This window comes from Saccopteryx bilineata, chromosome 7, assembly GCF_036850765.1.
Source record: "Saccopteryx bilineata isolate mSacBil1 chromosome 7, mSacBil1_pri_phased_curated, whole genome shotgun sequence".
NCBI lineage: Eukaryota > Metazoa > Chordata > Mammalia > Chiroptera > Emballonuridae > Saccopteryx > Saccopteryx bilineata.
The window spans coordinates 28,435,888-28,714,088 of NC_089496.1; the positions used below are offsets into that span (position 1 = coordinate 28,435,888).

A 278,201-nucleotide genomic window follows, 5' to 3' on the forward strand; every position below is an offset into this window, starting at 1 on the left:
CTCACCTGATTTATGACAAGGTGACACTTGAGTGCAGTGGACAAAGGATGGTCACTTCAATAAATGGGACTCAGTTAACTGGATAGACATATGGTAGAAAAAAATCTTGATCTCTACCTCACACCATACTTTGAAGTCAATGCCAAATGGATTGAAGAGTTAAATATAAAATGTAAAGCAACAACATTTTTAGAATAATAATAGGACATCTTCATTATCTAAAAACAAACAAAGCCTGACCAGGCGGTGGCACAGTGGATAGAACATCAGTCTGGGACACAGAGGACCCAGGTTCAAAACCTCAAGGTCACCGGTTTGAGCATAGGCTTACCAGCTTGAGTGTGGGATCATAGATATGACCCCATCGTTGCTGACTTGAGCAAGGGGTCACTGGCTCAGCTGGAGCCCCACCACCCAGTCAAGGCACATATGAGAAAGCAATCGAACAATTAAGGTGCCATAATGAATTGATGCCTCTCATCTCTCTTCCTTCCTGTCTCTCTGTTCCTCTAAATACATAAATAAATAAATACAAGCAAAGATTTCTTAAATAGAACAAGAAAAGTGTCACAAACAAGAAAGTAACTGTATTTTAAGATTAAGAACATGAAAGGCCCTACTTTTAAGAGTCTGAACAGGCCTTGGCCAGTTGGCTCAGTGGTAGAATGTCAGCCTAGCATGTGGAAGTCCCAGGTTTGATTCCTGGTCAGGGCACACAGGAGAAGCAACCATCTGCTTCTACCCCCACCCCTCCCTTCTCTTTCTCTATCTCTCTCTCTGTCTCTTTTGCTCCCATAGCCATGGCTAGAATGGCTTAAGAAAGTTAGCCCTGAGCACTGAGGATAGCTCCATGGCCTCGCCTCAGGCATTAAAATAGCTTGGTTGCCGAGCAACAGAGCAAGCCCCAGATGGGCAGAGCATCACCCCATAGAAGGCTTGCCAGGTGGATCCCAGTTGGGGTGCTAGTAGGAGTCTTTCTGCTTTCCTGCCTCTCGTTTAAAAAAAAAGTGAACAGGTCTACAGAGTAGATGAAGTAGATGTGTGTGTGTGTGTGTGTGTGTGTGTATGTGTGTGTGTAATACAACTGACTCTAATTCAAAATATAGAGCACCTAAAAGTCAATTTACAAAGCAGCTTATTATGAAGATTAAATTACTTCAGGTTTAGTAAGACTTAGCACATATTGATAATATGCATTCGCTTCATATATGCAATTAGTATTGTTGCTAAGCAGAACAAAGGTCCAGGACTCTTCTGTTTTGAATTTCTGTCCTGTTCCCAGTCTACATGTCTCATTCACATAACTATGTATATGGTTATACATAGTTTTACTATGGTAACTATGGTATCCATGGAAATAAGGCACTAAAAAGGTAAATCTGTGGAATAGGATTTAAAATATGTGATTCAACAACATGGAGAGTAGCATTTATTTTCCCAGTATTTCAGTAGTTATTCATTGCTCGCTATTGCAGTGTGCTGATAGGAAAGGTGTAAAGTAAGGAGTGATGTTAGGATAAAAAATCAGCTTAAAGAGGGTCTCACGCTTATTCCCACCTCCCTGCCATAGACCTAACGTCATGGACCTCTCATTCCGGGAGCACCTCCAAGCCTCAGCCTGCCTCCTATTCAGGCGTCCTGAGGCCAGGGCCTCTCCCCTGAACCCCATACTCAAGCCAATCTGAAGTTCCAGAGGGGCCTCTGGAGGGAGGGCCTCCGTGTTCCCACATCCACTACAGCAGGGCTTTGAGGACTGTTTTGCTCACAGTCTTGCAGTCCTCATAACCCATACACCTACTAACACCCTCTACCAAGCCCTGCCCCAACTTACGTGACTTCCATTTTCATGTGGGAAACCCCTTCAGAATCCTTGTTTCATGAGTTCATGACCACTCTTTCCTCTTCAGCTACCCACTTTCATGACCTTGACTTAACCTTCATTATAAACCGAGGAACGCCTCTGAAGTAATAAATTTAGGTATTCCACTCTTTAACTACAAAACTGTGTTTTTTCCAATTCTTTTTCATTCATTCTCATGACATTGGCTCTTTGACTTCAGCACAGCCACTAGTCACTGAATCCCTTCACCTCCCAGCTACCCCCACGGTTTTCCACTGAGTCGAGCTCCTCCAAAATTCGTATGTTGAAGTCCTAGCAGCCGGTACCTCAGAACATGGCTGTATTTGGAGATGGGGACCTTTGAAAAGGTAAAGGTAAATTAAGGTAAAATGAGGTTACATGGCTGGACTCTAATCTTGTAAGACTGATGTCCTTATAAGAAGAGGAGATCAAGACACAGATGTGAACAAGAGGAAAGACCACGTGAAAACACAGTGAGAAGGGGGCCACATGTAAGCCAAAGAGAGAGGTATCAGATAGAACCAAATCTGCCGACACCTTGATCTTGGACTCCTAGACTCCAGAACTGTGAGAAAATAAATTTTGGTTGTATAACCATCCAGATCGCTGTCTACGGTCACCCTCCATATTTTCTTTCAGTCTGATTTGTGTTTCATGAGCCACTGGTCACTCTTTCCACATCCTTGTCCATTGTCCTTCCAGTTAATTGACCTCTGGTCCATGCCTGTGAGTGGCACTGTTGGGGAAAGGGGGAAAATCCACCCACCCACCCACTCCTTAAATTCTTGTGACTGGACTAATAATAAAACACAAGGTTAGAGTAACAGGAGAACTACCAACTTGCTATGTGTTCATAAGAGAAACATAAACGATGCACGGAGAAACAATAGACCAGCCAGCATTTGATACATTTTTAGACAAAGAAACCACATTGTGAAGAACTGACAGGAAAAAATACAGTTAGTGCTCATTAGAAAGGAAGATAAGCGAGGTTCGAGTATTTATTTTGAGGAATTGAAACCAAGGAGGCAACAGGATTGCTACATACAGGGCGAGGCAAAAGTAGGTTTACAGTTGTGAGTACACGAAATCATTTATTTTTAGATTATTATTTATTAATTATTGTCATTTTTTCGTTAAGAGCAACTATAAACCTTCTTTTGCTCCCCCTTGTATAGGCTCTTTGGCCCTGGTCTTGTAGCTCTAGCCATACGGTTGTGTCTCTCAGCCATCCTGGAGCAAGGAGGTCACCCTGCACGGGGAAGATTTATTTCCTACACTCAGGGAGCCAAGGGAGGGTCAACACGCCCTCCTGCCTCAGCTGCTTGTCAAGTAACTTCAAAGTAATCAGGATGCCATCGTGGAATACTTGGGGGCCTGCCCTGAGCCCCAGCAGCACCTTCCTATGATCGAAGGAAGATCACAACACCATACAAATTGGTGCGACTTTCAAGTTCCGGTCTCAAACCTCAACCAGGCCTGCTATTTCCCTGGTTAGGTTCCTTTCCATACCCACAGACAGGCAAGCTTTCCACCTCCCCTCTCGCTTCGGACAAGTTATTTTGCCTCCTTCTCAGTGAAAAGAAGACCACAGTTCACTCCACTTCCTACCAAGTCAACACGTGGCTCTGTCTGCGTCGTTTCCTTCCTTTCACGCGTGGCTGTGGCACTGGCGTCTCAGGTCACCCTCCCACTGTGCAGTCGGGCAGGTGCTCTCTCTTCCCTTCAGGAACTCCCTTCTTTATGATCTCTCCTCATACCTTTGACCTCTCCTTCTACATAACTCCTATCCAACATCATAATTAAGTCTGTGCCCTTAAAAAACAAAACAAAGATGAAAACCAGCCATTATCCAGTGGGGTAAGTAGATGGCAAAGAAAAACAAAACAAAACAAACAAACATAAAAAAGACCCCTTGCCTGACCAGGCAGTGGCACAGTGGATAGAGCATCGAATTAGAATGCAGAAGACCCAGGTCCAAAACCCCGAAGTCGCTGGCTTGAGTGTAAGCTGACCAGCTTGAGCATGGGGTCACTAGCATGAGTGTGGGGTCATAGACATGACCCCATGGTCACTGGCTTGAGCCCAAAGGTCACTGGCTTGAGCCCAAAGGTTGCTGGCTTGAGCAAGGGGTCACTGGCGTGGCTGGAGCCTCTTAGTCAAAGCACATATGAGAAAGCAGTCAATGAACAACTAAGGTGTCACAACTATGAGTTGATGTTTCTTATCTCTCTCCCTTCCTGTCTGTCTTTCTCTGTCTGTCTGTCTCTCTCTCTCTCTCTCATGCACTAAAAAAAAAAAAAGTTGCAAATTCTTTACCCTTACCAGTGTGCTTACAATGAGACTGTACCAAGAAGTAAATCTCTTTCCTTATACCTTATATCTTGGCTGACTTGTGACAACTTTGGTCAGTAGTACGTGGCATAATGGTGTGCCAGTTTGTAAGCAGACCTCAAGAAATCTTGCAGAGTCTGTTCTCTCTAAGAGCCGTGCCCCTGCTATGTGAACTAGCATCTGATGAGGAGAAATCTTGCAGAGTTCTATTCTCTCTTAGAGCTGTGCCCCTGCTATGTGAACTAGCATCTGATGAGGAGAAATCTTGCAGAGTTCTGTTCTCTCTTAGAGCTGTGCCCCTGCTATGTGAACTAGCATCTGATGAGGAGAAATCTTGCAGAGTTCTGTTCTCTCTTAGAGCTGTGCCCCTGCTATGTGAACTGGCATCTGATGATGAGAAATCTTGAAGAGTTCTGTTCTCTCTTAGAGCCGTGCCCCTGCTATGTGAACTAGCATCTGATGATGAGAAATCTTGAAGAGTTCTGTTCTCTCTTAGAGCCGTGCCCCTGCTATGTGAACTGGCATCTGATGAGGAGAAATCTTGAAGAGTTCTGTTCTCTCTTAGAGCCGTGCCCCTGCTATGTGAACTGGCATCTGATGATGAGAAATCTTGAAGAGTTCTGTTCTCTCTTAGAGCCGTGCCCCTGCTATGTGAACTAGCATCTGATGAGGAGCAAACATGGCTGCTCACCTCCATCACCCCAGCCAACAGAAAACGACTTTCAGCACTGTAAGACCATCCTGGGTCAGCCAGCCCTCAGTTGACCCCGCATGTGTGAGGGATGCAGCCCGACCCAGGTCAGCAGAACTCCCCGATCCACCCACAGCCCCAGGAGTGACGATGAATGCTTGTTTTTAGCCACTGAGTTTTAGGGGTTTTATATTGATACACTTAGATTACCTCTTAGCTATCATCTAGGCTTTTTCCTCTTAATTCCTGCCTCCCAGCTTACAAAACTATGCATTTTCTCACTTCACTTACTGCCCATTCTTTCCTCTCCCTCAGTCTTGCTCCAAGCCCGAAAGTCACTCTTCTGAGAGCGTTTTTGCCAGAATCTCTATGACCATCCTGTTGTTAAAGTCAACGGGCACTGCTGATGTAAACCTTACCCCACTTCTTAGCAGTGTTTATCACCATTGACTCTTCTGCTTCGCCTTTTGTGCTTAGACACCAACTTTTAACTCTCAGGCCTGTCCCCTCAGGGATCCTTGGCAGGTTTCTCTTTGGTTTCCAACACTGTAACATTGCTGCTAGCTGGGAGGCCTGCTCTAGGACAGTGGTCCCCAACCCCTGGGCCGCGGACCGGTACCAAATGGCTCTTGGGTGTGTTTTATTTATATTTAAGTCTGAACGATGTTTTATTTTTAAAAAATGACCAGATTCCCTCTGTTACATCCATCTAAGACTCACTCTTGACGCTTGTCTCGGTCACGTGATACATTTATCCGTCCCACCCTAAAGGCCGGTCAGTGAAAATATTTTCTGACATTAAACTGGTCTGTGGCCCAAAAAAGGTTGGGGACCACTGTTCTAGGACTCTACTCTTCCCACTTTGTATTCCTTCCTGGGAGATCTCATGCACTCATTTTCTTTCATATAACTGCTATTTCTTTTATAATTTGATGTCTATTAAAAAAGTAAAAGGTACATTGCTTAATGACCACATGTGAATCACCATGCTATTTTAAGTTCACCAAATTCAACCCCTTTATGGGTAGTTAAGAAATAGCACATATTGAATAAGAAAATCAATTTTGTCTTGGCTTGTTAAAATTGGGTACATTTATAATCACGTAGATTGTTTCTACTGTATCTGTATTGACAGATATTTTCTTTCAGCTCTTTGAAAATGTTGTGACCATGTTAGTTGTTAATTAGATTGTTGTTCCCCTGTGTTCAATGTGACATTTTTCTTTTGTTGCTTTCAAGATTTTCCTTTCATCTTTGGCTTTCAGCAGTTCGGCTGTGTTGTGGCCGGGTGTGTTTTCCTTTGTATTTACCCTGCTTAGGGTCCATCAGCTTCCTGGATCATTAAATTTGTTTTGTTTACCTAATTTGAGATTACCGCTATATCTTCAAATAGAGAATATTTTTATCACCCCTAAAGCTCCTTCATCTCCCTTTGCAATGATTATCATCTTCCAATTAAACTCTCCATATCATGTGATCTGAGCTTTAAATGTTTTCCCTCCTCCCTGCAGAAGCTACCAAAGCTAAAGTTTAAGACATTCCGAAATGACGTGCTGTGTGTGGCAAAACAAGCTCTTATGTTCTGTTCACATCTCTAATTTCCCATTTCCCCTTAGGTTTTAGCCTTGTTATCCCTCAATATCTCTTAGCAGTCTGATGCTTTTAAGAAATTTCTTTTACTTTTTTCAACAATTTTATTGTTTTTTTTAGCAGGAGGATTTGCCCCACCAAAGTAGCCTTGCCTATTGCCAGGAACAAGTCTAATTTTAAATTAAAAAAAAAAAATTTAAAGGCTAATTAAAAAAATATCTTTTTAAATAAGCACCAATATTTAGTAAAGAACTTTTCTGGAAAGATACACTTTCTTTTAAAAATGATGAGCATCTGGCTCTGGCCGTTGGCCCAGTGGTAGAGCGTCAGCCTGGCGTGCAGGAGTCCCGGGTTCGATTCTGGCCAGAGCACACAGGAGAAGCGCCCATCTGCTTCTCCACCTCTCTGTTTCTCTCTTCCCCTCCGGCAGCCAAGGCTCCATTGGAGCAGGGTTGGCCTGGGCGCTGAGGATGGCTCTATGGCCTCCATCTCAGGCGCTAGAATGGCTCTGGTTGCGGCAGAGCGACGCCCCAGATGGGCAGAGCATCGCCCCCTGGTGGGTATGCCGGGTGGATCTCGGTCGGGCGCATGTGAGAGTCTGACTGCCTCCCAGTTTCCAACTTCAGAAGAAAAAAAAATGATGAGCATCTAAGAAATAAAACAGCTTTCCCTGTGAAAGGCCATCCAATGTTTAACTTGGAAAGAAAATACAGATTTTTTCCACTGTGGAAGTGGAAACTCTGGGAAGCATACATGGTGTATCAGAAACCACGTCCGGCTTTCGAACATGTTCATCACTATCTGAATTTGATGGTTCAGGAAATCAAATCATATCATTCAAGATCCTATAGTAATTAATTTGAAAGTCTTTTTCTCAAAATAAAATTATGCAAAATCAGTAATTCATTTAGGAAGCTCATTCAAACTTCCTATAAAATGAAATGACCTGAGGAGGGGCAAGATTTGTACTGGGGAAAAAAGAGAGAGAGATTCATTAATTTGAAACTAGCAGTTCTAGGAAAGTACAGATAACAAACATATGGTAAAAACTTTCCACCTCTTTGTGCCAAAACTTCACTTAAAAATTATTTGCCAGAGCCTTTTGGTACAGCAAATATAAATATTATCTACAGAGTTAACGTTTCAAAGCTTTGTTGTCTTAAGATATTTAAAAAAAATTTTTTTTATTAAGCACACCAGATAAATCATTTGCAAATATTTTGAGCAAAGCTGAATTATGAAACTTGCCTCCTTAATTCCACTACACTACATTGGTTTTCCCACACTGATGGGTATTTGTTAAAATGGATTGTAATGTCCACACTAACTAAAAAAGAATGTGCATGGCTTTCGATTAGTATTTGGCCACACTGGCCAGTGGAAGGCTATGACTAGTCTCCTCCTTGTCCCTGGTGTGCAAGCCCCCTTTTAAAATGGCTGGTTACAGTTTTCTTTGGAATGACACAAATTCCTCTGTCAGTAAGCAAATTATTTCTTTCCTAGGTGGGTGGGTTTAAAATTGCAAGCTTCTGGAACATAGCTCTTTCTTCTTCTAATGTCTATTCTAAAAACAATGGCTGTTCTTCATGTTTTTTTGCTCTATTTCTAAAAATGTTTTTAGTCTTTAAGTGGCTCTAAGGAAAGGTGGAGCTGCAACCTCAAACCTAAGCAGTCTCTCTCTTCCTGCTACTTCTTTTTACATTAGCATTTCTGTGACTTCTCCCAGCCCACACGCTGTGCAGAGGCCAAGTTCACTGCCCTAGGTCACAGTTAGTGATCCTCTTACTTGTGCCATTAGTAGATGCCACAAGGGCAATGCTATTTGGGAATCCAACAAAAAGGAGTCATTTTTCTGGAATATGCTTTATTAAATATTTAACATCTAAACCAAGTCTTATAGAATATGTAGGTGTCTGCCATGCAGAGAAGAGATAAAGAAAACAGCAGGTATGAAGACACAAAGGCAAAAATGCCAACATCAAACCCCACCCAGTATATGGGGGATTGGTAAGAAGAATGGCTGGAGCCTAAGGTGGGGGGGGAATGATGACCCAGGATGAAATCTGGCTTGGGAAGGGGATTAATTATAAGGCTTACTGAGAAGGTTGGACCTCATTATGTAGGTAATAGGGAGGAATGATTTGAAAATAATCCGATTTTTATTTTAGAAATAATATTTATGATTATTCTATGAAGTATTCATTGGCCCAGAAGTGAATAAGAGCAAGGAAAACATTTAAAGAAGTTAAAACAGCCTGACCTGTGGTGTGCAGTGGATAAAGCATAGACCTGGAATGCTGAGGTCACCAGTTCAAAACCCTGGCCTTGCCTGTTTTTTTGTATTAAAACATTAAACTGCCAAGTACGGAAGGGATATCTAGGAGTTCATGCTTCCTGCTCCTCCCCCACTTCTCTCTCTCTCTCTCCCTCTGTCCTCTTCAAAATGAATAAATAAAGCCTTAAAAAAAAAAAGAAGTTAGAACATAGAGGAGGGGTTGATTTGAGAGAGATTTCGGAAGTTGAATTGATAGGACTCGGTGACTTATGGAATGTAAAAGGAAGGCAAAAGCTGAAGGGAAGTTTGGAAGATTGGCTACATTCTGATATCATTAACTGACATGGGACAATGGGAATGAAACTGGGCTTCAGAAAGACTTGGAGTTATTGTTGGATCTATGCTGGCTCATTTGTGGGTTAAGTAGTGTAAGAGGTGGGTAAGATCTCCACCTACCCCTTAAACACCCAGCACTTCCCACAAACGGGTGCTAATTTGATCACACTCAAGTCACCAACGTAGTTATATTTACCTCTACAGAAGCAATGAATTGTATTAAAATATTAACCTGCCAAGTACGTAAGGGATATCTAGTCTCTGGAGAGTTCTCTCTCACGCTGTGGGTCAGTCCATTTTACTCTCTCTCCTTCTCTCTCCAACACAAACACACAAGATACTTTAAAAAAATATATTTAACAGCTTTATTGAGGTATAATTGACATATAATGAACTGCATTTGTTTAAAGTATTCAATTTTAAAAGTTTTTAAATATGTGTACACTCATTTCTTTTCTGCTTTCTATTTCAAAATTAGGTTCCATTTTGGTCTTATTTTCTTTCTTCTACTTAATTTAAATTTAATTTACTCTTCCTTTCTTGTTTCTTTTTTTTTTTTAATTTTTTTAAATTTATTCATTTTAGAGAGGAGAGAGAGGGAGAGAGAGGAGAGAGAGAGACAGAGAGAGAAGGTGGGGAGGAGCTGGAAGCATCAACTCCCATATGTGCCTTGACCAGGCAAGCCCAGGGTTTCGAACCGGCGACCTCAGCATTTCCAGGTCGACGCTTTATCCACTGTGCCACCACAGGTCAGGCCTTTCTTGTTTCTTAAAAAGGGATGCTTGAGTCATTGATTTGAAACTTTTCTTATTTCTAATAGTTATTTGGTGCTACAGAATTTCCCCGAAGTATGTACTGCTTTAATAGCATGTCACAAATTTTAATACATTGTGTACTTCTTTTCATTTAATTTAAAACTTTCTAATTTTATTTTTAATTTTTTGACCTATGAATCTAGACGTGTTTTATAGAATTTTGAAATTTGAGATATTTTCCAAATATAGTTTTATTTGAAATAAAAATATTGTTTAGAATTTAATTTCATTGTGATAAGAGAACATACTTGGTATGAATTTGACTTCTTTTAAATTTATTAGCACTTATTGATGGCCCACAATCTGCACTCTACCCAATACTCTGAGATTCTCGAGATTTTCCAGTCCGGCTGGTGTGACAGGTGTTCCTGGTCTGGTGTTAGCACCTGGCACCACGACCTCTAACCTTTCAAGTTGGTTCAGTTCGCAGCTTTGGGTCGTTCCCTTCTGTGCATTCATTCATCAGTACTTAGCTGAATACTCAGGCAGAATCCTCCGCAGGTCTCCCCACTTCCGGCTCTGTGAACGTCTCTCCTTTCTGGTAGTTTGTCCTATCCTCAAAATCCTGTCACCTTGGTCTTCCTGGACCCTCAGCTCTTTTCCCCTCCATCCAGGAAGTCTGCCAGGTTCTGCTCAGTTCCGCCTCTTTGTTTTGGAGCCTGGAAACACTCAAGTCAGTGGGCTGGGCAACTGTACATTTACTGCGCTTTCTTTCCTGCCCATCAGGGATCACTGCTCTTTCTTAATTGACTTACAGTGTTTTACAAGCGGTTGTTTTCTATATTTTGTCTGTTTTTGGTTATTTCAGGAACGTGGATAAATCTGGTCCATGTTACTACATCTTGCTTGGAAGCAGAATTCTACATCTTTCTCTTTCTACTTCTAAGAAACTATGACAGCAGCCGTGTCAGGGCCTTACTCCAGGGCAGGGACCAGGCCAGCCCCTGCAGCCTCCCCCTTCTGTCCCAGGCCAGCCCCTGCAGCCTCCCCCTTCTGTCTCAGGCCAGTCCCTGCAGCCTCCCCCTTCTGTCCCAGGCCAGCCCCTGCAGCCTCCCCCTTCTGTCCCAGGCCAGTCCCTGCAGCCTCCCCCTTCTGTCCCAGGCCGGCACCTGCAGCCTCCCCCTTCTGTCCCAGGCCAGCCCCTGCAGCCTCCCCCTTCTGTCCCAGGCCAGTCCCTGCAGCCTCCCCCTTCTGTCCCAGGCCAGCCCCTGCAGCCTCCCCCTTCTGTCCCAGGCCAGTCCCTGCAGCCTCCCCCTTCTGTCCCAGGCCGGCCCCTGCAGCCTCCCCCTTCTGTCCCAGGCCAGTCCCTGCAGCCTCCCCCTTCTGTCCCAGGCCAGCCCCTGCAGCCTCCCCCTTCTGTCCCAGGCCAGCACCTGCAGCCTCCCCCTTCTGTCCCAGGCCAGCCCCTGCAGCCTCCCCCTTCTGTCCCAGGCCGGCCCCTGCAGCCTCCCCCTTCTGTCCCAGGCCGGCCCCTGCAGCCTCCCCCTTCTGTCCCAGGCCAGTCCCTGCAGCCTCCCTCTTCTGTCCCAGGCCAGCCCCTGCAGCCTCCCCCTTCTGTCACAGACCGGCCCCTGCAGCCTCCCCCTTCTGTCCCAGGCCAGCCCCCGCAGCCTCCCCCTTCTGTCCCAGGCCAGCCCCTGCAGCCTCCCCCTTCTGTCACAGGCCAGTCAGTCCCCGCAGCCTCGCCCTTCTGTCCCAGGCCAGCCCCTGCAGCCTCCCCCTTCTGTCCCAGGCCAGTCAGTCCCCGCAGCCTCCCCCTTCTGTCCCAGGCCAGCCCCTGCAGCCTCCCCCTTCTGTCACAGGCCAGTCAGCGCCTGCAGCCTCCCCCTTCTGTCCCAGGCCAGCCCTTGCAGCCTCCCCCTTCTGTCCCAGGCCAGCCAGTCCCCGCAGCCTCCCCCTTCTGACCCAGGCCAGCCCCTGCAGCCTCCCCCTTCTGTCACAGGCCAGTCAGCCCCTGCAGCCTCCCCCTTCTGACCCAGGCCAGCCCCTGCAGCCTCCCCCTTCTGTCACAGGCCAGCCCCTGCAGCCTCCCCCTTCAGTCCCAGGCCAGTCCCCACAGCCTCCCCCTTCTGTCCCAGGCCAGCCCCTGCAGCCTCCCCCTTCTGTCCCAGGCCAGTCCCCGCAGCCTCCCCCTTCTGTCCCAGGCCAGCCCCTGCAGCCTCCCCCTTCTGTCCCAGGCCAGCCCCTGCAGCTTCACCCTTCTGTCCCAGGCCAGCTCCTGCAGCCTCCCCCTTCTGTCACAGGCCAGCCCCTGCAGCCTCCCCCTTCTGTCACAGGCCAGCCCCTGCAGCCTCCCCCTTCTGTCACAGGCCGGCCCCTGCAGCCTCCTCCTTCTGTCCCAGGCCAGCCCCTGCAGCCTCCCCCTTCTGTCGCAGACCAGCCCCTGCAGCCTCCCCCTTCTGTCCCAGGCCGGCCCCTGCAGCCTCCCCCTTCTGTCCCAGGCCGGCCCCTGCAGCCTCCCCCTTCTGTCACAGGTCAGCCCCTGCAGCCTCCCCCTTCTGTCACAGGTCAGGCCCTGCAGCCTCCCCCTTCTGTCACAGGCCAGTCAGCGCCTGCAGCCTCCCCCTTCTGTCACAGGCCAGCCAGTCCCTGCAGCCTCCCCCTTCTGTCCCAGGCCAGCCCCTGCAGCCTCTCCCTTATGTCCCAGGCCAGCCCCTGCAGCCTCCCCCTTCTGTCACAGGCCAGCCCATGCAACCTCCCCCTTCTGTCCCAGGCCAGCCCCTGCAGCCTCCCCCTTCTGTCACAGGCCAGCCCATGCAACCTCCCCCTTCTGTCCCAGGCCAGCCCCTGCAGCCTCCCCCTTCTGTCCAAGGCCAGCCAGTCCCCACAGCCTCCCCCTTCTGTCACAGGCCAGTCAGCCCCTGCAGCCTCCCCCTTCTGTCCCAGGCCAGCCCCTGCAGCCTCCCCCTTCTGTCCCAGGCCAGCCCCTGCAGCCTCCCCCTTCTGTCCCAGGCCAGCCCCCACAGCCTCCCCCTTCTGTCCCAGGCCAGTCCCCGCAGCCTCCACCTTCTGTCCCAGGCCAGCCCCTGCAGCCTCCCCCTTCTGTCCCAGGCCAGTCCCCGCAGCCTCCCCCTTCTGTCCCAGGCCAGCCCCTGCAGCCTCCCCCTTCTGTCCCAGGCCAGCCCCTGCAGCTTCCCCCTTCTGTCCCAGGCCAGCCCCTGCAGCCTCTCCCTTATGTCCCAGGCCAGTCAGCGCCTGCAGCCTCCCCCTTCTTTCCCAGGCCAGTCCCCGCAGCCTCCCCTTTCTGTCACAGGTCAGCCCCTGCAGCCTCCCCCTTCTGTCACAGGCCAGTCAGCGCCTGCAGCCTCCCCCTTCTGTCACAGGCCAGCCAGTCCCTGCAGCCTCCCCCTTCTGTCCCAGGCCAGCCCCTGCAGCCTCCCCCTTATGTCCCAGGCCAGCCCCTGCAGCCTCCCCCTTCTGTCACAGGCCAGCCCATGCAGCCCCCCATTCTGTCCCAGGCCAGCCCCTGCAGCCTCCCCCTTCTGTCCAAGGCCAGCCAGTCCCCGCAGCCTCCCCCTTCTGTCACAGGCCAGTCAGCCCCTGCAGCCTCTCCCTTCTGTCCCAGGACAGCCCCTGCAGCCTCCCCCTTCTGTCCCAGGCCAGCCCCTGCAGCCTCCCCCTTCTGTCACAGGCCAGCCCCTGCAGCCTCCCCCTTCTGTCCCAGGCCAGTCCCCGCAGCCTCCACCTTCTGTCCCAGGCCAGCCCCTGCAGCCTCCCCCTTCTGTCCCAGGCCAGCCCCTGCAGCTTCCCCCTTCTGTCCCAGGCCAGCTCCTGCAGCCTCCCCCTTCTGTCACAGGCCAGCCAGTCCCTGCAGCCTCCCCCTTCTGTCCCAGGCCAGCCCCTGCAGCCTCCCCCTTCTGTCACAGGCCAACCCCTGCAGCCTCCCCTTTCTGTCCCAGGCCGGCCCCTGCAGCCTCCCCCTTCTGTCACAGGCCGGCCCCTGCAGCCTCCCCATTCTGTCACAGGTCAGCCCCTGCAGCCTCCCCCTTCTGTCCCAGGCCAGTCAGCGCCTGCAGCCTCCCCCTTCTGTCACAGGCCAGTCAGCGCCTGCAGCCTCCCCCTTCTGTCACAGGCCAGCCCCCGCAGCCTCCCCCTTCTGTCCCAGGCCAGCCCCCGCAGCCTCCCCCTTCTGTCCCAGGCCAGCCCCTGCAGCCTCCCCCTTCTGTCCCAGGCCGTCCCCTGCAGCCTCCCCCTTCTGTCACAGGCCAGCCCCTGCAGCCTCCCCCTTCTGTCCCAGGCCAGCCCCTGCACATACACAGCCTCCCATACACAGCCTCCCATACACAGCCTCCCATACACAGCCTCCCGTACACAGCCAAAGCAAGCCCGAGAGTACGAGTCTCTAGTTGTCACCCTCATAGTTGCAACAAATAATTCCAAATCTAAGTGACTGAAAACAGTTATTACTGTATTTCCCCATGTAATAGATGCTCCCATGTATAAGATGCACCTTAATTTTAGGGCCTGAAATTTGAAAAAAAATGTATTACATACAGTTACTGAACTCAAGTTTTATTCATCATAAAATTCATACAACTCCCCATCACTGTCAAAAAAGTGGAAAATGCAAGTAAAAAATCTACAACCACTGTATAAGATACACTCAGTTGTTAAACCCCAAATTTTTTGAAAAACGGTGGTGCGTCTTCTACATGGGGAAATACGGTACTTACTCACAGGACCTGAGTGCTGCAGTTCTTTCCAGCTCTGCTAGACCCAACTAGCTTGGCTTGGTTCAACTGGGTTTGCCCGGGCTCAGCTCTCTGCATCTTATTCCAGAACCAAAGATGAAGACATGCTATTTGTTTGGTGGAGGCACAGGGCCAAAGCACACAGACACAGGTAAAGCTTCTGCTCCATCATGGCACACCTCACATCTACACACATAGCCACGCCCAACATCAAACGCATGGAAAGTACCCCCTACAAGGAGCATGACAAGGATAGAAAAAAGAATAATTGTGATCAAACAATTTTAACCTTCCATAGCTTTGAATACTCGGTCTCTCTTGCTATGTTTTCTCTACCACATGCTTTGCTGCCACAATATGCCATTTTTTTTTGTAGCATTGAGCAAATCAGAGTACAGGGGTCCTCGGGTTATGACACAGTTCCAATCCTATGACAGTCACATAACCCGAATTTTGGTGTAAGTCGAAACACACCCTAGCACCCAAATGGAACACTTGCGCTTTTAACAGTCCAAAATGGTGTAGGTAAGCGTACTGGGGGATGTCAACTCCTTCACTCATATGCTGTGTTTCTTCCGCTGTGCGCATCCAAACTAGTTTGCCCACGTAGTCCGTAAGTACAATGCTAACGGCATAAGCCAAAAACACTCACGTCTCAATTTTTTAAAGTTCTTATGGGAGTGAGAGTCATAAACTCAAAACGTCGTATGTCAAATCTGTCATAACCCATAACCTGAGGACCCTCGTATTTCACAGATAAATTTCAATATGATATTTATGTGACTCCTTTGTGTTTCCTCCACTAGAAAATAAGCTTCATCAATACAGGAATGGTACCTACCTGCCCCACAGTAGGCAGTAACGGTTGTATGAATGAATGTCTTTCTCTGCTTACTTTCCTAAGGAATGTGCTAGATAGCATCTGGTTAAAACATGTTTAGGATGAAGCAACACAGGACCAAAATGTGCTATATGATCTAGCCATGCTTGTCGTAGAGCTCAGCCCTGGCACTTGACTCAGATATAGAAAACCATGTGGAGCTTTGCGCTCCCTTGTTGCTGTTTCCTGTTCGTATTCTTGTGGACGTGGGGAGTGGAGTTTGGAGCAATACTCAGGCATTCCTGTGTTCTTGACATAATTCCAAATGAATAGCCTCTGTAACTGCACCCAGTTTTTACATTTGGCATCCTAAGTGACAGCAGGGATGCAGAACGCCAGGCGAAAAGATCAGAGCCCCTGTGTTGGATGAGGTTTCTGGTGATGTTTAGGGGTTGACATTGCATTGACATTGCATCCCTATGAGCCACAGGGCTGAGCTGGGCTCCCCCAGAGTTCTGCTACTTCTGGGACAATTGTTTGGAGTTCATACTGGATTGTCTGCCCCAGGTTACTTTTTTTGTTTCTTTATTTTTTTTGTATTTTTCCGAAGCTGGAAACGGGGAGAGACAGTCAGATAGACTTCCGCATGCGCCCGACCAGGATCCACCCGGCACGCCCACCAGGGGCAACGCCCTGCCCACCAGGGGGCGATGCTCTGCCCCTCCGGGGCATCGCTCTGCTGCGACTAGAGCCACTCTAGCGCCTGGGGCAGAGGCCAAGGAGCCATCCCCAGCGCCCGGGCCATCTTTGCTCCAATGGAGCCTTGGCTGCGGGAGGGGAAGAGAGAGACAGAGAGGAAGAAGGGGGGTCGGTGGAGAAGCAAATGGGCGCTTCTCCTATGTGCCCTGGCCGGGAATCGAACCCGGGTCCCCTGCACGCCAGGCCGACGCTCTACCGCTGAGCCAACCGGCCAGGGCCCAAGTTACTTTGTTTTGAACTGCATGCTAGAGTCACCTCTGAGGATTTATGGCATATCCTTAGATACAGTAACCTCTGGGATCCACATAGCACATTGTTGGCCATGGAAATTTCTGGAAAGTGATATAGCATATCCTTGGGCACTCCAAATCACCCTGCCCATTTATTTTCAAGTTGGTTTTGGTTTTGTCTGTTTTGGGGAAAACTTAGAGGGGGATTCAGTAACACTGGTAATAATCAATTTCTTTAGCTGGGTGGTAAGTACACAGGCTTTTTTATATGATTATTTTACTTGAAAACCTAATTATATATAACACATTCCTTTATATATGTTAAGTATTTCACAATATAAAGAAATGAAAATATGAAAGAGAAATGCAGATTAAAACTAAAGTGAGCTTTCATTTTCAATCATCAGATGAACAAAGTTCAATAAACTGCCAACACTCAGTGATGGTAAAGAAGTAAAAGCAGGCATGCTCAGAAGTTGGGGGAATCTTTAAGGAGGGTCCTTTGAAATACCTATCAAAATGATGGTCTCTTTGTCCTTACAATTTCCCTTTATGAATATGTTCTATAGAGATACCTACACAAAGATGAACATGTTCCAGGATGTTCAGTGAAGATTTGGTTGTAATAGTGAAACACTCTAAACATTTCAAACCCTCCCAAATGAACTGATTAAATTGAACAGCAGTGAAGGTCTCAAAAAAACTCAGGTAGCTTTTTAATCTCCTGAGAAGGAGTGGATCATACTGCTGAGTGAAGAAGTAACGAACAGAGGGAAGGAGGGAAAGGAAAATCCCAAAAGGAAATGAATGGTGCTCTCAAGAAGGAGGAAATGGTTGAGCATAGCTGAATAGAAAAACACGTCTAAGGAGATGAAGGGAGATAAACTAGAAATGTAAGCAGTGGCGAGGTCCTGGAGGGCCTAGAACTGTGCTAAAAGTTTGCTCTGTATCTTGAAGAAGATGGAGAGTGCCTAACGCATTTTAAAGAGAATGATTGAGTCAAATTTACTGTAACTTCACAGCACTGGGTGGATGAAGGTTGAAGAGGAGGGATAAAATGGAGGTGAGGGGCCAATTTGGAAGAAATGATAGATTCAGTGCAGAAAGGGACAGGAAGAAGAAAGACGGACCAGATGCACTGAGCAATTCAACATGGGGGTAAGAGTCTGGGATGTTATGCAGAGGCCAGACAATGTCACCGGCTCAGCGAATGCACCATTCACAGAGAAATGGATTGCAGAGGGGCTGCTGGTTTGGGATGAAGCGTAGAGGGGATGCCATAAATTTAACAGATGAGGCTTCTCGCTTTTAGTATGTGAGAAGCACTAGTAATGCTCCCAAATTTGAAGAATCACAATTTTTAGTCCATTTTACTGTATTTTTAAAACTATTTTTCTAATAACAATGTAATACACCACTGGGAAAGTCTACAGATTCCAATTTATTTCTTGGAAGACTAGAGATGAAACAGTTACATAAAGGCAAGAGTTACTGGGTTTCTGTGGGGTTTTTTTTCCCATGAGGGACATGTTCTGTTTTCTTTTGCTTTAAACAGCTGAAAGCAAGCCTGAGCAGTGATTTATTTGTAATAGAATCAATTTGAGAGAAGTCCCAATTTGCAGATACCGGTGAAACCATAGCACTCTTCATTAGGATGTGAGAGGGGAAACAGCCAGATCATAAACTTAAGATAACACCAACTAATATGCTAAGGAGCAAATAACTAGAGAATTCTGTTAGTACTTAAAAATAATATTAAGAAACTGTGAGTGCCCTGGCCGGTTGGCTCAGCGGTAGAGCGTCGGCCTAGCGTGCGGAGGACCCGGGTTCGATTCCCGGCCAGGGCACACAGGAGAAGCACCCATTTGCTTCTCCACCCCTCCGCCGCGCTTTCCTCTCTGTCTCTCTCTTCCCCTCCCGCAGCCAAGGCTCCATTGGAGCAGAGATGGCCCGGGCGCTGGGGATGGCTCTGTGGCCTCTGCCTCAGGTGCTAGAGTGGCTCTGGTCGCAACATGGCGATGCCCAGGATGGGCAGAGCATCGCCCCCTGGTGGGCAGAGCTTCGCCCCTGGTGGGCGTGCCGGGTAGATCCCGGTCGGGCGCATGCGGGAGTCTGTCTGACTGTCTCTCCCTGTTTCCAGCTTCAGAAAAATGAAAAAAAAAAAAAAAAGAAACTGTGAGTGCAGAGTTTAAGAGAAAATTCAAAGTATGGCGAAAATAAAACGGAAGCCTATAGTCCATTTCAGAGAGAACTAGGGAGTGAAGTCTTTGCTGTCTTTGCAATTCACAAGCCCTTGTTTACTGTGTGGAATTTCTACTCTGTATTTCCTCTGTTTCTTTCTGCTTCCAAGGCAGAGGGGCATTTTCCCATGTCTTCTATTAAGGTGGCAGTCACCTATTTGATTTTGAATATTCCATAGGAATAGTTAGGACAAGGGACATATTCGTTTGCTCCTCTCTTGTACTCTAGTCACTGTGAATATCCTCACATTCTGGAAGGCATGCTCAGCATTTGAGGTTAGGATAATAAAAGAGCCATGGAAACAGGAGAAGCAGGCTGAATAAAAGAGAACATATCACTGGTCTTAAAATAATAACACAATTATAAGAGACTCTACAGGTCAGAGGTCAGGTTAGGGTGGAAACCACAGGAGACATTCAGCTCAAATTATAGAAGTGGGAGTTAGTGTTATGTAAAGAATGGGCTACCAGGAGATAATTATCCTACCAGAAATGCTCACCCCAAGAATGCACAGTTACTTAGGGTGTTTGTATAAAAAATATAAGCAAAATGTCCTGGCCAGATAGCTCAGTTGGTTAGAGCATCCTCCTGAAGCACAGAGGTTGCTGGTTCCATCCCCGGTCAGGGCACATATGAGAACAGATCAATGTTTCTGTCTCTCTTCCTCCCTTCCTCCCTCCCCTACTCTGTCGCTAAAATCAATAACTAAAAATAATTTTTTTAAAGAATATAAGCAATATTCTTAGGAGACATAGGACTAGAGGGTTCTTGGAGATTCTAAGAGCCCTTATTTTTTTAACCTGATTAAAGCAGGGTTCAAAGATTTCTAACTTTCAGAAACTACTGTCAGTCTCTGAAATACATTTTGTTTAAATGAAGAACTTTACAAAGATGTTACTTTTTGTTAAATGATAAATAATGCTTTTAAAATTCAAATCAGTTCAATATTTTTTTTAAACCCAAAGTGCCATAAATATGTATGTGAAATATGATTTGGGACTATTCTTGTTTTTGATGATCATACACAAACACACACATTCTAAAATGTCTATTTTAGTGACATTAGACTACAAGATATTATAAGGAGAGGGAAAATCTTGGACAGCACTAGATTATCTTTGCCTTGCTATTCAGAAAAGACATCAAATTATAGATTTGTAGGGAAAAATATATATAATCGAACATCTAAAATTCCAAGTCAAATAGCAGAACTCTGCTAAGGTTAGCATAATGCAGATACCTCTTTGCTGGTTTTCAGCCAGCGTTACACAGCAGATGTTCCTGTGGGTGTTCCAGCGTTATCCCAGACCTACTTAGCATGCATTTCTCTGACAGTTAATGAAGCTGAGCAACTCTTCATGGGTTTATTGGCCGTTTCCTTTAAATTGACAACTTGGATTATTTTTCTATTTTTTTCTTTTTATTCTTTTTGATTTATGGTATGTCTTGGTTTATTAGAGCTATGAAACCATTCTCTTACGTGTTACTTGCAAATATTTTTCTCTCATTGTCTCATTTACTTTTTGTTGTGTTGAGGATAAACATTAAGACTGAAATCACCAAGCCTAATTTTCACTTTATATATTTAGCATGCTTTAGAGCAATTTTTTGCAGTCTGCAAAGCTGTTTCAACTGAATAAAAATGACAAGACTTGATCACCTAATATATTTTAATATTTCAACGGAATGTTTGTATTGTTAAAATTCTTGAACATCATTAATACTTGATAAAATACTAAAGAAATCTCAAGGTCATAATATAAAATGGGGCCTTCTTTAGAAGGCCCCAGTGACATTTCTTTTGTAGCACATTTTGTATATAGTCTGTCCTTTTTTCATCTGAGAATAGAAAAACACAATGTCATATGTCTCCTCCATCTCTACTGGATTTTTTAAAAAGATTTAATCATTTTAGAGAGGAGAGAGAAAGAGAGAGAGAAGGAGGGAGAAGCAGTAAGCCTCAACTCCCACATGTGCCTTGACCAAGCAAGACCAGAGTTTCAAACTGGCGACCTCAGCAGTCCAGGTCATCGCTTTATCCACTGCACCATCACAGGTTAGGCCTCTACTGGCTTTTTAACTAGCTAAAAATGAAAACATAAATTACCATTCTCCTTTCCAGAATTAATTCTAAGATTGTTTGATTTCGGCCCCTTTGATCCTTTATCTAGCTAGACAACACTCCCTCTGACTTTACTCTTTGTCTTTCTATCCATGATGGGGAAGAAGAGTAAACGGTGGGTGTTCTGAATCTCAAAGTGGATGAGAGAGACTAATAGTTTTTACTCACTGACATACCACTTTCCCCCATTCTCCTTTTAAAGTGTTATGATTTTTGAAATCTTTTTTCTATTCCCTTTTCCAACTCATTAACTATTTATGTAATTTAAAAAGTTGAGTTCTAATGCATTTTTTTAAATGTATTGAGTACTTCCTGTGCCAGGAACTAGGGACACAAAGATAAATAAGACATATTTCTCCTCCTAAACTCAGAGGGCTGGTCGAGGATACAGATGTTGTGATGGAGGGAATAATGGTCACAGCAATGACCATTCCCTACTCCTCAGAACCTTTAAATAGTTATCTTACATGGCAAAAGGAAATTTGTAGATGTGTTTAAGATTAAAGAGTTTGAGATGGGTACATTATCCTGGATTATCCTGGTGGGTTTGATGTAATCACGTGAGTCCTTAAAAGCAGAAAACCTTCCCCAGCTGTAGTCAGAGAATCCAAGCAATGGCAGCATGAGAAATATTCAACCTACTGTGGCTAGCTTTGAAGACAAAGGAATGGGCCATGAGCCAAGGAGAGCGGGAAGCTTCTAGAAGTTGGAAATGGTAAGGAAATCAGAAGAAGCACAATCCCACAGACACCTGGATTTTAGCCCTGTGAGACTTGCACCAAACTTCTGCCCTACAGAACTGTAAACTAATACTTTTGTGTTGCTTAGCTGCCAAATGTGTGGTAATCTGTTCAAACAGCAAAAAGAAACCCATGCAAATGCTCACCACTAAGTGCAAGGCAGTTCAGACTAAGGGTCGACTGGAGGCATAAGGCAAGTGCTTTGGGCCCTCTGTGTTGAGCATGGCCCAACTGATAAGGAAGTACCACAGAGGAAGAGGGGAGGCCTGCAAGTTTTCCTGGAAGTATTAAAATTTGGTCCTCACAGAAAGAGGAAAAGAGCTTTCAGAAAAAGGGACACATACCCACGTTAGTATTACAACATGTATGCATATCAAATTTCTATGTGGAAGTTGCAAAGGGCTTGACAAAGGACTATAAGTACTTCTGCCTCTGACAAAAGAGTAGGCTAGATACTCTAAAGCAGGGGTCCCCAAACTTTTTACACAGGGGGCCAGTTCACTGTCCCTCAGACCGTTGGAGAGCTGCCACATACAGTGCTCCTCTCACTGACCACCAATGAAACAGGTGCCCCTTCCAGAAGTGCGGTGTGGGCAGATAAATGGCCTCAGGGAGCCGCATGTGGCCCGCCAGCCATAGTTTGGGGATGCCTGCTCTAAAGGGTCTTTCTCTTTTTCAGTAACCACATGGTGACTAATACATGCTACATAATGCATTGTCCAAAGCCCTCCGTCCCACAGCAATAAAATATGAAAATGGCCATCTATATAGCTCAGATCCATTTTTATGCCAAGGACAGCTCAAAAAGATAAAGAAAAAAACCATTCACCTAGAAATTACCAAGATGCTAATAAAATCAAGGAATCACCAGCCATGAAGGTGGGAATCTAGAGAGGTACGCCCAACACCAAGATCATTTCTTGTTTTGGGGAGTTTCCCGCCGAAAAAGGTGACTTAAGAGGCTGATCAGCATGAACAAGGAACAAAAAAGATAAAATGAGTAAATTTGACTGAATTAAAAATGAGGACTTCTGTTGATCTAAAAAAGGAAGAGTAAAGTAAGAAGACAAGCCCAAAGATAGACATTAGCAATACAAATAATGAACAAATAACTTAAGAATATATAAGAAACTCCAGAAGGAAAAGACAGTACAATAGAAAAATCTTCCGCAATAATAGAAATATATTTTACAGAAGTAGCAGCAGCACAGATGGTGAATAAATATGGCACATGTCACCAGCGAAAGTCAAATTAAAACAAGATACCATTTTCTACCTAGTATTAGCAAAATGAAGAAGGCTGACAATACTTAGTGTTGCTAAGAATATCAAGCAATGAGAACTCTTATATACAACTGGTGAGAGTTTATAATGAATTGGTTCAAAGACTTTGGGGAAAAATTGATTTGGTATGATACACTGTTTTTGAATGTTTACATATTCTGCAATTCAGTAATTTCATTTTGGGGGTATATATCCTAGAAAAACACTAGTTGCATGTGTATCCCAAGCTGTGCATAGGAACATTCAAAGCAATGCTGATGAAATGATAATAAAAAAATAAGTAACAATATAATTGATCAGAGACAATTGTTAAATGTTATATAGTCACACAAATGCATATACAACTGTGAAAGTAAATGAATGTGTATAAATGTGTATGAAACATACCAAGTTGCAAAAAATTATGTTAAGAAAAATATTCTAAAGCTCAAAAAACCTAAATAAGGCCCTGGCCGGTTAGCTCAGTGGTAGAGCATCGGCCTGGCGTGCGGGGGACCCGGGTTCGATTCCCGGCCAGGGCACATAGGAGAAGCACCCATTTGCTTCTCCACCCCCACCCCCTCCTTCCTCTCTGTCTCTCTCTTCCCCTCCCGCAGCCAAGGCTCCATTGGAGCAAAGATGGCCCGGGCGCTGGGGATGGCTCCTTGGCCTCTGCCCCAGGCGCTAGAGTGGCTCTGGTCGCGGCAGAGCGACGTCCCCGAGGGGTAGAGCATCGCCCCCTGGTGGGCAGAGCGTCGCCCCTGGTGGGCGTGCCGGGTGAATCCCGGTCGGGCGCATGCGGGAGTCTGTCTGACTGTCTCTCCCCGTTTCCAGCTTCAGAAAAATACAAATAAAATAAAATAAAAAAAACCTAAATAATAAATATTTGGGAGCACATTTAGATATTTTTAAGAATGAATATAGTAAGACATATGGATTGGTTATAATAGCGAATAAAAATAGCAAGCTGTAAACGACCAGAGTATGACACCATTTTTATAAAGTTCTGAAACAAGCAAGACTATGTCTTGTTTAGAGATCCATAGAGATATATGTGGTTTTACATGCAGAATTACATATAAAAACCAATAGCAAAATGAAAGGGTAAACACAAAATTCAAGAGGAAATACCCCTGGCAGAAAACAGGGGGCTAAGACGGTAGAGGGGTCCACAGGAAGCATCAACAGAACGGGCTATGTCTGGTCATTCTCTGTGTGCAGTGTTCAGTGGTGTTCACCTTATCATATTCTTTAACTTACAAATATATTGCATACATTCTTTTGTGGTATCAAATAGTACATCATAAAAATGTAAACTCCACAAAATTATTTTTGCTAAGATGGCTGTTCTTCCAGTGCCTCCTTCATTGAGTGCCCTTTTTCTGTACCACGGACCTTGAGTGAGGGTCCCAGGCCTGCAAGAAGAAGAAAGGGCGCGGTGAGATGATATATACAAATGCTGCCTGAGCTGAGCTCAGAACTGATGATCTTCCCAGACTGCATGTTGCAGAGTTATTATAAAATGACAGAGCCAATGCTCTATTACTCTGTTGGGTCATATTTCAATTTGGTGGCTCATTTTTCAGCCTAAGACCAATCTTTAAAACACCCTGCTCAAGAGTGTGGGCTTTCAGTAGTTCTTGGCTGTCAAGTGCCTTCTTTACCATCCCCCTAAAATGGAAAGTCATATTTACATATTTTTAAGAGTGAGAAAAAGTGCCTTTATTTCAATTAAAATTTTTGTTTTCAATATATAAACACACAATAAAGGTGTTTTTTACCAAACTTGTAGGAGGAGTACAGAGCAGAGTATCTTTCTCATCTCACCACTTACCTTTTGCTACTGGCAGGGCTGTGAGGTGTTTGGAGGACTGAAGTGCCTAGAAGGGGACTGGGGACCAGGGTGGAATGGGGGCGGGGCTGGGGAAGGAGTTCAACCCGACATAACGCATAGAATAGGAAGGAACAGGAGTCAGACCGCATTGCAGGTTGTGAGGTAGATACGAAAGCCTGTGTATTGAGGTTGCACAACTCGAAGTCACATCCTCGCTCTGCCATTTTTCAGTTGGGTGACTGGTTGACAAATTACTAAACTTCTCAGAGCCTCAGCTTCTTCATCTGTAAAACTGGTTAATAATACCTACATCCTAGTGTGGTTGTAAGGGTTCAATGTTTATAAATTGTAAATACTTGGCATACAATCAAATACTGTATATTTTATTTGTATTGGGTCATTACGTTGAAACTATAGAGGTTCTTTCTAGATCTGTTGATGGGGATGTAGATTTGGCTCATTACAGGTTGACTTACCTGCTCATCTGTGCATGCAGATTTCTTGACATTCCTTTTCACTGTTGAATCTATTTCCTGAGCCGTTGCAGCCACTGAACCAAAAGCGAGCACAAGAGTTCACCTGTTTGTCGTAATACCACCGAACCACATACTCGCTACAGTTTCCAGGCTGGAGGTCTTCTAAGCATCTAGTGTCTAGGTTGAGAAAAGGACAATGTCTTATTACAGATTTTTCTTTCACTGAAAAGATGAAAAACAAAAGCTTCATAACGGCGATTGTCCATGCACACTAACATACCAAGAAAACATCGTTCCATGTTAAACAAGGATTCCCTAATACCCAAAACACTTCCTCCACCCCCAAACTCTATCATTAGAGTTTCCTTTAGAAACATAAACATTTTTGATCTTCACGAAACCCCATTAAAAACTCCTAGTTCCCTGAAAGCATAACACAGGGAGCCTTCGTTGGCTGATACTCTGGTGTGGGGATTAGGTGACAAGAGCAAAATAAAACTTCCTAATTTACTTTGGAACTGATTGAAAATCAAGTTACTATTTGGAATGAAGATGAGTTGGGCTCTCTGTACACATCCCCTTCCAGTCTGTCCGTAGGAAGCACCACTGCCATCACATGCCTCTCGCCTACTCAGAAGAGAATGTCCCTCTAAATTACAAAGGGAAGGAGAACAAAGGCTTCTCTTCCTATCACCATTTTCTTTTATGAAGAGGAGCTCTTGCAGGATAATAAAAACATGAGCTTCTAGATCAGTTTACAAATAAATTTCAGAAACACAACCACTGTAAAAAAGCAAAGAAAAGCTAAAACAGCAAATCCTTTGTTAAATCCCTTTTTATTTCCTGGTACTCCTTAGTGCCATGATTAATATTTACCACCGAAAGAATTGATTCCAAGGTGAAAGAGGTGACAAAAACAAACAAATAAACAAACAAACCAAGTGGGTACTCGCTGTCTGTTTTCTGTGTCTGTGAGCTGGTTTCTATGTTATAAGCTTCATTTCTCAGTATCAGAACAAGCCTTCTCGCCGTCTCCCCTAATCTTCTCCCTAGATCTGGAATATGCCTCAGTTCATTTACTTTCTGAAGCTAACTGAACCCAACCGGAAAGAAGCAGCACATATTTTCACCACCTTTACTCCTAAAAACAGTAACTAAATAATATCATGTAACTTGTTTTCAAGCCAATCTTTGCTTTTTTAAAGTAAGGATATTGTCTCTCTTGCATGTTCTTTAGAAACTATGTATCTAATGAATAATTTGTATATATATTAATTCCATAGAAAATATGTTGATGAATCTAGAGTCTGGTTTTTTTCTCTTTCTTCTATAATCTAGAGTTCAAAACTCAAATGTCTGTATGTGTGAAGGCCACGTGTAAGTAATAGGGAGTGGTAGGGACTATGGCAAATATGAGAGCACAACCCGCTGTAAAGGCACTCAAATTAAAAAATAATAACAAACACTAAAGAGCTTGAAAGCCTTTTAGCCATCTTTATCTATAGCCAGCCAGTTTTCTAATTCTATATATAATAAGATGAAAATTGTGTTTTGTCCCTCGTTTACAATCAAAGTACATCTCTCTAAATGAGATTTTAGAGACCATGTTTTTTGTGTCTTCTTCAGCACAGCGGATTGGCAGATAAGTCTTACCTTTGTGCATGAACGTTTCCCACTGTAAGTTCAAACGGGGCCTTGGAGTTTTGGTCCCCAGACCCTCTGCCCCATCCTCAGGGTGGCTGAGCCATGGCCCCTGGGTGGTGGCAGCCTCAGATGAAGGTGGGGTGGACAGGCTCTCAGCCCAGGAAGGCTGTAGAGGCTCATTCTCTTGGTCTTGGGTTCCCAGGATACTGACCTACACAGAAAGTTCACATTTTTGTTTTTAGTGATAACAAGTCAAAAAAGCGAGCTTGCTTTTGGGGACATTTAAGGAAAAGTTCAGTATGCTATTTCTCCCCAGCCCTCCAATATTAATTGTTTCAATGAAACATACACACACACAACCTCCCACTCACAGATTCTTTTATGCTGAGCTCTCTAGGAGAGAGCTCATTCCTAACCCTAACCCTGTGTCATGAAGGATGTGAGGCTGGGAGGACTTGATCTTCATTCTTTTCCTAGTCACTGGTATGAGCAGAGAAGAGAACCATTGAATTCTTAGACCATTGTTTCCTGGTCTTTTCTTCCCCACTTCCTAACACTACAAAACTTAAAACTGCAGAATATCCACCTGAACTCAGCCAAGTTGAGAATGGGAATGGGGTGGCAAGGACAGTAACACACGAAAATAAAAACAATGGCGTCACTTTTCCTCCCTCCTATTATTCAAACCCCAGCAAATGTCAAGTGCTACAGGATGCTTAGCTTCTAAGAAGTTCCAAGAAATGTTTGTCAGTTAATGAACAAAGGATTATAATTTCAAAAGCAAATTTTGTGGTTTAAAATTTTTAATTTTCATCTACATTTAGATGTTGAGAAACAAGGAGGAAAAGGTGTTTTGCTTAAAAAAAAATCATGCCAGTTATTCTTGACTACAATGGCCAGGAGCTAGGTCAGTCGTTTATGGGACCAGTGAAGTTCTCTTTTTTCCTTAGACCCGGCTACCTGCAGTTAAACTGATTATTTATCTCAGTCCTGGCATAGTGAGGTCATTTATTTTTGCAAGGCCCTCTCTTGTTTATATTTTTGTTTGTTTGCTTTTTAAAATTTATTTAACCTGGCAAATCAGTGAACTAAGTGAAAGTCATTGTTGGTGCTATATTAACTGTGGTTCCTGTTATCCTGTGACCAGAGCCAGCTGTCATCATTAGCTTCTCTCTGCCATCTAAGCTGTTCTACCACGTTGATTCTGTACACACGTGTGCCCAAACACACAACGGGGAAACGCTAATCATTCTATTTCTGATATATATATATAATGATTAAAGTACTACCAGTCAAATTAAAGCATATAGTTCCCTTGGGACTGACCTGGTCATTGTCCTATTTAATGGGCATTCAATACAAATACAGTAGTGGGTTTTTACTAGCCCCAAAACACAACTTTTGGTACTAATGAACATAAAACTATGGTTCACTTGGCATTCCTATTTCAAAAATAGTATTGTTGTGTGTACATATAGCAATCTGGATGAGAACTTTTGTTATAATCATAGAACTAGAGAATTTTAAGGCAAGAGGTAAACTTTCTCAGTACGGGAGTCCTCGGGTTAGGACAGTCTCAACATAAGACGTTTCAAGTTTACGAAGCTCACTCCCATAAAAACTCAAAAACAATTAAAACATGAGTGCTTCTGCGTGCACGTTAGGATCGCACTTTATTTACCCTAATTTTTTGTCATTTTTTTCCTGTTACTACAGTACAGAGTCCAGTCCAGTACATTTATGTCCTTTTCCTTTTCTGTGGCTTAGTTGTGTTTTTACGTTCTAGGTTATGATGTTACAACTGTGTTAAGATAGGGAAGTGGCCCTGGCTGGTTGACTCAGTAGTAGAGCGTCGGCCTGGCGTGCAGAGGTCCCGGGTTTGATTCCCGGCCAGGGCACACAGGAGAAGCGCCCATCTGCTTCTCCACCCCTCCCCCTCTCCTTCCTCTCTGTCTCTCTCTTCCCCTCCCGCAGCCAAGGCTCCATTGGAGCAAAGATGGCCTGGGCGCTGGGGATGGCTCCTTGGCCTCTGTCCCAGGGGCTAGAGTGGCTCTGGTTGTGACAGAGCGACGCCCCGGAGGGGCAGAGCATCGCCCCCTGGTGGGCGTGCCGGGTGGATCCCAGTCGGGCGCATGCAGGAGTCTGTCTATCTCTCCCTGTTTCAAGCTTCAGAAAAATACAAAAAAAAAAAAAAAAAAAAAAAAGAGAAGTGACTTAGGCTAGGGTGTGTTTCTACTTACACCAAAATTCGGATTATGTCACTGTCATAGGAACGGAACTGTGTCGTAACCCAAGGACTCTGCACTTCATTTTCTAGGGGGGGAATCTAAAGTTCCACATGACTAAAGTACTTCCCAAAAATTACTGGGAAGCTAGTGGCAAAATCTGAAACATGCTCGTCTTAGGAAAGAAATAATGTTGGGTTTTTTTGTTGTTGTTTGTTTGCACACATATATTTTATTTCAAGCAAAATATAATAATAATAAAAGAGAAAGTTGCCTGAGGAAGAGTTTATCAAACATGAAAAGGCCACCGGACATTAGGCTACGCTTCAGATGAACTGTCAGGTGAGAACGTGCCTTTGAAGGAGTTCATTGGGCAGCATGGTTTTCTTAAAGGAACCCCACCTTATTCAAGGCCTCGTAAGTTATTCATGCTCCTTATACTTCTAGGAATGTGTGCTTTTCTTTTTCTCAATCACATCATCATTTGGGGATTTTAACCTTGAGAGCATTACACCTTAGGTTCTTAGAACCAGTTAATTTATTTTTCATAAATGAGAATAATTCTAGTTTTTGGCTCAATGAGATTCAGATTATCTAAACAAATATATAATTGTCATGGTTTGCTATTTTTATACTTTTCTTTCTTATTATGAAAGCAAACATGTTCATTAAAGTGACTGTAGAAAATCTGAACAAGCAACAAGAAAGAAGGAAAAATCACAAGAGGTTGATTCCACCTCCCAGATAAATTGTTGTTTATATTTAAGCACATTTTTCCCCAGTCTTGTCCCTATGTGCATATATTTTTTTAATGAAAAATGTGTGTTTGGATTTTTATGTTTTTTAAAATTTGATATATCCTGGTTCTATATATTTTTCTGTGACTAAATATACCATTTTAAATACAGACTATACATAACTATCATGGCCTTTTTTAAACATTTAATATATTTGCTTTTTTTTTCCTGTTAGAAAACACATGTCTGATTGCTGGTTATTAATACACATATTTGAGCTTCTGAGACAAAGACTTCTCCAAAAAATTTTTCTAATTTGCACTCTTATTACTGAACATCCCTTCTTAAATTATCACCAGCTATTAGATATTATGGTTGAAAAAAGAGGTAATTACTAATTTGATGGGCAAAAATTCTTCAACTGATACATAGCTCTGCCACAATATGTCTCCTCCACTCTTTTATAAGCTCACCTTCCACTACTCCTAACACATCTACTATGACCTTTCTTTCATTCTCTCCTCTTCTTCATTCTGCATCAGGCTTGGGGGTGAACCTTCCCACCATGGTCCCTGTTGGCAGAACCTTTCCCAGTAACCCAGTCAATACTAACATTCCTCTTCCAGATGCTGTATAGCACTTTCAAATGCTTCTATACTTGGCCATGATCATGTGGGAGTTAACGTTTAAGCCTATACCATCTTGCATCATTTCCTGTTTTACCTGTGTAAATATCACTTTCCTGATAAGAGAAATTAAACCATGCCACACTTCTCTTTTTCTTTCTTTCTCTTTTTTTTTCCTTTTCTTCTTTTTTTTTTAAAGTCTTTATAGCATATATCAGCAATTACTGGCCATTGGATAAATTCAGGATGGGAGAGAGAGAGGCAGAGAGAGAGAGAGAGAGAGGGAAAGGCAGAGAGAGAGAGAGGCAGAGGGAAAGAGAAAGGTAGAGGGACACTTTGTTTTAATTATTATTATTCCTTTGGGGTTTAATATCATCATTTTAAAATAAGAAAAGCTTACACCCGAACATAACTTCCAGTTCTAAAAGTGGGATTTAAGCAGCCCCAAACTTTACTGGTAAAATACACACCAAATTCATGGTAGTGGTTTCGACTGAAGAAAGAGGAGGAGGAGAGAGACTCTTAAAGAAAACAAGGACTTGAACTTCATTTGAAGCAAGAGGGAGTGAACAAATGGAAACAGTGGTTACTTCTGGGCGGTGGTGACTCGGATTTTTGTTACATGTATTCTCTATTCTTTTAATAAATCTTAAACATAGAAACAAAAGCCTGCCTACCGGTTCCACACAGTTCTAGACCTACCACACTGGCTTGCCTTTGAGGAGACAAATGGTCCCAGCTCTAAGCAGGGGCTCAGCACAGTAAAAAGACCCAGAAAAGGAGACGGGGCACGTGAAAGGCCAACACGTGACTTCCGGGGCTGCTCCGCGCAGCTGGACAAGCAGATGTGTTATCAGTCCCTTAGAGTCTTAGGGCAGATCTTTAAGGGGAGGAAAACAGATTTTGAGCAGCATCCTAGGAACAAGGATGTATGTCCTCATGGAGGGTTACTAACCAGGCTCTACTCAATTCCAAAAAGCCATTTGGTTTCTGATTTCCAACATTTCCCTTGTATTTCACTGCACGGAACCTTGCATTTATTACAGACAAGCTCTTCCCATCTGAGCTCGTGTCTTCTTGGGATGAATGCTAACAATCGTCAGCATTAGCCCACGTGTTCAGTTGTAGCTTTTTGCGGTAGCTTGGGTCCAAGTCTCTCCCAAGTTGGCTGTGAGGCTCCTGCTCTTGCCAGCTGGCTCAGCAGCGGTGCCTTCAAGGTGCCTGGGTCTCGGGCTTCTGACCTTGATTGACTTCCCAGGTGATAACACTTTTGCCAGGACTCTCAGCACTTAAGTACTTAAACTGAATACTGTTTATTTGCATTTAAGGTTGCTGAGGGCTGTGAGGAATACCTTGAGTTTGGGCTACATCTCCCCAGATCCTCTGCAGCTTTCCTAGAGGGTCAAGTGCAGAATTTCATTCTTTATAAACCCTCTCATTCATTAATATAATACCCAGTAAATGTTTCTGGCATTGCCTAATATACTGCTCAAAAAATAGGGGATATTTCAAAATGAATATGAAGTGATAAAAAAAAAGAAGCATTTGATTTTTTTTTTATTAAACAAGAACATCAGAAAAGCAAACAAGTCAAAGAAAGTTCAATTATACAAATGAGATGCAAAACCAACTTTTATTTCATTGGTGGAAATGCACTGTACAAAAGGCCGAAAGTACTGGAGTATCTGCACGTTCCCTGATCCCCTAATTTTTGTGAGCAGTATATGTTTTTGACTGTTCTAATCATATGCTTTTATAAAAGGAAGAATACTCTGGTAAAAATACCTATTTTACAACTGAGGAACCAGAAACCTTAAGAGATAGGTGATTCACCCAATGTCAGGCAGCTATCAGTGTTTATTTCTAAAATGTGGTTCATCACAAGGTGTCCCAAGTAAATGGAAGTGAAGAAGTTGAGAGAACAAGAGGGAGAGTAAAGGGGGGTGTGTGTGTGTGTGTGTGTGTGTGTGTGTGTGTGTGTGACAGAGACAGAAAATGACAGCAGAGACTGGCCTATGAAATAATTGTATTATAAAAAGAGATAGGATAGTAGAAAGAGGGGCATGTGAACTACGAGAAGGTTAGAGAATTTTTATATGGGAGAGTCGGAAGCCTATTCACTGTCCATAGGGCAGGAGTCAGAAAGGGAGACAGGAAGAGCAGAACAGGGAGGCAAGGTCCTGGCTTTGGAGAAGGCAGTGAGCCCAGTGCACAGGTAGGGGACTAACAGCTGTGCCATCGGAGTTGAGGAGAGAGCCCAGGGTCAGGTTTTCGGATAAAGGATCACATCTAATTCCAGAATCAAGTCAGAACTGCCCAGGGTTCCAGCTCCTGAAAACACCGCCAGTGGAGCCGCACTCTCAGAGTGGCCTTCGTTTGATGGATCTCGGAACGCGGTAGGAATGAGGGGGAGCTGTGGGGAAAGGAGAGTCAGAGATGGGAGAGACACAGAGTGAAAACTGGGGTGGAGATCTCTGAGCAGTCATGTGATAATGACAAGAGGGGAAAATGAGGCAAGTGGGTGGGGACCTGGGATAGGGCTTCCCTGAGAGTGAGAGGGTGGACACGGAGAGGGTGGGACAGCAGCCAAGCCAGCCTGCTGTGTTAGTTTTCTGTACTTGACACTGACACAGGGCACACATTTCCCATGGAAATGCAGAGCCTGCATCCTAGACAGAGGCAGCACTGAACTTCAGGGGGATGTCAGAGCGGAGAGGAGAGCTCGCTTCGCCTCCACCACACCTTTCCACCTGGGCACACAGTGCCCCGAGGGACCCCGCCTACACCAGCCTGGTTATTTCCATCACTGGGTTGCTGTGGAATCACTCTGCACAGGAATACCACAGCCTTCTTTCTACAGAGAGGAAGAAACTGCTGCTGGTGGTTACTTCAGTTATTTGCAGTCAGGGAACAATCTGGAAAGGGTAAACAGGGCTTCTTCCCTTTATAGTCTTTTGGGGAAGAAGGAAATCTAGAATATTTTTACAAGAAGCCAGCTCCAATGAATAAACACCCTGTGCGTTGACACTATTTTTTTTTTTACTTCTTATTGCCATACAACTGACATAAAATACCCTATTTGTACCTAATTTCAGGTGTGCATCATAGTGATTCAATATTTAATTATATTACAAAATGATTCTCACGTTAAGTCTAGTTATAATCTGTTATCATAAAAAGTTATTACAATATTGTTGACCATCTCCCTATGCTATTTATTACATTCCCATGACTTATTTTATAACTAGAAGTTCATATCTTTTATTTATTTATTTATTTATTTATTTATTGGGGGGAGTGCCTCTTAATCCCCTTCACCTATTTTGCTTGGTCCAGACCCTCCCCTCTCTGATAACCACCAATTTGTTTACTGTTTCTGTAAGTCTGTTTTTGTTTTGTTTATTTGTTTTTAGATTCCGTGTGTGTGTGTGTGTGTGTGTGTGTGTGTGTGTGTAACATCTTCTTTATCCATTTATCTATCAATGGACACTTAGGTTGATTCCATATCTTGGCTATTGTAAATAATGCTGCAGTATAAGCATAGGGATACATATATATCTTTGAATTAATGGCTTTGTTTCCTTGGCATAAATATTCAGAAGTGGAATTGCTGGATTGTATGATTTTTATGATTGTCTATTTTAACTTTTTGGGAACCTCCATACTGTATTCCATAGTGGCTGCACCAGTTTACAATCCTACCAACAATGTTTGTGGGTCCCTTTTTCTAAACTTCCTAACACTTGTTATTTTTTATCTTCTTAATAATAGCCATCCTAACAGGTGTGAGGTGATATCTCATGTGGTTTTCATTTGTATTTCCCTGATGATTAGTGATGTTGAGTATCTTTTTTGTGCCTATTGGCCATCCGTATATGTTCTTAGGAAAAATGCTTATTCAAGTCTTCTTCCCATTTTTAAATTTAGATTATTTGTTTTTGATATGAAGTTGTGTAAATTCTTTATATAATTTCGATACTAATTCCTTATCAGATGTACAATTTGCAAATATCTTTTCCCATTCAGTAAGTTGCCTTTTCATTTTCTTGATGGTTTCCTTTGCTCTGCAAAAGCTTTTTAGTTGAATGTAATCCCATTTGCTTATTTTTTCCTTTTGTTGCCCTTGTCTGAGGAGACTGGTCCAAAAACTATTGCTAAGGCTGATGTCAAAGAGGCTCAAATATTTAATTGATTGTGAATTTATTTTTGTATATGGTATAAGACAGTTGTCCAGTTTCATTCTTTGGAATGTAGCTGTCCAGTTTTCTCAACACCACTACTAAGAGATTATGTTTTTCCAATTGTATATTCTTGTCTCCTTTGTCATAGATTAATTGATCATGTATGCATAGGTTTATTTTTGGGCTCTCTATTCTATTCCATTGATCTATGTGTCTGTTTTTATGCTGGCACCATACTATTTTGACTACTATAGCTTTGTGGTATAGTTTAAAGTCAGGGAGCATGATAAATCTAGCTTTTTTGTTCTTTCTCAAGATTGCTTTGGCTATTTGGAGTCTTTTGTGGTTCCATGCAAATTTTAGAATTCTTTGTTCTAATTCTGTGAAAAAATGCCATTGACATTTTGATAAAGACTGCATCAAATTGGTAGTTTGTTTTGGGTAGTATGGACATTTAAACAATAATCTTCTAATCCAGAAGTATTCCATTTATTTGTATCATCTTTGATTTTTTCATCAATGTGGACATTTATTAATGCATTTAGAATGACAAAAAGTGACTTCATGCAGAAAATGAATATGCTTACTTAATAGAACATTACTGGTGATCACCAGTTGGTCTGATTAAATGATGTTTACTTGGTTTTATTGCTCCACTCCCATTATATCCTGGAAATTTTAACCCAACTGGCCAAATCCAGAAAGACTAAAGGAACATAAAGTCCCAACATTATTAGTCCCACAAAATTAAGGATTTTTATATATACAGTCTTTTATAAAGCCATATAATTTATGCCTTTTATTGAAGAAAAACTTTAGATTTATTTTTTAGTCCATCAGTTGCTATAACATTCATTAGATCAGTAGGTATTTATTAAGCATCTACTATATGCAAGATGATGTACAATTTTAGGCTGTGAGTGGGACACAAAGTTTAATTAGACCTAGATCAAGTCCTCAAGGAATTTAAATCTATTTGCAGAGTTAAGATACATATGTAAATAATTATTAACAACATAAAATGTGATACATTCCAGAAGTGTAAGTTATCCTAAGGCTTCAGGGGAGAGGCAGAGTAGAATGGAGGTGCATACATTCACTTCCCAGGACTAACCAGCAAGAGAAGAGAGCACGGTGTTACTGAAGGGCTATGAATTTAGTAGAACCTGGGAAATCCTTCTGCTTTCTCTACTTCCCAACACACCTGTTCCCAGATGGTTAGTGCATATCAAGTTCATTCCACAACTACACAAAATGCTGAAAGTGTAAGTCCTTCTTGGAGGTGGAAACCTATTGATTTAAATTTCACACGAAAGTGTAAATAACATATCAAAATTTCCCCTAAGAACAGATTTTTCTAGAAGAGGAAGAAGGAAAGATAGAGATTGGTGTCTTAAGGAGTGGATAGAAGAGACAACAGAGAAAGGAAATAGAGACACAAGAAGGGACCTCTGAGATGATTTGTTTTGCAGTATTGCCTGGGGTAGGCTCGGGACCAATCTGAGAATCAAAAGGTTTTGACAGGTTCACATTACTGTAGATGTTTGGGTACAGTAATTATACTTTTAAGTAAAGGTAGGTGTACATGCACAAATAAATAAGTATGTTTTATGTTCATGTGTATGTGTGTTATATATACATATGACAGAGATAAAGGCACATATGTTTGTTAGACTAAATATCTATTAGAAACAGTCATTGTTCAGTCTTGCCCTGATGCTTCTGCAGAGAGAGCCAGGGTGATGAAAACTAGAGGAAAAGGGGCTATCCCAGAAGCTCAAGTTCATTGTGAGCTCCCGGTATCACAGCCAGAGGCAGCCTGGGGAGACCCAGCTGCTGCTGTTTCCTTCTGTGCGGCTCTGGGGTATAAATCCAAACTAGTTTGGATGCGCTTTTCTCTTGCCCTTCCCTTCCCAGCTGCTCGAATGATTCAGCTGTCACAATCTATAACATCCCTTGTCTCTCAGGGCTGTCAGACTTCCTGGGTCATGATAGGAAGCATAGGGACTTGCTGATCTTCATGCTGTGTCATAACTGTCTCGGATTTCCCTCAGGCACCTCAACTCCGCTAGGTGCAAACTAAATTCAATTTCTTCCATCATAAAAGTCCCATCCTGCCTCCTCTATTCTCCATCTCAGTAGGTGGTGTTTCAGTTCACCCCATCTCCCAGCTATAAATCCAGCTGTCATCTCCAAACCACTGCCTGTCTGTCCCTCACCTCCAACCCATATCATCACTAAACCCTGTTCATCGTACCCCAGCAATGGCTTTGCAGTCCACGCCTCATTTCATCCCCACCGCTCTTCCCATCTGTCACCTGACTGTCACTCCGCATAGCTCAGTGTCCTGCTCCTCCTGTTTATCCCCACACTGCCACCAGGGTTACTCCTGTGGACCACATATGACCACAGGACCCTTGCTTTAAAAACTTCTCTGCTCTCTCCTGGCTACCTGGCCTATGGATGTTATTCGAGCTCCTTAGTGTGACAGGTGAAGCCATTTATAACTGGTCCTCGAATTATTTATCCAGATTGGACTCTCACCATTCAGCCACACACTTTAGGCTCCAGTTAGGCTTAACTTGTGCTAATGGATTGAAATGCGCTGCCTATGGGAATCCCCCTTTGCCTACGTTTCTTCTGCTGAAAGTACCCTTCTTGCTTTGAACAACTCCTGCTTATTCTTAAAACTCAGCTCAGCACCCTGTCCTCTGTGGAGCCTTCCATTGCTCTGCTCTGAAATCAACTACCGTCTCTTGCGCTTCATCCACAGCTCTGCTCATGTTCTTAATACTTTTTATAGTAATCCATTCCCTGATAGACTCTCAACTTCTCTTGGGCAGGGACTGTATCTTAGGAGTCAGCACCGATTACAGCAGTAGATGACCAATACATACCACTTGCACTCATGAATTATGGGGGAGCTCGGTTTAAGCACTACTTGCTGGATGAAACCCGTTTGCGCTTGTTCAGGAAGTCTTTAGAAAGGGACGTGGATTGACTAAGGGAGGGACAAAGTGATGCACAGTGTACATTACTAACTGTAATTTACTTTACAATGCGTAGTGAAGACCAGGCTCAGCAAGCCCTGGGGGGCCAAACCCGAGTTTTCAGCTGTTTTGGAAATCAATTTTATCTGAACTCAGCTACAGTCACTCATTAAGTAGTGGCTAGGTGCTTCTGCACTTCAGCGACAGAGTTGAGCAATTGCAACAGAGATCAGATGGCCTGCACAGCCGAAGAGATTTGCTATATTGCCTTTTACAGAAAGAGTTTGCTGATCCCTTTGTAAACCATGTGATATAAATGTGTGTTAATTTCAACGAATAATCCATGGACAGTAACTGAAATTACTCATCTCAGACATGGTTAGTATTTAATCAAATATTAATATATTAGAGGCCATTCTGCCCTTTCTTGAACAGAGTATGAAAATCTAGTGATTCCTCTCGTCTGTCACTTTCAGAATGGCTTCCTAGGCCTGGTTCCTGATGGCCCTGTGTCAACCTGCTGAGCTGGAAATTTCTCAAGGCCTTAACCTAACTAGACAGCTGACTCCTGACACTAGAATATTGTTGCACTTGCTCATAATGAATATTTTATATCCATGAAGCCTTCATAAAAGGGCAGGACAAAGAGCTCATTGAGCTTACAGAACAGGCTCACGAGCCTGACCAGACAGTGGCGCAGTAGATAGTCAGTCTGGTACACTGAGGACCCATATTTGAAACCTTAAGGTTGCCAGCTTGAGCGTGGGCTCACCAGCTTGAGTGCAGGGTCGCCGGCTTGAGCATGGAATCACAGGCATGACCCCATGATAGCTGGCTTGAAGCTCAAGGTCACTGGGTTGAGCAAAGGGTCATTGGGTCAGCTGAAGCCCCCTGGTCAAGGCACATATGGTAAAGCAATTAACATACAACTAAGGTGCTGCAACTATGAGTTGATGCTTCTCATCTATCTCCCTTCCTGCCTATCTGTCTGTCTGTCGCAAAACAAACAAACAAAAAACCAGGGTCACGACAGCTATGTGCCTCTTGCCAGAGATGTCCATATGTGTAGTGAAGACGAGTCTAGACCTGCTTTGTTGTAACTTGGCAGGGAAGAGACTACAATACCCACTGACTGGTAATTATGGAAGGGTCTCCAAGTTTGACCTAAAAGAACCTAAAAATTGCCCACAAGCTGATTGGCTGAGGTTGGTACCCAGAAGCTGGCTATGAGGACAGGCACATTTGTCTCAATATAATCAGGAGGTAATTCTTTCTGCTGCTTTGAAACAAAGCATCCACTTTGCACCGTATGCACACACAGCCTCCCTCCCAGTCCCCACTCTGAGCACAGGAGGCGGAAGCTACATGAGCAAGAGTGTGGTTCTGCGTGAGGCATACTGGCAGGTTGGGCATTTTGCACTTTTAAGAAATGGGAGAGTGTGCAAAATGGGCAGTGGATACAGAGACAGATAAAAAAGACTTGTGACCTGGTATGAGAGGACCCACACGGCATGGCAAGGAGGTGATTCACATCGTAGAGTGATTCACCTGTGCTAGTATATAAAATTACTTCCGTGGTGGCGGGGGTCTAATATAAAAATGTTATTTGCAACATTTAATAATAATTATGTATAAAATATAGAAATATTTTTAAATCTCACATTTGTGCTCACAAGCCCCAGAGAAATCTCAGAACTAGGAATCCGGGGACAAAGTGCCAACATATAGAGCCAAGCACCTGACCATATACCTACCTCAGCGGATTCTTGGCAGTGCGGTGCCAAGCAAGATGTCCTTTGATGTCACACGGACAGAAATCACAATGTTAAGCTCTCAAATGAAGCAAGACAGTGACTTACCGACTCTGACATTTCCTTCTGCGGCTCTGGAGTGGATTTGTTGAGTTCTTCCCCTGCCATCCCAAATCTGGGTTGAAGTGGCGACGAACCCAAAACTTGAATGAGGTAGGAATCTAAATCTTCACAATGTTTTTTAAATAATCTTTGCTTCAGGGTGTCTTTTAAGAGAGAAGTAGAAAAAGGAGATGGTAGGAGCAATAAAACATCACTCAAAACCTGTTTAAGGAAATCAGTACTGTCCTTAAAATCAACAACTTCCCCGTCACCTGAGTTGCCTGTGAGGTGAAGTAAGTTTTAGAGCATCTATATATCACCTGTAAGAGGCTATCTAAAATAATGTAATAAACTGTAATGATAAATGCATCCCAAATAAGCAAAAGAATGACTTAACTGCTTGCTTATCTAAAGCATCAGTTAACTATGAACTGCTCTGTGGAAGGGGCAGGTCTCACTCTTATGAGTTTAATTGGCAATTTTAGGGATGGCAAAAAGCCAGCAAAAATATGTCCCTCTCTGGCTGGAACACATTACTAACTCCTTTGGGTAGATGATAAAGCTCTTCAATTATTCAAATATAACTTGTCTCTGAACTGTGTAATACCTTTGGTCATTCTAACACATAAACAGCCCAGTGATCCTGAATGTATCAGACAAATCCATTAGTCACCCAGCAATGTGTTAAGTTAAAGAAACGGGACCCCACCAGCTTCAATTCCTGGCCAGGGCACACAGGAGAAGTGACCACTTGCTTCTCCACGCATCCCTCTCTCCTTTCTCTGTCTTTATTTCTCTCTTCTCCTTTCACAGCCATGGCTCAGTTGGAGCAAGTTGGTCCTGGGCACTGAGGATGGCTCCATGGCCTTGCCTCAGGCACTGAACTAGCTTGGTTGCCAAGCAAGGGAGCAATGACCCCAGATGGGCAGAGCATCGCCCCCTAGTGGGCTTGCTGGGTGGATTCCAGCCAGTGTACATGCGAGAGTGTCTCTCTGCCTCCCCTCTTCTCACCTAAGAGAGAGAGAAAAAAAGAAATGGGACCCCAGAATAGAAAGGTCTGAAGAGAAGAGTAACTGAAAAGTGGGGAGGTTCTGGGTCTGGTATGCTATCGTCAGGGCTGGCTGTGCTGGTTCCCAGAGGGGGTTGGGAGCAGCATGAGGCAATGGCAGTGTTAGGCCACATCAGGCCCCACTGCCAGGAGGGTGAAGGAGGAAGGACAGTGCCAAACCAAAGCCTGCAAACACATGAAGCATAAAGTTTACTTACTTCAATAGCTTGCTGGGGGTGGGTCCTGCCAGAATGAATGATCAGTTCCCAAAGAACTGGAACATGTTTATTGCAAAGCAGTACTCATCATATGTCAATATAGGTGAGACAGTGTCTCAGAATGCCGCAATAGAAGGTATCAGCTCACGTGAAAGGGTCAAAGAGCAGAGGGCAACCCATCACATTAACATTGACTATATGATGAATATCAAAATGTTGCTCTCTAGGCCCTGGCTGGTTGGCTCAGTGGTAGAGCATCGGCCTGGCGTGCAGGAGTCCCGGGTTCGATTCCCGCCAGGGCACACAGGAGAAGCGCCCATCTGCTTCTCCACCCCTCCCCCGCTCCTTCCTCTCTGTCTCTCTCTTCCCCTCCTGCAGCCAAGGCTCCATTGGAGCAAAGTTGGCCTGGGTGCTGATGATGGCTCTATGGCCTCTGCCTCAGGTGCTAGAATGGCTCTGGTCACAACAGAGCGATGCCCCAGATGGGCAGAGCATCGTCCCCTCTGGTCGCAACAGAGCGATGCCCCAGATGGGCAGAGCATCAACCCCTGGTGGGCATGCCGGGTGGATCCCAGTTGGGCGCATGCGGGAGTCTGTCTGACTGCCTCTCCGTTTCCAACTTCAGAAAAAAAAATGTTGCTCTCTAAGGTGGACTCCTGACAGCAACGTGTCTACTCATCTGTTTTTATAAGGACAGAGAATAGACTAGAACAGGGGTCCCCAAACTTTTTACAGAGGGGGCCAGTTCACTGTCCCTCAGACCGTTGTAGGGCTAGACTATAAAAAAACTATGAACAAATCTCTATGCACACTGCACATATCTTATTTTAAAGTAAAAAAAAACCAACAAAACAAAACGGGAACAAATACAATATTTAAAATAAAGAACAAGTAAATTTAAATCAACAAACTGACCAGTATTTCAATGGGAACTATGGGCCTGCTTTTGGCTAATGAGATGGCCAATGTATTCCTCTCACTGACCACCAATGAAAGAGGTGCCCCTTCCAGAAGTGCAGCGGGGGCCAGGTAAATGGCCTCAGGGGGCCGGCCGCATGCAGCCCACGGGACATAGTTGGGGACCCCTGGGCTAGAATAATCCCAGTTACTTGCATCTTCCTCTCTTTACATTACCATAATATATGTTCATTCATCGTGCACTTCTCAATTGATTTTGATTCTGTGGTTACTTTCTGCCTTGCTGCTGCCTTGCGCCATCTCTTACTAGGTTAGGTAACTTTTTGAACATTCCTCTTAGCAATACCCCCAAGTTCTGTTCTTTTTTTTTCATCCATGTCTTTTGATCACAGACACCCCAGTTAACTCCCAAGACCAATTCAACACGTTACAAATGAATAGAGACAAGGGATTATACCCTCTAAAGGCTTTTACCTTCTTCCATCAAGCATTACACCCCACGTGGTATCATATTAATATAATATTAACGAAACCTGCCATTTGGTAGGAAAGTGCTACTTTAAAGAATCAATTTTGATTAGCCAGGATCCCTCTTGATCCATCATTGCTTCTTGCATTTATATGTTACAATTTATTAGCCTCCTGATTTCCAGCTTTGCTCAGGATGCAGCAGTAGTTGGAAGACAACAGAAGTCCCTTTCCCTGGAGCTGAGTCTTACCTTGCAGGGCCATGAAGTCATCAAATTGGTAAACGTGCTCACTGTCGGTAGCAATTAGATTCATTTCTTTGCGGAACATTTCGAAGTTGGGGTCATTTTTCTTCACCACGCCAACCACAAATATTTCCACATTGGTGTCCCTGGCATTCTTCACCACCTCTGTCAGATTCTTTTCGTCTCGGGTATCTGTCTGCCCATCAGTGATGACCAAGGCTACTTTCTTTACGCCTGGCCTGGCGGCCTCAAACATGACGTTGGCTTCGTGGAGAGCTGAGGCCGTGTAGGTGCCTTCCCCCAGGTACTGCATGTTGTCCACAGCCAGCTTGAAGTCATCCTTGCTGGAGAACTCCATCAGATGAGCCACCTTCTCCACCTTGTGGCTGTAGTTGATTATGCCAATGCGGGCGGTGGCAAGGTCAGGAGCAACCTGGTCAGTCAAAGTCTTCACGAAGTTTTTGATGATCTGGAAGTTGTCTGGCCCCACACTTTCTGAGCTGTCGATCACAAACAGCAGCTCTAGGGGAGTCTCCTTACATTTGGGCCCACAGCCTAAAGGATGAATGTCAAGACAGAAACACTGTAGAAATGAAACTCAAAACATCACTGATGAATAGAACACTGGGTGGGGAGGGCAGGGAGATGGGCAGGAATGAATCTGAGACCTGGATTATTACCTTTCTTTTCTGTGAACACAGCTGACAATTGCCTCCCTTCTGGTTTCTATTGTCTGACTCTTTTAAGTAAATAATTTTATTTAAAAAGAGACACTGTAGATGACAAAATAATAAGCACTACATGCCAATTTCTCTGATTAAAAACTAAAACAGTTTTAAAAGTCAGAATTCCCTGGATCTGCCTTCTTTATTCCCCTCTTTCCCCCAAGAGATAACAATGATCCTACATTTGCCATTCCACCATTTGTATTTAATCTGAATCTGAAAGCTAATATTTCAGTCTTCAATCATATTCTTATATAAAAATAGAGATTTTTTCTCATTGCCATGGCCAATGGGTAAAGTAATGGGATGAAAAATTTTAATTGTGGAGTAAAGATTAGGGCTTTTAACTGTACACAGAATAAAGAATAATGACCTTATTTATGTCCCCAGTCACCCACAGTGTCAACTAATGTGGCCTCCATCTTATCAACAAGGCCAGCGGCCCATCTAGACCAGGGGTAGTCAACCTTTTTATACCTACCGCCCACTTTGGTATCTCTGTTAGTAGTAAAATTTTCTAACCGCCCACCGGTTCCACAGTAATGGTGATTTATAAAGTAGGGAAGTAACTTTACTTTATAAAATTTATAAAGCAGAATTATAGCAAGTTAAAGCATATAATAATAATTACTTACCAAGTACTTTATGTTGGATTTTCGCTAAGTTTGGCAGAATAAATCTTTATAAAACAACTTACTATAGTTAAATCTATCTTTTTATTTATACTTTGGTTGCTCTGCTACCACCCACCATGAAAGCTGGAACGCCCACTAGTGGGTGGTAGGGACCAGGTTGACTACCACTGATCTAGACTATGAAACCTTAAGGGTAATGATAATACTGGTCAATAAACAACTTCTATTTGGGGTTTATCATTCAAAGCAGTTGCCAGAGTCCCCAGACAATAAGAATTATCAGGGATCCATTGGTTTATCTATCCTCTGGCTGCACAACAACCTTACTACAAAAAAAAAAAAAAAAATCACGAGGAAACACGGGAGTATTTTTACAGAGCTTCTAGAACTCAGAAGTCACATCTAAACTGGCTGTCACCAGAGTCCTAGTTTGGTTCCTGAAGTCCAGAGTCTGTTGGGTTACAAGCCAGTTCTGGGGTTCTCTGCATGGAAGAACATTGATACTCCTGCCTCTGTCCTGTTTAAACAGAAGGTTCTCTTATCTCTATGATCCCATTAATCTCCTGCCTTTTGGCCAATCCCTCTTCTTTACTCCCTGTTTCTGGTAAGTCTATCTGACCACGCAGAAGCATTTAGGTGTGGCTGTGAAGCAAGAGGACATCCGGACTATCTTCCTGTCCTTCAGGAGGAAGAAACTCTAGAAATAATGTTCAAAACTCAAGTCAGAGAGACTTCTCGCTGCAGGAAAACACAGTCATGATCGTCACCAGCCAGGCTGCACCCTTATCAGTTAGGTCCCTGTGGTCATATTTCCTGTTTCCTTTTCTTCTGCCCAATCTCAGGTAAATGTCACTGAATATAAATGAGAGCTGTGCTGACAGAAGGCCTGCCTGCCCAGTTAATGACCAGGCAGGTTTCTCCACGCTTCCTGACCACCTGGGAGGATGGCTTTCTTTTCTTAAGTCAAGATTCCCACAACCCGTCTCACTGCTTCCTTCCAGTTCCCACTGACTTTTCAAATGAGCATCAGAGCTTCTCAGGAGCATAAACACATTATCCTGACCAACACAGAACATAGTGGGGTTGGTATTTTAAAGTGTTTTTTTTCTTGATAGTCAAATCTTACCACATATTTCAAAAATAAATTTGATAATTTCTTCTTTCTGCAGGAAAAAAAAGGAATATGTATTTATTGTATGACCATAATATGAACACATATTAATCATAAAAGATATGTCCTATTGCGATCAGCATTGCATCATCTGATTTAATCATTCTACTGCAGAAAATAAATAGCTCAGAGGTTAAAGGTTGGCTAAAATATATCATAACTAAAAATATGTTTGAGTTGGGAAATGTAACAGCCCAGACTTTTGGAGTTTAAAGTGTGGCTCCAGCATTTATCAGCTATGTCACCTTGGGCATTAGGTGGCTTAATAGTATCTGTGTGTCAGGGCTGGGGACAGCTTAAACCAGGTAACATGCACAGAGCCCTCAGCACAGGCTCTTGCCCCACTAAGGATCTCAACGCTCGCCATCCACAGCTGTGCCTTCTATGGTTTCAGTTACCTGTCATAAACTGCCAACAATGTCACTTAGCAGCCATTCTGGTTATTAGATCGACTGTTGTGGTATTGCGGCGCTTATGTGCAAGTAACCCTTATTTTACTTAATAATGAGCCCAAAGCACAAGAGTAGTGATGCTGGCAGTTCGGAGATGCCAAAGAGAAGCCATAAAGTGCTTCCTTTAAGTGAAAAGGTAATTCTCGACTTAATAAGGAAAAATAAATCCTATGCTGCTGTTGCTATGATCTACGGTGAGAGTGAAACTTCTACCTGTGAAATAGGATATTTTAAGAAGAAAGAGCACATTCACATAAGTTTTATTGCAGTATATTTTTATAATTGTTGTATTTTATTAGTAGTTTTATTGTTAGTGTCTTACTATTCCTAATTGATAAGTTAAACTATATCATGGGTATGTATGTATGTATGTATGGGGAAAAACACAGTATATATAGGATACTATCTGTGGTTTCAGGCATCCACGGGGGTCTTGGATCATACTGCCTGTGGTTTAGGAGGGACCACTGGTACTGCCTCCAGTGGTATGAACAATGCATGTATTTATTCATTTACGTGATTTTGTATTTTTCTGAAGCTGGAAACAGGGAGAGACAGTCAGACAGACTCCCGCATGCGCCAGACCGGACCAGGATCCACCCGGCTTGCCCACCAGGGGCGACGCTCTGCCCACCAGGGGGGCGACACTGTGCCCCTCTGGGGCGTTGCCCCTCCACGACCAGAGCCACTCTAGAGCCTGGGGCAGAGGCCAAGGAGCCATCCCCAGTGCCTGGGCCATCCTCGCTCCAATGGGGCCTTGGCTGCGGGAGGGGAAGAGAGAGACAGAGAGGAAGGAGGGGGAGGGGGTGGAGAAGCAAATGGGCGCTTCTCCTATGTTCCCTGGCCGGGAAACGAACCCGGGTCCCCTACACACCAGGCCGACGCTCTACCGCTGAGCCAACCGGCCAGGGCCTCATTTACATGATTTAACGCACATGAGCTAAGCAACCAAGACAGGCACCAGGACCAAAAAAGACTGTATTCTAGGATGTAGCCCTTCCTCTTTTCTGGACAGCTTCCCAATTTTTCCAGCCCCCTCTCCAGTCTCCTAATATTCTGTCTGTCTGTGGCTCTTGCATGGAATGTCCCAGTGTTCCGAGTGCTCCTTCCTGGCCCTGCTGCCCGGGAGCTCCCTGAGAAGGCCCAGCAGGAGGGGATCCTGTCAGTGCCCCACCCTGAGTAGCACGCTCACAAATAACCCGGGTGAGACTGGAGAAAGTAAGAAAGTAAGAAAGTAGGAGCCGACTTTTGCCAAAGACAGAAAGCTGACAGGGATGATTAACTTACAGAAGAAAGAAAAGAAGAGCCCAGAAAATTTTGATAGGAAGGAGCAGTGGACCTAATATAAGAAAATAAAATTTAACAGTTGCAAAATTAAAGTTTTAAAGAAAAAATCTACAATGACAGAATTGGGGCAATGGTGACATTGCTGGTGACATGACTTAACAGAAGCAGAGATGGGGAATATTCAGGGCATTCTGATTTTTTTTTTTTACTATAAATTAAGTAGAAGTCAATGATACCAAGTGGCTATTTAAAAACAACCCTCAGGCCCTGGCCGGTTGGCTCAGTGGTAGAGCGTCGGCCTGGCGGCAGAAGTCCCCGGTTCGATTCTTGGCCAGGGCACACAGGAGAAGCGCCCATCTGCTTCTCCACCCCTCCCCCTCTCCTTCCTCTCTGTCTCTCTCTTCCCCTCCCGCAGCTGAGGCTCCACTGGAGCAAAGATGGCCCGGGTGCTGGGGATGGCTCCTTGGCCTCTGCCCCAGGCGCTAGAGTGGCTCTGGTCGTGGCAGAGCGACGTCCCGGAGGGGCAGAGCATCACTCCCTGGTGGGCAGAGCGTCGCCCCCTGGTGGGCGTGCCAGGTGGATCCCGGTTGGGCGCATGCGGGAGTCTGACTGTCTCTCCCCGTTTCCAGCTTCAGAAAAATACAAAAAAAAACAAAACCAAAACAAAACAAAACAACCCTCAGTATGATATTAATAAAAGTATATAAAATGAGGGGGTCAACAGCTATTTTTTTTTAGGTATTGTTATGCTTTATTCACATTTACCAAGGCATTTAAGAAATCTGAAGCTAGGATGTGTCTAGAAAGAGAAAATGTATATATTTATATTGTGTTTCTATAAAAGGGAAATATATTTATTTATATGTGTATGTTTAATTTTTTATAAGTGAAGAAAATACTACATAGCAGGTTTGTAATTATAGTTCTTTATTTAACATTATGTCATAATTAATTTCCCATATTATTTGATATTCTAATAATCTTGATTACTGACATCCGGTTCATGGCCATTTTAAGGCTCCTGATGCATTGCCAAACTGCCCTGCGGAAAGTTGTAGTAATGACACCTCTAACTGAGCATATAAGAAAACCTGTTTTATTTTAGAAACACAATACTGGTTATTATATTATTTTGGCATTTGATAGAGCAGAGTATCTCATTGTTTTAAATTATACTTATCCAGTTATTAGTGCAGCTAAATTTTATTTTATATGCATGTTTCCAAGTTGTATTCTCTCGTGCACAGTCTTTGTTATCGCTGGTCCATTCTTTCTTTCTGTTAGAATATTTGTCTTTTATTTGCTTGTAAGAATAATTTATATATCAATGTTGCATTTTAATTCTTTTCAATGAGCTTTTATGGGATGACCAGGTCTACAATGCTTTAATCACATATGCATATCAATTTTTTTAAATCTCGTATTCTTAATTTTTAAATGACCGGAATAAGTTCCTTCTTCCCATTAAAATTGCTGAATAACTACTTTGGTTATTTGTTGCCAATGATGAAGGTAACACATTTATACCCCTCTAAAGACTCACGGTCTAGTAAGAAGTAGACAAATAAATACTTTTTGTGAGGGCTATGCTATCAGATCGAAGCCAAGGAGTCATGTTGGTCCACAGGGAATTCTAGGGGTGGGGTGAGGTGGGGTTGTGGTCCAGGGAGGTAGACTCTGACCAGGTTGGGGTGGAATGGGAGGGAGGAGGAGCAGCGTTCCAGGCAGGGGACCAAGCATACAGAACACAGTGCATTACAGTCCTTGAGTAAACTTATGACTCAGGGTATTTAGCAGAAAGACTCGTAGGCGATATGCAAGACAGATGAACTCTAAAAGGTCTTTGTGTCATGTTGAAGAGTGTGCACTTTATCCTGGCCAATGAGAAGACACATGGCCTTCAGCAGAGAAGAGATCTGGGCACACGTTTGTTTAAGAAAAGAGATCACAGCAGCCAATGGAGAGGTTTGAGGTTCCTAAAGAGTTCAAAGAAGCCGACACCAGAAAGCAGAGATGGTAGCAACAGATGAAAAGGACTGGCTTGGAGGGACACTGCAGAGGCAGAATGAAAGGACAGTGAAAGGATGAGGAGGAAGGTGTCTAGGAGGAGGAGGAAGGAGGCAAACAAGGGCGCACTGTCTGCGTAATACTCTCTTCCCTGCCACTTTTGGGGAAGAACTGCTGCATATGTAGCTGCTTCATCCACCATAAACATCTGTGTATAGACAGCGGGCTGACTTGTGGTAAGAAAGAACAAAGAGATGAAGGCAGGTGGGCCATAAAAAACATGCAGTTCTGTTTGTTACATGCCCAGCTCCCATCTCTCACCTTCACTACCAGGAACTCCCAGCACCCTCTCACCTGGATGTCCCCAGCACAGAACCTAGGATCAGCATCCCCAGACCACGATCCACCACAAGGACACAAAGGGGAAAAAGAGAAGGTCCCTATTCCTTCTGCACTCCCGAAGATACAGTGCCTTCAAGTCAGAAAGGAAGACTTAGACTTGGCCATACAGATCCTGAAACTTCTCCATCCTGTGGGACTTTGAAGAGTTGGCTGTTTGTTCGCAGAAGTGTGGGGAGATGAGTAGGCAACAGTTGGTAGATGCTTCACAAAGAGTTGAATGAGTGAATCTGTGCATAAAAATACTATGATTGCTGTTCTTCTCGGAGCACTTCCTAAAGAAACTAGTTGAGGAAGAAAGATCCCCCATTGTGAAGTCTGAAAGATCATGTGAAATAAAAAGTCATTTGTTTGTCTGGCTTCTGGTAAGCAGCTCACCTCTCTGTTATCATTTCTACCAGAGATCGGAGGGGAAGTCACAGGTCTTCGCCATGAGACCAGGTAAGGGTTGCCAGGTGGTATTTCTGCCCCTCACATTCAGATTCGGTTACCTTGTGCATCTAAGTCAACACTGCGGTTGTTGGCAGTGCTGTCATTTAAATATCACCTGGAACTCTGCATCCAAAGAAGTCATACTCCTAAAGCTAAACCCTGAACGTAATGATTCTGCAAGCACAACCCTCACTGAGCCTCTAGGATTGATACTCACTGTAAGGCCTTGGTCTCCTTTTGGTCCTTGTAACCCCTGCTTAGTAGAAGAAGAGTGACAGTCAGTGTCAGTTGGAACTAGTTCATGTATAAATTTACAGTAAGACTTTGGAAATCACTTCTTGCCTGTTTTCCTGGGGATCCAGGCTCCCCAATTTCCCCTTTAGTGCCTTTTTGTCCCACGTCGCCTTGTTCTCCATGCTCTCCCTGCAGAAGATAGTGAAAAGGTAAGTTTTTTTAGTTTTGTTTTTTTTGGGGGGGAGGGGGTTCTCTTTCTTTAAACAAGAGAGAGGTAGTGAGAGAGGGAGAGAGACAGGAAGGAAGAGAGATGAGAAGCATCAACTCGTAGTTGTGGCATTTTAGTTGTTCATTGATTGCTTTCTCATATGAGCCTTGACCAGGGGGCTCCAGCCAAACCTGTGACCCCTTGCTCAAGCCAGTGACCTTGGGCTTAAGCCAGCGACCATGGGGTCATGTCTATGATCCCACGCTCAAGCTGGTGAACCTGAGTTCAAGCTGGAAAAGATAAATTTAGAGTTTTAATTTTAAAGCCAAATAAGAACAACTCAAGTTTTATTTATAGCTGGTATCTCTTGAAGACCTATAGTTCTTGTTGATACAAATGTATGATAGGAAAAAAAAATTGGGGCATTTTATTTACATCCCCCCACCCAGATACCACAATGTAATTCATCATAAACCAGAGATCTCTAAGTGAAGAGACCTTGAGATATTGTCAGATCAGCTCACTGCCTTCAGGAAGTTCAACTATAATATAATTTTTATACCTGAGTTATCTGGTATATTCTACATGTTATGTTGTAAGGATTTATTCCTTTATCAGTTAGCTTTTTAAGAACGAAGGAAATGAAATGTTATAAAGTAAGCATGTGTGTAGTTAGGAAAGGAAATACATAAGGGTTCACTTTCAAATGGATTTTTTCCTTTGTGAGTTTTGTAAGAAGAGGAACAGGTATATGAGAGCTCTTCCAAAGTTCAAGTTAAGCTGTTGAGATCCTAAGCCTGAGCCTCTTTTTAAGGTCCTGGAATACTTACCTTCTTGCCAGGGAAGCCACGGCCTGTTGTGCCCTTTGGCCCTGGAAAGCCTGAAGGTCCTTGCTCCCCCTATACACAATATGAGAAAGGGATGTTCCTATTAATTTACCAAGATAACTCAGGAAATTTCTTGAGTCAGATATTACTTGTAGTTATAAAATTGCATTATAGCATTATCTAAATTTGGGGGGAGAGGAGAATATATATGTCAGATGGGCTCAGTTTTGCTAGGGAAAGTTTAATTGCTGAGTGTGAAGTAGAAATGAAGCAGCTAGTTTATAGGATGTGCCTATTTTCTGTAGTGTAAATACTCCCACCTTGGACTGTTTCAAACTGTAAACAGCATATCAATCAGTTTACAAATAACAATCAGTTGCTATTTCAGTTGTGACACTGATGTCAATTTTTATCATCTTCTTTACATTTTTCTAAATTTTATTATGTGTTAAAAGCATGCATTATCTTTCTTTTTTTTTTCCTCTTTTTTTTTTCTTCATTTTTCCAAAGCTGGAAACGGGGAGGCAGTCAGACAGACTCCCACATGCACCTGACCGGGATCCACCCAGCATGCCCACCAGGGGGGTGATGCTCTGCCCCTCTGGGGCATTGCTCTATTGTATCCAGAGCCATCCTAGTGCCTAAGGCAGAGGTCACAGAGCCATCCCCAGCGCCCGGGCCATCTTTGCTCCAATGGAGCCTTGGCTGCGGGAGGGGAAGAGAGAGACAGAGAGGAAGAAGAGGGGGAGGGGTGGAGAAGCATAGGCGCTTCTCCTGTGTGCCCTGGCTGGGAATCAAACCCGGGACTCCTGCACGCCAGGCCAATGCTCTACCACTGAGCCAACCGGCCAGGGCCCATGCATTATCTTAATAATGGACAAAAAGAGGATATAATAGCATTTCCCTCCACTTAATAAGAAGGAGTTGTTTATTTAATTCACCATATATTGTTAATTCCATCCCTGATGATTTATAACAACATGAATCTATATATTTATCTAAATTTAGCAACCCCTTAACTCTAAAAACAAAAATGTTTTCATTTCAGGACTTGCTTTTAACTGGACCCAGCATTTCTTAACATTATCTCTTGCTACCCTACCGCAGTCACTCAAACCACCTAAGTTGAAAGCATTTTCATGATGTTGATAAGGAAACAGGAATAATCATTAATGAGTATACACAGTTACAGTACTGACGCTGCTCGAATCCTATAATGCAACCCCCACTTCACTCTAGATCATTATTATCAATGAGTCTGTGGCAGAGGTTTGAGGGATCATGGGTTCTGGGGTCTGATTTGCTTGCTAACCTTCAGCATCATTCTCAAAGGTATCGCACTAGAATCACTGGTATGATTAATAAAAAGACCTACTAAATGAGACTCGAGAATGGGGTAGGGGCCAAATATGCATTTTGTTATAGGCTTGCAAAGGCTTAAGAGCCACTACTGCTGATGGCAGGATAGGTGTTAGGTGGTCACTCCTGGAAAGGGCTGCAGGGGTTTACTTCGAGACCATTGGGATGACATTGGTTAATAAAATTATATAGGTTTCAAGTGTACAATTCTATAACACATCATCTGTATATTGTGTTGTGTGTTCAGCACTCAAAGTCAAGTCTCCTTCCTTCACCTTTTATCCCTGCTGCGCCCTCTTCTCCCTCTCCCAACCCCTTTCCCTCTGGTGATCACCACACTGTTAGAGATCATTGTAACTTTGAGTATCAGCATTCCTGGGACCTCTTCTCTAGCTCATGCATGAGCTTTCAAACTTTGTGTGTGTGTGTATGTGTGGCAAAGATAGAGAGTCAGAGCGAGGGACAGATAGTGACAGACAGACAGGAAGGGAGAGAGCTGAGAAACATCAGTTCTTCGTTGCCGTATCTTAGTTGCTCACTGTTTGCCTTCTCATATGTACCTTGACCAGGGGGCTCCAGCAGAGTGAGTGACCCCTTGCTCAAGTCAGAAACCTTTGGGCGCAAGTCAGCGACCATGGGGTATGTCTATGATCATGCTCAAGCCAGCAACCCCGCACTCAAGCTGGTGAGCCTGAGCTCAAGCCAGTGACCTCAGGGTTTTGAACCTGAGTCATCTGCGTCCCAGTCCAAGGCTCTTTCCACAGCACCATCACTTGGTCAGGCAAGCTTTCAAGCTTTTTAAAGTCAATAAACTCCTTTCTTTTTAAAAGTGTTATAATGAAATATTTTAGACACACACAATTTATGGGGGAAAAGACAAACATTCACCTATACAACACCATATTGAAAAATGAAATGGCACGGATACTATTGAAACCCCCATGTACCCAATGTCATTTCCCAAAGGAGAGAAGAACCCTCTCTCTGAAACTGATAAGCATTACTCATATCCATGTTTTTATGCCTTAGCTACATATATATAGATTCTAAAACAATGTACATTATCTTTAATATTCTAAATTCAAATAAGTGATATTTATGTACCCAATTTTTATTTTAAATCGCAATGTTATTTGCAATTTATCTGTGAACATACATGTGGTTCTAGTTCGTTAATTTTCTCTGCTTTACAGTGTTCCATTAAATAACTTATACGACAATTTATCCATTATCCTAGTGATGGACATTTAGGTTGTTTCCAACATTTCCCTATTATAAACAATGCTTCAATGAATATATATACATGCATATATTTGCACACATCCCTAGGAGAGGATCCTTGTATTAAAATAAATCTTACATAGGAGAGCGCAAAATAAAATGAATACAAGTGGAGAATCTCTTGTTAAAGTGACGTGCTCAATTCTTCTTGCACCCATTACTAGCCCCTCTCAGCAGGTTGGCTTGGCTGAACGCTTGGGTTCTTTTTATCTCTACCAGCTTGGTTTTTTCCAAATTAATGTAAAGTGTGAGGTTACAGCTATACCTCCTCAATCTAATTCTAGAAGACTCAGAACAGGTTCCTTACAATGGTCAAGTATCTGAGAACTCATTGGCCTAATGTCCTTTTTCATACTGATAAACCCCAAGCCAAGCCCAATGCCTCAACACTGAGTGGCACAGTGAAAGTTTGTGCAGTATTGTGCACGGATGTCCCAGGCCTATCCAAGGAGACTCACCCCTGAAGAAGGAGTGCTCCCTCTCTTAGATGCTTAGTTAGTTAGTGCACGGATGTCCCAGGCCTATCCAAGGAGACTCACCCATGAAGAAGGAGTGCTCCCTCTCTCAGATGCTTAGTTAGTTAGTGCACGGATGTCCCAGGCCTATCCAAGGAGACTCACCCCTGAAGAAGGAGTGCTCCCTCTCTTAGATGCTTAGTTAGTTAGTGCACGGATGTCCCAGGCCTATCCAAGGAGACTCACCCCTGAGGAAGGAGTGCTCCCTCTCTTAGATGCTTAGTTAGTTAGAGGAGACAGGCAGTGATCCTGGGTCTTCTTTATTTAGTTTACAGTCAAGAGAGAACAGTCATTTTCCCCAGCAAACCTGGTGGTATGGGGAGCCCCGGAACACTGGACAAGGGGGGATTGGTGCCAGATAAATGAACCCCAAATAGTTAGCCAACACTCAGATTCCGAGCTGAAGACATAGGCAGAAGAAAGGTTGCTCTGCTAACACAGGTGTAGTGAAAAGGAACAGTCAGGAGTGCCTGGAAAACACAGCCCAACCTCATTACAACTACTGAGAAACAGGCACCGAGTCCATCTGCAGCCTCCTCTTAAGTCTGAAGGATAGAAAGGTCTGTCTACATACAGACCAAGTGGCCAGCCTACAGAGTGATGGGAAGGACAGTGGGAAAATACCCGAGAGTCTCCCATTCTCTGTTCTAATTAAAGAAAAATTTTAAAAGCAAAACAAAAGTATAAGAAAGATAGCCTCTTCAGAAAGACATAACAGTAAATGATACTTGAGCAAACTTAATCTTCTCAGGGTTGTTTTGTTTTGTTTTGTGGAAGTGACTGAGGGTGTCTTCATTCAACCACGTATCTGATTAAAAGGTAGTTTGAGGTTGTCAAAGAGACACATGAGGCCACTGGTTGAGGGGTTACGAGGGTTCCTAGCCAAGTGTAAGGGAAATGAAGAGTTCACGGGAGAACCCTAAAAGGAAATCTATGGTTGGCTTTGTCCAGTGGTGGGGTTCAAATAATTTAATAACCAGTTCTCTGCCCTAATGACCATTTTAAGTATAAAAAAACATACTGAAAGGTAGTTTATTATTTCATGCATTTAATACTTAAATAAGGACAATAAAAGAGGTACACACAACTAGATTATGAGTTTTAAAATATTAAAGAATACCTGACCAAAACAATAAAACTGTTATTTAAGATAGATATTTCCATATTGCTTCTTGATTGGCATCCTCACTTGCAACTTTTTTCACCTACAGACGGAATGAACCTTACTATGATGCTTAGAATATGCTATTGCACAGATGAACATTAAAAAAGAGTAAGGAATGTAAATTTGTGATTTCCACATAGGGCGGCTGCCCAGGCACCCACCTTAGAGAGAGCCCTGATTACAAGTGCCATGTGAACAACCGATTTGCTGAGCTAAGCAAAAAATTAGGTATCGGTTCTGCCGAACCGGTGCAAACTGGCTGAATCCCACCACCGGCTTTGTCCCAACCCCGAAGGACAGAACAGTGTTACAGACACAGGCACTGGGATTGTGGTGTGATGGTGAATTATCACTCGCAATTAAATATTTAGACAAAGTAGGTCCAGAAAGGACTCAATACTTTTCGACAATTATTCAAAATAATTATTTCTTTTACAAAAACCTTTCAGATTCCCACAGCAGCCAATATAGAAACTGTTCCATAAACGTTTATGCCTAACTAGCTGCTTTTAGGAAATGACACAATTTCCTAACAGAATTAAAAGCTGCTGTGACTTCATTGCCATGACCTGAGGGAAAAGCCTGAGTAGCCAATTATCATGTTAGGACCAGCTCCACGTTCAAGAATTTATTTTGCATTATTTCATAATACAGACATTTTATATGTACTGGTTAACAATAGCTATTCTAGGCCTCTGGGTTTCCCTATAATAAAGGCATTTTTCTCCTTTTTAATCATCAGTTTTCCTTCAAAATATTTAAAGGTTTTCTATAATTTTCAGAGCAGATTATCTGGCTAAAAGCCTTTAACAATTAAGTCCATGCCTTAGCTTCACAGAGGCGAATGCTATCCAATCAGATTGTTTTTTCCTTACAAGTGTCAGGAAAATGATATACAACGATTTCAGCATAGGTCAGAAGCAACTGCAGGAAAGAACCTGTCCTTCTGAAGGTATAATTAAATCTAAATGTCAAAGCCAGTTTCTTAACCACTATGTCTTATTCTTGGAACTGTCCTGTTAAAGATGTGATCCTTTTAATTTTTCATATGATTGCTTGTTCTCTGAGAGAGAACTTTCTAAGGGCAATGCACAATTACCTGAATAATTTAATAGTTTTTTTTTTTTCATTCCTGATATGTCAGGAAACACCAGTTTTTCTTACCACATGTTTTCTCAGTAAGGTACAACTTATAGATTATCAAAAACTGCAAAATAGATGTCTTATACTTCAGATATAAAAAAAAAAAAAAAACAGAAAAAGGCTGCATTCATTTTTAAAACAACAAAAAAAGAGTGCTAACTAATCTATGAAATCACAACCTGCGTTGAATCCATCATAGAGCGATGGTCGTGAGGCCACCAACTAACCCAAAACCCAAGGAGAGAGAGGACAGCGGTCAGAGACGCCGGATGTCGTGCAAGCTGATGAGAAGAATTCCGCTGACATTTTAAACAAATTGCTGAAAGCCGAGTGTGGCTAGTCTGAGAGGATGATGCCCCTGGGGACTTTGGGCACAAGGGAAACTCATGTCCACTCACAGGCTTTTCTCTGGGGACCTCACCAAGGCTCAGGGGCCAGACTGACTGGAGACAGGGCACGAACGTGCTCCCTCGTGGCGCCCACCCAGGGGAAGGCAGCAGCAGCCCTCCAGAGAAGGGCACAAAGCCCTCTGTGGCACAAAAGTCTGAAACTGCTGGGGTAAGTGCGGCCAACGCTGTCGCTGTAGGGCACAGATGACAGCTCATGGCACCTGGGAGAAGGAAGTGGAACAAAGCCTGCAGAAATGCATGCTGGGCCCAGACCTACAGGGATACGTATTCCTTGGGGAGGGTCAGGAAACCATCCTTAGTCCAGACCTGTAGGGGCCTCCTATGCATTTGCTAGAACACGTAGAACTGTATGTACTTAAAAGGGTGCATTTTTCTGCATTTAATCCTTTACTAAAAAAAAAAAAATGAAAAAAAAATTTTAATGAAAAACAGTTAACAGAATACTTGGTAAACCCAATAAGACCTATAGATTAAATAGTAGTTTCTCACCTGACCGGACAGTGGTGCAGTGGATAGAGCATTTACCTGGGACTCTGAGGACCCAGGTTCAAAACCTAGAGGTCTCCAACCTGAGGGCAGGCTCCCCTGCTTGAGTGCAGGGTCGCCGGTTTGAGCACGGGGGAGCGTGGGATTGTAGAATGGCCCCATGATCACTGGCTTGAGCCTAGAGGGTCACTGGCTTGAGCAAAGGGTCACTCACTCTGCTGTAGCCCCCAGTCAAGGCACATATGAGAAGCAATCAATGAACAACTAAGGTGCCACAACTATGAGTTGATGCTTCTCATCTCTCCCCCTCCTTGTCTGTTTGTCCCTGTCTGGCCCTCTCTCTGTATCACTCTATCACACACTAATAATAATAAAAATAGTCCATCAACACAATCACATGCCACTAAATGATGTTTCAGTAACAACGGAGCTTGTATACAGTGTTGGGGTGGTGGTCCCATACAATACTAATGGGGATGAATTTCCTGTAAGGAATGAAAGGATATGTGGTTTCGGAGGAATCTTTTTCTCTGTTGGGAGCAGTATCTGGGGTTGGGAATAGATTCCCTCTCACCCATAGCGCTTTAGATCTGAGTGCACAGATTAGAGCCCAAGCAGTCAGCCACTGACCTGCTTCAGCACGAGGAGCCTGTGCCCCCGGTGCTGCCTATTCAGAGGGTGCCGCGGCCTCCCCGATCTGTCCTGCTGTACATTGCTGTAAAAGCCTGTACAGGAGTACGAGGACCCAGGTCCACAGGAGCTGCCTTCACAGCAGTCAGGTGCCACTGCCACTGTAGTCAAAGCTTTCTGTGGTCGTGTGGAGCCAGCCTGTCCTGTTCTTGGGGAATAGTTTCAGGTCGTAATGATGTAAAGCATTCATAAATTTTATTTCATCCACCAATTCAATGCCAGAGAGAGCCCTCTGTCCTAAATAGGGCAGTGGAACCAAAAACAAATTTCTTACGTCAAAATATCGAGCCCTCAGTTCCACACCCTTTTCTTTGTGAACACCACAGAGTTCCTTAATCTGACCGCTGCTCCAACATGTCCGATACAGCCGCAGCATTTTTTAAATCTTTTATACTGTATTTATACTGTATGCGTTTCTATGTTTAGATGTTTAGAGACACAAATGCTTACCATTGTTACAATTACCTACAGTATTCAGCGCAGTCACATGCTGTACAGGCTTGTACTCTTGGAGCAATAGGCTATCCCACATAGCTTAGGTGTGTAGTAGGCTCTACCATCTAGGTTTGTGTAAGTGCAGTCTATGGCTCCCACAATGATATAATCACCTCATGATGCATTTCTCAGAATGCAGCCCCATCGTGAAGCAACACATGACTGTGATAATTTTCTGATGTTTCTAATTTTACTGTATTATATAAGAGAATGTGCTTGTTTATAGGAAAAATACTAAAGTATATAGGGGTAAAGGGATATAGTATCTGCAACTTAATCTCAGGAGCTTCAGAAAAATAATGTGTGTATATACACAAGCACACAGGGTTTGAAGAGGCAAATGAGGTCTGTTGACATTTAGGAAATCTGGGTAAAGGGTGTATGGGAATTAATTCTTTGTATTATCTTTGCAACTTTTTTGTAAGTCTGAAATTATTTCAAAATAAAAGTTACAATTAATATATAAAATGAATAAAGGACTAAATGCACTGAATGGTTGCAGAAAGATGTCATCTACCAATGCTGGAAGAACTAAAGCGCGGGCACACACAGGTACCTGCCAAGTTTGGGAGCCCGTAGACTTACAGAACACCGGGAGCCAGAGCTAGGACACAGTTGTGGCTTTCTCCCTATCCAGGGACAACTTTTGCTTTTTGAATTCAGGAGGCCTCCAAGCTTACTGGAGACCTGTTTGTTGCTCCAGGATTTGGACTCATTTCAACTTCCGCCTTTTACACCAGCAGTAGTATTGTCCCACCTGGACACAGCCAGTTTATCAGCCTGATGTTGGTTATTTCTCACCACGCTGTGACTTTATCTGCTACCTGTTTGAGTTAATAATCCCTCTGAAGTTGCATCATAGATAACAGTAGAGAGAACTGTTGAAAACACAGAGGTAACCCATTTCACATTTACAGAAGAGGACTAGGAAGTCCACTATCAGAGAAAAATTTTGTAATGTCTTAGCATTTCAGCACTTGTCCATTGTCTCAGATTAAAATATGGATATAAAAAAAGAATTATGGTACCTAAATGGGGTTTTGGCCCAAACTCAGGTTCACTTCAGTGAAAACTCTTCACCATTTAATGTTTTATCTTTACACTCTTTTCCTTCTACTGTGGAGCTGCTTTTCTCCTTATTGCTATTCTTTTCTTGCTATAAGATAAAGGGCTAAAGTCAAAATTAGGGAAGATATCTCCAGTATTTCCAGCTCAACCAGAAACTTGGCTTTCCTCTGTCGAGATGTGTGGTCCTGTCTGAGAAGAAGCCCGTCTCATCATTCTGTTGTGGCCCCAAAACATCCTAGAATAAATCAATTTATCATTTTTCTGCCTCTCTTCTTGTTTGCCTTTCATTGTTTCCGATGGAGGTTACAGTATTGCTAATTAGGAACCAGGGGAATTGTAGGTTGTGAGAGGGGAGAGAGAGTAAAAGGTTATTCAAGCCGCCTTCTGCCAGCCTGAAGAATGAAGCCAGTATTGTATTAAGATGTTGGTTTAGTGGGTAGAGATAGCAAGTCACGGTGACCTGCCTTGAATTGTCATCCAGTATTTAGCCTGGTCTCCAGGAACCACTCGGGATTGAAAGGGATTATTTTCTCAATGCTTCATGGGCACAGTTAGTTCACTTGACAAGGAAAAACGGTTCTTTCAAGTGGCTTATGGAGTATATATCATTGTAGATATAGATAAAGGTGATCTCGAGACCCCTAGAACAACTGAATGGTCTAGCATTTTGGCATTTATCTCCTCTCTAAAGTTCTGATCATAGCAATCTCCTTTGTAACTAGCAACTGCCATTTATTGTGTGTCTATGTGTGTCTATGTGAGCTAGATAATAATAGAGCTAGACATATCCTCATTTAATTTCTATAATAACCCCGTGAGAAAGTAAATAAGTTATAAAACCGAGGCTTTTGCAATTCTTCTGCATCACCTTGAATTTTATCTGATGTCACCGCAATGCCTTGTATGGTAATTCTCTCTTCCAAAGGCAAAGCTGACAGTCCCTTCACAGGCTCTGCTGAGTTTTAGGTCTATCCTGCCACAGAGTGGAAGTCAGGCAGTTTCCTCATCTCTAACCTGAAAAGCAATCAAGAGCTTCTAGTTTCCTAAACTCCTTTCCTTTGTGGAACTGAATTCTAACTCAATGTCCCATTTTATATGTTAACATTCTCTAATGGGGACTAAGACAGCCTAAATGCTTGTTCAGTAAAGCAGCTTAATCTAGGGATTTGGACGTGGACATGTCTGGGGGACACTATTCAGCCTATGAGAGTGGCTTTTTATCTACTCATGCAGAAAAAGAATTGTTATATTTCCTGTAATTTACCTTAATGTATTTCATTTTAGATCAGTGGTAGTCAACCTGGTACCTACCGCCCACTAGTGGGCATTCCAGCTTTCATGGTGGGCGGTAGCGGAGCAACCAAAGTATAAATAAAAAGATAGATTTAACTATAGTAAGTTGTTTTATAAAGATTTGTTCTGCCAAACTTAGTGAAAATCCAACATAAAGTACTTGGTAAGTAATTATTATTATATGCTTTAACTTGCTGTAACTCTGCTTTATAAATTTTATAAAGTAAAGTTACTTCCCTACTTTATAAATCACCATTACTGTGGAACCAGTGAGCAGTTAGAAAATTTTACTATTAACAGAGATACAAAAGTGGGCGGTAGGTATAAAAAGGTTGACTGCCCCTGGTTTAGATAGGATCATATATCATGTGTATGTGCAAATTAATTTAATTCACACTCTAGGGGTGTTGAGTTAACATTTGAAATACCATGATCAGTGGTCCACATTTCAAAAACATGCCTTTCAACTATTACTCTCTGAATTTTCTCCAAGGGCTGATAAAAGCAATTTACCCTTGGGGGGAAAAAGGTGTTCAAGACATGTGGTGGCTAGAACTGTTCCTTAGCACACACACCCCTGTGTCAATGGGGTACAGGAGGCAGTGAGCCCACCAGCCAAATAATTTCAGAAGAGCAGCCTACATGATATCGTAATATGTTCCATCTTAAATAAAAACTTCCTTAATCTCACATATTATTCCATCACCCCATTTCCATGTTCTCCTCTTCAAAAGTGTTGCCTGTGAGTTGTCTTCACTTCCTTTCTCATCATTAACTTTTTTTTTAATTTCAAGCTCACAGAATTGCAATATTTCCCATATTCCCTTTATCCAGATCCATTGACTGTTAAAGACTTTTCCATAAGTTTTATTCTGTCTGTCTGTATGAGTGTGCGTATGTATGAATGTGTATATATGTGTATTTGTGTGTGTGTGCGTATGTGTGTGTACACAGCTGTTGTCAAGGTCACCAGTGACTCATGTTGTCAGACCTAATGCTCACTTTTGTGCTCTCATCCAATCAGCAGCCCTGAAAATAATAGATCGCGCCCTCCTCCTTCTTCAAACACTTTCTTCACGTGGCTTCTCAGAACCACTTCCTTTTGGTTCTCCACCCCTTGGTGACTACTCAGCCTCCTTTGTTCTGTGCTCCTCATCATAAAAACCTCAAATGTGGGAGGGCCCAGGGCCCAGTCCTGGGATTGATCATCTTCTTCTCTACCTGCATTCAGTCCCTGCATGTTCTCATCCACTGGCACAACTTTACATACTGTCTGTATATTGTTAAATCAAATGTACATTTCCTGTCATGATATCTTCCCTGAGCTCTAGTTTTCTATTCCCAAATTCCTACTTAATAGCTCCCCTGGAGGGGTTTAGCTTTACATGTCCAAATCTAAATTTCAGATGATGTGAACACATTTCTTGCACACCTACCCATCCCCATTTTCCTATAGACTCTCCTATCTCAGAAAATAGGAACTCCATTCTTCTAGTTATTTAGGCCAAAAATCTTAGTCATCTTCACTCCATCTTACACCCCACATCCAATCCAGAATCCAACCACTCCTTACCATTTGCACCATTACCACCCTGGGCTAAACCATCACCATCTCTCCCCAGCACCTTGGCAATATCTTCCTATTCAGCTTTTTCCTTGTTTTTGTACCCCACCCCCCCTCCCCAGTTTGTTTACTACATGCTTCCATGACTGTCCTTTTCAAACATGATTTATGTCAGGTTCTTCTCTGTGCAAAGCCCTCTGACTTCACAACACTCACCTCTCACTGAATTCCCGTCATCCTGCCATCAATGTTGCTCAGACACACCAGGTGTGAGCTCACGCCCCAGACCCCTAACTAAGAACCGCCAGCATTCCCCCTATGCACTGCCTGATCTTCCAGCTCACCCTTTAACATGCGGCATGAATGTCAAGAGCTAGGAATGCAGAGTGAAGAGGGACAAAGAAAACATGGCCACTACAGGAGTATTTCTGACAAAGTAAGCAAAAGCAGGTGGAAAAGGGGTTCTCTCAGTGGGAGAAGTGTTGTCCTGAGCCTTTGTTTCAATTCGTACTTTAGAATCTACCGTCAGTATAGCTGGCTACTTTGGGAAACTGATTTCTACTTTGGCTGACGTTATTTAGTTCCAGCTCATGATTTCATCAGCAAAGTACCCAGGGTTAAATTTGAGGGCAGTCTGTTTCTTCTTGTCATGGCTGGTTGCAGTGACATTATTTTATACAATGAGAAGTGGTAAATTATAATACACATATTATACGGCTCAGGGGAATGGGGTGATAGTGGTGTGTGCTATATGGATTTAGTCTTACTAGTTCCCAGGTTCATGAAATATACCACTGCTCATCCAATAATTTTAGCACAAAGACATCCCACTACACAGATGGCATATGAATGTATACAGCAGATGTCTCAGATTGAAAGCAAATTGCTTTATAGTTTAGAGACTAGGCAGACTTATAACTTTCATTCTGAGTGAAATAAATATCAACTCAAAATATTAAACAAAGCCATTTTATCCTTTATAAGCTAAAGAGCCAATGGACCCAATGCACAGGCTTCTATTTTCTTCTCCTCCAACTGTATGCTTGATTTTTTTTTACTAAGTGAATATAAAGGAATGCAAATGGAAACCCTATAGAATCTAATCTTCATGTATAGGTGCTTTAACATCTTAGTCACTTCTATCCACGGCCCGTAGCACTGGCCCATGGTAGTGGCTGACTGGTATTTATTGAATGAATGCTCTGAAAGATAGGCAAGACAATAAATATTGAGGAGAGCTACAGATAGGACTCACTTATTTTTTACTGGATACCTAATACATGCCAGGCATGTGTTAGGCTCTCAGGGTTAGGTGCTCAGGATACAAAAAACAAAATAAAAAATAAAAATAAATAAACACCAGACTACTAACCTTACATATCTCACGGAGTCTGACGTTTAGAAAAGGAAACAAGCACTTACAATACAGCCTGTCTGTAAAGTCATGGTGCACTTTTGACCGGTCACAGGAAAGCAACAAAAGATGATAGGAATGTGAAATCTGCAACAAATAAAAGGAAAACCCTGTGGCAGCATGTGCGCATGCGCAGATGATGACGTAACACCGTGTATACAGAGGAGCAGCCCACGGCCATGCCGGTCGAGATGTGGACAGTTCAGAGGAAAGTTCAGTGTGTTCTGTGGCTCGCTAAATTCGAATCCGTGACCAAATTGCAATGTGAATATCGGCGCGTTTATAACGAAGCGCCACCACATAGGAATAACATTACTCAGTGGGATAAGCAGTTGAAGGAAACCGGCAGTTTGGTGGAGAAACCCCTTTCTGGTAGGTCATCAGTCAGTGATGAGTCTGTAGAGGCTATAAGAGATAGTTACCTAAGGAGCCCTAAAAAATCTGTGCGTGAGCCCACATCAAACTGCACTGAATAGGTATGAAACTGAGAGAGTTTTCCTTTTATTTGGTGCAGATTTCACATTTCTATCGTCTTTTGTTGCTTTCCTGTGACTGGTCAAAAGTGCACCATGACTTTACGGACACACTGTACAATGTGAAAACATCTAGGTAGGGGTTATTATGCAGCATGCCATGAAAACACAGGGAAACACAGGTTCAGGGGACAAGAAAGGCTTCTGGAGGAAAGCTACCTAACACGAGCTCTGCCATCTGAGTAGGAGCGAGCCTGTCAAAGTGGATGGGGAAGTGGATTTCTCCAAGAAGGACAACAGCACAGGCTAACGCACCAGGCTTTCACAGGAAACTAAAGGACTTTCAGTGACTGGATCTTTGAGAGCTGACAGGTTGAGAAGATCAAATGGAGTCTTGCTAATTTTTGAAGCTGATCTCTTTGCGTGCATTTAAAGAATCTTTTGATGTATTTTCTTGATTTGCAAATACATAGAGGTTTTTAAAATTATAAAAATAGATTTTTGGAACTATATTTATATCTACACTTTCACTATGGATGGGGGTTTAGCTGAACTATATTTACATCTACATTTTCACTATGGATGAGGGTTAACATACCAGAAAGTTTTCTAATGGCTGATAGACGGCAGACACCTCTTTTACTGGACTTTGGCAGGGAAGTCAGGTAATAGCAAGTGCTGCTTCTGTCATATATATGTCCCAAACCACATAATTTTACCTATAATGTCTCAACATATAATTATTGTAGATTGAGGAGAGAGAAAAACAGAGGAAAAGGAGAAAGGAGAAAGCAAAATTCCCCCGTGTTTTCTCCAAATGCATAATGAAAACTGAGTCTAGGTTAGGATTTTTTATTTTCTGTGCCACAGTCCAGACATAAAGTACAGTTCGGTATGGTTCAATAGCTTGAAATTCAGTTGGTAGAACTTCCATCAGATTTCTATATCTGGCATCAATTTCATCAGAATGATTTCTATTACACATTTCTGTTTTCAGACACAGGGCACTAGATATAAATCCTTTCCTAGGGAGTCACACTCATATTAACTAGATTATAAAACTTAGATTTTTAAGTGCCATTTGTAATTGCCTGGCTTCCTGAATAGCCTCCTTAGTCCACTCCTGGTCCTGCTACAGTCTATTCTCAGCCCAGCAGTCACAGCTGAAAAAGTAAGCCAGACCATATCACACTGTTGGTCAAAACCCAGGAGGAAATAGCTCCCCACTTTATTCTGAGTAAAAGCCAAAGTCCTACAAGGGACTATATGGCTGTACCTGAACTGGCCCTCTTCCAACCTCACTGCTATTACTCCTCTGACCTCATCTCCAGCCACATGAGTCTCTGCTCTTCTTCGAACGTGCCAGGCATCCTGCTGTCAAATGGCTTTGGCTGAGCTCCTATCTCTGCCTGGACTGCTTCTCCCTCAGAAATCCACAAGGGTCACTCCTCACTTCCTTCAGGGCTCTGCTCAAAAAAAAATTTTTTTTTTTCTAAAGCTGGAAACAGGGAGAGACAGTCAGACAGACTCCCGCATGGGCCTGACCGGGATCCACCCGGCACGCCCACCAGGGGCTACGCTCTGCCCACCAGGGGGCGATGCTCTGCCCCTCCGGGGCGTCGCTCTGTTGCGACCAGAGCCACTCTAGCGCCTGGGGCAGAGGCCAAGGAGCCATCCCCAGCACCAGGGCCATCTTTGCTCCAATGGAACCTTGGCTGCGGGAGGGGAAGAGAGAGACAGAGAGGAAGGAGGGGAGGGGGGTGGAGAAGCAAATGGGCGCTTCTCCTGTGTGCCCTGGCCAGGAATCAAACCCGGGTCCCCCGCATGCCAGGCCGACGCTCTACCGCTGAGCCAACTGGCCAGGGCCCTTCTGCTCAAATTTTATCATCTCGTGATGTCATCCCACTTACAACCTCGTCACAGCCTTACCCTGCTCTCCTTTTTTTGGCCATAGCAGTTTTCATCTTCCAACATATAACTTATTTATTATATTTATTGCCGACAGAATGCAATTTCCATAAAAACAGAACTCTTTGTCTCTTTTGTTCACAATACATCTCAAGTACCTAGAAGAGGGTTTGGCATATTTACATATGCTCCATAAATATATATTGAACAAACTACCAAAAGAAAACTTTGTACAACTAGCTGAGATTTAATATGAGGATCAGTATCCTTCATTTTGAGCAGAAAAATCAGATCTAAAAACTTGAACATAAGCTTATTTTCTTTATAGGCAGAATGAAAACAGATTCTATAACGAAGGCTATATTGGCATTACTCATCACATTCCTGGCAAAGAGTCTGTGGACTATTTTTCAAGTATTTATGCAGCAAGAAAACACAGCAAATGTGTTTACTCTATGAAATCACCATAGTAAGGTAATTAAAGAAGGAAGGACAAATTGAAGTCTGTGGAAGATTTATTTCTTCCCCAAACTGGCATAATAATCATAATGGAAACTATTGACTCATCAGATTTCATTTTAAAACCAACAGAAGCCAGTTGGAGAACTTTCAAAAGATTAGTAATCTAATAGGTTAAAAATCTCTTTTCCACTTTGAAATTTAAGAACTACTATTAAAAAGCATAATTGCATACGCCAAAAAGTCTTATAAAAGCTCACTGTTTTTACACCAATGAATAGAAATTGATAATGTGTTAGTACTACTTTTTAAATGTCATCTCTAAAAATACGAGCTTACAAAAAGACTGTCCAGCCCTGGCCAGTTGGCTCAGTGGTGGAGCATCAGCCTGGTGTGTGGATGTCCCAGGTTTGGTTCCCAGTCAGGACACACAGAAGAAGCACCTATCTGCTTCTCTACCCCTCCTCCTCTCATTTCTCTTTCTCTTTATTCTTCTCCCACAGCCATGGCTTAATTGGTTTGAGTGAGTTGGCCTCAGGCACTGAGGATGGCTCCATGGCCTCCACCTCAGGTGCTAAAAAAATGGTTTGTTTGCTGAGCACCTGAGCAAGTGCCCCAGATGGGCAGAGCTTTGCCCTCTAGTGGACTTGCTAGGTGGATCCCAGTCAGGGCACATGTGGGAGTCTGTCTCTCTGCCTCCCCTCCTCTCACTAAAGAAAAAAAACTGTCCATTTTCTGGTTAAAATGACAAAGTTGTGAAAATCTAACAATTAATAGCACTATACCTCTCATTTATTTCTAATTTAATTATTAATTTCAGAGGACAATGGAATCTGTAATAATATTGCATGATTGGCTCGTCTGGTGACAGGAAATGATGGATTATGTTTCCCATTAGCTCTTTTTTTTTAATTAAATGTTTTAATTTTTCAATTATGGTTGACATTCAATATTATACTAGTTTCAGGTGTACGGTACAGGTTAGACATTTGTAGAACTTATGGAGTGATTCCCCCCAGTAAGTCTAGTAGTACCCACCTGGCACCATACCCAATTTTTATAATACTTTGGACTATATTCCCTGTGCTGGACTTTACATTCCTATGACTATTTTAACCTATTAATATGTCTTTAAAAATAAGACCTATAGCCTGACCAGGCAGTGGCGCAGTGGATAGAGCATCGGCCTGGGAAATTGAGAACCCAGGTTTGAAACCCCAAAGTTACTGGCTTAAGTGTGGGCTCATCTGGCTTGAGTGTGGGCTCACCAACTTGAGCAAGGGGTCACCAGCTTAAACGTGAGATCACAGACATGGCCCCATAGTCTCTGGCTTGAGCCCAAATGTCGTTGGCTTGAAGCCCAAGGTCACTAGCTTGAGCAAGGGGTCAGTGGCTTGGCTGGAGGCCTCCTGTCTGTCCTTGTCTCTCTCTAGCTCTCTCTCTTTCTCTTACTAAAAAAAAAAACAACCCAACAAAAAACCTACAAAAACACACGAATGTTTTATATAATACTGTGATTATCACTGGACAGAATCCATGAATATATAAGAGAACCACCAGATACAACCCCCTCTAGTTTATTCATATCAAACAAGTACATTTACTTTTATACCATTCATTGTGATCCTGGCGTATTGTGGTAATAGATAATTTGATCACAAAGACATACTTTCAAGAAACTAAATCCAGCACTTCCAAGACCTGTTAGGTAACCAAGTATACCAAACTATAAGAGTAAGGTATATTTGCTATTAAACACTAGGATTTAAGGGAAAATTATTATTTCACAAGTTTAGAGTTCTCTTAATGATGGAATTTAATAATTGTTATTGAATTCACATGTATGCAAATGATGCAGTTTGTGGGTCAACAACAATATGGCTACAGGTGGAACATTACTGTCATTCAACCTCCATATATTCATTCAGTTGCTCATTACTTTGTTTATTTGTTAAACAAATATATGTTAAATGCCTACTTTATATCAGACACTCTGCTAGATGCTAGAAAATTAGAGATGGATAAAAGAAACAAAACCACTGCTCTCAAAGAGCTTTTTTTTTTAAACCAGGAGAAGACAGATAATAAGTAAACAAAGAAACAAACATTTTCATATTGTGATACTGCTATGAAAACAAAGAAACAAACAAAACAGGACAGTATTATGGAATGATTGAGAGTGCAGTAAGGATGAATAGTGTGGTTAGGGATGATCCCTCTTTAAGAAGATAACAGCTGAGCTAAGATACAAAGAGAAGGAGCCAGCCATGTGCAATGATGAAATAGGAGAGACAATAGTGCAGTGGGCATGCAGCAGGAATGAATTTTGGTTTTGTAAAACAGAAATAAAACCATTGTGTCCTGATTGTATTGAGTGAGATAAAGAGAGATGCAGGATAAAGTCAATGAGGTAGGCAGTATCCAGATCATATACAGCCTTTAGAGTTTTTCTCTCTTTTTCTTTTTCTTTCTTTCTTTTAATTTTTTAAATATGACAGGAAGACTTTAGAAACTTTTTTAAGCAAGGAAGGGATAGGATCTAAACTCTTTTTTTCTGAAAGAATATATGGAATGACTATGTAGATTTTTAAAACTCAAATAAAATGTCCAGAAATAAAAATATATAATTGAAATTAAAAGTTTAATGGACCGATTAAACAACAAATTTGATACAGCTGAAGAAAGATTTAGCAAACTGGAAAACAGACTAGAAGAGTCTTAGAAATAATGTGACTCAGAAAGACAGATTGAAAATATGAAAGGACATATATAGCAGGAACCAATAAAACAGTTTAACTAATTGCAGTTCCAGTAAGACAGAGAGGGTGTGGCATGGGAAAGACTAGAACAGATTGCTTCGACTAATTGAAAAGATAAGGCAGAGAATTGTCCAGAAACAAACAAAAACCAAAAAAAAACAAAATACACTGGTGCAAAGAATCAGGAATTCTAACAACTCTTAAGTAGGACAAATAAAATGAAATCTACATCTAATGTATCATAGTGAAATTGCATAACACCAAATTAAAAGAGAAAGCCTTAAAAACCACAGAGAAAAAGGATCAATTATCACCAAAGAAATAGCTAGGCAGATAACTTCCCAAGAGCAATAATAGAAGGCAAATGACAAGAGAATCTTCCGTGTATTGAGAAGGAAAACTATGTACCTCTAAAATGCTATACTTAGAAAAATACCTTTCGGCCCTGGCCGGTTGGCTCAGTGGTACAGCGTCGGCCTGGCCTGCAGAAGTCCCGGGTTCGATTCCCGGCCAGGGCACACAGGAGAAATGCCCATCTGCTTCTCCACCCCTCCCCCTCTTTTTCCTCTCTGTCTCTCTCTTCCCCTCCCACAGCCAAGGCTCCATTGGAGCAAAGATGGCTCGGGCGCTGGGGATGGCTCCTTGGCCTCTGCCCCAGGCGCTAGAGTGGCTCTGGTCGCCACAGAGCGACGCCCCGGAGGGGCAGAGAATCGCCCCCTGGTGGGCAGAGCGTCGCCCCCTGGTGGGCGTGCCAGATGGATCCCGGTCAGGTGCATGCGGGAGTCTGACTGTCTATCCCCGTTTCCAGCTTCAGAAAAAAATACAATAAATAAATAAATAGAAAAAGAAAAATACCTTTCAAGAAGATATTAAGGGGAAATACAGTTTCAGGCAAACAAAATGAAGAGTAATTACTCTGGTAAATCTGAGGAACCAGATAAACCAAAGGAAATTCTGAAGAACCCAAGCCAGGTGGAAGAGTATTCCCAATCTCAAATGAACGATGGATTAATGATGACAGAGTAGGCAAAATGTGGATAAATCTAAATAAGCAATAATTGCATTAAAAAAATCTTGAGGGATTAAAGAGTAATTAGAATATAAAACAGAAATAATGATATTAGGGTAGGGGCAAATGGAATTAAAGTGTTCTGAGTTATTATGGGAACCAGAAAGTTGATATGGGTATTTCATAAGGTAAACATGAATATTTTTAAGAGCAAATATTGAAAAAACAGGGAGAATAATGTATAAGTTACAGACGAATAAAGGGGAAAATGCAATAATTAAAAATTAATCTTAAAAAGGGTGAGAAAAGATTTAAAAATTAAACATAGAACAAGTGGAACAAATAGCCTAAAACTGAAGGATAGATAAAATTGTAAATGCTCCTGGAAAAAGACAAACATTGTCAGGCTGCAGTTTTAAAAATCCAAATATATGTTGTCCAAGGGAAGTGTGTAAAGTAAAAGGACACAAAAAGGCAGAAGTTAAAGGATGAAGTTAGAACACCAGTAAGATAAAATCAAGACAGTAACTACATTGATTTCAGGTAACAGAAGAGGGTAAGGACAAAAGCATTACTAACCATAGTGTTTTTAAAAAGTTGTCATAACCATTTTCCTATTTTCTCTTTTATTTGCCTCTCTCCCTTTTCCTCCTACTTCCTTCCCTCTCTCAGTCTCAGTGGCAGATGGTTTTCTGCCTGTTTCTCTCCATTCCAACACTCTTTGCTCTGTCATTGACTTTCTCCTATAGGGCAGAATGTGCACCAGTTGGGCCTATGGTCCCCGTCCTCATAATGTGAGAAGCATTTCTGAAGCATTTATGATTAAGGAATTTTCCCCAAGATGAAAGAAGAATTATTCTGTGGCTAACTTTATTAGCCTTCAACCTTTTGAGCCACAAAATACCTAGAAAAACTCCACAATCTTTGCTCTGTTAGGGATTTTCATAGCAACCTTGAACAGGTCATTTACCTCATTTCCCATCACTTCTTGTATTTAATGAGAAGTAATATCCGCAACTAGGTAAGCAAAGGTGCTGATAATAAAAAGCCAATAATTGTAAAGTTCTTAAGATACTTGTAAAAGCAATTACAACAAGTTAGATGACAAATGCGTTTAGATTACAGAGGTTTGAGTACAAAAGAGTGCGTCCTTCAACCAGCCAAACCGGATGAGTGACGGCAAAGCAGTTATTGCAGCCTCACGCGGGCAGCTACAGGGCCAGCCCATCCAGCCGCAGTGCCTGGTCTTCTGCCCATTGATTTCAAAAGGTCACTGAGTCCAGCCCGCCTCGGACAGCACTGCACTCGGGGAAAGAAGTGAGCTTTCATACATCTTTCTCTTAAAAAATGTTTTTAGATTATCAGAAAACAAGACCTCACTGAATGTATCTCTTATCTTGAAGGGCCAACTATTAATTCCAACATGCACAGAAAGTTTTGAGCGGCATTCCTTTTGAAAGTCTCAAGCTGATCCATTCTCCTCTAACATCTACGCTGTCTTGTTTACTACCCCAAAGTGCTTTCTGCAGGGGGCTGCATAGAGGAGTAGCTGTGAGTGACTGTGGACACTTAACATCCCTGTGTCTTAAGGTTTTTTGTTTGTTTAAGATTTTTATTTATTGATGTTTTAGAGGGGAGGGAGGGAGAGAGAGAGAGAGAGAGAGAGAGAGAGAGAGAGAGAGAGAGAGAGAGGAGGAAAGGAGCAGGAAGCAATCAACTCTTAGTAGTTGCTTCTTGTAGGTGCCTTTGACCCAGTAGGTTCAGGATTTCGAACAGGCGACCTCAGCATTCCAGGTTGGTGCTTTATTCACAGTGCCACCGTAGACAGGACGGTGCCCTAGTTTTCAGAGCCTAGCCCACAGGCTGGTGGGCTGAACTAAGATAATGAGGAAGCATAGAGAATGTAGAGAACGTATTTTGGCCTCACTGCTTTCTCCGAGCTCACAGCTCTGAGTGGTCAAGGGACTTCTTCCCTTGCTGAAAGAAGGAGGGGAGAATATAATATACCAGGGACTTACTTCTAACTAAGCATGGATGGGTGCGGAAGATGAAATACCTTTTATAAATTTTCAACAGTGAAACGCATGAGAAATCCCATAAAGATGGCAGCAGAATCTAAGAGGAGTTTATCTAAGTCTTTCATTCACTCAACTTGATTTTATATGGACACTACCTGTAACAAGAAGGAAAAGGAATAACTATATAGTATTTATATCTTTATATATCAGATATGAGTAGGTGGGTAGCAGGCAGCAAGGGACAAAGACATGAAACAGGAAGGGGAGAGAAAGAGCAGTTTAAAATGTCAGCATGCTGTACACGTGAAACCAGTGGTGGGATTCAAACAATGTAGCAACCAGTTCTCGGCCCTAATGATCGTTTTAAGTATAAAAAAAAGATATACCGAAAGATAGTTTATTATTTCATGCATTTAATACTTAAATAAGAACAATAAAAGAGGTACACAAAACTAGATTATGTTATAAGAAAGTTTTAAAATATTAATAAAAAATATTAAATACTACCTAATAAAAAACAATGAAACTGTTATTTAAGATATTTCTAATGACAGCTTGTCAACCCCTGGTTGTTTGGCACTTTTTCTCTTTACATTATATGTTTGTTTATTGAAGTAACAAATATGAGGGAATTAAAATGTAGTATTTCATCAAAGGTATAATGAGTTTTATGAAATGAGTAAATATTACAAGCATAGTTCTGTCAAAATTTTTTCACCTATGGACGGAATGAACATTACTACGGGCACTTAGAATACACTGTTGTGCAGATAAATGTTAAAAAAGTGTAAGGAATGTAAATTTGTGATTTCCACATTGGGCAGCTGCCCAGATGCCCACCTTTGAGAGAGCAGTGATGACAAGTGCTATTTGAACAACCGGTTCACCAAACTCAACAAAAATTTAGGTATCTGCTCTGCCAAATCAGTGTAAATGAGTTGAATCCCACCATTGCATGAAAATAATACAAAATAGTATTGAGTGTAAAATGTAATTGAAAGATAAAATTTAAAGTTCTTTAAAAAAAATAAAATAAACTGTTAGCATGCTTGCCATCATTATAAATTATGTATTATTATAGCATGATGAGTTCTTTTAGTATATAACTGCTTAACTAAAATGTTTCATATAATTTTTTGGTGATAATTTAAGTCTTTTTATCAATTTATTTTGTTAATATTCAGCACCAGCACATGACATTGGACATGTCTTTGTTACTAAGTCTTCAGTCCTTCACACTTTTCTTTTGGAATTTGGGAAATTGTAGTAAACCTTGGACAAGATTCAGTATTTGCTTTAGAAAAAAATGCTTTAGGAATTGATTTTTCCCTTTAGGTTCCTGTCATTGTTAAAAGGTGAAATCAAGCAGCCTTCTGTGATGGTCACTAGCCACAGCACAAGGCTTGTTCATGGTAAAGAAACAATAAATATAGGTTGGTAATGATGAGTCAGCCCCACTCAGTTGGAAGCCTAAAGTTTCCATTCCAATCCTGATTTGGGGAATTGGCTAATAAAAAGGAAAATTTAACAACGAGAACGAGAGAAGAAAATGCACTATCACATCCTCTGGTTCAACTTCAGAAATTTAAAAAAATATATATTTTTCCTAAATGGCTAGAAGGAAAGAAAGCTGCTTGGCTCAGGAGCCAGATGAAAGTGTGAACCAGTAAGTGAGTAGTACAGGTGGCCTGAGAGCCAGCCCCAGGTCACTAACACACACCTTCCCTGGCACCTACAACCTGCATTGGGAATGCTGTGGGCTCCCCGACACTGGCTCTGCTTCGTAGAACATACCATTGTATTTCATTTGCTTACAAAAATAATAAAGGTTATAATGATACGGGGAGGCCATCAATGTCTGAAACCAGGTTTGTGGTCTTTGATACCCAGGAATAATCTTGAGTCACAGCCCTCTCTGCCACAGGCATTTTGGCAGGGGTAATCTCAACACACCAAGCTACTTTAGAGTGTAAAGCTCCCATGTGGTTCCGACAACTCCTATCTGCACAGAGAAGCCACTGTGGGAACTTGACAAGTATAACAGAAAAAGTATTAGAAGTCAATTCAAAGATGGTTTCTGGCATAAATACCTACGCAGTCTATGGTATGTGGCGAACTACAGTATTCCTTACTGTTTCCATTTAATTTCTAAGATGTGTTCAGGTGGAATGCAGTGAATATACTATTACTGTGGGTGGTTTTGTTTTCTGTTTTTTGCAACTGTCCATTTGTTTATGGTTAGGATGGGAAAGAAAACTTTTACTTAAAACACCAAAAAGTCATCATATTAAAATGTGTGTGCTTATGGTTCCCTTGGTAATAATAACATCATACTCATACACATGGTTATAAGTTTAGAAAGCTAGAAAAGCTTTCTAATGTCAGTACCTCTTACTCTTTCTGCAGGCACTTGCAACTTAGTGTATGTTGAACCTACCCCGACATTTACTAAATAAGACTCTTTTCCCTCTTAGATCAGCTTCATTTCACTGAATAAATCATTTCTATTTGGCCCTTAGGGGGGAAATTTTCCATGCTGTAATGAATCCCCTCTAAAAAAATCTAATCAAATGGATTCTGGAAACACTTTCAAAGAGATCAGGTCACAGGTAATGAGCCCAGTGGAAGGCTGGCAAAACGTCATGTAAGACTTCCACGACAATGCACTGACATTCTTTCACGTGTTTCTCTTTCTGGCAAAGAGACACCAGAAGGTGACAAAAGTACCTGATGCAGCAGAAAGAGCGCTTGGAGTTCACAGAACCACCATTACTCTGACACGCTGAAACGAATGAAAAATCTGCCTCAGAAATGATATTCACCTCAGGCCAGGGGTCCCCAAACTTTTTACACAGGGGGCCAGTTCACTGTCCCTCAGACCATTGGAGGGCTGGACTATAAAAAAAAACTATGAACAAATCCCTATGCACACTGCACCTATCTTATTTTAAAGTAAAAAAAACAAAATGGGAACAAATACAATATTTAAAATAAAGAACAAGTAAATTTAAATCAACAAACTGACCAGTATTTCAATGGGAACTATGCTCCTCTCACTGACCACCAATGAAAGAGGTGCCCCTTCCAGAAGTGCGGCAGGGGCCGGATAAATGGCCTCAGGGGGCCACATGTGGCCACAGGCCGTAGTTTGGGGACCCCTGCCTTAGACATTGAGCTAAGAATCTTTAAGTTTCTACCCTGAATTTCTTTCAGAGCATTTGGGTGGGAGAAGCCATTTTGGTTCTGGCTGTCCTATCACTAGGCCCTGTAAGCGGTGCTGACCCACCCACCTCCATACCCCTGCTGGTCACAAATGCTACTGGCATCCCAAGTAATCCCCTACGAGTCCAACCCTCCCTCATTCCCCCCAGATGCCTTATTTCTGGGTCCTCCCTATCTCCAACAATGACCTCAGGCTCTGCATGGCCAACCTGCCTCCCTCCTCTGGGGCCACGCCCATCTCCCCCAGCCTCTGAGCCACAGCTCTCCACCAGGTTTCCGGTGTCCTCATCCTCTGGCTCTGAGTTTGTCAGAGACAGAAATGGAAACTTCCTGGTCCCACTGAACCCCACACCTTGTCCAACTATTTACCGGGTACTCAGCCTGTCTACTGGAAACGATTTCTAAATCACCCACTGGTGCTCCTGACGCTGCTTGGACTAAAGAAGAAGTTATCAAGGCTCTGAGATATTCTTTTCAAAATAGGATCGAAAAAAGTGATAGGGCTAAACCCAGTCCTTGTAAGCCCCGGTGACTGTGCCCCCACAATATCAGGAGGGTGACGAGGCACTTTGGAAGTTCCCGTGGAGACCGCTCTTGTTTCCCGTTCTCGTCTGGAACCCCCAGTATACTTCAGAGCAACAATAACTTCCCATCTTACTTAGAAACAGGTTACTGTATTTGTGGCAGTGATGCCAGCTCTTCACCAAACCTCCTCTGGTTCCCTTCTTCCTGAGCACACAGCTAGACCCCCTTCCCATGAGACTGGGACTTGCCAATGAAACATGGTCAGAGGTGATGTCTGTCACCTATGGGCCAAGAAGTTTAAGAAGCAAGTGTACTTCTTCCACACTCTCTGTTTCTGCTTGCTGAGTGTGCGTCGTAAAGAGACCTAGCAGATGGAGGAACCATAATGAAGATGAGGTTCTCCAAAATTCTATGTGGAAGAAAACTGACCATCAACCAGGAGCACCCACGTGGCTTATTATGTGAATAGAAACCTCTATTATGTTTGAGTCATTATACATTTTGGGATCCTTTTGAGTACTGAAGTCATACCTATTCTAATCAATGCAACCAATATTTTATGTTTTAGAGCTTAAATCTCTTGAATGTCAGAGTTCTGGACCTTCATCCTGGAAGATACACGGAGTACCAACAGAAAGGAAAGAGAAGCATGAAAGAGTAGTAATGTGAGTAACTAAAACATTTACTGCATATGTAACCATGTGTCTAGCCTGTGTTAAATGCATTATGCATAGTGTCTCATTTAATTACATGCAATGCTTCACAACAACTTTAGGAAATAGTACTGCCACTATCCCCGTTACTCAGATGTGGAAACTGAGGCAAAAATGTAATGATCAGGAAGCCATGATTCAAATCTATTGACTTCATAGCCCAAGCTCTAGTTGAGTACCCACTACTATGTTCTAGGCCAGGGGTCCCCAAACTACGGCCCACGGACCACATGCGGCCCCCTGAGGCCATTTATCCGGCCCCCGCCGCACTTCCGGAAGGGGCACCTCTTTCATTGGTGGTCAGTGAGAGGAGCATAGTTCCCATTGAAATACTGGTCAGTTTATTGATTTAAATTTATTTGTTCTTTATTTTAAATATTGTATTTGTTCCCGTTTTGTTTTTTTACTTTAAAATAAGATATGTGCAGTGTGCATAGGGATTTGTTCATAGTTTTTTTTTATAGTCTGGCCCTCCAACGGTCTGAAGGACAGTGAACTGGCCCCCTGTGTAAAAATTTTGGGGACCCCTGTTCTAGGCAGTTTATACAATTTCATCTTCACAAAACCAGTAAATAGGCTTTCTTATCCCCATTTTAAATATTGGCTGGGGTTCAACAAAGATAAATGATTTTCCCAAAATTACACAACTAGAAAGATTTAGGCGAAGGTCTAAATGACTCTAAAGCTCATTCTCTTCAAATTACACCTTTGAAGTCAGAATATAGACAGATGAGGTCATTCGGACTGAGTTTTCCTCCATCTGTGGTCCTCAGATGTCTCAGAGTTTGATTTGTTAGCTCTGTGAGCATAGGACAAATGCAGTCATCACTATTTGTCAGCTTTGGAGACATTGGGACTTCTGCCAGGTAGTGTTCACCTGATTCCCCCAGCATGTCACTGAAGCTATTTTTCCATACTGATAATAAACCAGCTAGGCTTAAAGTACTGGTCAACCCATCTTTTCCCACAGTGCACAGGGATAGTTCCCTCAGCTAGGCTTGGATTAGTCATGTCCAAGCCTAAACCGAGAATGAAAGCCAGTGGTATAGAAATTCATTCGTTTAATGCATAGCAGGATAGTTCCAGTTCACAAACGTATCTCAGAATCTTAAAGTCATGGGGGGCTATCAGGACTCTTATTTTTATAAGGACCTGTTGGTCCTCGGAGAAAACGTACTATGGAATTGTCAGGGCTGATCAGAGCCTGGAACTGACTTAAAGATGGACAGAGGGAAACCGGAGTGACAACTGAGTATAGAAATGAAGATTTCTGTCTGTCCCCATACGTGGCTTTCGGACTAGAAACGCCCATCCTCTCATTGTATCCCTCCTGACCCCTGTAAGGAGTCTCTCAAGCCCCAGCCCATCCTTGTCCCTTCTGACTTAACCTGGAGAATTACTGACGTATCTAGAGAACATATCTAGGGGAAAGGTCAATGCTGGAGGCTCACAGTGGGTCAGGATGTTGGCATCACATAACCTCCTGGCCTCGCTCATGAAGCTGGAACACCCAGGCCACTTGAGACCAGAGAGCCACAGACCCACATTCATCCATACAGTCAGCAGACACCGGCGTTTGAGAAAAAGCGCCGAGGTCGCAGGGGCTGGACCGCCTCTGCAGGGCAGGCCAGCTGGGCCACCGCGGGGGCTGCGTGAGAATGACGGGGGCTGCTGTGGTGCCCAGGCAGGAAGCCCATCATGTTTCCAGGGGTTCCCAGGACCAGCGACGCCACAGAGCAGCCACACAATGAGTCACTGCCACAGTTAAATTTTTCACCGAGCAATTTATGCAAAGTTTAGCATTCATGAAACTAATGTACTTATACCGTGTTTACACTTCTGGATGGTGTCTTTAAATTCTGGACGCAATTTCAATGGCTAAGCTTACATTCAATTCATTTCATAATAGTCGTACTTCATATTGTCCACAACCTCTCTTCTCCATCACCCTAGTGGATTGAGATGTGACTATAGCACAGTCATGTTCACTTACTTTAATTCCTTGCAATCCATAGCCAGGGGGGCCAGGAGGGCCAGGCAAGCCTTTCTGCCCGATGTCACCCTGTTGGAAGATGGAGAGCAAGCAGACACATGTAAGACGATTTAGAGAGAGACACTGTATTATGGCTCTTGGCTTTGTTCTTACTTCAGCCTGATCATTGTATTTTATATAAAGCAGTGGTTTTCCAAAATTTTTAAGCCATGAATCCTTTGCAAAAATCTTACATATGATCCAAATGTAAATAAGGATGTAAGGCCAAGTTGCTTGGTGTGGGCAGAAGCGTCATCCGGGTAGCTTTGTCAGCATGGGCTCTTCTACTGCCCCGCCACAGACCCCTAGCACACCGGGGGGGTGGAAACCACTCTCACAAGATTCTCTGTAGCCTTTAATCTATTGCTCCATTCCAATCCAGAGTGTTAATTCGCCTGGGTTGTGGTTGAAGATTCAGTGGATTTTAATGTGGATCGGTATTGAATTTTTACAAAAACAGGAAAATGAAGCAAAAAGTGCATGATTTCCCAGAATGTATTCCTTATAGCATAAGTGGACCACATATTTCTTGAGGAAAAACTTCTGTGGTCAGATGAGGTTGGAAAGGGTTCTACACCACAGTATGCACATCTCCTTGGAGATCTGTAGCCCATATTAAAATAGTAATGTCTCTAAGAAGTCCCACAATACAGAGATTAGTTTAACTATCCCAGAAATTCCCAAATTAACATTTGATGGAATAAGCATTGTAGAAATGCTGGGTTAGTATGTTACTGTGTAAGTCAGACATTTTCTTTCCAATATGAAAAAATTTTATCATTTTTTTTTTTATTTTAAGAGGAGTACCTGCTCAATGCAAGCAAAAAAAAAAAAAAAAAAAGCAGAAATAAAGATGACACTGAAGAAACAATAGACCCATCCTCCCATCACCCCGTGATTACAACTGATAACTTCTTGGGGCAGTTTTCACCCACATAAAGCAGTCTGTGAGGCTAAGAAACAGGCCACTGCCCAAATTAAGTTGATGAACACAAAAAAAAGATAAAAAATCTTAGTAATTCTAATATCCTCAGTAACTTTGACTTATAAAGCTTCTTCCCTTTGCTCTGTAATAACAAGATTCTAATTCACTTCTGTGCATTTTGGGCGTGAATACATCTATTTAAAGTTTGAATTTGTTTTGGGTCACACACTGACACCTTTTCTTGCTACAAACATGCCTGATACTTCTTTACCTTACTTTTTGAACAAATCAAAAAGAATTTGTTGAGCAAGTGAATGAACTATTAAAATGGACTTCTCAACCTCAGCACTATTGACATTCTGAGCTGGATAACCCTTTATTATGGGAGGCTGTCTTGCACACTGTAAAATATTTAGGGGTACCCCTGGTCTCTGCCTACTACATGCCAATAGCAAGTGTTCCCTGGTTGTGAACCCCCAAAATGATTCCAGACATTGCCAAATGTCCTGCTAAGGTGGAGACAGGAAGATAACATCTTCCTCCTTGAGAAACACTGGATTAAAAGAATAAAAGGATGAATGCTCACCAAATTGGAGGTGTCAAAAGAAGAGAAACAGAAATGAGAACAAAGGGAGCCGAAGGGAGTTTCTCTTCCCTTCCTGGAGACAATAACCCTAGACTGCACTGAGGCCCTAGTGGTGCGCTATGCACATATGACACAACAGACACATTCCCTGGCATCCTGTTAAAAGGCCACCTGATGCACCTCTGGCCAAAGGAAAGATGTGCTTCCTGACAATGACACAGCCTCTAAGGCACCCAGGTGAGTGCTCTGCAAACACCTTGCTTAAGAGACACTTGGCTTACTAATTTCTTTTGGGGAAAAGAACGGCTTCATAAACATAAATGTTCTATTGGCCGAAAGTTGGCATGACATAAGATCTTCCTCAGTAATCAAGAAAAAATAATAAACAGGCCCTGGCCGGTTGGCTCAGCGGTAGAGCGTCGGCCTGGCGTGCAGGAGACCCGGGTTTGATTCCCGGCCAGGGCACATAGGAGAAGCGCCCATTTGCTTCTCCACCCCCCCCCCTTCCTCTCTGTCTCTCTCTTCCCCTCCTGCAGCCAAGGCTCCATTGGAGCAAAGATGGCCCGGGCGCTGGGGATGGCTCCTTGGCCTCTGCCCCAGGCTCTAGAGTGGCTCTGGTTGCGGCAGAGCGACGCCCCGGAGGGGCAGAGCATCGCCCCCTGGTGGGCAGAGCATCGCCCCTGGTGGGCGTGCCGGGTGGATCCTGGTCGGGCGCATGCGGGAGTCTGTCTGACTGTCTCTCCCCATTTCCAGCTTCAGAAAAATACAAAATAATAATAATAATAATAATAATAATAAAAAAAAACACCAAAATGAGCACTTACTATGAAGCTAATGTTTACTCAGTCATCACTAAGGATGGTCCCTGACCCACAAAGAAAGCACAAACCTGCAAGCTCACCTTTGGCCCCTGGGTTCCTGTGCCCCGAGGCCCAGAGGGGCCTGGCGGTCCTCTGACACCAGGCTCTCCCTGAAGAGACAACGAATGACAAGTTACTAATTTTAAAAAATACTTTATGTTGTTATATTTAAAATATTAAAAATATTTCATACAAATTTTCATATTAAAAATATATTTTAAAATGCCACTCCCTTTAATTTGACTATACTATTGGGTCTTTTTATCCCACGTACCTTTCTTAAACTTGACAAAGGGAGCATTTGTTTTCATTTCTTATTGCCCTTTATTCAATCTTCAAGCCAGCTGGGTCCATTTCAAAGCAATCAAGTCAGTTATCTTTTTGGCAACCTTAATATATACTTTTTTTTTTTTTTTGAAACTCCCTTCTCTAGACTTTGGAAAAATAATTACTGCCATTGTGAAAAGAAACCGAATAAAAAGCAACCATGAAAAGATATAACCTGTGCTGAACTAGCCTCTGCTGTATTTTCTGCAGCAAAGAACGTGCTACTTTAAGAACAGCCCATCTTTTATTTTTTCCTTCTAGAGAAAACAAGGCTTAAAAGAAGACAACTTTCGAACTGTGTTTTCTTACTGACTTCATTGTTTCAGTCTCTATTTTTATAATGTCATTTTTCCCTTCTGCTTACACACCACTTTTATGGTTTGGTCTCCAGTCTCTCTTTTCCTCTTGCTACTGGGGTTAGGGTAAGGGTTGGCTCTGTGATAGTTCTGGCACTAGAGTGGTCGTGACTGCAGGGTCCAGTCTATAAAGGTGTTCAGATTCTCCAAAGTGCGACAGTTCTGTCACAGGCAACTAGCACCAGGAAAGTGGTGGGACCTGAGTAGGGGAAGCCAGGCCCCGTGGTTAGACCTATTTGAGATGCGAATCATGATGGGAAGAAGCGGGGAAATCAAAATCTCTGAATTAGCCAACTTCTATGCACCCAGCGCTTTGCTGGGCATGCCCATATCTGTAATTTGATTTTATTTAGTATTTACAACCATCCTGTATTACAGCGGTGACTAATTTACCTGGCTCCTCCAAGTCTCAGTAAATTCATAGGAAATCATATCTTCATTTCACGGGGTCAACAATGCAGTGAGACAAGGACTGTGAGTGCTCCTCTACAGCCTAGCACAGAGTACAAAGACTGTGAGTGCTCCTCTACAGCCTAGCACAGAGTAGGCACTTGGTGAATGTTAACTCCCCACCCCACCGACTTGGCTGATGGGGAAAGTAAAGTTTGCCCAAGGCTGCATGGCTATGAAGAGGCAGGGCTAGGAAGATGTGGAGAAATAGGGACCCTCATATCTTGCTGGTGTAGCCACTTTGGAAAACAATTTGTAGGTTAATTTCTTTAAAAGTTTAACATGGGCCCTGGCCAATGGCTCAGTAGTAGAACGTCGGCCCAGTGTGTGGAAGTCCCGGGTTCGATTCCCGGCCAGGGCACACAGGAGAAGCACCCATCTGCTTCTCCACCCCTCCCCCTCTCCTTCCTCTCTGTCTCTCTCTTCCCCTCCCGCAGCCAAGGCTCCATGGGAGCAAAGTTGGCCCAGGCACTGTGAATGGCTCCATGGCTTCCACTTCAGGTGCTAGAATGGCTCAGGTTGCAATAGAGCAACGCCCCAAATGGACAGAGCATCGCCCCCTGGTGGGCATGCCGGTGGATCCCAGTTGGGCCTCATGTGGGAGTCTCTGTCTGTCTGTCTGCCCCCCCTCCGGGGCTTCTCACTTCAGAAAAGTACAAAAAAAATTAATATGAATTTACCTTATGATCAAGGAATTTTACTCCTAGGTATACAAGCAAGGAAAATGAAAAAATATGTTCATACCAAAGGCTTACATGCAAATGCTCTTAACAGCAGTATTCATAATAGCCCCAAATGGGGAAACAACCTAAATGTCCATCTACTGGTGAATGGATAGAAAGAACGTAGGATAACCAGCAATAAAAAGGAATGGACTATAGATGCATGCTTTGACATGCATAAACTCCCAAAACATTATTTGCAGTAAAAGAAGCCAGATATAGGAGAACATGTATTGTTTGATTTCATTTATATATAAAATGTCCAGTAAAGGCAAATCTATAAAGACAGTAAATGAGTGGTTGCCCGGGGCCGGGAATAGGATTAACTATGAATGGGCATGAGAGATCTCACTGAGGGAAGAAAATGTTCAAACACCAATTTATAGTAACGGCTGTACAACTTTGTAAATCTACTGCTCAGTGATTGAAATGTACGCGTGAAATGGGAGAATTCTATGATATATTAAATATGTCTCAATAAAGTTATTAAGAAAAAAGAAGGACCAGAGGCAGGCTTTGAACCTAGCTCTCCCACGCTTTGTCCAGATTTTGCATGTTTTGTCCATGTCCCGTTAGGATCTAAATAGCTGACAGCTTTCAACAGTGTAAAAATCATGGATTTTAAGAAACGATGAAATTGTTTATCCAGAAAAACAGCTCATCTTTTTTTTCCTTCTAGAGAAAACAAGGTTTAAAAGAGGACAACTTTCAAACTGTATTTTATTACTGACTTAATTGTTTTAATCTCTATTTTTATAATGTCATTTTTCCCTTTTGCTTACACACCACTTTTATGATTTGGTCCCCAGTCTATCTTTTCCTCTTGCTACTTAACTGCTTTTGAGACCCTAGGTACTAGTTATCTCTCTAACACCTCTCCCCTCCTGAGCCCCAACATTGAGTGGCCCCGAGTTTCTCCCAGCTTACATGATCTCTCCGATCATCAAGAGTTTCAAGTAGAGAACGTGTACTTGTCTTGTATTACATGGACTTTTGTCATCTCTCTTTTCTGGCCTAGATCTAAGGTGCTGTTATTAGAGGGAGGGCCAATCAGTTCACCAAGTGAGTGTCTCTGACTACACCTGACTGATTCGCACACCTGTTACATTTTGAGCCCCTCAAGCAAAACAGAATGCAGTTAAGTAGCTAAGCAGTAAACATGGTCAAATAGATCTTATCCAGAATCATGAAATGATTTATAAATAAATAATAGTTTTCTTGCCCACCTCAGACACAACGAATGCCTCCCTTGTGTTTCTGTTCACCTCTACCCTTCTATGATGATGTTAGACACCGGATGTGATGCAATGAGACCATCTGGGCTCATCTATGAAGTATTCTAGCTAAGACAAACTGAACCTTTATCTGAGTAGGTGTCTAAATCTAACTCTAGTTTATAAAACAAAACAAAAAACAACAGAGGACAGAGAAACATATTTTCAGTAAAATCCTCAAGGACAAAGAACGAATCCACAAAGAAAGGGCAAAGAAAAAAGGAAAGACATGTAACCTTTTATTTTAAAAATAGATGTGAATTCAAATGCAATGTGTAGGCATCATTTGGATCCCAATTGAAACAAACCAACTGTAGTAAATATATATAAGACAAACTGGGAAATGTTAATGTTTGAAATTGGATGATACTATGGAATTGTTATTAATCTTTTTTAGGTTTGCTCATGGTATTGCAGTTACAGTTTTTAAAAAGAGCTCTTATACTAGAGAGAGACGAACGCTGGAGTTTATGTGAGTGGTGTCTGGGATTTGCTGGGTGAGGCAGCAGTAGGAGGGAAGTGAGATACAGATAAAGACTGGCTACTTGTTGACAATTGTTGAAAAAGTGTGGCAGGTAAATGGGACTTTACAAGGGTTCCTGCTTTTGTATATTTTTTAAATCCACGGCCAATACTAAATAAATCTTACCAGTGAGAGTGAGGAAAGTTTGCTGGAATATTCCTCCTTAATAAGGAGAAGAATATGAGATATTAAAGATAGAAAGATGGCAAAGGGGAGGAGGAACACACTGGTAGATTCAATAGTGTTAGCATGACTTCTATGTGTTTCATGTATTCTTGGTATGTACAAAATGTTACATAACTTTTAAAAATTAGAAATCATGGTAATAAGGCAGATGGAGGTTTTTTATAAAGTAGTTTTTTGTTTTTTGATTTTTTATAGAGACAGAGAGAGAGAGTCAGAGAGAGGGACAGATAGGGATAGACAGGAAGAGAGACAAGAAGCATCAATTCTGCATTGCAGCACCTTGGTTGTTCATTGATTGCTTTCTCATATGTGCCTTGACTGGTGGGGCTACAGCAGAGTGAGTGACCCCTTGCTCAAGCCAGCGACCGTGGGGTCATGTCTGTGATCCCACATTCAAACCAGTGACCCTGCACTCAAGTTGGTAAGCCTGCATTCAAGCCAGATGAGCCCTTGCTTGAGCCCATGCCAGATGAGTCCTGGCGACCTTGGGGTTTCAAACCTGGGTCCTCTACATCTCAGTTCGATGCTCTATCCACTATGCCACTGCCTGGTCAGGCTAAAGTAGTATTTCTTTTAAGAAAGAATTTGACACTATTTAATATATGGTACTCTTCTTATGATGATTTTAGTCAAACCACTTTCTCAATTAGTATTTCTAATACACACACACACACACACACACACACACACACACACACACATCCCAGATAGGAAAGCTAGTGGGAAAAATAGTTAAAATAAGTTGTTTCTTTTAGGACACATCAAATTTGTTGTTGTTATTCTTTTCTCTTTTATTTAGCTTCCCCCAATCCTCACCATTTAAAAGTGTCAGAAGTCTCAATGCAGCAGCATAGGAGACCCTGTAGATGCCTTATTGCCCTTTTTATATTTGAACTTTGGCAAATGAGCTTATAAAAGTGTGATCCCAAGTTGTATGTGGTACTGCGACATTTACCTCAAATAACTTGTCCATTCTTATTCATATGTGTGTTGACATATACTTGTGTTTTATCTATCAAAATATTCTTTTGTAGCTTTTGACCTATTTCAACATAATCTGATACAGGCTTTTATGAATTTGACAGACTTTAAATCAAGTCTTAGCATTGTCTGCCGATGTTAGAATTGGTCAATAATATGGTATTAGGGTCATTCCTTGGTGTATATGTACCACAATTTTCAGTCGATGGGAATATCAGGCACTTATGAGCTGTGTGAGTCCACAGAGGTGGTGTCTCTCTACTATGGTGGGTCCTTAAAACTACATCCTGTCTTTTGTTCCATATGCTACGTGCCCATGCTAGGTTACAACATCAGGTGAATGTACGTAAGAGGAGTGTGGTCAAGACTCACTTCACTTGATAGCACCGATTCTGCCACAGCGGTACCAAAGAAGTGTGTTTACCAGGACATTTTTAGTTTTGTTGTCAGTGGACAAGGTCCACTATGAACCTCGTAAGTAAAAGAACTGCATCAGGGACATGCATGGCTGGGCTAAGCTTCCCATGAAATATCTGAGGGTTGCTGGCGCCTGCAGAGGGAGCCCTTGCATTAGGAGACAAGGAGCAAACCAGAAAGCAAATTCTGGAGTTGCCATTTGTAACTATATCCATCAATTTCATACGACCACAGTTTAAATCCTGTCCCTACTTGCCCACTTCCACGCCTCAAAAACAAACAAAAAAAAACAAATAAATAAAATGACAACTAACTAGTTAGACTGCCTACAGCTTCCTTTTGGCCCACAAAAAGGAAACTAGATAGGAGACATTCCTTTTATTTTGACAGCGAAAGGTCAAGTTTAGGACTATCGGCAGTACTTGCATATGTGAACTTAACAAATTATAAGGTGAAGGTCTTACCTGGACCATAACCTTGCAGAGTGGTTCATTTCAACCTCTTTAAAATCATACATAATCTTATAATGATCCTAGTAGTCATTTCTTGAATCTTTTACTTATAAAAAGGAAGAAAAAAGCAAAAGCCCTTTCATGATCATTTATTTTCCCATTAGTAAATCTTTGCTTTTGTTCATTTTAAAACTATTTTAATTAATAATAAAATAAATAATAATTAAAATTTACTAGTTTATTCCATGGCAGGTACTTTTCATTCCTTATCCGATCCTATTAACATCAAGTTACTCTAATTTACAGATAAGGGAATTGAGGCTCAAGAGGATACATGATTTACCAAAAACCATGCAGGCAGAAGCAATTTAAACCAAGGTTTGACTCCAGAGCTCATCGCTCATTTTGGCGTTGGCTGGGGCTAGATGAAATATGCTAACTTCTCCGGACTTTCTCCTAGCGGTCACTTCATGCAAACACATGGCTATGTGGCTGTGAAAGTTCTTTCCTACACCGAGTCAATCACACTTTCTCAAAGAGAAGAATGAAAATATCCCGATTGTACGATTCCTAGGAGGCCCACACAGTCTGCACAAGTACCCAGCCATCTAAGGCTTCCCCTTCCGTTTTCCCTCCATTGCCACAATTTTGTGGCTTCCCCCAGTGTTTTGATTGGTCTCATACCAGATCTCCTGCCTACATAAATTCTTATTCTCTCTTTTTACCCATACTGCAATATACTTGATGTGGCTGAGTAATGCATATTATGAGTATTACTGCTAATGACAATACTTCAGTATGTTAAAATTCATAAAAATGTTTTATAGACATAAATCCATTAATTTCTCAGATGAACACTGTGAGGTAGCATTCCTATCCCAAATCAAAGATGAGGAGGTTAAGTCTCACTGAGATTAAATGATTAGTTGAGGTTACATAGTTAATAAGTGTCAGAGGTCTCAAGTAGAGCAATGATTAAAAAAAATCTATTATATCTTCTGTGTTTGATAAGATTTAAATATAATATTTGGGAAGGTAGCGTTCTTAGAGATAAAATAGCCCATTCGACTATCTCTTCCTCCCTCTTCCCCATACCCTTTAATAAGGATTTCATCATTATTTCTCCCTTTGTTTATGTCAACATATGTCCCTGTCACTCTTAGAGAAGACTGTACAAGCAAGTTCGAGTTGTTCTAAAAGTGATTTTAGGCTTTTGTTTTTACTTTGGGGACAATAAGAAGCAAATTGAATTTACTCTGAAAAGAATTCGTTTCTTAAGAATTTTCCAAAGAATGGTACACTGAATATTATTCTACTAAATGATGAAACCAAGGAATGATTGAGTTTTAAAATAAGGTAGAAGTAAAAGTGATCATTAGCAGCTGCTTAATGTTTCTTTCTTTCTGGCTCTTAAATAAAACTAAGATATAATTACTAAGGCTCCAACTACCACAAAAATAAGTACCAATCTGGAATTAATTATGTAATGAGTATATTCAAGAGGGAAGGTATGTGTGGACTCCTGGGGAGAGAAATGCAGGAGTGAGAAAACAGCAGAGAGGTCGAAGCAATACTGAAAATTATAGGATTGACTGGCGTACAGATCTTATTTGGAGAGCCCCTGCATAGAACTGAGTTGAGAAGCAACCTTGAAAAGTCACCTAGTCAAGTTTTCCTGGTTTAAATGTGACCTATACTAAACTCTAAAGGTTAAGCCATTTGGCATTTAAATTTGATATGGCTCTGGCTTTAATTAGTCCTGTTTTTTTGTTGTTGTTGTTGTTGTTGTTGTTTTTATTTATATACCTATTTTTTTAGCTGATTACGTTCTGCTGTAGCAATTTTGTAGTCATGTTAGGGGAGGTGGTTTTCTTCAACTCCACTTTGGAATCACGGACCCTTCACTTCATTGTCATGAGGTCTGTATCCTCGGCCAGCCCTCCTTCTCAGACCCTGTTCAAAATGGAGCTCCTTGTCCAGTGCACGTCCGCCGATGGAACCTGCAAATCCCTAGTGCATCGCTGTGTGAATCGCTCCTCTGTTCCCCCTCTGCCTGTGGTGGTATGCACATATGTGAGCCATTGCAGAGAACAGAGGTCCGATTCAGACGCTGGGAACATTTTTAGAATAATGATACTCAGTGGAATTTCACACAGACTTGCATTTTCATTTATGACTCTGAGCCACTTTTGTCAAATAAAGCATGTATTTACAATATTCAAACATTTAAAGCTTTTGGAAAATGTTTAACTCTTTGGGGTTTAGGTTTATGCTTGTCTTTAATGTTTACATAATTTAAGTCACAACAATGGAAAAACTAGACTGGAGAGAGAAACAATCCAACTGAATACGAAATGGGGCCATGACAGCCAGAGAGCCAACAGCTCTGAAGACTGGGCATCTATAGACCAGGCCAAGTCATTCTTTCTGCTCTGATCCATGCATCCATTTAGTCTTCCATTCATTCATCCATATTCATAGTCTCCCTCTAACACACAAACACAATACCATATCAAAACTATTTATAGAGCAGCACGTTGCTCCATGGTTCTTGATTTCCTTATCTATAAAATAATAAGATTGTTTAAAAATGTCACAATACTCAGGAAATATTTAGTTAGTAATATAATATATAATATTTAGGTAATGTGCAATAATAATAATAAAAACAATAACCCAACAAGTCTTTCTGCCCACAGACTTTAGACCAGAGGTCCCCAAACTTTTTACACAGGGGGCCAGTTCACTGTCCCTCAGACCGTTGGAGGGCCGGACTATAAAAAAACTATGAACAAATCCCTATGCACACTGCACATATCTTATTTTAAAGTAAAAAACCAAAATGGGAACAAATACAATATTGATTCGATTCCCAGCCAGGGCACACAGGAGAAGCGCCCATTTGTTTCTCCACCCCTCCACCGCGCTTTCCTCTCTGTCTCTCTCTTCCCCTCCCGCAGCCAAGGCTCCATTGGAGTAAAGATGGCCCGGGCGCTGGGGATGGCTCTGTGGCCTCTGCCTCAGGCGCTAGAGTGGCTCTGGTCGCAATATGGCGACGCCCAGGATGGGCAGAGCATTGCCCCCCTGGTGGGCAGAGCGTCGCCCCATGGTGGGCGTGCCGGGTGGATCCCGGTGGGGCGCATGCGGGAGTCTGTCTGACTGTCTCTCCCTGTTTCCAGCTTCAGAAAAATGAAAAAAAAAAACAAACAAATACAATATTGAAAATAAAGAATAAGTAAATTTAAATCAACAAACTGACCAGTATTTCAATGGGAACTATGCTCCTCTCACTGACCACCAATGAAAGAGGTACCTCTTCTGGAAGTGCGGTGGGGGCCGGATAAATGGCCTCAGGGGGCCGCATGCGGCCCGTGGGCCATAGTTTGGGGACCCCTGCTTTAGACCAACCACTTGATGGTTAAGAAGTCCCTTGAGGGCCCCAGAGCCAGGTTTGATCTCTGGGCAAGAATTGGCCTGATCTCAACTGCTCTAAAGTTTGGGGGAAGGCAATGGCATCTCTCTGTGATAAACTGGCACATGTAGGGGGCTGATAAGGCTCAAAGAGGTACATGGGGGATGCCCTGCCTTTATGGAGCTCAGGGGGCCACTCTGTGTGTTCATTTCTCTTCTAAGAGGCCAAGAACAGAGATGTCAGTGAATCAGCCTTGGGGCAGTATGCACCTCACGAGCCTTTGGGGGTGAAAATACAGGAACAAAGAGTCATCTGCTTCTCAAAGGAAATGAGATTTAGATAATGACTATCCCCAAATCAGAAAGGATCCTTCTAGTCTTTAGGGGTGCAGTAAAGGAATGCAGGCCATGTTAGATAGGATCTTTGAACTTGCCTTCCCTTTTAAGAGCAGGCAGTTTGGGTCCAAGGGTCAGGGTACTGAATGAGCACTTCCCACTTAGCAAGAAATCACATTTTCTGTTCCTCTTCAGGGCATGTTTCCTAAGTGGATTTTAAAACTATATCTACTATTGAATGTTGTAGTTTTGACAAGAATTTTAGAAATTTCTTAGAAGCTCTTGTCAAAATGTGGATCAAATTCAAGGTAATGTACATAGAAGTACTATAGCTACTGATGTCATATGGAATTCTTCCACATGGAAAAAAGCCACGGTGCACCACAAGGGTGCAAGATGTCAGGGACTGGTTTTTCTATGTCTTGAAACATAGAAGCTTTGATTCAAATGTCTGTGTCATATGCTAAACACATGTGTCCTTAACTAAATATCACTAAAAGCCACCATAAATTAATCGTCAACCTTAATGGTTTCCTCATTTCAAAACACATTTGTTTTATAAGTTAATGTCCTAAGGCAAATATTTTAAGGCGACTACACAGAGTTTAAATGAAAAACATATCAGATATATATGTCTACACAACTGCACACACGTATTAATTTCTCTGCCAGTTTGAAAGTCAAAATAGGAGCAGAATTTTGCCCACATTTAAGTCCTATACTTTTCCTACCATTGACAACTTTAGATACTTTTTAGAGTTTAACCTTCACTCTGCCAACCCAGAAGGACAAAGTTCAGTGGGAATTAGACTCTTTCAAATATTTTTCTTTCTTTACCAGCTTCTGTCTGTGGGTGTTCCAAGTATTCTTTTCTTTTCTTTTTATTTATAAATTTTTATTTATTGATATTTAATTTTTTATTGATTTTTTTAGAGGAAGAGGAAAGGCGAGATAGAAAAACATTGATCTGTTGTTCTACTTATGTATACATTCAATTCATTGGTTGATTTTTAAGTGTAACCTATCAGTACAATGTTCTAACTAACTGAGCTACCGGCCAGGGCCCAAGTTTTCCTTTGGAAAAAGAAGGGGCTGGATATGGCCCACATAGAGACTTTAAGGCTTCTTTAAAAGAGGAGAGATGATTTTGAAAGTTATGATACGCTGATGTTTGCTTTTAAAATTTCCTTTATTGGCCCTGGCTGGTTGGCTCAGCGGTAGAGCGTCGGCCTGGCGTGCGGGGGACCCGGGTTCGATTCCCGGCCAGGGCACATAGAAGAAGCGCCCATTTGCTTCTCCACCCCCCTCCCCTCCTTCCTCTCTGTCTCAAAGATGGCCCGGGCGCTGGGGATGGCTCCTTGGCCTCTGCCCCAGGCACTAGAGTGGCTCTGGTCGCGGCAGAGCGATGCCCCGGAGGGGCAGAGCATCGCCCCCTGGTGGGCAGAGCGTCGCCCCTGGTGGGCGTGCCGGGTGGATCCTGGTCAGGTGCATGCGGGAGTCTGTCTGACTGTCTCTCCCCGTTTCCAGCTTCAGAAAAATATAAAATTTCCTTTATTGTCAAGTTTATGATCCAAGTTCTTTGACTCTAAGACTAGCTCACTCCTCACATCTGCCTGCAGGGCTAGTGATAGCCAGAAGAGCATACTTCCCCAGCATCTACAGAGAGGCCGCAGAGGGAGGGAGAAGGCAGCTGAGAGGGGAGGTGGGCGAACTGAGGCAGGACCTAGCTAATGAATGTTCCCTTTTCCCTGCAGCTAGAGGCGAGCTCTAGGCTGCTGCTTCCTCTCCACTTCCTGTGTGCACGAACACAGGTAATGTTTCACTTAAGATGCAGGTCTGGCACCATGTTGACTGTTACCAAAAAACAAAAGCAAAAAAGGATCAAATTGAGAAAGAACACTTTCTTTTTCCTCCTCAATGTTTCTCATCTAAATGTACATGAAAACAAATACAAGGGACTTTGAGGAAAACAGTATATGAAATATCTTAGTAAATGTTTTCAGTCTACATGTTAAATAATCTGACATAGTGAATATTCACAAGAATCTACTTTTCAAATGTTCTCCATTTGTGTCTAAATACCTGTTTGTGCTATTATTGCTCACTGTAAGACAGAAACATAATAGCACATTAATATAACACATATATCCTTATATCAAATACTTATAATAATCTACTCTGGAAATGTAAATGATCAGAAGGTTCCATTAAAATAAAAATACATTCTGGTATATATTTATCACATGTTATATCATGCCTTATTTTAAATAGGACTAAGCTTCTATTTCTCTGACTAAAGGAATATTTAGTGTAATAAAATTTTTACTAATGTTTCACTCAGAGCAGAAAATAATGAGATTTATGTATTAAAATTTCTCTTTCTTTTAAATTTTAACACTTGACAGGTTTCTTGTTTTTTGGGTTTTTTTGTATTTTTCTGAAGCTAGAAATGGGGAGAGACAGACAGACTCCCGCATGCACCCGACCGGGATCCACCCAGCACGCCCACCAGGGGCGACGCTCTGCCCACCAGGGGGCAATGCTCTGCCCCTCCGGGGCATCGCTCTGTGGTGACCAGAGCCACTCCAGCGCCTGGGGCAGAGGCCAAGGAGCCATTCCCAGCGCCCGGGCCATCCCTGCTCCAATGGAGCCTTGGCTGCGGGAGGGGAAGAGAGAGACAGAGAGGAAGGAGGAGGTGGGTGGAGAAGCAAATGGGCGCTTCTCCCATGTGCCCTGGCTGGGAATCGAACCCGGGTCCCCTGCACGCCAGGCCAACGCTCTACCGCTGAGCCAACCGGCCAGGGCCTTGACAGGTATTTTGCCTTAAAGAAAAAAGAAGACTGCAAGGGCCACATTCAGTATGGTTACTGACACTGTTGAGGTGTGATAGAAGATAGGAGTCAGACCTCAGTCTGACCAAGCCAGCACCTTGATAAGGGCCCCTTGGTTGTGTCTCTTCTGCACGGTTTACTCGGCACTGGCAGACACAACCTCTCCCTGGACTCTCATAACCCTGACAGAGACAGGGCAGGAATCCAGATCTGCATCGGAGATGATATTCAGTGTCCTGTTCTTCAGTCTTTGATTCTGCTGGGAGAGGACAAAAGAACGCCTGCCCCATTCATTATACGAGCAGTATCAGGTGTTATCACTCCTAAGTGATGGTGCAGACACCAAAACAAACAAACAAACAAAAAAACAGACAAAAAAGTTGACATTGACCAATGACAACATCTCTCTTTAAAGACCTGGAAGCTCTTAAAAAACTGAGTGGGGCCCTGGCTGGTTTGTTTGCTCAGTGGTAGAGCTTCAGCCCGCATGTAGATGTCCCGGGTTTGACTCAAGGCCAGGGCACACAGAAGAAGTGCCTATCTGCTTCTCCACCCCTCCCCCTCTTGCCTCTCTCTCTTTCCTCCTCCTTCTCCTCCTCCTCCTCCTCCTCCTCCTCCTCCTCCTCCCTTCCTCCTCCTCCCTTCCTGCAGCCATGGCTCAATTGGAGCAAGTTGGCCCCAGGTGCTGAGGATGGCTTCATGGCCTCCACATTAGGTGCTAAAAAATGGCTCTGGTTGCAACAGAGCAAGGACCTCCAATAGGCAGAGCATCGCCCCCTAGTGTACTTGCTAGGTGGATCCCAGTCAGGGCACATGCCAGAATCTGTCTCTGCCTCCCCTCCTCTTACTAAAATAAAATAATAAATAAATAAATAAAGCTGAGTGGGTGTATTTCTAAGGAAAAATGTTCTCTGCTAATGGACATAGACAAAAGGGAAGTGAGTGCCAGAGGAGCAGGTTGGCAGGGAGAGGAGTAAAAGGGGCCACATATATGGTGAGAGAAAGTGGTTTGACTTGGGTGATGGGCACAGAACTCAATGAATAGTTCACATGGTATGGAGATGTACACCTGAAACCTATGTGTTTCTATGGACCAGTGTCGCCCCATTAAATATAACTTCTAAATTTATAAAAGGGCCATTTAGGCCCTTCAAATTACAGAATAGCTTTCTTTTCTTTTCTTTTTTAATTACGTGAGATGCAGGAAGGTGGAGAGACAGACTTCCCCATGAGCCCCAACTGCGATCCACCCAGCAAAAGCCCCCAATGGGGGGGTGTTCTGCCCATCTGGGGCCACTGCTCCATTGCTCAGCAACTGAATTAGTTTAGCGCATGAGGCAAGGCCATGGAGCCAACCTCAGTACCCAGGGCCAACTTTGCTTGAGCCATTCAAGCCATATCTGTGGGAGGGAGACAGGGGTGAAGAAGCAGATGGTCACTTCTCCTGTGTGGCCTGACTGGGAATTGAACTCGGGACTTCCACAAGCCAGGCTGACACTCTACCACTGAGCCAACCAGCCAGGGCCCAGAATAGCTTTCTAAAAATGCTCTCTATAGGGTAGTATTAATCATTCATTTATTTTTTGTTCATTTAAGATGTTATGAAGTTCCTAGTGGGTAGCACACCTAGTTCTGGTGCCGGGAGGTTAGCAGGACACAAGACAAAGAGCCTGCCTTCAGAAAAATTAACTCTTGTAGAACACGCAAGACAGTAAATGAGCAAGATGATTTCAGAAAGTGATACCGGCTGTGTAGGAAATACACAAGGCAATGATAGTGATGAGGTGGGAGGGAGAAGAGAGAGGGAGGATATTTTATGGGCATTTGTGATCGGGGAGGTGAGCCATTCTGACAGAACCAAGGTCTGGAAGCAGGAATGAGCCGAACTAGCGCATAGTATAGGCCAGTGTGGTAGGGGGCACGGGGGACCAGCAGCAAGAACGGAAGGGGCAGAAGCTGCAGTCAGCTTGCGAAGGGCCTCCTCGGCCATGAAAAGTGGTGTGAGCTTGTTCTCAGCACAAAGAGAAGCCACCACAGTGGGTTTTTTGTTTGTTTGCTTTTGGGGAAGAACAGAGATATGATCTGAGTTATGGTTGTAAAAGGTCCCTCTGCCTACTAGGTAACGGAAGGGCAGACCAGTGAAGAGCCATGTCACTAGCCCAGGCAAGAGATGAGGGTAGTCTGCCCCGGTGGAAGCAGCAGGAGAAAGCCAGCCAGAGTCAAGATAGATTCTGAAGGTAGAACTGGCAGGATTCACGTAGAGGACGGAGAGAGAAAAGAGAGGACCAAGAATGGCTCAGGGGTCACAGCATGAGTGTGGGGTGCAAGGCACTACCATTTACAGGCGTATGGTACAGGCAAAGGTTCTCCTTTGTCATTTATTATTATTATTGATTTTAGAGAGAGAGGAAGGGAGAGAGAGAGAGACGGGAACCTAGGTCTGTTCCTGTTTGTGCCCTGACCGGCGATCGAACTGGCAACCCCTGTGCTTCTGGATGAAGCTCTAACTAACTGAGCTATCCTGCCAGGGCTCAAAAATTCTCTTTTGGATGTTAGGTTAGAGATATCTGTGAGAAATCTAAGAAGATCTATGTGAAAGAAACTACATGGGTGAGACCAGAGCTTAGAGGAGGGAATGCCATTAGCACATGGACAATGGTTAGAGCCCTGGGATTGGATGAGAGCACCTAGGAAAGACAGGAGGGCTTGACCAAACGCTGACCTTGGTACAGGAAGACAAAGCAGCAAAGGGACATGAAGGTTGCCACAAGGAAAGCAAGAGAAAAACCATTAAGTTAAGTTACATGCTCAAATTAGTGCAAGGTCCCCAGGAGGTCCATAGATGAGGATCAATTCTTTAGATGGCTCTACTATCATGCCTGATGAAAACTTTACTTTACCAAAGTCACATACCTTTTTTTTCAGCACCTACTATGTTACGTACTTGAAATTCTTACCTTTGCTCCAGGGTCCCCCACTCCACGTAAACCCATTGGTCCAAGGGGTCCCGGTAATCCTCGAGGTCCCTAGACGACAAATGAGGGAGAGAATGAGAAATCCTGTTGTTTGCAGTGTTCATGAAGAAAGACAGGAAGAAAGGAAAGAAGGAAGGAAGGAAAGAAAGAAAGAAAGAAAGAAAGAAAGAAAGAAAGAAAGAAGAAAAGCAAGAGAGAGGAGGAGGGAGGGAAGGTAGGAAGGAAAGAAAAAATGAAGGGAGGGCAGAAGGAAGGGAAAAGGGGGAAAGGGAGGATAGGCAAGGAAGGAAGAAAGAAATAAAAGCAACATCCAAACTTACAGGCACACCGGGGTAGCCATCGCCTTTGAGTCCTGGAGCACCCACTGGTCCTTGAGGGCCCTGGGCACCCTGGGTAAATTTTAACACCAGGTGATATCATAAGACTGAACTATGAAACACTCAGCAAAACTTAAGCACAATAAAACCCAAAGTGCCAAAAGTGGATCTGATACACACAAAGGACTGATTTGAAAAATTTTAGGAGGAAATCCTGCTCTATATGGTGACTCATTATCTCTTTATAAGTCTTATCCACTGAGTAGGGTGGGACTCACAGAATGCATGTAGGGATATAGGAACTATTTCCAATTTCCTACAGAACATTATAGTGTGTTCTGTACGAGACACACTCAAAGGGATTAGAAGATGGCTGGCTGCTAATATTTTAATTTTTAAAATTACAGATTTTTACTGCAGCATAAATTAGAAAAAAGTATAAATACGAGAAAATTTAGTAAGCACCATGTGAGAAAAAGTAAAAAAGAATACAGAGCAAAATATCAAGTGTAAAGTAGGATAACTGTGTGTTAATGTTACATCTATTGTCTTCCTCAATGGGCCCGAGTCACATGGGGAATAAATAAGCCCAAGTGAAAAATTAAAATAGATTCATTTTAAAAAATTATAAGGAAATAGGACACTGAGTCCGTGGTTCATACTTTGAGACCAAGGCAAAATTATAAAAATTGCTTTGTATTGATAATCTTAGGCATCAAAAGATGTTTTTAATAGTAACTACTGGTTTCCTATGTAGAAGAAAAAGAAGGGTCATTATTGCCTTTTGAACAACAGTTTTTTGAGATGTGTAACCCTCTACAAATGGAAATTATAGAAACTTTTTGCTAAAGTAAAATGGAGAGAGAGAAAGAAAAAACTGAAGAAGACTCCTCTAGAAGATTTATTGAATATCTCTGTTGCCCTTACATTTAAAACTTGTAGTATTCCCTTTATACCACATTCCATTGTTACTATAACTCTTTCAATGGCCCTTGCCAATACACATCAATTATTCTGATCAAGTGCTGTTCATGTTTTGAAATATTTATGGCTATTACCATAATAGACCAAGAAACTCTACTAATAGACAGGCCTTTGTTTTCCAAGACTGGAAATAAGTCACAGGGTTTTCAGTACTTTTCTTACACGTGAACAGATGCTGAAATCCAACTGCCATTATTCTAAAACAAAATGGTGCGCAAAATCCCACTCCCCAAAATGTTCCTAATTCTACTAGAAAAGAGTGATTGATTAGATGGGAGGAAATCTGCATGCCCTTTAAGCAATGAGAAAGTTAAATTAGTTTGAGAACCATTAATGCAACAACTATTTTTTCCCCATTAAATTTAAGAGACTGGTTTTATATGATTAACCTTCTTAAGAGTGATCATCTTCAGAACACATGTAGTCACTTATTAAAATTTACTATTAAAACTTTATGATTGACCATCCACAAAAATCTACATAAAGTTGTGTGACAGAGAGCAAAAGCAAGGCCTTCTGGAGAGGTGAGTTTGGATATAACTCCAACTACAGGAGACAGGCCACTTCTCAAAAGCAATTTATTATGCTATTCCAACTGTGTTTAAGGTTAAAGCTTTAAACATCCATATGGGATATATCCCAAAATAAGATGTCCGTTGCTCTCCATGCTGACACAAGGAGCAGGCCAACACCAAAACAAAGCAGTAACAGATTTCTGGTTAAGTTAAAAGGAAAAGAAAAGTGGGATAAAAATTCACTTTTGGTTTTTATTTATAAATCCCGAGGCTATAACAAATTATCAGCAGCTGCTGCTGTTTATCCACTGGCACCCACACCAGGGGTGGGGGGGTGTGGGGGACATTAAAACATAAAGACATTAAAACATTTTTTTTCCTAGAGAAATCTATCCTCTCTCCTGCAAAAATTGCAGTTAGCTTGTGACTACTGATGTTCACAGGACCATCAGGAGATGGGGGTAACAGAAGTGTTCTTTCTCAGATTTTTATTTTGGACTCCTCGCAACACATTTTTTTGCCACTTGCCCTCTTTGCACTAGATTCAAGAAAATGTCTTGCAGAGTGATTGAATTTGAAGTGTGTCTTTCATTCAACATAAATTAGGGCAGAAATCTTAATCTGATGTTTTGAAATGGGCTTTAGGGGGGATATGGGAGCACCCTGAAGTAATACAGAAAAGATGAATTAATATGCCAAAACTTCCATCAGGTATTTAAGCCCACGAATGATTAACAGCCAACACATTAGGGAAGAATGACAGAAAGAGCATCTTTAGAGGCCAAAGGATTAGAAAATGCTTGGAGTGAAGAGGCAACTAGCTTTAAATACTGTCACCAACAATGTCCAATGATGATCAGTAGAAAACAGGTGGGGTTTATAAACCCTAGCTGCATATGTAATTGGATTTTATTTCTTTTGTAAGGAGTAAGATAGAGAGAAGTAACTATAAATCATAAACCTAGGAATACACAGATCCAGGAAGTTATCAAACAATATGAAAATTGTCACCTAAATGTTCTTGATCAAGGTCATAACTAAAGCTTTAGCATTAGGAAAGTTGGCAATTTCTCCTTGAGTTGTACATAATTTGGGTACCCATGTGCTTCAATGTCTGGGGATTAAGGTGACCGTCTTGTTCTGGTTTATCCGGGACTTTCTCTGTTTCAACTTGAATACCCTGCATCTCTGGAACCTCCGTCCCCAGTTAACCAGAAGATTTTCACTTTAGCAAGGATGACTACTAACGTGACTAAGAACAATGATGGTTAAGATCCTTCCTTGACCTTCAAAAAGAACTTATACCAGTACATAATAGGTTTTAAATTATATTTCAAAGATGGTCCTAAGGTTTTTGGGGTTTTTTTGAAAATCACTGATGTTAGTGCTTGAACCCTTTTATCTAGAAGAGACAATGGGATAGAACTGAGGCCAGCTTCAAAGCTACATAACAACATGGTACTAATTTACTGAGTTCTGATTTGGAGCTCTGAAGCCTTTTCTCATGCCTGGGGATGTGCTTTTTGACATTTGGAATGTTCAATATTGCTGCAATGCTGGGAGCTGTGCGAGAGAAATGGCACTTTGTTGCCATGGAAAAATAGAAATGACTTCTAAAGATGTCTTCCCCTATAATTATTTGCATTTTCACTTAAAATAGCTCTGTAAGATAGATAACAAAGCAGAGAAATTTGACTCAATAAAGCTTCCAAACATGAACTTTTTAGGCAGTGTTTTGTAGGAGAGATACATTGGCCATTAATATGTAAACAAAAAAGGCTAGAGGCCATATAATCTCATATCACAGACATTACAAAAAGGGTATTTTCAAACAACCATTTAGTCAGCAAAAATTTATCCATAGGAGTTATCATCCCCCACATTTATGAAAAATAAATGATCTGTCGGCTTGATTTTTTTTAAAGGGAATAGCACATTCTTACATTTGAGTTCATCAACATAGATTCTCAGTCCTTGACTTATCATGCATTAACTCGACTTTCATTCTCTCACATATAAAAAAAAAATTAAAAGATCATGAATAAAGCATATACCTTTGGTCCTCGAATAGCAATGCCAGGTTCTCCTTTAAATCCAGGGACCCCGGGTCCTCCTCTGTCTCCCTGCACATTTCAAATAATGTTCAGAGTTTCAGACTTCAGGTTGCACGAGAAAGCACAATGGCAGGGGGCAAAAATAGTGACCGGGCAATTTGTAAAGGGCTTAATCTGTCAGTGTCAGATCTTGAGAGTACACTCTGCTAGTATAGTTGAAGGGAATTTCAAATCCTAAGTAAATAAAACCTGTCAGTAAAGACTTCTAAGCTGGTTAGAGAAAGCCCACTAAAATCAGAGGGGCCCATCTAGACTCTAATATTTATACCGTAAGAATGTCTGGGAATGCTCTCAAATCTGAGTGGATTTCTTTTCTGTCACATTTGCTGATCACAAATCCTAGCAGAGTCTTCTTAATAAATGCGGATTATTACTTGCATTAAGGTCTAGGATTTGAGGGAGGTAATTCAGGTGAAATGACAAATTCCACCGGGAGCAAGAAATCTGGTTTCTAATCTTACATTTGCTGCTGGGCTTTAGTTTGCTTAATCTATCAGGGTTGACCTAGATAATATTTTGGGTTTATCCAAAACTAAAATTCTAGTTGACTGATATCAGTAATTCTCTCCCCCACCCCCAACTGTCTAAGAAAAAGAAAAATATCCCTATGAATGTGTACCTTTGGCCCAGGTGGTCCAGAAATTGATGCTCCAGGCATCCCAAAAGGGCCCATAACCCCTGGATCACCCTAAATTAAGCAGAGCAAAATACTCATTATTTTCAAGCAAAAAAGAAAAACAAACAAAAAACTTTATATAGGGATTATATTACAAAAAACATAGAAATGTGTTTCCAGCACTTAAAAACACTAGGATCTGGCCCTGGCCAGTTGGCTCATGGATAGAGTGTTGGACCGGAGTGCAGACATCCTGGGTTCAATCCCTGGTCAGAGCACACAGGAGAAGTGACCATTTGCTTCTTTTCCCCTCCCTCTCCCCCTTCCCTTTCTCTTCCTCTCTCTCGCAGCCAGTGGCTCAATTGGTTTGAGCATCAGCGCTGGGCTCTGAAGATAGATCAGTTGGTCCAAGCATTGGCCTCAGACAGGGGTTGCTAGGAGGATCCCGATCAGGGCACATGCGGGAATCTGTCTCTCTATCTCCCCTTCTCTCACTTAAAAAAATAAATAAAATAATATAAAACATTAGGACCTGTCTGTTTCACAGAACCATGTGAAAATATTTTAACATCTTTGTTAAACCACTACTAAAGTTATTGATAAATAAGGTTTCAGTGCCTGTAACAAATGCATTAAATTAATTCCTAAGTATTAGGGAAATTTTATCTCTTGTGCATCCTTTTATTAGCTAACAAAAATTATGCAATTCCTGGTGCTTCCCTTTTGTCATTTGCCAGGAAACTCAGAGGGAAATGATTGCTCAATAATAACAATTATCTGCAGCATAAATTTTGGATATACTTTGGGTATAAATAATGTTTTTATAGTTCATAAGGTTTTCCTTTGTTATTTTGTTTTGTGGCCCTTTGTATGTCAGTTTTCCATTGTAAACTATCTCATATCCATTTTTGGAAGTAGGGAACATATGGTAAGAAAATAAATAAATTTTCAAATAGAAAAATTCAAACAATTTTTCTTGGTGTCTCAATATTGAGTCTCAATAAAGACTCAGTTTGAAATAGTGAGTAGTATTTATGTTCTATCTAGGGACAGCACAATTATCTCTTTCCCCAGGCGTGAGGGGTGTGGGTCCCTGAACCCAGGGGCTCTGTTCCCGGGGACAAGCTGTCAGTACAGAAAGTTGGGCCCCAGGTGAGAGTTCTAGACCATGAGTCTCAAATTTTAGGGAGTAAAAAATCATCAGAGGTATTTGTTAAAATACAGAGTCTAGGTTTTCAGTCCCGGAGATATTGAAATAATAGTTTTTTCAGCTCCAGTTGATATTCAATATTATATTAGTTTCAGGTGTATTAGCATAGTGACTAGATATTTATATAATTTATAAACTAGTCATCCCAATAAAACTAGTACCCAACTGGCAGCTTACAGAGTTATTACAATATTATTGACTAGAATTCCTACGCTGTGCTTTACACCCATGTGTCTACTTTGTAACTGCCAATCTGTGCTTCAATCCCTTCACCATTTTCACCCACCCCCCAACCCACTGCCCATCTGGCAATCGTCTGTTTATTCTCTGTATCTATGCATCTGTTTGTTTTTTTTAATTTATTTTGTTTTTTAGATTTCATATGTAAGTGAAATCATATGGTATTTCTTTTAGTATGACTTACTTTTCTTAGCATAATATCTTCTAGGTCCATCCATGCTGCCACAAATGGTTAAAAATTTGATCTTTTATATGGCTGAGTAATGTTCCATTGTGTGTGTGTGTGTGTGTGTGTGTGTGTGTGTGTGTGTGTCTTCTTTATTCAGTTCATCTATTGATGGTCAGTCCCAGATATTTTAATTCAAGAGCCCTAGGGACTGAGCCCGGGTATATGAATTTTTATGCAGCACCTTTGCTGACTTTGATAAAGTTACATTACCACAATTAAGCACACCATGCAAGGCAATTATCATTAAAAGAAGGTGCACACACTCTACAAAGTGTTTACAATGACCCATTTTGCATTATTAGAAGAGAATATTGGGGCTACATTATATATTATTATCTCATCTTTTAAATTTTTAATTATTTAGATTAACCTTATAGTATTAAAATGATAGTTTCTGAATAAAAATTACATTTAAGAATAAATAGACAACAAACATACATTGGAGTGTGGCCAAATTTTTTTTTCACTACTAGAGATTTTTAATCAACCAGTTTGGGAACAACTTATCTAGAATACATGCAGCAAGCCGCAACTGTGGGCCGAAGCACCCCGCCATCTGGTTTTGTACAGCCACGGGCTAGGAATGGCTTTCCCCTTTAAGTGATAGTTATACCATTGCGTACATAATATCCTCGATTTTGCCATTTGGATTGCAAAGCCTAAAATATTCATTATCTGTATCTTTATTGAAAAATTTGCATCCTGCTGCCTTAAAGAATGAACTATTCTCAATATCATGACCTGACCACCAATACCCAGCCTCCTTTGGGAGATGCACTGGTAATGAATGACTTCTGCCCTGTGCCACGTTCGTCTTCATAGCCGAGGCCTCCTGCTCTTCCCGGTCCCCTGTGTGATGGACGGGCTGAGCACATCGGCCTGCTGGGGCCCAGATCATGCCCCTGTACGTATGTGCCAATCCTTAATTCGAAGCCTACAAGGTGATGGCACATGACACACCAGGATTCTGGCAACAGATAACCATATTGTTCAGTCATATGGCAAAGAAATAAAACATTAACCTGTTATTTTTTCACTAGGACCAGGGCAAAACTATGCTTCCAGATTTCATCTACTCTATATTTTTTAAGAAAACAATTACTGTACTTTTAAAATACAAAGTTATATACATAGAAGAGAATAACTCTGTATTAAGGTGTGATTATGCTTTCAAATATAACAGTTCTTCAACCAGAAAATGCTTTATTTCTAAATACAGGAAAATATTCACTTTGAATTAGATTAAGACATAATAGTATAACCACTGTTAATGGTAATACAACACATTTCTTATAAAGTGGGGCTTCTCATCCTGTGCTCTGTGAACTACCTGCAACAGAAGGCTTTTTTTTTTTTTTTTTAAGAAAATCAGATTCCTGGTTCCCACTCACCAATGAAATCCAGATCTTTTGGGCATGGTGCCAAGAAATAAGGACTTGTGACAAGCTCCCTGGGGGATACGGAGGGACACAGATGGTTAAGAATCCCTGGGCTACGAGGGATGCTTTGTTCTCTACCTGCTCTAATCACGCCAGTACCATTTTTGTTGTTCTCTAATAGTCTGGTCCTTGTCTCTTTTTACAATTAGCATCTTCCAAGAGGCCTGAGCTCTTAAGTTTGCAATTTCTGTTTCCTGACACATCCAAATCACCTCAGCCTTCTCTCCTGTGAAGTCAGGACATGTATCTAATTGCTGGCCTCACATTGTCCTGTGCTTCTTCCTGAGCACCGTGTCTCGGACAGTTCCTCAGGACATATGTCCTCCACTTCCGTTTCACAGTATTGATTTTGTTCTCTCTGATTAAACCCTGGAATTCAACTCTTACTAAGTGCCGGGAACTTTGGTGAGTGTTTTATTAACTGATCTAATCTTCCCAACAGCCTTGTGAAATAGATACTGTTATTACTTTCTTTCTTTCTTTTTTTTTTTTTTTTTTTTTGTATTTTTCTGAAGCTGGAAACGGGGAGAGACAGTCAGACAGACTCCCGCATGCGCCCGACCGGGATCCACCCGGCACGCCCACCAGGGGCGATGCTCTGCCCCTCTGGGGCATCGCTCTGCCGCGACCAGAGCCACTCCAGCGCCTGGGGCAGAGGCCAAGGAGCCATCCCCAGCGCCTGGGCCATCTTTGCTCCAATGGAGCCTTAGCTGCGGGAGGGGAAGAGAGAGACAGAGAGGAAGGAGGGGAGTGGGGGGTGGAGAAGCAAATGGGCGCTTCTCCTATGTGCCCTGGCCGGGAATCGAACCCGGGTCCCCCACACGCCAGGCCGACGCTCTACCGCTGAGCCAACCAGCCAGGGCCATTACTTTCTTTCTGTGATTGAAACAACTGGCTCCAGAAGCTTTCGGGGTGGAGCAGGATAGGAATCCCACTCTCCGCCTTCTGTAGCTCCAATTTTTATCACCCCTGCTCTGCCTCTCAGCCTCGGATTCTGTGGGTTGTTCAGCAAAACAAGATGATAGAGAATTGATATCTCCTATGGTCCTAACTTTACCCCAAGTTTTTAAAAAAAATTTCCATTGATTTGAAAGAAGGAGAGGGGAAAAAGGAGGGGGGGAGATAGAAAGAAGCAGCAACTTATTGTTCCACTTCATTGTTCCATTTAGTTGTGCACTCATTGATTGCTTCTCACATGTGTCCTGACCGGGGATCGAACCCACAACCTTGGCATGTTGGGATGTCACTCTATCCTCTGAGCCACCTGGCCAGGGCCTATAGCAACTTCTGAATATTTGATTGTTAGTAGAGGGAACTGACATACAGATTTTTTTCTTAGAAGCATACATATTTCAATGAAGAGAACATATTTCATGCAATCTTTGTATCCCATTCTGTTATGGTCTAGAATAGTATATTTTCCAACGTCTTTTTGATTTGGGGTTTTTTGTTTTGTATTTGTTGAGAAGGAAATGGGAAATCAAAATTACAGTAGAAATCTACTATTCTACTAGAAGCAGACACAGTACAATCTCCCCCAAGTGGAAATGAGAGGATAAAAACCTTACCTTTGGCCCTTCGGGCCCTGGAAACCCCTTCTGCCCTTGATTGCCTTTGCTCCCTTTCTTGCCTTCATCACCCTGGAAAAATGGTATAAAAATATAGTGTATTAACAAACCCTGCTCAGCTGTGTAACAACCACATCAGCGCTGCGTTCTGAACTGATACCAGATTTAAAGCGATTGGCCCCAAGCCGCTCAGTCACACGGGCTCGTCTATGTCCTCGAGCAGACTGGGCGCCTCAGAACTGCTCAGTCTTCTCCATTTATTCAATATGACTTAACGTTGTTAAATATCTAGGTCCAGTATCTTTCTTTGGGGACTTTTCCTTGAATTTATAGTTCTTTTGCACCCTGGTCTGTTAATAGATGGATTCTGAGACAGTTACAGGACCAGCAAGAGATTTATCTACACCAGGGGTCCCCAAACTTTTTACACAGGGGGCCAGTTCACTGTCCCTCAGACTGTTGGAGGGCCGGACTATAAAAAAAACTATGAACAAATCCCTATGCACACTGCACATATCTTATTTTAAAGTAAAAAAACAAAACGGGAACAAATACAATATTTAAAATAAAGAACAAGTAAATTTAAATCAACAAACTGACCAGTACTTCAATAGGAACTATGCTCCTCTCACTGACCACCAATGAAAGAGGTGCCCCTTCCAGAAGTGCAGCGGGGGCCGGATAAATGGCCTCAGGGGGCCACATGCGGCCCGCAGGCCGTAGTTTGGGGACCCCTGATCTACGCTTTTCCCAGCTGTTTTTCAGGTCTCATGCTATTTCAGTTTTATAACATGAAATGAGATATTTTTCAAACCCAGCCCCATTTCTTCCTCAATGGGGAGTCCAATTCTTTCTTTGAAAGGAGACTGATAATTCTTCTGGTAGAAAGATCTGTGAGCATTAACCTGGGGTGGAGCTAGAAACTGCCTACTAACTGTTCCCCAGACTGCTTGTGTACACCAGTGTCCCCCAAAAGAATGTTTTACCTTCAACCAGAAGACCCCATGCTTTACAAAATTAGCCTTAAACTAGGGCTCACCCGCAAGACACCATATCTGAGCACGTGCCTAGCTCAACTACTTCAGTTTGCAACTGAGACCATCTATGGAATAAAGGACTCTACCATGGTTTCTGAACAGCATCGGAAATCACCTGGAGGGCTTCTTAACCCAGAGATTGCTGGGCCCCCCATCCACAGTTTCTGATTTAGTAAGTCTGCATTGGGACCCAAGAATTCACATATCTAACACATCTCCATGTGATATTGGTACTGCTGGTCCAGGGACCACTCTGGACTATTGGCAACCACTGGACTATATCCCAGGTCATTAGCAATGCAAAAACACCACCAAGACCTCCCATACGAGCTGGACAGATGTAATTAACCCCTCAAGGTCCATACTAATGTAGAGCAGTAGCCCAGGTAATAAAAAAGTAACAGTTGAATATCCAAATATTACTTATTGTATCATTATAATTTCCCAATAGAGACAAAAATCTAACCCAAACTATTTATTTTCTTCCATTCACTATCAAATTTAACTTATTGACCTAAGTCACCCCAGGAGACAACAACAAGAGCCCAACTAAATAATAAAGTGCCCACAGTGTACCATAGGGGTTCGCTGGGCTATGTGACATATTCCTGTCACTCTTCTCCCATAGCCTTGCATAAGTCACCAGCCACCTCAGAGCATACATCCAGCGGCCTCGCTTTTCAATGCACAGTCTCCTTACTCCGGTGGTGGCATTTGACACCCTTTGATACCCTTTCTCCTTGGTTTCCCAACATGGTAACTATATCACTGTCCTGTTTTGAACGTTCTTTCTCCAGCTACTGTACGACAGGAAATTCAAACCTCAGCTCCGTTTCTCACAGATGTCATTCATTCTTACAGCTTCAGTTATTAACTCAAGGGTCTATTTTCCAAAAGTATACTTTAGAACACATTAGTTCCCCCTGAATGTTAATAGGCGAACATTTCTATAAGTATTTTCATATGATGTTGAGAAGATATTCTCTGTCCACACTCCCTTCTCTCCCCCCACCCACCCACACACTAAGGGTCTCATAATCTAGTAAGCCTATATATAAATTGTTTGAAATTCTACAAATATATTTAAATTTTAAACTCTCACATTGAAGGTTAAAGACTCAATTTTAGCCAATATTTTTCAAAATATAGACTTCTGAAGCTATCAATTACTATATTAATACCATTATAAATAGAGTACTAATAAGTATACAGATATTATTTTTACTTTCCTCATCTAGAATTCTTCAGAATGTTTATACGGGCATTGATGACTGTACATAGAAACTGCAGGGCATCTTGCACCTTAGAGGCTGTGAGTTATGACACAAATGCTCTTATTGATGAATTTGGGTAGTCTCATCTTGACATGTAAAGATGCTATTCAATAACATCTACAATATCTAAAATAAATTTATTCCAAGTTGTGCAAGTAAAATTGCCACTTACAAGATGATATTTCTTATTACTGTGCTAAATTCCATACATAAAGAAAATTGATGGACTTTCAAGTCTCAAGGATGTAGCTCAAGGCTTTTTTCCTTTCCTGTGTGTTTTTAAAAATGTTTGTCTGGCTATTTATTAAGAAAAACATATGTTGAACTCTTCATACAAGCTGGATCTTATAATAGATGTTAGGAAATAAAAATGAGTAATTCATACTTGCTTTCTTCCCTAGCTTACAAGCTAGTATCCATAACTTTGAGCTAGAAGTAAACACACTTGATAGAACATGAATAACAACCAAATGTTGTCTAGTTGGCTCTTTTAGTATCAGAGAAAGAACACAAGCTGTCTGTTTCCGCCAACACCGTCAGTTCCATACCTTGGAGCCAGGTGGGCCTTTTCCAGGTGGTCCTTCCGGTCCTCTTACTCCCGGAAGCCCTGCTTCTCCCTGGAGGAAGTGATACGGATGTCTTAGCTGACCCTTTAGACACAGTATATATCAGTCTACCTTGTTTCTTCTTATGACCCGTGATTCTCTGCTGCAACCCTCCAAAATTAGACCTTAACTCTACTCTCAAAATTAATTTGAACCAATTAATGTCAAACTCTAGTTCAGCACAGGACACCCTAAATGTCATGAAAAAGTCCAATTTCTCAGCCAATTTCCAAAGCAATTGGCTCACTTTCTTTGGGCTCATCATTCACATTTGGTGGTTTGTTTTTTAAAAATCATGAAAAACCTTCAGCCTTTCTCCATCTGTTGTTTTTCACTACTTCTATTGAAAAATGAGAATTTCACATATCCACTCAAAATTCTTCAGGAATTCTTTATCATGGTCTTACTTCCTAACTGCATTCACAGATGCTTCTTTTAGAGGAGAAAAACGTGTTTTTCTCTACGTTTAAATTAAAGTGCTTTCTAGGAATCCCAAGAAGACTAGGTCACTGGAGAATGTCATGGCCAAAATGCTAGAGAGAAGGCAGAGGTATGAGACAGTACTTATCCTTTCATTGTTGCTTTTTCTCTGAAGTAAGTGAACAAGGAAATTTAGACGTGTGGGGTCTTTTCTGTCTAAAAGACTAAGTTCGTCCTGGATGGTTTAATTTGAGGTCTTGCAGGACCAAGGATCAGTATGGTTGGTTGTACAGTTTTTACTCCGATGTGTTCAAAACGTAGTTACCTTCTTCCCTGCAGCTCCATCTTCTCCTGGCACTCCTGGCTGTCCTGGGAGCCCTATTGAGCCTGGCGCCCCCTGGTGGATGAGAAAAGATTTTTTTTTTTTATCATGCATCCCCATTTTGAAGTATTTGCAATTAGATATCTCTTACACTGTCTGAGAAAAGCCTCTAAGCTGAGAAATCTAAATAGTAATTAAACTATTGAAACTCAGCCAAGTTATCTAACCTCTCAGGGTCTCAGTTTTGTATTATGTTGTTTGTTAGGGCTTGAGTTGACCCCCAAGAGGATACACTGGAATCCTAACCCTTGGTACGGTTGAATGTGACCTTTTTCAGAAAGAAGGTCTTTGCATATGTAATCAAGTATAGATGAGGTCATTAGAGTGGGCCTTGATCCAATATGACTGGTGTCCTTATAAAAAGAGGAGAAACTTCATGAAGACGGGTGTATGGGAAGAACACCATGTGACGACAAAGGCAGAGATTAGAGAAACATAGCTGCAAGCCACACGGTGTCACAGATTGGCCACCACAAGAAGCTAAGAGGCAAAGAAGGATTCTTCCCTACAGGTTGTGGTTGGAGCCCTGCCCTACACACACATTGAATTCCTATTTTCAGCCTCCAGAACTGTGACACAGTACATTCCTGTTGTATTGAGCCACACAGTTTGTGATACTCCATTACAACAATCCTGGGAAACTAGCACAAAAGTGACACGAAACGATCTGAGGCCTAACATCATCTCCAGCTCTAACACTCAATCATTCTACTTGCTTGCAAGTTAATTTGTGAGTACGTTCTTTAATATATTCAGAGAAAACACGTACTCCCTCCAAACAGTACAAAAGTGTCCTTCCTGCATTTATTACAAACAAAATATATTAAAAGTAATTGAAAGTCATTTTAACTACACCAAATGAAAAGGCTACTGAAAAAAAGCACAGTGAACATAAAAATAAGTAGGAGATAAGGAAGATGAGGACAGAAAATAATAAACTTGAAAACAAAAAGCAGAGCAACAAACTTAAAAGGTAATATTTAGAAAAAACACAAATAAACACTATTAGGAATTAAAGAGATACAATTATATAAATTGTAAATGTGTGTGTGTGTGTGTGTGTGTGTATATATATATATATTTATTATTTATTTATTTTATTTTATTTTATTTGCATTTTTTCAAAGTTAGAAGTGGGAGGCAGTCAGACTCCTGCATGCACCCAACCGGAATCCACCTGGCATGCCCACCAGGGGGCAATGCTCTGCCCATCTGGGGCATTGCTGCATTGCAGCCAGAGCCATTCCAGCGCCTGAGGTGGAGGCCATGGAGCCATCCTCAGTGCCCAGGCCAACTTTGCTCCCATGGAGCCTTGGCTGCAGGAGGGGAAGAGAGAGATAGAGAGGAAGGAGAGGGGGAAAGGTGGAGAAGCAGTTGGGTACTTTTCCTATGTACCCTGACTGGGAATCGAATCTGGGACTTCCACATGCCGGGCTGATGCTCTATTGCTGAGCCAACTGGCCAGGGCCAATGTATATTTTTTAACCATAGAAAATTTCTGTGACAAATTAGAAAATATGTTGGAAAACATTAATAAATAATCTTCAACAAAAATATAAATTACATAGATAACAAAAAAGAATGAAGAAACTATATAAACTAATGATAGCTTTAAGTAAATTGAATCAGTGACTAAAGAGCCCTCACTTCTTCTTCTTTAAACATCATATGCTTAGATGGTTTTCCAGTCAAGCCTTACCAAATTATTATACCTTTGAAGAACAGATATTTCCTATATTACACAAATAGTTCTGAAAAATAAAAAGAAGTCTATACAATTCATTTTATGAGACTAATATCATCTTGATTTTTAAAAATATCACACCAGAATCAGACAAGAAACTAAATTATAGACCAGTCTACTTATAAAAATAGATACAACTTAAGGTTCCAGTCAAAATGAAGGAATAGGGACTAGATTTAATTTTCTGTCTGATACAACTTAAAAAGAAACCGACTAAATATATGAAACAATATCTCTCAAGACATTAGACAACAAAGAATAAAGGAAAATACCCCTAAGAGAAGGGGAATCGGTTAGATGGATGCTACCATTTCCAGTTTATGGCCTGGATAGTTGCCAGGCCATAGTCCAGGGCGGGAGTCCCAGGGAAAGTTCAGGAGATTGAGACAAAGATGGCTGGGGGTAAAAAAATCCACAGAATAGATTTCCAAAACGGGAGTTACATGGAAAGAACTGTGACCTGCTGAGCTTCTTCCTTGTGTATTTAGGTGAATACTGCTCAGCACAATGTGAAGAAACTACCCAAGGCCAGAAAAAAAAACAATCAACTAAAAGGATTAGAGAGAACCAACAGCAGACCAGAAATAGCACCTGCTCCTCATGGGAAAAAGGACCTCACGATTCTGAGGGCAGGCTTAGAGATCTAAAAATGGGCCTCGCCTTAGTTAATTTCCCCCAAAACTAACCCAAGACTAAATGCTGTTCTTTCCCTACTTCATAAAACTTAAAAGCAAGACCAAAAATCTCAAACTGTTTTCAAGTAATTTAAAAAGCATCCAGAAACAAAGCTAAAAAAATATCTACAGGAATACAAAAATATCCAGCACTCAATAAATAAATAAGTAAGTAAGTAAGTAAGTAAATAAATAAATAAATAAAGGTAAAATTCACAATGGCTGGCATCTAATCAAAAATTATCAGGCATTTTTAAAAGCTTGAAAATACAGCCTTTTGTGCTAAGAAAAATCAGTCGATTAAAACTGATCCAGAAAGCGAGACAGGGGACAGACTTAGCAGATAAGAACATTGAAATAATTATTATGACTGCATTCCACATGGCTGGTAGAATACATGGGTGTTCTCTGTATTGTTCTATATAGAATGAAATATTTTATTTTTTAAAGTAAGAGATGCTTGAGATTGCACATCTCGTTAGCAAAACTGGAATTTGAGCTAACTGCGGAGCCTCTCTGCTCTGTATTGCCATAAAACTACCGGGTAACAGAAGTGGGGGACTTCTTCTAGACTTAGGGAAAGGGTTGCTCAGGAAGCCATAAAACGCAGGAAGGCGAGTAACCCTTACTAAAATCTTAACGACTAGGTGTGCTTTGTTTCATAATAGGACAGGTGGTAACGTTCTTAAAGAATCACTCTGTGCCAGAAAAGGGCCTCTGATGCTAATAAATAAATGAATTTTAAAAATAAGAGCAGTATTTCAAATACACCGATTTTGACTATTCTCAAACAGTTATACTGACTATCAGATACTTTTCTGAATAAATACTTTAGTATAAAGTAAGAGATGACACATGCATGACCTGTATTTCACTTGGATAGAAATGAAACTTGGAATATTACATAAATTATCTAAATGCTTCTGAGCAACAACATAGTCAACTCACCTTTGGACCTTGTACTCCAACCCCCACTGGTCCTCTAGGGCCTGTTGGTCCTATTTGGCCTACTTCTCCCTAATAAGAAAAGAGCATTTTAAGAGTATTTGACTTGGGCTCCAAAATGAAAATAACATATTCCTGTTTTTGATCTGCTAAGAGCCATCTTACATCAATAAAATACGAGCAAACTGAGCTTCACCACATTTGGAATGCGTAATGCTCTGGCTTAAAATAGAGGCTATGTGATAAACTCAAAATTGATTTTAAGGAGTCCCTCTCCCCCCATAAAGGGTACCTAGAAATGATAGACAGTTATAGTCTAGAATGACTAAAGTTGACACATGAGAAGCCAGTAAGATTGATGATGAAGAGCAGTATCATAGCTGGAAAGAACAACCTGAGCTTTTGATGACATGCCCTGAATCAGAAATCTCAAGGACAGTAACCGTATTCTATGGAGTTGCTTTTCACATGCTCATCACTAAGGAGTGTGCTTGAAGCTGAGACCTCTCAGAGAAGTGCTTTATTTATTTAATGATGATTAGTGCCTGACCAGGTGGAGGTGCAGTGGATAGAGCATCGAACTGGGACACGGAGGACCTGAGTTCGAAACTGAGGTCTCCAGCGTGAGCATGGGTTCACCAGCTTGAGCGCAGGGTCACTGGCTTGAGCATGGGGTCATAAACATAACCCCATGGTTGCTGGCTTGAGATCAAAGGTTGCTCACTTGAACCCCAAGGTCGCTGGCTTGAGCTCAAGATCGCTGGCTTAAGCAACGGGTCACTTGCTCTGCTGTGGCCCTTGAGTCAAGGCACATATGAGAAAACAATCAATGAACAACTAAGGTGTCGCAATGAAGAATTATGCTTCTCATCTCTCCCTTCTTGTCTGTCCCTATTTGTCCCTCTCTATGTCTGTGTGTGTGTGTGTGTGTGTGTGTCACACACAAAAAAAATTAAAATTAAAATAAATAAATTTTTAAAAATGATAATTTGTGATTCTTTGAAGCAATGTTAAGAACAGCTAATTAGGGAAGAGGTGCCATGCCTCTTCCCAAGGGATAAATAATAGTTCTAATTTAGGAGATAATTTGATTCCTAAGTTTATAGAAAATGTTTATTTGGGTCGTTCCTGACTCCATCTCTTTCACTAAATGTTTCAGAAGCTGGGCCTAGTCTGGGAGTGCTGGCGAGAATGGAGTCATCCCAGAAGGGCACGTCAGCACAGACACGCTCCGCTGACACCACTGCTCAAGTTGCTAGAACAGGGTCCCAGAATAAGTAACAGTGATAAAGAAAGCAATAAATGAAGATTGTGTATATAAAAGTTTCTAAGAGCATAAAGAACATATATTATTTTTCCTAAACCATTAGGAATATTAGTAAGATTTTACAGTAAGTTAAGATCTTTGATTTTTAAGTTCATTTCATCTGCTGCCTTCCAAATGCCTGGCCACTGCCCAGAAAACAGAAATTAGACTATAGACATATTAACCTCCTCTCTTACTGAGAAAGTTACCTTAGAACCAGGTAAGCCTTGGCCTGGGGGTCCCTGAGGACCAGGAGGACCAATAGGACCTTGGATTCCCTTTAAAATAAAATAAATAGTATTAGTGAAATTAAGAATATGGATAAGAACAGTTTCAAATCCTCTAAAGTGAGTTTAGTTCCTGTTCCATAATGTATTACTAATACTCAGTATCAGTTGAATGAGATGGCAGAGGCTGCTAGTTGAGTCATAAAGTGCATTCTCCCCTTCTTCCAGGGTAAGAAAAATTCCAGCTGCCCCACTTGGCTGCCTAGAATGAAAACCACGTTGCCCAGTCCCTGTGGTAGCCGGATGTTGCCATATGACTGGATTCTGGCCAACGAAATGTGAATGGAAGTGATGTGTGTAATTTCTGCTTCATGCTAAAGGTAGAGGTATGCCTCCTCCCCCACACCGGTCTCCAGTGGATGAAGTGAAGACATGGGTTTTCACGGATCATGTGGAGGAAGAAGGCACCCTCAGAATGGCAAACCACAAGGAGGAAGTCTGAAGCCCTGATGGACACAGCTGCCACCCCAGCTGGGAGTTCTAATTAAGAGAAATAACATTTGACCTTGTTAACCTGTTCACCACTCAGTCACATGCAAACAAACCTATTTCCTAGTTGTTCCGACTGATATATATCAAGAGGTTAAAGTGAAGGTTTGATAGGCTCTAAGGAGCGGCCGGCAGAGGGCACCAAGCTGACACATGTTCAATCATTTGACTCTCACACTGTAGGTACAAAAGGGGACGGAGACGGCTTTTATAAGGTTCTTCTTGGAGAAAGGAGTCGTCAATTTTTTTTCTTTGGAGAAAATGAAAGGGGTTAAGTTGCTTCACTCTTTACCCCACTCTAGAAAGGAAACTTCAGTGAAACCACTTAGAGAATTTGATTTTTAAAAGAAAGCTACCAAATTTTATTTTTTAAGAACTCTTTTTTAATTGAACTTATTGGTTAACAAAATGATACAGGTTTCCAGTGTATAATTCTATAACATGTCATCTGTATGTTGTACTGTGTGTTCACCACCCAAAGCCCAGTATCCTGTCACCATTCATCCCCCTTTCCCCTCTTCTACCTGTTCCCACCGTCCCCTTTCCCTCTGGAAGTCACCATCATGTTGTCTGTGCCTATAAGTTTTGTTTTGTTGGTTAATCCCGTCACCTGTTTGACCCACAGGGGCCAGGGTCTGACGCATGTCTGGGCGAGCTGAAGTGGGCGTGAAGCCAGGAGGGTTGCGGTGGGACCAGCCTGTGCATCAGTCTGTGCCAAGGCCACGCGAGCTTTTCCTGTGGACCGATGTCCATTGAGTGTGAGACGGGGGGGGGGGGGGGGGGGGGGGGGCTGGAGCTGTTTTGAAGCCTGTCAAAGAGGGCCTGGAAGAGTAACGGGGCTCCGGGGCTCCACAGGAAGAATCAGTATAAAATGAACCCCCAGAAAAGTGAGGCTGCTGGGGAGCAGAAGCTGGAGCAAGGGGGGGGCCCTCTACCCATGCCCGTGGAGGGGCAGCCCTGGGCCAGTGCAGGGCCCCGCGAGAAAGAGCATCAGCATCTAACATCTGCCAAGACCGGAGGACCCAAAGCCACCTGACTGTGGATGAGCCAAGAAAGAATTTTGTGACCCTGGCCAGGTGGTTCAGTGGCTAGAGCATTGTCCCACTGCACCAAGGTCATGGGTTCCATCCCTGGTCAGGGAACAGAAGAGAAGCAACCAGTGAGTGCACAACTAAATGGAACAGCTAAGTCAAACAACGAGTTGATGCTTTTCTCTCACTCTCTCTCCCTTCCTTTCTCTACCTCTATCTCTTTCTCCTTTCTTTCTCTATCTCAAATCATTGGAAAATTTAGAAAAGTAAAAAAAAAAAAAAAAAAATCTCAGGCCCCTTCCTTCCCAGGGACCACAGGTCTCCACGCAGTTCATACCAGGTGAACAGAGATAGAAAGGAAGAGTTATGCATTTACTAGATAGTTTTTGTTAGACAATTAAAACTGTGGTTTGCTGCTAAGAGTGGCCCTGCCATCTTAGCATATCATCTGGCAATATTTTTTTTCCATAGAAGGACAAAGAAAAACCTTCCCCCAGTTGGATGGCCAGTAGTTGTCGCTGTCATGGCCAAGCACATGCAGGTTCCCATTAGATTCAGGCAGACGGTAAAGAGACAGCGGAGCCAAAACCTGGTGGGCAATTCCTTTATTCAAGACTCGCACCAGCCGAGGAGCAAACACACAGGGCTCCCAAAGCCACTGACACATTCTCCGGTTCCACAACCAGGAGAATCTTCTCAGGTTTTTCCTAGAATCAAAGGCCCCACCAGTCTCACTGGAGCTCGCAAAAGCCCCTCAGCTCTGTTCCCATCTCCTTTTCTCTCTCTGCTCTCTTCCTGCCAACATGGCTCTCTCCTCTAGCACACCTTAGCAAGACAGTGGCCCTTCCCAAGCAGGAAGCTAATTTGCAATTTCACAGATCACATACCTGCTGCCGCCCAGCGCCATTTTTTAACACTAAAAGTGAGCAAACTCAAAAAATACAAGTTTTACAAACTCATTCGCCCAACACCCAATGAAAAGAAATTTAAAAGGTAATCAGAAAGAAAGTAAGATTCTTTGGCTTACAGCCCACAAGCCATGACTGTACATTTAATGGTTACAGAAATGTAATTATTTTTATTATAAATGTTATGCCTTCCTCTAGCTAGATAATAAAGCAGCTTGTTCATTTTTAAATTAGAAATAGTATTCCTCTCTCTCTGGCTGAGGGAGATGAAGGAGTCTAAACAATTTGAGAAAGCTAAATTTTAAAATATTGAACCTTTATAAGAAGGAATTGTAAGGTCGGTGGATAATGGGGGATGGTCACGTGGGGAACCCAGACCTGCGAACTTTGGCTAGGATCGCCCACAACCAAGCGCACCAAAAGAAGCTTCGCAGGAACCCTTTGGGAAAAAGTGACCATCTGCCAGCCAGTGAGATTTCACCACGTCATATTAGCCCGACTTCCCTAGAGGACTCCTTTAAATATCTCCCATGCGGTTTAATCCTTGTGACTCTCCTGGCCTCCATCTTTCCTCGGGGCCAGGGAACCTCACGTGGCAGGATGCACTGTACTCAATAAAGCCTTTTGTTATTCCACACTTCGTGGCTCCAGCCCTTTCCTTCCTTCTCAGTGGGGGAAAAATACCTTACAGGAATTCTTCCTAAATTTTACAGTAGTTGACCAGAAGCATGCAATGAGACAAGGAACCAAAAACTTCCAATGTGCCTATATGTGCATACACATGTAATGGCATTATTTATATTTTATTTTAGAAAAGATTTGAGGTTGTCAAGTTTGCAAACTTTGAGGGATATGATGTGCTTGTTGCTGGAAATAGAAACAGAAGTTTTCTCATAAACAGATGAGTGGGAAATTCATTTCTATAAGAGAAATAGGAAGATCTAATAATAACAGGAAATCAAGAGATAAACATGTTAAATCAAGGATAAGAATAAAAATGAATAACTGCATGCATGAAGGTTTAAATTTAAGTAGAATTTAGATCATTTGTCTTACAAGGATAAACAGAATTTTCTTGTTCAGCGCAGTTTACAAATAGCACATTCCATGCCATCTCTTATCCAATAGGGCTCAGCTCCTTACAGACACATCTACCTTAAAAGCTTTTTTTCGCCCTGGCCGGTTGGCTCAGCGGTAGAGCGTCGACCTAGCGTGCGGAGGACCCGGGTTCGATTCCCAGCCAGGGCACACAGGAGAAGCGCCCATTTGCTTCTCCACCCCTCCACCGCGCCTTCCTCTCTGTCTCTCTCTTCCCCTCCCGCAGCCAAGGCTACATTGGAGCAAAGATGGCCCGGGCGCTGGGGATGGCTCTGTGGCCTCTGCCTCAGGCGCTAGAGTGGCTCTGGTCGCAACATGGCGACACCCAGGATGGGCAGAGCATCGCCCCCTGGTGGGCGTGCCAGGTGGATCCCGGTCGGGCGCATGCAGGAGTCTGTCTGACTGTCTCTCCCTGTTTCCAGCTTCAGAAAAATGCAAACAAAATTAAAAAATAAATAAATAAATAAAAAAGCTTTTTTTCACTTGGAAAAGAACAGAAAGGGATGAGAAAACAAAAGAAGCCAAGGAGGTGTGAGGGCTCTTTTCAGCTAAAGGAAAACATCCTCCAGGAAGAACCAGCATTAAAGGCAACAGGAAACTGCAGGTGGTAGGTCCAGAATTCACAGGCCATCTGGAAAGACTTGGCTTGCTTTGAACCTCAGGTTCAGCCTCAGAGTGGTGACTCAGCACCAGGAACACCACAAGACCCAGGGTGTGGCCTTCTGTGTAGCCACTTCCGGGATCAGACGCAAGCAAATAAGCTACAAAGCTTGAGAATGCCTGGTCACGCAGTCACCCCGTACATAGTCAAAACAGCCAGCTCTTTGTGATTATCTAAACACTGTTCCACAGGTTTATCTTGGCTTGTCTTGCACCTTAATTCTCATCTTATTACACTAGAACGTCTACCAATGGAGAAGAAATGGACAGAGAAATAAGTCCGACTTTGCTGTTGCTTGGATTTACAACAATAAAAATATGCTAATTACTTAGAAGATGACTAGAAATAAACTCAAAATTAATACCAATGAGAAATTTTAGAATTATCTCATTTTTTTAAACTTTGTTTTGATTGATTGGTTTTAGAGAGACAGAGGGGGGGGGCGTTCATTTGTTGTTCCACTTGATTGTGCACTCATTGGTCGCTTCCCTACGTGACCTGACCAGGGATCGAACCCTCAGCCTTGTTTCATGATGAAGCTCTAAATGGTGGAGCTAACCAGCCAGGTTATCTCATTTATTTTTATCATTTTTGTTGGGCAAATAAGTTTGTAAAATCTGTATTTTCTGGGTTTGCTCACTTTTATTGTTAGAAATGGCGCTGCCCACGTGAATGGCCATCACCCAGTTGATATGCTGATTACCTTCATGCTTGGGAAGGGGCTTGGTCATGCTAATGTGTGCTGGAGGAGGGATTTTTGCACTGAAAAGTTTTTAAAGGAGGAGCTAGGAGGCCATTTTTAGAGGAGACCACACTGTTGCAGGGGAGAGAGGCCACGTGGTGGTTGCAGAGAAGCAGCCAAGATGCAGGCCTGCAGATGGGGAAAAGGAAGTGGCTGAGGCTACTGGGGCCTTTGATTCTAGAAAAAAACAGAAAGATTCTCCTGGTTGTGGAACTGGGGATCACGTGAATGGGCTCTGGTGCCCGTGTGTTTGTTTTTACTCGTTGGCCAGTACAAGTCTAGAATAAAGGTAATGGCCCACCAGTTCTTGGCTCCGTTGTTTCTATACGACCTATCCGATTGTGATGCGAACCTGCCTGTGCCAGGTGGCTGTGACGGAGGCCGCTGCTACTGGCCCTACAGTTTTCTCCTCCCAGTAGCCTAAATAAAAAAGCACTATTCATACTTTAGGCCAGGGGTCCCCAAACTACGGCCCGCGGGCCACATGCGGCCCCCTGAGGTCATTTATCCGGCCTCCGCTGCACCTCCGATAGGGGCACCTCTTTCATTGGTGGTCAGTGAGAGGAGCACAGGATCCATCCTCATCCTGTGCTCCGGGAGTACTGTATGTGGTGGCGCCACAAAGCACAGCATGGCTCACGTACAGTACTACTCCTGGTGAAGTGGGATGCACGCATCACGGCTCCGGAAGCGCGTCATATCACCTGATATGGCTAGCAGTGACAAATATGGAACTGGACATTGACCATCTCATTAGTCAAAAGCAGGCCCATAGTTCCCATTGAAATACTGGTCAGTTTGTTGATTTAAATTTACTTGTTCTTTATTTTAAATATTGTATTTGTTCCCATTTTTTTTTACTTTAAAATAAGATATGTGCAGTGTGCGTAGGGATTTGTTCATAGTTTTTTTTAAAGTCCGGCCCTCCAACGGTCTGAGGGACAGTGACCTGGCCCCCTGTGTAAAAAGTTTGGGGACCCCTGCTCTAGGCAGCAGGATGATTCAAACCTTAATCATTAATTTTAATCAAACTGGCCATTTTCTATAACCAACGGCATTCAGCATAAATTTAGATTTATTGGTCACTTGATTAAAATGGGGTAATGTAGGTAAAAGTACATGGTCCACAGCCACTGTAGAGAGCACTGTTGCTCTCTCCATGCTGTTTAGATCTAACAGGATTACTCAGCTTTTCCAGTAGTTCTGGTCAGAAGACTTAGGAAGCAATTTCAGTCATGAATGTGCAGACAAGCTAAGATATCTTTTTTCCTTCTGACCAAAAAGGGCCAAGTATCATTTATAAACTCTGTTAGTGACTGTGTCTGTTCAGGAATGGTGCACCTTAAAATTAAGTGGTACCTCTGATTCTGGCCCTTGTTTTAAATTTAACACTTTTTTAGATTGGTACTAGGCTTGGGGGTGGGAAGCACCACTCTACTGGCATTGGGAGGAGTGGGATTTAATCATTCACTAAGCTACACGGAGGAAAAAATAAACACATAATCCAACAGGTAAATAAACTATTATTACTCCCAAGGGATGCTAAACATATAAAATAGTATCCCCAAACTCCTATCCTATTAATTAGGTTTAATGTTAAAAGTTACAGCACCAAGAAACACACAATTTATGGTTTTAGTCTTAGAAATTCTGAAAAATAAGATCTCATGAAACTATCTCATCACGCCCTCTATTCACTTTGGATGTGAACTCCACTGCAGTTTGACTAGCAAATATACTCACTGGTGTTTGCAGGACTGGCCTTCAATGAACGCCAGGACTGGACCAAATATCCTGTGCCTTCCGGAAGGGGCAAAAGCATTGATTACCTGTTCCCCTTGGCTCCCAACTCCAGGGATGCCCATTGGTCCTTGGGGTCCCACAGGTCCCAAATCCCCCTGTATAGAAAATAAGTCAGAAATATAACAATAAAATGAAACTCCATTCTTTCATATTTTGCTGATCTGAAATTATGCTGAATTAAAATCTATTTTTACACCATAAAAAAGTTCAATATGGAAAGTTAGCAAACTCCATTTATTTTAAACAGTTTAGTTTAAATTTGCCAAAGTAGTTGACCTTTTTACTATTTAGTCTAAAACGATAAGAATTTGCACCAGTTTATATTTATCAGTCATTTTTCTCACAAGAACCAAAAATCTGTGAATGGTTATCATAATAAGACCCAACACTTTCTCTTAGAATCATAATGCACATATTTAAAAGTATAAAATTTATAGGTTACAAGGAAACCAGGATTTGAGAAAGAAATTGAAGAAAAATGTTTTAACATTTTCTAAATACCTTTCCCTCCAAATCTTATTAAAATGCACTTTGAATATTAAAAAATGATCTAAGTTAAATACAAAAAAAAAATTAAAGAACCTTACCTCTCTCCCTTCCATGAAATAAACTTGGGATACAAAATGAATGTTATCACTTAGAAGAACAATATTATTTATCCATTCTTCATGTCTTTCAACAAATATTTTATGCTTGAGGGTACAATACGGTTTCTTTTCTCTTTTTTTTAACCTTATAAGTCTTTGAAATTGTCTACATAAGGATACCTTGACTGTTTCAATATAAAATCAGACTTTTGGATTCTATAAACAGCCGATGAATGTTGCTTTGGTAGTGTGAAAACAGCCATAGATGATACATCAATGAACAGGCATTCTAATAACACTATTTACAAAACCAGGCAGCCAGCCCTAGAGTTTACCAGTGCCTGGGCTAAATAAATATATCTTTAAGAACAAAAGTATATCATTATATTATACTTTATATAATATTGGAAAGTATGTTTAATTGATTACTAAAATATGCCCTGGAATATTCTTCTTAGTGTTTTACTTTGTATCAATCCCCAGTCTAGATAAATATCATGGAAGAAAAATGTAATGGAGTTAAATTCTACTTCAGAACTGGATTATTCTGATTCATAACTTGATTATTTACCAAGTGGCAGGCATTGCTCTAAATGCTTTTCACATTTTATCTCTTCAATCCTCACAACAACCGTCTGAAAGGAGGCTTCCCCATTTTTCAGATGAGGTTAAATGACACCCCAGTCACACAACAAGTGTTAGATGGCAGAGGCAAGATTCAAGTCTACTCTCTCTGACTTCAGAACCCAACTCATAACCACCCTTCTGCAAATATTCAATACACCCATAAGAGAGATCCTCTGCTGTGCATTGCTATTTACATCTAAATATCTATAGCAAAACTACTTCCTTGTTTTGTACCATTATATATATTTGAGAGCCCTTAACATAAGAGGTATTTTTCTTACCACTTGAAGCACAGACATCAAAGTCTCTGAATCTGATATGTAGAAAGGAATAGAAAAGGAAGAACAGGCGAACAGAAAAGAAAGACAGTATTGATTTGGTAAGGGAATAGCAGGTAAAGGCTTTGTAATTACTCTGTGACAATGTCCTGATGTTTCAATATGTTTTCTTTGCATGAGCTCCAGGAGTAAAACTAAAAATGCAATGTCAACAATACCTTAAAATGTTAATTTATTGAACTCATAAAAAAGTAAAAAGAGTTCTGTTGTACTCAATTTTCACTTCTCCAAGGGAAGAAAGAGCTTCTTACATATTCTTAGAGTGTTTTGGAGCTGAAGTTACAAAGAAGAATTGTATTACATCTAAAATTTGTATAGCTCACTATTTACCACTATCTCTGCTATTTAAATACAGGGGCCCAGAAGAGACAGCTACCAGTAAATAAATGAGTAATTCAATATCGCAACACAATACCTAAGATAATCGTGACTATCAATTGTTATTCTAGTAGAATATATAAAATAATGATATGCTCAGAGGGTGACATGTAAATGACTCCAGGCTGATATGTGGTCTCTGTGTTTTACACATTTTTATATCCCCTCCCCCTCAGCAGCTCTCCCTGCCTGCTGGTATTTCTATTTAGGGCCTTATTAGTGGCACCTTCAATCACCCGCCTCACTTCTACTTCTAAGCTGGGTAGAATTTGAAGCTATTTTAAAGAAAACAAGTAACTAGTGGGAATAAAGAAAGCAATGGCAGGTAGGCTGCAGTGCTGAGCATAAACAATTCTACAGAACACCAGGGTCTGACATGGCCATTCTGTGTGAAGCAAGACCTCTCTGCCATCCTGTCTGAGCACAGACAACAATAAAATACCATGTCCAAACCCCTCAAAAATGATCAAACATCCTCCTATACTGGCTAAGATGAGTACCTGCTACTTCTTTACCCATTACAATTAAGCCTGGCTCCATTTTCCTCACCTCCTAGGTGAGATTCATTAAAATACCCAAACTTAAAAATTATCCCCACTTCCTGATAGCATCCGATTCGGAGCCAATTCATACTTTCTTAGACACTTGCTCAAATCACCTAATGTAAGTTCAGATCCTATTTTTTAAATAATCTTTCATCTTCCTACTGTGTTGTGATAGCTTCCCCACGGTATATGGTATCTCTCACTGCAATGAGTCAATAAACCTAAATTTGTTCAACTATAGGTGGATTCCTGTTGGTCCTTGCTGGAGGGCATCAATGCTGGTTTTCTTAAATGATTTATCTTATTATAGCTTCACTTTAAGGCAGTGGTTTTCAAAGTGTGCACCAGGGTGCACTGGCGCGCCCTAGAAGATTTCCAGGTGTGCCCTATGGTATTCCAGAGAAATATGTGCCTGTTGGGGACCAAAAAACCAACAGGGTTTTTGGAGTTTAGATTTTTGGGGGACAGAGGTGTGGGGAATTGGCTGTAAGCTGACAGTCTGCCCAAACTCCCACTTCACTTGCCCAATTAGGTTGCAAAAGGCTGTTAAGCTGTGGTGCTGGATTGTTTACACTACCCCCCATGTTCCCCGGAAAGACTGGAGGCAAGTTTCTTCTATCCTTTGGTGTAAAGTTAAGATGATATGAACGGTGGGGGTTTTCTGCACTCAACACACTCTTACCACTTGAAGCACAGATACCAATGTCTCTGAATCTAATATATAGAAAGGATTAGAAAAGTAAGAACAGGCAAAGAGAAAAGAAAGACAGTATTGGTAAAAAGAGAGGAATTCTTCAATGTATTGACAAGGAAATGAGAGTCTGCCTTTCAAATATATGCCCAGACATTGAAGAAATCACTAGGACACATCAGGCTCATGTTTCTCATAAACACAAGAATGAAAAAACTTAACACATTTGCACCGGGACCTGCTGAATTGACTAAATCTTACTAAGAATGTATCTATATATATATATATAAAGATAACTTTTTTTGTCATTTTTTAATTTTTTTAACCCTTCTTTTTTACAAATTCTAAAAAGCATAACAAAAAATGGAACATAAAAATGTTTTTTAATGTCAGAATAAATTTAATTTTGTCGTATTTATTTCATTTAATTACCATAAAAGCATGCTTGAACTTTATATTTTTATCTTTAGTATTTGACTTAATTATTATAACATATTTCTCAGAAATTTGTATATAGTGTGCCTACAATTATTTATAGGATTTTAAATGTGCCCCGACTTCAAAAAGTTTGAGAACCACTGCTTTAAGATAATAGTTTTGAGTGAGAGCCTAAGGGTGGATATCTACTTCTATAATTAGATTAAGTCATGTTTTCAACAGCTATTTTCTTTGCTAAGTAGAGGCCTCTTTTGCTAATGTTTGGCTTCAAAGCTTCTTGGCTGAAGATAGGGTTACTGGAAGTCAGAACCCACAGAAATGGAACATTACTATAAATGTACCCCATGGGAATTTCCAGATCATAATTCATCCTACACAGTAACACACCTTGCATATACTTGATTTAGAATTAAGTTGACACCTGTATGGTGTGGTTGTCAGACTGTATACAGTTCACAAATGTACATATACAACAAAAGAGTTTAATAAAAATAACTTTACGGGCATTTCTTCTATTATTTATATATACCCTATAGGTAGTACCTTGTCTCCTTTGATTGACAGGCCTTGTAATCCTTGTGGGCCAATTGGTCCTTCAGAACCTTTTTCACCCTGAAAGCATTTGGGAGAGACATCAGTGCACTAATAAAAACAGAATTTTTTATTTTTTTATTATTTTTTTAAATTTTTTACAGAGACAGAGTCAGAGAGAGGGATAGATAGGGACAGACAGACAGGAACGAAGAGAGATAAGAAGCATCAATAATCATTTTTTTGTTGCGACACCTTAGTTGTTCATTGATTGCTTTCTCATATGTGCCTTGACCATGGGCCTTCAGCAGACCGAGTAACGCCTTGCTCAAGCCAGAGACCTTAGGTCCAAGCTGGTGAGCTTTGCTCAAACCAGATGAGCCCTCGCTCAAGCTGGTGACCTCAAGGTCTCGAACCTGGGTCCTCCACATCCCAGTCCGATGCTCTATCCACTGCGCCACCTCCTGGTCAGGCTAAAAACAGAATTTTAAAACATAACATTCAAAGCAACCAAATTCATTGCTCATGGGTGATTCCAACTGACTCCAGGAATTTTTACTTGCACAAAAGAAAAAAAAATAGTCTTAACACTTAACTAGGAAGGACTCTGTCCACGTAGAGCACATATGCAGCACAACTTTAGTGAGCACATCACTAAAGTTGGGAAAGAGCTGTATTGTCAATATAAGCAGAAGTACCTGGAGATAGGGACCTAGTCAATCATGCAGCACAAGTAACTGATTCAGGCCTCCACTTCTAAACACTGCTTCAACTTTGTCCATCACAGTGAAAATTTGTCTCTCACATTAGTATATGAACTAAGACTTGTGAGGGTTGAAATAGTTATTAAATGTCTAATATCAGAGTTTATAAATATCCATTGAAAATTTAGTTTTAAAGAATGTCACCTGATCAGGCAGTGGTGCAATGTATGGAGCATTGGCCTGGGATGCTGAGGACCAGGTTCAAAACCCCAAGGTAACTGGCTTGAGTGCAGGCTCACCAGCTTGAGAGTGGAGTCACCGACTTGAGCATGGGATCAAAGACATGACTCCATGGTCACTGGCTTGCGGCCAAAGTCACTGGCTTGAACAAGGGGTCACTGGCTTGGCTGGAGCCCCCCAGTCAAAGCACATATGAGAAAGCAATCAATGAACAACTAAGGTGCCACAACTATGAGTTGATGCTTCTCATCTCTCTCCATTCCTATCTGTCTGTCTCTCTCTTTCTCTCAAAAAGATGAATTAATGTTAAATCTTCTTGCATTTAGTCACATGACCTATGTGAACAGGACTAATCATAATGTAATATCAACAAAGTCATAACATTGCAGTTGTATGAAAAATAAACCATGTAAGCAGTCAGAAATAGCATTCCACTCATGAATTTATTAGAAGCAAGATTAAAATCGAAGGATATTTGCAAGAAACTGAGGAAACAGGAAAACATGCCTTTGTGTCTCTCTGTAGTCATGACATTCACTTGAGTCCTATGTCATTGCAAAAGAACCCCAAGTAGCACATATATACTGCTCACAACAATTAGGGGATATTGGATAGCTTCATATTCATTTTGAAATATCTCCTAATTTTTATGAGCAACTCCCATTGGTCCTGCTGGTTGGGGAGTAAAGTATTCTGAATAGTGGGCCCTTTGGGTCATTTCCTCATTTTATAATTGCATATAGTCAACTTTAAAACAACGCTGAATATAGTGTGGTCTTTATTTGATGAGACAGAGGGCAATGCACTGCCATGGATTATTATGAACAAGTGTGTATCAGTGTATCATGTGGTTGAAGTCACTAAGACATGCCCTATTATATGCTTCTTAGTGTGTCACATATTTATCTTAAAAAAACACAAGATTAGAAAGAGAAATAATTCTGGCTATTTAAAATTTCCAGGTAGTCTGGACTACACATTAATAGAAATTTACTATGTAACAAAAAAAAATTCAAGGAACTATGTACTATAAATCTTTCTGAAATGTAGCGCCAAGATGCTAGCCTCTGTATCTGATAGTGATGTTCTGGTTAGTCAAGGGCATTACTTATGTCCTCTTTATCTAACATATTATTTCTATTTAGTATAACAAATTAAAATTTGACTTAAAAGGGGCCTCTCTGAAAATTCAACCCAGCAGTCACTCAACACTTAGTAGGGGCCCTGGCCGGTTGGCTCAGTGGTAGAGCGTCGGCCTGGTGTGCGGAAGTCCTGGGTTCGATTTCCGGCCAGGGCACACAGGAGAAGCGCCCATCTGCTTCTCCACCCCTCCCCCTCTCCTTCCTCTCTGTCTCTCTCTTCCCCTCCCTCAGTTGAGGCTCCATTGGAGCAAAAGATGGCCCGGCCGGTGGGGATGGCTCCTTGGCCTCTGCCCCAGGCGCTAGAGTCTCTCTGGTCGCGACAGAGTGACGCCCCGGATGGGCAGAGCATCGACCCCTGGTGGGCGTGCAGGGTGGATCACGGTCGGGCGCATGTGGGAGTCTGACTGCCTTCCCGTTTCCAGCTTCAGAAAAATACAAAAAAAAAAAAAACTTAGTAGGAATTATTTGTTTTAGCTCATCTATTTCCCTCTTGCTGAGATTCAGGTTCTCATAGATCCTTGGATATTGATCATGATGGAAGAAACTAAGTATGAGATATGATTTTGGAGCATGAGTCTGTCTCTAAGGTTAGAACTCAGTGAGCAGACTGAATGCTGTGGAAGGTCACAGTCCCTTAGAGAAGAGCGCGTGCATCTCTGGGCAGTGTGTGTGTGCATGCGTGTGTGCTTGGGGGGAAGACTTTAGAAAAGGGAAAAGCACTCCACAATTTATGCTTACTCTGAAATTTTGTTGATGCTGCCCAAAGTATCTTGGAAAATCATTGCCCATGTGGCCTTTGGCAATTGTGCCATAGATTGTGAGTAAACAGCCTAGACAAGGGATCAGCAAGCTATGGCCAATGGCCAAGTCCAGCTCACTGCCCGTGTTCTGTGAATACAGCTTTATTGGAACACAGCCATACTCATTCATTTATACTTCATTGTTTATGGTTGCTTTCATGCTACAACAGCAAAGTTAAGTAGTTGCAACAGTGCCCCTATGGTTCACAAAGCCTAAATTTTTTACTATCTGGCCCTTTACAGAAAAAGTTTGCCAACTCCTGGCCCAGAAGAACTTGAGCTCCAAGAATTACATGTGGGAGTCAATGGAAACGTTTAACTTCTCAATTGTCAGATAAAAGATTGGTCTTTTGTAACATTTTGCTCCTTATGGTAATAAGATAATTCCAGTCTACTTTTCACATCCATAATTCCCTTTTCTTATTATATTAATGGCAATACTGTTAAAAAGTGGTTTACCAGGCTGTTTCTTATCATCTATGCTTCAGGAAACCAATCTGTGAGTAAAGCTTTGTCATAGCTGACACTATTGGAATCAATGGAGCTTTTATTAGTGCCTGAGGCTAACACTGGGACCAACGAGCTATTCTCAGCACCTGGGCCCCAGGCAATTAGTACATTTCCTGCCAGTCCTTTCCAAAGTCTGAGACTGTGTTATTTTTCTTTCCTTATATGATAAATTATCACCTTTTCTAGGGCTGAGCTAAAAATAGCTCGGTTGTATCTTAACTACTCAGCATAAAGATGCTATCACTGTGGTTTTAATGACTAGTCTCAGATTTTTTCTTATTTCATATGCAATAATTATATAACATAGAAATCTGTCAAGTACTTATGAGCAAAATTCACTGTAGTTTTATGTGAAGGGGAAATTTAATATTCATTTAAGAGGGTGAATTGGTCAGGAAAATACTTGACTTCTTATAATTGGACATGTTTTTTTTTTAATTTGTAATTCATGACCATGCAAGACAAAGCACTTTTTCCTGGTACAGAAGGTATTGTTACCTTTGGTCCTGGAAATCCTTCACCCGGTAAGCCCCTCTCTCCTGGTACTCCCTCAGGACCACGGGGACCCTGGGTAGGATAAAAGGGAATGAAGAATTGGAGAAGAGAGAAGAAGGATAATGGGAAGGGAAGGGTAGAGAAAAGAGAAGAAAATAACAGTTATATTTTAGTTCACATGGGCATGGCAATGATATAGTCCTGTTTGAGTCATTAGTCACAATCCTTCTAGTAAGCTTCATAGTTATCAGTAGAATTATAGAGTTAGGAAGAATAATACTCCTGTTGTATTAAATACTGTTCCACTTGATTGGCATACAATGTCCTATTCTGGTGTCCTGAAATTAATGGAAAATGGAAATTAAGTGATGCTTCTGAATAAGGTATAGAAAATAAATCCCATGAGGAAAGGCCAGAATGTAGTACTGTATGGGCTAGAGAAGGACACAGGGTAATTTACTAATTTAATTATAAGGAGGGCCTGTGAAGAACTCACTGCACAGCTGTTCTAAAACATTGAATTCTTTTTACATTTCTAACCTCATACATTTGGATTCAAACTTGAATTCTTTCAAGACCTAGTTAAGTCAAGTGGAGGTTTATGTGTAAATAGAAATCTTGATAGAATCGTCAAGGAAAGCATGATTTTCAATCCCAAGATCTAAAATTAACAAGTCCAGGTAACTATTGCTCAGAAAGGCACTAGGAGAGGTGATTACTTATTACATAAGGAAAGAAAAATAACACAGTCTCAGGCTTTGGAGGGACTGTCAGGAAATGTACTAATTGCATGGACCCCAGGCACTGAGGATAGCTGGTTGGTCAGGCAGCCTCAGGCACTAAAAATAGCTTGATTGATTCCAGCAACACCCCCAGTTGGGGGTTGTTGGGTGGATGCCAGTCAGGGTGTATGCAGGAATCTGTCTATCTCCACTCCTCTCACTTAAAAAAGAAAAAGCCAACAGTAATTTATTCACTTAAATGACAGAAAGTTTAAAAGGCTATAGATTTTTCCTGTTGTTCTTGGCCAACAAGCCAAAAGGTAGAACAGGAACTAACAAAAGGAACCCTAGAAGCACAAACTGGAGCTTTTCCTCAAAGAATCCCAAAAAGATATTTAGGGCTCACTTGCTAGGGAAGTAATCCTGGGACAGAACAAGAACTACTGAGCTGCCCAGAACTCCAACACCAGCCTTCTGCAGACACTGCAGGCGTCCCCAAACTACGGCCCCACGGGCCGCATGTGGCCCCCTGAGGCCATTTATCCGGCCCCCCACCCCCGCACTCCCTGAAGGGGCACCTCTTTCATTGGTGGTCAGTGAGAGGAGCACTGTATGTGGCAGCCCTCCAACGGTCTGAGGGACAGTGAACTGCCCCCCTGTGTAAAAAGTTTGGGGACCTCAGGACAATCTTGGGGCAGGATGTGCAGTCATCCAGGGTAATTTAAGAGATGCTTTCTACTGAAGCTTGGAAGCAGAACCAGGATGGAGCATTATGCTAATCAGTGACTGAGCACAATTATGATTTGTAAGAAAGAAGCTTACAAGAACTTGATCTCAGTGTTTAATTATTTTTATTTTGCTTTTCTCTAATATGGTACATTTTAAAAGACAATCTTCGTTAGTGTTTATGCATAGCCAATTTAGTAGAGAGACTTTAATTAAAAGAAAAAGCTAACATTTCATTCCATTTAAATTGCTATATTTATGGGAAAACCCAGTTTTGTAACAATCCGAGTTCTTAAAGCATTAATATCCATGACAGCTCACTCTAATGTTAGAGCAATTAACTAGGGGAAAATAAACACGCGCATGAAAACGGGGCTGCAAACTAAACAAGATCTAGCTAATGTCACACACTCTAATGACAAAAAATTGACTAATTATCTTCTTCCCCGATGATATGACAAGTAAATATAACACAATTTACATTAAATGCCAAGAAGGCCATTTTCAAGTTTATTCATTTTTTTCATTCATTTAGCAAATATTTACCAAAAGCCTAGTAGGTGCAAATCTCTATGCTAGTTTCTAAGAAGAGCAGACAGACCTGCTTTCTGTCTCCTGGAGTTTATAGTCCTGTGTGATCATTAAAAGCAGATTTTGATGTCATGTAGACTGAGGTTCAAGTCCCAGCTCTGCTACATGGTATTAGCAATGTGACCTTAAACAAATAATTTAGGCTCTCCAACGCTCAGCAAGCTCAGCACAATGGCGGCAACCACAGTACCTACTTCAGGGGTCCCCAAACTTTTTACACGGGGGGCCAGTTCCCTGTCCCTCGGACCGTTGGAGGGCTGGACTATAAAAAAGTCTATGAACAAATCCCTATGCACACTGCACATATCTTATTTTAAAGTAAAAAAAAAAACGAAACGGGAACAAATACAATATTTAAAATAAAGAACAAGTAAATTTAAATCAACAAACTGACCAGTATTTCAATGGGAACTATGGGCCTGCTTTTGGCTAATGAGATGGTCAATGTCCGGTTCCATATTTGTCACTGCTAGCCGTAACTACTGATATGACGCGCTTCCAGAGCATCCTGCGTCACCGGAAGTAGTACTGTAAGTGAGCGACGCCATGCTTTGTGGCACCACCACATACAGTACTCCAGGAGCACAGGATGCTCACTGACCACCAATGAAAGAGGTGCCCCTTCCGGAAGTGCGGTGGGGGCCGAATAAATGGCCTCAGGGGGCCGCATGCAGCCCACAGGCCATAGTTTGGGGACCCCTGACCTACCTCAACCTCAAGTACTGACGTAAGGACTGAGTTGGAGAGATTTAAAGCTTTTACATATATGGACACTTTTACAAAGAAGGTGGTCTCAGAGTTTATACTAAGTATTGAGAAAGGCATTCCACACAGAATGCACACTGAACCTTCCTTCAGTCTCCACATTTCTATGTCAGCTAAGGTGAAAGTGAAAGTGATGGAGGGTTTTAGGAGCCACATGTTCCCGACTGCTGCGATTTGGGAGTTAATGCCCATGAGCAATCAGTTAGGAGTATTTTCAAAAAGAGAGAGCTGTGGTTTTTGTTGTTGTTTTTTTAATAGTAGTTGAAGTTCCCTTTTATTCCTAATTTCTGAGAGTTTTTATCAGGGTTTATGAGGGTTCTGAACTTAAATTTTATTAAATGCTTTCTTCCCTCCCTCCCTCCCTCCCTCCCTCCCTTCTTCCTTCCTTCCTTCCTTCCTTCCTTCCTTCCTTCCTTCCTTCCTTCCTTCCTTCCTTCCAAGAAAGAGTGAGACATGAGAAACATCAACTCGTAGTTACGACACTTTAGTTGTTCATTGATTGCTTCTCATATGTGCCTTGACTGGGGTTGGGGGCTCCAGCTGAGCCAGTGACCGGGGTTGCTTTAATTAGCCAGCAAAATACCTGCTAATTTTGGTGAGCAATATAGCTAGTAGAAACGAAGACTTGATCACTGATCTCTAGAAAATTAGTCTATCTTTCCCTCATAAAATGTGTTCTTTTTTGAATCCGTGTAAGCTGACATAATTGGAAAGCCTAACTAAGCCTCAAACAACACACTCCCGTCTCACGCACAGAGCTCAGCTGGGAAGCACCAGCTTCTGTTCCTATTACTGCACGCATGAGGGACTGCGCAGCGCAAGACCAAACCGGGAGACAGTCGTGTTTTTGTTTTTACCCCAGTCAGTGCTGGGATTCAAATAATGTAACAACTGGTTCTCTGCCCTAATGACTTTTAACTATAAGAAAAGATATACCAAAAGATAGTTTATTATTTCATGCATTTAATACTGAAATAAGAACAATAAAAGAGGTACACAAAACTAATTATTTTATAAGAAAGTTTTAAAATATTAATAAAAATATTAAGTAATACCTGACAAAAAACAATAAAACTATTATTTAAGATATTTCCATATTGCTTCTTGATTGGCATCCTCACTTGCTATTTTTTTCACCTGTGGACAGAATGAACATTGCTATGGACGCTTAGAATATGCTGTCATGCAGATGAACATTTAAAAAGAGTAAGGAATGTAAATTTGTGATTTCTACATTGGGCGGTGGCCCAGGTGCCCACCTTCGAGAGAGCCCTGATTACAAGTGCCATTTTAACAACCAGTTTGCCAAACTCAACAAAAAATTAGGTATCTGCTCTGCCAAACTGGTGCAAATGGGTTGAATCCCACCACTGACCCCAGTGAGTCAGCTGTTGTTCTTTCTTAAGAGCGTGATTATTTAAAAAGTCGATGCCCTGGCCGGTTGGCTCAGCGGTAGAGCGTCGGCCTAGCGTGCGGAGGACCCAGGTTCGATTCCCGGCCAGGGCACACAGGAGAAGCACCCATTTGCTTCTCCACCCCTCCGCCGCGCTTTCCTCTCTGTCTCTCTCTTCCCCTCCCGCAGCCAAGGCTCCATTGGAGCAGAGATGGCCCGGGCGCTGGGGATGGCTCTGTGGCCTCTGCCTCAGGTGCTAGAGTGGCTCTGGTCGCAATATGGCGACACCCAGGATGGGCAGAGCATCGCCCCCTGGTGGGCAGAGCGTCGCCCCTGGTGGGCGTGCCGGGTGGATCCCGGTCGGGCGCATGCGAGAGTCTGTCTGACTGTCTCTCCCCGTTTCCAGCTTCAGAAAAATGGAAAAAAATAAATAAAATAAATAAATAAATAAAAAGTCGAGAAGCTTCTGATACTAGAATAGTCATGTTCTTATCATTTCCTCTTCAGATCTCTTTTGGTAGAAATATTGTTTCTTTTCCAACAATAGGAAACTTCAAAGCTACATAAGGTAGTGACTGCAAATAACACAGGTATGGCTCGGCTACCATCATTAATACTGTGGCTTTAGAATACACTCATGGATTAGGTAATGAGCAACGTCCTCATTGCCAGCGAATTTCTCATGGTTACAGGAAAGTAAATTACAAAGTAAAGACATTAGGCTTGAATCCAGATCTCATATCTCCTAGAAAATTTTGACACATAAGAACTCTTCTTGAACAAGCTGATTAATCTTTTTAAGACATTACAGTAAGAGAGAGCCAGTTATATGATATATATCTTATGTGTAGATATATATGTGTGTGTGTCCCTGTTTCAAGTATTATGAAAAAAAATGACATTTGTATCTGCTTCTTGCATACTTATTGTCTTTTGTTGTCCAAAAAGATACCAGAAGATGGATTAATTGAAGCACGTAAGAACTATATACCGTCTAGAACTTCTTGCTACTTACAGGCTGTCCTGGCTCACCAACACCGATTGGTCCTGGAGCCCCTGTTCGTCCTTCCTGACCTCTCTCCCCCTAAGAGAAAGAAATCATCAAATCAAAAGTTTGAGCTTTTAAATAAAGAAAAAATCTAGCACAAAATACTCTAAAGATTTCAACAAAGATAAATAGCAAAACAACCAAACTTTTCCCATTTACAGAGATAAACATAAATTATGGAGGAAGAGAAATGGCTTTAATTTAAGTGAACAAATTAGCTTATAATGTTCAGCATCCCTTCCCATCTAAATGCAATACAGCACTTCCAGATTTCAGAATCTACTGACTAGTAATTGGTAGGACAGAGCACGTGTGATTCATTTTGGTTACTGAGATGGCCACGCTAACAATGCTCATGCTGTTCCCTGCCCCTTCACTGCCATCCTGGAATGCTGCCTTTCCCCTGTCCCCACTCTGTCCCATGTCACCTCTCCTGTCATTTCTGTTTTACACTTGATCTCCTTCAGAACCCTTCTCCAATAACTCTGCCAATAAAAACTCTACCTTCCCTGAAGCTTCCATGCGCTATTGTGTAAATGTCATCCGTGGTGACACATGATTACATTCAAAGTGCACTGTTTTAGCCCTGGCTGATTGGCTCAGCAGTAGAGCATTAGCGGCGTGTGAATGTCCTGGGTTTGATTTCTAGTCAAAGCACACAGAAGAAATGATCATCTGCTTCTCCATTCCTACCCCTACCCTTCCTCTCTCTCTCTCTCTCTCTCTCTCTCTGTCTCTCTCTCTCTCTCTCTCTCTCTCCCTTCCCCTCCTGCAGCCATGGCTCAATTGGTTTGAGCACATCGGCACGGGCACTGAGGATGGCTCCCTGGACTCTCAGCCTCAGATGCTATAAACAGCTCAGTCATAAGCATTGGCTCTAAATGGGAGTTGGTAAGTGGATCCCGGTTGGGGCACATGTGGGAATCTGTCTCTCTCTCTTCTATTCTCTCACCTGGAAAAGAAGAAAAAAATAAAAACAAAGTGCACTGTTTTATACTGCACTCTGTTTTAGTCCTGCATCAATGTCTTTTTTTTCCCCAATGACATAGAAAATCCATTTAAAATAAGCACTCTGCTCTATTACATCCTGAATGATGCAAAGAACCCAGGGTGTTTATGTTCCAGTCCTTTCTAGTTCCCTACAAGCCTTTCAGTCAACACCCAACATTTCAGTGTCATGGTTCTTCTCGTGTCTGCCCCTACGGGCCATTGAATGTGAGCAGGTGACAGCTGATGTGTTAAGGTGTTTCACGTCCCACCAATATTTTGCATGTTAACATTTCAAGTCCATAAAAAATCAATAGAACTGATGTACATTGGCAAGAGAGTGATTATTTGGTGGGAATGAAAGTATTTCATTCCCACCAAATAACAAAAATATTTTCATTATTCTTGTGGTAACTGCCCCTGACCAGGGTACTCGGCATCCAAGCATCCAGACTGTAAGTAACTTCTGCTAGCAGCCTCTGTGTATCTATGAGGGTAAGGCTGAGCAGAGTTTAAGTCACAGCTCCCCTGGCCCCTACAATAAGTTTAAAAAAATCATCATTGGGCCCTGGCCGGTTGGCTCAGCGGTAGAGCATTGGCCTGGCGTGCGGGGTACCTGGGTTCGATTCCCGGCCAGGGCACATAGGAGAAGCGCCCATTTGCTTCTCCACCCCCACCCCTCCTTCCTCTCTGTCTCTCTCTTCCCCTCCCGCAGCCAAGGCTCCATTGGAGCAAAGATGACCCAGGCGCTGGGGATGGCTCCTTGGCCTCTGCCCCAGGCGCTAGAGTGGTTCTGGTCGTGGCAGAGCGACGCCCCGGAGGGGCAGAGCATCGCCCCCTAGTGGGCAGAGCGTTGCCCCTGGTGGGCGTGCCGGGTGGATCCCAGTCGAGCGCATGCGGGAGTCTGTCTGACTGTCTCTCCCCGTTTCCAGCTTCAGAAAAATACAAAAAAAAAAAAATCATCATTGGACAAAGAGACAAGTATCTTTACCTTAATACCTTGCTGTCCAATACCAGGAACACCCGGAGGACCATAAGGACCAGGAGGACCTGGCTCACCCTAGAGGAAGGAATGATGATATGTTAGCTCAACTCAATAATATTTGTTGAGCAGCTCTTAAATTCATAGTAATGTGATAGGGACTTTGAGACAACAGCAACCTAGCACACAGTCACTGCCCGCAAGTGTTTACAAGCCGGTTGGAAGCACAACACAAACCCAGGATGGAATTATCCACTAGGCATAGTAGGCACAGTAAATAGGGCCAACAAAAATGTTTCCATATTTATTTTTAAAATCAGAATTAAAAATAAATGTAGTAAGAATGAATACATAACAATGAGTTCAGTCTGGATTTTACTTGTCTTTGTATCAACTCAGCTGTAAAACACCATTTTTAACATATTTTTTTGGAGGAAGGGGTCCACAAAGGCAAAGTTTTTAGGATCCATTAAAGTCATAATGCGCCCTCACTTGTTCATTCAACAAAACTTTATTAAGTGCTCCTGGCACGCACATCTCATCTTCCACCCAATGATCATCCTCTCCCCTTTTGCCTTCTCTGCTGTAAGAACGCTGACCTGTTCAGGTCATGAGCAGCTATTCTTTGCCCTCAGGGGGGTGGGATGAATGATAATTGGTCTAAGGTTAGTCTAGAATCTCCTTTTGCTTTGTCACTGTGGAGTCTAGCTGGTCCTTTGGCCATGTTCTGACAAATGTAGGGATCTTAGTGAATGCAAAGAGAAACCTTTTGCCTCTGGCTCTTCTTCCCTATTTGGAGCAGTGATAGCTGTCTTATAGCCATGGGATAAATATCTCTCAAGTGATTGCCAGTGGTTGAAGAGGATGAGGCAGATAAAATGTAAAAAGAGGCTGCCAGGAGGACCTCATTAAGTTGGTTCCCTCCTGGACTACCTACCTTCAAACAGTCTGTTTACTCAACAAAAAGAAGGCTTATGGTTTAAGTCACTATTAATCAAGGGACACAAAACTGAGTCTCATGGACATGGACAAGAATGTGGTAGTTACCAGGGGGAGGAAAAGGGAGGAGAGGGAGGGTATGGAGGGAGGGGCATAAAGGAAACCAAATAAGAGGCAACGGAGGACAATTTGACTTTGGGTGATGGGTGTACAACATAATCAAATGTCAAAATGATCTGGAGATGTTTTCTCTGAAATACATAGATTCTCTGAATCTATGTATTCTAACTGATCAATGTCACCCGTTAAAATTGTCTAAATAAAATTAAAATAAAAAGATGTCTGTTATTAGAAGCCAGAGCATGTTCAGTCAATGTTGACTACTTGGTAGCAGGCTTGCCATAGGACTAAGGCATTCTAGAACTGAACGAGAGCATCGGGCTCATACATTTCACAGGTGAGGAGCTTGAGTCCCAGAGAGGTTACATCGGCATCACCTGACTGTGAGAACTGTGATGCTTTGGCATTTGAGTAGGTTGAATTTAAAAGTATCTTATATTTATCCTTATGAGTGCAAGTCAATCTGGAATGTAAATGGACTTCAATTTCTTCCTTTAAATTTTAAGGTTGTAGTTATTTTTCTAGACAGATTAAATTTTCGGGAGCAGCCAGGTAATTCTGATTGCCCTTGTTATTTTTCACATGTTCTTGGCCATAACTGTCAGAGGGGATGAAGGTTGGGGAGCTAGGGGAATAAAAGTGAAGGGATTAAGCAAAGAAAAAAAAAACCTTATAGACACAAACAACAGTGTGGGGGCTGCAGGAGGGAAAGGGGGTGGGGGAGGTAGAAGAGGGTAAAGGGGGTAGGTGGTGATGGGAGACTTGACTTGGGGTGGTGAGCACACAGTGTAACATACAGATAATGTGTTATGGAATTGTGCACCTGAAACCTGTATAATTTTATTTACCCATGCCATCCCAATAAACTCAATAAAAAGTTGAAAAGATAATAAAATAAGAAAGGAATTTCTCTCTATAGAATATCAGTCATAAAAGTTCTCCCTAAGTTTGAAGTTGTTTCTCTTAATGGATTTAAGTGCTAGAGAATATTCAGTTTTCACTTCAAAGAACCTTTCCCTTGTAACTCCTGGGGCTGCTTACTTGTGTTGGAATCTCCTTGCTAACTATACAGCGTGTGGCTGGCTGTTCCCATTACTCAGTAAGCGAACACCATGTTCTTGCTATGTAGAGGGTAAAGGAGTAAATACAGGGTATTTAAAACCTAGTCCCTCAACTCAAAGGACTAATTTGAGAGATAAACACATAATAATAATAATAATAATAATAATAATAATGGGCCCTATGTTTCCTTATTCTATTTATTCTCTGTTCCTTTTATATGTCGTTTGGTTCTGTAATGGATCAGAAGGCTCTTAAATATTACATATATATGTATGTAATATTTATATTATATATGTAATATTTATATTATATATGTATAATATATATACATATATATGTATATATAATGCATATTATATATATATTTGGAAGAGAATTCAAATTTTTAAGGAGTAGAAGCTCTATCCTACTTAGAACTTGCTTGTATGTTTAATCTAAAACAAGCAAGAACACAGGTTGGTGAGAAAGTTTCTTCTCGCTAAGCACAAGACATAGGTTCACTTGTTACCTTGAAATGTGAAAACCTAGAAAATCAAGAAGTAACTATCTTGCAATTGAGCCCACAATCCCCTTAGCCTTGGTCAAGTATCAGTAGCAACTGAAAAATTTCTTAAATAATGCATTGTTGAAGAAATTACAGGCATCTGACACTTACAGATGGATGGATTGTTTTCCCTTACTTGAACACAGGTTAACATATCTTCACAGTTAATTTGCCACAATTTATTTCTCAGGAGTCTAGCATCTCAACATAGGACCTGCAGACCAGTATTGGCCTACAATTAATGTTTACTTTTTTATACTTCCCTTTCTCTTTTCTACAGAAATTCCTGAAATGCTAAAAAAAAGTGGTTCTGATTGTAAAATCAAGTACCATAACTGGCTAAGACAGATCAGGAAGAGGAGAGTCAGCACTCTACTCAGAGTGACATTCTGGGAGTTCACCACAGCAACACGGTCCTACTAAGACTCCAGACTCGATGCCTTTCCTGCTGTTATAATTGCCGCAACCCTCCCCAACACACACACACAATCAGATTGAATGCCCCGGTTATCACTAATTATTTCTCTTCTTTGCTTTCTTTAACCATCAGAGACATGTACAAAGAGGACAGGGTGAAAGTGGTGGCCACGGAGGGGCCCTCTTTCTCAGGACCTCAGTGCCAGCGTGAATGTGTGTGAGCACAGTGGGGCAGCGTGGAAGTTAGACCACTTTGGGCTGCCTCAGAAGTTAAGGACCTCCATACTTAGGCCTCAAGACTGAAAAAAGCGCCAGTGTTTAAATTAAACCAACATTTTCTGAGCACTGCCCTGACATTATATAAACATCATCTCATTCAATCTTCTAACAAACCTAGGAAATAGGGATTTTTTCCCCCACATTATAATGTAGGACTAGCTTTTAAAGCCATTTTTCAGCTATTTTTCAGCATGTATGAAATCACAGGGAACCCCCTCCCCCCGAACTTTGGAGTCATTCCCTGTAGTTGAATTTTAGCTCTATAGTTTAGTAATAGTTTGAGCTTTTGGAAGATCCACACATGCAAATGAAGATAATTATATCTGCCTTACAGGATGGTTGAGAGGATTCAAGATATTGTCTGTGAGTCATCTAAGTCACGACCAGTCACCTGGTGGCTGTTTAACTTGTATAGATTCAATTGCTACTCATCAGGCTTTCATGGGCACCAACCTGATACCAAGCACCTGGTGACATAATTACAGACATAAATCAGATTGCACCTGCACTTTCCAGACACTTCCAATCTGGCTGGACAGAAAAATGAACATAAAACACAACATTAGCTTGCAAATTAAGTATAATAAAAATATTAACAGAGATGTAAAATTCGGCAGAAATGTTTAATTCTGCCTTAAGGAACTGGGAAAATTTCATATAGCAGAGGTGATACCTGCTCTGAACAAAGAAGCAGGAGTCGTAACTAACCTGGTAGGAAAGAAGAGGAACCAAACTTCAGGGAAGGGAAAGCAGATGAGCCATAAACTGATTTGAAATGTTCTGGGTAAGTTAATTTTCTAAATAAAAATTTAAAATTAAAAAGAATATTCTGGGGACAGTAAGCAATTCTGAGGGTTCAGTGGACAGGAATGAGGTGACAATAGGGTCACTGTCTAGAGCAGTGCTGTTCACTAAAAATACACAGTGAGCCACACATGTAATTTTAAGTTTTCTAGAAGCCACATTAGGAAAATAATATTTGGTTCTGGCTGGTTGGCCCAGCGGTAGAGTGTCAACCTGGTGTGTGGGAGTCCTGGGTTTGATTCCCAGACAGGGCACATGGGAGAAGCGCCCATCTGCTTCTCCACCTTACCCTTCTCCTTTCTCTCTATCTCCCTCTTCCCCTTCTGCAACCAAGGATCCATTGGAGCAAAGTTGGCCCTGGTGCTGAGGACAGCATCATGGCCTCCGCCTCAGGTGCTAGAATGGCTTCAGTTGCAACAGAGCAATGCCCCAGATGGGCAGAGCATCGCCCCCTGGTGGGCATGTCAGGTGGATCCTGGTTGGGTGCATGCAGGAGTCTGTCTGTCTGCCTCCCCCCCCCCTTTTTACTTCGTAAAAATACAAAAAAAATGTAATATTTTACTTAACCCAATATATCCAAAATATTACCCTTTCGACATATGATTAACATACGAATCATTAATGATTTTATTTTTTTATTATTTTTAATTCTATGTCTTTGAAATCCTATAGAGATTAAACACTTATGACATATCTCTTTGTGCGTGTGTGTGTGTGTGTGTGTGTGTGTGTGTGTGTAGGGGGGGTTAGACTGGAAGAAACAGAGATGAGAAGCATCAACCTGTAGTTGCAGCACCTTAGTTGTTCACTGATTGCTTTCTTATATATGACTTGACTGGGGGGCTTCAGCTGAGCCAGCGACCTTGGGCTCAAGCCAGTGACTTTGGGTCTCAAGCCATCAACCATGGGATCGTGTCTATGACCCCACACTTAAGCCGGCAACCCCTTGCCCAATCTGGTGAGCCAACATTCAAGCAGGCAACCTCGGAGTTTTGAACCTGGGTGCTCAGTGTCCCAAGCCGATGCTCCATCCACTGTGCCACTGCCTGGTCAGGCACACTATGACTATCTTAATTTGCATGAGCCACATTTCAAGTGTTCCATAGCCACATACGTACGGCTGTTGTATTGGACAGCACAGGTGTAAAGAAGTTGGAGGCTTAGGTCAGAACCATGGAGAGTACCAACATTTAAATGAAGTGAGAATGGCAGAAGAGAGGTGTCTTGTGTGGGCAGTTGGGGAAGGCAGTGGCCAAAAAAAAGAAATGGAAGCTGACAAAAACAGTGTAAAGGAAGTCAGGGGGAAAAAAAGAATTTTAAAAGCAATTTATAATTTCCAAACACAAACTCAGACTTAATAATCTTCCAGCATTCTCTGTCTCAGGAAAGGGCACCACCATCCCTCTACAGGTCAGGCCAGAACCTAGGAGTCATTCTTGACGCCTCTCATTCTCTTACCCCCAGTTGCAATGCATCACTGGTGCTTGTCAATATGCTCCCAAATCTCTCAGATCCACCCACCTCTTCATTTCTCTACCATGTGTCCATAGCCTACCCCAATTAATAATCACCTTTTGCTCAGATGACCATGAATTCCTTAATACTCTACATGTATCCATTCTAGCACACTCCAATTTATACCCCCCATTGCTTCCAGAGAAATCTTTTCATTTTTATTTCCACTTTAATCTGAGTGGGACCCTTCAATTCTTTCTTTACACTTTTAGGGTAAAGAGAGAGTTCCTTACAAGAATTGTGAGGTCCTGTCCAGTATGGTGTTGTGGCCTTTCCAGTCCCTTCTTTTATTAGCTACTTCTTCACACACCCACTCTAGCAGCATTGATCTTTGTTCAGTTTCTTGTACTTGCCATGTTCCCTTTTGCCACAGGATCTTTGCACATACTACTTTATCTGTTTGGGATATTCTTACCTCCCTATTTTTCTAGTCATTCCTGATCCATCCTTTAGATTTTATTTTAAACAGTGTGGCTTCAGGGAGGTCTTCTCTGATCAAGTGAAATCCCTATATATTTTTTTATTTATTGATTTTAGGGATAGAGAAAGAAAGCGAAGCAGAGAGAGAGATTGATTTGTGTTCCACTTATCTATGCATTCATTAGTTGATTCTTGTATGTGCCCTGATCAGGGATTGAACCTGCAACCTTGGTGTATTAGGATGAAGTTCTAACCAACTGAGCTACCTGACCAGGGAGTGAAATTCCTATAATAGAGGCACTGATAGCACCATTTTCCTCAGCACTCTTTATAATTGCAACTTTGCACTTAGTTAATATGTCTCCCCCCTAGACTGGGGAGAACGTCATGTAGTTTTGCTCAGTTTTGCATTTTCAGTGCTCAGCTAATTGATATAATTCACTCAAACGTTTATGCAGCATTTAGCGCGCAGCAGATGGGGAGTAGGCACTGTGCTATGCTAGCTGCAGAGGTGAACAAAACAGGACACCTGGTCTAGGCGGAGGGAGTTGGGAGACTGGAAATACTGCTCTGGAGTTCCCCCTGGCTTAGGCAGGTTTTCAACTGAGAGCAACAGTATATAAACTGCATAGTAATATCAAGTACCAATTAACCATTTCTCTTGCAAACTTACCCAGATACAATTAACCTTTTTTTTTCCCTAGCAGAAGCAATAAAATTCTAATAGATGGTCTAAGGTTACACTGAATGGAAAGTCCAGCTAAAGAAACCCAACACTCCTATTTCCTGGCACTGGCTCTACCCAAAGCCAAATCCTTCCTTCTCCTAAGATAATAAATAATGAATAGTTATCCAAGACTCTTGAAAATTTCTGAGGACAGAACTTTATCATTTCTTGAGTAATAAAATCATGAACAAATTAATTGGACCATGATCTTTTCTTAACATTAGAAGGATGTTTTAGCAACTGCTTTTTATTATTTCCCAGATATGTATCATTGTATTGGTACTACCAACTTTAATATTTTAAGTCTTATGACAAGTATTCTCATAGTTTCCAAATAGGAGAAAATGATGGACAAGCATTTTCTAAGTGCTAAATGGCTCAAGTGTGGCTGAGATACACTCTTAGCTAAAATCCAGGGACGAGATGACTGCATACAAAGGCTTGGGAAAATGTCAAGAAAGGCCCCTTTTTGGTGGAAAGGCAAAAAAGGGAGACAGGACTTTTATCAAATAACTTGCTAAATCAAGCTCTATTTTCAGTCCCTAATTTCTCTTGTTTGAGAGGAAGTGTTATGTAATAAGAGGCATATTTTTAGGAAACATATCAAGCTAGACTTGTTTTGCATTAATAAAAAGAGAGGTTGTCAAAGTACTTAACTGCTTAGTAATTACTGCCAGCACATATGGCACTTAACTATGTTCCCAGTGCTACTGTAAGTGCTTCACATATATTAACTCAAATACCCCTCAAAACAACTGTAAAAGGTAAGTACCATTATTAACCTTTTATATAGATGGGAAAAATGAGACATGGAAATGAAAAGTAACTGGCCCAAGCCACAGAGCTAATACAATAGTGGGCACATATGAGAAGCAACCAATGAGTGTACAACTAAATGGAACAGCCACGTCAAACAAGTTGATGCTTCTACCTCTCTGTCTTTTTCTACCCCTTTCTCTCTCCCTTCCTCTCTCCTCTCTCTATCTTTCTCTCTCCCTCTCTCTCAAATCAATGGAAAAATTTTTAAAGGAATCACAGCTCTAGTGGATTGTCTGGATTCTTCCTGCACAAAATAAGCTGCTGGAAAATATACAGAGTGAACCATCTCCATAAATCAGAGAACAAAATAATTGACTTATGAGAGAAGATGCGTTCATATGACAGTGTTTGTAGTTTCTTAAACACTCACCTTGGAGACTGGGGGCAGGTGGACTTGAGGGCAGTTATTATTTAAAGGGTACAATGTTTATGTTAGGATAATGAAAAAGTTTTGGGCATAGACAGTGGTAATGGTTATATACCACTGTGAATGTTTTTATTTTATTTTATTTTATTTTATTGACTTTAAAGAGAGAGAGAGAAGCATCAACACATAGTTGCTTCACTTTAATTGTTCATTGATTCCTTCTCATACTTACCTTGACCAGGGGGCTCAAGCCACCCAGTGACCCCTTGCTCAAGCCAGTGATCGTGGGCTCAAGCCAGTGACCTTGGGATCATGTTGATGTCCCGTGCTAAAGCCAGCAGGCCTGAGCTCAAGCTGGCAACCTTGGGGTTTCAAACCAGGAACCTCAGTATTCCAGGTTTGGGCTCTATCCACTGCACCATCACTGGTCAGGCACATTGTAAATGCATTTATATCATCGAATGTACATGTACAGATGGTTAAAATGATAAATATGTATGTTTTACCTTATCCCTGGAATAAACTTAATTTTCCCTGTTGCAATGTTGCTATTGCAACTTACTTGAATTAATTAAGGACATTGCTTTAATCATTATTATTTTTTAATTCTGACATCTCTCTGAAGACATTGCAGTAATTCATTCTATTCCACATTAGTGCCAGCTTCAGGGGGCACATGGGTTAGACTCAGCACTTCCGTGGAAGATGTTGGTAGCATTTTGGTTTCTGGATCCCTCAGAGTTTCACCTTCACAGTCTCTGCACACACACCTGCACACACATTCACACGTGGTGTACGCCATCTGCTGAGACCACACGCGTCAGAGGGTTGGGAATGGAATCGTCTACCTTGAAGCCACTGGCTGACATCCACATGTTCTGACAGCCACTCAAGTTGTCACTGTCGGCTGCCGCATGTCAAGTGAGTTAATAAGCTAATTTAGAGTCCTGGTGGGCAGATGTGCATGTAGGTCAAAGCCCTTTTCACAAGAAGAATTGCTGGATTACTAATGATTCTTTCCCTTTAATTATACGCCTAAGACAGAAACCGCCTTTAGACTTTGACATCTCTGAAGGAAAAATGTTCTCATAGCTTGGCAGCTTGGTTCTGATTCTTCATTGAACAGATATTTATAATTGAAAAGGATTCTTCCTGTTGCACCACTATACACTGAGCTGTCACAACCTTGTTCAAAGTTGTTGGCCTGAGCCAGAAGGCCCGTTACTGTTTTTGGACAGCTGGAAAAGCTGACGTGTTCCAGTATCCTGTACTTAAAATACTTTCTATGTAGCCAAAAATATAGTCATTCAGTTAGGAGGGCCATGAATGGAAAAAGAAAGTTTTCTGTTCAATAAATTATTCTGTACTAGGAATTGCTGCTGTCCACATATATTTCAACTAATTTACTTCCCATTGAGTTATAATGAATTATATCTTATTGCAAATCATGATTTTTAGTGGTTAAAAGCAACATCAGAATGTTAGAAAATTGTTAGGTTTTTGAGTCATGTAAGAACTGAAATAAAGACAAAGTTTAAAATTCTTCACAGTTGTTCATATTTGTGGTATTGAACTACTTCCAAATCACATTTGAAATATTAGTTATGTTTAGTAGGTTGACCTACTAAAGCTACTAAGCTAACTTTGGGTCAGATTAAGTATTTAAATAATTACCAAAATAACAATGTATTTTTAAAACTATTAAATCTTCATTAACAATTTTTCTGTTCTAATCAAAATATAGACATTATAAAAAATGTAAGACTCTAAGTCTGTGATGGTGAACCTTTTTATAAAAACCACCCACTTTTGCAGTGCTGGCCAACCTAGTCCCTCCCGCCCACTAGTGGGTGGTCCAGCTTTCATGGTGGGCCAATTGCACCCCATTTGGTTGCTACTAATGGGCTGGAATGCCCATTAGTGGGCGGGAGGGACCAGGTTGACCAGCACTGCAAAAGTGGGCGGTTTTTATAAAAAGGTTTGCCATCACAGCTCTAAGTTGTATATATAAAACTGTAAAAAAAAAAAAAAAAAAAAAATTAAGTCCCAAGTCTTCAAGTCACTCTGAGAAGAAATTGGAAGTATAAATAACATATTAGATTATTTAATGCACAAGAAGCTTTTGAGGGTTTATGTCAACCACTGTCCAGTTTCTCTATATTATCTAGATATCTCAGAAGAATGATGAAAATTCTTGCCTACTGCACCCTTCTCTCTGGTCCCTTCCACAATCCATTGTTATCTCCCCAATCTCTCACTTGAAACTACTCTCCGAAGGTTTCCAATAACCTCAAAATTGACAAACTAAATGACTCCTCAGGCTCCCCCCACTTGAACTGCCTGCAGCATGCTACCGTTGACATCTCCTTCCATGTAAAGACTTTCACTCATCCAGTCAACAAATAGCTATTTTTTGCTTATAGTTCATGTGTGTGAGTATGCATATAATTTTTCATCTCTCATATGTGAGTGCAGTGCCCCTAACCCATCATCACTGGGTCTTCTGCTTTAGATCTTTCTTTAAAACAGGGATGGACCTGCACATACCTGCCCAATGCTCCTGCTGACAGTTTATATCTGAAAGAAGGCTGCAATGTTAAAGGCATAACACATGGAGGGTCAAAGAATACTTGATTAGCCTACTGCCAGCTACCACAATTATCTGCATAAGCATTCCTTGTAGCTTTATTAAGAGTTAACAAGTAGCCCTCTTTTTAAAAATGACCTCTTTTCATAAGCATTTTGAAGGAAACAGGATGTTGCATAGGGATGTTTACTAGGCCTTACAGTTTTAATTTTAGGGTCTGTATATTTAGCTATTACTTAACTCCTTTATAAAAATACTAGCTACTTGAAAAATATCTACTGTGCTTGGGAACCTCAAAATAGGAATAAAAAAAAATGAAAGCTGGACAGAGTTGGATAAGCAGGAGCAAGGTGTCTAAGAATCATGGTGTGGTATAGAACTTTGATTTGTTCTTGTGCCTAATTTGTCCTCACCACACCTCTTGAAACACAGTTCTGTTTTCTCATTAATACTAGATCCTTTGTCCGTTTTTGATGGATGGTGGATGTTTGAATCACTGGAGGTTTTTCACCCTGACCATATCTAATTTATTAAACTGGACTAGACTGGTGACATTTCTCCATGGATTATCTTAACATCACAGAAGTTAAACTGAACATAAGGTAAGACCAAGTCTCAAACATAAAAGCACTTTGAGGTTCTTGTACTTGAGTGTTGCCCAGGAAGGAAACACTCAGAGGGAAAAAAACCCTGCAGGAAAAATATGACCTCCAGAGAGGAACACAATGGAAGAAGTTAGAAGAAGGAAGGCAATTATCTATTAAGATAAATTAATGTATAATATATCATGGTACTTTTTAGTTGTTTGGGAATTAATATGTGGCACTTTGCCTTGGGAAAATACATCAAGGCTATTTGCTAGTGTCCTTTGGCCTTAACCCTGAAGCTTTAGCACCAGGAGACTTCAGCGTGTCACAACCGGTTTTCTGGTCAACCACAATGATCTGTCCCTCCTCCAGGAACACAAAGAGGGTCCTGGAAAGAGCAGATTTGCATGAGATTGGAGGGAAAAAAATACCCTTTAGAAAGAGCCGTCAGAAAAATACATCAAGAAATGGCAAAAAAAATTACATAATGTGGGCTTACACACCCAACATTCTGTGTTTATTTGTTCAACACTAATTTTGGTGATTTATTCTCTGTGATTTGAAAGGCCTGCCAATCTTGAGCCATTCTTTCCAGTTGTTAGAGGGCCCATTCTCTGGCCAGATGTGACTGCAACCTGAACCACCACTGCCGGCACCTTTGGAAACCAGTATGGGATTCGTAGGCACTCAGTTTTCACTAAGAAAAAACACAGAGCTCTTTCCTGTTGCATTTTCAGTTCTGTCCTAGGGATAAGTTGTCTTGGGCGCTTACATGGTTATAATTCTAGCTGATTTAGAGACTGATGAGACGTTCTTCTCATAAATGCCACAGCGTGACCATCACGTATGGCAGAGGCGGAGGTGCCTGTGAGCCCAGGCTCCATTGTGAGAAAACATCTATGTTTGGTTTCTAAGGAAACAAGGGCATTTGGGGCAAAATAGGAGCTACTTTGCATGTGGAAAATATTAATGACAGAAGTTATTTGTGAAACAAGGCCAGAATCACATTTTTTTCTTGATTTATCACATGCTATTTTTTTTTCCTGTTGTTCTTTGGCCACCTTTACTGCAAACCCTTTGATGAAGAAAATCCAACCTCTAGAGCAGGGGTCTCAAACTCAACTCAGCATGTGGGCCGCAGAGCAAGATCACAGCCGTTCGGCGGGCCGCACTAGGTCTACAAAAGGCAACTGTTACACAACACTTTTCTCACTGCAGTTGAAAACAAAAAAAAATCAGTACAACAAGCACAATCGTACATGTAGTTTACTCAGTGTCACAAAATGACCAGAAACTGTAGTTCGCATCACAACTGCTGTTAACTAAGCTAATATCTAGCTAGGATGCTAGAGAAATGAAAAATACAAGTAGGCCCCTAGGCTTACTTAATTTTATCCAAAATATTTTGAACTTCGTGGATTAGTCTGCGGGCCGCACAAAATTGTTCAATGGGCCGCATGCGGCCCGCGGGCCATGAGTTTGAGACTCCCTGCTCTAGAGCGACAGAACCAATCGCAGTTCCTGAGAAAGACCATTCATAAATTTAAAGACAGGAACAGACCCTATCTAGAAACTCTCAGGGACTTTTCACAAAAAATACAAATCTAAAGGTTTCTGCTTTAAGGTCTTGTAATAAACAAAATATTTGAGACCTTTACTGGTTGGCTTAGCAGTAGAGCATCAACCTGTCGTGTAAAAGTCCAGGGTTTAATTTCCGGTCAGGGCACAACAGGAGTAGTAGCCATCTGCTTTCTCACCCCTCCTCCTCCTTCTCTCTCTCTCCCCTCTCCTCTCACAGCCGTGGCTGGAATGATTCAAGCAAAGTTGGCCCCATGCACTGAGGATGGCTCCATGGCCTCGCCTCAGGCACTGAAATAGCTCGGTTGCCAATCAATGTAGCAGCAGGCCCAGATGGGTAGAGCATCACCTGGTAGGGGGCTTGTGGGGTAGATCCCAATTGGGGCACATGCCACGGAGTCTATCTCACTTAATAAAAAAGAAATGAAATATTTGAAAAAGCATGTTCTAGTCTTTATTTTTCTCTATGAGATTCCCTTTCTTCTTTTCCTACATTCCAAATAAACATTATTACCAAGCAGAAATGCATCATTTAACAGACTCTTGTTTTTAGCCAGAGTACATTAGAAGTGGACACAGATGCAATGTCCATACTGTCTAAAAGAAATACATTTATCTCAGATTGACTCCTCAGGAAACCCAGCAACTTTCCTAAGGAGATAAATATACTATGGTCGTTAAGAGCAGGCTGGCTGGGTTTGAATCCTGGCTCTGTCCCTTACTCTCTGTGAAGACTTGGACCCATTGCTTAAACTGTCTGTGCCCTAGCAGCCTGGTCAGTACCTAATCCTGGGGTAAGAAAAGAGCATGCCTCAAAAATAGTATTGTGTTGGAGACCTGAAGATGGCAGTGGAATAGGCAGACGCACAGATTCCCAGCTCAAAACACTGAACTGGGTTACAAACTAATTTAGAAACAATCAGCATAAAAAACCAACTCTGGACTATAAGAACAGCTCTCAAAAACCAAGGAGCAAAGAAGATGCCACAGCAAACCTGGTAGGGAGCGCCTGAATCTCCCCTGCTTACAGGAACGGGGGTGGGGGGTGAAGCTGAGAGCCCATAAGGGCTCTCACTCCAAGGAAAAGAGCAGAAAATATTGTTCACAGCCACTAGCCTGGTGACCAGGGAATGAGGTGTGATGAAAGGGCCGGCTTGTCTTCCAAAAAGAAAGGGGAGAGAGAGAGGCAGATGGTAAAGGGCAGAGGAATGCAGGGGACAACATGAGAAGCTGATTCATCCAGTGCTGGAGGAGGCCATAGCTGGGGAAGGGGCTGATCCTTCCACAAAACAAGAGAATAAAGTTCTTCTGGGTCACAGATCTCCAGACATCTCTCCAGCTCCAATCAGTGCAACAAGACACAGCTGAAAACAAGAAGTAGGGAAGAGGTCTCCATGGAGATCTGAGATACACCTCCCCCTACTGATGCTGAGAAAATACCCAGCCCCCAGAGGGACAAACTGGCAGAAGAGGCCTTCAGAGTCTCAAGTTACACCCATTGCATTCCTGGATACAGTTTCAAATAAGCCCCCTGCTAAGATCAGTAAACAAGACCATCACCTGTTAAGAAAACAAACAAATCAAGACTTCAAAGCAGCCCAAATCTAAAAGTGGATTACAAATAATAGCTGATGCCAACCCAAGAAGACCTAGAAATAACACAATTGAAAACTGGAGGCAGACAAAACCAAGGCTAGACTCAACCAGCTCTACGAACAAAACACCCAAACACACAGACATAATGAGAAGACAGAGAAGTGCAATCCAAATGAAACCCCAAGAGAAACCTCCAGGAAATGAACTGAGTGATATGGAAATAACCAAACTTCTGGATGTGGAGTTCAAAATAATGATTGTAAGGATGCTTAGGGACCTTAGAACAACAATGGATGGTCATTATGAACACCTAAATAAAGAAATAGCAAGTATAAAAAAGGATATTGAAATATTAAAAAAGAATCAGTCAGAGATGGCAAATATAATATCAGAAATGAAGACCACAATGGAAGGAATTAAAAACAGAATGGGCCCTGGCCAGTTGGCTCAGTGGTAGAGTGTCGGCCTGGCATGCAGGAGTCCTGGGTTCAATTCCTGGCCAGGGCACACAGGAGAAGCGCCCATCTGCTTCTCCACCCCTCCCCCTCTCCTTTCTCTCTTTCTCTCCTTCCCCTCCCGCAGCCAGGGCTCCATTGGAGCAAAGTTTGCCCGGGCGCTGAGGATGGCTCTGTGGCCTCTGCCTCAGGCGCTAGAATGGCTCTGGTTGCAACAGAGCGATGCCCCGGATGGGCAGAGCATCGCCCCCTGGTGAGCATGCCGGGTGGATCCCGGTCGGGTGCATGCGGGAGTCTGTTGGACTGCCTCCCTGTTTCCAGATTCAGAAAAATACAAAAAAACAACAACCCAGGATGGATGGAGCTGAGGATCGAATCAGTGAGTTGGAGGACAAGTGGAATGAAGGCATGAAAGCAGAGAAGAAAAAAAGAAAAGAGACTCAAAAAGTCTGAGGAAACTCTAAGAGACCTCTGTGACAATATAAAGAGAAATAACATCTGCATCATAGTGGTTCCTGAAGAAGAAGAGAAAGAACAACTGATAGAGACATTGTTCAATCATATCATAGCTGAAAACTTCCCTAAATTAATGCAAGAGAAACTCTCACAAGTTCAAGAAGCACAGAGAACTCCATTAAAGAAAAACCCAAAGAAACCTACACCAAGATATCATAATTAAAATACCAAAGCTAAGCAATAAAAAGAAAATATTAAAAGCTGCTAGAGAAAAAAAGGCTATCACCTACAAAGGAGCCCCCATAAGGATGACATCAGACTTCTCAACAGAAACACTTGAGGCCAGAAGGGAATGGCAAGAAATATTCAAAGTAATGCAGAACAAGAACCTACAACCAATATTATTTTATCCAGCAAGGCTATTATTTAAAATTGAAGGAGAAATAAAAAGCTTCCCAGACAAAAAAAAACAAACAAAAAAAAAACTCAAGGAATTCATTACAACCAAACCAGTGCTGCAGGAAATGTTAAGGGGCCTGTTGTAAACAGATCAAAGTGGGAAAAGAATATAGCAAAAAAGAAATACAGCTTTAAAGAATAAAATGGCAATAAACAACTACATATCAATAATAACCTTAAATGTAAATGGATTAAATGATCCGATCAAAAGACATAGAGTAGCTGCATGGATAAGAAAACAGGACCCGTGCATATACTGTCTACAAGAGACACACCGTAAAACAAAAGATGCACATAGACTAAAGGTAAATTGATGAAAAAAAACATTTCACACAAATGGAAATGAAAAAAAAGCTAAGGTAGCAATACTTATATTATTCAAAATGAACTTTGAAACAAAGGCTATAGTAAGAGATAAAGAAGGTCACTACATAATGATAAAGGGAGTGATCCAACAGGAAGATATAACCATTATAAATATCTATGCACCTAATAAAGGAGCACCTAAATATATAAAGCAGACTTTGATGGATTTAAAGGGTGAGATCAACAGCAATACTATAATAGTAGGGGACTTCAATACCCCACTAACATCACTAGATAGATCCTCAAGAAAGAAAATTAACAAAGAAACAGCACACTTAAAGACACACTAGATCAACTGGATTTAATAGATATCTTCAGAACCTTTCACCCTAAAGCAGCAGAATATACATTCTTTTCAAGTGCTCATGGTACATTCTCTAGGATAGACCACATGTTAGGGCACAGAAGTGGTCAACAAATTTAAGAAGATTAAAATCATATCAAGCACTTTCTCTGATCACAATAACATGAAACTAGAAATCAACCACAACAGAAAAACTAAAAAATTCTCAAACACATGGCAACTAAATAGCAGATTGTTAAATAACGAATGGATTAAAAATGAGATCAAAGAAGAAATAAAGAATTCCTAGAAACGAATGATAATGAGCATACAACAACTCAAAATTTATGGGACACAGCAAAAGCAGTACTTAGAGGGAAGTTCATAGCACTACAGGCACATTTTAAGAAGCTAGAAAGAGCTCAAATAAACAACTTAACCCCACATCTAAAAGAACTAGAAAAAGAACAGCAAGTAAAGCCCTAATGTAGTAGAAGGAAGGAAATAATAAAGACCAGAGCAGAAATAAATGTCATAGAGGCTAAAGAAACAATACAGAGGGTCAATGAAACTAGGAGCTGGTTCTTTGAAAAGGTAAACAAGATCAATGAACCTTTAACTAGACTCACCAAGAAAAAAAGAGAGAGGACTCAAATAAATAAAATTAGAAATGAGAATGGAGAAATAACAACTGACACAACAGAAATACAAAATATTGTAAGAAAATACTAAAAAGAACTGTATGCCAAAAAACTAGACAACCCAGATGAAATGGACAAATTCCTTGAAACATACAATCTTTCAAAAATCAATCTGGAAGAATCAGAAAACCTAAACAGACCAATACACCAAATGAGATAGAAACAGTTATCAAAAACCTCCCAATAAAGAAAAGTCCCGGGCCTGATGGCTTCACAAGTGAATTTTACCAAATATTCAAAGAACTAACTTTTATCCTTCTCAAGCTATTTCAAAAAATTCAAGAGGAAGGAAGACTTCCAAGATCCTTTTATGAGGAGAGCATAATTCTGATTCCAAAACCAGGCAAAGACAACACAAAGAAAGAAAATTATAGGCCAATATCTCTGATGAATATAGATGCTAAAATCCTCAACAAAATATTAGCAAACCGGATCCAACAACATATGGAAAAAATCATACACCATGATCAAGTGGGATTTATTCTGGGGAGGCAAGGCTGGTACAATATTTGCAAATCAATCAATTTGATTCAACACATAAAAAAAAGGAAGGAGAAAAACCACATGATAATTTTAATAGATGCAGAAAAAGCATTTTATAAAATCCAGCACCCATTCATGATCAAAACTCTCAGCAAAGTGGGAATACAGGGAACATAACATACCTCAACATGATAAAAAGCCATCTATGAGAAACCCACAGCCAACATTATACTCAATGGGCACAAGTTAAAAGCAAGCCCCTTAAGATCAGGAACAAGATAGAGGTGCCCCCTTTCACCACTCTTATTCAACATAGTCCTGGAAGTCCTAGCCACAGGAATCAGACAAGAAGAAGAAATAAAAGGCATTCAAGTTGGAAAAGAAGAAGTAAAACTATCATTATTTGCAGATGATATAATATTGTATATAGAAAACCCTAAAGTCTCAGTCAAAAAACTACTGGACCTGATAAATGAATTCAGTAAAGTGGCAGGATATAAAATTAATACTCAGAAATCAGAGGCATTTTTATACACCAACAATGAACAGTCAGAAAGAGAAATTAAGGAAACAATCCCCTTCACTATTACATCCAAAAAAATAAAGTACCTAGGAGTAAATTTAACCAAGGAGACTAAAGACTTGTACTCGGAAAATTATAAAACATTGATCAAAGAAATCAAGGAAGATACAAACAGGTGGAAGCATATACCATGCTCATGGTTAAGAAGAATAAACATCATTAAAATGTCTATATTACCCAAAGTAATTTATAAATTCAATGCAATACCAATTAAAATACCAATGATATACTTTAAAGATATAAATCACATATTCCAAAAATTTATATGGAATCAAAAAAGAACACAAATAGCCTCAGCAATCTTAAAAAAGAATGAATTGCGAGGTATCACACTTCCTGATACCAGTTATACTACAAGGCGACTGTACTCAAAACAGCCTGGTACTGGCATAAGAACAGACATATAGATCAATGGAACAGAACAGAGAACCCATAAATAAACCCACAGCTCTATGGACAACTGATATTTGTCAAAGGAGGTAAGGGCATACAATGGAGTAAAGACAGCCTCTTTAATAAATGGTGTTGGTAAAATTGGACAGCTACCTGCAAAAAAATGAAACTAGACCACCAACTTACACCATTCACAAAAATAAACTCAAAATGGATAAAAGACTTAAATGTAAGCCATAAAACCGTAAGCATCTTAGAAGAAAACATACGCAGTAAACTCTCCGACATCTCTCTCAGCAATATATTTGCTGATGTATCTCCAAAGGCAAGTGAAATAAAAGACAGGATAAACAAATGGGACTATATCAAACTAAAAAGCTTTTACACAGCTAAAGACAATAAGAACAGAATCAAAAGACCAACTACACAATGGGAGAACATATTTGACAATACCTCTGATAAGGAGTTAATGACCAAAATTTATAAAGAACTTGTAAATCTCCACACCAGGAAGACAAACAATCCAATCAAAAAATGGGCAAAAGAAATGAATAGACACTTTTCCAAAGAGGACATACAGATGGCCAATAGGCATATAAAAAAATCCTCAACATCACTAATCATTAGAGAAATGCAAATTAAAACCATAATGAGATATCACCTCACATCGGTCAGAATGGTACTCATCAACAAAACAACACAGAATAAATGCTGGTGAGGATGTGGAGAAAAGGGAACCCTCCTGCACTCCTGGTGGGAATGCAGGCTGGTGCAGCCACTATGGAAAACAGTATGGAGATTCCTCAAAAAATTAAAAATCCAACTGTCTTTTGACCCAGCTATCCCACGTTTAGGAAGGTACCCTAAGAACACCATAGAATTTTTCCAAAAGGAGAAATGCACCCCCATGTTTATGGTAGCATTGTTTACAATAGCAAAGATCTGGAAACAGCTCAAGTGTCCATTAGTGGACGAGTGGATTAAAAAGCTTAGTACATATATACTATGGAATACTACTCAGCCATAAGAAATGATGACATCGGATCATTTACAATAACATGGATGGACCTTGATAACATTGTACGGAGTGAAATAAGTAAATTAGAAAAAACTAAGAACTATATGAATCCATACATAGATGGGACATAAAAATGAGACTCAGAGACATGAACAAGAATGTGATGGTAACGGGGGGGGGGGAGGAAAGAGGGGGGGGAAGCGAAGGGCACAAAGAAACCCAGATAGAATGTGACGGAAGACAATTTGACTTTGAGTGAGAGGTATGCAAATAGTCAAATGTCAGAATTATCTGGAGATGTTTTCTCTGAACATATGTACCCTGATTTATCAATGTCACTACATTAAAATTAATAATAAAAAATTTTTTTAAATGGTATTTTGTTAAATGAGCAGTTAGAAGTATATCTGTACATTGTAAATAATTAACAAATAAGTGTAATATAATATTAGCGAAATTTTGTAATAAATAATCTTCCCTTTGCCCATTAGAAAATACAGAATCACTAGACTTCAGAAATTTTTTGTACAAATTGCAATAGCAATTTCTTAACATTTTGCAATAAAACAGTAATGGATGAAAAGAAATGTCATTATGACACATAACATATTTAGATTGAGGAAGAAACAGTTTATTAAGTCTTAAAGATTTAGAAGTACATTCTGGGATGCAAAATGAAACTATTCCCTGAAACCTGACTTTTAAGTACAATACACTAATAAATGTATAAAATTTAAAAAATAATGATCAGTATGACATGCATCACGGGTTGACAGATTCAAAGAAAAGTAGAAATTGGTAATAGTTTCAAAGTTAGAGTCAAGAGATCACTGTATTTGTGACCTTAATCCAGAAATATAACTAGAAGGAAAAAAGATCAGCTCATTCCCACCTCACTTTCCCCCAACCACTTTGAATAACTCTAGAAATTGACATCTTTTCAGTTGGCAATGAACTTGACATGTTCACCTGGCCATGAAATTTGTGATTAACATCGAAGTGGTAATTTTATGTTATATATCTTTTACAACAATTAAAAAAAATTTTATTAAGAGAGGCCCTTGGAAATTTGATGAAATCGTCAAATTCTTTTGAAACAGCAGTTCCCTTTATGATGTTGTTGTGAAAGTCAAGCATGAAATGTTATTATGTCAGAAGAGTGCGAGCTCCCCAAAGCACTTGACTTTATTCTAAGAATTACTGCATGGTGGGAATGAAAGCTAAATTTTGTTAAAAATACATTTATTTTTTAAAAAAATCTAAGTAGTAATTGTATGAGACATGAAAAGAAGCGATCAAATGATGGCATCTTTTTAAGGACCGCCACCAACCATGTCCCAAAGCCACCTGCCCCGCTGCCAACCCAGCGCATCCTCAGATGCCCTCCAGAGCTGACGAACCTGGCTCTGCCTTTGCCTCAAGAAAGCCATTTATTTGCTCTCCAAACTTTATATCTCATTTTCCAAAATAAAAACTTCAGACCAGTATGATCTCTAATAACCCCTGTGGCTCAAAAATTCTGTAATTCTGTTACTGCTGTAAACTCCAAACCTGACCCCCTGATTTTAAGCCTCTCTTTCACAAACATGTGAAAATGATCGTCTTAGGTAAACAAAGAATTCTAGCAATAAGCACGGACTGTCAATATATATATATTTTTTTTTTCTTGCTGCAGAATTTTATCTGCAACCGAAACAATTTTATAAAACCTTTAAATTCAGTATTCAAAAGAGCCATTTTCCCCCCAGAGAGAATTAATCACAGGCAAGGACTGGAAAAGCCACTCTCCCCAGATGAAGCTTAAGCACACTCCTACCGAGAAGCCCATTCTATTTTAATTTGCCAATTAAAAGTGGCCTGGGGAATCACACACTGTCATTATCTCATTAAAAATACTAGACTCCTCACTCCTTTTCCTCTGAAAAAAAGAGCACTCAAGTAGCCCAGCTACTCCTCACAACTTAAATTTAATAGCACTTTCAAAACACTGTCTTTATCTAGGGTCTGCTGGAGACAGCACCTTCGGCTGTTGTTGCCACCATTAACTCCACAGCTCTGCAGTCACTGATTCAGTTTCACTCATTGCGTATTGACTGTATCTGTGAAATTTACTAAGCATTGAGGAAAATTAAAAAGGAATGGGAAGGCTTGTTTTAGCAAGGTAATAGCCACTGTCATTGGAAAACAAAACCGTATAAAGGGTCTGGCACAGATCCCTCTTGTAACATCTTTGGGTTCTGTTGGGCTCTTAGTCAACCCCTCTGTATCTGTCTTGCTTATATCTGTATAATGACATTACAAGCATGGTCCTGATGATTGCAGTTATACCCCTGTTAAAAAACAGAAAAGCTTGACTTCTTTTGTTAAACAGTTATAAATCCTCTTCCCCTATGAACTGTACATTGGGTTGGCATGACATGTGGAAAACAGAGTCTTTGAATTGAGTTACTTGTTACTACTCATCAGTTTCTAGTGAGCCATATAATGACTAAAGGGCAGAAGTAAAAGAGGAAACACTGCAAAGGTTCTGATAATGGCTCATTTTTAATAATGCCCCTTTGAATAATATACTAATAAACAATAAAGCTAAGTCAATGACTTCCTATATGTACTTGAACAGGATTCTGTGTGTATACCTGCAGGTTATTTTGTATTTCCAAAGATACTTCCTCAAAGAGTCCATTGACTTCTGCCTAATGAAAACATACATTACCATAGCTCACTAGGGGAAAGGCACTTTGCCTGTCTCTAACCCAAGAATGGGATTACCTTATTGCCTTGAAAGCCTTTCGGGCCTGGGTCCCCCGGAGGTCCACTAATACCCTGCTCCAAGATGAAAACCAAGAATTAGTCCTTTGTACAAAAGGCCCTCCAAGAATGAATCATTCATTAGCTTCCCTAGAGATTCCAGAGTTAGAATTCCGATTGTATAACTCAGTTAACTTGTGGTTACATGGGACTGAAAAATGGAATAAGATAAAGTTCCTTGTGCCAAATGAGCAGCTTCTAAAATAGTTCTTAGGCTGAGAGCAAACATTTATTAATGAGGAATTTGCTTCTAAACTTGTGCTTTCAACCTTATTCCTATACTAGATTCTTTTTTTAAAAAAGATATCAAATAGACAACTTTAAAAATATATCTAAGGCATATATAACTAAAAGTTGGAGCTTCCAATGACCCTGTGATAACCTGACACAGAGTGCCTGCCCAACCCTGACACAATTCCAGGCCAAAATAAAGGAATTGATGTTTAACTAGATGCTGTCTAGGATATCTTGGGCATAATTTTCAGTAAACTTGGAAATACTGAAATTAACTCTTCCCCATTAACTCAACACACACACCCTCCCTCTCCCCATTATAACTGTAGAAGACACAAGTTTGCAGACTAGAAAAAAATCAAATTATTTTTTGAAATCCATGGAGATGTCTAACTTAAATAGATGCCTTAAAAAATCATTCCATGTTATTAAGCATCAACAATTTATAGTGACAAAACAGTATAAATGCTTAATTTAGATAAAATGTGTAGCTCTTCCAACTTATAGCAGCACTGCAAAAACCATTATATTCTGATTTTAACTTCTTTGATTTCATCTGTCTTTCCTAGATTTTAACTTTTTTTTTTAACTTTTATTTCTTCAACTACTCACTTAGTAGACTCCCCTGCTGGTACCTATCTTTAGGGGGCCTGAATTAGTTACTAAAGCATTAAGATAGTGGTTTCCAAATTTGGTTGCACATTGGAATCACCTGGGGATCTTTAAAAATGTTGATGCCTAGCTCCAATCCCCGGACATTCTGACTGAATCGGTAGAGGGTGCAAATGGGCAAAGGAGTTTTTAAAAGCTCCCTAGGTGAGTCTAGTCCAGACTTAGATTTGGTTTTAGCCTCCTTACCTGAAGTCCTCTGGGTCCTTTTAATCCATATGGCCCTGGGGATCCCTGTGGAATAAAATTAATGGTAAGTCACTCTAAATATCTGTCTTCATAGTGCAATAATTTTATTTTTGCTAATTTTTTTTTTCATTTTTCTGAAGCTGGAAACAGGGAGAGACAGTCAGACAGACTCCCGCATGCGCCCGACCGGGATCCACCCGGCACGCCCACCATGGCGCAACAATCTGCCCACCAGGGGGCGATGCTCTGCCCATCCTGGGTGTCGCCATGTTGCGACCAGAGCCACTCTAGCGCCTGGAGCAGAAACCAAGGGGCCATCCCCAGCGCCCGGGCTATCTTTGCTCCAATGGAGCCTTGGCTGCGGGAGGGGAAGAGAGAGACAGAGAGGAAGGCGTGGCGGAGGGGTGGAGAAGCAAATGGGCGCTTCTCCTGTGTGCCCTGGCCGGGAATCGAACCCGGGTCCTCCGCACGCTAGGCCGACGCTCTACCGCTGAGCCAACCGGCCAGGGCCACAGTGCAATAATTTTAGGTGGAAGAGAAAGGAATAGGTTCTCAGTAATGGCCAGTCTTCCTGGTTATCCAAACATCAAAGCCAACATATTCTTTTTTTTTTTTTTTTAATAAATTTTTATTAATGGTAATGGGATGACATTAATAAATCAGGGTACATATATTCAAAGAAAACATGTCTAGGTTATTTTGTCATTATGTTGCGTACCCCTCGCCCAAAGTCAGATTGTCCTCCGCCACCCTCTATCTAGTTCTCTGTGCCCCTCCCTTCCCCCTAATTCTCTCCCTCCCTCCCTCCCATGTCCTCCCTTCCCCCACCCCTGGTAACCACCACACTCTTGTCCATGTCTCTTAGTCTCATTTTTATGTTCCACCAATGTATGGAATCATGTAGTTCTTGTTTTTTTCTGATTTGCTTATTTCACTCCTTATAATGTTATCAAGATCCCACCATTTTGCTGTAAATGATCTGATGTCATCATTTCTTATGGCTGAGTAGTATTCCATAGTGTATATGTGCCACATCTTCTTTATCCAGTCTTCTATTGAAGGGCTTTTTGGTTGTTTCCATGTCTTGGCCACTGTGAACAGTGCTGCAATGAACATGGGGCTACATGTGTCTTCACGTATCAATGTTTCTGAGGTTTTGGGGTATATACCCAGTAGAGGGATTGCTGGGTCATAAGGTAGTTCTATTTGCAGTTTTTTGAGGAACCACCATACTTTCCTCCATAATGGTTGTACTACTTTACAGTCCCACCAACAGTGAATGAGGGTTCCTTTTTCTCCACAGCCTCTCCAACATTTGCTATTACCCGTCTTGTTGATAATAGCTAATCTAACAGGGGTGAGGTGGTATCTCATTGTAGTTTTGATTTGCATTTCTCTAATAACTAATGAAGCTGAGCATCTTTTCATATATCTGTTGGCCATTTGTATCTCTTCCTGGGAGAAGTGTCTGTTCATGTCCTCTTCCCATTTTTTTATTGGATTGTTTGTTTGTTTGTTGTTGAGTTTTATGAGTTCTTTGTAAATTTTGGATATTAGGTCCTTATCTGAGCTGTTGTTTGTAAATATCATTTCCCATTTAGTTGGCTGTCTGTTTATTTTTATATCAGTTTCTCTTGCTGAGCAAAAACTTTTAATTCTGATGTAGTCCCATTCATTTATCTTTGCCTTCACTTCTCTTGCCATTGGAGTCAAGTTCATAAAATGTTCTTTAAAACCCAGGTCCATGATTTTAGTACCTATGTCTTCTTCTATGTACTTTATTGTTTCAGGTCTTATATTTAGGTCTTTGATCCATTTTGAATTAATTTTAGTACACGGGGACAGGCTATAGTCGAGTTTCATTCTTTTGCATGAAAGCCAACATATTCATTGTTAACAAATGATCCTAATTAACAAGTCAAATGGAGGGTGTGTGTCACACTTTTCCTTTAGTAAACAAACTCTATCAAAACATAATTTTAGCTGTAAATTCTTGGCATATATAGACATTTTGATCAAAGTAAAGGATTTCTTTTTTTTTTTTTTTTTTACAGAGGCAGAGATAGACAGGGACAGACAGACAGGAATGGAGAGAGATGAGAAGCATCAATCATCAGTTTCTCTTTGCGCGTTGCGACTTCTTAGTTGTTCATTGATTGCTTTCTCACATGTGCCTTGACCGTGGGCCTTCAGCAGACCAAGTAACTCCCTGCTGGAGCCAACGACCTTGGGTCCAAGCTGGTGAGCTCTTTGCTCATGCCAGATGAGCCCGCACTCAAGCTGGCGACCTCGGGGTCTCGAACCTGGGTCCTTCCGCATCCCAGTCCGATGCTCTATCCACTGCGCCACCACCTGGTCAGGCAAAGTAAAGGATTTCTTAAGATTCCTTAGAAAGCAGTAAACTTGTAGGAATATTGTTTCCTCCCAACAAGGTAAAGTCAGTTAAATTAATTTAGTGAGTTTCTCCGATTTCTAGATCACTCTTTTGTTCATCTTCAAGACACGAAGCTTGGCAAAACACTCTTACACTCAACATTCCTCTATGGAAATACAGAAAATATTTCCATAACTAGGAATCTTTTTAAAATTTATTTTTATTAGAGTATAATACAGTCTAGTCTCTCTTTTCTCAGATTTCCACTTATTTTCTGCTTTTGTTGAAATTGTGTCCCTATACACTGCTGGTAGCATATTTTCATCCAATTTTATTCCCAGTGGATTTTTCTTCAAATAATTTTTTTTTTTTTTATTCATTTTAGAGAGGAGAGAAAGAGGAGAGAGAGACAGGGGGGAGGAGCTGGAAGCATCAACTCCCATATGTGCCTTGACCAGGCAAGCCCAGGGTTTTGAACCGGCGACCTCAGCATTTCCAGGTTGACACTTTATCCACTGCGCCACCACAGGTCAGGCTCTTCAAATAATTTTTATCGAAAGTATATACAATTTTTTATCCTACTTATTTGGTCTTCTGTTGTATTAAAAATATTCTCCCATTTCATTAATAACTCTTAGTAAACTGAGTAATGTTCAAGAATATAAATCTGTCATGATTTACTTACTCATTTCCCTAGTTTGAACATTTAAATTGTTTCTGTGGTTACTATGTAAATAATGTTATTATGAACATCTTTGTGTGGATATCTTTGTCCAATTTCTGATTCTGCCTGATGCAGATACAGACAATAAGCACATTTAAGATTCTCTCTCACTTTCTTCTGTCTCCCACACCATTTATGGGGAGAGAATGTGGAACTTTTCTCCATAATGTTTATTCAGATTTTCATTCTTACCACCCGAGCAGAAAAAGCACATCTTCATCTTATAGAATCCCCGTCAACACTGAGCATTATATATTCTTTTAGTGTTTGCTGATTTGATAGCTGAAATAATATTTTAATGTTTTAATTTCACTTATCTGATTGCTAATGTATTGCATTTTTTTATTTATTAGCCATTTATATTTTCTCTCTTGGGTTTTCAGGTTCTTTGTATGTTTTACTTTTTTATGTGAATGAAGAATTTATGTGAATTCTTTATGTCAAGGACACTATATTTTATTTGACTCTAGATGTGCATTTTTAAAATTTTTATATCTCTGACATTGGGATACATCTTGCAATCTACTGTTTATTTATTTATTTATTTACACTTACTTACTTAAAGATTTTATTTATTGATTTTACAGAGAGAGGTGTGTGAGTGGAGCGAGAAGTATCAACTCATATTTGCTTCACTTTATTTATTGCTTGCTTCTTGTATGTGCCTTGACCAGGCTAGCTCAGGGTTTCGAACCAGCGACCTCAGCATTCCAGGTCAATGTTCTGTCCACTGTGCCACCACAGGCCAGGCTCAATTGCATCTTTATAATTGGCCATTTTTTTTCTTTCTTTTTGGCACAGAATATAATGGGGCATTTAATAATCCTTGGCATCTTACTCAATAAAATATATTAACTCTGTCAGCCATTTTTAATTCAAATAGTTTTCTCAGTTATTTAACTTTCATTTTTGTTCTCTTCTTTGTGTGTCCCTTCTTCCCTTCTTTATTTTTGAGTCCAAGTCCATCTCCCATTTTCAGTTACCTTTCGGGAAGAACCCATTCATTATCACACTTTCCATTTTGCCCAGAAATAATTACCAAGTCTACGTGTCTGTTCCACCTGACCTTTCATTCTCTAGCAGTTTAAAAACTCTCAGAAAGTCTCAAGCTATTTAATTTATTTAGTTACATGGGCCACTGTCATTATCTTATCGTTTTCTTTTCATTTTTCTCTCCTTGACTCTCTGCCATAATTAAAATTTAGTTAATAAAAGAGTTTGGTATCTTGGTGGCATGTTCTTAATATAGTAGTTATTTTATTTATTTATTTATTTATTTGTATTTTTCTGAAGCTGGAAACGGGAAGAGACAGCCAGACAGACTCCCGCATGCACCCTGACCGGGATCCACCCGGCACGCCCACCAGGGGGCGATGCTCTGCCCTCCAGGGAGTCGCTTTGCTTCGCTCCAATGGAGCCTTGGCTGCAGAAGGGGAAGAGAGAGACAAAGAGGAGGGGGGGGGGGTGGAGAAGCAAATGGGCACTTCTCCTATGTGCCCTGGCCGGGAATCGAACCCGGGTCTCCCGCACGCCAGGCCGACGCTCTACCACTGAGCCAACTGGCCAGGGCCTTAATATAGTAGTTCTTAACTGCAATAAAAGCTACTTTTACTGTGTGCTTTCTTTGATCCCTTATTATTATAATTCAAATACACTGTCTATGTATTTCTGGTCCATTAAGGATCTCCTTAATATAATTCTCTCCAGTTTAAATACTTCATTCATATTTATTTTTAAAGAAAAGGTAAATAACTACTCAATTGTTTGTGTCTTGCTGCATTTACAGTTTCAAACCCCTATCTATATCTGGTGCTGCCATAGTATTTATAATGATCTCATTAACTTTTTTCATAGAGTTCTTCACTCTGCTTTGGAAAGTGCTGGTTCTCAGTGTTTACATCTAGAAAGCAATTCTACTTATTCCCAATTGGAGCTTGAATTGACTTTTTGCTGGTTAAATTATTCTTTTTACCATAACATTCAGTAGGCCTGGCCTCAGAGGTTAGGGTACCAAAAAAGCAAGGTATTTGGGGGAACCATTAGTTAAAGTTAGATATGACTTTGTTTTCTCTTTCATGTTTTCCTGATGTGAAAATTGAGCTAATGACTCTCCAACTTCAGTAGCGAGATCAACATAATACATCCCAGTAATTTCCTTTTTCTTTTTTTAATCTTTCATTTTTTAAAAAATATATAAGTATTCAATCTCATATTGGTATACAATCTCATACTGGTGATATTAATTTCAGGTGTACAATATAATGATGCAACATTTTTATACCTTACAACATAATCACCTTACTAATTCTAGTCATCATCTGTTACTGTATAAACTTATCACAATATTGTTGACTATATTCCTCTTCCCCTTTACACCCATCCCCCACTCCCTCCCTCTGGTAACCACCCCTTTGGTCTTTGTTCAAAACAAACAAACAAACAAACAAAAACAGAATCATTGAAACAGGAATTTCCTCTTAAAGGAAACTCAGCCCCAAAGTGTCACAGCTGTTAGCATTTTAAAAACATGTTCCTTACTTTGTCACCTTTTATTCCTGGTTTACCACATTCTCCGCGTACACCCTAAAAAACAAGTAAACAAAATAAATAAGAAGACATTGGCAGTCACTCAGTGTTAGGATTTTTTTTTTAAAGATTCCCAGCAGAATCTTATGACATAAGCACTCTGATGGATTTTACCCAGTTTTCTCCCCAATCCTGTCGGTTGTTTGGGCAATGAACTCTAAAATGTTTTATCCATGAGTCATCTTTACCTTGACAGAATTATCAGTATTATCACCTAGTGAGGTTTGCCATTTTTAAGAGGTGGATGAACTTAAAAGGAAAGAAGCTAAGGCTACTGAGCATCTACCATATATTATATGCCCTTTATATGTATGATTTAATTGAATCCACAGTACAGCCCAATGAAATCAGTTTTACAATTCTTATATTATAGATGAGAAAACTTAAACTCAATGGGATAACTTTTCTCCACCATAGAGTTAATATGAAGAATCAAGGTCTGAACCCAGGTCTACCCTGAGTCAGAACCCCTATTGTTTCCACAACTCCATGCTCCAGTCCCGTACCAGCACTGATCAAGTATTAGTTTTTGCCTAGACAGTGTGAGGGGAAATTGCTGAAACCATGTCATGATTCAGTAGGGAAAGGAGCCATGATGAATTAGCAAAGTCTGCTGTCAGAGAGAGTGGGTATGGGGCCAGCTTGCTATGCATTTCCCATCGTCATTCTCTGTTCTGCTTATCTGGAATACTAGTGGGAAATAAAAACAACCACCTAACATATAAATTATGCTTCCTAGTTTATTATTCATGTTATTTTACAGAAATTACCTCAGTTAATCTGACACCAACTCTCTGAGGTAGATACTATTAGCCCGATTTTACAGTCTGAAATTTTGTTGATTCAAAAAGGTTAAGTTGCACAGAACCACCAAGACTTCTAATAATTGAACTAAAATGTAAGTCAATTGGAGTAACAACTAATGTTAGAATTTCAAAGTGTTTTCCTATATATATATATATATAATGTAAGCCTCAGAAAGTAATTCATATTTTTAAGATAAGGCAACTGAGTGGAGAGATAAATGATTTACTTAAATGTCCATGGTTGTCAATGACTCCTGGTCCAGCGCCCTCACTACTAGATTCTGCTTCTGCTGCTGCTTTATTTATCTCCTCTGTGCTGCTCTAAGGACAAGCTACTCAATGTGCCACTATACACAACATAAGGAACTTACACTAAGATGTATTTCAAAGCCCTGCTTTCTTCTTCAAGGAAGTCATGCTATGAAAAATAAATGTCAACTGAACTAAACAGTATCCTTAGTGATATAGTGAATTTATATTCTGGTGCAAGCTTTATTTTATCACAGAATAGCAACAAACAGTTCACAGATTTTTTTTTAAGCGAGCAAGAGGGAGGGACAGATAGGAAGAGAGATGAGAAGCATCAACTCACCTTTTTGTTTATTGATTACTTTCTCATATGTGCCATGACCAGGGGGCTCTAGCAGTAACCCCTTGCACAAGCCAGCAACCTTGATCTCAAACCAGTGACCTTGGGCTTTAAGCCAGAGACCATAGGGTCATGTCAATGATCCCACACACAAGCCAGCAACCCCGCACTCAAGCTAGTGAGCCCACACACAAGCCAGCCACCTCAGGGTCCTCAGCATCCCAGACCAATGCTCTATGCACTGCACCACCACAGTTTACAGATTTTTAGCCTTTTGCAGACCACACTTTGAAATGGCGCTGCTCCAAGAAGGGAACTCACAATTGTAACCACCAAGTATGAATGCAAAGTATGTGCTAAAGCCTTTATATTATTGTTAATCCCCACATCTGTCTTGCAAGGTAGATATATCTCCATTCACAGGTAAGGAAAATGAGGCTCAGAGAGATTAAGTAACTTGCCCAAGACCACAAGCTGAGTCTGTTAGACTCTCAGGTCCATGTTCTTCCTTAGCCACACAAAGCTGAATAAAGCACACTATAAGAGTCTGCAAGTTCCTTTCCATTGACTCAACCCTTCTTTCTAGGGGGCTGCATCGGGTAATGCTGGCATCGGCACAGGAAAGAGGGAGGTGCAATTCTTAGGTCCAGCTATGTCTCTGCTCAGAAGCACTTTATTCTCTCTTCACATCTAGTGAGTCAAACGGACCAAGGAGACATTGAGCTTTCATTTAGAACAAGTTGCACATTTATATCTGAATGCAAATGGAAAATCACTCTTGAAGAATCAATTAGAAAGCAGTTAATTTAATAATATTAGATGGGAATAAAGTGATTCAACCACCAAAATATAAAGCAGAAAAGTGCCATGAATATGCTCAAAATTATTTTGGCCAGAATTCATATTCCATTAGTCCAGGCAGATTCATTAGCAATAGGGTCCTGAGGCACAGCGTTGGTTAGGGATGGGGGGCTGGTTTCCATCAATGAAAAGATTGTACTCATGTTATTTGCCTCTACAAAGGCATCTTCCTTTTTGGTGGGGGCTCATTAATCCCTTGGAATGGCCACAGTCCCACAGTTCCAGCAAGCAAGTGCTTCAGAAAGCTATAAACAGATTAGCTCTGTTCCCAGCCTCTACTTCTGCTGCTGCTGCTCCTGCTGAAATTATGGTTGGAATGTCCACGGGTCAGGGTCACTTTGCTCTGACGGCTTGTACGTTCCAAATGAGATCTCTTCCAGTGGGTCTCTAGTTCCCCAGAAGTTTAAGTGAATATTTTCATATATATATATATATAGATATAGATATAGATATAGATATATAGATATATAGATATAGATATAGATATATAGATATATAGATATATAGATATAGATATAGATATATAGATATATAGATATAGATATAGATATATAGATATATAGATATATAGATATAGATATATAGATATATAGATATATAGATATAGATATAGATATATAGATATATAGATATAGATATATAGATATATAGATATATAGATATAGATATATAGATATATAGATATATAGATATAGATATATAGATATATAGATATATAGATATAGATATATAGATATATAGATATAGATATATAGATATATAGATATATAGATATCTCTTCTCGATGTTAGTAGTTAGCTTATTGTATAAATCGAGATGGGGTGGGGGGCATTCATAATTTTTCTGGAACTATATATAGTACAGTTTTGCAATCATGACTCTTAAACTTTTTCATATTATCACTTATTACCTTTCTCTTCCTAATAGCACCTTACATTTACAGACCAGCAAATTATTTACAATATAGTGTCCCATCCATTATTTCATTTGATTCTCTGAAAAGAAGGGAGGCCTGTATTAATCCAGTTCTATATGGATGATGACATGACACTCCAAGAGATTGTGTTGCCCAGGTTCTTACGGCCAAGGGTGAAATCATGGTATTTCCTACACTCTTCCTCTTGGAGGTCTAGCATTTGCAGTGATTGAGGATGCATTTCTTTTCCTGTGTGAAAGTTTACCTGGGATATTTGCAGGGCCCAGAGATGAGTGCAAGCAGAGACCCACTCACTATATATCTAACTAGTCAAAAGTTACAAATCAAGCTAACAAACTAGTCATGTTCTAGCTTCCTTTCTTGACAAATACACCTTCAGAAGACATTAAAAGTTAAAAGAACTCTGGGATTCCTCAGAGGCCCCTGCAGGAGCACCGCCCGAGCCTAGAGCACAGCTCCTACATCACCTCTGGGTGCTTCCACAGCAGGAGGAACTGCCAGTGTGTCTGCGAAGGGGCTCCAGACAGCACAACGAAGCCCCCGCCGAGGCCCAATCCTATGCTCCCGAAGAGCTTCCCTTTGGTTCCCCTCAGGCTCGGGAAGAAGGTAGGGACATAGGAGAGAGGTTTGGGTATGCCTTCAATGCAGGCTCAGACCATTTTGGAGGGACTTTTGGAAATCTTGGTTCCCCAAAGCATGATCTAGGCCACGGGGGTACAGACCTCGTGCTCTGCAAATCCTGGTTTCAGGGTTGGGGGGCAGAGGAAGCCCAGAGCAAATCCCTCTAAAGTGTAAGCCTCTTGCCCAGGTCCGAGGGATGTACCACCCGTGGGACGGAATGGCTGTGGGGACATGTTTGTATTTCAGAGAGAAATCTGGTAACAGAGAGTAGCAGACTTATTAATGAGCCATTGAACACTCAAAGATTCCTGAGCCACAGTCCAGCTAGTTTATTTCTTTTGAACCAGTCTGTTAATTTCTTTTGAATTAGTTTGGTCAGTTTCCTAACTTATAATTTGCAAATAATCTACCAACCTATTCCTTCTGTTTGTTTATCAAATCTGCTGCCCCTCTACAATCTCTACCCAGATGCCTAACTGAATGAAATCAGTGACTCTTCATTACTTAACCAGGGTGAATCTTCTTTCCCCATAAGAGGGCTGGGTGTCTAGGTTTTATAGAAAGTTAAACACCAAAAACAACAAACTAATTGCATTATTTCTTCATCTGTTTGTACAGCGAAACTTTTGGATACCTGTGCTTCATGGTTGTTAAGTTGGGATTCTCTATTTATGTTTTCAGAGTTCAGAAAGACTAGATACCATCTCAGTAATCTCAGGGCACCTTCAACCCCTTACAAAACCACCTATAGTTTAAGTTACGTTATTATTTTGTGTCAAAAGAGTGAAAAGTATATTTACAAATTAGGGCAGCGGGACTTACAAAAATAAAGGCAAGTCACTTCTATTCAGTACATAAATACAGTGATGTTCCTGATTTTCTTCCTGGAATTCTGGTCTATATGTTGTTACCAACTTACCTTCTCGCCCTTGTACCCAGGAATTCCCTGATTAAAAAAAAAAAAAAGTAAAGTAGGATATTAGAAGGCATAGTTGGAGGCAGTATTCGATGTTTTTCATTTATAACATATAACAAAACACATCTGTAGTCTTGGAAAATAAGACCATATAGACACAGAGTATTTCACTTTGCACCTAGGGAATGTATATGTACTAGGGAGAAGGAAAGAACCTGTTTTTTCTTTTATTACATTCTATTCTCAGTTCCAAGTATTTTTTTCAAACCCAATTTCTTCCCCTTTGGCCTGAAGCTGAAAGAAAGACTAGACACGGAACCTCATTGTAGACAAAGACCTATAACGGTCCTTTCAGAATTGTTACGTTGATTTTTAAACCATCAACTATCATAGCTGAGAATGTTTCAAAGAGACTGGTAGAGAAATTGGCCTTGGGAATAAGCTGGGGTAATGTCCTTTAAAATGTACATAAATATTTATATTCTTTATGGTCTTCCTTTTAAAATCAGTCTAGAATATAAACATTAAGGAAATGAATGATTCCTTTTGGAACCCTAATGAGTCAGTGACCTTTATGTGACTATATTTTATTTCATGCTAAATACGAGCACAGAGCTTCCACTCCTCTTCTGTGTCACTCTTGGGAACCCTGTATAACTCTCTGCATTGCGTCACTGCCTGTAAGCCCTTTGAGTAAGACAATACTGAATATTAAAGGGACTGGGAAGTTACCAGCTTTAAGCACAGCAAGTCTTTTTTAAATAGGATTTCATGTCTCCTTCATACAACTGTGGTTTTCAGGTATGCAAACAGGGTTATAAGACATATGTTAAGTGGGCTGGAGAAACTAGTGGACTAGATAAACTTCTTGCAGTTACGTGGGAATCGACCCACAAAATTTTGTTGTGTGTATGACTTTGGTGCAAAAGGTAAAAAGGAAAACTTCAGGGAGGAAATAACACTTCTCCCCAAATGAGTGAGTGGTCCCTGGGACAGAGAAGGTAAAAAATAGAACAAGTCCACAATTGCTACAATTTAATCCATTTTTGGAAATACTCATTCACACAGTTTAATTTTCAGCCTGGTGCTTTAAGTTAAGGACCACATATAAACAACTAAATTGGGGTTCTTTATTAAAGCGGTGCATGTTAGCAGTGCTAAAAAAAAGCTAGACTTGCAATCTTCGGAAACTTGGGGTCTCTTCCACCCCTTACAACACAACCGTATTTAAAATTCTGTCGTTCCTTTATGCTAAAAAAGTTAAAATTGTATTTAGGAAGGAACCAACACATTTTACAAAAATAAAGGAATGTTACTTTTTATAGTATACCAATCTCTTTTTCCCCTGGTTTTTCTTTCTGAGATCTCTGCTTCATTTATTTATTTTTCTTTTCCTTCCTTCCTTCCTTCCTTCCTTCCTTCCTTCCTTCCTTCCTTCCTTCCTTCCTTCCTTCTTTTCTTCCTTCCTTCCTTCCTGTCTTCCTTCCTTCTTTTCATGGCATCTTAATTACTATTTTTAAAATATTCAATTTTAAAGTATCCAAAACTGTACTTGTGGGTCTCTGCCAAAATTCTTTCTGACTTTCCAATTTCTATTAATGATATCATATTTCAAATCACATTGAACCAAGAGCTTATAATCATCTTTTCTCTCTACTTGTCCCTTATATTTCTTTAATCCACCCAGTTAAAATTCTCCAATAGCTCTCACTGCACTAGTTTTACATTCACTCTCCTTAGCCTGGCCAACAGGCGCTGTGGGATCAGCCCCTGCCAGCCTCTTTAGCCCGAGTCTCCCACATTCATCGCCAAGTTCTGGCTTGCTCTCCATTTCCTGAGGCCACCAAGTTTGTTCCCACCTCCAAGCCTTTGACCCTACCGCACTTTCTGCCTAGAACACCCTCATGACCTTGTTCTATATTTCTGTAGCACTTCTCCATGACTGAAATTCTCATTCATTCATTCGTTTGCCTATTTACTGCCTCCCCCTGCTAGAACACTGTATGAAACAGGGACTATCCATCTTTGCTCACTTTTATATCCTCAGCACCTAAAAGAGGGCCTAACATATATAAGGTGCTCAATAAATATTTGTTGAATGCAGAAGTTAGAGTTAATCACCACATCCTATCATTTCTTCCCTTTCATGGTTCTCACAATGTTCTCTTCTTTTCTGTTTTGTCATCATTGTAGCCAGTTCTGTCCAATATAATGTGAGGCCGAAATGGGAGCTCCATGTGTAATTTTGAATTTCCTTATAGCCACATTAAAAAAAGCAATGAACTGCCCTGGCCAGTTGGCTCAGTGGTAGAGTGTCAGCCTGGCATATGGACATCTGGGTTCGATTTCCAGTCAGGGCTCACGGGAGAAGTGACCATCTGCTTCTCCACCCCTCCCCTCTCCCTTCTCTCTCTCTCTCTCTCTCTCTCTCTCTCTCTCTCTCTCTCTCCTCCCCACTCCTGCAGCCATGACTCAGTTAGAGCAAGTTAGCTCTGGGCACTGAGAATGGCTCCATGGCCTTGCTTCAGGTGCTAAAATAGCTTGTTTGCTGTAAAACAGAGCAACAGCCCCAGATGGGCAGAGCATCACCCCATAGAGGGCTTGCCGGGTGGATCCCCGCTGGGGCACATGCCAGAGTCTGTCTCTCTGCCTCTACACTTCTCACTTAAGAAAAATGTAAAAAAAAAAAAAAGCAATGAACAGGTGAGATTAATTTTTAATAATATATTTTATTTATCCCAATAGGTTCAAAACACTATCATTTCAGCATGTAATCATATAAAAATTATAAATAGTTTACATCTATGATTTTAATATTAAGTCATCAAAATTTAGTGTGTGTTTTATTTAGAAAGCACACCACAACTCAGGCGAGCAGTGTTTCAGCTGCTCTGTGAGCACTGCGGCTCGTAGCTTTCATGCTGGTCAAAGCAGTGTTAGCAGATGTCCCTGTTATTTCTCACAAAGGCTGCAGCAACAAACCTTCTAAATGCTTCTTCCTTTTGCTTATTGCCACTTCAGTTTCTCTTTAGAGCCATGCCAGACTAATCTTCCAAACACATAGCTCTTGGACCATATATACCTTATCTAAAATCTCAGCAGGGGGGTGGGAGGAGTGTGTGAGGGGGTGTCCATCACCTAGCGAAGCCCAGACCTTTCAACTGGCATAGAGTGCCCACTCTGGCCTTCGCTGTGTCTGACAACACTCCCCTTCAGGCCCCTGTCTCACCATTTCTCAACACGCTTCCTTCCCTCTGGCAGCTGCTCATGGCCTTCTCCATCTGGAATGCCTGTCTCCTTCGACCTTCCTGTTCTGTCCTTTCCTGTCCTAATCCACACCCTTCAGAGATCATCTCATAAAACCTACCCTGACGACTCCAGTCTCTGAATTCTCATAATGCTTTGCACATACAACTTTCACAACATTTTGGCACCCTGTTTCATATGGTAGCCATTTTAAATATCTCTCTTTTGAGGTAATAAACATTTAAAAAATTTAAGTACCTGATCTTAATTTTATTTTCATTTAATAGTATGCTTTTATATGTAGAAGGTAAGAAATGTTTCCTTAATAAATAACACAAATTTCTGAATGTATTTCCATTGAAATTATCAAGCTTTCTATCAGACTTTTTCATGAAGTTGATTAAAAACACCGGCCCAGGCAGGTTGGCTCAGTGGTAGAGCGTTGGCCTGGAGTGCAGGAGTCCCAGTTTCGATTCCCGGCCAGGGCACACAGGAGAAGCACCCATCTGCTTCTCTACCCCTTCCCCTCTCCTTCCTCTCTGTCTCTCTCTTCCTCTCCCATAGCTAAGGCTCCACTGGAGCAGTTTGCCTGGGCACTGAGGATGGTTCTGTGGCCTCTGCTTCAGGTGCTAGAATGGCTTTGGTTGCAACAGAGCAATGCCCCAGATGGGCACAGCATCGCCCTTTGGTTGGCATGCCGGTGGATCCCGGTCGGGCGCATGCGGGAGTCTGTCTGACTGCCTCCCCGTTTCCAACTTCAGAAAAATACAAAAAACAAAACAAACAAACAAAAAAAAAACCCTACCAAAACAACAGCTTTTAAAATTTCTGGGTCCAAGTTTTGGGTTTTCATCCAAAGAGACAGACTGAGGGGAGAAATGTCACATGGCTTCCTTTTGTTCACTTATACTTCTCTGCTATTTGCTACACTACTGCAATTTCCCCCCAAAAATGCTAATGCAAAAATATTCTGTAATTATTCTCAAACAATCTCTGCTATCTTCTAATTTTAGGAATAATCAATCACCTGGAATGATCTCTCTTAATTATTATTATTATGTCTGTAAAATTGGATTTAAAAAAGCATAGTTTAGATTATGTAATTGTAATGGTCCCAGAATTTTAATTTCCTTTCATTGGGGGAAAAAAAATCACAAGAAGTAAAGCAAAATATTTTTCTAATCTGAGCCTTTCACAAGTGTCAACTTTAGTATCAGGGAATGTCATGTGGTTGACCGCTTGTCCCATTATCACGGAGTATTGTCTCACATTTCCACTTGTGAGATCATGTCTGTCTGATCGTCTCAGACAGCACCAGCACACGCAGCTATAAGTCATTTTTGCACTTGCACTCCAGGGGTCAAAACGATCAATTACAGAAGCTCAGCATCCTGGATTACTTTCTGAGGAAGGCATTCCAGCTATGTACTTACCCCTGGGCCTCTTTCTCCAGGTTCTCCTTTTTGAGCATCACCCTGTCACAAAAAAAACAACAGTCAGAATTCCACAGCCCTGCAGAGACACTGAGTGTTCAATAAAATGTATTATTCAGAATTTGCCGATTCATAAATTAAGCCAATGGGGAAAGAATCTTCGCCTTCACCACTGGCATTTTCACCATGCAATCTAGAGGAGAAAACAGCCGCTCAGATAGCCTTTGCCCTTTGGAGTTGAGCCGGATGGAGAGGGGGCGTAGTCCAGGTATATTTTCACAGTGTAGGCTGAGTCTTGCTCCCCAGTTTAACAACACAGACGTTGTTCTCAAATATAGCATGGTACCCTCTGGAAGCCAGCCACTCTGGCTTTTGTCCAGCGGGCTCTGCAATGTTTTCCAAAATGTCTTGAAGAGTGATTGCTTGATTTTACCACGACTTAGGAAAATATATTATGTGGCACAAAATTACAAGCCAAATAAATTAAATGTGAACATAGACTTATAACAGATATTTAACAAAACAAAAAGAAGACCTGATGGCATGAATTTGAACCCATATAAGATGAGTGAATGTAGGGCTGTGTGTATTGTAGGTGCGTGTATTGCAAAGATACTCAAAGATGCTCTAATTCCCTTTCTTTGACACACATGCAATTGGCAAAAATGCTTTCATGCATCTAAATTCTATTTTTCATTACCGCCCTAAACATATTCTCAGAAATGAATGATTGGGTTAATTTTTTGAATATTTGAATGACTTTTATGTAGTGCCTTATTGCTTTCCAAAATGTGCCACATTGCCTTTGCAATGAAGAGCAAACCAGTTTCACCACCATATTGCTATCACTAGTTATTATTATTTTAATATTGCTATGTTAACTGTTATAAAAAATATATATTTTATTAAAATTTGAAACCCAGAGGCCCTGGCTGGTTGGCTCGGTGGTAGAGCATCGGCCTGGCGTGCGGGGGACCCGGGTTTGATTCCCAGCCAGGGCACATAGGAGAAGCGCCCATTTGCTTCTCCACCCCCCCCCCCCCCTTCCTCTCTGTCTCTCTCTTCCCCTCCCACAGCCAAGGCTCTATTGGAGCAAAGATGGCCCAGGCGCTGGGGATGGCTCCTTGGCCTCTGCCCCAGGCGCTAGAGTGGCTCTGGTGGCGGCAGAGCGACGCCCCGGAGGGGCAGAGCATTGCCCCCTGGTGGGCAGAGCATCGCCCCTGGTGGGCGTGCCAGGTGGATCCTGGTCGGGCGCATGCAGGAGTCTGTCTGACTGTCTTTCCCCGTTTCCAGCTTCAGAAAAATATAAAGAAGAAAAAAAATTTTTTTTTAAAAAATTGAAACCCAGAATAAACCAAATTATGTGACCTGGAAAACTAATCCCCTCTCTGTCCCAAAATACAATCCAACCACACTGGACTCCAGAGCTTCTACGGTGTGAATAATTAGTATTAAAGGGTGCCTTAGTGTCTCTATTTTAATTTTTATTCATTATATAGTGAAATTAAATGGTTTTCTATTTCTGTATTTACTGGTTGCATTTCCTCTCTTGAAAATTATTTGTGTCCTTTAACCATTTAATTATTAGAAGCTTGATATTTTCTCATCCATTTTATTGTCCTTATGTACTACAGAAATTAACCCAATGTCCTTTATGTTTGATGAAAACATTTCCCTAATGTATTTCTCTTTATTTTGATTATTATTTTTCATTACACAGAATTTTGTCTAAATTTTTACTTAGTATATCGGCTAATTTCTATTTTGTGATATCTTCAGTCACTCTAAAACTTGGAATATCATCATCCCACCAATGATCTGAACAGAAATTAAAAATAATCTAGAACTTTTTTGATGGGTACACAAAGAGAAGAACTGTGGAAATGCCTGAAGCATTAGAGACAATCTGGTGTTTTTTTCTATTATTAGTGTAGGTCAGTTATCTACAAAGTAGATCCATAAAAAATATAAGTGTGTATATCAATCTGATATGGAACATGTCTTAATAATTTATAGAACATTGTACTAATTAATTTAAGACACCATTCTTTAATTACAAGTTTCTATTTATTGGATCCCATGTTTTCCTAAACACATCAACTACAATAGTCATATTACTCAGAATTTGAGTTACACAAACCAAGCTAACACAAGCCACATAGGTAATATAGGAAGTGAACATCCTGTATTTTTCACAGAAATCATCAGATTTTTGGCATTGACATATACTGCAATACTCTGTTTTGTTTTGTTTTAATTTTGGGTCTTTAAATAAATTTAGGAGAAGATACACTGGTTTAAAGGAAATCTGTTTATTCATTTACCGGGTTTCCTTTTGGTCCTCGCTCACCTTTGATACCTGGGTTTCCATGGGTACCCTGACAGCAAAGGGAAAAAAGGTTAGATTGAGCAGTCATCCTATTAGTTTTCTATAGCTGACAATAAATTCTGATCAGCTTCATCTCCAAAATGAGGGAAGATTGAAAAAAAAACAAAAACTTTATCTACCAAGAAGAGAGCCCACTCTTATTCTCTCCATTTTTTACACATCAGGAAGGCTACTTTGTCTTGAATAGGCAGATTTTCTATCAGGCATTCCCAAACTATGGGCCTGCGGGCACTGGAGGCCTCCTGAGGCCATTTATCCACCGCTCTCCCCAACCCCCCCAACTCCCACCCCTCCAACCCCGCACCCCCCACCCCCCGCAGCCGCACTTCCGGAAGGGGCACCTCTTTCATTGGTGGTCAGTGAGAGGAGCACTGTATGTAGTGGCCCTCCAATGGTCTGAGGGACAGTGAACTGGCCCCTGTGTAAAAAGTTTGGGGACCCTGCGAATCATCCAAAAGAGGATAATGTCTCTCCCTCCTTGATATCCAAGGGGCATTCTCAAAAAATGGAAGAAGGTCATTCTCCAAATCCTATTCCAGAAAGGTGCTTCATTTTCCTATTCTCAAACCATCAAAAAGCTCACTTTTCTGAGAACTGGTTTTGAGGGCAGCCAATAAATATTATATAACATAGTTGTATGGCTATCCTTATGAAAACATGAGACTATCTCTTCTAATAATGTTGATAGACTAACATTGTCAGCAGTTGCAAGTTTTGTTACTGTTTATTCTAAAACATAATTGAATATCATAAGCAAACCTTCCACTGATAATCCTTTAGTGTAATAAGTATAAATAAAGACTTTATAGGAAGAGACGTTTAAGCCTTTTCTTCAGCTAAAGTTAGCTTTCACTGGCTGCCTCATTATCATGTAATGTGCCACCAAACTTTGTACTTTTAAGAAAAGAAGACAAACATCCCCACTTTCTAATGCCTTGATTGGTAGGAAGGGTTAGAAAAGTATAGGCTCTGGACTCAAGTCTCAATGTAAAACGTGTCATAGTCTCAGAAGTTCATAGTACACATTTCACTTCCCATCTCCCTATACACATAAAGATTAGTTCAAAAAATTTTTAAAAATTTTTATTTAGTGATTTCTAGAGAGAGGAGAGAGAGAGAGAAAGAGAAAAGGGAGATGGAGGAGCAGGAAGCCTCAACTCATTATAGTTGCTTCTTGTATGTGCCTTGATCAGGCAAGCACAGGGTTTTGAACCAGTGACCTCAGCATTCTAGGTCAACACTTTATCCACTGCACCACCACAGGTCAGGCAGTTCAAAACTTTTATCCTTGCATTTTTGTAAAATATCTCCACTGTGCTTCTGCACACTAAGGTTTGGAAGAACGTAAATAAATGAAATACTGACAAAGCAGCATGGATGCTTTCTGATGATCTAATTAGAAACATGGTCAGCATCCTCAGTCATGCTATCGCTCCAGGTCACAGAATTCAGTCTAATCCCCAGGGGCTCCGGACCAGACTTTCCTCCAAGCAAGACTCTTGTTACCTTTGGGAGAGGTCTGTGTCACTGGTTTCTAGATGGAGCACATAAAGCTCTGCCTAAAACACTGAGGATTTGGATGATATCTTTCTATATTGAAAAATTCTGGCCCCAATTGCCACATAAAAAGTGATGCTGAAATAACCTTTGTGGGAACAGTTTTATCATTTTAAACCATGTTTGTACAGGTCAGCAAAATCCCAGGCGTATTCCTAAGAACAGAAGGTATTCCTTTAGGAATAAAAGAGAGAAAGAGCATTTCTTTTTTTGCTGCTATTTACACGCAGCTGCTTTTCAACAGCAGGAAATAGCCCTGGATTTTCAAGTGTGAGTAGAGTGATCATTGCTAAGACTTCCTGACTTGACCCTAAGTTTGAAGGAGAAATATACTCACCGGAGACCCTGGGTCACCTGGATCGCCCTTCTCACATTCACAAGTCTTACGTTCACACTGAATCAATAATAAAATACAATATTAACACATAGCATTCCAAATCTTATTTCGGACACCACTAAATGGAACACTCCCTGAAAGAAATTTTACCTTGCCAGTTTACGGAGATTTTGTTCTTCCTATTAAATTCTAGGAAAACTCAGATCTAATAAGAACCAGCTAATAAAATATTATTAAATCTTGCCATGGTGAAATTAAAGAAACTTCCTATCCTACATCTATGACATCTAGTTGCTATTTCAAAAGGGGGAAGATAAACATTTTCGATGGACTCTTGGAATTTCTGTTATTTCTTTTATATAACACATCAAAGTTCAGTAATAGACAAATATCAAATACTCTTTTAGTCAGCAAAGAAAAACATTTGGCTTAAAACATATTTAATCAAATCTAAGGTGCACACTATTCCTTATTATAACATCTCTGATATCAGAGCGAGCCCAACCACGATGAAGGTGCTCTTTCCGGCATTTGCATTTCAAAACCTAGAGAATAAAATGGAAGAAAACTCTAGAGACGCTATGGGAGCGCTCTTAAGAAATGCTCTCTCTCCAACGCTTCTGATGGAACAGAGGCCGGTATTTTATAGAAAAACTAGTACATCAATGACTCTGCAACAAAAAGTGGTTCAGAAGATTCAGACTCTGAATGTGAAGAAGTTTTAGAAATAACCAATTTAGTTTGCTTATATTTTCTCATATGTGAGAAAATAGATATCTATATCTAAACCAATACAATCTATATATAATCCATATCTAAATAAATCTAAAAGGACTCTTCACATAAGATAAAATAAAAAATTATAATTAATAAGGCACTGTATTATAGTTTAATCACCAGTGGGGTTTTTTTTGTAGTAATGGCACATAAAATAATGGTATATCTGATCATGTATAAGTCAATGAATTGTGCTCTGTAAAGTTTGGTTGACTCCTATTATTTTATGCAATTATTATGTGTAAATATTTTATGTTAAATAAGCAGTTTATCAAACAAAGTTCAGATGTTCCAAACTCTTTATATTAAGAAGCACATGTTCAGGCCCTGGCCGGTTGGCTCAGTGGTGGAGCATCGGCCTGGCGTGCAGGAGTCCTGGGTTCGATTCCTGGCCAGGGCACACAGGAGAAGCGCCCATCTGCTTCTCCACCCCTCCCCCTCTCCTTCCTCTCTGTCTCTCTCTTCTCCTCCTGCATCCAAGGCTCCATTGGAGCAAAGTTGGCCCGGGTGCTGAGGATGGCTCTGTGGCTTCTGCCTCAGGTACTAGAATGGCTTTGGTTGCAACAGAGCAATGCCCCTGAGGGGCAGAGCATTGCCCTCTGGTGGGCATGCCAGTGGATCCCTGTCGGGTGCATGCGGGAGTCTGTCTGACTGCCTCCCTGTTTCCAGCTTCGGAAAAATGCAAAAAAAAAAAAAGCACATGTTCAGTACTGAGTCCTCAGCAAGCTGATGGTCACCCATTGTGCTAAGTACGGTCCAATCAGTACTGGCCAGCTTCCTTGCTAGTTGGTCTGGTTGCCACCATCAGGAAGAAAGAGTTTAAAGTCAATCAGCAGGCAGCAGGGGGCGACTTTGAGCTCCTCTTAGTCAAGAACACTCTGCCAAACCCTGACCAAAGCCAGGCAGACCTCCCAAAGAGGAGGATCCTGGTAGCTGGTGTCAGAGATATGCTTAGAATAAAGGAAGTCATACCAAACTAAGCAAAAACTGTGTCATTTGGTTATCATTAGTTCCTAAAGTCAGCTTGTAAAATCACATTACGGTTGTTGTTTTTCTCACTTTTCCAACTACAGAAGACAGGGTGGCCTAAAAGAAATCAGATGGTGACCTAGAAATAGAGTGGCTTCTTTTTAAGAATAGTTAAGCATTTTTATTTAGTCACACCTATCTTCTCGTGTGAATTATAATGCTGATTTGATAATACGAGCTTTTAGAGTAAGTTATAGTAATCAAAGCAAGTGGTACTTACCTTCTTTTCAAATAAGATATCCTAGGAGGGAAAAAGGAATGAAACATTAACTCAATTCATGGTTCTGCTTCCAACTTCTCATTAGTCTTAATTATTCCCTATGGGATATGCAATTTTCAAGAATAGCAATTCAGCCTTTTTAACCTTGTGGAAGCAATGAAGCCAATCAGCCAACCACCTGAGGAATACCCTATACCCTGAGCCATATAATAACAGGACATGAAGGGCACTAACATTAAAGTTATTCTGTTTTCTCTGAACTTTATTCTATTGCATCCTATGCTTATTTTGATTTCCTTTGTCAGCAGTATGATCTGACTACAAGCTTAATTTGGTTATAAGCTTAATCAGTCATAGGAAGAAATTTCTTACTTTTAGTTACAAAGACTTAGAATAAATAATTGTGTGTTTTTTCTTCTTTTATTTTTCCATATTTATATATGCATTCATTTGGAAACCTAGTTTTAGGGTTATAACTTCATGAAATATTAATGAGCTTTAGAAGACAATCAGGTTAAACCTGTCATTTTGCAATAAGGAAACTTAGTCTGCAGTGTTGTGACTTATCCAAGCTCACACACTTGAGCTGAGCTGCCTGACCAAGTTCAGTGCTACTTCATACTTAACCCACACAGAAATGAATTAGCCAGAATAATTTTCAAAATTACTTTAAATTTCGAATTTTAGAGAACACAATCTAGTTTTTATCCAATATCTATACCTCACCACCTTACTCCACACTCAGTGGGTATCATCTGACAAGTGTCCGGAAGGCCATGTCTGAAGTCAAACTCGGAAAAACTACCTATGTTTACAGATAGGATTATTGCTTTCTTAAGGTAGATATTATGTGTCAAAGTCATGCCTTATAACTGAATCAGAAGGGGTAACATAATTACGATAAAATAAAAAGCGGAAATAAAATGCTCTAGAATATTTGTTGCAAGATATTAAAAGTGAAGGATGTAATGAGGCAGTTCAAGATAAATCAGCGTTGTACTTTTATGAGGACTCCACATCCCTGTAGTTTTGTTTTTACTTTATTATTATTATTATTATTATTTAATTTACTGAGGTGACATTTGTTAATAAAATTATAGTTTTCAGGTGTACAATTCTATAATATATTGTCTGTACACTGTACTGTGTGTTCACCGCCCCAAGTCAAGTCTCCTTCCATCACCGTTAACCCCCCCTTAACCCTCTTCTATCTCCTCCCACAACCCTCCTTTCCTTCTGGTAATCATCATGCTATTGTCTGTGTCTGAGTTGTTTTTTCCTTCTTAATCCCTTTACCTTTTTTCACCCAGCCCAGCAATCCCTCCATCTGATAGCTGTCAGCCAGCACTCTATGAGTCTGTTTCTATTTTGCTTGTTCACTTTGTTAATTGGATTGCACATATGAGTGAAATCATATGGTACCTATTGTTCTCTGACTGGCTTATTTTACTTAGCATAATACTCTCCAGGTCCATCTATGCTATCACTAAGGGTAACATTTCCTTCTTTTTATGACTGCATAGTATTCCATTGTGTAAAGGTACCACAGCTTTTTTATCCACTCATCTATTGATGGGCACTTGGGCTGCTTCCAAATCTTGACTATTATAAATAACACTGCAGTGAACATAGGATACATATATTCTTTCGAATCAGTATTGTGGGATTCTTCAGATATTTTCCCAGAAATAAAATATCTGGATCATAAGGCAGTTTTATTTTTCATTTTTTTGAGGATTTTTACTTTATCTATATTTCCCTACAAACTGATAATATAGATGGGAGATATAGCAAACTGCTTTAAGTGGCTCCATTTGGCAGGAAGGAAAGTTAGGCTGGGCATTGAGTATCATCCAGGGTTTTAATTCTCTTTCTACCTTTAAGAACTGATGTGGCCTTGAGCAAGTCATGTACTCTTTCTAGTTCATTTTCCACATATATAAAGTGAGAAAGTTTGACCACAAAATTTTGGGAGCTATAAAACTCTGTCTACCAACCCTATACACAATTTAGTGTTTCACCTATGGTCTTTTCCCCCCTTTCTTCACTCACTCCCTGCCAACCCAATGATTTTAAATTACTAGCCAGTGTAAATCCAGGCTGAAAGCAGATGAAGTACTAAAGATGAGTCATTAAGACCTAGCACGTCACGCGGAGAAGTGGAAACCCAGGTGCGATGGCAGTCTCAGTGTAAGACGGCATTACGCCTCTCCGGGTTATTTGGCTGTGCCTAGAACGCTGCTGTGTATGCTGAGGTTGTCCAGGAAAAGTCCTTGTTTCCACCCGTTATCCTAACCTTTCCAGACATAACCTACGGAAATTCTTGTACTTGTACATTTCGGCAATCAATATTTTTAGCAGTAAAAAATTGGAAATGATTAAAATATCCACCAACAGTATCATGGATAAATACGTGAAATAATTTGGCAGCTAGAAAAATGTATTTATATCTACATATTTCAATGTACAAAAAAATTTCCAAGAACATTGAATGAAAAAGCAATGTGATCCAAATTACGGAAATATTTAAAACATGTCATAAACTTGGTTTTTTTCTGGGAGGGAGAGAGGGAAAAGGAATTTGAAAGGAATTCAAGAGAGACAATAAGACAACTAATAATACAAGTGAAATTGGAATATTTGAGAATTAGTGAAATGAAGAACATTTCAATATTTTGTTACTTTATAGTCATTTTACAATAAGCAATATCCATATCAATTTTACACTCATGAGTTTAGCTGCGACTGTGACTGATGTGTAATTTTACAATTTTCTAGCTCTTCCTTTAAGAATTCAACTTCCACTTTGCCATAGTACTGTCTAAAAATATGTGCCATGAGGATTAAAACCATAACAACACTAATTATTTTTGGAACTCATTTGATATTTTGTGTGTTGGAATTTATATTTCTATGGGAACATAAATGGACCCAAAATTGCACAATAGATAAGATTGTTTCAAACAATGAACAAAGCTCCATCCTTAAGGGCATACTCAGTCTTAAGCCCCAGTGACAGAAAACAGACAGCTCATAGCAAGCAGCGTGGGAAGGAGCTCTAGCTCGGAACGGAGGCAATAACTAGATCGTTTCTTGGAATAGGTGGATTTCCTAGACAATTATGAAGGGAAGAATGCGAAGGGCCAACTCTCTGATGGAATGTTGTTCTATATGTCAAAGTTTATGAGGAAAAAAGTCACAAAGACTAGTGTGGGCCATAAGACAAAAGGAGCAGTGAGAAAGGACATTTGAGAGGTGCAGACAGAGGAACCCACATGGACAGAGCAGAGACCTTGGGGCATAGTGGCAGCTCTTGGGCTGAGCGGCAGGATAGAGGGAGAAGATGGTCAACACCAGAGGGATGGGCATGTTCAGTTAAGGTCTAGGTGGATACTGTATTTTTTTTTTTTTTTGGATTTTTCCGAAGTTGGAAACGGGGAGGCAGACAGACTCCCGCATGTGCCCGACCAGGATCCACCTGGCATGCCCACCAGGGGGCGATGCTCTGCCATCTGGGGCATCGCTCTGCCGCATCAGAGCCATTCTAGCGCCTGAGGTAGAGGCCACAGAGCCATCCTCACCGCCCGGGCAAACTTTGCTCCAATAGAGCCTTGGCTGGGGGAGGGGAAGAGAGAGACAGAGAGGAAGGAGAGGGGGAGGGGTGGAGAAGCAGATGGGCGCTTCTCCTGTGTGCCCTGGCCAGGAATCGAACCCGGGACTCCTGCACACCAGGCTGACGATCTACCACTGAGAAAACCGGCCAGGGCCAATACTGTATTTTAAATAAAAAAGATAAATAGATAAAGGTCCTCAGTATAGCCAAAGAAGGTGCATTTTATTCTTGGAGCCAGAGTTTCATGATGGCATAAATGTGTAAGGAGAAGGCTAGAACAGAATGGCCAATTTGGTGAATAATAGTGAGGTCAATGCTATAAAAAGGAAAGAGAGGAAATACCAGGAAGCTGTCAGAGGTATACAGCATGTCGGCAAATGGGATGAAAATAACTTAGCAGGCAAGGATTACAAACTCTATGACAAAAACAGTTGCAGCTTTAACAAGACACAAAAATCTTAAACAGACAATAGAAATAAGACTCTAAAGAAAGGGAGCCTTGAAAAACTGGGAAGTGGACTGTAATTAATAAATTAATAAAGCACAGGATTCTAAAAATGATGCAGCAATTATCAAGTTGATCTCTTTTTGGTATGTAAAGAGATACGCTAAAATGATGTTTTTCTTAATAATCATCAGAGAAAAAGACCAATAATCATCAGAGAAAAAGACTACCTTTATTCCCATAAAGGTTTTTAAAAATTTTTAACATCAAAAGTGATTGAATAAAAAAAAAATTTCTTAATCTCCACACACTCATTTTTGCTCTTCTAAAGCCTATTACTTCTATAGGCTCAAAGTAATATATCCAGGAGGTTGAGTTGAGTTTCTTAGATTTCAATCTGTTATGTAAATTATAATAGGACAGAAAGAGGAACTATTTTTCATTTTAGAATGATAAATCTCTCTTGGGTGATTTAGAACTGAAATGTTTTCATGGGGATTTTACATAACACTTCCTACTAGGGGTGTTAAGGATGCGCAAGATTTCCTTATTTCGCCTTGGCTCCTGCAAAATCTATTCATGGCAGACACTAATGTCCATAAATTCAACTAAAGTCTGCTCTGCAATAAAAAGGAATAATGTGCTGACACAAAAAAACAACCCAAATAAAGTTTAAAATCATTATGCTGGGAATACAAAGCCTGACACAAAAAGGGAGCACACTGTATGAGTTTATTTATGTAAAATTCTAGAATATGTGCACTAATCTAGAGTGAGAAGTCAACATCTGTAGTAGCCCGGGGCAAGTGAAGGACGTATTACAAAGGTACATGAAAAAACTTAGGGGGTGGTTTCCTGGGTATATACATCTATCAAAACTTATGGAATTGTGGCCCTGGCCGGTTGGCTCAGTGGTAGAGCGTCGGCCTGGTGTGCAGAAGTCCCGGGTTCAATTCCCGGCCAGGGCACACAGGAGAAGCGCCCATCTGCTTCTCCACCCCTCCTCCTCTCCTTCCTCTCTGTCTCTCTCTTCCCCTCCTGCAGTGAGGCTCCATTGGAGCAAAGATGGCCCAGGTGCTGGGGATGGCTCCTTGGCCTCTGCCCCAGGCACTAGAGTGGCTCTGGTCACAACAGAGCGACACCCTGGAGGGGCAGAGCATCGCTCCCTGGTGGGTAGAGCATCACCCCCTGGTGGGTGTGCTGGGTGGATCCTGGTCAGGCGCATGCAGGAGTCTGTCTGACTGTCTCTCCCAGTTTCCAGCTTCAGAAAAATACAAAAAAACAAAAACAAAAACAAAAAAAACTTATGGAATTGTGTACTTTAAGTAAATGCAGTTTTGTTCAGAAATTATAGCTAATTAACTTATTTTTTAAAGTCAACTAAATAATTATTTCAAAATAAAATGTTAAAATATTTGCCCTGGCTGGCAGGTCAGTGGATAGAGCATTGGCCTGGAGTATGGATGTCCCAGGTTTGATTCCCAGTCAGGGCACACAGGAGAAGTGGCCATCTGCTTCTCACCTCCTCCCTCTCCCCCTTCTCTCCCTCTTTCCCTCTCACAGCCAGTACCTCAGTTGGTCTGAGTAGGACCCCAAGTGCAGAGAATAGTTCAGTTGGTCTGAGTGTGTCAGCCTCAGGTGCTAAAAATAGCTTGGTACTCAAGCATCAGCCCCAGATGGGGTTGCTGGGTGAATCCTGGTTGGGGTGCATCTGGGAGTTTGCTTCACTATCTCCCCTCCTCTCACCCTCCAAAAAAAGGGGGGATAAAAAAGTTAACTAGTGATGTAATAGAAATAAATTAGATAAGGAATTTTTCCAATGGTCTGATGAAAAGTCAAGCGCTTCCTTCTTGAAGTGGCAATCTGCAACATTGACCCTTGGTGTATCTTTATTTGAGAGCCCGATAAACCCTTTGGATTCTGGAAGTGTTTGGAAAGCAGCATCTCCTTCCAAGTAGTGGCTTGTTCACAGAGCTGCCATCTGAACAAACAGGCTGAAATCACAGGATGCTGAGGAAGAGCAGAGTCATTAGGACGCTTGGTCATTTTGGGGTTTCCCCAGAAACGAGCAAACAGTCTTACTTCCAGTCGACTGCCAAGAGCCCGTGTCCTCAGTTGTACAGGAGCTCTTGGCAAGGGTGTGTCTGGAGGGAGTACAAACCTCCTGAGCCTTCACATCTGGCCAAAACAAGGAGCTCCTGTCCTGCATCTTCTACATACAGTCAGCAACAGGCAACTCATTACCACACCCTGGGGTTCTCTACTGCACATGCTAGGACCCTCTGCTTTCAGGGCCTTGGTGAGGACTCCCGAAATTACAGCACAGGCTGTAAATGACTAGGCAGTTAGCCAAGCACCCTGCACAGTTCTCTCTCACAAAAGAGATGCTCAGAGTAACATTAACCCCTGCTCTTCTGTTCTCAGTAAAACTTTACAGATTAAGCACGCAAACTCTGGGTTCTTTTTCTGGCCTTAAATTTTCTATTATAAAATGATAATAATAACAGTACCTACATCACAAGATTATTGTAAGCATGGAATGAAATAAAATATGTTTAGTGCTCAGAACAATGCCTGATACACAGAGCACTCTAGACATGATAATTAGTATTTCAATAAGACGAACTCAGGGTCTCTGCTGACAGCAACTGTGTAAGAATTAAGAGTAATGTTGGAGAAAAAGATTGGGGGGAGGGACAAAGCAGTAAACAATCTCTGAAACGAAGCCTGAGGTTTTTTCCAACCTGCAGAAAACAGCCATATAAAATGCTCAGTACCTAAAGGACACATTTGTCTTGCTCTCAAAAAACTTAGAGTCACACAACAGCATAGTGACCACCAGAGAGAAAGGGAGTGGGGAGAGCTAGAAGAGGATAAAGTGGAGTTTAAATGGTGATGGAAGGAGACTTGACTTGGGGTGGTAAACACACAATACTGTATAAGGATGATGTATTATGGAATTGTAGGCCTGAAACCTAAATAATTTTGTTAACCAATGTCACGCCAGTAAATTCAATGAAAACCAGAAATAAAAGAAACTCATTATTTTTAAGAAAATCAATTTTTAACACAATGACTCAACCACTTTTTCTCCAGGAGTGTTTTCCTTGAGAAATATATATTACGAAGAAAGATTTTATTTTGATTGCTCTTCCTTGTGTTTCACCAAGCTGCAAGGAAAAGTTCTTAACACAGCTGACCAACCAATAAAGAAAAAAGCATTGACACAGCCAATCAGACCAGGCGAGGGGGACTCCTTGATCTGATGGGAGAAACTGTTGGGTGACTGCAGTTGTGGGTGATTTTACATTGGGTGGCCCTATTAGCACCTAAGAAACAATCAGACAGTTTTTTTTTTAAGAGATTGAAAGTCTATGAACTCTGCTTGAGCATAATATGGCAATATGTGATACAAAGTCAAAAATATCTTTGCACACATAAAAAGGGAAAAAGATCGATTTAAAGCAGACTACAAGTTGACTGCAAATTGCACACAAGTCAGCAGTGTTCAATGAGCCCAGGATGTATAAACAGGAGTCTGAAGTGTATCATTGGAAAGTATTCCTTCCCAACTCCTCAGCATAGGCTAGGGATAAAGTTAGGAATGCAATTCTAGAGAATGAGCCTAATACTTCTCCAGTTTTTCTGGTGTAAACTCTCAAGGAAGTAGCAAGGGACTTTGGAAAGAGTTGGCTTTCCATTTCTAAGGTGGGTTTTCTTTTTCCTTTCATTTTTTTGACCCAGTATCTATTCTTACAGAATTTATAATAAAAATATTAAGAAATATCATATATATACATATATATGTGTGTGTGTGTGTGTGTGTATATATATATATATATATATCCAAATCATTAGATACCTACCAGGCGATCCTGAATTTTATCTACAAGGGCTGGATCACTCAATAGAAGAATGGGTTCACTAGATGATTCCCCAGATATCAAACGAAGTTTGGCTTCATTGACTACAGTAGAAAGTCCAATGGTGATAAATAATATTCCTGCAGCTCTGGCGTCTTCAGAAATACTTTGAACATCTGGATTCTTTGGATGGTCAATGCCATCAGTCATCAGCAAAGCAACTTTGACACTGTTTTTACGTCCTTCTTTCTTAAGTAGCTTAGTGGCATTGGAGATGGCAAAATAGGAGAAAGTACCTTGCCCAATGAAATTCATAGACTTGACCCTCTGCTTAAAAGTCTGTAGATCCTTCCAAGAAGAAAAGGGTGGATCAATTTGGACAGAGCTACTAAACTGAAGGGCTGCAAGTTTGATGTCGTATTTCAGGGAGTAAACTGGGGTCAATTGGAAAACATTGTCACTCAAGCTATCCACAAACTCTTTCTGTTTATCAAAGAGATCAATTTTAGAACTTTCAGAGCTGTCCACGATGAAGACAACATCTATGAAACAAGTGGAGTCTGAAATAGAACAAATCGGTTAGGCAAAATACTGGTATCTCCTCGTGAAATAGTATTGCATTAGGAAAGCCCTGAGGAGGTATGTTGTGTATGGTTGGTTTTTGAGAGGAGAGGGAAGTGAGAAAGAGAAGCACCTTATAGATAGGACTTAAGGTGTAAAGAACTACACATTCTTTTCAAGTCTACACATTCTTTCTCTTTTGTAAACTCATGCAAATCAAAAGCAATAATTTAAAAAATTACAGCATATATTCTGAGCATCTTCCCAAAATAAAACCTGCTTAAAATGGGAGGAAAGAAGTGCATCGTAGTTTGAAAATTCAACAAACAGTGGGCAAAGTTGTCTAGAAATAAATACTACTCCACCTATTTCTCAAGCTGTCTATCATGTTGGTGAGACCCCAGCTTGCTTGTTTTGGTGTTTTGTAGTTTTATTTATTTTGTTAACTATTTTTAATTAAGGGGGGAAATGGCTTATACACGTCACTTTGCAGCAATGGTAAAGGAGAAAGAAACTTAAAAGCAGAGAATTTCAGATTGAATTTTAGGTCTCTCTTACTAGTTCATTTTCCTACAGCCTTGAATGTGCCTCTTAACCTCTCTGGGCCTCGACTGTTTATTTATTTTTTTTATTTTTTTTCATTTTTCTGAAGCTAGAAACGGGGAGAGACAGACAGACTTCCGCATGCGCCCGACCGGGATCCACCCGATACGCCCACCATGGGGCGACGCTCTGCCCACCAGGGGGCGATGCTCTGCCCATCCTGGGCGTTGCCATATTGCGACCAGAGCCACTCTAGCGCCTGAGGCAGAGGCCACAGAGCCATCCCCAGCGCCCGGGCCATCTTTGCTCCAATGGAGCCTTGGCTGCGGGAGGGGAAGAGAGAGACAGAGAGGAAAGCGCAGCGGAGGGGTAGAGAAGCAAATGGGCGCTTCTCCTGTGTGCCCTGGCCGGGAATCGAACCCGGGTCCTCCGCACGCTAGGCCGACGCTCTACCGCTGAGCCAACGGGCCAGGGCAACTGTTTATATGAAAGTGGCGATCTCTATTACTTGTTATAAGATTACAGTGAAGCTTAACTGTGATGATAAATGTACAGGTGCTTTAAAAACTATGATGTTTTTATAGGTATGTCCTATAAGTATGTTAGGTGTATTATTATCAATATAATAACATCAAAGTAGAATGTCACATATATGCATGTGGTGTGTGTGTGTGTGTGTGTGTGTTGTTTGCTATTTACATCCAATGCTACTGGTAAAAATGCATATTTGTGTTTTAACAGGCTAAAACTAATCATTAAAAACGAAAACAAAACCCTTTTTTTTTTTTTTTACCCTGGAGATCATTTTTCCTTGCCAGTAAATTGGACCTGGATCCTTTCCGTCTTTGTGCACATATGGTTTGGCTCAGAAAAGCTGGCGAAAGCAGGAGATAGAAGACGAAGTTTCCGTTCCACATTTTGGTAGATGGTGAGAAATCATCTGCCTGTAGCACCTTTCAAAGAAAAATTAGTTATAAATACTTTAATGAGACATAATGTTTGCTATTTTAATTCCAATCCAGCAGAAATAAAAACTGGCGCATGGCTAGAGAAGAGTTTTCATTCATATTAATAGAACACTATGCACATTGACATTTTAAAAGTTTCGAATCCAAATAAATCATGGCACCACAGCCAAACATTTATTCGTGAATATTTCTATAAGTCAAGGAGTCACATCTAAGTAGTGTGAATTTCCTATTTTATTATGGGAAGCAGGGAGTTGGGAGAGGCATTTAAAACATTTCAGTCCCATTCCATATGGTGACTATGGTTCGATCATAGGGTCTGCTTTGACGTTTCCACATCCAGACTGTTACATGGTTGTTTCATTCATTTTCATTATAACTAAATCCTGACAATCCCAGTATTTTTACAGAGTTGTAGAGAATCATCACCATTTTAGTCTTACTATTTATATGCATAACTTCAGTGAGTTCAGACGTCAAGTCAAAAATTAAGTTGCCCTTTTCTTTCCATAGAATCCCATTCCTCTTTTATTCTCTTATTTCTGGAAACTGTATCTCCACCAGAATTCCAGGCTGGACCACATTCTTATCCAGTACAGTAAGTCAAAAGAATATGAGAGCAAAAATAGACTTGCTAAGCAACATTGTTCTACCAGCTAACGGACAGAAATAGGACTTGGGATCAGGAATCACCCCTTCTGAGCAGATATGTGAAACTATTTTTCTGCGTAAATTAAGAATACAAAATTCAATCCTGGCCCAGGCCCTTTAGCTCAGTCGGTAGAGCACTGTCCCAAAACAACAAGATTGTGAGTTCAATCCCTGCTGGGGGCACACATGGGAAGCTACCAGTGAATGCATGACTGAGTGGAACAACAAAGGAATGCTTCCTTTTCCCCTCCCCTCTCTCTGTCTCTTTAAAAATCAATCAATAAATAAAACATGAAGCCCTGGCTGGTTGAGGTGTCAGTTGGTTGAAGTGTCATCCCAAAGCACAGAGGTTGCCAGTTTGATCCCCACTCAGGGTACATACAGGAACAACTCGATGTTCCTGTCTCTCTGTCTCTCTTTCCCTACCTCTCTCAGGAAGGAAGGAAGGAAGGAAGGAAGGAAGGAAGGAAGGAAGGAAGGAAGGAAGGAAGGAAGGAAGGGAGGGAGGGAGGGAGGGAGGGAGGGAGGGAGGGAGGGAGGGAGGGAGGGAGGGAGGGAGGAAGGAAGGAAGGAAGGAAGGAAGGAAGGAAGGAAGGAAGGAAGGAAGGGGAAGGGGAAGGGGAAGGGGAAGGGGAAGGGGAAGGGGAAGGGAAGGGAAGGGAAGGGAAGGGAAGGGAAGGGAAGGGAAGGGAAGGGAAGGGAAGGGAAGGGAAGGGAAGGAGGGAGGAAGGAGCAATCCTTTATTAAAATCTTCAGCTATCTCCATCACTCAATATGCCCAGTTATACACCTAATGACTTTTTAAATTCACACACCTCCCTGGTAAGAAAAGACGCAAGTGTGGATAGCTCCCTATACTCAATAATGGAAATAAGAAATCTTATTTCGAATCAATGTTCTCCATGGTTTGGAAATGTTTGCCTGCTTAAACTATATTGACTTCAGAAGTTCTGGGAAAGGAATCACATTTTCCTTCTTTGGCACCTTGCCTTCAGGGAATGGGAGCTGGGAAATCGTGAACACAATTTTTCCAGACTCTGAGTAGGGAGAAGAAATATATGCAAAAGCAGTGAAAAATGAGATGGGTGACTGACTTCTTTCATACCTGCCAGATGGAGGACCCCCACAGGGAAGCAAAGCTGTTGGGTTGGGGATGAACCAATGGATGGCTCCATGCCACAGTCTGTTTCTCAAATAGCATCATCTAGCAGGAACTTTATTCGGCTGAATTTGTATCAGTAAGGACAAGCATCTCTGCTAGCAAGGACATCAAGAGCAACTGACCAAATGTCTCTTCAGACCACGTATGCTAAGATGTGAAGACAGGAGGGAGAGGGGAAGGGGGAGGGGGAGGGGCACAAAGAAAACTAGATAGAAGGTGACGGAGGACAATCTGACTTTGGGTGATGGGTATGCAACATAATTGAAGGACAAGATAACCTGGACATGTTTTCTTTGAATATATGTACCCTGATTTATTGATGTCACCCCATTAAAATTAATAAAAATTTATTTATAAATTTTTTAAAAAGAACAAAAAATATTAAGTAAAACCCTACAAAAATAATAAAACTGTTATTTAAGGTAAAAAAAAAAACCCACAAGAATTGTCCTAAGGAAATAGAATACACAGAGGACATCCAGGGTCCTCTGGATGTAATCTCCTTGCTAACTGAAGAGAAGAATACAAAAGGATGTTCAAGTTAATTTCTGAAGATTAGTGTAAGGATAAGTCTATGCAGCAAAACATAGCTGCTATTGCATTTTCAGAGGGGGAAGAGGAATAGCATCATGTCCCTGATATTACATGTGACTTTTCTCTTTCATTGAGCATATACCAGAAAGAGCTTCTCAGCAGTTTTGTGAACAGGAGACTGAGACTTGACTTTCATTGAGAACTTTAATTTCATTGAGAACATTATTTGTACAAGCTACAGGATCAAGATGACTCTTCAAAAACCTGAAGAAGGTGATAACCATGAGGGATCTTGAAAGAAAACCACTTTCTTCTCATTTGTAGGTCTCAATTTAGGCTTTGAAAATGCTGGCTTTAAATAAAGACTTACCTTTTTTCTAAAACTAAGCACCTGCTCATACAGTTGTCTTGACATATAATTATGAGTTCCTACCTGAACCTCCGTATAGGCAACATTCTCTAACACAACTTGATCATTAATAATAATCACAATATCTCATATTTTGTTACAATTCGTTCTAACCTTTTTTTAAAATTGATCTTTAAAAAGAGAGAGAGGGGAAGAAAGAGAGGGAAAGAAAAATATTAATTTGTTATTCCACTTATATATGCATTTATTGGTTGAGTCTTACATGTGCCCTGACTGGAGATTGAACCCACAACCTTGGTTTATGGGGACAATGCTCTAACCAACTGAGCACCTGGCCAGGACTAGCATTTTTTATTTAGCTCTCTCAGAACAAAGCTTGGTACTCCTTTCTGTTTCTTTTTGATATTAGCAAGGGAACATACTTACATCTTTTTTCTTTTGTTAGTGTTTTTGTTTTCTTGCGTTCCGAAAATCTTTATTAGTTTGGCATCTCAAAAGCTCACCTATTTCTAATTACTTTACCATGTTTTATTTTGCCTCCATTTTAAATAATTCCACCTTTCTCTCATTTAAATATCACATAAAAGTAAAATAGGTTTCAGGGGGAAAATGTCATTAGTTAAATGAAAGAAATATAAACCAAGTGCCATGTTTTTGCCTTTGTTGCGTAAAATTTATTTGGGGTAAACACCAGCATAAATAACTACAAAAGACTATATTTTATGAGTTTTCATAGTGAAATGATCTTTGAGCAGTTTGCCAATTTTACTCACAGTGTTTGCATCTCATTTGTTTCTATGTAAAGAAAAAATGATGGATAAATATACTGCTCACAAAAATTAGGGGATCAGGGAACATGCAGATACTCCAGTACTTTCAGCCTTTTGTATAGTGCATTTTCACCAATGAAATAAAAGTTGGTTTTGCATCTCATTTGCATAATGGAACTTTCTTTGACTTTTTGTTTACTTTTCTGATGTTCTTGTTTAATAAAAAAAAATCAAATGCTTTTTTTTAACCACTTCAAATTCATTTTGAAATATCCCCTCATTTTTCTGAGCAGTAGTTTGTTCAAATTGTCAAACTAGCCAAGTTTTAAGGTATTTTGCAGTTAATACTTAGTTATAAATTAAGAAAACAATGCCCCCAAAGATATTAACATCATTGTAGTGCTATTCAGTTAGATTGTAAGTTTAAATTTATTTTAAAATAACTTTAAGATAAATTTTAAATTTCTACATTTTGAAATTTTACAATTATTCATCTTCTTTAATAACCAAAATAAGCCTGACCTGTGGTGGCACAGTGGATAAAGTGTCAACCTGGAAACGCTGAGGTTGCTGGTTCAAAAATCCTGGGCTTGCCTGGTCAAGGCACATATGGGAGTTGATGCTTTCTGCTCCTCCCCCCTTCTCTTTCTCTCTCTCTCTCCCCTCTCTATAATGAATAAATAAAATCTTTTAAAAAAAATAACCAAAATAAAATAATAGCAGAGGATAAAGATTTTTGATAAGTTTCTTCACAGAGTAAGTATTTAAATGATTTAGTCTTCCACAGTTCCTCATGGTCCTCTCTGATTACAAGGGACTAAAACAAAGCAGTTATGTCTTACCTTATAAAGTCTGTCAAGCAGGAATTAGAGACTGAGTAAGCAAATGCCAACAGCAGGGACCATCGCTGGGGATGGAGTTGGCTATTGGATAGTTGTCTGCTCTGTGGGAAATAAAAATTGTCTTTGCTTTGGATCTGTTGCAATCTTTTTTTTTTTCATGTTTATTAGACTAAGTTAAAACAAGAGTGGTCAGGCATTTGGCCAAGGTGCAAGATTTGGGTGGGATCAGTAAGTGATTTAAAGGAACAGTGTCCTTTTGGACACAAGTCTCTGTTTTCCAGACAGTTTTAAAAACATCTTGAGCACACTTTTTATATTTTAGGCATTTATTGATAGCCTGCCTTTATTTATCATGCTACATTCTTCACTTTCTATTTTTACATTTCTTTGCCTGGGGTATGTGCTCTGTTAGATACTGGTTCTGAACAGCTCTGTGAAAGATTATAAAGGACTCCGGACATTAGTTTCTCAAGAGGCAATAATTATTGAAGCTGGATGATGAGTATAGAGAAGCTTATTACTCTAGTCTTTCTACATCTGTGATTTTTGAAAGTTTTCATAATAAAAGATTTATAGAGTATATAGTGAGAGAGTGATCTAAAGTTAGTCCTTGGTTCTGTCTCTAACATTGGGACCTCAGTTTCTAATATAAGGAATTAAATTACAATAATTTCTTGTGAGGGTTCCGGGCCAGTTGGATCAGTGGTAGAGCATTGGCCCTGCGTGTAGATGTCTTGGGTTCACTTCCTGGTCAGGGGACACAGGAGTAGCAACCATCTGCTTCTTCACCCCTCCCTCATCTCTCTCTTTCTTTCTTTCTCTGTCTCTCTCTCTCTCTCTCTCTCTCTCTCTCTCTCCCCCTCCCACAGCCATGGCTCAATTAGTTTGAGCACATTGCCCCTGGCGCTGAGGATGGCTCCACGGAGCCTCTGTCTCAGGCACTAAAAGTAGCTCAGTTGTGAGCATGGCCCAAGATGGGCAGAGCATCTGCCCCAGAGGGGGTTACCAGGTGGATCCCAGTTGGTGCACATGCAGGAGTATGTCTCTCTATCTCCCCACTCTCACTTGGAAAAGAGGGGAAAAAAAATTCTTGTAAGGGCTGAGTCACAGAATTTTCTGCAAAGAGTTAAGGCATTATAGACAGCTAGGAGCTTAGTTCACAAACCTTGATCTTTATTTTGTTGCCTAAGAAATACAGGGAGTTCTACTGCAGAAGTTCCCAGAAGCATCACAACCCCAGCTGCTCCTAGGAGACACCTGCTCCCACTGCCTTGAAAATGTCTCTAAGACACCATGCTGATGAGGCCTGTGCTACATCAGGAGAACTTGCAGAGGAGACATTTCTGCAAACAGAACTTCTCCCCCCACCTCCCACACACACTGCTACGTGACTAATTGCATGGACTTTTTCCTTTTTCTTTTTTTTTTTTTGCCCCTTACGTCGTTACTAACAATCCCTGAATCCTATAAAAACCAGCAGTACCAGTAGAGTGTTGAGGCAGTTCTTTTGGACAGGAGTCACCTGCCTTCTCAAGTTGCTGCAATTTTTTTTCAGTTTCATTTATTGATTGATTGATTGATTATTGGAATTTGCATATCTGATATGTAAGTCTTTATTTTATTAATTAATTAATTAAAATTTTATTAATTTTAATTTGTGTTAACAGGGATTCAAATGTCCCACTGAATATAACACCCTCATGCCCCTCACCGTGTCACTATTTACACCCCTTTTGAGCCCCTCTCACTAACTCTCACCCTCCTTTCCTCTGGGATTTGCTGTCCTGTTATCTGTATCTCTGTTAAATATATATAATTTCACTAATCCCTTCACCTTCTCTAATCCCATCCCCTCATCCCCCTTCCCTCTGACAGCTGTCCCTCTACTCCCTGTGACCACGCCTCTGCCTCTATTCTGTTCCTCAGTTCACTTTGTTCCTTAGATTCCACATATAAGTGAGATCATATGATATTTGTCTTTTTCTTTTGAGTTATTTCATTTAGCTTAATAGTCGCCAGGTCCATCCATGCTTTTGCAAAAGGTAAGATTTCCTTCTTTTTCATGTCCGTGTAGTTTTCCATTGTGTATATGTACCACTGCTTTTTAATCCACTGACGGACACTTGGGCTGTTTCCAGATCTTGGCTATTGTAAACAATGCTACAATAATCATGGAGGTGCATATCTTCTTTTGAAATAGTGATTTGGTATTCTTAGGATATATTCCTAAAAGTGGGTTAGCTGGGTCAAAAGGCAGCTCCATTTTTAATTTTTTGAGGAATCTCCATACTGTTTTTCACAGTGGCTGCACAAGTCTGCGTTTCTACTAGCAGTGTGGGAGGATTCCCTTTTCTCCACACCCTCACTAGCACTTATTGTGTGTTGATTTGTTAATGAGCGCCATTCTGACAGGTGTGAGGTGGTATCTCATTGAGGTTTTAATTTGCATCTCTGTGATGATTAGTGGTGTTGAATGTTTTTTCATATGCCTGTTGGCCATCTGTATGTCCTCTTTGGAGAAGTGTCTGTTTAGTTCTTTTCCCATTTTTTAATTGCATTTTTTACCTTCCTGGTGTTGAGTTTTAGAAGTTCTTTATAAATTTTGGTTATTAACCCCTTCTCAGATAGATTGGCGAATATATTCTCCCATTGTGTAGGCTGTCTTTTTATTTTGTTAATTGTGTGTTTTGCTGTACAAAAGATTTTTGGTTTGATATAGTCCCATTTGTTTATTTTGTCCTTTATTTCACTTGCCTGTGGAGATACATCAGCAAAAATATTGCTACGAGAGATAGCAGAGAGTTTACTGCCTATGTTTTCTTCCAAGATGGTATGGTTTCACAACTTACATTTAAGTCTTTTGTCCATTTTGAGTTTATCTTTGTGAATGGTGTAACTTGGGGGACTAGTTTAATTTTTTGCAAGTAATTGTCCAATTTTTCCAACACCATTTATTAAAGTGACTATCTTTACTCCATTGTATGCTCTTACCTCCTTTGTCAAATATCAATTGAAAATAGAGACTTGGGTTTATTTCTGGGTTCTCTGTTCTGTTCCATTGATCTGTATGCCTGTTCTTATGCTAGTACCATGCTGTTTTGATTACAATGGCCTTGAAGTATAACTTGATATCAGGAAGTGTGATACCTCCCACTTTATTCTTCATTTTCAAGATTGCTGAGGCTACTTATGTTCTTTTTTGGTTCCATATAAATTTTTGGAATATGTGTTCTATATCTTTGAAGTATGTTATTGGTATTTTAATAGGAATTGCATTGAATTTATAAATTGCTTTGGGTAATATAGACATTTTAATGATGTTTATTCTTCCTATCCATGAACATGGTATATGCTTATACTTGTTTGTATCTTCCTTGATTTCTTTTATCAATGTTTTATAATTTTCTGAGTACAAGTCCTTTACCTCCTTGGGTAAATTTACTCCTAGGTACTTTATTTTTGTTACTGCAATAGTGAAGGGGATTGTTTCCTTAATTTCTCTATCAGACTATTTATTGTTGGTGTATAAAACTGCCACTAATTTCTGAATATTGATTTTATATCCTGCCACCCTGCCAAATTCATTTATCAGGTCTAGTAGTTTTTGACTAAGACTTTAGAGTTTTCTATGCACAGTATCATGTCATCAGCAAATAATGATAGTTTTACTTCTTTTTTTTTTTCCAATTTGAATGCCTTTTCTTTCTTCTTGTCTGATTGCTGTGGCTAGGACTTCCAGAACTATATTGAATAAGAGTGGTGAAAGGGGGCACCCCTACCTCATTTCTGATCTTAAGGGGATTGCTTTTAATTTTTTTTCCATTGAGTATGATGTTGGCTGTCGGTTTGTCATAAATGGCCTTTATTATGTTGGTATGTTCCTTGTATTTCCACTTTGCTGAGAGTTTTTATCATAAATGGGTGCTAAATTTTAACAAATGCTTTTTCTGCATCTATTGATATAATCATGTGATTTTTATCCTTCCTTTTGTTTATGTGATGAATCACATTGATTGATTGCAAATATTGAACCAGCCTTGCCTCCCCAGAATAAATCCTACTTGATCATGATGTAGGATTATTTTACTGTATTGCTGGATCTGGTTTGCTAATATTTTCTTGAGAAATTTAGCATCTAAGTTCATCAGGAATATTGACCTATAGTTTTCTTTCTTGGTAGTGTCTTTACCTGGTTTTGGAATAGGATAATGCTTGCCTTATAAAAGGAGCTTGGAAGTCTTTCCTCCTCTTGAAATTTTTGAAATAGCTTGAGAAGGATAGGAGTTAGTTCTTCTTTGAATATTTGGTAGAATTTGCCTGTGGAGCCATCCAGTTCAGGGCTTTTTTTGCTGGGAATTTTTTGATAACTGTTTCTATTTCATTTGTTATCCGTCTGTTTAAGTTTTCTGATTCTTACAGATTGAGTTTTGGAAGATTGTATGTTTCTAGGAATTTATCCATTTTACCTAGGTCGTCCAATTTTTTGGCATATAGATCTTCAAAGTATTTTCTTACAATCCTTGGTATTCTGCAGTATCAGTTGTTATTTCTCCACTTTCATTTCTAATTTTATTTATTTGAGTTCTCTCTTTTTTTCTTGATGAGTTTGGTTAAAGGTTTGTCAATCTTGTTTACCTTTTCAAAGAACTAGTTATTGGTTTCAGTGATCTTTTGTATTGTTGTTTTGGGTTTTTTTAGCCTCTCTGTCATTTATTTCCCCTCTGATCTTTATTATTTCCTTCCTTCTACTTTCTGGGCTTTATTTGTTGTTCTTTTTTTAGTTCTTTTAGATGCAGGGTTAAGTTGTTTATTTGAGTGTTTTCTTGCTTCTTAAGGTATGCCTGTAATGCCATAAACTTCCCTCTCAGGACTGGTTTTGTTGTATCCCATAAATTCTGAGTTGTTGTATGTTCATTTTCATTTGTTTCAAGGAAATTTTGATTTCTTTCTTGATCTCATTGTTAACCCATTCATTATTTTATTTTTTTTTTTTTTTTTTCATTTTTCTGAAGCTGGAAACAGGGAGAGACAGTCAGACAGACTCCCACATGCGCCCGACCGGGATCCACCCGGCACGCCCACCGGGGGCGGTGCTCTGCCCCCCAGGGGGCGATGCTCTGCCCATCCTGGGCGTCGCCATATTGCGACCAGAGCCACTCTAGCGCCTGAGGCAGAGGCCACAGAGCCATGCCCAGCGCCCGGGCCATCTTTGCTCCAATGGAGCCTCGGCTGCGGGAGGGGAAGAGAGAGACAGAGAGGAAGGAGGAGGGGGTGGAGAAGCAAATGGGCGCTTCTCCTATGTGCCCTGGCCGGGAATCGAACCCGGGTCCTCCGCACGCTAGGCCGACGCTCTACCGCTGAGCCAACCGGCCAGGGCTCCATTCATTATTTAATAACATGCTATTTAGCCTCCAAGTGTTTGAATGCTTTTCAGTTTTTTTTTATTGTAGTTGATTTCTAGTTTCATGCCCTTGTGATGAGAGGAGATGCTTGAAATAATTTCAATCTTCTTAAATTTATTGAAACCTGTTTTATGTTCTAACATGTGGTCTATCCTAGGGAATGTACCATGAGCACTTAAAAGAATATATATTCTGCTGCTTTAGAGTGAAAAGTTCTGAAGATGTCAATTAAATCCCGTTGATCTAGTGTGTCATTTAAGGCTGCTGTTTCTTTGTTAATTTTATGTCTGGAGAATCTATCCATTGATGTTAGTGGAGTATTAAAATCCCCCACTATTAAAGTATTGCTGTTGATTTCACCCTTAATGTCCATCAAAATCTGCTTTATATATTTAGGTGCGCCTATATTAGGCTCATAAATATTTACAATGGTTATATACTCCTGTTGAATTGCTCCCTTTATCATTATGTAGTGACCTTCTTTATCCCTTATTGTAGCCTTTGTTTTAAAGTCTATTTTGTCAGATATAAGTATTCTACCCCAGCTTTTTTTTTTTTTCATTTCCATTTGCATGAAAAACTTTTTTTCATTCCTTCACTTTCAGTCTATGTGTATCTTTTTTTCTGAGGAGGGTCTCTTATAGACAGCATATGTATGGGTCCTGTTTTCTTATCCACACATTTACCCTATGTCTTTTGATTGGAACATTTAATTCATTTACATTTAAGGTTATTACTGACATATATTTATTTATTGCTATTTTATTTTTTAAATCTACATTCCTGTTTTTCAAGATTTCTTTTTTTTTTTTCCTTTGCTCTTTTTACTGTAGGTCCCTTAACATTTCTTGCAGCACTACTTTGGTTGTAATGAATTCCTTGAGTCTTTTTTTGTCTGGGAAACTTTTTATTTCTTTTTAAATTTTAAATGATAGCCTCACTGGACAAAGTAGTCTTGGTTGTAGGTTCTTGTTTTGCATCACTTTGAATATTTCTTGCCATTCCCTTCTGGCCTCAAGTGTTTCTATTGAGAAGTCAGATGTCATCCTTATGGGGGCTCCTCTGTATGTAATTAACTGCTTTACTCTCGCAGCTTTTAGTATTTTTTCTTTGTCTCTTAACTTTGGCATTTTAATTATGATGTGTCTTAGTGTAGGCCTCCCTAAGTTCCTCTTTAATAGTACTCTCTGTGCTTTTTGAGGTTGTATGATTTTTTCCTTCATCATTTTAGGAAAATTTTCAGCTATGATTTCTTCAGATAGGTTCTCTATCCCTTATTCATTCTCTTCTCCTTCAGGAACCCCTATGATGCAGATGTTGTTCTCTTAATGTTGTCATAGAGATCTCTTAGAGATTCCTCAGTCTTTTTGAGCCTCTTTTCATTTTTGCTCATCTACTTATGTGCTTATGTTTATTTTGTCTTCTAAATCACTGATTTGATCCTCTGCTTCATCCAGCCTGCTATTGATTCTTTCTAGTGCAGTCTTCATTTCTGATATTGTATTTGTCATTTCTGGCTCTTTTTTATGATTTCAATGTCCTTTATCATGCTTGCTATCTCTTTAATTTAGGTGCTCATTATGTCCATCCATTGTTGCTCTAAAATCCTTGGGCATCCTAAAAATCCTTATTTTAAACTCTACATCTTGTTGTTTAGTTTTACCTCCATTTCATTTCGTTCTTTTTCTAGGGATTTCTCTTATTGATTCATTTGGGTTGCATTTTTTTCTCTACCCATTTTGTCTGTGTATAGACTTCTCCTGCAGGTATGCTGCTTGTGTAGCTATCTGATTCTAGGGTTGGTGCTGTCTGCCTCCTGCTACCAGCTGTGTTGGTTCTAGATCTTCTTAGGTTGGTGTCAGCTGTTGTTTGTAACCTGCTGTGGGCTACTTGTCTGCTGCTACTGCTCTTTTTGCTGTTTGTGTCCGTGTTTTCTGTGCCTGGGTAGTGTGGGAGTGGCCAACCTATGTATAAGGATCAGCTTCCTTCTGTTTAGAGCTGATAGCAGCTCCATAAAAGCCCCAATCTCTATAAGGTTTTCCTCCATTTTCCAGCTACTCTACCTCCTTTGCAGCTCTTCTTAGAGTCTTCTGTAGAAAGACTGTAGTGTGGGTCCAGACTGGCTTCACCCAACCAATCCTTCTACAGGTTGCAAGCTTTTTGGGTTAGGGCAGATGAAGTTGGGAATACTACATTAGTGGGACCCCATACTTCAGGAGTTTCTTGGTTAGGAGCTCAGTACAGAGATTGTGGCCCCTACTCCAGAGCCTAATCCCTCAGCCACTGCTGGATACTCAAATTTAATTTCTCCCCAACAAGGTGAACAGCAGGTTCAGATTGAGTGGGGCTGACAGTTGCCTCTGCAGAAATTCTTACAGCTGATGAGACCCTGGTCTCAAGAAGGAAGACTGAGAGAGTCCTCTCCTGGGGCTGACTGTGCCCCCCAGAAAGTGGCTAAGCACCCTGACCAGATCCATCAATAGGCTCACAGGGACCCACAGTTTGTATGTCCATGCTCCAAGCCTCTGTCTTTTCCCCCTTTGGAGTCTATCATAGCAGGGCAGGATATCCAGCACCCAGGCCAGCTGACTATGAAGCTCCACCTTATCCAATGCACATGAGCCACCTGTCAGTGCTGATCACAGAGAGCAGAATTCACTCAGCTGGGCCAGGTGTGAGGAGCATTTCCTTAGGATACCACTCTAGCAAGGATTATTAGGTCCTGAACCAAAGCTCTCCATAGCTGGCCACTGGATGTGCCAGCCCTGGGCCTCTCTGGCAGAAACCCAGTGCAGACCAGTGGGAGACACTGCCTGTGACTGGCCCTCAGCAACCTTCTTGGAGTTACAAGCAATCCAGAGTTTGTCGCTGCCTCTGCTGGGCCCAGGTGCACATGGAAATACCAGCTGCACACCTCGGCTGGCTTTTACCCACACTGGGCCTGGGGGGAAGTCCACTTAAAAGGCCAAGGTTCCCTGAGTCCGTTCTTCTGTGGCCTCTATCTGCTGGCTGCTTGTTGGGCTCAGCCGCTGAATAAACCTCTGCTAGAGCCTAGAGCCTGTAGCAATTCAGGGATTAGGAAGGGTGGTGGGTGTGGCTCCACCCTTTGGCCCCAGGTGTAATTCTCTCCAGAGTTTTTTCACAGACCTCAGTAGGGTGTGGCCCCAGGAGTCTGGTGGGCGTGGCCTCTGAGACCCAGAGGTGTGGTCTGCCTGCCCACAGTTTCAACTGGGTCTCCTGTGAGGTGAAAGCACCAGTCTTAGATTCAGGAGTGATGGTGGGGGCAGGGGGGTGAGGTAGCTAGCTAGCTCCAGCCTCAGCACCAGAAAACTAAGTCACTGATGCAACTCCTGCTTCCTGGCCTCTCAGAATGACCCTTTACCCTGACTGTAGCAGGAGAGACTCCCAAGGGTGGAGCAGTTGCTTTTCCCCAGGCTTATTTCACTCAGAGGGCATTGCTCCCCCTAAGAAAGATAGTGACTGAAGTATTGGAGAATAATTCAACACAGGGGTTCCAGTGACCATCCCCCACCATGTCTCCCTGGGCCTCCAACTTTATACTCTCCTCCCGCAACTCCAATCCTCTCAGCTCTCCTTCCCCAGAGCCTCAAGTAAGTGTCTGTGAATGAGATTTTCTGCGTGGGCCCTTTAAGATGGAGTCTGCATCTCAGAGAGCTGCCTTTCTCGCAGACAGAAAACCAGCTCTTTTCACTGCCAAACCCTCCCTGCAGTGCGAGTCCCTTCGGACCATCTACTACCCCTCGCTCCTGGGAGTGGGGCAACCCTTTTCACGTCTCCGCCCTTACTACCAGTCTTGGCATGGCTTCCTTTGTGATTCTTGGTTATAGAGTCCTCTTGGTTTAGTCCAAAGTTGGTTTTTCAAGATGATTGTTCTTAAGTTTTAATCCGATTTGGTCCTGGGAGCTGGCAGTTGGAATGTCCACCCACTCAGTCGCCATCTTGGAATCTGTCCTCAAGTTGCCATGATTTGAAATTCAAGACACACCTTATACCCATTCAGTCCTTGTCTCTTTTTATTAGCATTGGGATGACAGGTAACCCCAAGACCAACTTTGTTTTTCTGGTTTCACTTATTGCTTATGAAACAAGGCAGTAGATTTATTTATTTATTAAGATCCTTTCAAACATAAGAGGTAGGTTTACAAGGGTCAATAGTCTGAGGTCTCTGTCCAGAAAGTTGGTCACTGTAGTGGTTCAATTCTCTTTTTTTTTCTTATTTTGTACCTTGTGGTTTAGCCCACATTAAGTCACTGTTTATCAGGGCAAAACACTGCCAAAAGGCAACTTGACCCCTAGACAACTAACTAACAGGGAGGCTTCTCTATGGACTGCCTCACAGACAGAAAATAGCACAATGAGTAGAGAAAGCAATATAATTGCTCATGTTATAATTGTTTTAGGCCCTAGCCAGTGGATAGAGGATCAGCTCAGCATATGGATGCCCTTGGTTCAATTTCTAGTCAGGGAACAAAAGAGAAATGATCATCTGCTTCTCTCCCCTTCCCCTCCTCAGCCAGTGGCTCAGTTGGTTTGAGCATTGGCCCTGGGTGCTGATGATAGCTCAGCTGGTCCTAGTGTGTCAGGCTCAGGCACTAGAAGTAGCTCAATTGATTCAAGCATCAGCCCCAGACAGGGATTGTTGGGTGGATACTGGTCGGGGCTCATGCGGGAGTCTGTCTTACTATCTTCCTTTGTCTCACTTAAAAAAAGATAATTGTTTTAAAGCAGCTTTCTTAGGAATACCTTTTAGGATTCATGCAGCTGCTCATTGTAACAATAATAGTCTCTGCCTGACCAGGTGGTGGTGCAGTGGATAAAGCGTCGGACTGGGATGCGGAGGACCCAGGTTTGAGACCCCAAGGTTGCTAGCTTGAGCGTGGGCTCATCTGGATTGAGCAAAGCTCACCAGCTTGGACCCAAGGTCACTGGCTCGAGGAAGGGGTTACTTGGTCTGCTGAAGGCCCATGGTCAAGGCACATATGAGAAAGCAATCAATAAACAACTAAAGGTCTCGCAACAAAAAACTAATGATTGATGCTTCTCATCTCTCTTCGTTCCTGTCTGTCTGTCTCTATTTATCCCTCTCTCTGACTCTCTGTCTCTGTAAAAAACAAACAAAAAATAATAATAGTTTCAATTTCATAAACACTTTACCAAACCAGGTACTATGCTAAGTGCTTCACACACATTATGGCAGTTAGCCTCCAAAAGCACAGCCACCTGCCTATAATAAATACTACAAGAATTCACATTTTTCAGATGAGGATGTTGGGGCAGAAAGGAGTTTAGTCACTTGCCCGCTGTTATATTAATACTAGAGACTGCCAGAACAGCATCTTCACTCAGGACTATGTGACCACTGAGAGTCAGTTATAGCTATTGTCTTTACTTAGTCAATTAAGTGTCCAGGAGAACCTCTGTGATTTCACTGTCTCCTCACCACACAGCAGTTCTTGAGAAACCAAGAAGGTTTTGTGGGGCTGTGGTTATAGAGAGAAGAAACAGTGGCTGTATTGCAGAAGTAACAATGGATTTCCCAGGGAGCAGACATATATATTTATATATTTACACATATATAGTATTTTATTTTATTTATTTATTTGTGTGTGTGACAGAGACAGAGAGAGGGACAGACAGACAAGAAAGAAGAGAGATGAGGCCCTGGCCGGTTGGCTCAGCGGTAGAGCGTCGGCCTAGCGTGCGGAGGACCCGGGTTCGATTCCCGGCCAGGGCACATAGGAGAAGCGCCCATTTACTTCTCCACCCCTCTGCGGCGCCTTCCTCTCTGTCTCTCTCTTCCCCTCCCGCAGCCAAGGCTCCACTGGAGCAAAGATGGCCCGGGCGCTGGGGATGGCTCTGTGGCCTCTGCCTCAGGTGCTAGAGTGGCTCTGGTCGCAACATGGCGATGCCCAGGATGGGCAGAGCATCGCCCCCTGGTGGGCAGAGCGTCACCCCATGGTGGGCGTGCCGGGTGGATCCCGGTCGGGCGCATGCGGGAGTCTGTCTGACTGTCTCTCCCTGTTTCCAGCTTCAGAAAAATGCAAAAAAAAAAAAAAAAAAAGAAAAAGAAAGAAGAGAGATGAGAAGCATCAATTCTTCATTGTGGCACCTTAGTTGTTCATTGATTGCTTTCTCACATGTGCCTTGACCCAGGAACTACACCAGAGCAAGTGACCCCTTACTCAAGCCAGAGACCTTAGGCTCAAGCCAGCGACCATAGGGGTCATGTCTATGATCCCACACTCAAGCCAGCAACCCTGCACTTGAGCTGGTGAGCCTGTGCTCAAGCCGGCAACCTTTGAGTTTTGAACCTGGATCCTATACATCCCAATCTGACATTCTATCTACTGTGCCACTCTGGTCAGGCTACACAAGCATATTTTAAATATCCTGTGTATGTTAGCCACACTTTTTACTTTTGTAAAAGATGAGACTTATGGAATAAGAAAGTGGCATTTTTCAGAAGTCTACTCTCTTTTTACTGAGGTAGATTAACAACTCAAAGAATGATAATATCTCTAAGAAGCAAACAGGTGACTCCTGGAGGGTAGAAATGGACTAAAGCAACCTCCTGCTTCTTTGTTCATCTTTTCCAAGTGAGAGGAGGGGAGATAGAGAGGAGAGACAGACTCCTGCATGCGCCCAGACCAGGATCCACCTGGCAACCCTCATCTGGGGCCGATGTTCTGTCCATCTAAGGCCAGGCTCACAACCAAGCTATTTTTAGTACCCAAGGCAATGCACTTGAACCATTTGAGCCATGGCTGCAGAAGGGGAAGAGAGAGAAAGAAAGAAGGGGGAGAGGATGGGGTGGAGAAGCAGATGGTCCTTTCTCCTGTGTGCCCTGATCGGGAATCAAACCTGGGATGTCCACACACAGGGCTGACAGTCTACCACTGAGCTAACCAGCCAGGGCCATGACTGCCAGCTTTAACTGTTCTGACTAAAGGTGGTAGAGGGATAGAGTCCTGCCTGCTCATTATTCTCCCTCTATCCTTCAAAGTCAAATAGGATTAACCTAAATCCAAGGTTTGCCACCTCTGATTCCCAGGTATAGCAATCAGCACTGAATTGATTGGATAGGTGACTCAAAAAAAATCTTGTGCCTGACCAGGTGGTGGTGCAGTGGATAGAGCATCAGTCTGGGATGCGGAAGGACCCAGGTTCGAGACCCCGAGGTCGCCGGCTTGAGTGCGGGCTCATCTGGCTTGAGCAAAGAGCTCACCAGCTTGGACCCAAGGTCGCTGGCTCCAGCAGGGGGTTACTCAGTCTGCTGAAGGCCCACGATCAAGGCACATGTGAGAAAGCAATCAATGAACAACTAAGAAGTCGCAACGCACAAGGAGAAACTGATGGTTGATGCTTCTCATCTCTCTCCGTTCTTGTCTGTCTATCCCTGTCTATCTCTGCCTCTGTAAAAAAAAAAAAAAAAATCTTGTGTTCTGTCCATTTATATCTGGTGATTGCACCCAGAGAGATGGTATGCTATGGCTGAAGACTACAATCTCAATCTTAATGGATGACTACGAGTTAGTGTGCAACTGAGCATACACAGACCAAATAAGAGAGCATGGGTAACAATGATGATGACTAACAGGCAGCTTGGATGGAGTCCCTGCTCTTCTGAAGTTGGCCTGTACTATGGCTTTATAGGATGAAGGTAGTGCACTATTTTTACTGTTAACTAGTGTACATGGATTAGAGTAAGTACTCCATAACTATTTGTTGAACGAATGATTGTTAGAAGTAATTTTTTAGTGTTCATCAATCACTTGAGAACCGTGACTCATCAGACTGCTCTTTCCCAGAGCACTGCTTAACAACAAATCTTTTTCAACATTTTCCTAAAAATTTTAATACTTTAACTAAGTAGAATCTATGTTGGCTTTATTTGCCTTGGTACTGATGCCAAGATCTCCATTTCAGCAGTGATGGTATTTTGGAATCCTAGGATTATTTATAAGGAATCAAAGTGTAAGATGACTTGTATATATCAGAGGTTTTAGCTGTATGAAGTCAAGAAACACCCAAAGAGGCTAGTAACATATCGGCTCAAACGTGTATCATAGTTGTACATCAGGACCAAGATCAAGGCATAGTGAAATGTTTCATAATCCTCCCCCAATTTCACCCACCTCCCACACTGCTTATCCAGAATAGAAAGGAACAGTATCAACTGAGGAGGGAGAAGTCAATGACCTTCCTACCCAATTTGGAGAAATTTGTCATCAGAGGTCCCCTTCCATTTTTATTTTCAGTATAAAATCTTGGTGCCATTGAATTTATACATTTACCCCAAAGCTCTGGAGTTTCTGGAATTTACTATCCTTCTTGGCTCTAAGAGTATGAGTTGGACATTCTCTCATGTCATTCTTCAGGAAATTAAAGAAACATGAAAATGATGGTGTTATTTATCAACCTAGGAAAGGATTAAAAGCATTCTAAAAAGCAAGGAAGTGGAAATTCTCATTGGTAATCAAATGTAGAAAATGTGGCGTTACTTAAGTCTGGAGCAGCGTGACTCCAGTGCCCCTCCCTCCACCAAATTCTGATTGAGTTGACTCTTCTGTATTTCCTCTACTCCAGGGGTCCCCAAACTACGGCCCCGCGGGCCGCATGCGGCCCCCTGAGGCCATTTATCCAGCCCCCGCCGCACTTCCGGAAGGGTCACCTCTTTCATTGGTGGTCAGTGAGAGGAGCATAGTTCCCCGTGAAATACTGGTCAGTTTGTTGATTTAAATTTACTTGTTCTTTATTTTAAATATTGTATTTGTTCTTGTTTTGTTTTTTTTACTTTAAAATAAGATATGTGCAGTGTGCATAGGGATTTGTTCATAGTTTTTTTTATAGTCCGGCCCTCCAATGGTCTGAGGGACAGTGAACTGGCCCCCTGTGTAAAAAGTTTGGGGACCCCTGCTCTATTCAATGATTTTTTGTATTGTTTACTCCATGATCTATCTTGCTTCATTGTTTGACATTTGGTCTCCAGCTTAAATAATCGTTTCACAGATTCAACATATAGTGCCCTAAATCTCAGTGACAGCATGATTCCTATTGTATCAACATTAGGACTATTAAAATCTTTCCCTGAAATTTCCCTTTACAGTTGATATTTTCTTATTCTGTGTTGTAGATTCTTTACTAAGAGCAAGTCATTTTATGCCAAAAAACAGAGTACTCTCTGAAAAAATTTACAATTTCCTTTCTAAGAAATACCTGAAATTCATAGGTTTGAATGTTCAGTTATTAAAAAATTATTTTTTTCAGTCAGTGGACAGAGTAGTCATAAGCTTTTCATGCAGGGTCCACCAAAAGAGAAAGGTTAGATCTATTGATATTTAAGCTTTAAGCAAATGCTACTGTTAATGGGGAAAATGTTTTCTCTTTTTCATTTAGTTTGTTTTTACTTTCAGGTATTAAAAAGTGTTGTACTGTATACTAGTGAATTCTTTTATTGCTTACTAGATGGTATTTAACCTTTTCTTGTTTTGGGGGCAAATGATAGCATTGAGCCTCAGAACTAGCAGGACACTTAGAAACCACTTCTGTTTGATTCACAGATGACAAAATAGACTGCAGATGTTGTGAGCCACCCAAAGGTCATACCATGAGTCAGTGAGGGAATAGAGTTTAGATGTTTGTGAGTCATTATCCCTAAAACCCCTAGGAAGTTTCTAAGCCTTTGCACCAACCGGGCTTGTGCCAGAGCAGAAGGAAAAGGAAGCTTGTCTATGGCCAACAATTTATGTTTGAAAAACATGGCTTTTATTTTAATGGCGAATGGCTCAGGACAAATTTCCTTGGGCTAAATTCCAGCATGCCCCGAGCCTCACATCTCTCTGTGTAAATCTCAAGCGTGGAGCATCAAAGGCAATGAACACCACTTCTCAGAACCCTGAGTTGAAGAACTTTCTCCCCCAGGTTTGGGTTAGTTTGCTTGAGTAGCTGGGTATTATTACACTGATTTCAGTTACCTGTGGTGCATGTCATTGATACCTGATCAAAACACAGCCAGTAAAATAGGTAGGCATCATTATCATGAATAAATTTCAGAAACCTATTTGAGTTTTCTGTTAGTCCATTTGAGATTTAATAAGAATATCCAGCAAAGAATAACACTATCACATTCCTGGAACAAAAGTGTTTTAAGAATATTAAATAGCCCTGGCCAGATGCCTCAGTTGGTTAGAGCATTGTCCTGAAATACAGAGGTTGCGGGTTTGATTCCAATCAGGGCACATACAGGCAGAAATCAACTTTTTTGTCTCACTCTCTTCCTTCCTCTCTCTCCAAAATCAATAAAAAGTTAAATTTAAAAAAAGAACATTAGCCTGACCAGGCAGTGGCGCAGTTGATAAAGCATCAGACTGGGATGTGGAGGACCCAGGTTCGAGACTCTGAGGTCGCCAGCTTGAGTGCGGGCTCATCTGGTTTGAGCAAGGCTCACCAGCTTAGACCCAAGGTCACTGGCTCGAGCAAGGGGTTACTCGGTCTGCTGTAGCCACCCAGTCAAGGCACATATGAGAAATCAATCAATGAACAACTAAGGAACCTCAACAAAGAATTGATGTTTCTAATCTCCCTCCCTTCCTATCTGTCCCTCTCTCTGCCATAAATAAATAAATAAATAAATAAATAAATAAATAAATAAATCCTCTTAAAAAAAGAGCATAAAATAACTTATTATCTTGAATTATATCAACCCATTACAACTCTAGTTTATACATATTGTCACTAATTAAGGTAATGGAGTCATCTGTTTTTCTGAGTTGCATCTAAATTATCTAGTTCTTCCTGGACAATAGTTTGTTTCTTCTTCTATTCTTTTAGATTCTGTACTAACGGTAAATTACCCAGGGATATTGTTTGTAGTGAAAATGACTTGAAGCGAGTTAATATTTTTACTATTTGGGGATATGAAAACCTTTTAATAATATAAAATCCTACACAAATATAAGGTACCTATTATAATAACTACTCATTGTTTATATCCAGAGCTATAGATTCTGAAGTTATAAATGTATATTTTTATTTAGTGTAAATAACACTTACTTAAGTATATATTAAGTATATATTTTCTCTTATACTAATTGACCAAATTCAGAAATGCCAGATACTAACACAAATCAGTGAGGATTGACAGTGGATATTGAGGGACTATTGTTTGAAAAAAGATATTTGGGCACCACCTTGTGGGGCTTTATAGAAAGACATGGCACTAGGGGCAGCTTGTCCACTATCCTGAGCAGACTAAAACTCTTAATTGCCTGTGACGCTGAACAGGTAGACTGTCAGTGGCTTTCTGCAAATTTTCGGGATAGAGGAATAACAAGATGTATCAAAGGAGTGACAAACTTTTATATATGAATCAAGAGACTAACATCTGATGAAATCTGAAATTCATTTATTTAACAAACATTAATTTAGTTTCAACTGTATGGAGGCATAGGATAGGAAACAAAATAAGACCCAGTCTCTTCACCCCAGTGAAGAAAAAAACAATGGCAAATTTTACCCCCTCCAAAAAAAATTTTTAAGTAATCAAATATCAGACTCTAGTTAACGATACCATGCTGAAGTGTTTGAGCAAATAGCCCCGGTGTCTGCAAGTTATTTTGCAATGCATCATGAAGAAGAAGAAGAAGAAGAAGAAGAAGAAGAAGAAGAAGAAGAAGAAGAAGAAGAAGAAGAAGAAGAAGAAGAAGAAGAAGAAGAAGAAGAAGAAGAAAAGGAGGAGGAGGAGGAGGAGGAGGAGGAGGAGGAGGAGGAGGAGGAGGAAAAGGAAGAAAAGAAAGAAGAGGAAGAAGAGAAAGAGGAAGGAGAAGGAGGAGAAAAGGAGAAGAAGAAGAGGAAGAGGAAGAGGAAGAAGAAGAAGAAGAAGAAGAAGAAGAAGAAGAAGAAGAAGAAAAGAAGAAGAAGAAGGAGAAAAAGAAGAAGAGGAGGGGAGGAGGAGGAGGAGGAGGAGGATAAAGGGACTGGTAGATGGTAGAGAAAGTATGTCTGTTATATATCAAATGTTAATTGCAGAGTAGGTGGTGGATAACGGGTTTGCTGTATCATTCTGTCAACTTTTCTGTACATTTGAAAATTTTTATAACAAAATATTAAACAAAAAGCCAGTGGCAATGCAGATGCTAGTCTATAAAGGAGACCTGCGAAGAGGGCGCCCAGCCCAGGCTGTGCCGTGCAGGCTGGAAGTGCCGGTGCGGAGGATAGCAGGGGTTTCCTTTCTGCCATGGTAAAGGGTTCGCATTTATCTCCAAAGCAATGAGGAGCCGCTAAACGAGTTTAAGGAGAGGAGTGACACGATCACATTTTGTATTAGAGAAATCATTCTGGTGACCGTATGAAGGATTAATTCCAGGAACACAAGCCTAGAGACTAAGAGGCCTACCAGGAACCTTACTAAAATGCCAGTGAGAGGCAAGGCTCTCTGGTACCCGCAGTGTGAATAGAAAGAAGTGAACACAGTTGAGAAACACTTAAGAAGCAGCAACTAATTGACCTAGAAAAGGAAAGGAAAGGAAGGGGATGGATAGTACCCAATGGTTTTCTGAAAAGTATTTAAAAATTGGCTCTCTGAAAAAGAAAAGTGTGTGTGTGCGTGCACACACAGTTTATTATAAATGTTACTGATATAAAGGGTGTGTAGGGTACACTTTGCAAGTAATAACAAAATATACAGTATCATTTATTGTAAATTCCATATGGCGGGCTGATTCTCACAGAACATTTTCATTGATTTTTGCCCAATTCCTGTGTCCTTAGCAAACTGATGGTTAAAACTGATGAAAGACTATAGTTCCAACAGGAATGTTGATTAACATTTTCATTGTCTTTAATAAGCATGATGCCCCCTACGTATATATATGATACTTTAATATGTATATGATACTTCAGTTAGTGTATAACTTTTGGCACCTCTTCCTCCCCTTCTTCACTCCTCCCCATGGGTGGGGCAGTTAGATTTCTCCTGAATGATAGGAATGATAGTCTAGCATCCACTGATCCATTTTTACTGAATAGGTAGAGTTAATGTGTTAAAAGTCCTATGCATGTGTGACCTCATCTTCTTCCTGCCTAGCATCTGGGATCCAAGGATGAGAGGGAGTGAGTGATACCCTTTACAGCTGGAAGACTGGTGAGAAAGCCTCAAGTCTAGATATGGATGCAAGTACCAGGAAGCTTAGTTGGGGTTGCAGGCCTAAGCCACACTCTACTCTACTGATAATAATGCTGGTACCTTTTATCTCCAGGTCTCTAACTGCTGTGGATATTTCTCATTTAACTCCAAATCCAGAGGAAGAGTATTTGTATAATTATCACCCTGGACCCCTATCTCCATGCGTATATATGTGGACATGGTTAAAAATGACTACATTAGATTTCATTATTTATATAATCTCCACTCCACAACCTCTACTTTGTAAAATAAATGCAAAGGAAAGAAAAATTCAGATTAAAAAAAAAATTCCCGGGAACCCTAAATTTTAAAATTGTTTAAATCTTGTTTAATTTCAACAAGAACTAATGTTAATTTTTTATATAAATAAATTTTTATTTTAATGGGGTGACATCAATAAATCAGGGTACATATATTCAAAGAAAATATGTTCAGGTTATCTTGTCATTCAATTCTGTTGCATATCCATCACCCAAAGAGAGATCGTCCTCCATCACCTTCTATCTAGTTTTCTTTGTACCCCTCCCCCTCCCCCTCTCCCTCCTTCCCTCCCCCCCATCCCCCCCCCTGTAACCACCACACTCCTGTCCATGTCTCTTAGTCTCATTCCTATGTCCCACCAATGTATGGAATCCCGCAGTTCCTGTTTCCTTCTGATTTACCCATTTCACTTGGTACAATGCCACCAAGATCCCACCATTTTGCTGCAAGTGATCCAATGTCATCATTTCTTATAGTTGAATAGTATACCATGGTGTATTTTTTTTTTACAGTGATTAAAGCCTTTAAGCAAACTCTTGGCCAATACAGCAAGAATCCCTAAACGAGTAGTGTCCTTAACATGTTCACCAAGTCCAAGTTGGCCCCATCACCATGCCAAATCCCTGAAAAATGCAACCCAACCCCAGTTCAGTCTGTTAGGAGCTGTCACAAGGAGCAGGAGTCCAGGAAAAGTCCACATCCAGAACTAATGTTCATTTTAATGTTCATTTCAACAAGAACTAATGTTGAACTCATTTATTAGAACGAGTAGTCTTATCTAATTATTTAAATGGACATTGAATTTTGTCAAATGCTTCTGCTGCATCTGTCAGAATTATCATATGATTTTCCCCCTTCATTTTGTTAATGTGATGTATCACATTGATTGATTTGAAGGTGTTGAACTGTCCTTGTAGCCATGGAATAAATGCCATTGGATCATGCCATATAATCCTTTTAATGTATTTTTGAATTTGGTTAGCTAATATTTTGTTGAGGAATTTTAAATCTTTGTTTATCAGCGATATTGGCCTCTCATTTTCTTTTGTCTGGATGCCTTTGTCTGGTTTTGGTATCGGGTTAATGCTGGCCTCACAAAATGAGTTTAGAAGCATTGTTCCCGCTTCTATTTTTGGAACCTAGTCTATTTAATAATCAAGGTTGGGCTTACCTGCATCCAATAATGTCAAGACAGCTGCTGATAAATCAGGTGCCTTTATAGGCTATTAAATGGAAATCTTAAATCCCAGACAATCATATTAAAATTATAAGATAGAAAAACTTTTAGGCAGTCTGACATATTTTAACAAATGTAATTTGCAGGCATTAATATAAAGAACTATTTCAAACAGAGAATAATTAGATCTTCAGTCCGAGATGGAAAATTCACATGTAGTTGGGAACAAAATTATGATAATAGAATAGTGTAAGAAAAGAAAAGCTTAAACTTGCTCACAAAAGATAATCAGTGTCTCTATTTAAAATAGTTTCTTCCAGTTAAATTCAGTCTCTAGAGCTATTCAATTTATACTCAATACACTTATTTTTGCATACTTATGAAGAAGCCAATATAATATATATATTTCCTTGGCTGGCATGTAATAAAAAACATATAAAAGTCATAATTTTAACTTTTAAGGCACTAAATAAACAATTTCAAGGATGCTTTCCCCCTAAAAAAAAAAAAGTAATAAAAACTACTCTGCTTTCTGGAGAGTAGATTATTTTTAAGACCAATGTGTAAACATCCACCATCACAAAATAATATCACTATGAGGATTCTTCAAACAGTTTCAGGAATTACAGCAGATTTGTTTCTGTAACAGGATGTTAAAAATAAGATTTGTCATCTCTAGTTCTGGCTAAAGCCTGCTAGACTAGAACAGAGCAATAGGTGACGACACTCCCACACTCTAAAGTGAGCTGCCACCCCCCATGCAGAGCTGGAAAGGACTTTGTGAGCGAAAGACCCAGCCCCCCCCCCCAAGGATATAAAAAAGGCTAAGAACGGCAGAGTCTGGGAGAGATGTTACCTGAGAGACTCGTTTCCAGAGAGTGTCTCTCCTAATCCCTCAGGAGAGGTCTGGGGTGCTGTTCTCCACGGAGAGCTTGGTCTGAGCTAGGGTCAGGGACGTGAGGACTGCTGTCCGACATGCCAGCTAGTGTGCTGAAGGACAAAAGGTGAAAGCTCCGTCTGTTGGAAACAACTGTTACTCCTAGAGTTTGTCAGGACAGACGATGCATGAGCATGCCCTGGGACTGGATGTGGGCCACAGAAGGGCTAGAGAGGCACCCTAGAGTCCTCAATAAGACTTTTTCGGTGAGGTGACCTCCCTGCGAGACAGTGGAAATGCTCCATTGGGACGGAGGCTGGTTTGAGGAGGAATTGTGTTCAACACCTGCCCCAGAAGAGACCTTTCCGGTGTTGAGAGAACTTGGGATGAGAGGTCCCCAGTCAGCCGAGTCCCCAGGGAAGCCACGAGGGCCCACAGTGGAGAAAGAGATCACTTGAATGACCTTCCAAAACCAGAGCAAGGCAATAAGTAACTAGCCAAGTAAATTGTGGCTGCCCTTCTACCCAGAGGAGCCAGAAGCTGCTCTTCAGGAGCGTGGGGAAGGCAGAGGGGCGCAGGGTAGGGAGGTGGGAAAGCTGGCCCTCCAATTCCCACGGCAGACCCCCAGCCTGACGCCAGCCCGGGCTGCAGAGAGGAGAGACTTCGAGCTCTGAGTCGGAACTAAGTGAAAATAAATTGATTTATTGGAATAAGATAGTTTTATGACTAAATGTGAAAGAAGTGACTCTTATACCAAAAACCCAGCACACTTGCCTGTGATTTCACCAAAGCGTCAAGAAAATCCTCCTCTCAAAAGTAGGTATGAAAGGACAGGGGAGGAGATCAGAGGTTGTTCTCTGATGCTCCCTATGGAGTCCTGCTCTTTCCTTGGGTCGGTGACATTCAACTGAAACCAAAATGAGAAAACTATTTTGTGCGACTCAAATTTCAAATTTTTAATAACACAAATTATAAAATATCATAATAAATGCACAAAAGTTTTTTACAATAAGTAAGAAATTGTCTGCATAAACAGAGTGATGTTACTTACACAGTGCCAAAGCCTGCAGTCCTGCTGGTTGGGCATTGAACACCCGCAGGAGGGCCATTTGCATCGTGTCTGTTCTGAGTTGTCAGGAAGCAAGACTGTTGAGGAAGGGGCACTTCTCTAATGAGATACAAGCCTGTCTATGCATGATACTGGAAAGGGAATGACACTATATATCACGAGGAGCATTCAGGCATGACATACATTAAGCAAATACTCGGACTAAAACAATGTTTGTTGCAAACTGAATCGTTCTTCTCAACTTCAGAGTAGCAGAATCCCTTAAAAATGTTTTTCAAAAGAAGACAAATACACTCAACAGTGCAATGATTATAAAACTGACAGATACAAATGTTACCAAAATGCTAAAACCTAGGAATAAATTATTTACTCATTATTTCTGTCCTGATTTTAATTCTGATTCTTTCTGTGCTTCTGCTTTTGTACCTCTTCCATTTCTTCCTGGGATACAATTGTACTTCGCTAAGAAAATCAGGCTTAGCTTCTTAAATAAGCCGCTGATGGTTCAAGATTTTGAACATGGGAATCAAGTCCATTACCCATTTGAAGGTTTTATAGTCACACATTGGACATGACATCAGGAACAGTCCAAATTATTGAGCCAGGCTAATCACTCATGCTTTGATTTCTCTGTGACCTGGTATTTTCCTCAAAGTGACACTGGTTCTGAACACAGTTCAGTGTTATCTTTCTTCACAGTTTGATACATGTCTAACTTTCAATGTTGGTTCTGGGAATCTTTTTCTTATTTTATTACAAAGAGAAGCCTGCTTTTTCAACTGCTTTGGTATTGGTCTGGTCTAGATAATTCTAAAATTAATTTGATCCATGGAAAATACAAATTTTCTTTCTCATCAACTGTTAAGACTTACAAAATTGACATCTCAACTCTGGGCTGAGGAGGTTGGATGTGGGTCTGGAGGGAGTGAACTGGTGAAGGGTTCTAAATCAGAGGGTAACTTGAGGTGTGCTCAGGAAGCCCCATCTGTACACACAGAGGAGATGGCTAGAGTGAAGGGCCGAAACAAGGGGACCAGGGGCCAGCTGGGAGACTACTCTCCGGGTAAGCAGTGACTGAGACCTACACTGGGGCAATGGGTATGGAAGCCCAGAGACATAAGCACAATTTAGCCATATCATCTATTTCAAAAGCCCAAGTGTGATTTATTCAAATCCTGTCCAGTGAGGTGACCAGGCGGTGCGATGGCTGTGATTTCCCTGGGATTAACAGTGCCGATTTGATAGTAGCTTGATAGCTGCTGCTTTAGTGCTTTAGTCAGTCTGGGCTGTAATAACAAATGACCACAGACTGGGTGGCTTAAAAACAACAGGAATGTATTTGTCATAGTCCTGGAGGCCGGAAGTCTGAGATCAGGGTGCCAGCATGGTCAGGGTCTGGTGACCTGGTGTCAGAGTGCTGAGTTCTCGATGTGTCTCACCGCACAGATAAGGGGTGAGAGGTCCCTTTGATAGGGCACTACTCCCGTTCACAAGGGCTCCACCCTCATGACCTAATTACCTCACAAAAGCCCCAACTTCTAATATCTATCACACTTGAGTGTGAGGATTTCAACATATGAGTTTCAGGGGTGGGGGGCACAGACATTCAGTCCAGAACACTAAGTTACCCGCAGATGAAACAGAAATCCTGTGGAGAAGCAATGAGCAGAGTAGGAAATGTCAGCGTCTTATGTTGCAGTTATCATCCTATAACTGCCCCAGTTAATAAAGAATTTAGCATGCTGTTTGAACCCTATTAGTTCTGCCTCAACTCTGTGGGTATAGGATTATGATGTGGCTATCATTATGAAATTTAGCATCCTAATCCCTCTAACTATACCTTTAAAATAATATTCATTGAGTTTTCCTACATCAAAAGAGTTTTAAATTTTTATTTCAGAGAACCTAAAAAAGTATAACAAAGAAAATAATGATCACTTTTAAACCTACCACAGGGAGAAATCTACTATATAAATGTTGGCATAAATCCCTCTAGTCTTAAAAAAAAAAAATAGGGTTAGACTTACTATGTTTATTCAGTACTGTTTTATTCCTATAAAAATAAACCATGAGTGTTTCCTCCATCTTTACACATTTGTCTGAGACAGAGGTTAGCAAACTAGTCCATCCTGCCACTTGTTTCTATAAATGAAATGATGTTTTCCCAGGACAGAGCCACACCCTTGGTCCAGGGACCATCTCTGACTGCTTTCGCACGACAGCAGCAGAATGGAGCAGCTGCGATCTCGACAGTATAGCCTGCAAAGCTGAAAATACTTACTATCGGGTCCTGTACATTAAAAAGAGACAGGTTTGCCAATCTCCGTTTTGAAAGATTGTTTTAGAATTAGATGAAGCGGCCAGCAGTTAGAAGTGCAATGCTGCAGACACAGATTCTGGGTTCTTCTCCTGTCTCCATCACTTAAGAGGTATCATGGCCAATTTATTTAACCTCTCTGTGCCTTGGTTTTCCTATTTGTAAAATGGGAATAAGAGCAGTATTATTCACATGAAATGGCGATGAATTTTCACCCCTTTTATTGGACTTATTGGGGTGACACTGGTTAACAAAATTATATGGGTTTCAGGTGCACAGTTCTAAGCACATCATCTGTACACCGTATTATGTGTTTGTTATCCCAAGTCAAGTCTCTGTCCATCATCATGTGACAGGTTTTTAAGAGTATTACCCTCATAAATCTATGGTAGAGTTCATAGTGCACCTCCCACGGAATAGCCCCTTTAGTAATGAATGACTTATTCCCACAGCTGCTGGGAGTGCTGCCAGCTGATAGCCCTCAACTGTCCACTTTCTTGGAGGCTTGCCTTGCCCTAAACTCACTGAAAAGTCATGCTTCCTTCATGTGACAGCTCACATCATTGAAACAGCCACATCAGTGTGTAGTATTAAAGACCTGGGTCTCTTGTCCCAACTCAATACATCTCTGAAGCATCAGTCCAGTTATCAAGTTTCCCATAAATTGGCTGAGACCATTGTTGGTATTGAATCACAGCTCAGGTTCTCTGCCCAACCCTGCATCTGTCTCCCCACTTCTGTGGGTGTCGATCCCAAGAACATTCCCTAAGAAGTATCTGATTTCATCCTAATCTCCATCTTGGAATGTGGTTCTCAGGGCACCCACACTTAGGTGAGCCTAGCGGGTGAAGTATCTGCACATAGGATATGTGCTATAACTGTCTGTTACAAAACACAAATCATTCGGTGGGAGAAAGTAGAATGAAAATATAAGTTCAAGAAGAAAAAACTAGAATAGTATAGAATTTCCTTTAACTATAAAATAGCTTATTCACAAAATTTTTAAATGAAAGATAATGAGAAACTCTTATTAAAATATTTAACTTTGGCCTGACCTGTGGTGGCGCAGTGGATACAGCATCGACCTGGAAACGCTGAGGTTGCCAGTTGGAAACCCTGGGCCTGCCTGGTCAAGGCACATATGGGAGTTGATGCTTTCTGCTCCTCCCCCCCTTCTCTCTCTCTCTCTCTCTCCTCTCTAAAATGAATAAATAAATTTTAAAAATAAATAAATAAATTTAAAAACAAACAAAAAATTCCTGACCAGGCGGTGGCGCAGTGGATAGAGCGTCGGACTGGGATGCTGAGGACCCAGGTTCAAGACCCTGAGGTTACCAGCTTGAGCGTGGGCTCATCTAGTTTGAGCAAAGCTCATCAGCTTGAGCCCAAGGTTACTGGCTCAAGCAAGGGGTCACTCAGTCTGCTGTAGCCCCCCAGTCAAAGCACATATGAGAAAGCAATCAATGAACAACTAAGGTGCTGCAACAAAGAACTGATGCTTCTCATCTCTCTCTCTTCCTATCTGTCTGTCCCTCTCTCTGACTCTGTCTCTGTCACACACACACAAAAAAATAAGTTTTGTTGGATATATTTAGTGTAATGCAACAATTTATTTATAATTTAAATGTTAAAAATGTATTACAGAACATAACCTGGGCAGCTATGTAAGTTTATTATGACAATGTGAGATGTAATTACAAAAATGTATGAATAAGTGCATTTATTTTATTTACTTATTTATTTTAAGTGAGATGAGGGGAGATAGAAAGACAGACTCCTGCATGCACCCAGACCCGCATCCACCTGGCAACTGCTGTCTGGGGCCGATGCTTGCATCAACTGAGATATTTTTGTTGCTTGAGGCTGACGCTTGAACTGATTGAGCCATGGGCTCTGAGAGAAGAGGAGAGAGATAAGGGGGAGAGGGAGCAGAAGAGAAGCAGATAATCGTTTCTCATGAGTGCTCTGGTCAGTGATCGAACACAAGACTTCCACACACCAGACCAACACTCTGTCCACTGAGCCAACCGGCCAGGGCCAGTGCATTGGTTTTTTACAAATTTATTGGGGTAGAGGTTTTAAGTGTGCAATCTATTGAAACATAATCTGCACACCACAACGTGTGCCTATCGCCCCAAGCAAAGTCTCTTTCATCCCCACTTCCCTGCCTGTGCCCACCTTTACCTACTTCAGTGCAGTGACTTATAAACTTTATTTGGAGTACAATATGCTAGAATATTTCTGAAAACCACCATTCAAAAAAATTTAAATTTTGTTGGATATATTTAGTGTAATGCAACAATTTATTTATAATTTAAATATTAAAAATGTATTACAGATCATAACCTGGGCAGCTATGTAAGTTTATTATGACAATGTGAGAGCTTCTCATCCTCAACCTTTGTAAAAAGATTACCTATGCCATGTCTCTTGTTTACAGGGCCAAAATTTCCTTTTGCTGCCTTAGAGTAAAACTTACTCTCTGGTAAAGATTTTGTACATATGAAAGTAAGGGAAGTTGGGATTAGCCGGTAGCACACTCCACAGAACGTTTCAGCAATAACTAACTTCTGCGGACGGCAGCAGTAATAGGAAGGAAGTGCATTAGCAGTTCTTCAACTGCTGTCCTTTATTGGTCTAACACCACACACACAAAAATACAAATTCTATCCTGGATCCCCACAGCATAAATGAAGGAGCTTACAAAGAACAACATTCTGGCCCTGGCCGGTAGGCTCAGCGGTAGAGCGTCGGCCTGGCGTGCGGGGACCCGGGTTCGATTCCTGGCCAGTGCACATAGGAGAAGTGCCCATTTGCTTCTCCACCCCCCCCTCCTTCCTCTCTGTCTCTCTCTTCCCCTCCCGCAGCCAAGGCTCCATTGGAGCAAAGATGGCCCGGGCGCTGGGGATGGCTCCTTGGCCTCTGCCCCAGGTGCTGGAGTGGCTCTGGTCACAACAGAGCAATGCCCCGGAGGGGCAGAGCGTCGCCCCCTGGTGGGCGTGCCGGTGGATCCCAGTCGAGCGCATGCGGGAGTCTGTCTGACTGTCTCTCCCTGTTTCCAGCTTCAGAAAAATACAAAAAAAAAAAAAAAAAGAACAACATTCTGTTAGAGACCCAAAAGTTTACATTCAAAACAAACAAAAACACCCTCAGACTGAACTTTAGCAACTGTGGCATCCATTACAAAATGCGTGTTGGATAAAGACAACTAGTGTAAGTAACTTCAGAGCAGTCTGTTAGATTCTCTGATACAGCTTAATCTTCCAACAAGTATACCGTATTTCTCCATGTATAAGATACACCCTTTTACAAAAAATTTGGGGTCTAAAAACTGGTGTATTCAGTAGTTGCAAAAGTTTTTACTTGCATTTCCCACTTTTTTGCTCTTGTTTTTGTGCTCGTTGTGGATTTTTTTTTACTTGCATTTCCCACCTTTTCATGCTTGTTGTCTTTGCACTCATTGTTTCACACTTGTTACCAATATATTATGGTAGGTTATGTTTTGCCATGTTCTGCCCAGAAATGGCTCAGAAAAGATTTTCGTACAGTGCTGAATTCAAGCTAATAGTGATCCAGTTTGCAAAAGTGAGTGGAAATTGTGCTGCTGAACGTAAGTTTGGTCCTTCTCCAACTGGGAAATCTATCTGAGACTGGCTACGGGAAGGAGAAACCCCACTGAAAACGCCATGGCAGAAGAAGGCCATGAGAGGCAAGTCAGCAAAATGGCCTGATTTAGAGACGGAATTGAAGATATGGATTGAAGAGCAAAGGGCATTTGGAATTCCTGTGTCTACAAAGATGGTTCAGCATGAGGCAAGAAGAATTGCTGATGAAAAAGAAGTTACTGATTTCAAAGGAGGACACAATTGGTGCTTCAGGTTCATGAAACGGAATGGACTAAGCATGTGTACACACACCAGACTTGCTCAACAGATGCCTGAAAGCTATGAGCAGAAGGTCCTTGAATTTCATCATTTTGTCATTCAATGTTGGAAGACACATCAGTCTGAGTTGGGACAGATCGCAAATATGGACAAAGTCCCCCTTCAATCTGATGTCCCAAGTAATAGAACTGTTGATAAAAAGGGGGCAAAAACTGTAACTGTGAAGACAAGTGGACATGAAAAGAGCCATTATACAATTGTTCTAGCTTGTGGTGCCAACAGAACCAAGCTGCCTCCTATGCTGATTTTCAAACGCAAAACAATGCCAAAAGAAGACATTCCTCAAGGAATGACTGTCCATGTTCATGACAAGGGTTGTGTGGGTCAAGAAGGGATGATGATCTGGTTTGAGAAAGTCTGGAGAAGGAGACCAGGTGGGCTCTTACGCAAACCTGCCCTATTAGTGCCTGATCAGTTCAGGGCCCACAGAACAAAAAGCACAAAGAAGATTGCTGCAGAGCAAAAATCAAGACTTGTCATCATACTTGGAGGCTTGACATCCCAGCTCCAACCACTTGATGTCAGCATTAACAAACCATTCAAAGCTGCATGAGAGACGAATGGAACCAATGGATGAAGTCTTCTGGGGACAATTTGTCACCAGCAGGAAGAGTGAAGAAACCACGTATAGGGGAAGTTTGTACCTGGGTGAAAAGATCCTGGGATAATATCAAGACTGAAATGGTTGTCATTTAAGAAGTATGGCATCTTGCCCTGGCCAGTTGACTCAGCGGTAGAGCATCGGCCTGGCATGCGGGGGACCTGGGTTCGATTCCTGGCCAGGGCACATAGGAGAGGCGCCCATTTGCTTCTCCACCCCCCTCTTCCTCTCTGTCTCTCTCTTCCCCTCCCGCAGCCAAGGCTCCTTTGGAGCAAAGATGGCCTGGGCACTGGGGATGGCTCCTTGGCCTCTGCCCCAGGCGCTAGAGTGGCTCTGGTCAGGGCAGAGCGACGCCCCAGAGGGGCAGAGCATCGCCCCCTGCTGGGCAGAGCGTCGCCCCTGGTGGGCGTGCTAGATGGATCCCGGTCGGGCGCATGCGGGAGTCTGTCTGACTGTCTCTCCCCGTTTCCAGCTTAATAAAAAAGAAAAAAAAATTAGTTAAAAGAAGTATGGCATCTCAAGTGCCATAGGTGGAACTGACAATGAGGCAATATATGAAAACAGTGATTCATCATCAGACACAGATGAGGACAATCTAATGGATGGGAGTTTTGACAGTAATGTGGAGTTGTTTGAATTTTACGATGAATAAAACTTGAGTTCAATAACTTTACGTAATACCTTTTTTTTTTTTTTTCAGATTTCAGGTCCCAAAATGAAGGTGCGTGTTATATATGGGGAAATACGAGTAATGCATTCTCCCATTCAGTATATGTTTTTGAATACATATTGTGCAGTAGGCACGATGAGAAATCCAAAGTTCTCTACTAAAAGTTCACTACCCACAAGGAAAATGCTGTCTGCCATTTTACTAGGTCCTGGAGACTTATCAGAGATTATAGCAGACAGCTCCTGTGTATTAGTGAGGGAATAAGCTAAGCCATTATGACAAACAGGTCCAAACAGTAACTTTTGAAAGAGCAGAGTTTATTTTCTCTTTTGTAACCATCCAAAAGGCTGTGGTTGATCCAGCGGAGGTACCTCAGCTTCCTGAAAAGGCTCGTATTTAGACTAATGGGGTAGTTTTGCCTTCCTTCATCCATGGCTTCCATCTGTAGCCAAGTTTCATTTTGCCATTTTGCAGACAGCAGGAAGAGAAAAGAGGAAGTGGATGGTGAGCAGTTTTTCTTTTAAAAGACATTATCCAGTTCTACTCACATGTCACTGGCCACAACTTTTGGGTAGAGCCAAACAAGCTGAAAAGAAGGCCAGGGAATTGTCATGTCTAACAGGGTCAGCAGGTACCCTGCTAACACTTGGGGGTGGTAGTGTAACAGAACGGAAACTGGTGACATGGAGCATATATTCTAGAAAGGAAAGGCAGACAACTAGAGGCCAGTAAAGAATGGTTTTTGTCTGACCGGGTAGTGGTGCAGTAGATGGAGCAACAGACTGGGACACAGAGGACCCAAGTTCAAAACCCCGAGGTTGGTGGCTTGAGTGTGGGATCATAGACATTACCCCATGGTTGCTGGCTTGAGCCCAAAGGTCATTGGCTTGAAGCCCAAGGTTGCTGGCTTGAGCAAGGGGTCACTGTCACTGGCTCGAGCAAGGGGTCTCTGGCTCATCTGCAGCCCCCGCCCCCCGGTCAAGGCACATATGAGAAAGCAATCAATGAACAACTAAGGTGCTGCAATGAAGAATTGATGCTTCTCATTTCTCTCCCCTCCTGTCTGTCTGTCCTTCATTCTCTCTTTGTCTCTGTATCTCTCTCTTTCTCTAAAAAAAAAAAAAAAAAAAAAAAAGACCCATAGAAGAAGCAGAAATTGATGATGTAAAGTCACAGAAAAGGAGAAACATGTAGTGTCTTCCTCTATGGCAGCTAAAAGAAGTAAGAATGGGTATGGATAAAGATGTTGGAAGTAGAAAAAGAAAATAGGGGTTGTGTGTATGGAAAAGTAGTGGGGTGGTCAGGGTGGGAGACATGTAAGGTGTTTTTATAGTCTGGAGTTTGAGGGTTTGAAAAACCCAACAAAATGTAATTCAACATTTGTTTATTGGTTCTTTTTTGACAGACTGTTGAAATTACATGAAGTGAAAGGGAAACTCAGTACCAGGACATTTTAAAGGCAGAATGTGTCTCGCCATGTGCTATAATCACCAGAGGAGAAAATAACTTGTTTCCTTGATCTGTCAGGGGTCACAGTAACCTGGACTGAACTGTTATTATTTGTAACGGTAGCAAGAAGTTAATAGATGGTTCTTTGTGTGCCAAGCACAATATTACAACTTTTTTGGAACCATAAATATCAGAATGAATACTCTTCCTTCCCCCTTATCCCTGTTTGGGGTGGTAGTATTAAACTTCATGTTTATAAGTCTCTGAATTTGTGATTTGAAAGAACTCAAAGTTAGAAATATGGTTTCTCCAATTTGGGGAGGAAAAAGTAAACAAGCTAATAATTTCAATTTTCTTTCTAAAGTTGGAAGTAAAGTCATTTCCTGAGCATGACGGGATGTCTGGTAGGAGTGGATAAGGACGAGACTTTTATTGATCTGAGGTTGCATGTGGGGATTTGGGGCACAGCCAGAACCACTGTGAAGGTTGGCAGGGTAGTATTTAGAATGATGGATCCTTGGTATCTCCCCTCAGGTGTATAGCACTTTCTTCAGCCTCCACTTCTTCAACGGCAGAAGTAAAAAGAAGCCTCATCTCTCTCTACTGGCAAGACTCTCCCCAAACACATCCTCTTACCGAAACTACCTGCTCTGAAGGTCATCAGGACTAATCGTTTATATCAGTCACCAGAAGCCCAACACCATCCACTTTTAAGCATGGACAAAGATTGCCAGTCTTCTGAAGAAAGCCTCTGTGTTGGATTTGTAACACCTGTGCAGCACTGTTCACTCAATTATGGGAGCCAGAAATCTAGAATCTCCTTTTTCCCTCCCTCCCTCAATCATCCCACCTTCTATCTATTCCCCAGGCCACACAATTTTCTCCATCCCCACTCTCTACCCTACTGGTATTCTGGGTTAGCAGCATCTCATTCGGATACTTACTCCTTTCCCTTTTCTCCCCCAAACTGATGACACCACTCGCCTGATGATTCTACCAATGCCTTTAGGGAGAAGTCCATTTAAACTCACTGACCTGGTTTTCAAATACCTTGCTGATACAGCCATCTAGATCACTCCCCACTTCCTCTTCTCACTGATCTGTACTCCACTGCTTTCCCCCTTTGCCGGCCCTCCCGCCCCTACCCTTGCTCCTCCTCCGCCCAAGAAGGCTCTTCTCTTCCAACCCTTCCTGTCCTGTTCCCTTTCCCGGCTAATCCCGAAGCCATTCTTCATGTCTCAACCTACTAGGCCTCAAGGAAGCGTTCCTGACCCCCAACATTAAGGGGACGCCCCCCCCCCGTGGAGCTCAGTATTAGCTCCAAAGAGGCGTCACTCCGCCTGCTTCCTGCTGGGACTGTCTCTTTGGTTCACTCCAGGCTCCCCAGCGTTGGTGCCAGGTACCCCATAGGCATTCAAGACTCGTTTGTGGAATGAGAAAATGAGTGAATAAGTCGTGAACCAAATACCCTGGCCTTTCTGCTACATCGATGGCTATAATTCTTAATGAACGTTTCAACTGATCAAAGGGCTAAAGTGTATTAAGTGCTTAAAACGACAATGCGGCCCGGAGAAGCGGCCAGGTCCGCTTACCCGGGATCCCGCCCGTGCGCTGGAAGGCGGAGCCTGTGGGAGCGGACCTGGGCGCGCGGGCCGGGGGGCGGGGCCTCGAGGCGATGACCCCGCCCCGGGGCGGTGCGACTCTTGGCTCGCGAAGGGGCGGGGCTCGCGGGCAGGGAACGCCCCTTCCGAGCCCGAGGCAAGGCGGTGGGGTCGCGGACCCCGGCCGGGTGGGCCCTGTTACTATCTGCGCCGCCATCTTGCCCGTGTACGAACTCCCACGGCGGGAGGGGCGGCCACCGGGCCGGAAGCGGTGGTGCGGCGGCAGCGTGCCTCCTGAGGTCGGTGAGTGCGGCCCGGGCGGCGTCTGCGCTCTCCCGAACGGGAGGCCAGAGTCAAGGACCCGGGAGCGCGCTGGGAAAGCCCCGGCGGGGGCGTACCCGGGGCCCCCTGGGAGCCGCGGCGCGGGCAGTCGCCTTCCGCGCTGCGGTGACCGCGCGGGGCTTCGCTGGGAGGCTCGGAGCGGAGGGCGGCCCTACACGTTGGGGCCGCGCCGCAGCCTCGGTCGCGCCGGGTTTGTGCGGAACTGCGTGCTCGCCTTGGACCCGAGGCTCGGCGGCGTGGCTGGAGCGTGGGAGTCGCCCTCGGGTTCCTGGTTTACCCGGAATAGCAGCAAGACCGGCTCCGGTCGTGCTCTGTCGAATACTTCTTAAAGGGCCGGTCCCGGGCCAGCTCTGTCCTCTGCCTGTAGGAGTAATGGTCACTCCGCAGGGGGTTAAGTAAAGCCTCTCAAGGATGTCACGAGCTGTGCTAAATTGCCTAGCAATGTGCAGGCCTTCAGCAGAACTTTAAGGGTAATTTGCATATAGACACTGCATTTCCTTGAAGATGGTGATGGTGGGAATTTCTTGAAACTGCTACTGTTATTGGTCATGGTAAGAAAAGTAGAAGACAGCGACAGAAAGTGAATGTGACAGAGTGATCGAATACCTTGTACACTTAGTATTATAGATCTCCACAGTCCAGTAGCCACGTGGGGTTGAATGAATGTGCTGTTAGTATAAAATACACATTGGATTTGCAAAACCTGGTACCAAAACAAAGTAAAAAAGTCTCAATAAGGATATTTAATGATGATTTAAATAATGACTTTTTTAAAAAGTCCTTGATTACATGTTGAAAAGATTATTTTCTGATGTGTCGGGTTAAATAAAACATTGTTAAATTTAATTTCATTTATTTCTTTTACTTTTCAATGTGTCTACTAGAAGTTTTTACGTCATATGGCTCATACTATATTTCTGTTGAACAGTGCTGATAGATCTGGTGAGGAACACGGAATCCACATGGCTTTCCTTTGCTCAGATACCATTGGTGGGAAGTGAGCACTTGTTAAACTTGAAGGTGAGGATCCAAGTGTAAGCTGTAATTAGTGCAGATTACACCCCTTACATCCCCATTTTTTCAGTGTCTCCAGTATTTAAAAACATTAAATTCCAGCGATGTTTAAAGGAATCATAGTGATACTAACATCTGCATGATGTGAAAAAACTCAATTTGATTGTCTCAACTTTGCAAGATGGAGATAGGCTAGGTTCTGTCTCCCTTTTATACACTTGGAATATTAAAGAAGTTATTAGAGCAGGGGTCCCCAAACTTTTTACACAGGGGGCCAGTTCACTGTCCCTCAGACCATTGGAGGGCCGGACTATAAAAAAAACTATGAACAAATCCCTATGCATACTGCACAGATCTTATTTTAAAGTAAAAGAAAAAAAAAAAAGGAACATGCAATATTTAAAATAAAGAACAAGTAAATTTAAATCAGCAAACTGACCAGTATTTCAATGGGAACAATGGACCTGCTTTTGGCTAATGAGATGGTCAATGGGCTCCTCTCACTGACCACCAATGAAAGAGGTGCCCCTTCCGGAAGTGCGGCAGGGGCCGGATAAATGGCCTCAGGGGGCCGCAGGTGGCCCGCGGGCCTAGTTTGGGGACCCCTGTATTAGAGTGTATCTAGTGCTAGAAGGCGAACCTTTTTATAAAAACTTTTGCATGGTGGGCTCTAGTGGAGCAACGAAAGGGCGCCGGATTGAATGCCCACTAGTGGGCGGGAGGGACCAGGTTGACCAGCACTGCAAAAGTGGACGGTTTTTATAAAAAGGTTCGCCATCACGGATCTAGTGAGTAGGAGGAGGTCTTCTGGCCCCAGGTTCAGTTTTCTTTGTTTTCTGCCATCTTTCTGGTGAACTGTGTTCATGAGCCAGATTCTGCCTATATTGTGTGTTGGGCCATAACGAATTGCATTTATTTCTTTAAAAGATGCTTATAGATGTACTTCTCTGCGTAGCCAGCTTCATGGTATGCTTTCTGTGCAGTCACACAAGGTCCATTGGTTGGAAGGACTGGTACTTGGTTTAATGCTCTGCTTTCACCTTAATTTTTGAAAAACGGGTTCCCTGTATTTTTTATTTGGTCCAGGCCTTGCAAATGATGTAGCTGATTTTTTTCTCTATGCGGTAATCTAGAATGGGAGTGGGAAGGTGTTGGAAAAGAATCAAAACATCTGGTCTTCACTTCTATCTTAAATGAGAAGGGTTGGCTAGACTCTAACTCTAAAGTTCTTTGATTCTGTATGAGTTACTGTTAATCAGATTTTATGGATGCTAATATAAGTATTGTACATGCATAACATCAAAGAAAGTCTGGTAACTCCATTGAGTGTCACATAGTTTTTTTAAATTATAATAACACTTTCTATTTACTCTTTAAGATGAATTATTCCATATGGCACTAAGTTTGCTTACCATATATCATTCATGTAATGAATGCAGTTGTGGGATGGAAGCCTGGATAAAAAGTGTGCTAATTTAAGCATTTATCTTTCAGTGAGATAGGAAGATGGGCCAGACCTCAGGATACCTCTAATATAGAGGTTTTCTCTGTTTGTGAGGGCTTGAGTACGAACGATTACTTGACAGTGGCTGTTCCTTCCTTTTGTTATCTATTATATGAGGTGCCTCTCTTCTCATTCTTAAAGTTTTTAATTCTCTTTAAGATTGGCCATAACTTCAGCACTAGAATGCGGTCTGCTTGGGCTGCCAGAACAGAATACCATAGACTGAGTGGCTTAAACCACAGAAATAACATTGTTTCCAGTTCTGGAGAGTGGAAGTCTGAGTTCAGGGTGCTAGCATAGTCTGGTTGCGTTAAGGGCTCTCTTTCTGATTTGCAGATAGCTGCTTTCATGCTGTGTCCTCATATGGTGGGGAGAGGATTTTCTATCTCCTCCTCTTACAAGGGTACCAGTTAGATCAGGGCTCCATCCTTATGACCTCATTTAACCTTAATCACCTGTTTCAAGGCTCTATCTGCAGTACAGTCACGTGGGGGGTGAGGGCTTCAGCATGCGAATATGGGGAGGAATGGGACCTTACCTGTCCCTGTTCACTACTGTGCTCACAGCATTTAGAACAGTCTCTGGACTATAGAAGATGCCCCTTAAGTATTTAGAAAATAAATGAAAGACAGTGTTTTAGAGTGATCCTCTTAGGGTGGCTTACTGTGGGTTCTTGCCCATCGTTGAAAACCAGTTATGACAGTAGGCACTTTGCTCTTAGCTGGAGCCAGCGTCTACTCGGAAGGATGGTGGGCGGAAGCATGAGGAGACTGGTAAAACTTGGAGATAGCAATGATAAGTATCAGAGGCACATTTAACAAATTATTAAGTACCTGCTAGGGCCTAGTCCTGTGCTGGGTATTAGAGGTACAAATGGAGAGCAAAAGATACTTTACCTGCTCTTACGGAGCTTATAATGTAGAAGAAGAGACAGAGGGAAGGAATGATGTTCAGTGAAAGTATCTAAGTAACATGACATATCCTGGGGTGGGATGGAAGGTGGCTGATGTCAAGCTTGAGCAGGTGTTAATTTCACCAAGAAGGGAAGGAAGAATGCACCAACCAAAGGGAAAGGCTTTTTCCAAAGTGATGGAGGGCGGTGGAGCTAGAACACAGCGAGGAGGAGAATGGTGTCCTTGAGGACGAAGCCAGAGCAGTAGATAGAGGCCAAAGCATGTAGGTTTTATAGCTTATATTGAAATTTTGTAACTATACTAAGAGCAGTTAGAAACCATTACAGGGTTTTCAGCAGGGGCTGGATAAGTTTGTATTTTTAAAAGATCACTGTGATATTCTATAAGGATGAATTCTGTAAAAGCTAGAGCAGAGTGATTGATGAAATGACTGTTGAACCAGCAGCACGGGCCGGATATTTTGGATACCAGGTAATCTCTAGGGAGTCAGTCTGCAGAGACAGGGCACTTGGCAGCCTGTGGGGGGAACGAGGACAGTGATCATTGGGTTGATCAGGGCTGAGAAGACAAACCCAGAGTGGCACGAAAGTGAAGAAGCTGAGGGTGCTGACAAGAATGTAATTGAAATGATTGACCTTGGGCTTCAGACCTGTTACAGAAGGAAATAGGCCAGCATAAGAAGTCTAGACTGATAATTTCTGGCTGTAATTTTCATAAGTTCAAAAAGTAAAGCAAGTATGTTCTTTTTTTTTTTTTTTTAAAGAGGCGAGGCAGAGAGAGGACGAGAGAGACGGGGAGGAGCAGGAAGCATCAACATCCATATGTGCCTTGACTAGGCAAGCCCAGGGTTTCAAACTGGCAACCTCGACGTTCCAGGGTGACATTTTGTCCACTGTGCCACCACAGGTCAGGCTAAAGCAAGTCTGTTTGAGTTGAATTTATTTAGTGTATATTAGGAGTCCATGCCAGGCTCTTTATCTAGAGATACACCCTTTAAGTACTGAAAACACGGTTGTACAGATACCAGTTGTCACTAAGATTGTAAGTATCTTGGTTCATTTTTAATCCAGACTATAATTTGCTCTAGCCAGATCTAGTTAAAAAGATACATTTATGTTTTTGTAAGTAGCTTTTATAGTATCTTTTTTTAAGTGTGAGGAGAGGAGATAGTGAGACAGACTCCCACATGTGCCCTGAGATCCACCTAGCAGCCCCTATCTGCGGTCAATGCCTGAATCAAAAGAGCTATTCTCAGTACCTGAGGCCGACACTCAGAGCAACTCAGAGCTATCTTCATCCTGGGCCAAGGCTTGAACCAATCTGGCTGCAAGAGGGGAAGAGAGATAGAAGGGGGAGAGGGGGTGAGAAGCAGATGGTTGCTTCTCTTGTGTGCCTTGATCGGGAATCAAACCTGGGATGTCCCTACACTGGTTTGACACTCTAGCTACTGAGCCACCTGGCCAGTGCTAATATGTCTTTTTTTTTTTTTTTTTTAAGCGAGAGAGACAGAGGGACAGACAGGAAGGGAGAGAGATGAGTAGCATTAGTTCTTCATTGTAGCACCTTAGTTGTTCATTGATTGTTTTCTCATATGTGTCTTGACCAGGGGTCTACAGCTGAGCCAGTGACTCCTTGCTCAAGCCAGCAACCTTGGGCTTCAAGCCTGCGACTTTGGGCTCTCGCCAGTGACCATGGGGTCATGTCTAGGATCCCACGCGTAAGCCAGAGACCCCGCACTCAAGCTGGTGAGCCGGTGCTCAAGCCGGATGAGCCCACACTCAAGCCAGTGACTTCAGTGTGGTGAACTTGGGTCTTCTGCATCCCAGGCCGTCGCTCTGTCCACTGTGCCACCACCTGGTCAGGCACTATATATCATTTTTAACATAATTATTTTTAGTTTGTGCTTAAGCTACTAGAATATCTTCAAAAATCTCATTTTGATACTTAAAGTTTATAGAATTGAAAGTGCCTCTAATGATTACTTAATTCAGTTTCCCAAAGTGCAGTGTATGTACTACTGGTCATAGATTTTAGGTAAAACACAGTTAAACACTTTTAATAGTTATATTTTTATTTTAATGTATGTTAGAAAAAATATACTTAGCATATCATACCTATACTTCATGGACCTTATGAAGAGGTTAAAATCAATGTTCATATTTTATAAATGAGCCAATTTAAAGAAAAATATTAAATAACGGCACAGGTGGTACACAAGTGACTGAAGTTTGAGAAACTCTAAACCAACTCTATGTTGTATGGGTGAGAAAACAAAGGACCCCCGAACACAAAGCCCTTTCCAAGGCTTACGTCAGAGCTAGGACTAGAACTCAGCTCTGCTCAGTACGTGCCAGCGTTGATGCTGCCAAAAGGCGGGTCTGCTCATTGTTGAAAGTCGAGGGAGAGATCTCTGTCTTACTAGTGGCATTGCACGTTAAATCTGCATTACGGTGGCCATGTCTGGCTATTTATGTGAAAATTAATTAAAATTAAATAAAATTTAAAATTTGTACTAGTCATATTTCCTGGGCTCTGCGGTGGCTCACATGTAGTTAGTAGCTACCAGATTGGACAGTACAGATATAGAACATTTCTGTCATTGCAGAAAGTTCAGATGGATAGTATTGGTCTAACCTATTGCTTAGGAACATGATACATAACTATTTAAAATTTTACCTCATTCAAATGGATGGTATTTGTTAATTTGCTCACTTATCTTATTGGAGGAAGTTCTTTTTCCCTTCTTATCAGTAACTATTGTCTTGAATTTATAACAGACAGAAGAAATATAAATACATTGAAAATCAGAATACCTATATGGAGACTTTCCTGACTTTCTGAATAGTTTATTGAACCTAGTTTATATTTTGTTAACATTTTACACTTTTCATTTTTAAACAGATACTCAGTGAATGGACCTGATTGGACACTTTGTACACATCAAGAAACATGAGCGGCACTAAACCTGATATACTGTGGGCACCACACCAGGTCGATAGATTTGTTGTGTGTGACTCAGAACTGAGCCTTTATCATGTGGAATCGACTGTGAATTCCGAATTCAAAGCTGGATCTCTACGTTTGTCTGAAGACTCTGCGGCTACACTACTATCAATAAATTCCGACACACCGTATATGAAATGTGTTGCCTGGTATCTCAATTATGATCCTGAATGTCTTCTCGCAGTTGGACAAGCAAACGGTCGCGTTGTACTTACAAGTCTTGGTCAAGATCACAACTCAAAGTTTAAAGATTTGATAGGAAAAGAATTTGTTCCAAAACATGCACGGCAATGCAATACTCTCGCATGGAATCCATTGGACAGCAACTGGCTTGCTGCTGGTCTAGATAAACACAGAGCTGATTTTTCAGTGCTGATCTGGGATATCTGCAGCAAATACACTCCTGATATAGTCCCCTTGGAGAAAGTAAGACTTTCAGCAGGGGAAGCTGAAACCACATTACTAGTAACAAAACCACTTTATGAATTAGGACAGAATGATGCTTGTCTCTCTCTTTGTTGGCTTCCGCGGGACCAGAAACTTCTCCTTGCGGGTATGCATCGTAACCTAGCCATATTCGATCTTCGGAACACAAGCCAGAAGATGTTTGTAAATACAAAAGCGGTTCAGGGGGTAACAGTAGACCCGTACTTCCATGATCGTGTTGCTTCCTTCTATGAAGGTCAGGTTGCGATATGGGATCTTAGGAAATTTGAGAAGCCAGTTTTGACTTTGACTGAGCAACCAAAACCCTTAACAAAAGTAGCATGGTGTCCAACTAGGACTGGTCTGCTTGCCACTTTAACAAGGGATAGTAATATTATTAGATTGTATGATATGCAGCATACACCTACTCCCATTGGGGATGAAACCGAACCCACAATAATTGAAAGAAGTGTGCAACCTTGTGACCATTGCATTGCTTCCTTTGCTTGGCATCCGACAAGTCAAAATCGAATGATAGTTGTGACCCCCAACAGAACCATGTCTGACTTCACTGTTTTTGAAAGGATATCTCTTGCCTGGAGCCCAATTACATCTTTAATGTGGGCTTGTGGTCGTCATTTGTATGAATGTGCAGAAGAAGAAAATGATAATTCTTTAGAAAAAGATATAGCAACGAAGATGCGCCTGCGGGCTTTATCAAGGTATGGACTTGATACAGAACAGGTGTGGAGAAACCATATTTTAGCTGGAAATGAAGACCCCCAGCTCAAGTCACTCTGGTATACTCTGCACTATATCCTTTGTGTTGTGAACTTTGAGATGAATCAGGTAGAAATGTTCTTAAAGTTTGCAGAAAGGTCAGTCTATAAAAATGTTTTACATGCAAATACAAGTTAAATAATACTGAAACTACAAAGTAAAATTTAAGACTGTTGGAGTTGAAATACTGCTTTGCAGACTGTAGGAGGCAGCTCTGCAATAGAGCAGAACTACCTTGCTTCTGTTGACGCTTGTTATGAATTGGCTCCAAATCAAAGTACATTTAGCTTTGAAATATTTTATTATGTATTACTATTAGTGTTTCCTATGCATTTAAATACTTATGAAGCAGTATACAGAAGATATGGACCAGAAATCTCCAGGCAACAAAGGATCATTGGTCTATGCAGGAATTAAGTCAATTGTGAAATCATCTTTGGGTAAGAAAATTCCATTTTCTACAATGTGTTTATAATTTTTGTACTTTTATATTTCCCCATATTTATTTCTGGGCAGTATATACATAAGTATTCTTGGGGGGGGGCTTTGAATAGATATTTTAGTGAATTGTTCAGTTAAATGCACAATTATTTTTATATCCCAAATCCTTTTTGGAGGGAGTCTTGATTCTTTGAAGTGATACTGACTTTCTAAATCTTCTCCTTTATTTAATGTTATATAGTTTTGAAGACCCACTTTGAAAGGTATTATCTGATTTATAGGATCCTGGTTGTTAGTTTAAATTTTATTTTATTTTGCTTTTATAAAAACTAAAACAATTTCTAACTGAAGAAGTCTCCTTTTTATTTTGCTGCCTACTTTCACGTAGCCATCTAATGCAAGGTTTATATGTAACCATGACAGCAAGTATGGCATTACCTGAAATAGTGTTTGATGATTGTATGTGTGAAATATTGTAGGATTGAAATTGATAAACTAAGAATGAAGTGAAAATGACAAAAAAGCCAAACTTATTTTTTCACTGACTTTTTCAAAGTTGCTTTTGTTGGAATTAAATTATGGATTATATTATAATCATCTCTCCAACCCAGGTTTCAGTATCTAGCTTCTGATAGCCATCAAATTTAGTCTGATTCAAACTGCTAGAAAAGTTGTTCACATAGTGTTTTGTTTTGTTTTTACCAAAGTTAGTGGCAGAGAAGAAGCCAAAGACAAATAGATAAATTAGAGATTGGATCAAAATTTAATGAATGATTTGATAAATGGAATGGAGGAAAAGTAAAAGTAAAAGATAGTACAGATATATAGCTTAAGAAGCTGGGTTAATACTGGTATCAGGTAATTAAATAGGAATTCCATAGGAAGAGTGCATTTGAGAATAAGAATTTATTTTGGAATAAGTTGAATTCGAGATAGCTAGGTGAAGCTGTCCTGTGGGCAAGAAATTTAGAATAGATTGAAGAGGTGAGGTCATCCATTTTACATAAATTGAGGAATTTGACTATACAAAGGAGGGTAAAAATGTATACAGTAGTAGCAGGTGAATTTGGCATCAAGAGAGGACTTTTATATTGCTTTGTTTTCTGTTTTGAGCATGGGGTTAATTTAAGTGTGTTTAAATGCTAATGTGAGAAAATTCCAGAGAAAGAGGTTAACGATGCAGAGAAAAGGAGGCGGAGAGCAACATTCTTAGGAATGGGAGGGAATGGGATCCAGAGCTGTAGATAGGAGAGTGTACACCTTCTCCATATTAGCCACGGGAAAAGGGGAAAGGGGGAAGGGGAAGGTGAGAGGGATGCAGTCTGTTTAAGGTTCAGTGACCAGAGTTGCGGGGTTTGCCACCTGATGACTCCTCTGTTTTCTCATTGTAGTCGGTTTGCTTATTGAGAAACAGCAGGGAGGTTGTGGAGAGAAGATACGGAGAACAGGAGGGTTGTCTTGAGAAACGTGGGAAGACTGTGGGGAAATGTTTCACCAGAGGAAAGAATAAGGGACAATTGGACAAGAGAATTAAAGATACTGCTGGCAAGAGAATAACCCATTTGTTGACTCTTGAGATCTAGCTTGGATAGAGAGGAAAATGCAAGGAGAAGCGGAGAAGCCTGGTAAGTGGTCAAGAGAATGTGGGGTTGGAGAATGCGGCAGCGAAATTTCTGGAAGGCTTTGAACTGTGGTTAGAAAGAGGCTCTTCTGGAGGAGGGCAGTTTGGAGTGTGTCTGTGAAAGGAGTGGGGAATGTCTTGGAGGTTGTTGACCACTGGAGATAAGGAAGCAGAGGATCAAAGAGGCTTCTTTCCTGGCTGGACTAGTGAGTAAGTGTTGAAAGCAGCCGTGTGAGGAGCATGCACGCTCTGAGAATGGCTTGGGCGGTCAGTCTTGTAGAGCAGTTCTCCCAGTGTTGCCAGCAGGTACCATTTCTTCCTTTTAAGATGGCAGAAAATTGTGTAATAAATTTTGGTCAGCTTTCCACCCAACATGTGGAAATTATTTTTCATGCTTAAAGACTAAACTCTGATCTAGAGAACTTATCTATTGAGAATTACTTGAAGGAGCAAAATAGCTAGGATTTATTGTTTTGAACAACAAAATATTCTTAAAACATAGGACAGTTTTACTGCTTTGTTTTATATATGTAGATGCCAAGTGCGACAGTTTAATATCTACAAATAGCAAAGTGTCTGACTGCATGGCGTAATATTTCAAACAAATTTTCTAAAAATGTTTTTTAGTATTTAAGTGACCTTGTTTCTCTTGATACCATCAATAAAATGTTGATTCATATATAAGGCATTCTCAAATTTAGGGGATATAATCTTGTCATTTAGTATTGCATAACATGCATAAATAGATTAATTTTTTCATAGATGTTAAAATCATATTAAAAATTCATTTTTAGTAAGTTCATATACAAATTTATTTCCTCAATAAATAAAGTTTGTATTTGTTTACTGGATATTAAAAAAATTCCATGGCCCTGGCCGGTTGGCTCAGCAGTAGAGCATCGGCCTGGCATGCGGGGCACCTGGGTTCGATTCCCGGCCAGGGCACATAGGAGAAGCGCCCATTTGCTTCTCCACCCCCTCCTCCTTCCTCTCTGTCTCTCTCTTCCCCTCCCGCAGCCAAGGCTCCATTGGAGCAAAGATGGCCCGGGCACTGGGGATGGCTCCTTGGCCTCTGCCCCAGGCGCTAGAGTGGCTCTGGTCATGGCAGAGCGACGCCCCGGAGGGGCAGAGCATCGCCCCCTGGTGGGCAGAGCATCGCCCCTGGTGGGTGTGCTGGGTGGATCCCTGTTGGGCGCATGCGGGAGTCTGTCTGACTGTCTCTCCCCGTTTCCAGCTTCAGAAAAATACCAAAAAAAAAAAAAAAAAATTCCATACGTGTTAAAATCATAATACGACTATATTCTTAAAAACTTACAGTGATATTGCATTGCTTATTTGATAACCCTAATAATCTGTAGAATAATTATTAAGTGGTAAGATTATCTCTGAAGAGCCAAAATACTAGACGTAGTTTTCCACCTCCTAGCAGTAACTCTTTGGCTTCGTGTATATTGGTCTCTTTTTTACTTCATTTCATGACACAATTTCTTTTTTTTTTTTTTTTAAGATTTATTTTATTGATTTTAGAGAGAGGAGCGAGAGAAGGAGGGGAAGGAGTAGGAAGCATCAACTCATAGTAGTTGCTTCTCATATGTGCCTTGACCGAGCAAGCCCAGCATTTTGAACTGGTGACTTCAGTGTTCCAGGTCAATGCTTTGTCCACTGTATCACCACAGGTCAGGCTCATGACACAATTTCTATGAAATAAAAACTCTAAGGAAGGGGAATATTATTAAACTACAAGGAATCACTTGAAAAATAAAGAGCTGCTTTTGTTCACCTGTTTAAAATTGTTATTTTAACTATTAATTAAATAATATCAGCATTGCCTGACCGGGTGGTGGCGCAGTGAGGAGAGCATCGGACTGGGATGCAGAGGACCCAGGTTTAAAACCCCAAGGTCGCCAATTTGAATGTGGACTCATCCTGCTTGAGCACAGGCTCACCAACTTGGGCGCTGGGTCGCTGGCTTGAGTGTGGGATTATAGACATGACCCCATGGTTGCTGGCTTGAGCAAGGGGTCACTTGCTCTGCTGGAACCTTCCCCCTTTCTTCCCCCCCCCACCCCCGCATCAAGACACATACTAGAAAGCAAGCAATGAACAATTAAGGAGCCACAATGAATTGATGTTTCTCATCTCTCTCCCTTCCTGTCTGTCTGTCCCTATCTGTCTCTCTCTGTCTCTTTTCTGTCTTTTTCTCTGTTTCTGTCACACACACACACACACACACACACACACACACACACACACAAAATCAGCATTGAATCTAAAATGTATAGGGGAGATGTGACAATAAACCTGTAGCTTGTTGTATTTGAAATTTAATAACTATTTATACATTCTATCGAAACAATTTAAATTTGGAAAAATAACTTACTTGGAAAAGTAATGTTTTGTTTAATTTTAACGTGTTTTTTAACTTTTGTCATTTAATTATTCAAGGTTTTCTCGTAGTTAAGATTTTACTTTCAGAAGCTCAAAATTATTTTTATTTTCTTGGCTGACATCCCTCATTGTCGCTAATAGAGCAGAATGCTTTCTTCATTTTGATGGGCAGGAGAAACTTCTTTTCAGAAGTCTTCTAACTCCTTGACCTCAATTGACACGTTTCCAATAGTGAGGTTAAAAATATATAATTTCAAGTGTATTATTGAACTATTTTTTAAGTTTCAAAAATTTTCCAAATAACTTACCTTGAAACTTTTTGATTAAAACAATGAAAAATGAAGTTTAAAATATGTCCTAAAATGAATAATATTGTAGACTTTTGCCACAGTCTAACATCATGTTGTGAAACAAGTTGTTTACAAGTATGATGAGGTATGATGGAGAATTTAGTACTAGTACTTTTGCTATGTACTAGTGTTACTCTTTCCAAGTATTTAAGTGAATTTTAAGAAATAATGTTTTGTGTTTTATATATATAAATATATATATGCACACAGCCATTGTGTGTGTGTGTGTGTGTGTGTGTGTGTGTGTGTGTCTTTGAGGTGCAAATGACAACTGATTTAGTTCTTAATATTTTCTCATTTTTGCTTATTTATCCCTTTAATGTCCAGATCAGACTGAGTGTGACTAAGGTCAGCTTTGGACAGGTATATTTGTTTTCTACAATATGCATTTATCTCATTTCAAGGGTTCAGAGTCTGGGCCCGGCTTAACTGCGTCCTCTGCTTAGGGTCTCACAAGGCTAAAAGAAAGGTATTGGTCAGGTTTTATTCCTGTCTGGAGGTTGGAGTACTTTTCCAAGGTCAATGTGGTTGCTGGAATTGGTTCCTTAAGGTTATGGGATGGAAGTATCCTTGCTGACTATAAACTGGGAGCAGCCTTCAGCTACTAGAGCAGGGGTCGGGAACCTAGGGCTCACGAGCCAGATGTGGCTCTTTTGATGGCTGCATCTGGCTCGCAGACAAATCTTTAATAAAAATAATAATAACGTTAAAAATATAAAAACATTCTTATGTATTACAATCTATTCATTTCCTACCTCTCATGTTCATGGTTGCAGGTGGCTGGAGCCAATCACAGCTGTCCTTCAGAACAACACCAAATTTTTATTGGATAATGCATAACATACACGGGTCGTTGTATGGCTCTCACAGAATTACATTTTAAAATATGTGGCGTTCATGGCTCTCTCAGCCAAAAAGGTTCCTGACCCCTGTCCTAGAGGCTTCCTTGCCACATGGCCTTCTTGCAGACCCTCTTATGGCAAGTAAGCTTTCACTTCCAGTCCAGCAGGAGAGCCTCTTTTATTACCTCCAGACTCTCTTTTCAAGTATCCACCTGATTAAGTCAGGTCCACACAGGATGATCTTCCTCTGATTAACTTAGAATCAACTGAGCAATGGCCTTAATTACACCTGCAGAATGCTTTCACTTGTACTATATTCTGTTATTTAGAAGCCAATCACAGATTCCATCTGTAGTCTGGGGAGGGGATTATACAAGGGAAGTGGTTACCAGGAGGAAGGAGTCATGGAGCCCATCTTACAATTCTCCCTGCCACAGATAAGTTGAATTAGTCCCTAAAAACCTATTCATTTGGGCCCGGGCAGGTTGGGGTAGAGCATCGGCCCAGAGTCTGTATGTCCTGGGTTTGGTTTCTGGTCAGGGCACACTGGAGCACTGGAGAAGCAACTATCTGCTTCTCCACCCGGTTTAAGTGCACCGCCTGGGGCACTGAGGATGGCTCTGTGGAGCCTCTGCCCCAGGCGCTGAAAATAGCTCCATTGTAAGCATGATCCCAGATAGAGCATTAGCCCCAGATGGGGGTTGCCAGGTGGATAGCAGTTCGGGCACATGTGGGAGTCTATCTTCCCTCCTCTTACTTGGAAAAGAAAGGAAAAAAAAACCTATTTATTTGTTATTGATCCAGTTATTTACAAGTGTATTATTACTATATTATATGCAATTATATAAATACAGACTTATGTAAGTCACAAATATAAGTTTCTACTAATAAAAAATGTTTGTAATTTTGGACAGCCTACTGCTTAATTCCTAACTCAGTTATTTATCCTTTTTGTTAAAATAACAACAGTTAATTACATAGTGCCAATTTTGATGGTAAAACTTTCTAGAACATTTAAGAATTTAAATTGTGATTAATAAAGTCCTTAAATTTTCTATTCATTTGTTTAAATTTTATTTGGCACCAAGTATCATTCTAAGTGAAGTTATCCTGCCCTTAGGATCCATTGCCTTGACTGCAATCTAAATAATGCTACAAGAATTTATTTTGATTTCTTATGAAAAGAGAATGAAAACATAAAGTCTCCTAATTTAAGGGGGGGGGGGCTTCAAGTCATTTCCTATTGTATTTTAGCTTCAGTACTTACCTGAAACTTTCAAAGTATTTTGATATTTATTATCTGGTTTTTACATATCTCTGTGTATATGCATCCATAGACAGGGAGACAGGCAGAAAGAGGGTAGGGGGAGAGATAGTGAGCATCTGTCGGGTCTCAAGCAGAGGATACCTTGCAAATGAGACAGAACAAGATACCTGCCTTTTTGGAGCTCATGTTCTAGTAGAAGAGATGAGACTAAAAAGTGATTTTTTGGAGCTCAAGTTAGTGCTGAAGGAAACAGAAGAAACAACAGTAAGGTAGTAGCAGGTGGCATCCTATGGTGGCCAGGCATTAGTGGCCAGGGAGGCTTCTCAGAATCAGTGACTTAGCTCAGGCTATCAAGCAGTGACATTTTTCTAGTAGCTCTTGTTGATAATTCAAGATGCTGTTGCACTTAGCAGTATGTAAAATATGTTTTCATTGTGGCATGTTTTATATTTATTCTGTCATCACATTGTTGCTGAATAGTTGAATATTCAGAATTTGGTACTGAAATATTTCTCTGTAAAACTGACTTATTTTCCCAGTATATTTCAGTAAAGTAATAAAGCAATTAATGTGAAAATGTTTCTCATTTTAGGAATGGTGGAAAGCAGCCGACATAATTGGAGTGGATTGGATAAGCAAAGTGAGCTGCAGAATTTAAATGAAGAGAGAATCTTAGCTCTGCAGCTCTGTGGGTGGATAAAGAAAGGAACAGATGTGGACGTGGGGCCCTTTCTGAACTCCCTGGTACAGGAAGGGGAGTGGGAGAGGGCTGCCGCCGTGGCGTTGTTCAACCTGGATATCCGACGAGCCATCCAGATCCTGAACGAAGGGGCGTCTTCAGGAAAAGGTACTGGGTTGAGTCTCAGGCACTTGCAGTTCATCGATTCCTTTAAAGAAAAGATGCTGATAATTTTCAAAAATCTAATCTTAATATTTGTATGTGCATTTTTTAAAAGAGAAATACATTTTTAAAATGTATTTTCTTGGAGATTAGGACCACTTTAGTTTGCAAGCATTTTTATGATGAACAATTTGAGTGTATTTTATTTTTTTAACTATATAGTTATTGGTTTACTTGTCAGAAACTGCATTTTAGTTAGATTAATACAGATTCTGATAAAAATGATACTTTGATTTGCAAAAGTGCTTAAACTTGAGTCTAGTGATTTAAACAGTTTCCATTTAATATTTTTTTTAGAAAGGAATAAAGAATGAAATGTGAAAAAAGTTTTATGTGATAAAATTTTCACTCTTAACATTTTGTAAAGGAATACTCAGAGAAAGAAATCTTAATCCAAAAATTCAGTTTTTTTCTTATCAGGAATATATCACTTGAGAATACCTAAAATGTATATATCAATAGTTACTGATTTTTAATACGCTTAGCAAATTATTTCTGAGTATTCAGATACTTAATTTCTATTTGCTGGTCCATTTTGCAACCATTACAGCTTGGTTATACCATAGAGAAAAATATGATATTAACTATAAAATATTACTTGCAGACTAAAAGTTGAAAAAGCTAATGTTTTGTCCAGATTTGCCTCTTTTTTATCACCTTTGCTATAATGTAAGTCTTCCCCATTTGAGATTGCAATAGAAATAGAAGACATGCAGTGGTAAAAATAATTGATATTTAAAGCCCTTTCTAATTATAAGTTTGCTGCGACCTGAGAGTATGATATTTTCCTGTCACATGTACCGGGAATATTGGCTGTTAGATTTGAACACCCCTACTAACAGTGGGGGAAGTAACTTTCTAGTGATAGGAATAATTTGGTCAAGCACTGAAGGAAAGATTTCTTAGCCAATATTCCTTTCCATTTGGAAATAAATTGTTCTAAGCAGGATTCAAAGAATATATTCCTTTTTTTAATTATGAAAGACTAATTTAAATCTAATAGTGGGCAGAGAAGCAAGCACAAAAATTTGGGGAGGGTGTTGATGGGTATGAAGAACAAGGCTATTAAGGTAAGGTGGGAAATGTTTTATTTAGAAAAGAAAGAAAATGATTAAGATCAGGAAACAAGAAAGCTGCTATCATAAATGTAGAAAAGACTTAAAAGTAAAAGTTAAAGGTCAATTTAGTTTTCCCTTTCGAAGCTCAGCTTGGTAGAAGGCCAGGCAGCCGTAGGGTTGACTTCTGAGTTACTAGCTTATCAACAGCCGTGTAAACTTCTAAGAATAAAAGTTTAAAAGACTATTAGTAACAAATGCTTTGTTGCAAATGTGTCTAAATACAATTCTGTGGTACCACTGATAGTTTCGTCTTAGAAAAATTAAAAGTGTAATACAATAATAAGAATGCTGAAATACTGGTTTTTAGTACCTTGTAGTTAAAACATGTACATAAATATGTGCATTATAGATGGAGGAATAGGAAAACAAAATGATTTTGAAAATTGCAGTCCTAAAATACAGTAATATTTACTGTCAGTGCTGTGGAATGTCTCAACCCACCTGAACAAACTTGATGATAAGTTTGGCATTGATTCTGGTGGGTGGCTTTGCTTTTCTTCAGTTAGTTCTTGAGCAGTAGGAACCTGCCTGGACTGAGGGCTTGAAAATGAAGACGGACTTGCCCTGCACAGGGTTCCAGTATAAACAAAAGTGTTATAAGAGTGGAAATTTTTGCTTGTGGCCCTTTTCAAATTTTCCAGTTCGAATCAAAATCCTTACTCCAGTGGACTTATATTTCTGGGGGTAAAATTCAGTCTCTGGTCTTTATTTGTTTATGGTGTAAGAACTTCTTTATTTGTTTATGGTGTAAGAACTGGAAAAAGGAGTTGTTAAGCTTTTGATCATTTGATTAGCTGGCTGTTTTTAATATGCAGGCGATCTGAATCTCAATGTCGTAGCCATGGCGTTATCAGGCTACACTGATGAGAAGAACTCCCTGTGGAGAGAGATGTGCAGCACTCTGCGATTGCAGTTAAACAACCCGTATCTCTGCGTCATGTTTGCCTTCCTGACCAGTGAAGCGGGATCTTATGATGGAGTACTGGTAAGGCTCATTTCGGCTTCATAAGGCTCTCTTTTTAACGTAGACGTTTTTATCTGACTTTGTTAAAATTTTCACATGTCTGTTGCATAAAGTACTGTTATAGTTTGATGCATTTTCTATTTAAAAGAATGTATCAAACAGTTTTTAGCTGCTTTTCTTGACTGTGACTGCTAGAGTTAGCTGAAAACAAACAGAACTTGATTTTTTACAGTAGTTTTAGTAATAGAATTTTTAAAAGTATGTGTAAGTTTCTCGTTTTTGTTAAGTAAACCAACACATGATCAACACATGAGTGGGATGACCATGTCTTGTCTGAGTATTTGTCTTTCTCAGACATGTTATAATTTGGAAGATAAATTATATGCCCACATTACTGATGGTGGCTGTTTCATTTTTTCATTGCTTGGTCTTTTCATTGCTGTTTTTGTCTCTTCTGCTTGAACCACCTGTGACCATAGTCACCACATAGTTTATTTATCACAAAGTTGAAAAAAATAAAGTGAGATTTGCTTATCAATTTTAGTTACTGACTTTTTTGTTTGTTTTAAGATTTTACTTACTGATTTTATAGAGAGGACAGAGAGAGAAAGGTGGGGGGCGGGAGCGGGAAGCATCAGCTTGTAGTTGCTTCTCCTTTGTGCCTGTGACCGGGCAGTCCAGGGTTTTGAACCTGCAGCCTCAGAGTTCCAGGTCAACACTCCGTCCACTGCACCACCACAGGTTAGGCTTCAGTTACTGCATTTTGAACTTCACATTAGAACCACAACTTTCTTTGTTCTGTTTTGCTTCTTTCCAGCACTGAGAAGAGCTTTTCAACATAAAATTATTCCTGTTTGACATCATAGCATTTCTTATGAAATATAGATTGTTTGAATAATTTATTTAAATGTTATTCCCTAAGAATTTATAAAAAACATAATTGCAGTAAATGTTGTTAGTGTCCATTTTGGCAGTTCCTTAGTTTATATATATTTGTCTATTACTTTTAATAAAGAGAAGTATCTTGTCTAAAAAGTTCTATATTTTAAATTAAGTGGCCTATTATAAAGACCTTGTTTTCTTATACCTAAATTTGGGTTATTAGGTAGGGGTATCTTATCTTGAGTAGGAAGTTTATGTTTCTAAACTGTTTTAAGCCTGACCAAGCAGTGGTGCAGTGGTAGAATGTTAGCCTGGGATATTGAGGATCCAGGTTCGAAACTCCGAGGTCACCAACTTGAGCGCGGGCTCACCAGCTTGAGTTCAGTCAGGGTCGCTGGCTTGAGTGTGGGATTACAGCCATGACCCCAACGTTGCTAGCTTGAGCATGGGGTCACTGGCTCACCTGCAGCCTCCCGGTTAAGGCACATATGAAAAAGCAATGAACAATTAAGGTGCCGCAACAAAAAATTGACGCTTCTCGTCTTTCTCCCTTCCTGTCTGTCCGCGCTGTCCCTCTCTCTCGCTCACACACACACACACACACACACACACACACAAAATAAACTATTTTAAGAGTATACCTAACTATACTTTATGTGTAATTATAATTAATATTGTTCTTTTTAAAAATTGTTAAGTCCTCGAGTGAAAAGTACTGACATGGGAAATTAAAAGATATAGAAAGGTCTGAGTTTTTGGTTGTGCTATTGTTGCTTTAGCTGGTCAGTGAACTTTTGGAGATTTTAGTTTTCTCAGTTTAAAATGGAACAGATAATAATTATAACTCTTTCCAGATCAAAATTTTAATACATGAACTTGGATCTAAAAGTTAGATCTAGCTTGTATCAGATTCCCTCTTTAGGGCAGAACCTAAACAATACTTTATATTTGCAAAAATATAAAGGTATCAACTGAAGTCATCTTATGTTTAATGGAGAAAAACTAGAGTTTGTAGAATGACTTCATTAGAAATACTTTTTTCCCACCTTTAAACTATGTTTTACTCATCACAGAATTAATTGTACCTTTCTACATTCATAGCAAACATTTTTCAGAATAGTGTTTTACAGATTGACAAGTATACAGATTTTATTTGTTATGATGCCTCTGAAAATTTTGACATAAACCACCTAATAGTGTCTTATTATAGATACAGTTGTGTTTTTATTTATAAAAGTATGTTTTGAAAAATTATCACTTTGTATTTAGAAATGTATTGATTTCCTTTCTAAATTCTGTACTTGTACGTTTACTGGTAATACACAAATTTTCTAGACTTGTTTACCTTAGCAGCCAAAGAAATATTTCCTGTTTCCCCAGTTAGTTTCTGTGATGGAAGGATTACATGAAGCTTAAATTTGATAAACTGTACATCATTACTTATATTTCTGTTTGAAGTAGGTAAGACTGAACTAGAATTCTCTTAACTAAATTGGTCAGTATTTGAGAGGTAAAATTTTGCTTTTAAGAACAATAATTTAGCAGAGTTTCTTGATAATTATATTAAGAAAGGCATCTTAGGTGAAGTAAGTGAGACAGAGACAGATACCATATGATTTCACTTGTATATGGAATCTAAGGAACAAAATAAAAGAGAAAGAAACTCATATATAGAGAAACTGATGGTTGCCAAATGGGAGGGGTTTTGGGAAGACTGGCGAAAAAGGTGAAGGGATTAAGAAATACAAATTGACAGTTACAAAACAGTCACAGCGATGTTCAAGTACAGCCTAGGGAATAGAGTCAGTAATATTGTATGGTGTCAGGTGGCTATTATAGACTTAATGGGAGATCACCTCATAAAGTATATAAATGTCTAACCATTCTGCCGTATACCTGAAACTAATAAAATATTGAATGTCAACTGTAATTTAAAATTTTTTTAATTTTTAAAAAGGCATCTTAGGGGATCAATACCTTTGAAAATAAAATTACAGTTTATGTATATAAATACTTAGTCTTCAAAAATTTAACACTCATAGCACTTGGAAGTAACTCCTTACCGTTCTCTGCAGTATGAGAACAAAGTGGCTGTGCGGGACAGAGTGGCCTTCGCCTGTAAGTTCCTCAGTGACAGTCAGGTAAGCACTGATGCAACTCCACATTTGAAGTGATTGATATTTGTAGTCACTGGATTAAGAAATAATCTTTATATATAAATATGTATGAGATATATATAAATCCTTCTAAAAGTAATCTATTAGATCAAGATATTATAAATATGTATCATAAGTAAATTTACTTTTTAAATAATGCTAACTTAGTATTTTAGTTTATGCTTTGGGAGTGAGATTGGTCAATAAATAAAGAGTGAATTCACCTCTTAGGGATACTGTAAAAGGGTTTCTTTGTTTTCTAATATAATACATTGGTACTGAATAGTATATTCAGTAGTATATTCAATAGTATATGCTATGTATATAGGTAGAGAGAAATGCACATAAGTGATTAGCATTATGATGGTGCTAAGCGCTGTAATCATGAAAACATCCCAGATAATAGGTGTCTGGCTAGAGTGTGGAGTGGGAATAAGTCTGGGAAGACCTTACAAGTGATGGTAATTTTTTTTTTTTTTTTTGTATTTTTCTGAAGCTGGAAACGGGGAGAGACAGTCAGACAGACTCCCACATGCGCCCAACCGGGATCCACCTGGCACGCCCACCAGGGGGTGACGCTCTGCCCACCAGGGGGCGATGCTCTGCCCCTCCAGGGCGTCGCTCTGTCGCGACCAGAGCCACTCTAGCACCTGGGGCAGAGGCCAAGGAGCCACCCCCAGCGCCCGGGCCATCTTTGCTCCAATGGAGCCTTGGCTGCGGGAGGGGAAGAGAGAGACAGAGAGGAAGGAGAGGGGGAGGGGTAGAGAAGCAGATGGGTACTTCTCCTGTGTGCCCTGGCCGGGAATCGAACCCGGGACTTCTGCACGCCAGGCCAACGCTCTACCACTGAGCCAACTGGCCAGGGCCCAAGTGATGGTAATTTTTGATACTCTTGAAGTTCCCTTTCAACTTAGAATCTATGATTCTCTTACATTGTACTATAGTAGACAACCAGAACTCTACAGAATAATAAAAACAGTTTTCTTTAAATTTATAATACTATCTATACGTATTTCTTTTATAGAATAATTACTGAACATATAAGTGCCTTGATTTTTTAAAAAACATTTTAAATGATTATGAAATGCACATTGTAATTTATATTAGATGCCTAGATTTCTTAGAGATCATGCTTCTAGATTTTTGGAGGGGTTTTTGTTTTAAAATGTTCTATAGTAAGAATAAAATTGTTCCACATGTAGAAGTTTTGAAGAACAAGAGATACAGTGAAATGGATTGCTTCAGAAAAGTCACTTTAAATTTTCCAGTTAAATAGATACATCGAAAAGTTGACCAATGAAATGAAAGAGGCTGGAAATTTGGAAGGCATTTTGCTTACGGGCCTTACTAAAGATGGAGTGGACTTAATGGAGAGTTATGTCGATAGGACTGGAGATGTCCAAACAGCAAGTTACTGCATGTTACAGGTTAGTGCAGTGTGGCAGTAACCAAAAGAAAAGAATGTCTAACCACCTCTGTACTTTCTTCCTTCATACTGTGGTGTCCCTTTACTTGCTGAGGCTCTTTAGATGGCATTTCACTTTAACCCTTTGAGTAGTGAGTTTTTTTCATGCTCGCTGACCCCCCGGGAGTGAGTTTTTTTCAAAAAATGAAATTAGTTCTAGTTACAGTTTTGTTAAAACTTAAAATTATGTTTGTCTGATAACCAATTTATGGAAACAAGAAAATACATTTGCCTTTTGTTTTTGTATTTTTCTGAAATGAGAAGCGGGGAGGCAAACAGACTCCCGCATACACCCAGACTAGTATCCACCTGGCATGCCCACCAGGGGGCGATGCTCTGCCCATCTGGGCCGTTGCTCCCTTGCAACCAGAGTCATTCTAGTGCCTGAGGCAGAGGCGGTGGAGCCATCCTCAGCACCCGGGCCTACTTTGCTCCAATGGAACCTTGTCTGTGAGAGGGGAAGAGAGAGAGAGAGAGAGAGAAAGGAGAGGGGGAGGGGTGGAGAAACAGATGGACACTTCTCCTGTGTGCCCTGGCCGGGAATCAAACCTGGGACTCCTGCACACCAGACCGATGCTCTGCCACTGAGCCAACCTGCCAGGGCTACATTTGCCTTTTATTAATGTTGCCTTACACAGGTAGGATCGTACTCTGGATGCTCAGGAGGCACGAGGACGTACATGAACATTCGTACTACTCAAATTGACCTAATTAGTTGATCTTCAGAGGACTTCTTCCTTATCATACTCTCCCTAAGCCTCCTGCTTCGGGTTCCAGTTTTCCTTTCACTTTAGGAAGTGTCAGTCTTTATTTTATCAAATAATACGGAGAAACCTTGGTTTATAAGTGTCGACACAACTACACCTTCTACAAAAGAGGCTGAAGTTCTCTGATCTGAACTCTAGTCTCACATGACGTGCAGAAGGCGAGTTGTAGCACAGCTCTCTTAACTCCCACCTTCCCTTCTTATTACCAGTGGACATAATTTAGAGCAACCAGTTCATCTGTCTTCTGTTTTTACTCTTCGGTGATTACGGACAGATTCCTGGCAAAAGTTTGCTTTTACTTTACTTTTGTTGGAAATTTGGTGAAAATTTGGAGCATTTTTCTGAGCTTTCCTGTAGCCCTGCAGCTAATCTTACCCTTTCCTGGTGTTCCCTTTCCTGCCTTCATCCTTGGTACACTATGAGAGCACACTGTGGATAGGAAAGCGCTCCTGCTGTGGGTTACCCAGTTTTCCTTTCCCTTTAGGAAGTGTCAGTCTTTATGTTATAAAATGCTCTCTCCTTCACCTTTCATTCTTATAAACATAGATGCTGGCCCACAAATTGCATTGTAAATTTACCCTAAGATTTCAGGCCACGGCCCCGTGGACAGAAAGGTGTCCTTCTATAATATAATGCACTATTTTTTCTTATGAAATGGGATTACACCTTTTAAATCAAGCTAGATACATGGCAACAGAGTGCAAATTGGTTGGTAACCTCTTAACAAAATTTATAACATATTTAAAATGCAGACAAGTATATAATTGGATCTTGCTTTAAAAAAATCCCATCTGATATGCAGTTGCCTTTTAATTGCGATGTTTCCTCCATTTATATTTTTATGGTCAAGGTGAAGCCAGCCATCTTGCTATTTCTTTTCTTTTTTTTCTCTCTGTTTTCTGTTGCTTTCTTGCCTTCTTTTGGACTGATGGAATAGTTCAGTGTTGCACTTTATTTTATCTAGTGGCTTTTTAGCTATACCCCTTTTCATTATTATTTTTTTAAATAGTTGTTCTAACAATATGCATCCTTAACTCATTAGTCAACATTTTACCTCCTTCTACTTCACATTTCTCGCCTGACACATCAGGCTTCCTACCCCACCCTTTCTTTTTTCTACCTCACACCCAACACTTTATGCTTTTGCTTCATATTTCACATTTCAAAAATGTTACAACAGTGTAATTCCATTTACACACTCCTTCCTTTAGCTTATTCTCAGATATCTTACTTCTATGTATATTACAAACTATTTTACAGTGTCATTTTTGCGTTGAACAGTTGTCATTTGTGTAAAGCATGTGAAGAATAAAAACGTGGACTTTAGAATTGTTTACTTACCATTCCTGGTACTGTTAGACCCGCAAACCCAGAGTTTGTGGGTCTTGTTTCCCTTTGGTCGTTCTCTTTAGCATTTCTCATAGCACCCAATTGCTGGTGACAAATTCTGTCCGTCCATTTCGTTCCTGTTTTTCTTTCAGCCTTTTATTTAAAGGTGTGGTTTCCTAGTCTTCCTCTGTTGTTTTGGATGAGAAGTCAGCTATTACTCTCTTTGTTTTTCCTGTGTAATTGTTATTTTTCTCTTGGACTGCTTTCAAGGCTTTCTATTTTTAGCAGTTTACCTTTGTTGCCTAATATGCTTTTTCCCCCCTTCTGATTCACTGAGTTTCTTGGATCTGCAAGGCTGTGTTTTTCATCACATTTGGGAAGTTTTCAGACATTTCTTCTTTAAATATTCTTTCCAGCCTCAATCTCATTCTCTTCTTCTTGTACTCTACTGAACCTATATTAAATCATTTAATATTATTCTCTAGGTATCTGAGGCTCTATTTAGTTTTCTTTTATCTTTCTCTGTTCTTCAAATTGGATAAATTCTATTCATTTGCTTATTGCCTCTTCTGTCACCTTCTTTCTGATCGTTTTTAGGGAATAATTTTAGTTATTGTACTTTTTAGTTCTAGAATCTCAGTTGTTTTATACTTTGTATTTTTTTTTCAGCCCTGATGATAGGGATATTTATTCACTAGTTAAAACACTGTTTTTCTTTAAGTCTTTGAACATATGTCTAATAGCAGCAGCATTAAACTCTTTGTCTATGGATGTTATTAGGTTTAGTTTCTATTGTGACTGCCTTTTTCCTTGATAGTGGATCACATATATCTGTTTATATATCTAGTTCTTTTTTAAATTTAATACTGCATGTTGTATACAGTACATTATAAAGTTCTGGATTCTTTTAGCTTTTTCTGAAGAATTTTTGTTAGTACTTTTGAAAGTTCAATTACTTGCTGCTCACTTTGGTCTGACGTTTTGCTACTGTGGATCTGTAAAGCCCAAGATATTCTGTAAGTCCTAATTCAGACTTACTCCCTAAACTGTTTCCTCTGCAGATTTTGTCAGAGCTTGACTAGGTTTTATAGGGTCAATCTAGAGAAGACTTACTGAGCATAGATTAACCGAATTCTTTCTTCATTTATCTTTACTGCCATGGAAGGAGCAAGGGGTGGGGGTTATATGAAGATTTCTTATTTTCCTATGATATTTTTTTATATTTTTATTTAGACGATTAAATTTAACAGGGTGATATTGGTCAACCAGAGCCCATAGATTTAGCGAAAACATCTCCACATCATTTGGACAGTCAGTTATGCTGTATACCCAGCATCCAAAGTCAAGTCATCTTCTGTCACCCTATATTTTGTTTCTCTTTAAGTCCCTCCCCATCACTTCCCTTCCCCTCCCCCTGGTAACCACTGTACTTTTATATATGTCCAACCACTGTACTTTTATATGTGTCCATGAGTCTCAATTTTGTGTCCCACCTATGTATGGAATCATACAGTTCTTAGCTTTTTTCTGATTTACTTATTTCATTCAGTATAATGTTATCAAGGTCCATCCATGTTGTCGTAAATGATACTATGTCATCATTTCTCATGGCTGAGTAGCATTCCATAGTATATATGTACCACATCTTTATCCAATCCTCTATTGAAGGGCATATTGGTTGTTTCCATATCTTGGCCACTATGAACAATGCTACAATGAACATGGGGCTGCATGTGTCTTTACATACTAATGTTTTTGAGTTTTGGGGGTATATACCCAGTAGAGGGATTGCTAGGTCATATAGTAGTTCTATTCTTAATTTTTTGAGGAAGCACCATACTTTCTTCCATTATGGTTATACTACTTTACATTCTCACCAACGGTGGATGAGTGTTCCTTTTTCTCCACAGCCTCTCCAGCACTTGTTATTACCTGTCTTGTTGATAGTAGCTAATATAACTAGTGTGAGGTGGCATCTCATTGTAGTTTTGATTTGCATTTCTCAAATAGCTAGTGATGATGACCATTTTTTCATATATCTGTTGACCATTTGTATTTCTTCTTGGGAGAAGTGTCTGTTCATGTCCTCTTCCCATTTTTTTATTGGATTGTTTGTTTGTTTTTTGCTGAGTTTTGTGAGTTCTTTATATTTGGATATTAGCTCCTTATCTAAGTTGTTTGAAAATGTTATCTCCCATTTAGTTGGTTGTCTCTTTGTTTTGTTGACAGTTTCTTTTGCTGTGCAGAAGCTTCTTAGTTTGATGTAGTCCCATTCATTTATCTTTGCCTTTACTTCTCTTGCGTTTGGGGTCAAATTCATAAAATGTTCTCTCCGGCCAAGGTCCATGAGTTTAGTACCTATGCTTTCTTCTATGTAATTTATTGTTTCAGATCTTATATTTAGGTCTTTGATCCATTTTAAATTATTTTTTGTGCAAGGAGATAAACTGTAGTCAACTTTCATTCTTTTGCATGTTGCTTTATAGTTTTCCCAGCACCATTTATTGAAGAGGCTTTCTTTTCTCCACTGTGTGTTTTTGGTTTCTTTATCAAAGATGATTTGACCATATATATGTGGTTTTATTTCTGGGCTCTGTATTCTGTTCCAATTGTCTGTGTGTCTATTTTTCTGCCAGTACCATGCTATTTTGATTATTGTGGCTCTATAATATAATTTGAAGTCAGGTATTGTAATGCCTCCAGCTTCATTTTTTTTCCTTAGGATTACTTTGGTTATTCAAGATTTTTATGGTTCCATATAAACCTGATGATTTTTTGTTCCATTTCTTTAAAAAATGACATTGGAATTTTGATGGGAATTGCATTAAATTTGTATTTATATATTGTTTTGGGTAATATGGCCATTTTAACTATATTCTTCCTATCCATGAACAAGGAATATTTTTCCATTTCATTGTATCTTTTCCAATTTCCTTTAATAATGCTTTGTAGTTTTCAGTATATAGGTTCTTTACATTCTTTGTTATGTTTATTCCTAGGTATTTTGTTTTCTTGTTGTTACTGTAAAGGGATTATTTATTTTTTTTAGTTCTTTTTCTGAGGTTTCATTGTTGGCATATAAGAAAGCAACAAAAAAAAGAAAGAAAGAAAGAAAGCAACGGACTTCTGTATATTAATTTTGTATCCTGTGACCTTACTGTATTGGTTTAATGTTTCTAATAGTCTTTTCTGTGGAGTCTTTGGGGTTTTCTATATAAAGGATCATGTCATCTGCAAAAAGTGAAACCTTTACTTCTTCTTTCCCAATATGAATGCCTTTTATTTCTTTCTCTTGTCTGATTTCTCTGGTTAAAACTTCCAGCACTGTGTTGAATAGGAGTGGAGAGAGTGGGCAGCCTTGTCTTGTTCCTGATTTTAGGGGAAGAGTTTTCAGTTTTTTACCATTTAGTATGTTAGCTGATGGTTTGTTGTAAATGGCCTTTATTATGTTGAGGTATTTTTCTTCTATAGCCATTTTGTTGAGTGTTTTAAACATAGAAGAATGTTATATTTTATTAAATGCCTTTTCTGCATCTATTGATAGGATCATATGGTTTTTGTTCTTTGTTTTATTGATATGGTGTATTACGTTAATCATTTTACGTATGTTGAACCATCCCTGTGTTTCTGGTATGAATCCCACTTGATCATGATGAATTATTTTTTTAATATGTTCTTGTATTTGATTTGCTAGTATTTTGTTTAAGATTTTTGCATCTGTATTCATTGAGATATTTGTCTATAGTTTCCCTTTTTTGTGTTGTTTTTACTGGGTTTTGGTACGAGGGTTATGTTGGCCTCATGAAATGTGTTTGGAAGTATTGCTTCTTCAATTTTTTGGAAGACTTTGAGAAGAATAGGAACCAATTCTTCTTTGAATGTTTGGTAGAATTCACTAGTATAACCATCTGGTCCCGGACTTTTATTTTTGGGGAGGTTTTTGATAGTTGTTTTTATTTCCTCCCTGCTTACCCGTCTATTTAGGCTTTCTACTTCTTCGTGATTCAGTCTAGGAAGATTTTATTGTTCTAGGAATTTATCCATTTCTTCTAGATTGTTGAATTTGGTGGCATATAATTTTTCATAGCGTTCTGCAATAATCCTTTGTTTATCTATATCTGTGGTAATTTCTCCTCTTTCATTTTGGATTTTGTTTATATAAGTCTTTTCTCTTTTTTCCTTAGTGAGTCTTGCCAGGGGTTTGTCAATTTTATTGATCTTTTTTTTTTTTTAATTTTTTATTTATTTATTTATTTTTACAGAGGCAGAGATAGACAGGGACAGACAGACAGGAACGGAGAGAGATGAGAAGCATCAATCATCAGTTTCTCGTTGCGCGTTGCGACTTCTTAGTTGTTCATTGATTGCTTTCTCACATGTGCCTTGACCGTGGGCCTTCAGCAGACCAAGTAACCCCCTGCTGGAGCCAGCGACCTTGGGTCCAAGCTGGTGAGCTCTTTGCTCAAGCCATATGAGCCCGCGCTCAAGCTGGCCACCTCGGGGTCTCGAACCTGGGTCCTTCCGCATCCCAGTCCGACGCTCTATCCACTGCGCCACCACCTGGTCAGGCTTATTGATCTTTTTAAAGAACCAGCTCTTTGTTGTATTAATTTTTTCTATAGTTTTTCTGTTCTCTATTTCATTTATTTCTGCTCTAATTTTTATTATTTCCTTTCTTCTGCTGGTTTTGGTTTGCCTTTGTTTTTCTTTTTTTAGTTCCTTAAGATGTGGTGTTAGGTTGTTTACTTGGGCTCCCTCTTGCTTTTTCATATAAGCATGTAATAATTTGAACTTCTCTTTTATTACTATTTTTGCTGCATCCCAGAGATTCTGATGTCATGTTGTCATTTTCATTTGTCTATATATATCTTTTGATCTCTTATTTCTTCCTTGACCCATTCATTTTTTAGAAGTATGTTGTTTAATTTCCACATTTTTGTGGGTGTGTTTACTTCTTTTTTTGCAGTTGAATTCTAGTTTCAAAGCCTTATGACCAGAGAATATGCTTGGTATAATTTCAGTTTTTCTGAATTTGTTGGTGTTAGTTTTGTGGCCCAGAATGTGGTCTATTCTTGAGAATGTTCCATGTACTGGAGAAAAATGTATATTCTGATGTTTTTGGATGAAATGTCCTGTAGATGTCCATTTGTTCTAGAGTTTCATTTAAGGCCGATATTTCTTTATTGACTTTCTGTTTGGATGAACAATCTAAAGCTATCAATTGTGTATTGAGGTCTCCAAGTATGATTATATTTTTTTCGGTTTGCACATTTAGATCAGTTAGTCTTATATATTTTTGTGCTCCTTGGTTTGGTGCATATATGTTAAGAAGTGTTATGTCTTCTTGATTCAGTGTCCCCTTTATCATTATGAAATGTCCCTCCTTGTCTCTGGTTACTTTTCTTTTGTAGTCAGCATTGTCAAATATGAGTGTAACTACTCCTGCTTTTCTTTGGATATTATTTGCTTGGAGATCGTTTTCCAACTTTTCACTTTAAATCTATTTTTATTCTTGTAGCTTAGATGTGTCTCTTAAAAGCAGCATACTGTTGGGTTTTGCTTCTTGATCCAATCTGCTACTCTGTGCCTCTATTGGTGAGTTCAATCCATTTAGTCCTAACTCAGACTTACTCCCTGAACTGTTTTCTCTGCAGTTTTTGTCAGAGCTTGACTAGGTTTTATAGGGGCAATCTAGAGAAGACTTACTGAGCATAGATTAACCAAATTCTTTCTTCATTTATCCTTCCTGCCATGGAAGGGACAAGGGAGGGTTATATGAAGATGTCTTATTTTCCTATGTGTGTGTTTGTGTCCCCCCCCCCCCCCCGAGAAAGAGAGGAACAGACAGGTACAAACAGGAACGGAGGCAGATGAGAAGCATCAATTCATAGTTGCGGCACCTTTGTTGTTCATTGATTGCTTTCCAATATGTGCCTTGACCAGGGGGCTCCAGGCGAGCCAGTGACCTTGAGGTCATGTCTATGATCCCATGCTCACACCAGCAACCCTGCATTCAAGCTAGTGAGCCCACACTCAAGCCAGATGAGGCCGCTCAAGCTGGTGACCTTGGGATTTTGAACCTGGGTCCTCAGTGTCCCAGGCTTACACTGTATCCGCTGCACCACTGCCAGGCTCTATGCTTTATTTTTTAAAAAAAAACCAGGCTTTTATTCTACTTTAATACTTAGTTCTAGTTAGGTTGGTCATGATTAAGACTAGATTATATGTTTACTTTTTTTAAGGAATGAATTATCAACTAAAAGTTTTTCACATGTTCCTTTAGCTAAGCTGACTCTAGTAATTGAAATGACTATCTAATTAATAGGTGAAAGATAAGTTCTTTCTATTTTAATGGAATGTGTAAAGATAGATTGTCTTTATTAGTTGTTACAGGTTTTTTCCTATGCTGACTTCTAACATTCTAGTTTTCTGTCTGCTCCCAAGAAGAACTTAGAAACTAGGCTTCACATTGATGCCTGTAGCATCATTGGATGCAGAGAGTAACTCTACTTTCTTCATAAGTTAGGGAAGTATATGTTAGGCAGGGCTATAAGCATTCTGTGAAAACCAAAGCTGGATAGGTGAGATGTGGAATGTGACAGCTGTCATGGAATGTGCAGCTTCAGGGAAGGTCCTTCTGGCAAGAAATTGTTGCTTTTCACTGTGTCTTAGGGGCATACAAACTAAGAACATTTTTGGTTTTGTATTTACTTTTTAATTTTTAAGGTGATAAATGTATGTTTTAATTGAGGGCAAGAGAGAGAATAGACAGATTTTACTTTGAGATAAATAGGTTTACAAAAATAGCACCTCAGTTTATAACACATTGCTAGATATGAAGAACTAGCCTCAGTGTTATTTTAAGTGTGATCAAGCAGCGTGGCATGTATTTGGATTAGATAGTGAACAGATTTGGTGAACCGAGAGGTTTTAATTGTTGGAACAAAGAGTATTCACATCACTTTCATTACTGCATTTAACCAAGAAGGTGAATTGTTTGCCCTTGGGTTTTTAAACATTTTATACTTCTCTGGCCGGGTCTCAAATATATGGATATACATTATATAGTTCTGTCATTAGTCATCAGCTTAAATAAATCCGTGGAACTTCCATCAGTTATTTCATCCACATCCTCAGTAGGAGTCGGCTTTTGGCAACAAGGAGGCCAAATTTCTTCTATGTGACTCATACTCACATATTTCCTTAAACTTCTTATTTTGCCAGGAAAATTTTAAACAATTGAAATAATTTGTTTTCTTTTTTAGGGTTCTCCTTTAGATGTTCTTAAAGATGAAAGAGTTCAGTACTGGATTGAGAATTATAGAAATTTATTAGATGCCTGGAGGTTTTGGCACAAACGAGCTGAATTTGATATTCACAGGAGTAAGCTGGATCCCAGTTCTAAGCCTTTAGCGCAGGTAAGTACTCTGTTTTGGAGAGAGTCAAATAACGTCTACCTAATAGTCTAGCCAAAAGTAGAAGTGTTTATAAATACATTTAGAGTTTGATTTAATAAATTATATTAACTTATTCTTTTTATTTTTAAAAAAAATTTTTCATTGATTAGAGAGAAAGAGAAAGAGGAGAGGAGAAAGAGGAAAGCAACTTATTTCACTTAGTTCCATTTAGTTGTGTTCTCACTGATTGCTTCTCGTAGGTGCCGTAACTGGGGGTCATACCCGTGACCTCTAGTGTGTCAGGTTGATGCTTATCCACTGAGCCACCCAGCCAGGGCCATTATTATTATTAGCTCATTCTTTTGCCTGTGTTGAGTTCCCATTGATATCTTTATCCCAGACTGGATTTTGTCTTTGATCTTCCAGTTTTTGGTCTGACACTTTCTAACAATCTGCTCAATTGTTTGAGCTTTAATCCAAGATGGAGCAAACCACAGCAGGCCTGGAGGATCTTAGACAAAACTAACTCAATCCCAGGGCCGTCAGAGGTTTTCTAGTATGTTCTTAGGCCCTGATGGCGAACCTTTTTATAAAAACTGCCCACTTTTGCAGTGCTGGTCAACCTGGTTCCTCCTGCCCACTGTGGGCATTCCAGCTTTCATGGTGGGCGGAGCAACCAAGCGGCGCCTCGATTGGCCCACCTTGGAAGCTGGAACGCCCACTAGTGGGCAGGAGGGACCAGGTTGACCAGCACTGCAAAAGTGGGCGGTTTTTATAAAAAGGAAGACCATCACGGTTCTAAGGCCTTCCAGAATCTGAACTATTCTATGATCTTATAAATTTCATTTATGTATTGTTTTTCTACACTATTTATATGTAATGAGGCATGATTTTTTAAACAGTATATATATATATATATATATATATATGGCTACCATATAATTATATGGTTACCATGGAAATTTAAAAATATTTTTTAAAAAAATTTAACATTAATTTTAAAAACATGGTGTCCATTATCTCATGAATCATAAAGCACATGACATAAGATATCTCTTAAGTTCAGATGTTAAATATCAGGTATATTCCCAGTGTGAGCACTGGATGGTGCTGTGGTGCTATTTTGCTATTTTAGAAAGTTGAGAGATTAGTGCTTCTGTTAAAACAACCTGAGTATTAGTAAAATAGAATTACATGATAATATTTGTTACTGATCTATATGATAACTGTTTAAGAGTCTGAGAGTTTAATTTTAAAGCAGAATGAGTAGATACTATTGCTATTATTTTAAACTTTTAACTATTTACCATTATAGGATCCTAAACTCCTTCTTATCTTGGGAAATGAGTGTTTTCTTTTTTTGTCTTTTTTTGTGTGGCAGAGACAGGGAGAGTCAGAGAGAGGGACAGATAGGAACAGACAGACAGGAAGGGAGAGAGATGAGAAACATCAATTCTTCGTTGCAGTTCGTTAGTTGTTCATTGATTGATTTCTCATATGTGCCTTGACCGGGGGGCTATAGCAGACCGAGGAACACCTTGCTTGAGCCAGTGACCTTGGCTCAAGCTGGTGAGCCTTGCTTAAACCAGATGAGCCTGCGCTCAAGCTGGTGACCTCAGGGTCTCAAACCTGGGTCCTCCACATTCCAGTCTGATGCTTTATCCACTGTGCCACTGCCTGGTCAGGCATGAGTGTTTTCTTTATAAGAAAATTTTGTTGAGTAGATGATAGCATGAAATTTTAGATCAGCAGTCATATTGGGATTTAAAAAAAATTTTTTTTCTGTTGATTTGAAAAAGAAAGAGAGGAGGGAAGTGGGGAGTTAGGGGTGAGAAAGAGAGAAGCATCACCTCATTGTTGCACTTAGTTGTTCCATGTTAGTGTGCGCTCATTGGTTGCTTCTCCTATGTGCTCGGGACCAGGAATTGAACCCATGATCTCAATGCATGGGATGACACTATCCACTGAGTAACCTGGCCAATGCTGGGGTATTTTTTTAATGTCTTTCAAGTTTCTATTTCTAAAATGTTGGGATATAATGTTACCAAGTCCTTATTATATAAAAGATGTTGGGATCTAATGATACCAAGTTTTCCTGTGTATATCAGTGGCATTAGGAAGCATGTAACTAAACAAAGGTAATAGATAAGTATTCAATGGAACTGCTAAGTATAAATCTTAAATGAGAGCTAGTCAAACTTAGGTAAATTATTTTAAATACAAAATAATGTTTAAAATTATTTAAAATAATTTGTTGGGATCAAACTTTGAATTTTTTATTTTATTTATGAAGTTCACATTATATTTTAACTTCTTTTCTTTGTTTCATAGGTGTTTGTGAGTTGCAATTTCTGTGGGAAGTCTATCTCCTACAGTTGTTCAACTGTGCCTCATCAGGGCAGAGGTTTTAGTCAGTATGGTGTCAGTGGCTCGCCAACGAAATCTAAAGTCACAAGTTGTCCTGGCTGTCGAAAACCCCTTCCTCGGTGTGCACTTTGTCTCATTAATATGGGAACACCTGTTTCTAGTTGTCCTGGTATGATAATTCAACAGTACACTCTTTTTTAAATTTATTTTCTTCCTCCCTCTTTCCTTCCTCCCTCTTTCCCTCCCTCCCCCTTCTTCCCTCCCTCCCTCCCTCCCTCCCTCCCTCCCTTCTTCCTTCCATTCCTTCCTTCTTTTTTTCTTCCTTAAGGAGAGGAGGAAAGATAGTGAGGCAGCCTCTCGTATGTGCCCTGACCAAGATCCACCCTGCAACCCCGTCTGGGGCCAGTGCTCAAATCAACTAAGCTATTCTCAGCACCAGTCGCTTGAACCAGTCAAGCCACTGGCTGCAAGAGGTGAAGAGGGAGAGAAGGAAGAGGGTGGGGATAGAAGCGGATGGTCACTTCTCACGTGTGCCCTGACCAGGGATCAAACCCAGGGCTTCTGTACGCCAAGCTGACACTCTATCCACTGAGTCAACTGGCCACGGCCTACACTATACCCTTTTGAGCCAAAATTTTTCCTCTATAAGTGATTTAATGTTGTAAACAAAAGAATACTAGCTTGATTTTATATTATTTCTAAGAGCAGGCAACTTGCTGGCTTTTGTTCCCTATAGATTATAAAATCTGTATATTAAAAATATAATCTATATTCTTGATATCTCAGTAATCTAAAAAATTCTTGCCAGTTTGAAGTAAGTGGGAAGAGCTTAAATATTAAGTAACCTATAATCAGGCCATTTTCTTTTTACTCTAAGAGGAATTTCCTCAAGTATCATAGTTAGAAGTCAGTGTGCCCTCATGTGTTACAAACTACCTGTGTGCACACAGAGTTCCTCAGAGCACTTTCACGTGGCCTCTCCCTTCATCTTCAAAGTCTACCTGGGAACTACATAGAGAAAGTGTTAACCTAGAAGTCCAGTCCCTTTACTTGTAGGTTTTGGTGGTGTGTTTCTGCTACACATTTCAGTTACCTAGAAAATATTATATACATATGGTTAGACATTAGGATGATTATTTACTGCTTATAGTAAACTGAAAAAAATATTGAAAACAGTAGATAAATGAATACAGTTATACCCAGTGGCTGGAAATATTCCAGCCATTTATATAACTAGATTATGATACTGTAGCAAAATTTCAAATACAAATATTTGAATATTTGACACACTGGTATATTGAATAATGAATAAAAATCTGGATATGGTATCAGAGTGCCTATTTAGTTATAGCGCCGGCATTCAGTCTGTGACAGGGAGAGTCCCTTTAGCCCTTTTTCATTTAAAGCGTTAGACTGGGAGAGCCTTTCTAGTTAAGAAAGTTTGTAATTCTGTTTTGCAGCTGATTCATGTAAGTAGTCTGCCTTTGTTACATTAACATCTGTGTAAGAGATTTGCTGGTATCATTAGCTGAGCAATTATTTTTCAATCTGGATGCTTTTTTTTGAGAGAGAGAGAGAGGAAGGAGGGAAAGGAAGAGAGAGAGACAGAGAAGCATCAACTCATAGTTCCACTTAGTTGTGCCATTGATTGCTTCTGTGTCCTGACAGGCTCCAATCAGAACCCTCAGATCTCGAGCTAAGAGAGATACCTTTTTTTAAACAAATAAAAGCAATATGCAATGTTTTCAAATGCACTTGTCAGTTTCAATTTATATTTTAATCAAGAATTTTCATTTTATATAATGCTTGTTGATCACTTTTTCATGGCCTTGATACTAAAATAAAAGTTTTTGTGAACTATAACACAGATAGGAATGTATATATTATGTACTGTGATAAACTCAAACATCAGCGAGTCTTCTACCCTGCTCTAGATAACATTGTCTATTACCAGTACCTTTGATCATTTCTCCCTGCCTAGTCTCACCTCTTTCTTCCTCCTCAGAGGGAATCACTGTCCTAAATTGTGTTATTCAGTCTCTAGCATGTCTGTGTGGTTTTATCACATGTTTAATTTTGTCTCTGTTTTAAATTCTTCTATACAAATGAATCATATGGAATAGATTCTTTGACTTACCTGTTTTGCTCAACATTGGGATTGTTTTAATTTCTTTTTAGTGTCAATTATGCTGATGATGGTAGCTGTAGTTCATTTTTCATTTGTATTTAGTATTCCATTTATGACAATAGCAATTTTTCCACTCTACTACTGATGGACACATTGGTTGTTTCCAAATTTTTACTGTTATGAACAGTGCTGCTATGAGCATGCATGCATATGTGTCTCTTAACATGTACAAAGCTCCTCTAGTGCAATTACTTACATGTAAACTTACTAAATCATACTGTTCAGTAAGGCTTTACTTAGGATTTTTTTGTTCTGTCCAGGAGAGAGATTGGCCTGTAATCTTCCTTTCTTATATTATTTTGCTGCTTTTATTAGCAAAGTTATACCAGCTTCATAAAGTACTTTAGGAAACCTCCTTTCTCTGCTCTGGAAGAGTTTTGTATATATAAAAATTACCTATTCCTTTGATATTCAGTAGAACTCATCTGTAAATTGGACTTGGTTGTTTGTTTTTGTGGAAAGATTTTAAAATATCTGTTAATTCTCTGAAGTTCTTCATTCATGTTGCTTCTTAGTTTGATACTTTATATTTTTCAACTTTTTATTAGTTATTAAAAATGTAAGGAAACTTCTGTTTTTTGGTATCTTTTTAATTGAACTAGATCCGAGCATTAAAGTTACTATTTCAATATGATATATGATTTTTATTTTGACATAGTTTTAGAAATACCTTTTAAGAAACTTAAAATAAAATATTGTGATATAGTTACTAAGATCACTTTCTTTAACCCACAGGAGGATCCAAATCAGATGAAAAAGTGGACTTGAGCAAGGACAAGAAATTAGCTCAGTTTAACAACTGGTTTACATGGTGTCACAATTGCAGACATGGTGGGCATGCTGGACATATGCTTAGTTGGTTCAGGTAATCGGCACTTTCCTCCTGTAATAGGCTTGGAATTAGAGGAGGTGGCCTTTTAAATACTTAAGTCTAAACAGCTAAAGGGTTCATTTCTTCTTTCTTGTCACCTGATTTAACAGAGGTGGTGTCAGCATTCTGTTATTCTATGTAATTTTAAGCTATAAGATTAAACATAATACGGAATAGTTTAAACATGTATGGGTTAAGTTTTTTAATAGCATTATTTAACTTTACTTGGGGAGAGACTATGTTTAGTTCTTTTACGGTTAACTGAATATCCTATCATATAATATGCAGTTGAATTATAAATTAAAGGATAGCATACATATCAAATTGTTATACCTGTTTTCTGAATAAGCTGGTTATGGAGTAAGTGAGCGCCTCCTGCACCGGACACGCTCCAGACTGTATTTAGCTGTTACATTGAGCAGTGCAATGGCCCTGGACTCCTAATTGCTATAGCTTTTACGCCCAACTTGTCATGTTGGCTTTAATTTAAACTCTGAGCACATCCCTTCACCTTCATAACTCTAAACGAGATATCTTGTTATAAACTTAGAAAATAAAGCTATTCAGTTTTTCAGTAACTGTTCAGCTTGGCACGCATTTCTAATTTAGCACCTTTAATGTTTTGTCTTTGAGTTTTAATTCCTGTATTTTTCCAAGAGCCATTTTGAAAAATTGCATTTTAGATATAGATCGGTATATAGATAAAGAAATGTACATATGTGTGTGTGTGTATATATGTATAATTTAGATTTTTTACTGTGACGTGGCCTGTTTTTTAGGGACCATGCAGAGTGCCCTGTGTCTGCATGTACGTGCAAATGTATGCAGTTGGATACAACAGGGAACCTGGTGCCTGCAGAGACTGTCCAGCCATAAATGTTATCTCCTAACCAGAAACCTTCGAGTGTGGAGCTCTCTAATAGATGTCCTTCATCGCTCGTAAACATGCCTCCGAACAAGTCACTCGTGACTTTCCTGTAATGGGAAAATAAATCATCCTATCAAATCAGCAGTTCGATGTTTGAGTGATTTTGATGAGCTTCCCGGGGACAGGTGCTGCTGAAACGGACACAGAGTAGGTGTGAGTTTTGTTGAGATGGCTGGAAAAGTTCATTTTGGAAGAACTTGCTAGGGTTTTCTTGAAATCATAAACACAGTTCAAGCAGACTTTCTGGAATGGTGAAGAACAGACCTTGAACCTTTATTTTCCAAGCTGAAAGTGGCTATCGTTCAGTAAAATCAATAAACTTCGAAAATAGAATAATGATCAATTCCGTGACTCATGATAGTTTTAGCTCATCCATGGTTAGTCCTTTGAGACAAAATTGAAACTATGGATTTTTACTTTTAGAAATGGAGAGCTCTTACCCTACATTGGAAAATAAAATATGTCAAGATATGGTTAGACATATCATTTTTTAGAGTCTTTTCTATCGTACGCTTTCATTTTAAGTTAAATCTTTTGGCACAAATCATTTTCTTTCTAGAAAAGCCAAATTAAGAATATGTCTTAAAATTTTCTCTTCTGAAGAGAAAAACATGCATCATTTCAGGGGAACATGTTATAAAATTTTCAGTTTCAACCTTTTGTTTTTCAATGACCTGATTTGTCTTTCAAGAGTTGTCTCCCTGTTCATTCATCATCTTACGCTCATCATCTGGGAGCATTTTACTAGACACAAAGTCTGTGCAAGATGACATCTGACCAACCATTTAGCAATCTATGTCAGTGTGTCCTAACTGTCCGATTCCCCCGTTATTTCTAAGGTTACCTGGGAGATGGAAGTTTCTAAAGTAAGTATATTTGGGCCAATTCAAGGCCTTTGTTGTAATTTTATTTTCTTCTCTTTTCACTGCTACATAGTTAGAAGAGAAATAGAAAGGATTTGTAGCCTGTTTGTCATCTGAATAAGCAGAGAATTGAACTAATTTTCATAGTTGAGGTTGTAGTCATAGATAAAAAGTAACCTTAAAATTTAATAATTTTATGGGTTTTGGAGAAATACCTCGAATGTTAAGAGCTTTCATGTTAGCAGTTTTACCTGATGAAGATCTATTAGGTTAGTTTGAGATGCGACCGAAATACTGAACTAAAGTGGACTGAAATATTCTTTTACTTTGAGATATGATAGGAAAGGCCCTTTTCTAGGAAAACGTTGCATCTGTACTCTAAATGTCTCACCTAGGTGGTGACAATCTCTTAAAATGAAAGAATGGGGAGTAGATATATAATTATTATTTTTAAACAAGATTGTTATTAAGAGGACTTTTCCAGTCTTCTTTTAGGGAAATCTTCCAGATTTTATTTTACTAAAGCATAACCTTTATCTTTAAAATGGCTTCAATTCAGTGTCCCTTTCTAATTTTCTTGTCCTAAATATGAGAAGTCAGCTTTAAGTAATGTCAAACTGTCTTATACACTTTGAACTTTTCCTAGCTCAAGTAATATAAAATTTTTGAATGTATATTTAGAATAGGGTTATACCTAAAATATTTTAATTTTTGGAAATACAAGACAAAGTCTAGTATATAAATAATCTGCTTGTTTGTAATCATATAGGGTGACATTTTTAAGATTGTTTATGCTGTATCAATTTTCTAATATTTTCTGTGAAGCCCAACTATGCATACAAAATGTGAATATGTTTGTTTTGCATTTCAGTGTATGTGGATTGTGAATATAGGTTAAAATTATTTTTCTGTTTTTATGAGGTCACCGATATTTGGGTTTATGAACTCAAGATATTTTACCTAAATATGTTCAATAGAAGTGTTTAATAAAAGTATTTTTATTATTTTTTTAAAAGTTCAATAAATCTGGGTTGAAAAGATATCTACTCTAGAAATTATGACTTCTCCATGAATAATTCTATAAGGTAATATTAGTGCTTAATTAAGTGAAAAAAAAAATTTTTTTTTTTGCATTTTTCTGAAGCTGGAAACAGGGAGAGACAGTCAGACTCCCACATGCGCCCGACCGGGATCCACCCTGCATGCCAGGCGACGCTCTGCCCATCCTGGGCGTCGCCATGTTGCGACCAGAGCCACTCTATCGCCTGAGGCAGAGGTCACAGAGCCATCCCCAGCGCCCGGGCCATCTTTGCTCCAATGGAGCCTTGGCTGCGGGAAGGGAAGAGAGAGACAGAGAGGAAGCCGCGGCGGAGGGGTGGAGAAGCAAATGGGCGCTTCTCCTGTGTGCCCTGGTCGGGAATCGAACCCGGGTCCTCCGCATGCTAGGCTGACCTCTACTGCTGAGCCAACCAGTCAGGGCCCTACGTGAAAAATTTGATACTTAATCTTAGAAGTAACTTTTTTTTTTTAAAACAGGGACAGAGAGAGAGAGTCAGAGAGAGGGATAGATAGGGACAGACAGGAACAGAGAGAGATGAGAAGCATTAATCATCAGTTTTTTGTTGCAACACCTTAGTTCATTGATTGCTTTCTCATATGTGCCTTGACCATGGGCCTTCAGCAGACCGAGTAACCCCTTGCTCGAGCCAGTGACCTTAGGTCCAAACTGGTGAGCGTTTTGCTCAAGCCAGATGAGCCCGCGCTCAAGCTGGAGACCTCAGGGTCTCGAACCTGGGTCCTCCGCATCCCAGTCCGACCCTCTATCCACTGTGCCACCGCCCGGTCAGGCAGAAGTAACATTTTTTAAACTCTGTTTTTCTGTTGAATATGCATTCCAGAGTAGTTATTCTTTTAAGTCATCTATTCAAAAAGTAATTTTGGTCCCAGCTGGATGGTTCGGTGGATGGAACGTCATTCCAGCACGCCAAGGTCATGGGTTCGCTCCCGGTCAGGGCACATACAAGAATCAGTCCATGAGTGCATAACTAAGTAGAACAATGAGTTGATGTTTCTCTCTCTCTCTCCCCTCCTGTGCCCCCAACTCTTTCTCAAATCCATGGAAAAGAATTTTTTTTTAAAGTAACTTTCCACCTGACCAGGCGGTGGCGCAGTGGATAAAGTGTCGGAGTGGGATGCGGAGGACCCAGGTTCGAGATCCCAAGGTCGCCAGCTTGAGTGTGGGCTCATCTGGTTTGAGCAAAAGCTCACCAGCTTGGACCCAAGGTCACTGGCTTGAGCAAGGGGTTACTCGGTCTGCTGTAGCCCCACAGTCAAGGCATATGAGAAAGCAATCAATGAACAAAAGTGCCACAACGAAAAACTGATGATTGATGCTTCTCATCTCTTTCTGTTTCTGTCCATCTGTCCCTATCTATCCCTCTCTGACTCTCTGTCTCTGTAAAAAAAAAAAGTAATTTTCCACTGTTAATGCAACACACATGGTAAATACTAGAGTTTGAAAGAATATAGTTCTGCATTTAATTGCATGACTAAATTTAATTTCAGTCACTCATTTGACTATAAAAATTGAAAGTATGGGCTTTGAAATTTAAAGGATAATCCTAACCTTAGTACTGTGGCCATGTGACTTAACCACTTTGATCTTCAACTTTGTATGTTAAAAGCAAGGTACAGAAATACCTACATACTTAATAGGGTGATGGGACTGTTAGGTGTTGAAATAAACAAAGTGCTGTGTCCCTGTCACATAGTAAGTGCTTTATAAAAGTTAGTGATTAACAGTCATTGTTACCTTAGTCTTCATCAGTTACTCTGTATCAATACTTTTTAACTGAGTATAGTATAATTTAAATAAAGGATCTATGTTTGTTTCGAGGGAAAATTCCCAAAAGCTTGTTTTCCCAAATCTAGATAAATTATGGCAAACAAACAAACAAAGTCAGTTTAATTTATTTAATTTTCTAATTTAGGACTTTCCAAAATTATTTTTTAATTATAAATAATTTGAGGAAGTAGATCTGGTCTGTGCATTTTTCAGAAATATAATTTTCTTGCTGATGTATTGATAGTGAAGTGTCTTGAAATGCTATATTAAAAAGGTAACTTTAGGATTAAAGGATAATTTGTTAACATCAGAAATAATAGTAACTCAGTGATACAGTCTTTTTTTTTTTTTTTGTATTTTTCTGAAGCTGGAAATGGGGAGGCAGTCAGACAGACTCCCGCATGTGCCCGACTGGGATCCACCTGGCACGCCCACCAGGGGGCGATGCTCTGCCCATCTGGGGCATCACTCCATTGCGACCAGAGCCAGTCTGGTGCCTGAGGCAGAGGCCATGGAGCCATCCCCAGCGCCCGGGCCATCTTTGCTCCAATGGAGCCCTGGCTGCGGGAGGAGAAGAGAGAGACAGAGAGGAAGGAGAAGGGGAGGGGTGGAGAAGCAGATGGGCGCTTCTCCTGTGTGCCCTGGCCAGGAATCGAACCTGGGACTTCTGCATGCCAGGCCGACACTACCACTGAGCCAACCGGCCAGGGCCAGTGATACGGTCTTTCATCATTCAATTTATGAAAGCATGTTGCCTTAGCATTGTCTTACAACTGGAAATCCAGATACAGAAATCTAATTAGTTGGGCTCTTAAACTATAAAGTCATGAAGGGTAGTCTGGAAGAATATTTGAAGAGATTCATGTCTCATAAACTTGAAACAGGCATTCTTGTAAGAATCCATGCAAATCTTGGGTCTTACGTCTTTTTATTTAGAGAATATTAGCTCTGCTTATCCATAGCTACATATGTATATGTGTAGGGGCAGGGGTATATGCAAGAAGTGTGGAGCTGGAAATAGCAATGTCAGAATATAGCTTATCCAGACTTCTATCTCATTGCTGCTGCATATTTTGCTGATGACAGTGTAAGAAGTTGCCACTGTTAAATGTAAAATGAAGTTTCCATTTTAGAAGCAAGTAATTTGATAACTGATTATTTCATTAAAAATTTGAATGGCACAAACTTTCTGTGCCACATTATGTCAAAACATTTTTTCCTCTTAGTTTGGAAATTTGTATTATTCATTAAGCAGGTGAACTTAATATTTGTATAACTGTGGGTGTGTATCTTTATTCTATGTAAATGTTCCTAAAATAGATGATGTATAATTTACGGAGCAAAATATGCAGCAACTTGATAAATGTGGGGAAAAGTATCTTGGAAAAGTTTTTATTTTGTTGTTTTCTCATTCAAAAGTAATACATTTTTCTCTTCAGAACCTTTCCTTTCATTCCTCAAAAGTGAAATGTAGGGGCCCTGGCTGGTTGCTTAGTTGGTTTGAGCGTCATCCCGATGTGCCAGGGTTGTGGATTTGATCCCCGCTCGGCACACGCAGGAGTCAACCAATGAATACATGGATAAGTGAACAACAGGTTGGTGTTTCCCTCTCTCTCTCTCTCTTCTCTCTCTCTCTAAAATAAAATTCTAAAAAAAACAAACAAAAAAAGAAATCGTGGAATGTAGGGTTACTTGGGGCTCTTAGGACACATTACCATTTCTTAAAAGACAGATTTCTGAAATACATTGAATTCTTATTCAAAAAGTGGGTATAATTCTCTCAGTGAACAAGATAACTGCTGGCTTCCAAAGAATATTCCTCTAGGCAGGAAATGTTACTTTCTACTGGAAGGATTAGACACAAATTGAAGGTAATCTGGGACAGATTCTTGACGTCATTGGGAACAACAACTCTTGGTAATGTTGTTCACCTAATTTGATGAACAAAATTTTTAGGACTACTGAATTGTGTTATCTCTATCTTCAGAAAATGTCATATGAATTATACACTCTCTTTCTGGGGACCTGAGAAATTAAAAACATGTATCATTCTTGCTAATAAAACATGTCCTGAGGAATCTTAGCCTAAAAGTGATTCAGTAACTTCTCTGGTGTGTCTCTTACTTCTGTATTCTCTTAGAGTTCACTCCCAATCTGGGAAATGCTACAGATTTCAAAATATTAAAAAGCCTGAGTGGTGCATATTTGCTCAAGCGGAGACATCTGAGCAGAGTGAAAATGAATTCTCAGAACAGAATTGCCAAGCATCTGTGATAGACCTGCGGGGAGAAAGAGCATGACTTTAATCTTCAAAGACACTTAAAAATAGCTCCATCGTCATTATGCAGAGACCTGACAATTGACATTTCTCATGTTGGCAGCATTCACCTACGGCCCCTATCAGCAACTGAGCCCATTCATCTGGGCTAAATGATTAATGAGCTGCCTATCATTTCCACTGCTTCCATAGCAAATGGTGGGGGCTTCAGCTGATCATATTGCGGACATCAGCGTCCTTGCTGAAATTGACTCTGCCACTAGAGTTGTGCTAGGACAATCGATTAGCATTTAAATAAAAGAATTAAGTCATGGCATTAAAAAATAACACAAAATAATCTCCTCTGAGTCAGTCTGTCACACCTAGTATGGTTCTGTTTTTGCGCTTTGGCCAGCATCAGAAAGCCTCAAATTAAGGGAGCGTGCAAGGTGTAGAAGTGAAGTTCTTGTTTCGAGCACAAGCTACTAAGATGTTCAAACTTCTCATTCCCTTTATTAATCACTGTCATGGAGTAGGAGACGTATAAATTTAGGAAATTGTGCAACTTGCAAGCAGTGGTGGAACTGAAGTTGCCAAATCATTGCCTTTAGAGAAAAAAGTAGAAGGGTAGAGTTAGACATTTTGAAAGGCCAGAGTTAATCGAGAAAGGAGAGAAGTTGGAAGATCTAGATGGACAAATGATACTCAGATACACTGAAATGAGAATTTTCTTATTACTGAGCAAGATGTGAAAATGATAACGTCATCATTTAGATGTCTTAAGTGATACGGGCTGCATAACAGATGGTGGAGAAGGAGGGTCTGCACAGGCCTAGAAAGATGGGCCAGATGGTAGTTGTGGTGCAGTGGTACACCCCAGGAAAATGACTGGAGCTTAGGACTATGTTAGCATCGCTCACTGCTCCTGGGATTCCCATTTGCAAGTGCTCCATATTATTCTCTCAGACTCCCTCCTCATCTACTTTTTTTTGTATTTTTCTGAAGTGAGAAGGGGGGGTAGACAGACTCCCACATGTGCCTGACTGGGATCCACCTGGCATGCTCACCAGGGGGTGATGCTCTGCCCATCTGGGGCGTTGCTCTGTTGCTACCAAGGCCATTCCAGAGCCTGAGGCAGAGGCCATGGAGCCATCCTCAGTGCCCAGGCCAACTTTGCTCCAATGGAGACTTGGCTGCGGGAGGGGAAGAGAGAGACAGAGAGGAAGGAGAGGGGGAGGGGTGGAGAAGCAGATGGGCGTTCCTCCTGTGTACCCGGGAATCAAACCCAGGACTTCCACACGCCAGGCTGACATTTTACCGCTGAGCCAGCTGGCCAGGACCCCTCGTCATCTACTTTTGTCTTCCAGTATGACATGTTTTGTACATTACCCTTAGGTTTTCTGTCATTGTTTCCCATCTCTGTTCTCTGAAATTCATGGGACTAACTCATCTACGTCTGAATTAAGACAGTTACCTGAACTACACTATATTGGTCTCCCAATTGAAGTGTGGGTGCATTTTCTTCAGAGCTGAGACTGATTATACACTGAAACGGAGCCATCATGGGTTTTTCTCCATCCAGCTGTTCTGCCCTGTATTTGATTAAGATTCTTTCCAGATTCTAGTTGTTAGGTTGTTAGAGGTGGTATTGTGAATTTTCATCTTTCCCTGTTCTATGTATATTTTAAGAAGCTAGAAAAAGCTGCTTTGAGGACAGGACATTTTTACCCAGCAATGATTGGTGTATATAAACAAGACATGTACTTTGGAAAGTGAACAGAATATGGTTACAGTCAGAGGAAGCAATACAGTGATAGGAATGCTTGTTCTGAAAGTGGGCCAGTAACAAACCTTATGTGTTAAAATTCTCCATTGATAACTCTTCAGTCATCATGAACAGATTAGGTGGAGGTATGCCTGGTGTGGTAGGATTGAACAGCCACACCTTCCTTACTCTGACAAACTGCTCATCAATCACCCACGTTCCCTCGAACCTTTTTCAGCATAGTATTTTAGGCAGCAAATAGCAACTGGTCTTCATTCGCCTACTGCCATTTTTAGCTAATCACTGATTCAGAAAATGACTCGTGGAATATTTAACATCGTGAATTGTTAGAACTGGTAAAAGGTGACAGGGTCGTTCAGGGAAGTATTTTGTGTCAGAAAGCTGGAATTAGATCTCAGGTCTCTTCATTGAAGTTTGGTGATTTTCTGTTTCATAAAGGACCAGATGAAATTATTTGTACAATGTATGTAATAGGAATTTTCGATGATTTTTAAAAACTGGTGTTTTGTTATAAAAATAATGGAGGGTATTACTAAAAAAAAAAGTTAACTGAAAAAAAAAAAGAAGTAAGTATCTCAGCTCTTTACTTCATTAATCCCAGGCTCTGTGCTCTATTTTCCAAAGTTCCAGCTCTCACTTCCCAGAGGAAATGGGTCTGAAGTTTGTATGCACAGACGGAGAAGTTCTGTACAGAGACGGCACCTCTCTGTGGCTCTCTGTGTTAGTATTGGCCTTTCTATTTTTGCGTGGATAAGCTCTTACTATATAAATTCTCCTTGCTTTTTTTTTTCCACCTAAAAAATGTACCTTGTAGAGTTCTCATTAGACCTTATGCATGTACTTAAAAAAAGAAAACACGGTATGTGATTGTATGGTTATAACCTGCCATTGACAGAAATTTAGGGTATTTGTTGTTTTTACCAACAGTGCTGCAGTGCAAATAGTTGCATGTACATCTTTGGGTACTTGGGAGTAAAAAAGTATCTGTCAGATAAATTGTGGAGGTGGAATTGCGGAGTCAAAAATTGCAGATGTCCCCTCCTTATCTGCAGTTTTACTTTCTGCAGTTTTAGTGACCCACAGTCGATCCTCATGGCTTGATGGTCCAGGATCACCTGAAGCGGATGACCCCCCTTCTGACGTATCATCAGAAGGTCAAGAGTAGCCTGACGCTACGTTGCAATGCCTGGGTCTTTCACCTCACTTCTCATCACTTGGGTATTGTATCATTTCACCGTGAGAAGAAGGGTGAGTACAGTACCTTTAGATATTTTGAGATTGAGAGAGACCACATTCATATAACTTTTATTACAGTATATTGCTATAATTTATAATTTTAATATTATTGTTAATCTCTTACTGTGACTTTTTAAATTAATTTTTCCATTGATTTGAGAGAGAGGGAGAAAAGCATCAATTCGTTTCATTTAGTTCCATTTAGTTATGCACTCACTGATTGCTTCTCACACATTCCCTGAGTGGGGGTCAAACCCACAACCTGTGTTGTGCCAGGTCAGTGTCTTACTCACTGAGCTACCCAGCCAGGGCCCCTAATTTATAAATTAAACTTTATCCTAGGCATGTATTTATAGGAATCTCTACTGCAATAATTATGCATGTGTGTGACAGCCTCCCAAGGATTACTTATATGAAAGTGTATCCTGAAGTAGTTCCCATTTGGTCACTTTGGTATGGCCACTTCTTACTGAAATGTGGGAGTTAAAATGAACAGTAATATTTTCATCTGGTGCTGAATCCAGCTAAATAGAAATGATCCATTTTCTGGTTGTAATATATTGCATAAAATTGTAGTATAGTGTTATGATTATATATGTAGTATATACGTGTAATACATTGTTTATAATATTGTATAAGTGTATACTATTCGTTATACATTATTATTGTGCAATGTATCAATATATTGGAATATGTTGTAATATAGCCAAGGACTATATTAATAAAACTCTTATTTGTATGCTTACATTCTTAATTATGAAAATGAATACATTCAAATCTTAGTAACAACAGTTTTCATAGTCCATAAACACTTGAATATTTGTATCTAAAGTTTCTCATCAGTGCTTCAGAAGTTTTTCCCTAAACAAAGCAATCGGTATTTTTATTTTAAATGAAATAGTTTTTCTATTTTAGCATACATCCATACATCCCTTTTTAATTTGGGGGTCTGTAATCTTATATAACATGCAGGGCTATGTAAGTGAGGAAATCCATTCTTCCCTCTGCTGGGGAGAGGAATGTCCTATGCCTTCGTGTCATTTGCTTTGCAACAATTATTGCTATTTGTAACCAGATCTTGTGATCACAGACACATGTAGATGAATTTAGAATCTGTTGAGGACACAGAAGGCAGTGTGATTGTTCCTAAATGTCATTGACTTAATGATCTGAACTCAAAAAAATTTTAAAGTTCAAATGCATCAATCCAAATCATTCATTTCTGAAATGAACATAACTCCCTCAATGTTGTGTTGTTGCGAGGGGCTGTCTTAATGGGTCATATTACCTCAAATCCCTGCAGTTTCCTAACCTCATTTCCAATAAAATAATTTATCAGATGACTTATCTCTAGACCTTATTTTTTAAAATTATTAGAAGCCAAATGTCATGTACTCCAGACTGTTTAGGGACTCAAGACTTAGAGGCATATGGTGCCTTTTATAATCCTTTCCAGCTTTGATTGAGGCATCCTGAATATATCAATATATGTAACTGGTATCTTTTACCAATACATTTGAAATATAATGCAGGTAAAAATATTTACCAATACATTTCAAATATCTCATACCTGTAGATGAAATTTACAGGTATTTCTTTGGCCTATTTTTCCTTTAAACAAGTGCTGAAAGAATCAACCTGGAATTGCAGATTAAACAGGGAAGCATTATTTTTGTGCACATTCTCTTCAGTATAGTGTTTAAGTTCCTACATACCGATAATGGAGTTTCCCTGTGTTGTTTAAAATACGTTCTTAAATTTGTACCTCAGATAAGTTTAAGGTATAAAATAGAAGGTAAAGGGAGAAAAGTGATATAGAACATATTTTATTCTCTGTGGCCTCTGCCTCAGGCGCTAGAGTGGCTCTGGTCGCAATATGGAGACGCCCAGGATGGGCAGAGCATCGCCCCCTGGTGGGCAGAGCGTTGCCCCTGGTGGGCGTGCCGGGTGGATCCCGGTCGGGCGCATGCGGGAGTCTGTCTGACTGTCTCTCCCTGTTTCCAGCTTCAGGAAAAAAAAAAAAAAAAAAAAAAAAAAAAAAGAACCTATTTTATTCATCTTGAAATGTTATTTGAAAGTTTTTCCTAAGAAGGGATAAAAGTGCAGGGTATTAGTGCCAGTCTTAGGAGATGAATGTTCCGGTGATAAATGACAGCAATCAATTGACTGTCCCCTTCTACCTTCACTGGTAACTCAAATTTACGTTTTGAAAAGTCACATTGTATGAATTTATGATAAGAAAACAGGGAAAGGATAGAAGCCTCTGCAGCTGTCTTAAATTTTTTTTTTTTTTAAACAAGTGGGGTAGAAATAAATATCTCATCCTCAGTTGTTTTCATGACTTAATCATACTGCTGAGAGTGAAGGAGATTGTTGAGTGGGTCAATTCTAGGTCAATAGGTTCCAAAAGAAAAAGAAGGCTCCAAATATCCCTGGTTTGGAAGCAATGATTTCTAATTCCTTGTTACTCCCTTGGTCCACGGTATGTGCATCTGGAAAACATTTAGTCATTTTTGAGGGGATTCCAAAATGACGCAGCCCCTGGTCCACTGTCTGCCTCTCATAAAAGGTCAAATACATGACCAACTAAAGGCATAACATGTCTAAGCCATATGGAAGAAATAATTGACTCAATGGGATTCCAATCACTTAAAAGAGTATATGCATCTCTTAAATAGAAATGTTTTCTCTCATCAAGCCCAATGTTTTCATAATACTTAAAGCTTCTCAAAAGCTAAAGAAAAATTTAGTGTTTAAATGAAATGCAATACTTTCTGATTTTCTGTGTAGGGTTATACTAAATTTATTTGATGCAATTTGGCTTGTGTATTAAGTGGAGTTTAAGTAATAAAAATAACTTTAAACTCTAAATATTTATTTTTAAATGAATATCTAAAGTAAAAAGAATTTTAAATTATCTAGCTTTTTATTTAGTAATTATTCAGTAGAAGAATTTCTTCTTGCTCATTATCTTTCAAGATTCATGATACCAAGATGTGTCAATGAAACCATTCATTTGAACCTATCATTAATAAATAACCTTTATTACCTTAACACAACATTTTATGGAGAGAGATCCTTAATGGCGAAAATAATTGACTTACCGTACTTTCTGGATTATATTTCAAGCCCCTGT

General features: G+C 40.8%; 2 protein-coding genes across 14 annotated transcripts; one reads left to right on the forward strand and one right to left on the reverse strand.

Annotated features, from left to right (window-relative positions):
* Positions 1-23,809: 23,809 nt before the first annotated feature.
* Positions 23,810-195,420, reverse strand: COL28A1 (collagen type XXVIII alpha 1 chain). The gene is made up of 36 exons (XM_066240125.1): positions 195,282-195,420; positions 190,778-190,937; positions 188,884-189,440; positions 180,960-180,980; positions 178,934-178,990; positions 176,975-177,028; positions 174,651-174,692; positions 169,975-170,001; positions 165,194-165,238; positions 159,558-159,602; positions 158,427-158,480; positions 136,109-136,177; positions 134,098-134,166; positions 128,889-128,957; positions 125,007-125,075; positions 120,886-120,954; positions 114,050-114,118; positions 112,538-112,606; positions 109,115-109,186; positions 108,313-108,381; positions 105,454-105,525; positions 100,771-100,839; positions 100,092-100,160; positions 96,542-96,610; positions 96,204-96,272; positions 81,022-81,090; positions 78,571-78,639; positions 50,612-50,680; positions 49,682-49,762; positions 49,557-49,592; positions 44,718-44,754; positions 42,238-42,786; positions 39,341-39,498; positions 26,732-26,933; positions 25,079-25,255; positions 23,810-24,183 (listed from the first exon to the last, which is right to left on the reverse strand). The coding sequence occupies exons 2-35, from the start codon at positions 190,899-190,901 to the stop codon at positions 25,083-25,085; spliced, it is 3,441 nt and encodes a 1,146-aa protein (XP_066096222.1). The 5' UTR covers positions 190,902-190,937; positions 195,282-195,420; the 3' UTR covers positions 23,810-24,183; positions 25,079-25,082.
* Positions 195,421-227,992: 32,572 nt separating this feature from the next.
* Positions 227,993-266,377, forward strand: MIOS (meiosis regulator for oocyte development). Of its 13 annotated transcripts, none has more exons than XR_010726586.1 (14): positions 227,993-228,152; positions 229,124-229,215; positions 232,391-232,533; positions 233,234-233,484; positions 234,529-235,870; positions 236,178-236,276; positions 243,338-243,592; positions 245,580-245,749; positions 248,686-248,751; positions 250,035-250,193; positions 259,593-259,745; positions 262,056-262,210; positions 265,015-265,144; positions 265,930-266,377. XR_010726586.1 is itself a non-coding variant. In XM_066239309.1 (14 exons), exons 5-14 carry the CDS (start codon positions 234,577-234,579, stop codon positions 266,024-266,026), a joined length of 2,628 nt encoding a protein of 875 aa, XP_066095406.1. In that variant the 5' UTR covers positions 227,993-228,156; positions 229,124-229,215; positions 232,391-232,533; positions 233,234-233,484; positions 234,529-234,576; the 3' UTR covers positions 266,027-266,377. The 13 variants fall into 13 exon arrangements, 12 of the variants coding, with proteins under 12 accessions (XP_066095406.1, XP_066095411.1, XP_066095417.1 ...); XM_066239309.1 differs by having other exon boundaries at positions 227,993-228,156; positions 262,056-262,260; XM_066239314.1 differs by having other exon boundaries at positions 232,393-232,533; positions 262,056-262,260.
* Positions 266,378-278,201: the final 11,824 nt, after the last annotated feature.

Coding starts and splice junctions, on each gene's coding strand:
- COL28A1 (XM_066240125.1), bottom strand. CDS start 190,901: ATGTGGAACGGAAACTTCGTCTTCTATCTCCTGCTTTCGCCAGCTTTT. Junction 81,091..96,203: donor TGGGGGACCCTGGAGCAAAG/GTAAGAATTTCA, acceptor TTGTCTCTTCAG/GGAGAGCCTGGTGTCAGAGG. Junction 49,763..50,611: donor GTGGCTTCCCTGGCAAGAAG/GTAAGTATTCCA, acceptor TATCTTCTGCAG/GGAGAGCATGGAGAACAAGG.
- MIOS (XM_066239309.1), top strand. CDS start 234,577: ATGAGCGGCACTAAACCTGATATACTGTGGGCACCACACCAGGTCGAT. Junction 245,750..248,685: donor GATCTTATGATGGAGTACTG/GTAAGGCTCATT, acceptor CGTTCTCTGCAG/TATGAGAACAAAGTGGCTGT. Junction 248,752..250,034: donor AGTTCCTCAGTGACAGTCAG/GTAAGCACTGAT, acceptor TAAATTTTCCAG/TTAAATAGATACATCGAAAA.